At 38.8% G+C, this 288,358-nt stretch overlaps 2 protein-coding genes and 1 long non-coding RNA gene across 6 annotated transcripts; 1 reads left to right on the top strand and 2 right to left on the bottom strand.

Annotated features, from left to right (window-relative positions):
- Nucleotides 1–66,204: 66,204 nt before the first annotated feature.
- Nucleotides 66,205–75,573, bottom strand: LOC139015626 (uncharacterized). Its single transcript, XR_011472468.1, has 3 exons — nt 75,307–75,573; nt 69,072–69,203; nt 66,205–66,450 (listed from the first exon to the last, which is right to left on the bottom strand). It is a non-coding gene; the product is annotated as an uncharacterized lncRNA (long non-coding RNA).
- Nucleotides 75,574–113,437: 37,864 nt separating this feature from the next.
- ITGA4 (integrin subunit alpha 4) lies at nt 113,438–193,840 on the top strand. 2 transcript variants are annotated; one of them, XM_070422639.1, is made up of 28 exons: nt 113,438–113,733; nt 114,048–114,169; nt 133,040–133,146; nt 133,243–133,372; nt 135,251–135,318; nt 136,933–137,062; nt 138,593–138,678; nt 139,834–139,896; nt 139,989–140,126; nt 144,060–144,171; nt 150,667–150,761; nt 151,942–152,032; nt 153,170–153,215; nt 153,587–153,741; nt 157,150–157,304; nt 167,029–167,178; nt 169,622–169,698; nt 179,728–179,878; nt 181,114–181,209; nt 181,834–181,913; nt 182,267–182,356; nt 184,515–184,605; nt 186,601–186,708; nt 187,515–187,640; nt 188,256–188,375; nt 189,664–189,762; nt 190,133–190,252; nt 190,769–193,840. In XM_070422639.1, the coding sequence occupies exons 1-28, from the start codon at nt 113,537–113,539 to the stop codon at nt 190,874–190,876; spliced, it is 3,111 nt and encodes a 1,036-aa protein (XP_070278740.1). In that variant the 5' UTR covers nt 113,438–113,536; the 3' UTR covers nt 190,877–193,840. The 2 variants fall into 2 exon arrangements, with proteins under 2 accessions (XP_070278740.1, XP_070278742.1); XM_070422641.1 differs by lacking the exons at nt 113,438–113,733; nt 114,048–114,169 and adding an exon at nt 129,505–129,906.
- On the bottom strand, nt 188,537–287,813 carry CERKL (CERK like autophagy regulator). Of its 3 annotated transcripts, XR_011472417.1 has the most exons (14): nt 287,576–287,813; nt 249,810–250,046; nt 227,682–227,813; nt 220,190–220,253; nt 214,377–214,504; nt 208,105–208,179; nt 207,162–207,339; nt 207,022–207,081; nt 206,411–206,436; nt 206,209–206,317; nt 204,277–204,373; nt 193,994–194,172; nt 189,974–193,297; nt 188,537–189,414 (listed from the first exon to the last, which is right to left on the bottom strand). XR_011472417.1 is itself a non-coding variant. In XM_070422642.1 (13 exons), the coding sequence occupies exons 1-13, from the start codon at nt 287,811–287,813 to the stop codon at nt 193,216–193,218; spliced, it is 1,605 nt and encodes a 534-aa protein (XP_070278743.1). In that variant the 3' UTR covers nt 188,537–193,215. The 3 variants fall into 3 exon arrangements, 2 of the variants coding, with proteins under 2 accessions (XP_070278743.1, XP_070278744.1); XM_070422642.1 differs by having other exon boundaries at nt 188,537–193,297; XM_070422643.1 differs by lacking the exon at nt 193,994–194,172 and having other exon boundaries at nt 188,537–193,297.
- Between the last annotated feature and the right edge of the window lie 545 nt (nt 287,814–288,358).

Raw genomic sequence — 288,358 nt, 5'->3', positions numbered from 1 at the left:
TTCTAGATAGGACAAGCTTCCACAGATGAGCCACATTCAGGGAAGGCTGTCATAAACAGTCAGTTCATAAATTCCCAAAAAAAGCTACTATAATTTTTCTTTGCCAAACTGCATTATTTTAGTATGTTTTGGTCAGACTGATTAGACCCAGAATGCATACGTAGTCCCTTACAGATAATGCATTCAAAATGTTGATGCATAGTTTGGTAGATATGTCTGAGAGTTTCTATATTACCTGCCTTCTTTGTTGATTCAATTGTCAATCTGCCTAAATATCAGACTTCATAAACTACTTCCTCTTAAGTTATACTTTAAATGTGCCTGGTCAGAAGCTTGATACTGAATATATTAAGTCAGTGCTGGGATTTGAACAGCATTAATATCTCACCAAGGAAGAAGCATCTAACTCCTAACTCCTGACAATTTAGGTGCTCCTAACAAGGAGTTGGTTTTTATTACAAGGAGATGCTTTGTGATTTCACATAAGTGGAGAGTGAGATACAGAGACTTTACCACGGAACTAAGATGGACAAAAGGGAGGAGGAGATTGACAGACTGGGATGGATAAAGAAGGCAGATAAATGCGGGAAAGAAAAGAAAGTTTATTATTCTGAAAATGTTCTGTAACGTCTTTACATGTTTCAGGGAATTTTTGTTCACAGCTCAAAAGAGACTCAGAAATGAATTATACAAAAAAAGAGAAATACAAAAGGTAATGAATTATGGAAAAGAGAAAAATGATATGAGACGTGAAAGGAAAATGTCTAGAAAGGTAGTTGCAAAATGGCTATAAATCTTCTGTTCTTTCTTCAATCTTGAGAATCCTCTGGTTTCATATTCTCGGCTTCTTTAGACAGGATGTACATTTATAGACTGTTTACTTAGTAACAGAAACCTTTGCTTTTTCCTCTTTGAAAAAAAATTCATTAAATGTGAAGTTAGAAAAGAGAAGTTTGCCCTCAGCCACTTAAAAATGCAAACCTCATCTGGGGACCGTTACAGAGATTCAAAATATTCTTTTATAATCTGAAGTGATGAACTTTAAAATAATTAGGTTATTCCTACTCACTGTTGAGATTTCTTAGAACTTTTTTCTGCGTAATATTTTAGTTCCATCAGGGAAATTTGAGTGAGATCCACTTTCAGTACCTGTAATGGCAGTTTTTGGCTTTACAATTATTTTACAATCCTTCCAATAAATCAATAACCACACATAACCCAATAGATCTAAGTAAACTATGGCTTTGTTCCCTGCATTGAAGAAATATCTCTCTACTTGAAAACTGTCTTTTTAGAAGAAACCAGTCTCTTTGATGAGGGCACAGTGCTGGGCTCTGAGGCCAGGCTGTCTGAGCCAGAGTCCTGGCTTAGTCGCTAACTGTCCAGGTCACCTGTGCAAAGTCATATGTACTCTCAGAAGGTACTTCCTGTGTAGATACTATCTCACAAAATCAGGCGATTGAAAGAATGAATAAATGCAAAGAACTCAGAATTTCTGGCATAGGAGAAGTATTTGATACACTTAAGTCATTAGGATGCATTGTCCAGTATAGGAAAGAGCAAAAATCACTTCAAAACATTAAAAAACAAAGCCATAAAAGAAGTAAATATGTTTATAGTCGGTCAAGGTGAATATTATTCTTTAAACTAAAACATCTACTATCTTTTACATAATTAAAAGTTCAATAAATATTTGCTGAAGAACTGGGGAGCTAAAAGAATAAAATATAGAACTGTAGCTATTCACTAAAGAGTATTTATTGAGATATAATATGAGCTTATAACTGCATTAGGTCTGTTTTGCTTAAAGGAAAAAAAAAGATATAACTTATGTCTCCAAGGTTGTTTCAGTTAGTAGAAAAGAGCTCACATATATGAGAGACATAAGATAAGGTTTTACAAGCAATAGGCAGTCAATTAGTACTCAGGTACTCACTAAATGAATGAATGAAAAAATTGAAATAATTATAAATGACAATAGAAATGGAAGGAACTATAATGTAGGTATTTGAAGGATTATAAGAGCCGAATGGCTTAATCTAATTCAGAAAGTGGGGCTCAGGCTGGTATTTAAATGACGTGTACATTTAAGCTTTTCATTCTCAGCCCTGGTTGCACATTATAATAGTGAATGCCCAGATCCCACCCAACAAAATATTGTTTGAGTGGTCTGCAGTAAAGCTCAGGCATTTATATGGTTTAAAAATGACTGAGGTGATTCTAATGTTCAATCGAAAGAAGAATCTCTTATATAAATGATCAGAGGACAAAAAAACAAACAAAATCCCAGTCAGAGCCTGTAGGGAGAGGGATAGTAGTGTGGGGGAATTTGTGTGTAGGGCCATGAAAAGATGTGCAGTGGTTCAAAAGGGAACTACCCTAGCTTCATATTGAAGTAATTAGTGATAACCTGGGGTGCCCTGGACAGGGTTGGGAGTGACAGATGTATGACTGTCTCATATGCACTGGCTTTGGACAGCCCCAGCCCAAATCCCCTCGTTGCCTAATCTGTAAATACCGTATATTTCTTATCTGAAAAGTGAATGTGGCTATTTCATAAGGACCACAGGACAGCAGGGACATGGTGAAAGGAAGAGCTGAGTTAAGTGAGTTAAGATCTTGGGAAAATGATAATGTCATGACAGAGGCAGGATGATGAAAGCGCCCAAAAGGGAACAAAAGCCAGTCACGTGATTCATGTGTTTATAAGGCTGTGTTTTGAGAAGTAAATCATTCAAAAAATCTCCAAATAAAATACATTGTGGACCAGAAAGACGCTATTTTATGGAACAAAGTAAATCCCCTCTCACTAGCCACTCACAATGAATTCCCCCTCAAAACTGATTACACCAACTCAGAAATGAAACTATCCTATATAATAAAGAGGTAATATGCAAGTCGACCATCATGACCTCGCACAAGATGGCCGCCCCCATGTGGTCACAAGATGGCCAGCAGGGGAGGGCAGTTGTGGGCGATCAGGCCAGCAGGGGATGGAAGTTAGGGGTGACCAGGCCAGCAGGGGAGGGCAGTTAGGAGCAACCAGGCTGGAAAGGGAGGGCAGTTGGGGGCAATTGGGCTGGCAGGGGAGGGCAGTTCGGGACAATCGGGCCATCAGGGGAGGGCAGTTAGGGGCAATCAGGCCATCAGGGGAGGGCAGTTAGGGGCAATCGGGCTGGCAGGGAATCCGTTAGGCATCGATCAGGCTGGCAGGGGAGTGGTTAGGGGGTGATCAGGCTGGCAGGCAGAAGTGGTTAGGGGCAATCAAGCAGGCAGGCAGGTGAGTGGTTGGGAGCCAGCAGTCCCAGATTGTGAGAGGGATGTCTAACTGCCAGGTTAGGCCCACAGGGATTGGGCCTAAACCAGCAGATGGACATCCCCCAAGGGGTCCCAGATTGGAGAGGATGCAGGCTGGGCTGAGGGACACACACCCCCGCCTCCAGTGCACAAATTTTGTGTACCGGGCCTCTAGTAGATGTGTAAGGCACTTTGGGCAGAATAACAAATGACCCTTTTGAAAGTTTACTTAGTGTTTTAAATGTTCATATTAGAAGCAGAAGTATGTAAGTCCCGTGAGAAAAAGTTAAATGAAAATAGGAAGTACTGAAAATGAAAGCCACATACATTTTGTAAAAAAAACAAAAACAAAAAAACACACAAACTTTCCAAATTCTTTTAGTGGACCTTTGTACATAAAAAAATTGAAATTGTTAGAGCTTCTAATGAATATTACCCACATGGCAGTACAAATTAGTATTGGCACTTCTAAATTAAAGGAATGTGGTTGTTTAAAATGTGGTCATATTAGGTGACCATTTAAGCAATTTAATCATATTAACTGACGTCTTGATATATTATAAAAAGACAAACAGGTGCTAAGTGAGGAGTGATCTAGAGAGAAATGTTGACCTGTGATTTAATTACCTTTTTATCTGAAGCTATTATATTAATTTGCTGGGTCAACTTTTAAAATGGCTTCCAGAAATCATTGGTCTAAATATTTCCATTATCTTTTTGTATTATTACACATTTGCTCATTTTATTGCCACAGGAACTCTGAGAGACAGAGTAGCTACGTTACCCTTACACAACAGAAGAAGGCAAGTTACAGAGAGGGCCTGACTGTCCCAAGACAATGTGCCCGGCTAAGCAATAATGATGACCAGGCTGAAACTCTGGGTTCTTGAGTTTCCACGTTAGATTGGCTTCCCCAGATTCTTTGTCTGTAGGAGTAAAAGAATGAAACCACGGATGGACAATGGTACAGTAAAGGTTGAAATTTATTGAGAAACAAGCACAGACTCCCACATGGGGAGGGGGAAAGAGTCCCAGTGAGTTCCTTCCACCACCCCCACCCACCCCCACCCCCCGTTTATAAAGGCTGCAGTTTTTGTGCCTCGATATCCCCTCTGATTGGCCACTATTCCCCTTTGATTTGGTCACTATACAACTCCTGATTTCAAAGGTCAAATTTCACGCGGGACATATGAGGACCTCCCTATTTATTTTGTAAATATAGACCTTTGGCTATTCCCAGTTCCCTTGTCTTGTGGAAATGTAACTTCTGCTGCTTCCAACTTCCTTACCTTATGGAAATGTAACTGTTGCCTCTCCCAACTGCCTTGTTTTATGGAAATGTAACCTTTTGCAACTCTGTAGCCCTGTGTTTTTTCTGTGGGCCTCCTTAATTTTAAAAATTCCCTAAACCTGCCTATTTCACCCCTAAAAATTCTTACTTCAGTAAGGCTAATATTAATCATAAAGGAAGGAGGATTCCCAAAGTGCTAATTTTTGCCTCTTTATTTTTCCTTTAAGGATATTTGGAAAAATTCCAATATGAAACCTGTCCTGAACAGTAGTTTCCAAAGTGAAGCTATTTTATAATTGATTTCCTCCCTTTACAATAACATGTGTTGGTGTGATATTTCTGGGTCCTTAATCCCTCACTCCTCAGCAGGAATCTCTTTCTTTATTGAGGTAGCAAAACCAGGAGAAAGCAAATGTTCAAGGCATTAGTGGCCGCAACTGGAGAGAGAGAGAGAGAGAGAGAGAGAGAGAGAGAGAGAGAGAGAGAGAGAGAGAAATGTTCATCATCAACATAATTAGAGCATAAACTTTTAAAAAATTTGCCTAGGTATTAATATTGTCAAGTTTATTCAATTTGCCTAACTGTGAGTTCGCACTATGGCCTTGCCAGGAAATTTCTGGGTCACCCTATTTTTGCTTGTTCTTGGTAATGAGAGGGAAACCCTAGACAGCACGCTCCTTTGGTGCAGGGCCCGGGGTGAGCAGGCCTAACTAGAATAAAGACAAGGAGCCTCCCATGAGCTTCATCATTCGTCCTTTATAATCATCGTCTGTAGGATCTCACGGTTCAGTAATCAAAAAGCTCAATTTTGAGACATTATTTTAATAATATGAGTTAGTCATAAAACCCTAATGTTGTATGAATTAAATTATAATACCGTAGGTCCACTACTTTTATTTCTTAATTGAATGTAAAGTGATCTGAAATGATCTATAGAAATAATTAAACTTATAAAAGTGATAAATTGGTGAAATTAACTTGTTAATTATTGTGAGACATTGAAATATTAGTACTCCCCAGTGAGCAAAAATATTGGATAAATTAAGTGATAATCTTTTCTTACTTTTCTCCATCTCTTCTTAATTCTCTAAGAATTCCAACATCTACGTTTTAAAATACCTAAAGTAGTAGATGATTTTCTTTTATTTGAAATCAGTTCAAAATGCTTTTTTCAATCAAGCACAGATATATTTCTTAAATCAGATTACATTTCAGATGTCATTTTTAAAACACCTTAAATGTTAACATCCTATGGAGCACTTATGAGCAAAATAGAGCCATAGGCCTGGATACATGGAACAGAATGACAGTTGACAGAGGGAAGGGGAGTGGGGAGGACTGGATGAAAGAAGTTGAAAGGATTAGTCAAAGAACATATATGCATAGCCCACAGATACAAACAGCAGTGTGATGAAGACCAGAGGGGCAGGGTGGGGCTGGGTGGAGGTGGGCTAAGTGGGGGGGTAGGAAGGGGGAGACATCTGTAATAGCATCAATAATAAAAAAAATATTAACATCTTGTGAAAGGAAAAACAGACATTGTCACATGTTGTTATTACAGAATAAATTGGTAAAGCCTCTGTAAAGAGAAATTTAGCAACATAAATTAAAATGTAAAAAGCATATCAACTTTGCCCTAGAAATTTCACTTCTAGATATTTATCTTCTACAAATACATGTTCATGTGCAAAATGATGCATGCACAATTATATGCATGAGAGCATTTTTATAAAATTGAAGATTAGAAACAACCCAAATGTCATTAATAGAAAACTGGCAAAATAAGTTTTGCTCTGTTTATAATGTGGAATGACACAGAAGTAGTAAAATAATTAATAAAAATACTAATAAAATAATATAGGTATTAAAATCATAATAATTTATGATTATTAATAACCTAACATTTATTGAATCATTTATATAATTTATTTAATCTTCATAATATCTTTATGATATATATCCTATCTAATAATAGACAAACATGGTAATTGACCATACCTTTGCTATGCCTCCCATTGGCTAATCAGTGCAATATGCAAATTAACCGCCAACAAAGATGGTGGCTAATTTGCATACTGTAGGCAGGGCGGGACAGCGCCATCCCGCCTGCCCCGCCACCATCCGGGCCTGCTATCTGCGACCTGGGGTGGCGGGCATCCTCGGGCGGCCGGGCGGTGCAGCGGCAATCGGCTGGCCCACCCGGCCTCTATCCAGCCCTTCCGCGGGGGTCCCAGGGCTGGCAGGCGGGACTGTGGCAATCTGCCACGCGCCCAGCCTCCATCCGGCCCTCCTGTGGGGGACCCGGGGCTGGCGGGCGGGACCGCAGGGATCCACCACGCGCCTGGTCTCCATCTGGCCCTCCCGTGAGGGCTTTGAAGGCAGCTCTGGCTGGAGCGGCACTGGTTTTCCTCTGGTACCCGGGACACTGGCCTATTGCACAAATCTTTTTGTGCAACAGGCCTCTAATACACACACATACAGACACACACACACACACACACACACACACTCTATATAATAAAAGCCCAGCGACCGAAAAGCTGGAAAGACCAGAATGACCAGAGACCCAGGACCAGGGCAATCAGGCAGGCAGGTGAGTGGTTAGGGGCGATCAGGCAGGCAGGTGAGTGGTTAGGGGTGATCAGGCAGGCAGGCAAAGTGGTTAGGGGCAATCAGGCAGGCAGGCAGAGGCGTTAGGGGTGATCAGGCAGGCAGGCAAGCAGTTAGGAACCAGCAGTCCCGAATTGTGAGAGGGTGCAGTCTGAGCTGAGAGACACCTCCCTCCAGTGCATGAATCTCATGCTCCGGCCTCTTGTTTGTGTGTGTGTGTGTGTGTGTGTGTATTAGTATATGTATATATATATATATATATATATATATATATATATGTAAAGTAGGTTAAATTATCAGCCATCATTACCTAAAAGATAATAAAAATAAAAAATAATTGGATAAATAACACAAGTAGATAATGCAATAATTAATAAGTAATAATACAACAATAAACTCTGTGTATCATGTATTCATGACTATAAACCTACTTTTGCTCATCCATATATATATGTATACTATTTACATTTATTTATTAAACTGAGGTATGGAGACATTTCCTATAGTGACCAAGATAAAACCTTGTGAAGTCATAATACAAACCCAGCCAGTCTTACAGTGTGTTATACTATATAAACAATTTTAAGATTATATAGATGTGCACCCGTTTGTCAGAAAAGTATATATCTAAAAAGAAAGGGAGAGAGGATATCTATATCCATAATTTATATGAAGAATTCTTAAAAAGGTTCCTTTGTAAATGTTATATTATGTGTTAATGCTCATAATATTTTATCATATATTCAAAAGTAAATATATTTTAATGATGATAGGGTTTTATAAGTCAAACATTGCCAAGCATGCATTGCACTGTTCAGTATGAGAGCCCCTAGGAACATCTAGCTCTTGAGAATTTAATATATGGCTGTCCTGAATTGAGATATCAGTATAAAATTATCATCAGATTCTGAATATTTAGTACAAAAAAAGCTAGTAAAATGTGTTAGTAATAACTTTATTGAGTACATGGTAAGACATTTTTATTATATTGGGTTCAATAGAATATATGTTATTAAAGTAAATTTCACCTATTTTTAGTTTTCATAATGTAGCTTTTAGAAGATTAAAAATTTCTCAACTGATATCTCTGTTAGATACCAGTGATTCAATGCATTGAGGATTTATTGTACTTCACTTGCCTTCCCTTCAGCATTGTTTCTCTAGCTTGGTGGTAATCTACACTCGGTTGATCTCATGTGCTTTAGAATCACCTAGGAAACATTTAAATACACTTGCGCCCCACTAAGAGGCTCTGGGCTGGGGCCCCAACATCACTTTTTTTAAGGTTTTGCATTTTAATATGAAACCAAGGTGGAAAACTACTGCTCTAACCCTCTGAGCCTAATAAGGTTGTGCAAGGAACGTAATGACATTTCTTCCAGTAGTATGTTCGAAGTTAGGTTTTGCATTTGCTTAATTGGGTAGGGATTTTATTTTGTTGAACAATAAGTTAGAAGGTGTGGGAAATTTTCATTTAAATAAATATTTAGAAATTTTTGAGTCTTTGCTTAGTTAAATTTGTTAAATCATTGCTAGAACAATGAAGCCTTATCTATATTGCTTTCTGCCTTCCAAATTTGACCAAGTAATACACTTAAAGCACTTTACATAGACCAAATAAGTTTCAAATCTTCTTATATTATGACTATGAAAACTAAATGTGGTCAACAGTACTGGCTCAGAGATTGTCTTTAGAAATCACAAAATAGATTTTTTGGGGGCCCCAGATATTCCAATGCCATTTAATAGACTGGTAAACATACTAATAGAATCCTTTATGCCCTTTTGAATAAGTCCCAGTTTTCTAAAATGCCACTAAAAGATGGATTTTTTTATTACATATCATTGTGTTCCATGGAGTCAATATTCAATCTCTCATTTTTTATATCATTTTAAAAATGAATTTATTGCCTTTCTGCCATAATGTCCTGCTCCATATTTTGACTCCCCGTGTTTATTGGATAGTAGTGATAAATACTGCTGATGTGGAAAAGAAACTTCAGGAGGATAAATTTGTGACATAAAATTGCCTCGAAGGAAAAATTATTTCTAAAATCTGGGATTCTTTTCTGGCCTCTTTGGTACTAGCAATATCATTATTTTCTGTTTGGAAGATACAATAAAGTGAACCATGGGACTCAGATTTTTATTAGCATTTTAGCTGTTAAAATATTACATTCTATATGATTTCATTTTTTCCCAAATTACTGAAATTCTCTTATCCATCGATTGTATTGACAAGCTAGAATATAAGATCCTTGAGGACAGGCACCTGTATGTCTTGTTCCGTCTCCCCAGTGTCCAGTAAAATAACTAACACATGTGTTTTTTAATTGAAAGAAAAATGAAGCTTTATGGCAGAATAGTTCAAATTATAATATAACACCATTATGATAAAAATTTCTTGATGGTGAAGTGAACTTATAATTTAATGACTCGCTCTGACTTTTTCACTTTTATTGCTTTGGAAACCTTGTTATTATTTCACAGGTAACTTCTACCAGAAATACAAAATGCTTAGCAAAGTAATCCTAACAATTGTTGACAATTAGTCAAGTCTCTCTGTCATCTGTCATTAATATATTTTAATAGGTGTGCTTAAAAGTGAATAAAACTTCCAGCAAAGAGAAGTCCATACATTTATTAGTCAAATAAAAAATTAATCTCAACTAATTATGAAATATTTAATTTTTCAGACCCCCACTATCTAGGAAATGGGATTGTGCTAGATAAACCTTAGGAAATCTACACTAATAAAAGAGAAACATGGTAATTAGCGTACGACCGCTACCCTTCCCATTGGCTAATCAGCATATCCTTATGCAAATTAACTGTCAGCCAAGATGGCGGCCGGCAGCCATGTACTGAAGCGAACAGGGAGGCTTGCTTGCTCCAGTGACAGCGGACTCCAACGTTCCCCGCCTAACTTGCCGGCCTCTCAGCTGCAACTCTAAGCAACTATGTTGCAAATATAGAAGCTAAACAAAACCCCAGAAACCTGCGTTAGTCAGCCAGGCTTCAGCCAGCCAGCCGGACTGCAACATTGTATTAAATACAGAAGGAAAAACAAAGGCCAGAAACCGGCTTTCAGCAGCCGAGGCCTCAGAACTAAAGCTGGCCCAGAATAAAAAAGAAAAAAGAAAAAAAGGAGCGGTTGGGAGCTTCAGTCAACCCACCAGCCTGAAAACAGCCCTCAGCCAGATTGGCCAGGCACCCCAGTGGGGACCCCCACCCTGATCCAGGACACCCTTCAGGGCAAACCAGCCAGCCCCCACCCATGCACCAGGCCTCTATTCTATATAGTAAAAGGGTAATATGCCTCCTGGCACCGGGATCAGCGGAGCAGTGAGGCTCCTGGCACCGGGATCAGTGTGATAGGGGGCAGTGCCCAAACCCCCTGATCGCCCTGCGGCTCTGTGTGTGACAGGGGGCGGGGCTACAACCTCCCCATCTGCCCTGCTCTGTTCGTGACAGGGGAAGGCGCCCCAACCTCCCCCCTCCCCCCCCCCCGCACGGGCCCTGCTCTGTGTGTGACAGGGTAGAGCCATAACCTCTCCATCGGCCCTGCCTTGAGTGTGACAGGGGGCGGTGCCCCAACCCCCCAATCGGCCCTACCCTGAGCGTGACTGAGGGTGGCATCGCAACCTCCCGATCCGCCCTGCTCTGTGCATGACAGGGGGCAGCGCCCCAACTCCCCAATCAGCCCCGCTCTGAGCCTGACCAGGGGCTGCATCTAGGGATTGGGCCTGCCCTCTGCCACCCGGGAGCAGGCCTAAGCCAGCAGGTTGTTATCTCCCGAGGGGTTCCAGACTACGAGAGGGCACAGGCCGGGCTGGGGGACCCCCTGCTCCCCTCCCCCCCGAGTGCACAAATTTTTGTGCACCGGGCCTCTAGTATTTCTATAAAGCTGAATTCTGGGTTTTGTTTTCTGTTAAATGGCAACAAAATATAATAGTCACAAACTTATTTTCTGGAATTATAAATGAACTGTGTTTGAATCATGGTTGTCCTAGTTACTAGCTCTGTTATGGGCAAGTTCTATAACTTCTCTATACCTGTTTTAAAGAATCCGCATCTTTAAAATAGGCAAAGTAATGATACATACTCAGTGTCACAGGGATGTTGTAAGAATTCATTTAGGTATAGCTATGAAGCAGCTAGTATAAGCTAGTGCTAAATTAAATATAAACTATTGATATTACTGGTTGCATGATCATGGGCAATTATATACTAGTTATGAAAATAGAACTGCAGAAACCTTAACCATAGACCCTTGACCTTGATCAGCCTTCGGCATGAACTCCTCCGGTCATTTTAGCATAGCCTGGCCAACTTGTTTTTTGTTCTCTGATGTTATTGCTGCTAACTATCTTAGGGACTGGAGTTAATGGGCTGGTATGCAAATACTAATCCTAATACTCTTAGCTAACAACAGCAACAAAAGCCTATAAAAATGTAGTGTTTCAGGGTGCATGTGGGGGGGCAGCCTACTGATGTTTCTCTCTCGCATTGATGTTGCTCTCTCTCCCTTCTTCCCTCTCTAATATCTGAGATGCTCATTAGATATCCGGTGAAGATGCTGAGTGTGCAGTGATTCCCAAGTTGAGTTCATTGTAGAGGTCAGAGCTGCAGACATAAATTTGAAATCATCAGCATATAGATGATCTTTAAAACCACCTGGGATATCAGTGTAGCTTATAGATGAGAAGTCCAAGCCCTGAGCAAAGAAAATTGGTTTAAAAAATATAACAATAATAAAAATTGGGCTTCCTCTTTTTTGTGGCAGCCACTTCTGATTAGTGTTGGTTTGTGCCAGCGAACACAGACCTTCAAATAGGGTTTGGCAACATGTCTTTTGAAGCCTATCTTACTCTATAGTTCACACTTCTCTAGATGAGGGGCTCACCATACAGTCTTAAAGCAGCTTCCCAATATCCTAGACTCTTCACAGTCCTGTGAGTCCAGGCCACGGAAAGCCATGACCCCCCAGGCTTCCAGCTGGAGAAGGTCCTGCTTGTCTCTCTCTCTCAGCTCCAATGGGGAGTTTAAGAATGCTGCTGGTTCACATCTGAGAGAAAAGTTCTTCAGTACCAGTGGTCTCCTTCTCTCCCTCACCTCAGCTCTTAACCCTCCAGATCAAGGTTATGTCAATAATGCCTAGTTGGGTTTGCTAAAATGTATTCTATTACTTTCACCCATAATCCATTATTCTTTTTTAAAAATTCCATTTTGTTCTATCTTTGTTGTGTTTAACCATATTTTCTAAAGCACGTTTGTGGTTCATTAATCTGGGAGAGACTTCCTAAGCAGAGGAAGGTTTGTGGATCATTGACCGTGTTCTCTGGTGTCAGGCACTGAGTCAAGCTCCTTGATAGATACAACCAACCTGTGAGAAAACTGAGGCATGTAGCCTTCATGTGACTTTCATCAAGATCACATGCCTGGTAAGGGAGGCCTCATTAGACTTTGCAGTCTCCCAAGTAAGTGATGATGGTTTTCTTTCGACCTTTCGGAGATTTTTGTCATTGATTTGACAGAATTTTTAGTTTCCCAGAATAAAAATACTAAAAAGTTATTACCAAGGTAACATCATTATCCTTATTAACCATTTTATGTTTTGACCCTAAGAAGTTCACAACCATGTTTTACAAGTCAAGATAACCGGCTTTATAGAGAACTTTTTATCATAGATGTCTGGATATGACTTGTGAGTGTTAAATTCTGTAGAAATATAAAAACTTTACCTTAAAAAATATCTATCTGAGGAACAGGAGGCTTTTCACTTCATGAAGTTGAATTTATTAGCATATAAGGCCTCCATGAGTGAGCTACCCATTTCTCCAGCTCCTCTCTTCCCAGGTATTATCCTGACACCCTGCTGTTCAGCTGTATTCAATCCCCCACGTTCTCCAAACAGGACAGGATGTTTCTACCTCTGTGCCTTGATTCGCATCTTTCCCACTTCTAGCAATGCCCTTTGCTCTGTTTTCCCCTGTGAGATTATATATATATATATTAATATATATAATTTTCACCTTCCAAGGCTAAATTCAAGCACCATCTGCCTAAGAAGTCTTTCCAGTAACCATTGCTGCTGCTTGTAGCCTGTAGAACTCCCTCTTGTATCTTGTAAGTGCCCCAAATGTAAAAATCATCACATTTTATTCCACTCATTTCTTTATATGCCTTTCTCTTCCACCAGGTTTTGAGCTAGTGGAGGCCTGGGATACCACATTTAATTAGTGTGGATACCCCTACACAGTTCTAGGTGCATAAAAGATGCTTAATAATATTTAGTTATAGTCAGAGGCGTTTTTTAAATCTTCAACAGCCATACTGAACAAGAAATGACCAATCTGAGCAGATGTTCAGATGGTCATAAGGATCACCATATCAGCTCATCAAAGTTTGCTTTATTTCCATTTCATGCTTTCCTTATTATTTTATCTTTGAGGATATGGTAAAGTAGTATACTATAACCAAATCATTTAAAATATGTGGTTCTTTTCAAAACCCAATTTCCTAAAACAGTTTTGTTCTATACTCCCCCATGTCATCTTACCAGACCTTCATATTAATGCATATTGCAAATTATTTAAAATAAGGCTTTTTGCCTTCAGAATTGATAGTTCTGACCTTCCACATGTAATTCTGTATCACATGAGTACAGACACAAAAGCTGGGTTACTGAAAACATTGAAATTCTAAGTCTTTTATGGAGGGATTATTAAGGTTTAGAACTATCTTAACCCTTAATAAATGTTTAGTACAAATCCATGAACTGTCAACTAAGTCCCACTCTGCAAGGTGAGAAACTGGCCTACAAGACTAACATAACCATGGATGCAGGTCGGAAAAGATCCCAGCTGCTCGGTTAAGGTGCTTGCTTTTGATTTTCGGGATGTACTTTTCTTCTTCTGAAGACCCTTAACAAGAGTTAAGTTAAAACAAAAGTGGAGAGATATATGATGATATTTTCTGTGAATATATATATATATATATATATATACAGAATTTAAAACTACAAGAATTTAAAACTACAGAATTTAAAACTCACAAGTCATATCCAGACATCTATGATAAAAAGTTCTCTATAAAGCCGGTGTATCTTGACTTGTGTGTATATACACACACACACACACACACACACACACACACACACACACTATATCGAGGATTTAGCCATACTATGAGACAGTGCCTTTTGAATTTCAGCATGTAGGACCACAAATCATGTCAAATGCTACTTAATCTGTGGAAAGTATTTACAACAAGCCAATACCCCCTAGAATAAAAGAGAAGATTGGATGTGGCAGACCATGATGGAGAGGAGGCAATAAAGTGAAAACACAGCTTGAAGTGCAGTAGAACTGGGTGACTTACACCTCCCTGCTGAAGGCAGCAGACTCGCAGTTACGGAACTGCTAATCTGTTCTACTGTTTTTTAATCAGATGTTGGCATTATCTGCCACTAATTGCTTTTTCATTTCCACTTGTAATTATTCCATTGCATGTTTGTAGTGAGAAGCTGAAAATGAGGCAGATCACTGAGAAAGAATTAATTGTTAATGAATAATCATCAGTAGGAAGCCAATTTCATTATCTTCAAAGAGGTAGCCAGAGATTAACCACTAGCTGTGGTTCTTCTACTTTCTGTGCATGACTGTGAAGTAATCACAAATAATCACGCCCTCCAACTTCATCAATTATTTTCTATTATGTGGATTGATACCCATTTTTGTCTTTGTTGTTTAATGATAATGGCAGTATTCATGCTGGGGAGTGCTAATTGGAAGGTGTTACATTCAGTGGGCTCTAGGCCTAATTATTAGAGCATCTTCTTCATTAGCACTTGATCCTACTAGGGTTGCATGGTGGGAGTTACTAATTTTTCCAAGTTACAAGAATATTATATTAGGAAACTTTTGCTTGTCCTCATGCCAAATAACACACAGAAAATTTATACCTGGTGAAAGTTGTATACCTAATAACAGAGACTTTCTGTTTAAATAAAAAGAAAAACAGGATGTTTTAACCTAATATGAGTCTTTGAACATGAAACCTACCCTACAAGCTGGGTCTGCCCAGGACTATTGACAAGCATTCATTTCTCCTTTGTTTCTGCCTTTTACCAATCTTTGTTCCTTCCGATCAGTTCGTACATACCCCTGGGATTATTATATGAAGCTCTCCATGTCGCTTTGCCAGTTAATAATGGAAACATAAAATGAGCTTAGAAATTTCAGTGATTGGGTGATGTCTATTTACACAGACTTCGGGAGAAAGTAAATGCATAGCCCTATTTCACATTTGTACAGGGCCGCAGAACTTCCCAAGGATCCTTTGTGGGTTTTGGCTCACAATATCCTTTAACAGAGCAGTACAATTTGCTGCTGATATACCTGCTGTGGCCCCAGAAATTCCTATGACACCAAACCCCCTGTCCAGCTTAGCCCCGCACATCCACCTGCAGCCCTTCCCACGGTGCTGCGCAGTTCTTCACCGAGTGTGACTAAGTAGGCTGCCCCTTACATCAGACAGGTCGTCCTCAGGGCTCCTAATCACTCCCAGGCGACCAAGGCCCTGTGTCTAACTGGACCCACAGCTAAAGAAAGGCATGACATGCAGCAACCTCAAGTGTACCAGATTACCAAGCAAGTTTTGGAATGATCTCCAGGAGAGAAACTTGTAAAAGAGAGAGAAAAATTGGGTGTAGTTGAAAGAGTGTGGGTTTTGGTGTTGGTCCTAGCCTTTTTGTTAGCTGTGTGAGCTAGTGTGAATTATTTAACCTCTTAGACTTTCCGTTTTCTCACTAGGTTGTTATAAAGATGAGTGAGAGATGATATATAGAGTGTTAAGCCCAGGGCCTAGCACCTCATCAGTGCGTGCCTTAGTTAGGAGCAGATCATGAAGAACCTTAAATTTTTGAGTAACAAGTTCTTTTCTGGAAAATGGAATGCAAGTATCTGCGAATATTAGAGTGAGTAACCCCAAGTCCTGCAACAGACAAATCCTAAAAAGTCAATGACGGTACAAAAGAGTTTATTTCTTGCTCATGGGAAGTCTGTTGTGAGGTGGTCTTTCCTCTATCCAGTGAGTTGGAGATTTAGACCCCCTCCATCTGATGATGCTGCCATCTGAAGGCCATCAGGGAAGGAAGAGAGATGGCAGAGGCACACTGTCGCTCATGTGCCATCACCAGAAGCGAGGCTTGGGTCAGTTCACATTCCTATATGCCAGAATTCAGTCATCTGCTTCCAATCCGGTGGCTGGGAAATATGGCCTGGGAGGAAGGCACAGTGTGATAAACACAGTATTGTATCTGCTATGGTGTTCAGAGAGTGAAATAATCAGCTCTGTTTTAAAAAGATTATACAGCTCGTACTTAGAGATGGTTGGAAGTTGTGAAAAGTAGATGGGTGTAGGAAGCGGCTATAGGTAAAGCCACAAACAAGTCCCAGCTTAGAGGGTGTAGGAAGTGGCTATAGGTAAAGCCACAAACAAGTCCCAGCTTAGAGGGCACAGCCCTCTTAGCATAATTAGGCTTGACCTTATGATGCTCCCTAGATCTTATCTGGGTAGCTAATGGGCTGTGGGAGGTGCAGCAAGTGCTGCCAAAACAAGTGAAACTCACAAGAACCTTGTAACTATGGTGACCACTACCTTGTTTACCTCTGGCTATAAAATAAAGGCTCAGCTTGCTGTCTGGATCTCTCTGTGTGGCCTTAGCCAGGCACAGGAAGATCCACCTACCCAGCTTATTCTCTTTGTCTGTCTTATCTACATCCTTCACTGCCCCCAGCCCCCCTCCCCACCCCCCCAGGCTCACCAAACCCTTGGCTGTGCTGGCACGGCACAGGTGGGGCTAGCTATCATATATGAAAATAAATCTTGATAAAATTAAGGAAACTACTAACATATCTTTAGAAGCGTTCATTCTGTCAATCAAGTCAGCTGTCATTTATTCTTATAAACGTGATCTTTCTAGTACTTATTACATTTTCAGTACTTTATGTAAGAGATAAGAGCTAATTATATAACACCAGGCTCACATCCTATACATTTCCAAGGGAAGAATTTGTTTCTGAATCAAACATAAAGATTAGCAGAAAGCCTCAGAAATGAGCCCAGAACAGAACCTGTCCTCCAGTGAAAACTTCATGCCTATAATGCTATTCTCCCATTTTGTCATCTTGAATCAATTTTAATGCCTTATGTCTCATCAGAGAGCGGTTACACTCTGACAAGTTCCCTCCTGCTGCAACATGGCAGCTACTGAAATATAAATCACTGCAGAGAATTGCTGGATTTAGAGCCAATTTTTCTAATCGAAAACAACAGCAATGTTAATTTCAGCTTGAGAATGATGGCTTTTGTATGGTGATATAATGGTACAGACTATTACGGTGTCAACTACTGCAATAAAATATGCTGCAAATGGGCTACCTTTTTTACATTTAGACTAGGGTGACTTCTGTCACATTTCTCTTTTTGGCATGGAAACTGACAATCTATTAAATAAATATTGATCCCTAGCAGTCTTCAAAGCAGGTTTAACCATTTCAGGATTTTAAATAACTTCATTCTTTGCTTAACTACCTTTTCCCTAAATTCCTAAGGGATCTTTTGATGCTAGTCAGTATAATGAGTTACCAAGTGATTCATGACTTCAACCTGTTATCATGCAAAATACATTTCCAGTTGGAAATCTTTACAGATAGTTTTGCCAGAAAGTAAGCTACCACTCTAGACATTGAAGAAGTAAGTTTTATTTATGCAGTGTATAAAGAAATGTGATTTTTTTAAACCTCAGTCCTCTAATGTGTCCAAAAATTCGATGTGGCCAATATGTGATCAAATGAGGAACTCTATTTCAATGATAAAATACAATCTGGATTATCTGTGGGTAAATTATCCATTTCAATAGCAATAGCTATGGCTAGTCTTTACTTTCCTGTAAATTTTCATATCACTTCTGTCCTAATCACCCCCCACAAAGTAATCGTTGAAAACACAGAATATTTTTTTAATTTATTGATTTTTTTTAACAGAGAGGAAGGGAGAGAGAGAGTGAGAGAAACATCGATGAGAGAGAAACATCAATCAGCTGCCTCCTGCACACTCCTTACTGGGGATGTGCGCACAACCAAGGTACATGCCCTTGACCGGAATCGGACCTGGGAACCCTTCAGTCCACAGACTGACACTTTATCTACTGAGCCAAACCGGTTAGGGCCAGAATTTTTTTTAAAGGGGAGAATGATGGTTTTTATTTATTTTTTATTTTTTAAAATATATTTTATTGATTTTTTACAGAGAGGAAGGGAGAGGGATAGAGAGTTAGAAACATCGATGAGAAACATTGATCAGCTGCCTCCTGCACACTCCCTACTGGGGATGTGCCCGCAACCAAGGTACATGCCCCTGACCGGAATCAAACCTGGGACCCTTGAGTCCACAGGCTGATGCTCTATCCACTGAGCCAAACCGGTTAGGGCCAGAATTTTTTTTTTATTAACCAAGACAAGATACAATTGAGAAAGTCATCTATTTCTTTCTCAATAGAAGCTGTGCTTCGGAGTCCCCCCTCCCTCCACACCTCAGGTGCTAATTTAGCACTGAGTATTTTTTATTTTTAATAAAAATTATTTTAGTCTCACCTCCTTTTGCTGCTTTCCAAAAATAAATATCTTTATTCTCTTCCCTATTAAACCCTATTCTTAATAAGGGTGGATCTAAATAGCAGCTAAATGAGGAGTTGGAGGTAGTACTGCCTTTCATGAAGAGACTGCATTTTAACATTCATTCATTTTCTTCATTCATTCGACTGACTGCTAAGTGGCCACTCTACCCAGCACCATAATAGTTACATCACAGGACTTCCCAAGGTATTTTAGTATTTTGAAATAACTAAGCATAATCCTATTCTCAAGATAGAAGATATGATACTAGAAAACTGTCAATATGAATATAAACAGATGATTACAGTGATTGAGAGCTATGTAGAAAGGAAACAAAGTCATGGGTAAAGCTGGGTGAAGAAAAAGACAATTTGCAAGAAGATAAAACTTGATTCTGCCTAGAACTCAGATATGTTTCTGATTTCTTTCTTTTATTGCTTCTGATAATAAAAATGTAGCCCATAGGTTTTTAATTCCTAGACTGCCTTATCCCTCTAAAACATATACTGACAGATGAAAGTTCTGGAGTGCATTTTCTTCAAACACCCTTAATTCACTCCTCCAGGAATCAAGAGCTCTGCGTGCTGTCAGGAGAGCCTGGCCCAGATGACGCTGATGCTCTGGCTGCTGCTGTAGCCACTCCCTGTGCCAGTTCAGACTCAGTAGAGGCTCAAGGTAAACACCTAAGTGTCCTTCCTTTTGCACTTTGTACCTTTCAGTTGGGATGGAGGATATGGGTTATTTTTCAGATGGCAGGCACAGGGGGGAGCAAAAGTAGGTTTATAACTGCTTGTATGGAAAATAATGCAATAATTAACAAACGACAATGTAAGAATAAACTCTGTGTTTTGCATACTCACCACTGTCAGCCTCCTTTTGCCCCACCCTGCGTATGAATAGATTAAATCTACTAGAACCCAGGTCACAAAGCGGTCTGTTCTTAGTCAGATGGCATAAACAAAGAGAAAAGAGAAGAATCTTTCAGGTATCAGGAAAATATGCAAGTGCATTAAAACTAAAATGAATCAGCTTGTACTATACCATGTCACATTTGTAGCCAAAGCCAAAATACAATTCAAGTTCTGATTACAACATTCTGAGCAGTTCTGGTAACATCACATTGTGGCTTTACAGGAGCCCATTAACTGTTTATAACCGTGTGACTGTTGAGGCGATTCATACATTTTGGTTTTCATGGTTATGTGTTCGGTGGTTCTTTTGCAACCGAGAAAATATATTGTGGTCTCACTATTCAAATCTTGGACAACTGCAGATTAAGTATTCTAAAATTTGGGTGACTAAGCATTTTGCAAGACAAATTGTCTTTACTCATAGATTTTTAAAAAAGAGAAAATAAAGGGAAAGGTCAAACCAATTAAATAAAGATTTATTTTTAGAATAAGACCTCATAATCTGTTCTAACAATATAAATTGACACTAAAGGAATTGGGAAAAAGTGTAAGGAAAGTATAATGACTTTTAATGCCAATTACTAGATGAGCAAGTTTAGTATTTGTAAAGTAAGAAGTTTAAAGGTTTTTGACATGATATGAATTTCATCCCAGGACATAAAAACATTTACAAAAATTAAAAGACTGGATAATATTTTTGACTAGCATTTTTGCAGTATGACCCAAAAATGTAACCATCATCCTCCCTTTCAATATTCTCCCTCCCCAATAGTTCCCATCTCTAATAATTGACACCATCATGTTCCAAGAAGGTAAGTTAGAGATGTGGGCATCATTCTTGATTATTACCACTCTTTCAGCCTTGATGGCCAATCAATCTCTGAATTTTATACTTTGCTAAAAATGTGTTGAATCCTTAACTCTTCTCCATTCCCACTGCAGTATCTCTGTTGGTCCTTCCGTTAACTTAGTCCCCACCTTCTCCAGGCCTCCTTACTGATGCCAAAGTAATTTTCCTTAAGCACAAATCGGAATGGATCGTTTTCAGTTTAAAACCCCTCAATGGCTTTCAATCATCCTAAGGATAAAGTTTAAAATCTTTAGCATGGTTTACCAAGCTCACCTTAACCTCAACCCTATTTACCTCTCCAGGTTTACCCCTTGCAACTCTTTGTGCCCCCACCATCCTTCATATCAAACTGTAGTAACACTGGGAATGCTAGTATTACTACTAGAGACCCAGCGCACAAATTCGTGCATGGGTGGGTCCAGCCAGCCCGCCCCAATCGGGGCTGATCGGGCCAGCTCCGGGGAGGGGGACACAGGAGGTTGGCCGGCCAGCCCCATCAAGCTGGTTGGCCGGCCACAGAGCTTTTCATAGTGACTGGTCGTTCCAGTCATTCTGGTCACTTGGCTTATATATATATATATAGATAGATAGTAGATTACAATTGCTTCAATTATACTCCTCCCATATCCACATCCTTTGCTCTGTAGTTTTGCAACTTTCTATCAAGAGGTGAGGTCAGGCATGTGACTGGCTTTGTCCAATTGGATGTCAATAAATGTGATGCAAGCAGAAGCTTCTGAGATTGAGTTTATTCACTTGTGCTGAGCCATTAATCTTCAGGCCCAGATTAGCCTGCTCAACCCAAGATGAGGGTGAGAGACTCATGAAGCAGAGCCAAGTTGACCTGGCCAAGATCAGCCTGGATTAGTTCATATCTAGTTGACATTCAGATACAGGAGTGAATCCAGCATAGATAAACCGAAACTTGTAGACACATGGCAGATATTTATTGTTGTAGTAGGGGCTCAGTGCATGAATTCATGCACCTTGAAAGGATCTATGGGCTGCGAGGCTGTGGTGGGCACAGGGGCAGGTCTCAGCCCATCCTCCACGCCCCAACCCAGTCCCTCCTGCCATGGCCCCTGGTCCCCTGTCTGCCAGCAGCCCCACTCCCGCTGCCGCCACTCCTATGTGCTGATGGTGCCAGCCCTGCTCGCACCCTCTGATGGCACAGAGCGATTGGGGCCAGCACCAGCAGCAGGTGCGAGCGGGGCAGGCACTGACAGCAGGTGCGAGTGGCTGCTGCTGCCCCAATTGCTCCTCAGGAGTAGAGGGAGGTGGAGAAGCCCTCAGGAGCAATCGGGGCCTGCAGCTGCCACTCGCCTCCTCTGACAGCACCGAGCGATCGGGACTGGTGCTGGCAATAGGTGCGAGCGCCAGCACCAGCAGCTGATGCGAGAGGTGGCTGCTGGCCCTGATCACCCCTTAGAGCAGGGGGAGGTGTAGAAGCCCTGAGGGGTGATTGGTGCCGGCAGCCACTGCTTGCACCCACTGACAGCGCCATCAGCCAGTGTGAGCGGGGCTGGTGCTGGCAGCGGGTGCAAGCACTAGGAAGAACTGCAGCACACAGAGCAAAGAATTTTCAGTAACCACTAGAAGCTCACCCTGATGACAGTGACCAGTGCCCTGCCTTGGTCTGATGCCCCTGCTCACCTCCTCCACCATACTGCCATGGCTGATGCCTGCCATGTTCTACGCTCTGCTGCCTGATGCCCACCATGTTCTGCGCGCGCCCCCTGATGGTCAGCATACATCATAGCGACTGGTTGTTTGGTTGTTTGGTTGTTCTGCCGTTCAGTCTATTTGCTATTAGGGTTTATATATGTGTATATATATATATATATATAGAGAGAGAGAGAGAGAGAGAGAGAGAGAGAGAGAGAGACAGTCACTGAGATTTGTTGTTTTTTATTACACAGATGTTTTTAGGACAAAACCTGATACAATCACCAACCAGGTTAAAAACCTTTTGAGGACAGGGCTCCTGTTTTACTCCTTTTGTCCTGCACTTAGTAGGGGCTTATTTAATGAATATGGATGGATTCATGAGTAAAGATCAATTGAAAAGAATTTTTCTCAATTTATTTTGTGTTATTCTGAGAGACATGCTAATAGCCATGATGGAATGCCTCAAAATCTAATATCAGAGGCCAATTCAGTGAACGAATCTGTAATTAACCATCACATTATTCCTCCCAAGACTTCCGGGATAATTTCCTTGAGTCTCTGCTAATCCCCTGATGTGGTTAGTGTTTAATAATTCTTAACAATAAGAACTTCTGCTGATAAAGTTAAGTAGCCATCAGGAATGATTTGCAGACAATAACTAAGTACTGAAAGGAAATTTTTTTTATAGCACAGCTCAACACCGGAAGCTGCATTTATTTCAAGGCAGTCCTAGAGCAATTGAGGAGTGAGCCCTTTTTAATTTCACCTCCTCTTGCTCCTTTCCCAAAATAAATATATTTATCCTCTTCCCTATTAGACCCTATTCTTAATAATGGGTCTAAGTAGCAGTTAAATGAGAAATTGCAGGCAGTATTGCTTTTCATGAAGAGATTTGCATATTAACATTCATTCATTTTCTTCACTTTTTAGACTGCTGAGTGGCCACTCTACCCAGCACCATAAAAGGTGTTGGGGATGTAATGGTGACCAAGGCAAACATGGATTCTCCCTTCACGAAGCTCATGATGTGGGGGTGAAAGCAAGTGGGAAAACACAGACACTAAACAAGAATAGTATGTGTTTTGAAACAAGTAAAGGGAACAGGGGAGAGTATGGCAAGACTTGCTACCCTTGTCTACAGGGGCAGGGAATTCCCCTGGGGAAATGATATTTACACTTGAGGAAGAAGTTCGAGTTGGTCCCAAAAGTATGGGAAACTCATTCCAGGAAGGGGATCTACCTAAATAAAGGTCCTGAGGAGAAATAGTTTGTTCTGGGAACCAAAGGTATTCAAGCTGGCTGGAGTGAAAAGAAAGTGGGGGTGACTCTTGAGGATGATACTTTGCATAGTGTTCTAAGTTTTTTTAAAATAGTGTGTAAGAGTAGTTAGTGTCTGAATACCTGCGATGCTTGTTACGCTGATTCCGGAGCTGGCCCCAGTACTGCGCTGGGCCTGCAGAGTTGCTGATTCTCAGTGTTAAATAGGCAGACTGGGTCATGCCGAGTAGGCCCCATAGTTCTTTTCTGAAAACTTTTGTTCAGTGTGGAAATATCAAATAATTTTAAAACAAATTTCATTCTAATTTATATATCACAATAACTCCTGAGAAGCACCTGAAATACAACAGTTACCATGGATGTTATCTTAATAGACCCACACACTTGACCTACTTGCTGGTCTTGTTAATTCTGTCCCATGGCACCCAGATGCTTGTGGAAATAGGCTCTTTCTGGTTAAGCACACACCTCTGCTGCTGCTTAATGAGTTTTATTCATAACCTGTTCCAGTTCTATTTATTCTCCAACTTGTTTATTCCATTTGTTTCTTGTTTTGTAATGATAAAACTCAGTTAAATATTAAATAGAAATAAACAGTTGAGGTGTAATTGTTAAAAAGTTTTTGTATGAACACTAACTCTAATGCTTTGTGAAGTTTTGAGAACGTCATTAACATTGCTTTCAAATTAAGTGCAGGAGAGAAAACAGAAAAGTTTGGGAAAAAATAAGCCAATAGACTCTGCTTTGGATTGCTTCATCTATGTCTTTAAGTTCTTACTTCACACGTGCAACATCAAACAAACAAAACAGAGTAATTGTCACTTGTTGAGGATGCGTATGGATTTGTTTGTGCGACAGGTCAGCTCAGATTTCCAGCCAGTGGCCCACTCCAAAGAAATGATCTTGGCCCTACATTTGGAGTTTGGCAAATGAATGGGTATATTGCTTAAATTCGTATGTTAAAATATATGTGTATCATTTTTATGATTCCCAGCTTTCAGCTACATTTTTAAAATTAAACAAATAGCCGTGGGTTCCAGTCACATCAGATAAGAAGCCTTTTACTCTGTGACGAATAGAGGGATTAGAACTCTAACCACCGGATGGTTGTTTACTGTATGAGTGTAAGGTGGGTCATAAGCAATCCCAGCTCTCTCAGAATAGAAATGGGGTAATATATAGTCTAAAAAGCACTGTACACATGTGCTGTATTATTGTATTTTTGGTGACAATAAAAAGAGTTGTAAAACAGGAATCTTTGTTTTTGTGGGGGATGTATTATTTGCTCCTTGGTTTATTTATCTTACAGTGCAAAACTGGAGGCACATTTATTTATGTCTGGAGAACACCAGGATTATGGATACTCTTCAGAAGGTGTTTCTTGCTATGATTTTTACTCTCTGGTTATAATGGCAGGTATAGTGAGACCAGGGAATTTCTAAAACCTGCTCCCTCTCCATTCATCAACCTAAAGACCCAAGTTCAGAAAAAAAGTTTCCTTTTTGATGAAGCCAGAATCTCTCTCAGGAGCCCACTGTAGCCTAAGAAAGAAATTGTCAGCTAGAGATGCTGGAATTCAAGAACACCAACAAAAATTCAGCTTTTTAGCAAATACAACTAAAGAACCTGGATGAACATATTATTTAAAGAGCAACAGTAGCCTCCACTTCCTAGTGGTGAGGGAGAGGGAGGGAATTATAAAATCTGGGTTTGTTTTCTAGGATTAAGTTTCTTCCAGTGACATATATAGAGTGTCCCAAAAAATGTAGACACACATTAACAGCTGATCACTCAATTGATGTTTCTTTCTTTTCAGATTTAATCTATTGGAATTCATATTTATTCAAAGTTTGCATACATTTTTTGAGACACCCTATATTTACTAACTCCTCTTTTTCTCATTTGTTTTGAAAGAACTTATACTCTAAAAATTATCCCAAGAATCCTTAGAAATGGAGCATCTGAACAAATAATCAAGGTTGCAACTTTATTGTTGGTGCCTGGTCTGGTAGTCATCTTTGCGGAGCCCATGATCATTTATATGGTGTACTCCTAGGTCCTGTCATCACCAGGGTCTCTACGCTTAACCACTACTACTTAAGCAACGTGTTTGTTGGCAATTCTAGATGACAGATGGACATGTGCTCGTGTTCATCTGATTTTTCTAAATATCCTACAGTAAGCGAATACATGGATGTCCAGGGAATACCTGCACTGCTATGTTTAAGGTTTCTGTGCACATTTTGTGTAGCATTACAAATTAACTGTCTAACAGAATTAGGTAGAGCAAATATATATCAGATCCATGATGCTTTGTGAATAATGGACTAGCCACACAGGTGCATAACATTTCAGATGAGATTTCCTTCCTTTTATGGACAATATATGTTATTAAAAGATTGTGGGGAAAGTGTTCCAGAAGTTCCTTGTCATTTGCATAACAAAACGTTATGCATAGTTTATCACACAACTCAAGTTTTCTAAGTCCCTTGCCATTGTTGTGATATTATTTATACTGCTGTTTCCCTGAGGAAGTCGAATTTTATCATTTGTTCTGATGTTAATTGTTATGCTTTGAAGGACGCTGGCTGTGTTTTCTTCTGTTCTGGGGATGCTGGCACAGCCTGGTGTCCAGTAATTCTCCCGTAAAGCACTCTGCACTTTCGCCTTGGAGCATTTGTCACAACTGTAATGATGTAACTCATATAATGACCTTCCATGTTTGTTACCCCCACTAGATTGCAAACTGTGAGCAGTCAAAGTTCATGGCAGAAGTTTAACTATGTCCCCAGCACAAAGCAGGTGGCAGTATTCTTTATGAATTAAGGAATGTATAGACAGAAGGGAATCGGGAATCCTGTGCTTTCCTCCACTCTTACTCTTGGCTTCTCTAGGGTTGCTGTGCCAAGTGGGGTCCTAGGAGGAGGCAGAGGGGACCCAGGTACCAAGCTCCTCTACTGTTTCCAAACCCCTGCTCGGTCCATACTCAATTCCTCCCCCTTTGGCTCTGGTGTCAGATGTCCTGCCACTGGGGTCATACACAGATGGGGACATCATTATTCTGAGACTAGCAAAGGTTTTAGTATACTGCCATCAATTTGCTGCCTCTACATATGGCCTTAGTTACCCTCAACACCATTATTCACATAACACACACTCAGGCACATTCATAGGAAAAATATGTTGTAGAAAACTATACTATTTCAAGTGCATTCTTTACCTTCTGAAGTTGACCTCAGAGAGGAAAATTGGGAATGCTATATAATTCTCTTGAGTGCCACTGTCAGAGACAAAACATGGGGTGATTGGAATACAATTTTAGCAGAATTTTACATTTCAATGTTGTTGTTTTTCTCACTATTTTGACATAGTTAACTCACCACATACAGCACAGCTGTAAATTAAATCATTAAAAATATGTGTAACATTCTAAGTCCGGGAGAGGGTTAGAGAAGCAGAGACTTCAGCAAACAGTGACAATAGATGAAAATGAGCAGTGACCGCTGTCTAAGGAAAAGCATGTCAAAAATCATTTTGTAATAATAAAAATAATTTTAAACACTAGTGAAGACAGTAATCAGATCTGATAATGGAATATGGGCACGATAATACCTAAAATTCAAAAAGTAAATCAAGAAAACAAATAGTATATAAATGTTAAATGTTAAATACTAAAAAATTGCATGTTTATGATTTGGTGATTGAAACAACAAAATATTTTATGAGATGGTAGGGGATCAAGAAAGTTGATGTGGCCAATTATAACTTTAGAGTCAACAAATATCTGGAGCCTTACCTAGAGTACCCTACTTTCACTTGCAAAATAACCTTTGAAATGACCTTCCCACTTTCTAATCTCTCCCACTTGTTCATCGGCTCCTTTCCTGATCTGCCTTAAGTCAGTTTCTCGTTCGTATGTTCCTATCTTATAAGGCCCCGTTGAATGCCAACGGTTTTCCATGAGGCCTTTTGTGATAACTCGCTAGAAGTGATGTCTCCTCCAAACGCTGTAGAACTTTATTAGCACCTCTTTTTTTATGACTCTTAGAACTTTCTACTTTGTATGTTAGGGAACAGTGCACAGTTTTACAACTCCCTTACTAGTCCAATGGAGGCACTGTGTCAAGCATTCTGATACTTATTGTGTGCTACCTCCTATGTTAGTCACTCCTCATTCAAGATTGTAAGCGCCTTGAGAATAAAGATGGTACTTTATATATTTTAGTACTTGCCGTCAGCTAGTACTTACTCTATATTTAGTAGCTATGATCTGCCCCAAACAGCGTTTCACATATGTTTCTTCTATTTTTGTTCGTGAGGTGTCCTAAGCATCTAAAACACTATCTGGCACATAGTAGGTACTCAATGAGTATTTATTGAATGTGGTTGTATACATATTCAGTAAAAGTTGATTTCTAACAATTCTGAGTAAAAGGTTGACTCTTTTGACAGCAGCATCCAGGAGTTTGAAAAGTAGAAAACCACGTGTAGTCCAGGCAGGTCTGTGCAGCAACAGACAGGTTACCCGGGCCATTTGTATAGGCCTGATCCCTCTTTCCCTTTATCTTCGGCGCACTTCCTTTGGGAGCCACATGCCAGGGCAGCGTGGCCTCTACTTGGAAATGCTGTCATTCATGATGTAGAGCAACTTGCTATTTCCCCTGCAGCCAAGGGAGTTTTGTCCAGCTGTCCTGCGTAGGCATAGGCCACCTGCTTCCTCCTTTGGCATTTTCCTTGTTCATGTGGTAATTTCCAAAATGCATTTTAGTCACCTTGTATAAGGTGGACAACTTTGCCTTTCTTTGCTTATTATTAATAGACATCTAATAATTCATCTAAATGTGGAGGTGTGTACGCTTTGGGGCACGGTTTTGTTTTCTGCAGGGAGGAGTGATTTAGCCTCCATCTGCCTCCCCCGCGCCCCACCATTTTAGTTGATGGAACTGAATTGGAGAAGCAAAAAAAACACCTAAGAATCAGAATATATGGGTTAACTTTCACTGCCAATGTCATGGGTACAGAGAGTCTTTATGATAAATAAATGTTCTAATTTAGTAGAAATTCTTGATGCTACTCAGTCATTGAAGAGGGCAATACTGTTGGCAATACTGTTCCAAATCATGACATTTGTAAAATGCCACTGAGGTGGCTGTCACATTTCTTCTTTACTGTTGGTCATCTGATAGTCTCAGCAGACACGCCTTGACTCATTCTTTAAATTCCAGAAATTAGACCTCTCTTCAGAAGGGAACCTAGCGTCTCATGACAAGGGCCCAACCACTCATATAACTTCCTTAGATGCTTTCCATCATCTTCACTGAACGTTAGCAGAGAGTGGTATCCTTAATAGCAGAAGGCTGAAATCCAAAGGAGACTCACACGTTCAGTTTCTCGCCTTTCAAGCCCAGGAGAAAACAAGCTATTTTGAGTTCATGAGGGGAACCAAACCTAAGGGGATTTCTGTTTTCTCTGTAAGTTGAGTCATTGTGAATTCCCTCCCCTATGTCACAAAGGGGGCTTTTGGGACAAACCTTGCCTGCCCTTCAAGCTAAAGTGACTTCTCTTTAAAAAAAAACCTCATTAAAATTCTGTCACTGTATACCTCTCTAAGTTCCCTCCTCCAAGTACATTCTCTATACAAACGCAAATGGATTAATATTTTATATCTAATTAAAAATAACTCCAAAAATTGTCATGTCACAATGGGCATACATCAACAATGTATTTCAACTTGAACTCTAGAAGAAAAAAAGACCTCAAATTATATGCATGAATATGCAGTGAGTCTATGACTCTTTCAATTACAAAAAAAGAGGATAGGTATTCATGTAAGAAAATGAAGACATAAAATGGAATTCTGTGTTACTGTCAAAGCCACAGAATGCCTGTTATTCTTTCTGGCTATGTATCTACACAACCTAAATATCTAATTGAAAAAGTAAAAAATACAGTTCAATTATTTTACCCTTATTATTGAGCATTTTTTAGACATTTCCCTCCATCAAAGATAAATAAGTCACTTAAATATGTGCAACGTTATATAAAACATTGCATGAGAGAATTATTTCTGTTATGAAATGAGATCATTTATTTTCCAAAATGATCTCTGAAGAATATGATCTGTTTATGCTCAGTGAAAATACAAAAATGACTCATCATTTATTTGGAGAGAAATGGATGTTTTTCTAACTTGTAGCTTGAAATATTTATATTTAACTTACAAATTGGAATTAGCATGCATTTAATGCCTAGAAATACTATCAAAAAGTGATTTAGATAAATAGAACAGAAATCATGGAAAACTAACATTCTAGACATTGAAGCCTGAAGGATAGTTTTGGTTTGCAAAGTAGCACTGGAATGATTTTTTCCTTGGTAGACTCAAAGAAAGAAAGAAAAGGTAGATTTGGATTTTATGGTTTCTGATATTAGTCTGGACAACAAAGCTCTTTAGGAAAGACTCCAGAAAAAGCAAAAGGGTTCTTTTATGAAGGACCTGAAAGGTTTTCAAGAGAACGTAAAACTTTCTTTTCTGAACTCAATAGAGTATATGACATTCTGTGTAAATTGACACCAAAACTCAGTTAAAAAGTCATGATTTTAATAAAGTAAATTTGGAATCTAATCTCTGTCATAAAATATCAATCCTACCCAAGTTTCTGGAGCATGTATAATGAAGTAAAGAAATGAATTCACTCTAAAAAGAGAGTGGCCGTGAAGATTGTGTCAAGAGTAGACTGGTAACCCTTACAAAACTTCACAAAAAGATTGGCATTAAATTGACAAAAAGTGTATCTTTGTTTACTCTTATTCTTTATCAATATGTACTTTCTCCAAAGACTGAAATATTTGCAATGCTTTGCAGACTACAGTTCATTAAAAATAATTGTAGATTGAATGATCTCACACTTCTACATTAATTCAATGGGAGCCCTCCCAAAACCATATTCACAATGAAAGATCCTGCAGCTACATAAATTTACTTATGTTTTCAGTATGTGGTTATTGGGCCACTAAAAATTTTAGTCATGAGGTAGTTTGTCTATATTAGATGTTTTGTTGTTCTTTACTTATGAGTATAATGATAGAGAATTTCAAAAAAAAAGGTGTCAAGTTAAAGTAACCCAAGGTATTTAAACAAAGGAATGTGTACAGCAAGCATGTCAAACTCACGGCCTGCAGACCGCATGTGGCCCACAATGAATATTTTTGTGGCCCAGGCAATATAATGGTATATAAGAAACATTTTAATAAAAATTTCATCACTTAATTTTTACAACATCCTGTTATACATAATTATTAATAGTGAACTACAATGTTCGATAATGACTGATTACTATAATTGTGTTGCATTCAGTTCCCTTACACGCAAGCTCACCATTTCTCTCCACTAATACTAGCAGCAAATATTTTAGCAGCCGATTGCCATGTCATTAGTCTTGTACTGACTTGTTTGGTGTGCGCAACAAGAAATATTTCTTTTTCGGAGAACATGAAAGATAGGTTTATTTGCGTTACGCTTATTAATTTGTGCAGTTATTCAGTGTCTGGTAAGTTAATGTTCAAGAAAAAATGTTAATTTTTATTAAAATATTGTATTATTTTATGTTAGCAATTACTTATTTATTTCAGCCCTTTGTATTTAGCATGTCTCTATCAAAATAAACCTACATTTTTGTGAAAATTGAAGCTTTTGTTTTTTTTGGGCCCACATAAACTTAAACCTTGTTTATTTGGCCCGTGTTAGCCTTTGAGTTTGACATGCTTGGTGTACAGAATCTCATCATAGCTTAGACAATAGTAGTAATCTTTGATTTGATTGTGAAAATTTATGTTTTAAAGTGTTTGCTTATTGTGCTAGAATTGAATAGAAGATGGCAAAAGGTCAAAAACCATGTATTTGCATCCCGGACGTGAAAAAGAAGACATGTTCCTTTTCAAAAAGGACTGCCACGTTTATCCGTTTTAGAAAGGGCAACGTAAAGTAGCATGTGGGGGTTTAGAAAGGCAGCTCTACACAGAATACAGAACAGAAGCAAATGGTTTCTCTTTTTACTTAGGAATTATTGTCTACTAGGTTTTAATTGGCATCGTTGCAATCATGTCAAACAAAGGCCCCGAATGGATTTACATCCCATGGTCAAGAACTGACAAAATGGTGTATAAACCACAGACAGTGGTTTGGTTTGAAGGAAAGAGAGAAGGAGAGATGAGCAAAGAGGGGGTACCATTGTTGGAAACAAACAAACAAATCTCTTTGAGATGAGAGTTTCACGGTTAGACATTCTCTACACTAGGCAAGAATAATTATTATATTTTAATGTTTTAAAAAGGCTTTGGCTGGAAACCTTAATTCCTAAAAACTCTTTATCAAATCTACTATTTTGAAAATAATTTTGGCTGACTCATTGTTTGGGCATACCGGGTTTTTTCCATCCCATGAACTGGGGAGTCTAAGCTGGGGAGCAGCTATGGCTTCTGTGGGAGAACAGTGAGTTTCCATAGAGTGGAGGAAATAGTGAGAGGAACCAAAAGCCTTCACTGTGCTCAAGGAAGGATTTATACTGTGAATTTGCCAGAATGGGTAGAAAAACATCTAAGCTGTATGCTTTTAATCAGTTTAACTGGAAGCAGTCAAAATCCCAATAAAATAAATCTTAAGAATACTATTTACATAACAGATTTAAGTGACCTTGAATGTCTTTTTAAACTCCAATTTATCATGTATAAACCCATACTGGGTTCATATGCAATGCATTAATCATCAACCGTATAAAATAAGCTACATAATAAAATTAAATTAAATCTCAATTTATCAAAACATTAACATGCTAACAGCTACCAACTTTGTTAAGTTACGGTGTAAAGATGAAATAAATAAAACAGTAAAATCACTGTACCAAACAATGTAATTGAAGTTAAAAATGCTGTTTTTTTGTGGTTCTTTTTAGAGAAAAATAACAAGTTATTTACTTTAATGCAGTGACATTTTATTTTGTGATTAATTTTAAAATAACATTGTAAAAACTACAAACTCATTTTAATTTGACAAGCAGTTGGTAATTAATTTTCAAACAATGCTATGGGAACCCAGAAAGCACTCTTCCTTTGACATGTATTTTATAATTTATTTTAAAACAATGCTGCACAAATCTGCAAAGGCATAATTCATTTGGGAGTTCATTAATTATGCAAATGAGTTGCAATTAACAAATCTGTTCCTAGGATGGCATTTGCATAATAATGAACTTCATGTTTGTGACATTATTTAATAAGATACCTTTGTGCATTTTTAAACAAAACACTCCTGTGAATACTATATGATGAGATGGGGTTGAAAATGAACATCTAGTCAATGAGATTCAAAACTCTACCCAGAAAAATGTTGTTAAAATAAACAGAACTATATGTAATTCAAATAATAAATATGGATATTCTTTTTAAAGCACAGGGTTTTGATTAATCTCAGCTTCCCTAAATATCATAAGACTTTAATTTACATTTATAAAGCCAATATACAAATTAGGTTTAAGCAAAATGAAACAAGCAAAGCTATACACTTCAATTAATATTTCAAATGAAGGCAGGTCAGACACTATACACGTGAACCTCAAACACACACTTTTCAGTGGGAAGAAAAAATATAACATTGAGTCAAAAGACTCCCCTTTCCAGGGGGTTATTGGCAAGATGACCACAGAACTCAGTTGGCATTCATTTATTTAATCAGTAATCATTATTGAGCATTTATGCCAAACTATACTCAGGTTAGGGCAGTGGTCGGCAAACTCATTAGTCAACATGCAAATATCAACGGTACTTCTTCAAAATAGACTCACCCAGGCTGAAAACCGACTTCTGCGCATTGGCCACGAAGTTTCAATCGCACTGTATACGCGCCCACACGTGGTATTTTGTGGAAGAGCCACACTCAAGGGGCCAAAGAGCCGCATGTGGCTCGCGAGCCGCAGTTTTCTGACCATGGGTTAGGGCAAATAAAAAGAAGAATCAGTTGTATGTCTACTTTCAAGTGGCATGAAGCCTAATGTGGGACACAGGCATATAAACACTAAAATTCAATGGAAGTTATGAGAGAGAGAGAGAAATGCAAAGTGTTAACAAGTACAAAGGGTAAGAAGAACTAACTCAGTTTGGTGGGATTCACGAAGGTGCCATAGATAAGGGTTGAAATATTTGAAGGATGGGAGGAAGTTCACCATTGGGTAAGAAGGTCAGAGTATTTGAGCAAAAGGAAACCACATATACAAAGTCATGAAATAGTGCATGATAGGAAAAATGCCGAGAAGATCACTGACTTGAAGCAGAGGCTAGGTGTGGGCAGATAAATGCTTTTGGAGCAAGACTGGCAAGTGTCTTAGAGATCCAGTTTGAAATTGTAGAATGATAATGAAAACGGTGTTATAGTGGATGTGTTTGGAAGGGACAAGAGCAATGGGTAATTTTCTCTGCAGTTGGTCAGTTGAAGAGTGTCTTGAATGATTGGTGATGAGTGTAGGGTGAGATCAGGTGAATCGATGAGCCAAGTATTTGCCACTCCAGATCGCTGTGACTCTGATAAACATAAGATCCTATGCATCTATCATATGTTTTTCCTAACTATTGGTCCTTTACTTGTGCTTTTAACCTCCCTGGTCACATTTCAGTTTGAACACAAGGATCTCTTGGGAATCACTCCATGCCCTAGCCCCACCAACTTTCTGCAGCTAGGGAGGTCCTCCAAACCTAGTCTTGTCTGTTCTCCACTTAACTAAATTCTACCCAGCCTCCAAAACTAAATCCTCATGGCTTTGAAATTTAAGTAAGTAAATCATCAAATGGCAAAATACAGTCACCCAACCAGCCAAGCAAACTGGTATTACCTTTGGAGCCACTTAGTATTCCTTGCCCAGTTTTATTCCAGAATCCCATAGGAAAAAAGTATGTGGAAAGAAACAAAAGGAAATGTTCATAAGACTAAAATTGAACAGCCCCACTTCAACTCAAGGGCATGTTTTTTTATTTTCTTTTATTTTCATTTAGTATAAAAATACCCACATTCTTCAGCTTTAATTCTTTTAGTAAGCTTTTGTTTTTCTTCCGTAATATGCTCCTACTGATGGTCAGCAAGTCTTGTCACCTCTCTCACAAAAGCAGAAATAGGGAGGGGAATAGTTATTGCTCTTTGGCCATTTAGCATCCATTCTCCATTCTTATTATTCTTTCCATCTTTCCAAAGAAATTGTCATTTTCCCCATCGTGTGCAGTTCCCCTAGGGCCTAGGCAGTGGTCGGCAAACTCATTAGTCTACAGAGCCAAATATTAAGAGTACAACGATTGAAATTTCTTTTGAGAGCCAAATTTTTTAAACTTAAACTATATAGGTAGGTACATTGTTATTAACTTAATTAGGGTACTCCTAAGGCTTAGGAAGAGCCACACTCAAGGGGCCAAAGAGCCGCATGTGGCTCATGAGCCACAGTTTGCTGACCACTGCCCTAGGGTGATAAAGCCAGGTACTCCCTTCTATTCCTTTCACTGGATTCCGTTAGGCCTTGAACTAAATTTAGTCAATAAAACTATCTCTCCCTGGTTAGAGTGTTGCAAAGGCAGAGAAATGATGAAGTTTCATTTCCTTTTGCAGCAGCTGGACGGGCACAGACTTGTTCCAAACCTCTCGAATCCCATGAGCTCCCCCACATCCTTTCATAACATTCCCTTTTGCTGTCACTACTGAAGAACTCTGAAGAAATATAGGAATCACAAAATGTTCATGTTAGCCTTCCCCCTAAATAAGTTTTCTTTGGGGGTCAGGAATAAACAGAACTTCTGAAAAATAGAAAGTAATCTAAGGAAAATGCTACTTGGAACAAATGAAGTCTAAGCAAAGGGCTCCAGGTAAAGACTCTGTACTTGAGTCAGTTGGTAGTTTCAAATAATGGCATTGATCCCTGGTGACTGAGGAAGAGGTTGAAAGCCTTTTGGAAGTTTACAGACATACAGAGAATTAACTCAGTCTGCTCTCTCTCCTTTACATTATCTTCCCAACCTAGCTTGACCCGCCCCACCCCCCGCCCCCCTGCCTTCCAAACAAAGAGACAAGCCAGTATTATGGCATCTCGAAAGTAGGAATGGGTAACTTGGCCAAGTGGTCATGACCCTAATATTGAAAACAGATATACTCTGTATCAGCTACAAGACCTTGAACTTCAGGGTCATTATATTTGCCCAGCCAAACTAGCTCACTACAAATGATATCCAGCTGAGTCTGAAATGTATCAGGTTTAAAAGCACAAAAAGAACAAAAATAATTTCTTTAAGTTATAGCAGTACAGTAATTGCATTGGCTATAGCCATTAAAGTAGCAATTATGTTCATTTATATTTAATGCAGAGAATTGTTGAGAGAAAACATTGCTAAGCAAAGAAAAATATTTATCAAGGCAAATACTCTCCTCATATAGGTTATATTAAATAGCGTATGCAAAAAGTATAAGGAAAACCCTTAAGAACTGTGTATTTGTCTAATGATGCCATACAAGGTTTAGCCAGGCTTTGATAGTCTTTTTTCTCTATGTTTTCCAAGTTCTCATAAAGCATTCCCCAAATGTTCAGGATGTTGTCAATGCTGTTCTCTCTACATGCCCACACACAATGAGGCAATGACCTTCCTTTCTCTGGCAAGGATATCTATTCGGAAGGACTTCCTTCTCATGGCCCTTCTCCCTTTTGAAATCCAGTTGCCAGAAATGGTTAGTCTCTTGGAGTTAAACCAGGTTGCTGTCAGCAGGCATTTTAAAGTGTGATATCTGAGAGCTTCATGAGAAATAGCATTTTCTCTGGTTTGACTTATCTGCATATAAGGCCAAAGGAGGGTTAGGCTTAACTGTTACTAGATGCAAGTTGATTAAAAGAAAAGTGAAATAATGTGCAGTGCCTGATTATTTACATGAGCAGTTCTCATCTCTCAGCTGGGGCTTCTGAGATTTGCATATTTCTCCTTCTCCTTCTCCTTCTCCTTCTCCTTCTCCTTCTCCTTCTCCTTCTCCTTCTCCTTCTCCTTCTCCTTCTCAGACTCCTCCTCCTCGTCCTTCTCCTTCTCCTTCTTCTCCTTCCTCCTCCTCCTCCTCCTCCTCCTCCTCCTCCTCCTCCTCCTCCTCCTCCTTTTTTCTGTATGTAGCCTACAACACCCTGACTGATAGAAAGGACTTACCCGTTTTAATGGTTTATGATTCTATATGTATTTTGATGGTGTCCAATGCCAAGCAAATAGCAGCAACAATAACAAAAATCAAAACAACAACAGAGGAGAAAGTATTGTTTTCCGTGTCCATTATTAATTATTTTATCTTAAGTAAAACCATGAGAGCAAGTCCTCTTACACTTTACAGCTGGAAGACAAAGTAGCTCTGAGGATGTGTTAGGTTTCAGGGATCTTCTTGCAGCTTTCCAGGGATGCTTCATATCAGTGTGCTATTACCACCTGACTTATGCAGACCCTGAATAGAATTCTGGGAGGCAAATGTGTAGGTGATTGGTTGCTTTCTACAGTGTTACGACACTTTCTGTGTCACTGAGTGCTGCCCCTTTCTCCCCTCCCCCTCCAATTAGGGCTACCAGTGTTGAGTCTGAGGGGCCATTTGGCTAAACTGGTAGTCCTCTAGGGCTCTGAGATTAAATCTGTAAAAACAGGACTAGGAATCCTTACATGCACATCTTAGTCTGTGTAGTTTCCACCTCATGTCAAAAGGGTATTAATGGCAAGGGAATAAAAGATGAAAATATACTATTCTCAGGAGAGAAAAATACTCAGGAGATGGCTAGTTCATTCACTGGGAGGCAGTATAACTTCATGATTAAGGCCATAGACTTTGGTCCAGGGGTTATTTCCTAGTTCTACATTTTAAAAGTGGCTCCCTAACCTTCTTTATTTTCTTATTCATGAAACAGAGATAACAATAGCACCTATACTTTGGGGTTGTTTTCCTATATATATACTCTACAGAACTTCAAACAGTGACCAGGTTTTTATTAAATGGTAGTAATTTTGTCATTATTACCTCCTATGACATGTAATCCTGTATATAATGAGAAACTGAAGGTCATACAGCCTCTTTCTAATAACAGCAGAACTGAAATAAAACAACTTCTCTTATCATCTTGTATTAGATCCATGAAATGGAGAACCCTTAATAATAGTGACTTTAAAAACATACATTGGGCCCTAGCTGGTTTGACTCAGTGGATAGAGCATCAGCCTGCAGATCAAAGGGTCCTGGGTTCAATTCCAGTAAAGGGCACGTACCTTGGTTGCATGCAGGCTTCTCCTGGCCTGGGCCCTGGTCAGGGCTCATACAGGAGGCAACCAATTGATGTGTTTCTCTCTGTCTTTCCCTCTCTCTTCTACTCTCACTAAAAATCAATGGAAAAATATCCTTGGGTGAGGATTAACAAAAAAAACAAAACATAGATTAGTCAACAGGAACATATAGGTTTCAGATGTGGGTTTCTATGTTACAAGATCTGTATATTGCACTGTGTGCCCACCCAACCCAATCAATTTAATATAAAATAAAAAATATATACATTTATTTCTCTCTCAAATACAAGCAATCTGGAGTTAGATGGTCCATGCTGGTATGACAGCAACACAATCATCAGCAATCCATGATTCTTTTATTTTTTTGGCTCCCATTCCATCTTCAAGTTTGCCTCATAATTCCAGATGGCAACCAGAGCTCCATTCATCACTCTGCAGTCCAAACATCAGAGAGAACGAATATAAAGTTAAATCCCCCAACTGAATCAGCTGCCTTCAAGCAGTCTACCCAGAGGTCTATTCATCTCATTGGTCAGAACTTAGTCACTTGGCCATAACTAACTGTAAGAGAGGAAGAAAAATGTAATCTTTAGGTTGCTTGCATTTTTTACCCCAAATAAACATTTATTCCTGAGAAAGAGGGAGAGAATGGATACTGAGTGGCATCTAGCAGATTCTGGTCTTTCTTCACTCTTGGTAGGAAGGTGAGAAGTTACATGTGAGCATAGATGCAAAACCTTGAACTATTAAAGAGCTGATACTGGACCCAAATGTGGGCCTCAGGCTTGCTCTACATTCCAACCACTTTTGCTGACTTAATCTAGAGAAAAAAGGGTTACAGAGGAATGTCCATAATATAAAGCAGAGAACCACAGATTATACACTTTATAAATCAATGACCCCTTTGTACTCTAGCCATTTCATGATAGGTTTTCTCTATATTGCTCAGAGCATTTGGCCTTGTTGACCCTTGACAAGTTATAAATTAGCCTATTCTTCCTAAAAAGAAAAAATGATATCTACTCTAATGAAGTATATTTAATATAATTTTATTTGAAATGTGGTAATTTTTCAAAGGAATGTGTTTATTCACACAATTATGTCAGTTTATTGAAAGTATCCATAGACTTAAGAATGCAGGCTAATGTAGTTGCAAAATTCTGTCCCTAATCATTTTTTCTAAATATTCATGAGTGCTGATAGTTGAGCTTAATTCTTCTTTGCTGAATAAACATAACCAAAATGTTGTTTCATTTAGATTCAAACATATAATCTGAAAACAGTGACTTCAATTCCAGCTTTTTCCTAAAGGATGCTTAGGATCAGAAAGAAGTGGCAAATATTTTTTACACTTAATTATCAAGATGGATTTTGAATGTTCTATTATTTTTATTTGGCCTATGCAAATATCTACAAACTATCTTTTGAAGAAGAATTGATTCAATTTGTAAATGTGTTACCTCTAATGGCCTCAAATCAACAATTATTCAGGGACTGTGAATTAATACATGGTTATATTATAAAAGTGTTTTTATAAGATGAAGAACAATATACATATTTTTAGCTACTTCTGATTATAATAATGTTGGAAAACATTATGTTCATTTCATAGCAACACAATTAAAACTGAAACTATGCATCTGAGTGAAATGAAAAAAATAAAACAGCCTATTAGGCTATTTCTACAAAGAACTTGGAGTCACGTTGACTGTTTGTACCTGAAGATCCAAAAGATAGGGAGGAGAAAAATCATCACCTACAATGGAAATCAAGTTAAGTGACAAAAATGAACAAAAGAGCCATAACATGGAAAAAAATCCCAGAAGAGATGAAGTGATTATGGGTTCAGAAGTCAAAGGCCTCCACTGAAACAGGTCTCTTTGCTTTCTGAGACCCCACCACCCTGTACTTCCCCAACAAAAGGCTGTTGTTTGATTGGATCCCCACTCTTACCTCCATGACCCCATTTTCTTCCCCTGAAACTTACTTAGTCTGACCTCCCTTTCGGCAGGGAAAACATGTAGCTCCCCAGAATCTCTCCCAACTTAGGTCAATTGGCTAAAATTTCTCCAGGAAATTTCTTTTGACTTTGAGTTCACACATGCTGGCGAATTGCACAGTAATGTCAACAGAAATTTTAAAGTCTAAAAATCCAGTGAAGAGTGATGTTGTCAGATATTGGAGACAGGTGGAATATATCCTTTATAAATTCCAGGTAATCAATAAAAATTCATTGAAAACTGAAAAAACGTAGAGTGTGATATTTTGGATAAACTAACTCAGGTTAGAAGTTGACTGAGCCCAAAAGAAACTTGTTTCTGATGAAGAAAGCCACATTCTTCATGTAACAAAGGCTGTTTTCAAAAGCCAGAGGACTCGCGTTATTAAACAGACCATCTAGGACAGCTGTACAAGTTCAACAGTGAAATAACTAGACATTCCACACTGCCGCCATTTGATATGAGGTGCCCAGACATGGTCGCTGAGACAGTGAAGCAGGGTTGCTAACACAATGGGGCGGGGGGGGGGGGGGGGGGGTAATGTGTGAATGGAATGAGTAATACTGAATGGAATTAAGATTCTGCACTAGCTTCACTGAAGAAAATCCCAAACCTAAATAAAGCAAGGCCTGGAATGTTAGAAAGCTTTCAGAGATGGGAACATGTGTGAGGCTGCCAAATGGGTCATTGTTTCTAAAAATGATGTGTCCCAATATTACAGCAAACTTGTTTTTCAGACAACTGGCGTTGGTTTATGCGATTCCTCTGGTACTTCCTTCTTTCTTGATTTGTCCAGACAAGGCTGGAGAGGAATCCACGCGTCTTGCCAAATTGAAGACTATGACGGTTTGGGGTGTTTTGTGCTTTATAAATACCATTTTCATTGGGTAAATGTGACTATGATATTTAGGGAAGGGAGAAGAAATAGGTCAGGTTGAACATTTCATTCAGTAGCCAGTTCAGCAACCTCCGAACTCAGAAACTATAAATAGCTGTCTGTGAATAAACTCCTTTTAAGTTCAGAGAACTTAATATTTTATTATTGTTCCCCCTGATACTTTTATTAAAAGGAAGTCTTTCCAATTGCATTTGCCTTTGATAAGCATCAGTTAGATTTTGTCTTGTTCTTTTTTTTAGATTTGTTGGCTTCACAGTGACAGTTGGAAATAGTATTATTTTTTAAAAACCGATTTCTGGGAAATTTATATGTTGCCCTTGCAGTTCCCTCACTCCTACACTTACCCCAGCCAGCTGTTTTTATGTGACCCTGTCTTAATGAAAGGCCTGGCCATTTACACGAAGCTAGGAGTCATCCTCTATCACATTTCTTTTACCCCCCACATGCAATCAATCATCCAATCTTGACAGTTCTGCTGCAGAGATATCTTCAAAATCCATTGCTTCTTCTCTTTACTGGTGGTCTGTCTACATGGCTTTTAAAATAACTTTCTCACTGGCCTTCCAATCCTGATTCTGCACTCCCTCTCCCCTCCCCTCTTGACAGCCCCCGCCCCCCTCTGCCCCCCGCCCCCTCCATATTACTGGTCATCACATAGGCAATACCTGTTTGCCTGCCTAAAGGCTTGCATTCACCCCTAACTGCCTGCAGGCACTAGTATGGCAGCAAGGCCACTTCTTATCCTACCTCGGTTCACCTTTCCAGCCTCAACTCCCGCCACATTCTCCCACACCCTCTGCTTCTAGCCACTAGCTATCTCACTCTTCCCTAAAATTCTATGTCCTTTTATTGCACTGTAACTCTACACATGCAGACCTTGAGCCTTGAAAGCCTTTCCTTGCTCTTTCTGCCAGGTCATGTTTTAGAAAACCCATCCCACATGCATTTTTACTATGACACCTCTCCCTGTAATGCCAGCTAAAGTGTGCTGGTCCTTAAAGGCAGTTGAAACCTGTAGTCTTATAACATTGTGCATGTATTTTTGGAATCACCTTTCCACGTGGCTGTTCTGAACATTCTGTGAGCTCTGTGATAGCAAAAACTGTGTTTTATTCATCTTCTTATCTCCATCTCTAAGCATAGGCCCTGGGATAAAGCCGGAGCTAGGAAAGAGTTTGTTAACCAAATGATTCTGTAATGCAGGCATTTCAGGCTATAAGTTTTGAGAAAAGCAAGTCTTTTGTTAGCATTCCCCGAGGAAACCCTACACACAGGCAATAATTTTTTTTAAGCAGCAAGGAAGTTCTGCATAAAATCAACAAATGGAGCTACAATAGCAAGATCACCAATGGGAAATATTCCCTGCTAACATATATACATACATTCAACAGAGATTTTTGAGTATCTACTCAGTGCCAGGCACTATGTAAGACGCAGCAGCTGTAACAGCTTCTGGGGAAATATCGAAAAGCCTTTAGAGCAGTGGTTCTCAACCTTCCTAATGCCACGACCCTTTAATACAGTTCCTCATGTTGTGGTGACCCCCAACTATAAAATTATTTTCGTTGCTACCTCATAACTGTAATTTTGCTACTGTTATGAATTGTAATGTAAATATCTGATATGCGGGATGTATTTACATTGTTAAAAATTTAACATAATCAAAGCATAGTGATTAATCACAAAACAATATGTAATTATATATGTGTTTTCCAATGGTCTTAGGCAACCCATAGGTTGAGAACCACTGCTTTAGAGCAAGCATGTCAAACTCAAAGGCTAACATGGGCCAAATAAACAAGGCATGTGGCCCGCTGGCCGTGAGTTTGACATGTTTGCTTTAGAGCTATTCAATAGAGGAAACTCAGCTAATTTACCTGCAATATTCTTAGGGAAAATGAACAATAGATTATGTGTGTGTGTGTACTAGATAGATAGATAGATAGATAGATAGATAGATAGATAGACAGATATACACACACATGTATACGGAGTGATATTCAAAATGTTTTAACCACCAGCATGGCACAAACAGTGACCATTTATTTTGCCCTGAAACCCTTACCCACAGAAAAGTGATGTGCAAAGTGGTAGGAGAAGGCACAATAAGATGATCTACAAGCAAGCCTAGAACCTAGGGTGCAGCTTTTAAGAGAGATTGTGTCTCTCCATCTTTATTTCTTCTCAACCTCACAGGGAGGAAAATCAGTGATGAGTAAGAGATCGAAGCATCTTATTTTTTATTATTTGAGCAGCCACACCATTGGCACCTGTTTCCTAGAGACTATATAATTATGGCATTATTAAAAAAAAAAATTAAGCTGTTTTTTGTGAAAAGTAGGGCATGGTCAACCAAGAGAGATGATAAAGCCCAACCCTTGCTCTCAGAGCTGATAATGATCAGTCCGTTACATGCTATTTCACAGCTGATACCTCTTCCAACAGCAAAACAAAAAAGGGGGGAAAATGGTAGTAATTGCAAAAGTTTCACAGATGTCTGCAGCAGTTGACCAGAGCTCCTGGGTTATTGCTTGTCAGGCTATTAATGGGTTTGGCTATCCATGACAGTCATTACTTTTCCCCCTCCTGCGAGCTACTTTCTGTGTAATTTATGCATAGGTTTTGCCAAGATTTGACAACTTTCAGGATATTAACATAAAATTACACCGCAGAGCTGAACAATGGGTGGCTTTAACATTAGCTGTGGTGAAAACCAATCACACAGAGTTGGCTTTCCCCTTGCATCACTTCTAACTTTATTACCGTTGTCTTTCTTTCCGCGTATAAGAAATCACGTCAGCAAGTCTGCACAGATTAGAGGAAGGAGGCAGGGCTGAGAGAGGCGAGATATCCTATGACCTTGGAGAAGGGGTTCTTTGTAACCCAGGCAAGCTCCTGCCAGAGAGCGTGCCTGCCAACGGCTTGCACGAACTTAGGCAGCAACCATTCCTGAAATTTAGCAAAGCACACCACATTTCGAAGCTTATGTGAGAGGAGAAGTTTCCCTTTGCCATCCCTCGGTTCCACACAGCTTGCTCTGTGAATGCCGTTACAGAATGCGATGTGCGTGATAATAAGCCAGGACATCTGGTAACCAGCTTTTTTCTGATTCATTAACTGACTCTGCTTCTGTGGCCAGGGGGGGATGAGAGGAGAATCTGGAAGGCTTTGCCTTCAGCAAATGGGAACTTGATATATGCTTTGCTTCCCTGGTTTTGCCTCAATTTTTAAACATTCCTCCAAGGTTAGCATTTAAATGCAAGCCACCTTTGGTACGTCTGGTCCCATATAGACAGCAAGTAGTCCTGAAATGGTGCGGTTCAGTCTGAGAATTCAGGAAATAGGAAAGATATCTTGGAAATCTTGTAGTCTGAACCTTATTTGAAAGCAGATGAGGGAAGTGACCCTGCCTAGGATCACACTCGTGTGCCTAAGCTGGGGCCAGTCTCCAGGTCTTTTGAGCCTCAATCCAGATCTTCTACCTCAACACATTGGTTTCACTAACTTTTGTTTTTTTATGTGCCGCACTGTTATTTTTTTTTAGTTCACCAAACGTTGCCTGCTTTGTTTTCCTCTTTTGACCTCCTGTTCATCGCCTTTAGAACATTGAAGCAGACACATGAGCCGAATCAATCCTCCTGCCGCCTCTAATCAGTGATTAGGGACTCATTCAAGCATTTATAACAGGTACTTAGGGACAGTTCATTTAAACTTTTGAAGAATGAACAACTTCAGTCCAGGTTGTGAACAACCCAAGGGAATAGAATTAAGGAACGCACAATGAGAAAACTCAAATGGAAAACAGAACAAGGTTATGAAAACCTCCCAATGAGCAAGATGTTTAAAATAAAAAAATACTATTATTCCATCAGAAATTTAAAAAAAACAACAACACACAACTTCTTTTTGAAGTAAATCAGATCCAAATGCTCTCTAGAGAGGGATTTGAGTAAAAGAAGTCTGACTTGATGGTACATGTTGAGAGATGAAATGGACAATGAAGTTTCCATATGTTGTTTTTATGCAGTAATTAGAAACTGTCACACACCGTTTCCTTTTTCCATTTCCTCGGGCTTATTTGCATGTTGGAACTTCCTGTGGACCAGAATGGAGAGCATCAAACTGGCCCCCAGTTGGAATGAGGGGCAGTGGCTTTGGGTGCCCTCCCACCTCAGAGGCAGGAAGGAAGCCAGGGGTGGGCAGCGTGGCGCCACGCCGGGAGGACCAGGGAGGACGCTGAGCTGCGAGCGATGCAGCTGCCCTGGATGCTCTTCACAGGGCCCCTCCTCCCGCCTGGGCTGAAAAGCTGACCAAGCCCTGCAGTGGTCATTATGGAGCACGCCGGCTTCCCTAAGTGATCTCCCTTTTAAAGCACTTTCATTCCATCCCCTTTATCTTTCCTTTTCTATTTGCCTGGGCAGACTTGAAGGCAGGGACCCTAATTTTCCTATTTCCAGGCTCAATGTGGTTCCCAAGGGGCCTTAGCAAATCTAAATAAATAACCTTTTCATATCTGGATCTTCATATTTTCTATCTTTTTTAGGCATCTTTGGCATTGTAAAACAAACAAACAAAACAGAGTGGACCAAATAGTTTTTATTTAATAAGGACCACAGCTAGAAGACATATACTCCAGAAGTCTTTTGAATGTCAACTGTGTTCTAAAAATCTGCTGCTTTCTACTACTCAGCTGTTACTAGTGACGTGAGAATCCCAGGAAGCTGGAAGAGAAAGAAAGGTCATTTGTCTAAGATGGGTTATCTATCTGGACAGCTATTCAATTGAATACTTAAGTAACCTGGAACCATAAGAATTGAATTACATGGGCATGATTTGACTTAGCACACAGTAAAAGACTTTCCAAAAATCACATTGTTATCACATAGAAATTACTTGAGAAGTTTAAAATGCCATCTTAATTAAATCCTTTAAATAAATTTTGTTTAAACATCAAGATAAAGAAAAAGAAAGTCCAATTAATCCCACTTCCAAAGGCAAGCATTATTATTTTGATATTTGTTTTTTGATTTTTTAGTATGAGTATAGATGTATAGATATATAAATTTTTCACAAGAAATGGCTAACAATGAAGTAGTATTTTATAATACTTAGAACCATTTTTCATGACATATTTCTACTACAGCATTTTATTATTTTATTTTTTAATTTTTATTTCTTTCAGAGAGGAAGGGATTGAGAGAGAGAGAGAGAGAGAGAGAGAGAGAGAGAGAGAACATCAATGATGAGAGAGAATTATTGATTGGCTGCCTCCTGCACTCCCCCTACTGGGGATCGAACCACAACCTGATGGAGATTTGAGCCGTGACCTCCTGGTTCATAGGTCGATGCTCAATCACTGAGCCGCACCAGCCTGGCTACAACAGCATTTTAACAACTGCTTAGTGTTCTAGCATATGATTATTCTATATTCTCTTTAGGAAATCTATTTTTTTAGGCATCTGCGTTGTTTTACATTTTTTCTCTATTATAATCAATGTGTTGATCATCATTGAATATCCATCTTTGGCATGTCTCTAATCCCTTGGGACATATTTTCAGAAGTGGAAGTGCTTTAGTGAAAGTCTATGTCCATTTTTAAGGCTTTTGATACATACTGAAAATTGCCTTCCAGAAAAGTTGTATTAATTTAGGATCCCACCGGCAGCGCATGAGGCACTTATGTCCTTGCTCCCGTGCCAACGCTCAGCATTATGGTTCTTTTTAATCTTTGATAATCAGAGGAGTGAAAAATGGTGTCTCTTTGTTGTTTTAATTAATTCATTTTTGCAACCAGCATTTCTGAAGATAGAATGGCACCCACCTATTTGCTCCTTTACATGATTGCATGTGTCAGTAGTTATACCTAGCATTCATAATTACTTTCATTTTACATTCATGATTTTATAGCAGGTAAAACCAATTTGGTTAGACCACAAGGCTGTTTGATCTCCTAGGGAAATACAGATTTATGTAAATAAATCATGGGGTTCATCTTCTTCCTTGTGTCTGGGAAAATACAAAAGACAATGAAATTTAAAATCCATGCTTTGCTTTGTGCTGGAGGAGAAAGGAGGGAGATGTTTGGAAGATAACAGTGTCGCTGGTCAGCCCAGTGGATGGCATTCACTGGCTACCGCACAACTGCTGGAGATGACTGTGTTGGTATCTGTAACATGTTGATGTGTGAAGTGGAAAAATGAATCCTATTCCTCAGGAGAGCCCTGCATATGTCAAGGATATTGTCTCATTAAGCCAATCCATTTATCAGCCCGCCGAATGCCAATTAAATCGCACAGGATGGTGCAGGTATATGGTGGGCTGTTGGTGCCAAACTTTATTACAGCTGAGCTTTCCTGGCACAGTATGTTCCACCCAGCAAAATGGCAGGCACATCAAAGCCAAATTAAATGTTCTTGAAATAATGCCTTTAAAGAGGACGAAATGCCACAGCCTGGCAGAAGAGAATGTGAAATGTAATGTCAGTTCTTAGTGTACTTTTAGTTCCAATGAAGATGTCAAGGCTCAGATCCAGCCAGTGCCAAATGTCTTCACAGCGTGCAAATTAGATCAGTGTAATTTCATCAGGAGAATGATCAGACTCGGCTATAGTTATGGCTGAATTCACTGCTGCCGCCGAGGGCTGGGCTGAGGACCGAGGGCCCAGCTGAGCTCGCGCTGCTATCTTCAGAAAGAGAGAGAACCTGACTTAATGTATTGTTCTCTTGATGCCACTGTTGGAAATCCCACCTCTCAATAATACTGCTAAATGAGCATCTAACATAGATTACAACGATTTTGTTCGGAATTTAAAAGAGAGCTGTTTAGTAAAATTAAGCCCCAAGTAAGTGAAATGCTAAGCCAGCTGCTAGGAGGCTCTTATAAGTAGGAGAATTTTTATTTGTGGTTGAACATGAAATTTGTATAAAGATATATAGATATTGGTATTAAAAACTTAAAGTATTTAATTCCAGGAATGTTTAGAAATATATATATATATATATACATATATATATATATATACTAATACATTGATATAAATATTCTTAAGAGGCACAAGAGATAAATAAAACAAAATAAAGAATTCTAATGATCTTTAACTAGAAAACAGAAGCCCAATGAGAATGGTGTGACTAGCTTTCAGTATTAAGTACTGGAGAAATGAGACAGGGATACATCTTGGGAAGGAAACTATAAGTGATCTAACATTTGGAATAAATTGAAATAAATCAACTTTATAACAAGAGATCGCTATTATCATAAACTTGTTTCCCATTTTGAAATTTTTTCTCAATGCAGTACTATTAGAAATACTTCTGAGCTATTTTAGTTTAAAAGTGGATTTTCCTTTTCACGTATAGCTTTCCACCAGAGCAACAGTATCAGAATTCCCTTTGAATCTGTTGCCGTATCCTCAGTAACAACAAAGCAGAAATCCCAATACTTGGGTGTCATTGCCAAGAGCAGCTGGAGAATTTTCAGTGTTTTATGTTTGAAGAAGTTGTGGTTGCTTTTCAGCCCTTTCAAACGTGATATGTCCCACTAATGCTATAAATATGCACATTGTTTTCATTCCTATTTCATAATTTAAATGTTTATTGTATGATCTTTATAAAATGTATCAACAACAATAACTAATGAAGAAGAAAATAAAAATTACCCATAATCCACCATTCAGACATAATGATACTCATACTTTTATATATTTTTTCCAGTATGGAGTCGGTATACACCTTTTTTTTTTTTTTCAATTCAGGCCCTATTGTTTATATCGTTTTGTCTCGTCTTTAATAGCATTTTTATGCCATTAAACAGTCTTAAAATTTATTTTAGTGCTGCAGAATACTTTATTATGTGTAGCATTCCCTACAAATGCATATTTGTATCAGTATTTAGCTATTTACTTTCACAATGAACATCCTTACAAATAAATCTCTGTTCATATCTAATTAATTTTGGATAGATTCCTGAGAAGTGGAATTAATGAGTTCAAAGTATGGATTTCAAAGTTCTTGTTTTTACCATGCTACTTTTCAGAATCTACCTATAAATCTATAAGAAAAGAACTCTATAAAGTCATATCCATAAAACAGTTCATTTTTATATTCCACCAGCCATATTATGGGTTCCAACATTAAATTTTATGGCAATGCAAAGAATAGTTCAAAGTACTCTACAAGTATGTGAAATCTGAGGGTAAGAATATGGGTGCCTTCCTTCTCTTCGTATTTAGCACTGAAAGATGTGCTGTATATTCTCAGTTACTGGAAAGTAATTCATTTGATTGATACAATTAACTTAGAACATGCTTAAAGCCAATGAAAAATCATTAGCTCAAGCCATGAAACTATTTTGACATTCTCTCAGTATATTTAATTGGTATAGACAAAGCAATCACTTACTGAGAGCTGTTACTTTGAATTACTTTTTATTCCTGTGTATGTCTTCAGAGTCATTTAGACACTTTACTGTGGAACTTTCTTTTATTTCCTATTTTAGCACAAGACCTGAGGCTACCTCTGGGTCTTGCCAATACCCAGATGCCAAGCCTTGGAACATTCTAGTAGCCACATCTGGCCTTTTGGTGAGCTACACAGGCAGTTGTGCACTCAGCACAGAACTGCCTCTGGAGATGTAACATGGCCAATCAATCTACTGGTATTCAGGCTGGGCGCTCTCTAAGGAACCATTTGTCTTTCTGCTCACTTTGGATATGTAGCAGATAACATTACAGATCTCAATTATGTATAAAAATACTGTTTTCTATACAAAATAATTAGGTTTAAAATCTTACTTCTTGAATTTGTTAATGTTACATTCCAATCTGGTTTCTAGCTTTCTGTGAAAATTGTCAGGATGCAGGAGAGACACTATTTCAGTTTTGAACAGCTGCACCAAATTCATGAAAAGTAGTCAGCTTTACATTTAGGAGTAGCTTAAATTATTGACAGTTGAAAAAAATGTTACTACCTACAAATCGCTTCCTCAAAAATAATATTCCTACTTTATTGTGTTAAGAATATGTTCTAAATATATAGAATACTGTGATCCACTATGATCATTTGTTTCTTATCATTAGATGGCTAAAGATTTGTTTCAATGTCTTTTTAATCAAGAGATTAAAATCCATGTTCAAACAATACCATTGATTTATTTAAAGTTATTATCAATTTAACATGAAGAGTAATCTCAACTGTTTCCCATTTTGAGTATGCAAGATTAATCAGACACAAGAAATAAATGCAATTAAATTAACATATTGCCTCCAACGATTTCCTATTTTTCAAGGAAAAAGAAAAAAAGTCATTTATGAATATTTGTCTAGTATGTGAAAAATAAGATCTGGTACAATGTCAAAACACTTGGACTTCAGACAAATCTTTATCCTATCCTTTTTTGCAATTGCAAGATTTTGGCTTCTTAGTAAGCTCTGTTATCATGACACTACCATGTAGTTCATTTTCTTACTTTTGAAAAAAGATAACATTTAAAAATTTTTAAATTAAAGTATAGTTGACATACAGTATCATAATATTAGTTTCAGGTATACAATGTAGTGAATTGACATTTGCATACATTAACTATTTTTAAATGTACATTGCAGTGGAATTAATAATATTCACAATGTTATACAACCATGACCACTAATTCCAAAACTTTTTCATCACCAAAAACAGAAACTATATACCTGTTTAAAGGAAACAATGAGACGTGCATTTTAAAACAAGCTACTTTCTCCTGGCCCCGTGGATTAAGTGTGGGTGATGAGCAGAGAGCCTCTCAGGCATATGCCCCTTTCTGCATCTGGTTTTCTGAGTAATGTAAACTCTATGTCATATTTTCACCCACTGGTAGGTCCTTGACGAGAGATTATTTACAAAGTGGAGAAATGAAGGGCTCCCATTCAAATTACGTAATAGCAAATCCGACTAATAAAATTCATGTGAGATCCTTGACATTCATTTGCCTTAATGCCTAATCATGACTCCCAGATGTTGGATGTTAGACTTTTCTTAAAATGTAGACATGTAAAATATGAGTTTTTGGTCTTTTTTCTTTTGGAGATTGATGTTGTTATCCACTTTGGAATCCCCTTAAATTGTACTGTATTTTCAAACCACTTCTTATACAACAAATTTTAACAAAAATGCTTTTGAATGAAATGTATTCCCAAATATTGAAAAATGCTGAAATAATAGAATAATCTAAACTATGCAGCTTGAATTTTTAGGATAATCATTTATAATTGTTACCCAGAAAAAAGTCTTAAGAAACTAATAATATGTAGCAAAAAAAAAAGGGAAAACATGCTTCAAAAATTGTATACACAAACTAAAATATAACAGACACAATGTACATGGGCTTTAAGAACAAGAAAGGAAAGGAGGAGGGGAGGGGAGGGGAGGGGAGGGGAGGGGAAAGGAAGGCTGTTGTCAGTTTTGTTAAAGCCATGAGGCTTTCAGAGTAACTGTAAATTACCCTGCCCTAAATTCGTAATGTTCTAGTTCTTGGCTTATTACTACTGGCTCAGTCACTACAGACTTATTCCTGATACCTTACTTATTTTTAAAAGACTTCTGTTTTATAAGTTACCTGGATTTTCAACTTGTTTTATACTTCTCTAAATACCAATAATACCAAAATTTCCAAATTTTCCTTTTTTGTTTGGTTATTTCATTTTGTATTTTATTTAAGCATAAAAATATGAATTAATACATACACTACAAATTGAAATTTAAACTTCTTCACAGAAAGTAATTACTGTTTTTATGCCACAATATAAATAATGAGTCAAAAAACAATTCTGTTTTAAATGAATTTGCCTGGCTTTGATTTTTATGGAAATGGGTCTTTGATTTATGCTTTGATTCAGACAAGAAGCAAAGTATTTTATGTTTAAAAGATTTTTCAATATGCTTAATAGCTACAGTTGAAGTTTCTTTTATTTCCCCAATGAATTACTTCCATAATATGAAGAAATGACTCCCTCAAAGGAAAATCATTTATTACACCTGAGCCTTTCTGGTCCCAGTTGTACCACATGCTGCTTAATAATTTGCAATGATTCAGGAAGATTGCCATCACCACTCAATTAAGCAATGGTTTTGGATACAACCTATAGCATTAGGCACATCCTTGGTTCACATTTAGAACTGTCTCGTTAACGAGACAGAATTCAGCAACCACTGTGTTCTGAGTGTCCCTTAGACAGCAGACAACCTATCCTGGAGAATGGAACGTAGTCACTCGTTTTCTTTGGTCCAGCTAGGCAGATATAGCGTTGCCATAGGGTAGAAAGGAAGCCGGGGGAGAAAGAAGTGGACGAAGATTTAGGAAATCTAATTTCTAATTCTGGGCTGGTACTTTTCGGTTTTGGATCCTTGAGTAATGATATTCTCTGAGCTTCAATTTCCTCTTCTATGTGGAATGTGAGCTACAGCTGATAATTTCTCAGACATTCCTAATTAATGACACACCTCTATGTAATTTATCCTAAAGGTAGAAAATATTTTCCAAAGTGTTACCAGGGTAGTTATGAAAAGTCCCAATGACTTATTTCCCTGCAGGATCCTGAAGCAACATAATGAAAAATCAGTTAAACACGATTAAGACAGGATAACTAATTTAAAATTGTCAAAATTTGTAATTACTTCTGGACCAATGATATAGAATTGCCAGGCCATGTACTTTAACAGTAGATTTTATAGCCAGAACCAACCTTCCTGTGGGGGAAATAGACACATGTCCCTATGACTAGGAAGTGAGACTTGAAGGATAAAGGAAAATGAGTGAGTTCTGAACACAAATTTTGCTGAACTGATAAAGATGACTTGGACCAGTCTTATAAAGGGTGTCCCAAAATTCACGCAAGATTTGAATTTTGCGTGAGCATTAACAACAACAACAACAAAAATAAAAGCCTAATTTTACTTGGTTTATTGAATCAGATTCTAATATCTGTTGCCCTTTGATTTCAATCCCTTCAATTTGATAAGCATTACCAAGTCCAATGATGGCCCAGGAGCAGGGACAATGAAGACCAATAAAGACCACGGCTATGCATATGTGCCAGCAAAGCCGTGGAGGCCATTTCCCTGATGTGCTATTCCATACATAATCCTATACTGTATACTTTATGAATCAATAAAAAATTTACAATTTTTAATTATAAACCTGTGCTTTCTATCAAAATTACTTCTTGCGTGAATTTTGGGACACCCTTTATTATTAAGGTTTGAAATAAGCCCCTTCTGACTATGAAAAGTAAGTAGAATATATTTAACTAACAGAGTCGATATAGTCATCTAAATAAATGGATTATCTTGGTACATAATTAGATTTAAAGAGAACACTCACTTTTGGCTTTTTTCATTGTATCATTTAATAATAATCTATTTGTGAAATTCAATGTATAATAATCATTATTTTTTACCTTATAGTTCTGTTTAAATGAAGTCGCTGAGTATTAATTTACATAATGCCTAGGGCAGTATTCCTGTATAATTCTTTTTGCATAATACCTGGTATTGCACCTGGTATTGAAATTTGAAATGCTTTGCAGCACTCCCTAGTACTCTGCAAAGATCATAGGTTGGGGAGTTTGCATATTTAGTTTCTCTTCAGATCATTCTTGACTGATAATGGACAAGGCAGTTAGAGTTTTTGAGGCATTTTCTCTATTTGTAAAAATAGGCATTATAATAGTATCCAGGTTCTTTTTGATATTCAGTGATATAATGACTCATTTATTTTCAGGGTAGTATCTATGCACATCCATTCAAATAAAGTTTTATTCCCATCTCCCTAGATATTAAGAATGAGAAGGGCATGTGTCAGCTTGATCAGGAGTATGAAAGGGGCTGTGGGAAGAGAGGAAGGACAAAGACAGTGTTTTCCAATTTTTCAAACTGTGACATATGTACCTCATCTTTTTAAAAACAAAAGCCCTAAAATAGGTATATCACAGCATCTGTGAGTATTAAGTGAGATGTCATAAGTGCTTTGAGTTTTTTCTTTACAATTTCCAACATAGAAATTGCTTGTTTTACTTGATTATGAAGGTTATTCACTATTATAATTTTGATGCATATTTTTCAAAATTTTTCTGTGCCTAAAGAGAAATATTTTCCTCAAAATAGGGCTCTATATGTAAAATATTTGAAATTTGATTTTTTGGCCTAATAATATAAATTGAAGAGCTCCTATGCCAAATACAGATTTACTACATATTTTGAATAGTTGAATAATATTTCATTAATGGATGTATCACAATTTACTTAAGCAGTTCCCAATGGACATTATCCTGCTCATATGAGTAAAAAATTGGAAGCTGTAATTGACTTCGCTGTACATAAATCCTTGTACATTTATTTGATTGCTTCCTCAAGACAGATTATCAGCATCTATCCCCTGTATTCAGGCCTTTTACATATGGTGCGAAAAGCCAGTGTATTAGTTACCTGCTAACCACATTAAACAAGCACTCCCAAACTGAGTGGCTTGAAATAACAATAATAATTTATAATCTCCTATGGTTCCTTGTGAGTGAGAAATTCAGACTCAGAGACCGCTTACCTGTGCTCTATGATGCTGGATCTCAGAGGGAAGACTGGAAGTCTAGGGGTTTGGCCAATCACTCTATTTCTAGTTATCTAGTAGTTATTGCAAGGCATCAACTGAGGACCTAGCTTTTTCATGGGACTGAGTTTCAAGAGAAAGAAGAGAGAGAGAGAGAGAGAGAGAGAGAGAGAGAGAGAGAGAGAGAGAAAGAGAGAGAAGGAGGTGTGAAAGGAGAGGTGAAACCATGCTACATTCTATGATCTAGCGCTTGGAAGTCACACAGCAGCAGTTCTGCCACATTCTATTAGTTGAAGCAATTACAAAGGTCAGTCACTCAGGTTCAAGGGGAGGGGACTTAGGCCCCATCTCTAGATCTTGGAGTGTTGATGTCACATTTATAAGAAATACGTGGAATGGGTTTATATTTCTGCTGACTGATGTCTTTAGAAAATACTATCTACCATAGCCAGTATTAGAACTTTTGGTAATATATCACCAAAGTGATCTCCATCAATAATATAAAATTTGGGTAATATCTTTGCCTATCTGGTGATATGAAAAATGGTATTTTACTGTTATTTTAGTTTGTTTTTATAATCAATCATGCCAAACATTGGTTGTAAGTTTTTTGCCATTTATATTTTTCATGATTTTTTTATTTGGCATAACCATTATGTTTCTATAGATGTATTCATTTGTGTAATAGTGATTTATAAAACTTCATATACTGTATTAAGAGTATAACCCTTTGTAGGGCTTATTGAAAATCTTTTTCTCCGTGTGTTATTTTTTACTGTTTAGTTGCATTATTCATTCTTTATTAACTTTTGAATGTTTTCTATCTTCCATGCCATGCTTAGATATACCTTCCTTATCCCAGAATTATTTTAGAAATTTTACTTTGATGCTATTTGTTTGTAAATTACATCAGTATGAATTCCATACAGATTAAAGATAGGCTCTAACATTTTTCTAGGTTTTTAGTTATTAGTTTCGTTTGTTGAAATAGTCAAAACAGCAACAAGTTGAGGAAGAAATCCCACGCTGGTTTTGTTCTGCTGAATAATCTCTGCCTGCTCTACAGGTTAGGAACATCCCATTTATCATGTTTTAATTCCCATATGTTCTTGAGTCTCTTTCTGGACTTTTTATCATTGATCTCTGTTGCAATTCATTATCACAATGTTTTCATCATGAGAGTTTAAAAACTATAGTTTAATACCTGGAAAGCTCCCTTCCTCTCAAAATGCCTCGTAACTCACGAAGAGCGGCTTAATACTTCATCCTCCGTCTACTTCCTCCCTGGTGATCCTATCCAGGCTCAGAGCTTTCATAGTTCAACTCCTTAACTTTATCTCCAGTTCATGCCTCTCCTGTGGACTCTCAACCGAATTATTCCCTGTGAAGTTGAACAAGTCTCTTTGTTTCAATAGGTCCTTCAAACTCTTGACATTTTTTTTTTAGGTCTTCTTTTCCTGCAGTCTTCTCCATCCCAATCAATCGCATTTTACCATCTACGCAGGGTACAGTGAAAGGCAGATTTAATTTTGTGGTAGCCAGTCACTTTATCAGTGTAGAAATGGTCGAATTCTTCTAACATATCAGTTAAAATAGGAAATGTGACATTTGGGGGCAAGTTAAATCTGCACAGAATCTAGAGGTCAAAATTTGCACCTGAATTAGCATGTGAACAAGGGGTGCGAAAAAGGCTGGTCGAGGACCCTTGGAGGGGTTTAGTTTTTGTATTTATAGCAGGAGAGCTGATGTCTTCAGCTATTGTGGTTTCTTGCTAGTTTCTAGGGGCTAAACAGTGTTAATAAGTTTTCCCACAAGCAAAAATGTACTATTACACCTACATTTCTCATAGAGTATTTTTCTTGAAAATACTTGATGTATTTTCTATATGTTTTAAATAATTACAGTAAATATGCAGTTGTAGTTTAAAAAATTGAAGGATCAAAATGGTCCCGAAAAACATACCAAATGGAGATGAAGTATAGACTTCAATCAGAAGTAAGGTTAACATTAAAAATCATACATTAATACAAGAGGAAGTTCTATTTTTTATATTATTGTTAGATTGATAGTTTAAAGTGGCAACTCTAATAAAATATAAAAACAGTGGAACAATATAAGATGGCTTTGAGAAAAACTAAAAAAAAATGCCATAGCTGAAATAAATAACATAATTGAAAACATTATTATTTGGTGATTGATAATAAATAAACTATTTTGCATCTGGTGACCATCCTTATATTATTTGGTAAAAATAGAGCGTCACCAACAGCAACACGTTTGATGAATAGCAATGTCTAAAGAAAACAGGAAGGAGTCTTATACTGATGATCCTCCATTTGTCTTTCCAGATTCATTCTCCACTCTTCCCCGTGGTGCTCTTGCTCCAGCAGGCTGACATCCATGGGCTCTCTCACCCTCTTACTTCCCTCACTTCCCTTGGGTTCATCCAGTGGGAAGGACTAGGTAGATTTCAGACAGCAGTGAGTGGGCTAGGGAAAAGGAAAGCCAAGTAGTGAACCACAGAGAGAGTGAATTTTGGTAATGAATAGATTCTTCTACCGACATCACAGCTCAGTTGGTCCATTTCCCACTACTTAGCTCTCATCACACTCAGTACATGCTTTTGGCACTTTCTTAATGGCTTTCCACAGTTGCTACCCCTGGGATGCTTCACCATTTCTTGTTTGTTTCCTTAACCCTGCCACACCTCTATAAATGTCCCTTTCAGTAAGATCTCTCCAGCTGTCTCTTTGAGAGAGCCTTCTGTTTCCTGTTTGGATCCTGAGTGATAAAAGTTCCTACTTTGGTTTCTTTTTTTAAAAAAATAAATATATTTTTTATTGATTTCAGAGATGGAGAGAGAGAGAGAGAGAGAGACATCAGTGATGAGAGAGAATCATTGACCAGCTGCTTCCTGTATGCCCCACACTGGGGATTGAACCTGCAACCCAGGCATGTGCCCTGACTGGGAATCAAACCATGACCTCCCGGTTCATAGGTCAACACTCAACCACTGAGCCACACTGGCTGGGCTACTTTGGTTTCTTTAACTGTAGGCATAAAAGGGAAAGGTGCAGTTTGTGAACCCTGCTTTGATCTTCCTTACAAAGCTATTAATGATCACTTACTACCCTTATTGTTAAATCACTCAGTCCTACTTAAACTTCTTTGGGGTGGTTTTTCATAAGCCAAGCACCAAGAAAATAGTGGGATAACGAAAAGAAAATAAGACAGAGTACCTGTCCCTCAAGAGGGTTGGCTTGTTCAGGAGACAATTTATAAACATTTGAAAATTTTAAACAGGATGATGAATGACGGAATGTAATAAAAGGACATTAACAGACAGTAAATATAAGGGAAAGCAGAGAAGAACATGGTGGTGTGATAGCAGGAAAGGCTTTGCTGAGGAGGTGAGACATGAACTGGGCCTGGAGGAGATGAATATGCTCCCGTATGACTCCACCACTAAATGCTTCCTGTCTGTGTTTTACTGTTGCCAACAATGCATGGGAGATTCCATTTCCCAAATTTGTATTTTTGCCCATCTTCTAGGTTGTAAAAATGATATCTCAGTATAGGTGTTTTGTTTTGTTTAACTTTGCAGCAGGACCATTTTTATTAATTATGCTGCTGAACTTTTTTATTTGTTTACCTTTCACATGAAAAATTGTTTAATTCCCATTTATAGGGAGAGAGCTCTCTAGTAATCTTTATCATCCTGTAGCTGTCACTCCCTTTTCCTTATAGGGAGCTGTAATACTCCCTTTTCTTTGACAAAGTGGTTTAAAAATTTGTCTAAAAAATTGTCTCAGTCCAAATGTCTAAGGCAATACATGAAAAACATTATTAAATATGCAAAGTTAATGTCAGAGGGACATGAAAGTTTCACATGTATGGGAGGTAATTATAATGACAAGAAAGGAGTTTTTTATGCTTTCCTACTGGTGTATCTTTCCCACGGAGTTTTGACCTCTGCCGGGCACTTTCAGAATCTCTACTGACCCTCAGTGTAGTTTTAATTCAAATTTATCTTAAATCTGAGTATTTCTTCATCTGTGTAAGGATAATTTTTATCTTTATTTGGACTGTTTATATCTCTTGTCCATTTTTATGATGGGTTGTTATGCTTCCTATTAATTTGTAGCGGCTTTGTACATATCAGGGAATTTGCTATTTCTGTATGATATGAATTGCAAATATTTTCTGGCTTGTCATTTTTTTTTCTTCTCCTAAGTTTTCAGATATTTAGGTGCTTGTTCCAACATGCACATATATTTTACATATGTGTAATAGTCAAAGTTATCATTTAAAAAAGTGTATCTCCTGGATTTTGAGTCATAGTTTAAAAAAGCTTTGCTTCTCTAAGATTATAAAGAAATTCTCCCTTTTATTCTAGTACTTTTTAAAAAATATATACTCTTATTTATTTCAGAGAGGAAGGGAGAGGGAGAGAAAGATAGAAACATCAATGATGAGAGAGAATCCCCTACTGGGGATTGAGCCCGAAACCCAGACATGTGCCCTTGACCGGATTCGAGCCTGAGACCCTTCAGTCTGCAGGCTAACATTCTATCCACTAAGCCAAACCAGCTAGAGATAGTACTTTTTTTTCAACATTTATATCTCTCATTTAACTAAAATTTATCTTGGTGTACAGGTACAATATGAATAATCTCATATGTTTTTTTCTGGTTTACTTATTAAATAGTTTATTTTTTATCTATTGATTGCATTGCCACTGCATCAGTTATTAAATCCTGATATATATTTGGGTCCAACTAATATTCTCGATAATGAGATCCTGAGTAGTTCTTACTTTTTTCTTTTATTTTTTTATGTTTAAATTTCCTACAAGAGACATATGATTTTTATAATTAGAAAAAAATAAATTTTAAGTTTTCTCAAAGCCAGTATATAAAAATTTATACATTCTTAATTACGTTAAGATCTTAATTATGTTTTTAAATATATAGAAACAAAAGTGAATTTGTTGGGAGAGATTAACCAAAGAATTTATATGCATATATGCATAACCCATGGACACAGACAATAGTGTGGTGAAGGCCTGGGGGAGGAGAGTATAGGGAGAGGAGGTCAATGGTGAAAAAATGGGGAACATCTCTAATATTTTCAACAACAAAGGTAAATTAAAAATAAATAAAAGTAGTCAAATGTTAGCAGAGATTCTTTCCACATGGGCTACTTTCTTCCTCCTTTTATTTTTATGTTGCTTTTTCCCATCCAAGTACTAACCAGGCCCGACCCTGCTTAGCTTCCGAGATCAGACGAGATCGGGCGCATTCAGGGTGGTATGGCCGTAGACGCTTTTTCAATTTTATACATTAATTATGAATAATCTTTAAAAAATAAATGTTTTGTGGTAAGCAAACTATGTCTTGTGTCACATAGGGATTTGAGGTTATCATCAGTATTTAAAGTATTATGTGGAAATTAAATTTGTTTTATCTGTCACTGACTTTCATTAACATTAGTTAGATTTTCAGATTATTTTTACTCAACCCCAAATTCCTTTCATATTCATCAAAATGTATGTTGCCTGTCGATCCCATGAAGTTAAAAATATATGTAAGTTGTACAATAAAGAACCAGAAGAAACATTAAAATATATTTCTAAGCTTCTGCTGTCTATAGTTTCAAACTAAATTTTAGTTATAAAAATAGAAACATTATTTCAATTGTATCACTGTACTGATAGCAATGTAATAATTTGTGATTTATATTTTCTTATCATGAAATAGCAAGCCTCAAAACAATTTCACTTTGACATATCAATTCTATAAATTAAGTACTTCAGAATAATTCTTTTTTTTTCTGGAATTGCAAAACTTTACTGAAACATAATTTTAGAGTGAGTCATACCTTTAGGTATATATAAAAGGAGTACAAATAATTGAGTTTTTATCAATGCTGTTAATCTTTTAAATTTGTATTCTCTTGCATAATGGCCTCAAAGGACTGTTTAGTTACTAAACAATGAACAATGTACTTTCAAAACACCAGTCAAATACACAGACATAAGTAATCACTGAAATTGAAGAGTACATTCCATTATTTCCTTTAAAACAAATTACAAAGTAGAACTAGATCTCATCATGAATTTTAATTTTTAAAAATTTCATTTATATTTCCTTCATTTCATTTAATATGTTTTCTTAGAAATCACTCCTACTTGAAAAACTAAATCAGTTTTAGATTTGTAAAGTCTACATTCATAGAACTCAAATTAATGAGGATTTTCCATAACCTAAAATGGCATGGCCATTCAGAATAGCACCGCTAAGGTTTCTACCTTATGCCTGACCACAGAAAGAGATGTGAAGTACAATTATAGCCAGAACTCTCCAACCCAAATGTGCTTAAGTTTGTTTATCCAGTTGTACCACATGCCATACAGCTGCGCACTATTTAGAGGTTTACTAGATACCCCTCTGTCTAGGAATTTTTTCTTTCTGATTTTCTGCTGTATATCACACTGGGGACAGTTTAATGGAACTACACTAAGTGTTTTCTGAACTGCTGCTATTTCTAAATAGTTCTGATGTCTTTGGAGGCATACTTCTTCAAAAGACAGATTTCCTAAAAAGAGATTCTGGTTCAATTAATTAATCTAGTATACTGAGCATATCCATTGATACAAACAAGTAGAATTGTTATTTTGTCCAACAATGGCCTAGGTGCTGGGGCTGAAGCAAGGGATATGGCACACAGACGACTGTTTGTGTGTAGAGCTCGTTTATCAATAAATAATCAAATACTTAAAGGAGAACATTCCAGGAAGAAAAGATAAGCACATAAAGAATGACTGGTGATGCTTTCCTAGAAGGTTCATTTTCTAAGCACTCTAGAATAGCATAATTCATATCAAGAGGTAGCCAGTCTCTATCTCTATCATGACCTCAGTCTGTAAAGGCTTTAGAGCAGTGATGGCGAACCTATGAACTCATTTTTTTGATTGATTTTTCTTTGTTAAATGGAATTTAAATATATAAAATAAATATAAAAAATATAAGTCTTTGTTTTACTATGGTTGCAAATATAAAAAAATTTCTATATGTGACACGGCACCAGAGTTAAGTTAGGGTTTTTCAAAATGCTGACACGCTGAGCTCAAAAGGTTCGCCATCATTGCTTTAGAGGGAGAAATAAAGGATAGGAAATATAAATTAAAAAAAGAAACAATGCAAAGATGACTGTTGACAATAAAATCACCAGCGAGCAGGAACACCAAGACAGGTGGCTGGGAGAACACGTGGCCGTGGGAAGCGTGGTGGGCGTCTTGAGCTGCCATCCCTGTTCCCAAGGCTCCAGGTCTGGAGAGCTGGAAGTGATCTTTAATCCTGTCCTACAGATAGTATGACTGGCATCTGGAAAGTGATGAGTCTCACTCAAATCGTGGTTAGAAATTTAGAACCAGAACTAGAAGCTAGCCTTCTTGGTATATTTAATTTACATCTCTACCGATATTTGCTTTCATCTGGGTTATTTGCACTAAGAAATGTGATCCATGGGCTAGAATCAAGAAGTGATCGTGTGGAATCTAGATCTCCACAAAATTAGCTATTCACCACATTTATGATGTGGCAAAGAATGTGTCTGTGGGTCAGAACATCCTGCCAGGTATTAGGATTCTGTTTCCTGGAGCCTCTTTTGATGGGATTATGGAGAAAATCGGGCTCTGTTCACTTTCCCCAACACCGTGACCCCAAAGCAGCTTGAAAATGTAAGAGGTATAGGAACTTCTGTTCTGTTGAAAGAGGGGTGCTTGAAAAGGCCCAAAATAGAGACAAAGAAAAATAGGGCTAGGGTGATTCGCTCCTTAGTTATTTGGAAGGAATTCCAGTGAAGATTAAAAGACACCGTGGTCTGGTCTGTAGTTAAACCCCACGATATATAATTTTAGCAGTCATCTGGGGCAGCCAGTAGTGGGGTGTAATTATGGAAATGCTGACACAGCAGAACACAGCACATAGTGGAAACCAAATTAATTTTCAGCATGCGTGCCCAAGACCTAATAAGAAACTTCCGCCGACGACGAGAAAATAATTGGGAAATAAAAAGAGTGAGAGTGTGTGAGTAAATATAGAAAATGAGCTGGATTCTCCTTACCCAGTCTCTGCTCTTTCCACTAGCTCTTTGCTCCCCGGCCGGAGGAAATAACAGCATCATGAGACTCTTCCCAGCGAGTCCTCTGCGTGAAGGTAAGAACCTGGACCAATGTGTCTAGGAACTTTTTTAAGCAACCTGCTTCTGCTGACACTCGGAGGGAGTTAATAAGTAAGAAAGATAGCTAATGCGTATTTGTAAGTTGTTATAGAAGTCGCATAAAATAACACTGTGACAATGATCCTGAATTAACCATGGACCCAGTTAGTGGCCCAGGAAAACGATAAAATCACACACGAGGATAGAGCTGAGAGATGGTAGCTGCTTTGAGATCTTTCCAGAAACAGAAAGGAAACAAGAGAAACAGCAAGTTGTTTAACACTTGGAATTCAGAACTTCAGGTCACATCTCTCGGACTGCTGCTAAATTGCTCTTGGCTACAGAGTCTGCCTCCATGAAAAGCCTCTAATCCTCTCATGGTCAGAGGAAGTGAGAGTCAACACGTTGTCAGGTAGGAGGCACCATGTACAGGCTCGGCAACAACAGGAGCAGCAGGTACACGGTGTTAGCTCTCAGTTCAGCTCCATGTGACAGAAGTTTTAGAAAAGCGGAGAAAAAACAAAGCCCCTGTGAGCAATGGTAAAGGGAATTCTCTATCGCTGTTTCCCAGCCTTGTTCATCGTATTATTTATATTCTTTATCTGTTATTAATTTATACGGTTGCTTAACAAACCACCCCCACATTTAGCATCTTAACAATAACCATGTTTTATGTCACACGGTTTCTGAGGGGCAGAAATCCAAGAGGTGCTTAGCTGAGGCGGCTCTGGGCCCGGGGGTCATACAGGTGGTAGTCCAGAGGTCAGCTCACTCACGTGGCTGTAGACAAGAAGACTCAGTTCCTGTGGGCTGTTAGTTCCTCGGCTGTTCAGCAAATGGGACTCTCCACAGGGTGCTTTTCACGGCAAGGCTGTTGACTCCCCTCAGAACAAATGGTCAAAGGTCAAAGTGAAGCCTCCATGACTTGCTCTAGCTTTGGAAGTCACACTCTTTCACTCCCACAAGAGCCTATTGGTTACACATCTGCCCTATTCTGTGTGGGAGGGGATTTTAGGGCATGAATACCAGGAGCTGGGGACCACTGAAGCCATTTCAAAGGCTAGGTACACAGTCATGTACCCACCAAAGTCAAAAGTTTTGCCTTTTTGCCATGGTCTGTGTGGTTCAGTTGGTTGGGCATCGTCCTGTGCGCCTAAAGGTTGCCGGTTCCATTCCCAGTCTGGGCACAAGCCCGGGACGTGGGTTGGGGGTCTCAACCCTGGAATCGGGTGTGCAGGAAGCAGCCAATTGATGTTTTGCTCTCATATTGATGTTTCTCTAATCTCTCTCCCTTCCTTTCTCTCTAAAATCTAAGAAACAAACAAAAAATAGTTTTGCCTTTTCTACCACATACCACTTATAATATTATTTATTTAATATTTTTCTTTTTATGATCTTTTTTAAAAATTATTGATTTGAGAGAGAGAGAGAGAGAGAGAGAGAGAAGTATCAATTTGTTATTCCACTTACTTATGCATTCATGGGTTGCTGCTTGTATATGCCCTGACTAAAGATCAAACCCACGTATCAGGATGATGCTCTGAGCTACTGGGCCAAGGCCTATATGAACTTTTTTAAGAAACCCATCTTAAGCAATAATATCCATGCAATCCTGTTTTGATGTGGTCTTCATCTTGTTGCTGGTTGACAAAGTGCCTGACAGTATACATTTTTTCTTGGATCTCCTAACAGCAACTCAAGCATCATGAGTGTTAGATGCACTAGCTTTTGGAAAGCACCTCTAGCACAAACTGGAGCTGGTCTTGCTTGAAGGAGATCCTTCTACTTCTAGGTCTAGTGTAAGTCAGGAGATACTTGTTTCCTATGACATCGTCACTTACACTAAACCCTCTTCTAGAAGTATAAGATAACAGTACTCCGGGGTAGACTACAGTGCTACAACAATGTCCATTTGCTACAGTGGTTATAACCGTCACTTGCCAGCTATCATTTGTAATTACTTAAAACAGAAGCAGTTTAAAGAATGGAACCATAAAAGTCAAGCAGATTGTTCTCAGGACATAAAACTAAACTCACCTTATTATGTATTGTTACACTGCTGTCCACTCTCATTACCAGAGGCCATAAAGCAATTTTAACTGTTCCCTGGAATGTCACCAGCACTAAACGTCTTTGCTTTACTGTTCTGTCGAGCTCAATGTAATAGTAATATTTTAGAACTCTTCCAGCTGGGAAATCTAGTTATATTTCAGAACTTTTACAGCTGGGAAATCTAGAAATGCCTTCCGGTCTTTGTGAATCTATTAAAATATTTGATTTGGGTAACCTTGGTGTTACCTTAAATATGGTTGGGGAAATCATGTTATAATCACTGAATTTTACTAGCAACCGGCCCTTTTTAATCATAAACTCAATGTTCTGAAACGGAGAGCCTCTTCTGGCCCATGCTGGTGACTTTCTCTCTTGTTCGGTGTCCATGAGCTCTGTGATGCTGTCCTGAGGGCGCTGTATTTACTGGCGTCCTTCATAGCCAAAGGTGACAACACAGACAATGTAAGAGTGTGGCTGCTGAAAAGAATCTGTGCTGAGTTTACAAGGAAACTCCATGCTTCACCGGGCAAAGCCTGTGACCAGTTGCAGGGTTAAGGTTCTGTAATTTTAACATATACCTGTCAGCTTTACATTGTTACTTCATTTGAGAAGAAAATAATCTCTTTTACTTTAATTCTAAATTCTTATCTGAATTAATGTATCCATTACCTTCTTCAGTTTTCTTCACCATCTGTTTCATAAAATGGGGGAGTCCTGGGGAGCTGCAAAGCTGTTATCTTCCCGAGTGTTTCCTCCTCCTTCATCAGTTTCCTTTTTTTTCCAGTTTCCTTTTATTAGGACATTTAACCTCCAAGAATAAATGCTTTGCAATTTAAAGTTGTATGTGCCCAGCCTCTGCTTCATTAAGACTAGGGAGAGAAACATGAGCCTGGTCTCTGTTATCCGATTTGTGACGTTGGCATACCCGAAGATGATTTATACAGTTATTATTTCCCTTTTCCTTTACAACATGGTAGGAAGTAAGTATGTCTTCATAATAAAAACTCATTAAAACTGAATTAAGTAAAAAGAGATGCATTGTAAGGCTACAAAGACCATGGTGCAGGTGGCTAAGAGAGTCTGGCTAGTAATGGAGCGGCAAGTGGACCTGGAGGTCATGCTGGGGCTGTTCTGGCTAGCTCTCACACACCATGGGCTCTCTGTCATCTTGTTTCTCTCTCTGCTTCTTCACTCTCAAGCAGCTGCCTCTGCTTGCCACTGGTCACCCACCCTTTGCACTCCGTGACTATTTCAATCCAACCATCATCTAACTAGTATCTCTATGGGTCTCCAATTAGAGAAAGAGAAGGAGATCTGAATGTTATTTATTCCTTGTGTAGATTCTAAGGAAGATGATATTGAGAGTCTGTGTTTACTGAAGAGGATGAGGAATACAGAAACACATGGTTAGAAAGGAAAGGGATTTTAAGTTGCTCTGAGAGAAGAAAAAGTTAAGAGGGAGATGAATTGTCTTGGGATCCAGTAAGAAACTTGATGAGTCATTGAAAAGGACATACATATTTAATCAGGACTTTTGCTATGGTTTGTTGTGTATTGTGTGATGTTCTATAGATTTCTCATCCTATTAAAAGTAATATTTGCCAGTGTCTTAAAATTAAAATTAATATCCATGAAGCATGTTGCAGACCTTGATTGGAGGAAACCTGGATTCGTTGTTTAGATCACAGAATCAGAGGCACGGCTGGGTTAGATGTCAGGTTGTGTGTTGTGCCTGGTGTGTGGGGTTCTCAGAGACAGTTCCTCATGCGTAAGAGGCGGAGTCCTTGACACTGCATAAATCTAGGAGAAGCAGGAGTGGCTTTATTTCATTGACAATATAATTTTGACTTTCCCATGTTTCACTTTGCTTTCCTTTCCTTCTCTGGCTAGTCAAATCTGGCCCTGGGCTGCTCAGTCCGGTATGAAATGTAATTGGGAACATCGACAAACCCTGTGTTATGGTCCTCCGGGCTGCACACTCCACTCTACCTCTTTCCTCCTACTTTCAGACTCAGATTTTCTGTATTCATTTTGCAAAGTAGGTTATAATTTGTCCATTTTTTTTCAAAAAAGGAATTGAAAAGTTTTATAAAACTGATGATGCCCCAATAAAGAGAGTCAGTTCCTGCTAGCCAGATTGCTTCCTATAATACATTAATATCCAAATCTATTCTAAATTATGTGCATCTAAAATTACTTCTTATATCACTGTTTGTGGGGGTAAAGGAAGTAGGTTACACCCACCAGAGCACTCCACATATATCACCTTGTCCCTGACGACATTTCTAGGCTCCCCAATACAGCTGGCCATCCCTCACCAGCCTTCTCACTCTCCTGCCTCTCCCTTCCCTCCCAGTGACAGATCCATCATTTCTGGTCCCAGATGTTTCTCCCCACCTGCTGCTTAGGTGTGATGTTTTAATCTTCCTTATCTTTCTCCCTGTTTTTTGTTGAAAATTCAGCCTCCCTAAACACATGGTAGCTAGTTCCATCTTTTTCTATCACTCAGTTCCCCCTTTTCTTTTAAACTCATCTCCACTTCCACACCCAGTTCTGGCTCCAAATTCTTGAGAGGGAAACATTTTCAATGAAACTGAGAGTCTGAGAGCTTGGTGATTTCAACAGTGGCCCAACTTTCTCTGGCTCCTTCCTATAGCTCTCTCCTGTCCCTGGTTATATTGTGAGTCCTGCCCTAGCTGGTTTGGCTCAGTGGATAGAACGTCAGCCCACAGACTGAAGGGTCCCGGGTTCGATTCTAGTCAAGGGAACCTACCTCGGTTGCAGGCTTACTTCCCCCTCCCCCAACCTCATCACCCACTCGGGCCCTGAGCTTGCAGGAGGCAACCAATCAATGTGTTTCTCTCACATCAGTGTTTCTCTCTGTGTGTCTCTCCCCCTCCCTTCCACTCTCTAAAAATCAATGGAAAAAATATCCTCGGGTGAGGATGAACAAAACAAAACAAAAAATCGTGAGTCCTGTTTTGCTGAAGGTAATTGTATAAATGGCATTGCTTGACTAACACCTGACCGGATACTAGAATGTAAATAGTCCAGCACGCTCAGGCCCCAGTGGAAGCAAGCAGAGTCTTGTTGCTGGTTGACAAAGTGCCTGACAGTATACCTCCAGCATTTCTGCTCATCTACTCTTGATTTTTAAAAAGGTGCCAATTCAGAAACCTGAAATATCACTTCCCGATGTGCTTCCCACTTTCCGCCCTCAGGGCCTGCTGTCGGCACCCTGACGCTGGCATCCCCTGGGAGTGTTCACCTGGCACCTGCTGCAGCTGCTCCCATGGCAAAGCAGCTGTGAAAGCGAATCAGCCAGGAGTTTTCACTTGAATTCGTTTAACTGAGCACAAAAGATGTGGCAGACGTAACTAGACACGTTTTCTAGCCATTTCTTTCAAATTTACCATCTTAGCCTTATGCTTGGAGCAGTGTGTTTGGTCTGTGGCTTGGGTATTTGGAAGAATACCAAAAGCCTCCTGTCACAGATAACACCCTTTGCCACATTAACCCTTCAGATCTCAGTGATCTTCTAAAGAACAGATAGAATTGACGCTCCCAGGGCCTGGCTTCTTGCTCAGTCGGTGACAACACATTTCATCTTTCCTGAAGCGAGCAATCTGTCAGTTTCAACATTTCAGTTCTCTTTCCCTCCATATTTATATCTGTAGCCAAAACGGATTCTTTTCACTTACCAGCAGCTCTCAAGAAAAAATTAGGTTTTTTTTATCCATCCATCTACCTACCCACTTATCTGTTTATTTATTTAATATAGTCACTGTTTTACCATCTGTGTTTTGAATGATTTCATACTCTTTCTTTTCTCTCACCCTGAACCTGTCCATTTTATTTTTATTTTTATTTTTCCAAACCTGTGGCTCCTCTTCTGCTTGCTTTCACCAGGCTGTCTAAGACTCTTGCTTTGCAGTTCCCTTCCTTTTCAACTGTCCCTGTGCTCCCAGGTTAAGGTAATTCTATTTGAGCCTTTTATTATCCACTACCATGTGTGAGTATCATTTCTGATTGAATTTCATCTCAGAGGTGGAATCCTATACAGACCACCTCTACAAATCACACACAGATCACCTCTACATATCACACACAGATCACCTCTGCAGATCACCTTTGCAGATCATCACTGTCAAAACAGAACTGGATCCTGTCCACAGTCTCATCTTGGATGTGTCCTTGGAGAAGTCACTTCAGCACGATCCTGAGGGTCTCTAATATCTATGTTCACATTGTGCTTACACAGTGTGGCCATGTTCTAAGGGCTCCATACATAGAAGACTCTGAATTCTAGCAATGCTAGGAGATAGGAGCATTACTTTCCCCATTCACAGGTTAAGATACTGAGGCGCAGGGGGATAAGTGACTAGCTGGTTACACAGCTCATCAGAGAGAAACCAACTTACCCAGGCAGTTTAGCTCCAGAGTGTGTGTTTTTTACCACCACGCCCCCAATAGTTCTTCAACACCGAATATTTCTGCATTCCGTCTCTTCTCTAAGTCCCATTAGCTTCTTCTACATTGCCAGGCTCCACATTCTGACAAGCCAGGGGAAAAATAAAGATTCTCGCTTACACTCATGAAATCTTATGACTTCCTCTTTACTCACCACACTTCCTTTCATTTCTTTGTGCAAATTGAACTTAATTCCTTTATTGCCATGGCTTTGCCCCAGAGCCTTGCCTGCAACTCATTTTACTAAATATAGATGGACGTCTGTAATCCTCTTACTGACATTTCCTGTCATGAGGTGCAGCTTCACAGGGAACACTGGGTCCGTCCAGGGTGCTCACAGCCTTCATCTGAGGACCCAACTCCAAGGTCTAGAACAGCGGTTCTCAACCTGTTGGTCGCGACCCCTTTGGGGGTCAAACGACCTTTTCACAGGGGTCAGTCACTTAAGACCATCGGAAAACACATATATAATTACATATTGTTTACAGTAGCAAAATTACAGTTATGAAGTAGCAACGAAAATAATTTTATGGTTGGGGGTCACCACAACATGAGGAACTGTATTAAAGGGTCACGGCATTAGGAAGGTTGAGAACCAGGGGTCAAGAATGAAAGTCCTGCCCTGACCGGTTTGGCTCAGTGGATAGGGCATCAGCCTGTGGACTGAAGGGTCCCGGGTTCGATTCTGGTCAAGGGCATGTACCTTGGTTGCGGGCACATCCTCAGTAGGGGGCGTGCAGGAGGCAGCTGATCGATGTTTCTCTCTCATCGATGTTTCTAACTCTCTATCCCTCTCCCTTTCTCTCTGTAAAAAAAAAATCAATAAAATATATTTAAAAAAAAAAAAAAAAAAAAAAAAAGAATGAAAGTCCTTATTCTCCTCCTTGAGTGATTTGCTAACCATTACACAGTATAGGTCATTGTAGAGCACAGCGAACCATCTGCAGTCCCTTCCCTTTTCGATCAGGGCTGAAACTCCAACACATAATAAAGCAGACTCAACCAGAACAGCTGGCATGGTGGCAAAGGAAGGAGCACACAAAATGGCATGGATTTAAACATTTCAAATGAGTGAATAAAATGTTTAACTTTCAAAAAGTGAGCATTCGAACTTGATAACCCAGTAGCCATATGTTGTGCAAAAGTTTAGCAGCATGAACTGAAAAGTCTTGGACCAAGGTCAAGCTATGTAACTCCTCCTCCTAAAGGAAAAAGGCAGGACTCTTGTTTTCTACTTGCTCTTTGTTTTTATGATGATGAGCACGGATTTAGTTGGTGATACTGAGGAATTAGCCTTGATTCCTCTTTTTCATTACCCACCACCCACTTAAAAAAGAAAGAAAGAAAGTTTTTCTCTGGTTTGTAAAGCACAACACATCCTGGCCCCTGACTACTTCTCTGACTTCAACTCTCCCCTCACCCCTACACTCTACCCACACTGCACTGCTTTCTGTTCCATGACCATTCTCAAGTCAGCACTTTCTCTGTCCAATATGCTCTCTCCTCTGACCTTTTCACAGCTCATTCTTTCTTGTCAATAGAAAACTGCCTGAAAACTGTCCAGTGAGTCTATCATACCATCTGATTTTCATTCTCTACATTGCACTAACTACAGTATAAAACCTTCAATTGGGATTTTTACCTAAGTTGTAGCTGAGTTCACAAAACTAGAGCTGAAAAATACTCCAGTATTCTAAAGTGAGATGCTAGACCACCTATAAGGACTTTTCAAGAGGGAATAACTAGGTTTTGCAGCTCTTAGTGGTCTATGAAATGGGTTGGAGGAATCAAGAGAGATATTGGAGATTATAAATTTTTTTTTCCAAGAAATTGATGATGTGCTATGATTTGCTCCCTCCAAATATATACACTACAGAGGAACAGCATAGGGGGTGCACCCCCTCTTTTCTGTCTGCTGGAGAGACTTTGGTAAGATTAAAGTTAGTTGCAAAGGAAAAAGAAATCTCTACTCACAGATACTTGTTTGGAAGGTTTCTATAACAGGATGTTTTGTCTACTGGATGCCAAGTAACCTTTAGATATTATATGTTTATAATTTTCCTAACTCTTCAATTCAGCATGAAAATGTAACCATTCCAGAAATTCTGCCACTTCAATTAGATGTTAGTGATCACTTCCTGTTGAATGACCATCATAACTAAGACTCATGTTCCCTTGAAGTCATTGTAAGATCAACATAGAAAGTGTAAGAAAAATAAAAATTTCAGATTTTTATTTTGGTATCAAATTATAAATACTTTTGCTGCTAGAAGAAAGTTGAAATCTCTTCACATTAACACTTAAAAATTAAGCTCCATCTTAACAACAATAGTTAAACCCTAAAAATAGCTCCAATTACTTCCTTGTAAACAAGAGACTCGGAAGCTTCCTAGACATGTTTCATCAGTTTGGTCAAGAAATAGTTACTGAGCTATTTTTGCAAGGTGTCAATGAAAGGATATGTAGCCAAATAAATAGTCTTATAAGATTTTATTTGAGCCAAACTGACAACAGTTGCCAGGAAGCAAAATATCAATGGATTGAGAAAGTGCTCCAAAGAATGGCAGTTTCACAACATTAGAATCAAAGGAGACTTAAGGGGGTTAGATGAAATTCTTTGTTGGTAGATTAGGGAGGTGGAAAAAAGCAAAGTGGGAAAATCTCTGAGATTGGATAAAACAAGAGACACATACTTCTTTTACATTTGTGGGTACAAGATAGTTAATAATTAACCTTTATAGCACATAGAGATGGTATTGGTGGAACAAGATAACAATGAGGGCATCTATGGTCTTATGCTCTTGTGCCCTGAGGGGTCTGGGAAATCAGATTACTCTAACATTTTAAAGAATGTATATTATCTTAGATGCAAAAAAAAAAAATGGACTCATTTAAGGTAAACATTGACCTTTGTCAAAGTGGCTATAGGCCTGGGACTTGACTACTCACCATGACTCACTTTTAGTTAGGAATTTTTATGTTCAGACCATCCTATGTGATTACTTTCAGTCTCTGAGTTTGTAAAACTCACCATGCAGGCCTCCCCTGAGCTTGTCAGGTACAGTATGTGGCCCCTTTTTTTGTCCACAAAGGTGCCAGACCATGTTCAAGTTCTGAAGACAGAGCATGGAACAACCCAAAGTTCCTGCTCTTACCCAACAAAGCTCTTTTCTGACCGTTATACCTTCTGTGAAAATATTAGTTAAGACACTTGCTAGTGCAGTTTTCCAGACTCGCTTGATAGTAAGACTTGCCTGGGTAGCTTATTAAAAGCACAGATTCCCATCCTTTTACAAATGGCTCAGATTTGTCTTAGGCAATGGTGGGGAGCATTTGATTGAGAATCCCAGCCTAGGGGTAGTCTGGAAAAGCCTACCAAGGAGGGGCTGTTTGAGTTGAGGCCTGAATGATGAGAAAATGCAGGGGAACTGAATTTCAAGCCCAGGAAATAGCAAGGACAAAGGCCCTGAGCACAGTATTAGGTGGCTGGCTTCCAGGAGGAGCGGAGCAAGCCAATCAAGCACAGAGCTTCACCAATCAGGAAAAGCTTGGCCAAAGAGGTTGCAGAAGAAGGCAGGAGCTATGCTAAGGAGTTTGGAAGTTTTCTAAATCAGCAGGTAGCCTTTGGATTGTTTTTAGAAGAATGATAATCTGATAAACATTTCAAAAGGATCTATTTAAAAAGACTATTCATCAAAATCAAACTTGAGAATATACTCCAAACTCACCTGGGATGATGTCTTTAAAAAGGCTGTTTCCTAGTCCATATCCCACATCTTCTGAACTAAGGTCCAACACATGTACTTCTAGCAACCCCTCCAGGGCAGATTCTAGACCAGTGGTTCTCAACCTTCCTAATGCCTCAACCCTTTAATACAGTTCCTCATGTTGTGGTGACCCCCAACCATAAAATTATTTTCGTTGCTACTTCATAACTGTAATTTTGCTACTGTTATGAATCGTAATGTAAATATCTGATATGCAGGATATATTTTCATTATTACAAATTGAACATAATTAAAGCACAGTGATTAATCACAAAAACAATATGTAATTATATATGTGTTTTCCGATGATCTTAGGCGACCCCTGTGAAAGGGTCTTTCAACCCCTTGCGACCCACAGGTTGAGAACCGCTGCTCTAGACCCTGTTTTGTTTACTACAGAATACCCAGTGGCTACCATTGAAGTAGTGGGGACACTACTTAATTCCTGAAGATCTTGTAAAATGTTCTTAATGAATATGTAAATGAAGAAGCAAATAGCCTTTTTAAAAAAAATCATGTATTTTGCAAATTAATTAACATTATTAGCAGTCCTTACATATTTCAAATATTCCCTAAACAAATGAACTATAATTTAAGGTAGTGTTTTAATTATTTTCTGAATATTATATTCTGGTTTCTCTAATTTACCTAGATCTGATCAGATCTCTCATCACAAAAGATTGAGTAGTTGATTATTATAGGTTATAAAAGGTAACAAAGCAATAATCACGCTTGACTAGTTTTAGTTGCTCAACACTTAGTGTTTGGTCACATATATAGCATCTATAATCCATAATTATTAAGAGGAAAATCTTATGAATCAAGACAAAACTCCATAGTTGGAATATCGGCATTTTCCCCTCTAATTTCTCTAAAATTTAGCTCATATACATGGACAGGAAAAGTGTTCACATTCATATTGTTGTATTTGTAAATGATTGTAAATATTTTTCTAAGAGCAAAAGAAATGTTATGAAATACAATAACAATCCATAAAACTTAGAAGAAAATATTAATAATCAAATATATATTGAAATATGCTCTGGGTCATTAAAAAGGACAACTTAGGAAGACATACTTTTCATAAAGTAAATAGGAGTAATATATGAGAATCAGTGTAATTTATAACCAAAAACTACTAAAACTTTTTTAAATTCTTGGGAACAGCATAAATTGGTTTATAAAATATATTTCAAGTATGAATATACATCATTTTGACAGGTAATATACAAAGCATTGAGTGTAACTAGATCAGTTACAAACCCAATCTATATTGGGCAGATCCCATATTTTACTCACTCTGTCTTCAGGGATTAACACATAGTGGACCTTCAATAAATGTTTCATGAATGACTGCCTGAATGGTTGTCACAGTTGATTTATATCATGAAGGTAATAAGATCAAATGCAAGTTCATTCAAGTGAACATATCTGTTGTCTAGGCACCAAGATACATTGTATCTTTCTTTTCATCCAGAAACCCAATATCTAGATCTAGATTTAGATACACAAACACACACACACACACACACACACACACACACACACACACGCTATATATATATATTTATTAGATAATAATTTGTTGGGATTTCAAAGGAAAAAGTTAAGGCCCATTACTATAGGCCTGATGCACATTATTGAATTTTGAATGTGTTCCAAAGAGATCTCACTAAAGAGTTAATGTGTTTAGAGCTGATAGAAATAAAAGGTTTTGAAAAAAAACAACCATGTTGAAACTTTTTACACAACCACTTTACTCCACTTTCTGTCAAAGATTATGTGCTTCCAAGGGAGTAGTAATTTGTGCATTTCTATTTTTAAATCATTCATTGTTCTAGTTAGATATTGTGAGTGTATGCCAATTCCTTAAAGAGTCATGCAGTGATAGTTGGTGCAATTATGTTGTACTCAAAATGAATTCATGGTTAAAGCAAATATTTAACAACTGTCAAATACTGGATTTCATGTAAAAAAAAAAAGAAAAGAAAAGAAAAAGAAACTAATCCTGCATAGCTCCTGAAACTTTGAACTATACCTTCCTTTCCTTCTGCACTTTATAATTAGAAAACCAAATGAGAAACTTTTCTGGGCAGCCTGGTTTAAGAAACCCACCTGTTTTCTCTTTTTAAAAATATTTTTTGAAGTTAGTATCTTTAAATATTTAAATAACTCAGTAAACTGAAATTGAATTGTAAAGTGTAACCCATTTAAATGTTACTGTGAATATTTGTGAAACTGCAATTTGATAAATACTGCAATTTGATAAATGACTTAATTATAAATAATATGCACTGAAAAAGAATCAAACTCAAGCTCTGCAAATAAAACACCATCTGAGGAATGGCAAGCATCCCATGGATCACCCACCAACCCTTACGTTCAGAGACCTTTATATTTCTCCACCTTGGCCACTCACCTTCATGGCTTCATCGGGGACCTTGTCAGAGGAGCTATACTGAAATTTTAAATTTAGGTGTTCAGTCTCTGATGACCCAATCCACTCTGTTAGCTCCACAATGTCTGTCTGCATTCTCTCAGGAACATTTAGTCTCTTGACTCCTCTTTTCTCTGTTACCTACTGTTATGCCCAGATTTCAAGATTCCCAAGAAGCCACCAGGGAGCCAGCCAGTCCGATGCAAAAGCAAAGAGTCTTTTATTTTAAGCCCGGGCTTAGCTCCTCTACCTTCCTTACTGACGCAGCAGCAGGTGGCAAAGAGAGAGCAGTCTGCTCGAACCAGGGGTTTTATAGAGGGTTGGAGTAGGGGTGGGAGAGGGGGCTGTGCCCCCCGCCGATTGGCCAGGTGCGAGCTGGTGACCAATTACACAGGATGTGGTCATATCTATGGCGCGCACTTCCCTTGATTGTCATTGGTTAGTTTAAAATCCCGGGCGTGGCCAGCAGAGGCCTGGGCTTCCGGGAAGAAGGCCGCACGTGGCCCCAACATGGAGGATACAGGCAAGATGGAGGGCATAGCCCTCGCCCTTTCACCTACCTTACCTCTCCAAGTGAAATTTCATGCTCTGTTATTTCAACAGCTTGCTTCCTAATTCCTCAACCCTCTTCTCCTGTTGTCTTTCAGTTTGGGTATTTGGAAAAACTCAGCCATGGCCCAATCTAATTCTTCACCTTTTCTGAAAGAATACCCACACTGCTCAGTACCTCTGGAGAAATTTCATACAAACTTGGAGATTGAGGTATGCCTAAGTTCATGATTTTTAGTCTAAAATGGATTCTCAAAGAGTTCTTCCAATTCTATGGTTTCTTTTGTTTTTCAAAATATTTGGAACTTCTCTTTTTGAATCTCCAACCCTCACTCTCTTTTTCATCAGGCGACCTTCCTTTAGCTTCATGAGGAAAAGAGGAGCCAGCAAAATAGAATAGCCCTAATCTCCCACTCAGATTATAGATTCCCCTGTATGCCAACCATACTTTCCTCCTCTCCTCCTATGGAACAGGGTCTCTGCTAAGGCTAGCCATTCTATTAGAGGAATCCCATTTCCTCTCACCTTTTTAGGAGACTATGTTCTAGTTGCTAGCTCCTTTTTCTACTGTATCCTCAAAATCTCTTCCTATACTAATGTACTTTCACAAACAATGGAATGATCAAGTCTTTCCATCATAAGGAGAAAGATACATAAAATCTATCTGGATGTTCCTCTGAGGCCTCTACCCCTTCTCTCTACACCCTTTAAAAAGTAGTTAACCTTTTTAAAAGAATACTGTACCTGCTAGTTCCTTTTCTTCACCTCTTATTTATTCGTTGGTCTATCTGTAATCTGGCTTCTGCCTGAAAAGACTCTCATCAAAGTCACAAATGGCCATTGTGTTCATCAAAATTCCAGCAGGAACAAGATGGGGCATTCCAAGTGAGAATTATTTGAAGAGAATGTAATAAAGAGACTATTAATGGCCATTGATAGTGTACTGTGAGCCCTCAAAGGATAGCACAACACTCCAGACCTGATAAGTGCAGAAGTTCTTTCTCATCTGAGCCCAAAAATGATAAGCAGAGAGAGCTGCGGGATAGGAAGTGTGGTTTAGATCAAGGAATGCGTAGCCCACAGCAAATTCACAGAGAAGAAACAGAGGAAATATATCCCCTTCACTCTCTTAACCTTCTTCCCTCCTTCTCATTTCTTGCCAGTGCTCACCATTGCTCTAACTCAAACAGAAGGTAGAATGCAATAGACTCCATTGAGGTGAGTCATACTGGCCAAACTGCCTGGGAATGGAGCAAAATGAACTAGGATGGGGACCAACAGAAGAGAACCAGCACAACCTTACTGCTAAATCTATCGTGCAGCTTTGAGTCTTCTTACTCAGGCTTTCAGGAGCACTTAACAGTGTTGTCCTTTTCTTGACACTCTCCTTCTTGTGACCCTTTTATGCCACGTCAATCTACTTCTCTTCACCTGCAGTGTCTGTATTCTACGCCTTTTTTCTTTCTTTTTAATTCCTGGTGTTCTTTGAGGATTATAAAGACAGCTTTTTCTCTTATTGCCCCTCAGTGGCCTCATTTATTTTTATTACTTTATTCACCATCTAGAGTTTCATGATTCCTGAAGCTGTGTTTTGAGCCCAGATCTTTCTCCTGAGTTTCCCTCATCTGTCTCCTGTGCATCTTTACTTAGAAGTCTTATAAGTACCTCAAGATCACCATGTCAAAAATTAAACCATCATATCTAATCTCAAATCCATTCTATGTGCACTTCCTATTTTAGTAAATGATACCAGCATTATTGCAATTGCCCAAAAGCAGAAATTTAAGGTTCACTTTGACTTACCACATTTACAATTCATTAGAATTTCTATCTTTTTTTCCTCAAATATTTCTCAATTTCATTGATTTCGCCAACACTTTTCAAATCTAGACCACCAATAGGTCCACATTTTTCTTAGGATAAAATCCAAATTTCCCACCTTGGTTTTCAGGACTTATTGTTTCCCATCTTAGACCCCACTATACTACTTTCCAAAAGAGCAACATTTTTTTTCAGTTACTTAAGCATGCCATGCTCACCTCACCTCTGGACCCACACATTCTTCACCTTCTCGGTGTGCCACTTGCCTACTCTTCATCAGAATAACTCCTGCTTTGCCTTCAGGCCTCAGTATAAATGTCACTTCCTTCATTCATAATCCAAACCTTCATAAGCCATCTTTCATAATCCAAGCCTGGATATTGTGGAGCTGTCCTATGCCTTATCCTATAGTATATTGTGCTTCCCAACATGCAACTTGTTTGACTTATGTATGTGCCTCTCTAGACGCCACGTGATGTGCTCAAGGACTGTGTCTTTCCTATTCCGTGCTGTATCCCCAGCATCTAGCAGAATTGCAAGCATTTTAAAATAATGAATGAAATTGCCTTTGAGGATATGGAAGCATTTTAAAGAGTAGGAGTAAAGCATGTAATTGACAAGGTGTAGCAATGTGGCATCGGAGATGGCGTTATAGTTCTGTCTGAAGTTTTATGGTTCTTCGGAGGGCAGTTGTAAGCCACAGTATATTTTTAAAGTGATAGTCAGAAGTTGTATTTTAGAGAGAACAGTTTTCCTGCTGATTGTGGGATAAACCAAAAGAGAGGAGAACTTGGAAGTTGGGAAAATAATTTTGAAGACTTAACAAATTTGGGCAACATGTTAGATTTGCTAAGCCTGCAAAGAAAGAGACAGCTATGGGAGCTGTTTGGAAAATATAAACAGAAACACTTGGACATAAGGGCAAAGGACAGGAAGAAGTAAAACATGACTGATTTTCATCCTGGTAACTAACGAAAATAATTCTGTCAGTTATCAGAATAGGGAAGTTGGAAAGAGGAATTTAAGGGAGACATATAAAGAGAATTAGAAAATATAATGAGGTCATAACATCTAAGTAGAAATGTTCTGAGAAATGGGATATAGGACAGGACTTGAACCATCTCTGCGGTTTCTCAAGGTAGAATGCCCTTTTGTGACCCTCAAAACATGTGTTCTGATACAAAAGAAACACTGTAGGGCCTGAGGTTTTTAATGTGCTACTGCCTAAATTCTGAGTCCTACCAAAGACTATTAATGATGATGAACAGAGGACAGAGAAGCATAAACAACATCATGTAGGTGTTAAACCTCTCTGATCAGGCATAGTTGAAGAGCAGTGAAGAAAATTCCATTGCTTGCTTTTTCTATTATAAATCACACCTAGCTGAAACTCTGTTCTCCAATGACTACACTAGTTCTCTGCTCGCTGCCTTTTATGATGCTTGTTAATTAATAGAGAGGGTGCTTACCATGCACAGAAAGTGTTCTTTAGTATGTAAGTGTTGGGAGTCTGCATGCGTGTGATGCATATGACACAGTATTTTGTAAATTACCTCCTTAGGCTTTCTCCACATGATAAGAATACAATCATCATCTGCTACAAAAATGCCCTCTTTACATAAGGCTATTTCTGTCATTTTTTAAAAACAAAGTACAACATATTTCAAAGTCATAAAACAGCTTTATTCTTTTTCCTCACAGTTACCCAAAGCTGTTTTGTGGGGTTAGCTCTTTCCCTCCCCTGCAGTGCCCATGACTTTTCAATTCTCTGTATTTGGCAGATGTTTAAAGTGACTTTTTTATGTGTGTTTTCTTGGGCTCTTCTCAGATCCCTCATCACTAGAGATGTCTCATTTACATCTCTCAACTTCTCCAGCTGTCATTTTTCCTCTAGTTCCTGGTTAGCCAGCAAGTCATCTCCAGATTCTTTCTGCTGAGGCCTCTTTGACCTTCTAATAGTCTTGTTGGGAAAACCCCTAAAAAAAATCCAGACAGCTCCCATGTATGGTTATCATCTGGGCCTCTGTCTATAGGCCATTCAATTACTCCAAGCGTAGCACTCTCCACTGTCACCAGAGGTCACTTCAGCCAGCCACCTGCCCTCAGGCGGTGCTCAGGTGACTACAGCCCACTGTGTTCCCGTTATTCCAGGAAATTTTCTGTGTGGCCTCTTTGAAGCCTTTCTCATTTGACTCGCAGTAACAAGGATACACCTTTCAAAGCTCTCCTCAACAGAAAGAATCCAAGTACTATGATGAGTCTCTCTAAAGAATCCTCCTGGAAACCCCTTCTCCTCTCATGAGCTTTCTAAGCTTCTTTATAAGCTGGAATTGAGTGATTGGCTAAGGGTATCAAAAGCCCCTCCTGTACAAATACAGCTAAAGTTAGTTAACACTTCATGTGTGAAGTGGGAGTACACTTGTCACCTCTAGTTTGGGCCTCAGCTAAACCCCAAACAGGAAGAGCCCATTTAACTTCCTGTTACCAATGAGATGTAAACACTTACCAAAATCATAAAATTAATATTTGACTATAAGATAATTCTGGTTAAATAAATCCTTGAGAGGGTTAATGAGAAACACTATACCAGCAGGATGACAGACAAAGCTCATTGCGTGGGACATAGAAAATTCATCTGACCCCACCTGTGGTGCTTGTTTCCATAGAAACTACACTTTCAAACACATATTGCACTTCAACAAGAAAATAAACTCTTTTCTACATCTATGAAGCATAATTACAAGAGAAAGAAATGAGTCATATGCTTTCATTTCAGAATATGTATGTGTGTGTTTTGTGTGAAAAACTAGAGAACAAATGAGGGATGTTTATTCCAATAAATGTGAAGTATGTTCTACAAAATTATTCAGTTATTGAAAGAATACAAAAAAACTAAAAATTTCTCTTTCAGCTTCATTTTTTGTTTGTGTAGGGTTTTTTTAGTTTCTTTATGTGCAGGAGGGCCTACATGATCTGAAAAGAGAACTGACCTCTTAAAAACCTAGTTTCAATCTTTCATTATGACCTCCTTTGCTCTTTGGAAAGTTTTTAAGTTTTATAATTGAGGCATACTCATGGAATGAGTGGTCTAGAAAGACGTATTGCTGTGGTTAAATTGTGGTGACCTTAAAAGACATGGTGAGGTGGTATCCCCTAGCACCTGTGAATGTGACCTTATTTTGGAAAAAGGTTTTTTCAGAAGTAATCAAGTTTAAATGTGGTCATATTTCAATGAACAGGTTCTAAATCTAGTATGACTGGTGGTGTCCTTATAGAGGAAACACCCTGTGAAGACAGAGACACCTGGGGACTTTAGGTCAAAATGACAGAGTAGGGCCCTGCTAGTGTGGTTAAGTGTCAACCTATGAACCAGGAGATCATGTTTCAATTCCTGCCCAGGGAGCATGCCCAGGTTGCAGGCATGATCCCCAGTAGTTGGAATGCAGGAGGCAGCTGATCAATGATTCTCTCTCATCATTGATGTTTTTCTTTCTCTCTCTCTCTCTCTTCTTCTCTGAAATAAATAAAAACTATATTTAAAAAAATATATGGCAGAGTAGATAAATGCTGGGCTCGCCTCCTCCCATAACCACATCAAAATGACAACTAAACTATAGAACAACCTCCATTGAGAACTATCTGAATAGATGAACAGAAGTCCTATAACTAAGGATATAAAGAGGAAGCTACATAGAAACTGGTAGGAGCGGAAGAGACTCAGAATGGGCTGTTCCTACACCCACATGTGGTGTTTAAAAATTGAGAGTGACATCTTAGCTATGAAGGTCCACCCTGAAGAGTGAGGGCTCCCAGCCCACGCTAGGCCCTACAATCCAGGGTTCCTGTGCCAGGAAGAGAAGTCCTCATAATTCTGGCTGAAAAAACCAGTGGGGATTATGGCTGATGGGATCTGAGCTGAGTGAGATGAAGGGATGCTAGAGACCCAGACATTACTCCTAAAGGGCCCACACATGGACCTACTTGCTGATGACTCTCTTGCTCTGAACTCCAGCACTTGATCGGCAGCTGGAAAGTGCCAGGGACACCCAAGAAGGAACTAAGTTGTCTAGCTCCAGGGTGAGGGCTGGAGGGGCAGCTTTCTCCCAGACAGAAATGCTGGCAGAAGCCATTGCTCCTTTGTTGAGCCCTCCCGCAACCCAGCCTGCAGGCTCAAGCAGTCTCCAAGTCTTAGGGTCTATCAACCCGGATAACACTATTGACCCAGTCCTGGTGATCCCTGAAACCCTGCCACACCCAACTTGCAGGCCCACCCAAGATGCTTTAAGTGGCTTTTCCATGCAAATGGCTTGTTTTGGCTCATACTTCAGATTTTCCTAACATCTCTTAAAGGTTCACAAACCCAAACAAGGTCAAGGGAACTGCACCACTGGGCCCCACAGAGCACCTATTACATAAGGCTACCCTGTCAAGACAGGGAGACATAGTAGCTCTACTTAATACATAGAAACAAACTCATGGAGGCATCCAAAATGAGGAGACAAATCCAGAAAAACAATGAAACAAAATAGAGACAAGCAATCTATCAGATGCAGAGTTTAAAACTTTTATAAGGATGCTAAATAAATTTAGGAGCATAGTAAATGAACTTAGTGAGAACTTTAGCAAAGATACAGAAAATATAAAAATGGAGATAAAAAATAAAGAACCAGTCAGAAATGAAGACTACATTAGGGGGAATCAAACACAGATTAGATGATGCAGAGGATCGAATCAGCAATTTGGAAGATAAGGTAGCAGAAAATACCCATTCAGAACAGAAAAAAAAAGAGATTTAAAAAGAGGATAGTTTAAGGGTCCTCTGGAACGTCAAGTGTATCAACATTTGTTAGCATCAAAGGAGTACCAGAAGGAGAATACAGAGAGCAAGGATTTGAAAACCTATTGGAAGAAATAATAATGGAAACTTCCCTAACCTGGTGAAGGAAATAGACTACAAGACCAGGAAACTCAGAGAGTCCCAAATAAGCTACACCAATTGATGTATCAATTAAGATACATCATTATTGAGAAAGAAATCTTACCTTTTACAACAGCATGGATGGACCTGGAAAGTATTATGCTAAATGAAATAAGCAGTCAGAGAAAGAAATACCATATAATTTCACTTATATGTAAAATCTAATGGATAAAACAGGTAAATAAAATAGAAATAGACTCATAGATACAGAAAACAGACTGACAGCTGTCAGAGGGGAAGGAGGTTGGGAAGCTGGGTGAAAAAGATGAATGGATTAAGCAAAAAAACAACAACAAAAACACACACAAAAAAATCCCTCATTGACACAGACAACACTATAGTGATTACCAGAGAGAAAGGGGGTGAGGTGGAAGTACAAAGGATACAGGAGGATAAACGGTGTGATAGAAGAGACTTGACTCAGGATCGTGAACACACAATACAATATACAGTGGATGTACTATATAATTGCACACCTGAAAGTATATAATTTTATTAACCAATGTCACCTCAGGAAGTCCAATTAGAAAATGTGTATTCCTCACAGATTCTATGTTTAAAATGGTGTTTTACCAGAGTCACATAATGTCATAATATTTTCAAGATGGCCCCTGCCTTTCAACTTTGAGCATCATGCAAAAAACATGTGACTTTCTGAAATAACAAAAAAATTGTATTTTTAAAATTTATTTTATCCTACATAAAACCAATTATTGCAGGATTAGTTCATTTTAAAATGCATTTAATAACTTGTAGTAAAGGAATGGGAAAACTATGCACATTTTAATATACTCTCTCTAGGTGAGTATGAAAAAAACAAAAACTAACGGTTAAAGACAAAGAGGGAATTTTAAAAGCAGCAAGAGAAAAGCAGTTAGTTACCTACAAGGGAGCTCCCATAGGACTGTCAGCTGATTTCTCAACAGAAACTTTGCAGGCCAGAAGGGACTGGCACAAAATATTTTTAAAAAATGAAAAGCAAGTACCTACACCCAAGATTACTCTACCCAGCAAGTCTATTATTTAGAATCAAAGGACAGATAAAGAGTTTCCCAGATAAGAAAAAACTAAAGGAGTTCATCTCCACCAAACCAGTATTTTTTTTATAAGAAGTGTTAAGGGAACTTCCTTAAAAAGAAGAAGAAGAAAAGACAAAAATATGAATAATAAGATGATAATAACTATATATCTTTCAATAATCACTTTAAATGTAAGTGGATTAAATGACATGGGTGTCTGAAATGATAAAAAAAAAAAAAGGATCCATACATATGCTGTCTACAAGAGAACCTCTTCAGATTGAAAGACACACAGAGACTGAAAATAAAGGAATGGAAAAAATATTACATGCAAATAAAAATGAAAAAAAAAATCTAGGGTAGCAAAATTTGTATCAGACAAAATAGACTTTAAAACAAAGGGTGTAGCAAGACACAATGAAAGACCCAGCTTCTGAGTATTTATCTGAAGAAAACCATATGCATCCCTATAGTCATTGCAGCATTGTTTACAATGGCCAAGCAACCTAAGTGTCCATCTATGATGAATAAATAAATAAAGAAGAGGTGGTACATAATATACAATGGAATATTACTCAACGATAAAAATGAATAAAATGTTGCTATCTGCAACAACATGGATTGACCTAAAGGGTACTATGCTAAGTTAAATGGGTCAGACACAGAAAGACAAATCCATATGATTTCACTTATATGTGGAATTTTAAAAACAAAACAGAAACGAACACTTAGATACAGAGAAGACATTTTGATGGCTGCCATATGGGAGAGGTGTTGGAGGGCTGAATGAAAAAGAGTTAAGATGTGGAACTTGGCAGTCATAAAAACAGTCATGGTAATTTAAGGTACATTATAGTCAATAATCCTATCTAATAATAGACAAACATGGTAATTGACCATACCTTCGCGATGCCTCCCATTGGCTAATCAGCAAGATATGCAAATTAACTGCCAACAAGATGGTGGTTAATTTGCATACATAGACGTGAAGCAGCAGAGTGAAGACTGAAGGCAGCTCCAGCCGGAGCAAAGGCCTGGGTCCCGGGTGCCGGAGGAATACCGGTGCCAGCAGTCAGGGGAAGGGAAGGCCTATTGCAATAATCCTATATAATAAAAGCCTAATATGCAAATCAACCGAACGGCAGAATGACCGGTCGGCGGACAGCACCAAGCCAGCCAAGGCAGGTGCCAGTAGGCAGAGGGAGGGGACGGCGATTGGGGAGCGGCAGGGCCGGCCACTCGTCAGCCGGCACTGGTCCACGATCGCCCTGTTTGCCCTACCTGTCGCCTCCCACAGATGGAGGCCACTGGTGCAGGCGGTGGGGCGATGGGAGGTGTGGGGCTGGCTGTTCACCGGCTGGCACTGTCCCCCAATTGACCCACTGGTTGCCTCTCACAGAGGGCTCCTGGACTGTGAGAGGGCACAGACTGGACTGAGGCCTCTAGTAATTTTCATGCACTGGGCCTCTAGTAATGTAATAACTACATATGGTGTAAGATGGGTACTAGACTTCCTTATGTGATCACTTTGTAAGTTATCTAAAATGTCTAATCAATATGCTATACACCTGAAACTAATATAATATTGTATTTCAACTCTAATTGAAAAATATATAAATATTTTTTTAAAAAAACACACAGACATACCTACAGGGAGAATGCCACATGATGACAGAAGCAGAGATTAGAGTGATGCAGCTACAAACTAAGATACACCAAGGATGGGCAGTCACCTTCAGAAACTAGAAAGAGCCAAGGCAGGAGTTCATCCTCTGTCAAAGAGGGAACATGCCTCTGCTGGCACTTTGATTCTAGATTTCTAGCTTCCAGAACTGTGAGAGAATAAATTTCTGTTGTTTTAAGCCCACTTTGTTAGGGCAGCCGTGGGAAACTAAAACACACAGAAAAGAACATTTTAGTTGCAAGTGTAGAAACTGTAAGGTAGTTTCCTTATGAAATTTGGGCTCCACTGTGTAATTGGCTGAGTGAGAAAGTTGCTTGAATTGATGGTCTGTCTTTTTTGGGAGGACTGGCATTTCCAGTTTTGGTGCTGATATATTGACTATTGTTGGAAGCAGTTGTTTCAATTCAGTAACTGGTCTTGTCCTTTCTGACTTGAGTGTTGTTGCTCTTAATAGATCTCAAGCCGCATCACTCTTCAGCAGTTATAAAGGAAAACAGTCTCACTTCTCAAGATGATGGAAGAGCGCCTAATAAAATTATTTGTAGAGAGAAGAATTTTTAAATATCTGTGTGTTTTTTTTTCTACTAAAGGATGTAAATTCTTTAGCTTGGTGGCAAATTCTGATGCAACATAAAAATAATTCAGTTAAAATTTTATTATTGCCATGGATTAGCAGTATATTTACAGCAACTACATTACCCAGTCTGCCGACTCAATGACAACCAAGAATTTGAGGTATTAGTCAAACTACAAAAAGCCACAAATTAAATACTAACTGTTCACATTAGACCGTTTATAATCATATTTTTACATTGTAACCTTAAATAGGAGTCATTTACTTGTGCTTATTTTACAAACTTAAAAATTAAGGAGTCTTTATGGGCTGATGAGAATATTCTAAAATCATGTTGTGAGATGGTTTTACAATACTGTAAATTTATGAAAATCATTGAATTGTGCACTTAAAATGTGAAATGTTTTTCTTGCAAAGTATGTTGATAACGCTGCTTAAAAAAATAAAGATTCTCTGTTCCTCATAGGAACTATCTGCAGAACTGGTGATAGTGTTTACATCACTCTGATAATAGTCCAAACAAAACAAGATACCTTGCATATGTTGCAATTTTGTCTTGCCCAAAAGATGCATGTGGCTAAACCAGGACCTGTTGGATGAAAGAAATTCCAGAGACAATGGTCCTCCAGAGGATGAATAAGTGTTTCTCCTGCAGTGGATGGAGAGCCCTGGATTAATCATTTGAAGGCCTTTCATGGCATTACCTTTACAAGAATTTGCACTGCTCCCAACTATACCTGGCACCTCATCTGACACACTGATGATGTAAGAAGGATTTAGTCAAACAAATGACACCATCTGTCTCCTTGGAACCACTGAAGAAGTGTTTAGATCTACACAGAGTTTGAATATATGACTCTGACCACTAGTTCATTGGCCTGTTCCATGATAAATCTTCAATGTTCATAGACTGAGCAAGGAGGTAAGGGAGAAGGAAGGAGTGAAGAGGCTGCTTTTTGAGGCATTAAGACATCCCATGTATTCAAGATGGAGGTGCCCTGACTTTTTCTTTAAAGAAGTTGGGCTGATCAATAAACCACAGTCTTCACAAAAGCCCTCTGAGAAACATTGACAGTGCTCTCCACATGCCTTTACTCTGTGATTTTCTTATAAACAGCTCTCAAGCTACTTGGATATTAGGACATCTGAGTGTGTTGGACAGTCTTGATCCTCCAGCATTTTCCATAAAACATCTCCATTCTGTTGGGGTGTTGGGTGGCCACCTTCCATAGGCCACATCAACTATGTCCCTGTCCTCTGGCTTTGGTTGGCCTTAGTCATTGGGAGGCCCTGGTAGATTAGTGAGTTGAGAGGAAAGAAGTTAGGGATTTGATTTCATGGCAGACCTTGGGCTGTCAGCAGCTTTTTTCTTCAACAAGAAAATCCTCCTATAGGGTTGCCCTACCCAATAGCTGCTTTCTTGCCTTCACCTTCAGGTCTAGTGGTAATACTCGCTTTACCGTCTCTTTTACCTACTTTAACCCTGACCTCACACTTGATTAAATTATTTCTATTTACCCTTTTTGAGTGTGACATTCCTTTCCTGATATACTGAGGCCATTCTTTCCGTAGAAAATTTCTGTTTGCCAAATTCCTCCTTGGGTTGGTCATGGGAGCCTCTGAGTACTTAGAACTCAGTCCAGTGTCAAACTGCTAAAGATTGCATTTTTAAGAGGATAATTGGCTAAAACATTTTCTACAAAATTATTATGTACAGCTAAGCTCACAGCTCATGGATGTAGCACTGCCACTGTTCACATTGTTCAAATATAAAGAGAACGCTAATCCAAAATTATTGTTTCTAGTTCAAAGGCAAGCTTAAGGGACTTTTTTCTTTTTCTTTTCTTTTTCTTTTTTTTTTTTTAGGGACAGAAAAAAAAATCTACAATTTTGGGAATCCCTCCATGTATCTACGCATCTAACCCTTGGTAGTTTTAATGATCCACTGGGTTGGGAGGCCAATGCATTAACCTCAGTATATTGTATTGCAAGGAAGGCATAAGGCAAGACACTAACAGCCCCCTGTGTTCCAAATTTCTTAGGAGGAAAGTGTCTGAAAATGTAGAGGTGTTTTACTCCATAAACCAGCAAGACCCAAAGGATTCTGTCTAGAAATCCTGCTTTATCAAAAGAAGAACTGACTAGTAGTTTCCATATCAAAGATCAAGCTCCGCTGAGCCCAGTGGCCTTTGTGTGGCAACCAGTGTTGGCACACTTCTCAAGTGTTTCAAAATGGTCCTCCAGTGCTAAATGGGGCACTGTTCATTTGCTTAACAAGCTGCTCTCCTTCCTCTCCCCTCACCCTCTCTTCAAAAGACAATAGGGAAAGATAAACTACATTCTAGGCCAAATCTGAGTAATCACACATTTTATATTAGAGAAGCCTAAAAAATACACTTTATTTTCTTATTTTTTTGCATATTTTTAAATACTTCTCAGCTCACAAAAAGCTGAGTGTCAGCATAAAATGATTTATTTTATGGTAAAGTTTCAGGGATTATGTAAAGCCTGTAGATTATTTGGAGACCATTTTTCAATAAGATATAGAGAAAGGGGAAAGCAGTTTCATAAAACTTTCAAATATACCATAATGAGCTTTCACATGAAGTATTACTACCATGATCTTAGAATAACTAAAATTATTATAACCTATTCTTAGGACATGAGTTTTGATACTATATATGTTTTCTTTTTCATTTTTAAATTAGGACTTTTGAGCAAATTAATGAGTTTACAGATCATTCTCAAACTGATTTCTGAAAAGCAGAATATTTCGGAGTTAAAAAGTTAAGCCATTTTTCATAGCAATATGCGTATTTTCCTCTGCTCATTGTTCAATCATGTTGATGCTCAAATTTTTTTCCCACTGTAGAATAGACAATGGTGCAGGTTATGAGTTAGACTACTGAATACGATCATTCATAAGATAAACTAGGGTGTCAGTATTTCTAACTAAGGCAATCAGTCAGGAATTTATCCTTTCCTATGATTTATGATTTTGAGTCTGTTGGCAACTGTTTGATACATTTAACTATGTACAATAATTAAACAAATGCATCTAGCTATAAGTAATTTCATCTAGAATATCAACAATGTTATCCATAAAAATCTAAAATCTAAATCAGGGGTCCTCAAACTACGGCCCGCGGGCCACATGCAAATACAAATATTGTATTTGTTCCCGTTTTGTTTTTTTACTTCAAAATAAGATATGTGCAGTGTGCATAGGAATTTGTTCATAGCTTTTTTAAAAACTATAGTCCAGCCCTCCAACGGTCTGAGGGACAGTGAACTGGCCCCCTGTTTAAAAAGTTTGAGGACCCCTGATCTAAATAGTGTAAGCAATTTACTTTACACTAAGATGCTTGAGTTCTACCAAGTAAAATGTATTTTTTTTTTTGCATTTAGAATGCAAATGCTTCCCTAATCTCCTTTCCCCAAAAGATAATCTATAGCAGAATCTGCAAATGGATTTGAGCATAAAGCTGACCACATCCCTTTTATTGCAATAAAGAGTGTGTCATCTACAATGTTCATTTGTATATTGGCGCTTTCTGGGAAAGGAACTGCATGGTACATTGAAAGGGCAGCATGCGATTGTCCATGATTCGGGAAAGTTAAAATTAGAGGCCGTATATTTATTCCACGTGTTTAATTTAGTTAGTGACCATAGATACATTTACATGGTGGGGACTTTCTTTTTCTTTCTCTAAAGCATTGTTCTTAGTAGGCTGGGGCAGTGTTGGGATTTGAGGGTTGATGTTCACATAATAAGAGAGAATTAAGTAATTTTGCAGAAGGATGGCCTTGCAGCCTACTCTCTAGTACAGTGGTTCTCAACCTTCCTAACGCCGCGACCCTTTAATACAGTTCCTCATGTTGTGATGACCCCTAATTTCATTGTTACAAATTGAACATAATTAAAGCATAGTGATTAATCACAAAAACAATATGTAATTATATATGTGTTTTCTGATGGTCTTAGGCGACCCCTGTGAAAGGGTCATTCGATCCCCAAAGGGGTCGCGACCCACAGGTTGAGAACCGTTGCTCTAGTACATAATGTATAGTCTATGACTCCATGGCACTGGAGCACTTCCAAGATTGTTAAAAGACTCCATTCAAAAACACTAAGGCAAGAAGCAGGCACCCAAAAAGAGGAGCAATCCTGCTTTCCAAATGAGCTGATGTGCTGAAGCAAGCCTTTAAACTTTGTTTAATAGTAAGAAATATTTGGCATCACAACCCAGTACATACTAACCCACACACACACACACCATCACACCATCACATTTATATACAGTTGAAACTAAATTGCCTGGCCAGTGTGGTTCAGTGGTTGAGCATCGACCTATGAACCAGGAGGTCATTGATTGACTCCCAGTCAGGGCACATGCCCGGGTTAAGGGCTCCATCTCCAGTTGAGGATGTGCAGAAGGCAGCCAATCAATGATTCTCTGTCATCATTGATGTTTCTATCTTTTTCTCCTTCTCCCGTCCTCTCTGAAATCAATACAAAGATTTTTTTAATTATGAAAAAGAAACTAAATTACATAAAATGATACTTATTAAAATTATAGCCAAACCACTATTTCACTATTTTATTCTGTTCATCCTATATTTTTCTATGTTAATCATGACCCAATAAGTTGTATCCTGTCACACTAAAGATTTTGGAAAGCGGGGCAAGGTGCATTATAAAGAATGACATGTACGATGAGCACCTGTTGTTCTCCAGTTTCCAAGTACAGGTGGCCAAGAGAACATGAACTTCCTTTCATCAGTGCTGTCGACAAATTCTTTCACTTTTGGCCTCACAAAGACTGATTAAGTTGGAATATCTAAGACAGTAGTCAGAAACTTTGAATGTCTGATTCATTGAGACAAGTAAATGAAAACCTACATTGAGTCACACAATCTCAGTTAAATCTACTTATAGAGAGTAGGTAGTAATTGATATTTATTTAATTCATGACCATTTGACATTATAAATTAAGCCCATGTTTCTCAGATTAAAAACTTGGATAGTCTCTTACTCCTAGTTACCTAAGAAGACAGCGGTAACGAGATGAGACAAAGAGGCTGGCCTCCCTTTTTGCTCTCTTTCTCTCTTGGAAGGGGAGGCTGAGCCCGGCTCTAACCTGAGAATCTGAGAGGAAAGATCCTTTCCCTTAAGTCTAGCCATAGAGGATATAACTGGACAGACACCTGAGGGGTCTTTGGGCTTCTGCCTGAACTTCTGCCGGCAAAAAAATTCATCAATTTGGGTTAAGTGGCAACTCTCAGGAAAGGTAAGTACTTTTTGAAGTGATGGCCTATAAGCTTCTAAACACTTGACTGAGTTTATGTGAGTTCTTTGAAAAGGTCAGATCACTGAAAAGAAATGCAATAGGACTCAGGACTTAGACGTCCAACAAGCCAAGAGCATGAAGGAAAGACCCCAGAAGAGAACACACGCATAGCTCCTGAGGGTCCTGGTGAGCGAGAAGGCACCGTGAAGACACACACAGCATGAACGGGGAGTGGGAGGGCCCCAGAAATGGCTTCAACCCCTGGATTATTCTGTGTAAAAAGCAAAGCTGCTATAAATGCTATCCCAGAGGGTCTTAACAATAGAGAGCCTTTAAAAATAACTTCTATCTCTTCCTCACATATCCATCCGGGGCAAGTAAGCAGGCTGCTATGCTCCACACAGTCAGCAGCCCAGGCCCCTTCCATCTTTCTCCATTAGCATCTGGAGTGTTTCCCTTGTTCCCATGAGGAATGCTTTCTAAGGAAGATTTCTTAGAAGTAAAATCTGTTCCAGCTTGGTTGTAGGAGAAAATGCATTGGAGGAAAAACACATGTGTTCAGTGTTTCAACTCCAGAAGTGGAAGAGGTACATGGCACCTCCATTTATTTTCCCCTCTCGAACATGAAGTCACATAGCCTTGTTTAGCTGCAAGGATTAGGTGAGCCAGTGCAGGGCTACACAGCTTAGTCCCTGGCTTAATGGGGAGAGCCCTAGCCTAGCTGCATTCCTAGAGAATAAGGGGAAAATGAACTGTGGTGCCCAGCCAGCATTCCCTGCCATAGCTACTCTTACTCAGCCCTGGCTTGTAGAATATTTCTGTCTACTGTCCAAAGGCAGGCTGTGGTGTACTAGGGTTCTGGGACTATGTATAAAGCATTCTTAATGGTGCAAATTTCCCTTGGATATTTATTATCAGGTCATTGACATAACTACAAAGCCTTTTGAAAAATAACCTCGTATTAATTGTAATCCAATTTTTCTATTAGCTTGGAATGCTTTACAATTCTTCTGGGACTAAAGCCATAAGTTAAAAGTAAATGTCTTTAATCAGTTCCAGATTTTCAATCTAAATTCTATTATAAATCTTGCTCCTTGAATTTAATATATAACTGTAAGAGAAGAGGTATGATAGATAAGCCATACATTTTAAAAATATTGGTTTGAACAGAAATCAGGCCAAAGCTGACACTGCCATCTATACTGAAAATGATCGTGCATATAAGGAAAGTTAATGTGGGTTCTTCCCATATAAAACAGTGCACAGCCCCGATAAAATTGTCTGGTAAGTTTATGAATAATCTAGCCTTGGATTTTAATGTCTTTGAAGATGTTTTCTTAAGGAGGGTTACTTCAAATGGAATTTGAATGTAAGGGAAGGATCAGTTTTTAGCTAAGTGGGAAACTGGAATTCAAAACCCAAAATGTGGAAGACACCTTAGATTCTGTCCAATTTAGAAGTATTTCTTTGTCCATTTTAATCTGTGACATTCTCTCAGAATCAGTGCCCCAGTCCTAAATCTTTGTTAGGTAGCTCTTCCTTATAGTAATGAGAAAACGTCTCTGATTCTAACATCAATGTGATCATGTTATAGATGTGAGAGATGTCAGCAGAAGACTCAGGTGGGGTTGCCAATGGAATCAAAGGCATACTGGTAGAACTTCAAATTCAAGCTTTGCAAATGCAGTTATTTAGCCTTGCTAACACTCAGTGAATTATCCTCATCCCGGGTTTTAAAAGATCGAAGATGTCAACAAGGGCTTTGCTGTTTGGTTTTCATTATGAAGGTCCCCAAGTTATTTCTACTACTTTGCACTGTCCTTTCCAAACAACCCATCACATTATCTTTTAACTGTCTGTGCTGGCTTTCTCTTTTAACTTTGTGAATTTCAGTCATGCAAGCCTACTGTGTGATGTACTGTTCTAAGTGCTGAACATATAGCTATGGATGAGATCAATTCATGCATTTATGTCCTAGTGGAAGCAGCAGGAAAAAAAGCTAAGTATAAAAGTATGTAACAAAAAATATACATCAGAAAAATAAAGAAGGTGTCTTACAGGGCCTGATCAAGGGGGTTCTCCCTGAGGAGGTGACATATGAGCAGGGAATAAGGGAGCAAGTCAAGTGAAAATCTGGGTGGGGAAAAATCTGGGCAGAAGATTGAAAGTGCCAAGGGCTCAACATTAAAAAAAAATTGTGGCATTTTGGAGGAATGATGAAAAGGCCAGGACTAGAATGAATTGAACAAAGCATGAGGTAAGGTTTATGCAAAATGAAATTGCTAAATGAAATGGAAACCCATTGGAAGGGGTTGAGCAGGGAAGTAACATGGCTTGGTTTATGTTTTGAAATGACCACTCTGGCAGCCCTGTAGAGAACTGATAGTAAGGGGACAAGAATGGAAGCATTAGTAAAAAGGCATTTACGGAAATGGGGAAGATGGTGACTTAAAACAGTTTGAAAATGGTGGAGGTGGTAAACACATTTTTAAAAAAATCTCCTGTAGGTGTTGTTAGTTGCCTTCCCAGAAGCTATCCTCACTTGCATAGTTTGCTAACAGGGCTCCCATCTGGTGTGCCAACCCCTGGTAATGAAGTATGATTGGTCTAGTCATATCCTGACGATCCTGACTTCCCTTGGTAGATGTTCCCTTGGCCAACATAGCTCAGAGGATCTTGATGATCCAAAAAGACTTCAGAGAAAGTCGTCTGGGCACACTTCTGTGAAGGCTTTCTTCTTATTGATGATGGAAAGAAAGGCATTCTGTCCAAACCAAACACTTGAACGCTATGGCAAAAGTTAGAAAATGTAACATTTTCTAAAGATTACCCTGTGAACAAATGTATTTGAAAAACACTGTGATAGAGTGCAATAACTTTATTCTCTGGATTTAAAAATATTTATGTGCTTTATGTATGTTCAAGAGAAAAATAAAGAACCCAGATTTTCCTAAATGTATGTAACCATAGAGTTCCCATTTGGGGATTAATAATCTGGTTCACAGAATTAATCTTCTTCAGAACACCATTATGATAATATTGGACAAAGGAGTGCATTTTGTAGAATCAAATAATAGTCTTCAAAATGTTGGTGTACCAGTCAGGAAGGAAAGAAGGAAGGAAGGAAACAGTTAACAGTCTTTACAAATACAGTAGTTCATTCTGTTAGTAGTTAAAAGCATTTAATTAAATAAAAAATCTGAACTACACTAGAAATTTTAACATGACAATTTATAGTTATATAGAGAGAAAGGACTTCAAACTATAATTCAGTGACTGCTAGTAAAAGATCACATGCTGCAAAATTTCATCTCATAATAAAAAAGGATTAATATGGCTTTTAACTAAATGTCAAAATATATTTTCATTACATAGTCTAATTTAATTTCTCAACTACAAGATGTTGGTAGAAAAGAGTGATTTACACTCAGCTGCTCAGTTCTGATTTTCTCTGCTGGCAATTCTGACAGTAGACTTTATATTTACTGGTATAAGTGTGTAATGAAACTCAATCAAGAATATTCTCTTAAAGCCTTACTGCTTACAGTGTTATCCAGAGCCTAGCAGCTTTGGGATTACCTGAGAACCTGTTAGAAATGTAGAATCTTAGGCCCCACCCCAAACCTACTAAATCAGAATTTCCATTTTAACAAGATTTTCAAGTAATTCATAGGCACATTAAAGTTTGAGAAGAACTGCCTTCAAATACATTCTCCAGGTGTTTTGCTATCATTGAAGATTAGAGGTCCAGTGCACAAATTCGTGCATGGGTGGGGTCCAGCCGGTTCACCCCAATGGGGGTCCATCAGGCTGGGCCAGCGGGGGGGAGGGGCCACAGGCAGTTGGCCAGCTGGCCCCACCCCCAATCGGGGTGGGGAGGCCGATCGGGACACAGATCAGGCTGGTTGGCTGTCGCAGTGCGCGTCATAGCCACTGGTCGTTCTGGTCATTCTGGTCATTTCGCCATTTTGGTCACTGGGCTTTTATATACATAGATTGTTCTGCCACTACCTGGGGTAAACAGCAGGTTTTACTAAGAACCTAACTCTGGGATTCCATCTCATCCCCTTCACGGTGCACCTACTTAAAATGTGTGATTTGCAATAGAGCAAAAATACTTTCAGAGTTTAACATACACCATACTTTGTGCAGATCTGGCCTGCAAATGCTGAATAATAATTAGTTACACATCTATCTATGCTCACTTAGTAGGGCACAAATTTACAAAGCAGTGTGTGTGTGTGTGTGTGTGTGTGTGTGTGTGTGTGTGAAAGAGAGAGAGAGAGAGAGAGAGAGAGAGAGAGAGAGAGAGAGAAGTGCTAGCACACTTGGAAGTATGCGAGTATGCTACCTAGGCTCCAAGTTCACCAATTAGCAAAATTGTAAACAGCCAAGTCTGTTGCCACTGACTTCCCCAGTATAATACCTCAACTTTATTAGAAGTATTAGTATTTGGCATTTAGCTTTTTTAAAAGCTTCCTGTGGGGAGGCACGGGACAGGAGTTGGCTTAAGGCAACTGCCCCTGCCTTGACTTTTCCAAATAAGTCTGAGCCTTAGGGTGTTTACTGGAATCTTTATGCTTAGTCTTCAGATGCCCTTGCTTAACAGACACTACACACGCATGTGTCTTCTCAAGGATACTTACCTTGTTGATAATATCTAATAGTTAATTTTAGTTCAAGCTGTTGTTACAATAAAAGCCTAAGGAGGCAGGCGAATGGGGCTGTTTGGTTCCTATAGCCAAGCAGTCCCTTAGCCCTCTCTTTCACAGAAAAGTGTGTCAGAGTAATCATTCATCTGTTGCTCAGAGCCTGCTGGTGAGCCCCAGCAGCTTCCATACTAGATTCTAAATGAAATTTCTGAACCAAATTTTTCTAAAATCCCCAAAGTTATTAAAAACTCAGCCCACTCTCAAGCACATCACCAGACTACCTGGGTAGCATAATCACATAAAAATTCAAGAACTGCTGATCTTCTCAGAGCCTGACCTTCTCTACACACCAGTCTACAATGCAACACAATTGCATGCTGATCACTCAGCCCAGCACCATAATAACATGGGGCAGTGATACTGGGAAGATTTGGCATCTGCCAGTAAGGTCTGGTGTGTTAGGTTGAAGTACAACCATGTCCTTGGCTGTCTTCCTTTTTCTCCTGAGGAGCCCAACACTTGGCCTTCCTATGTAGACCTTCTTGCTTCCCCTCATTTTCCACCACTCTGTGTTAAATCTACATTCTCCTTGTGAGGGTTGCAAGCACTAAGATTCACATGCCCATCACCTCCTGTAATAAACCAACTCCTCCTAAATTTGAGGAGACTGAGGTAGCTGGAATTTGGAACAGTGGTCATCCTTACTAGCCATCCTTAGAGGAGGAGAGAGGCAACTATATGTTAGGACCAAGGCCAGTAGAGTGGAAATTTGAGAGAACATTTTGTATCTGGTAGTAACATGGGAGAAAGAAGATGAGGCACATGCTGGCAGAAAAGGTGGGTAGGGAAATGAAGAAATGAGCTATATGTAAAAACCAGCATTCAGAGGAAGCAGTCTTCCTTTTTCAGTACTAATTTGGCCTTAATGCTAGTCCTGAGTATAGCATGTGATGATTTCAGAGGACCCTCACTCAGGCCTCCCTCTTAGATAAAATAGACAAGCAGCCCTAGGTTGCCCTCAAGATCCATCTTTCTCACCCAGCTTTCCCTAAACACCCTTAGTATATGAAAGCAGCCTTTTAAATCATGTCTCTGAAGAGCCCCTAATTGCAAATCCCCATAGTACTTGGCCTATCAGTCCCATTTCACATATAAGCCACTTTCTTCTTAACATTCTCTGCTCTTGGTCATCTCAGCCATAATATTATCCTGGTTCTCTTAGCTCTCTGGTGATTCCTGTGTAGCCCTCATGGTGAGTTACTTTTGTTTTGCCTGACCCAAACTTTGGTATACTTCATGATTCTCTTCAAAGCTCTATTTTATTCTCTTTCCACATGCTCCCCTATATGTTAATGTGCTTCCAAAATAATTTTGTTAGCACAAGTGTCTCCTGAGTTCTGAAATTGTCTATATAATTGTCTCTGGAACACATTCTCTTGTATGTCTTTCAGAAAATTCAGCACAGTCAACCCTGCCATCATTATCTTCTCATTGCAATCTGCTTCTCTCCTTCACACTTCATCACAATGAACCGCAAGACCCTGTCACCCAAGAACTGTGGATGCCATGCTCAGTTCCCCCCAGGCCCTCACCACATCCCTTCCTCTTCAGCCCTTTCAGACTCATTTATTTTGAGCTACTGACATCTCTTTATGATGCTAATACACCAGTCATTTAGCTAGACTGCCTTCTAATGTCTTATCACTGTGAACTCTTGAGATGTGTTATTCTACTGCAGTGGTTCTCAACCTGTGGGTCGTGACCCCTTTGGGGGGTCGAACGACCCTTTCACAGGGGTTGCCTAAGACCATCGGGAAACACATATATAATTACATATTGTTTTTGTGATTAATCACTATGCTTTAATTATGTTCAATTTGTAACAATGAAATTGGGGGTCACCACAACATGAGGAACTGTATTAAAGGGTTGCAGCACTAGGAAGGTTGAGAACCACTATTCTACTGCATAAAATATTTTTCTGGATGCAATAAAAGGTCATACTCCTTAACATAGCATATAAGATTTCCATATCTAAACCTGCTTATGTCTTCTGCTTCTGTTCCTGCCACTCCTTGATCTATGCCTAGTGCCTGAAGTTCCCTGAATGTACCATGTACTCCCATGCCATCCCAGTGCTCCACCAACCAATTCGGTAAACACCTAATTGTACTGAAAGGTTCCCCTCCGCAAACCCCAGATAAAACTTTTCCTGACTCTTAGCATTGGCCACTCCTTTGTTTTATATATATTATTATATGATAATGTTATGTATTCTATTATTATGTACATAATAATTTTCTCAAGTGTGGGATCCTGTCTCATTTATGTTTGTATTTGTAGCACCAAGCACATTGCCTGGCATAGGGTAGATGTCAATACATATTCACTGAGAGGAAGAATAAATTTATAGGCATGGAGTGTCTGTAGTCTATGTGCTGGTGCCTAAATGTATCATCACAAAGCCTGGTTTAAAATGAAATGCCTCTGGTCAGACAGCATTCACAGCATGGCCTAAAAAAGTGCTATCACAGTCATTCTTGTGCTGAGAACTGGGAGGAAGCAGATCTCTTAAGGATATGGACACTGACAAGTGGTCAGGGGGGTTCCGAAAGAAGAGGGGCCGATTTTATCTGTTAACAGACGTCTGAGTTACACATACAGAGGAGCATAAAAGAGCAAGAAGGCTTACGCTCAGACAACTGTTCCTTCACTTTAATTCCCATACAGGAGACCTTTTGATGTTGTTTACAAGTCAGACTGTGATCTCACTTCAAACAGTATCCGTAGCCTGTGTACACCTCCTTTCCTTGTCGCTGAGTTCTCTATTGTGGAAACAAGGAATTCCCCTAAATCGGAGTGAAAAAGCCATTTGGAAGTCTTGTCTGTGAAAGATTATCAAATGAAGTTATGAAACCAGGGTTGTTGTTGTTTTTGAAGACAGGTCTCATGGCTTAAAAAATAGTCTGGTGCTACTGATAGTGTGGCTTAGAATGTGAGTCTGTTACGTGGGCAGCGGAAGAGGTTTCATCCTGCCCTGCCCCCGTTCTGCTCTATGGTTTTTATTTTATAAACAGTCAAAGTCGATTAAAATGTCCATTGGCAGTAATTACTGTCAATATCGACATTGATCCCCAAACAAGGATTCATGTCAGTCAAGCCACTAAAATTTCATTGGACTCAATGAAAATTTTTTCAATGGAGCTATGAAAGTATTTTTGCCCATTCCCTAAACTGTTATAGTTGGAAACTGAATTGGATTTCATAAAGATTTATGAGCACTTCCAAAATCACCTAACGGCTGAAAGCCGTTATTCTGTGTCTGAATAAAACGAGAGGCTTGTAGAAGTGACAGTTGTAAAAGAGCAGTGAGGTTAGATTTGGATTGCTTCCACCCAGCCCTTGCTCCGTCTGCTGCAGGGCCTGTGGCTCTGCTGCTAGCCCAGGTCTGTCTGCTGCCCCTAAAGAATTATGCAAGCTTGCTGAAGCCTGGGAGTGCAGTCTTTATACCATTAACTTGTTAGAGTTCAAGTTAATGTTAGTAAAACTCACTCCTAATTATTGGCAGAAATATAGAAGGGTAATTATGTGTGAATAACTTGAAAATTATTCTGAATAAGAGTTGGAATAGGTTTATTTTTACATTTCTACCTGAATTTAGGTAGGAGAGATGGTCTAGGGATTATCTATATATATATAAAAGGCTAATATGCAAAGTGTCCCCTTGGGAGTTCGACCGGGAGACCGGGAGTTCGATTGCTTGCTATGAACAAGCACTGACTACCAGGGGGCAGCACAGACAAAGGAAAACCCTGGCCGGCAGCCAGAAGGCCCCAATCAGCCCTGACCACCCGCCAGCCCTAGAGATCCTACCCGTGCATGGATTTTGTGCACCAGGCTTCTAGTTTTCAATAAAGTCTCATGATTAAGATCTGACTTACATGGATCTAGAAAGTCATTCTGTTTAATTCCTTGTCTTCAGCCTCATTTCCAATGCTTAACTTATGCATGTGAAAAGCCATAGACTGGGCAGAGGGCTTCCTCAGAGCTGCCTTGAGAGAAAGAGTGGTTCAGAGTTTGCATTCCCAAGGCTCCCTTCATTTACAAGGAAGAAAATTATGAATCTGAAATCGACTAAACTAAAAATTAAACAGGTAGGTACTGTCAACATTTAAAGACGAGATTTCTTGGAAGAATGATGGATGAATTCTCAAAGTAGGCTCTTTTTCTGGTGTCTTCAGATACTGAGATTCTCTTCTCTAGGCCCTGAGCTGTATTGGAAAAAATAATTGGGGGGATGGGGGGGAGGAAAGTACATTTGAATATCAGACCACGTCTTGAATTTCATCTCAGTCACTTATTAACACTGTAACATCCTCCCCAGCAGTCTCCATAGCTTTAAGATTCCAAAGCCAGTGTAGACAAGCCATAGATGCTCTACTCCACTCATAGCAATTGCCCAGGAACATTCAGACCTGCTCTTGTTTTGTGAGTTTCCATCTGTTTCCTGAACCTTAGCTTTGTCTTCTTTTCCCTCAATTCTGTTCTTTGGTTGAATGGATTAATCTTGGTTTCTTTAACTCAAACTTGAGGAAGGTCTTTCTACTTTTGTCCAATTCTGTTCCCAGAGACCCACTCTTATGGTCGTCCTGCTAGATAGGCCAGTTCAGTCTCCTGCTAAGGGAATGTTAGAGAGTCAGGAATGTAGCCACTCACCTTGAGCAAGCCACTTAACACTCTGTAAGCCATTATCTCATCTGTAAATGAAAGAAACCATCCTGCCTAATTCAGTACTTTTTCCCAAGGATCAATGAAGTTAGCATATGTAAACCTATATAGTTTACTTAAGTAGCCAGGAATAATCCTTAATAAGACAGCATTACCTCTTAGCTAACTGGTAAGTATTCTAAGTAGCCGAGTATTGACTGCAATTTTTAGTTGAGATGCTTCTAGAACTCTATATATTAAAACTGGTATCTCAGTACTTAGTACTAGTAATAAAAGCATCAACTAGGATTGAGTAAACTAACAGAGGAATGTGAGCTGTGAGTAACTTATAATACGATTAACTTGAAAAAAAATCAGTGAGGTCGACTTCTGATACTGATGTCAATCTCTCCTCTCTGAAGAACCAGTAATAATCTTCACTCCGTTGTGGCCAAGACAGTTGTTGCTAGTATGGTCAATGCTGTTTCTTATCTATTCTCTTGACCTGGTTATCTACATCCTTTCTGTTCATGCCCCTGTTAGTACTGCGATGTTGATGGGACCTGGGGTGGCACTTCCTTTTATTAAGAGTCTTCATTCTAAATACAGAAGCTTCTCAGTTTTTCAAATGCAATTACTCCAAGCTTAGTCTCCCTTAATAAAGGTTCTAGTGTTCTGCAATTATACCACAAAACTATCTTTAGTCAGCCTGTGACACTCTAGGAATGTGCTGTCCCTGAGACCTGTGATCTGTCTGGGTGTCTTTGACATTTTGTCTCTGACTTTTGAAATACTGATATTACTTGCTCACTCATTGATGAGAAAAATAACTCCCAGATTAAGCCTATGGTGAAAATCTTGTCCCCAGGATGCTTTTGTTTGTTTTTAATTTTAAAACGGAGTCTTGTCACTCCTGGTCCATTTTATATCATTTCTTTTTGCACTTTACCATGCCCCTGGGATCTCAAGCTTTACCGATAATCACTTCACATCTCTTTTAGTGCATCTTGGAAAATGTACTTTGTGAATGGTAAAGATCCATACAAGTGCAGTTTATTTTTTGGTCATTTACCTGAAGACCACACTATCAGAGTACAAAGGGAAGCGAGCCTTGGAGAAGGCAACTGTAAAACACTAGTCAACCAAAAAAACAAACAAAAAAGCCTGTACATTTCTTTTCTCTTCATTAATCACTTCTGACATTAAATGTGTGAGTTTTTCACACCAAGTAATTCTCCAGTTTTCTGCAGACACCAGGTTGGTGGACTATCACTTAATGTGGCTCTGAACTAACTACCCAGAGTTAGCAGACCCCACAGGTCAGGAGATCGGCCCATAAAAGTGATGCCAGTCACAAGTCTGGGCCTCCTGAACTTATGACCAACCAAATAAAAATTGAGGATTCCTAAGACCCTCTCCTCAGGTTCAAAAACTTGATAGAATGGCTCACAGAACTCAGGGAAACACTACTTCTGTTTAACAGGTTATTATAAAAGATAAAACTGAGGAATAGCTAGATGGAAGAGATGCACGGGGCAAAGTGTGAAGGCAGGGAGAAGCTCAGAGCTTCTCTGCCCTCTGTGGGCACGCCACCTTCCCAGAACCTCCAAGTGTTTATGAACCCAGAAACTCTCCACGCCCCATCATTTAGAATATTTAATAGGCACAATTGATCAAGACATTGGCCGTGGTGGCTGAACTCAGTTTCTAGCCCCTCTCCTCTCTCCTTAAAGGTTGAGGATAGAGTTGCAGGTTTTAACCCTCTGGTCACATGGTTGGTTCCCCTTGGCAACCAGCCCTCTTTCCCCCCCCCCCACCCCCCCACCCCCCACCCCACCCCCACCCCCCGCCAATCTTAGAGGCTTTCCAGAAGTCACCTCTGTCTCTCCAAAGGTATTTCAGGAACTGGGGACAAAACGCAAATATTATACAAAAGATGCTCCTTTCACCTTTATCACTTAGGCATTTACGAGGTTTTAGAAACTCTGGTCAGGATCTGGGGTTGAAGACCAAAATATATAATTCTTATTAAATCATAATGTAACAACTAGAAAAGAGTGTTATCTAACATTTCTGGAAAGGAAAATTAAACGTTTCTATTTGCATATCCTTAACCAAGCCCACATATAAGATAAATGATAGCCAATGAGGGGTATTGACATACAGATATGCAGTTGTCCACATTTATTCAGAGTTCATATTTTTCTCCTTACAGTTGCATCAGCTTGCCTTTTTGAATAGAGTTCTTTATCCACTGAAATGTCCTGCCTACCTGTCAGTGTGGTTCCCTGATTCCTATCACAGGCTCTGAAAGAACTGGGGTCTCCAGCTCTGTTGTAATGGAAATCACTTCGGTGACAATTCTAATGGAACTCATTCATTTTATTAACAAAGAAGCTGTAAAAATATAAGATCAGTTCCATTGTCAGAGTTCCTGTGTCCTCAATCACTGCATGGTTTCTAAAACTGGTTTTTCAGAAGCCTGCTGACTTTTAGGTGAAGCATGAAAAGTAAGATATATCTCTATACAATGTTTATATGATTATTGTATTGAATTAGGATTACCATCCATTAAAAAATGAGTCTGAAATTGATTCCTTCATTTTTATCCACAATTCTAATGAGGTTCTTAGGAAAAACTTGTGGTTTTAAAACCAAAATAGTTTTTCTAATTTTTATAAACAGAGGAAATTTACTTTACTAGGTCAATATACTGCGCAACTGACATAAACAAAGCTGATATTCAGTATGTACCAAAAATAGAATATCTAAGTGCTCTGCTGGTCTTGCAATGCATAGATGTGAGATAGAGCCGATCTTATTTTTGTATTTGTAGTACTATTTATTCTATTTCAGTAATCCAAATTAGAATTCCTTTTCCAAAGTTTCTCCAGGATTTTAAACAATGTAGGAAACTTTGATGCATTGCATTATTTTCTTATTTCCCACTATTGTCCTTGCAAACTAGTGTAGCCTCTTTTGATGTTTACATTCCTCCTATTTACTGATGATATTTTAGTCTCTGATGTTTTCTTATCTCTTTTATCTGGCCTACAAAGACTAGTCTCTGTGTTCTCCCAGTTTGGTCTGGTTTGGGAAAACAAAAGAAAAGAAAAATAAATCTAGGATTAAACTAAGTTTATTTCCTTTAAGTCTTCCCACAAAATATGCTGCCACTCTGAAGACATCATTATTACATTATATAATTCGTGCTATATTTACAACATATTTTGTAAGTTGCTTTGAAATTGTTTTCTGGTTTCAAAGTTGTGTTGTCTGATATTCGATTGCCAGCTATTCAAGAATAAGAACGCGTCTTTAATGTGTTTTTTTTTTGTGTGTGTGTGTGTGACAAGTTCTTGGGACATATGTCTATCGGTGTTGGTTGTGTGATGTAACTGTCCATGATGAACTGTTTCACACTGTGTATTCACCATGGCCCTTTCCAGATGCCTAGGAACTCTGTTTTTCAAGATGAGGTCGTGCATATGAGAGGTTTCGGATAAGACACCGTTATATAGCACTTTTACGTGGAGTCTGACCTCTGAAAAGAAAGAAAGAGTAATGCTGGCAACTATCTGTGTCTTGTAAACCTTTGCACTTTGGCTTGAACCAGTTGTTAAATCATTCCAGCGCCCAAATCCAATCTTCCAGATCAGATTACTTATGAGATAAAATGTCACATAATAACTATGTGCTCTGGGGGGAGAGGGTTTATGCCGGTCCTTTATGCAGTAACAAGAGGAGCAATTGTTTCTTCCTCTGAGCTGAAGCATGAAATAGACATGGTCTAAGTTATGAAGTATCAATAGTTTCAGGAGTTGTGAAAAGACTGGTAGAAAAGTGAAATTTCTCAAAATTGCCCTTTACTTCAGAAAAATTGTCCTGAACACCTCAGCCAGAAAACAAAAAACAAAAACCTGTCTGTTGTGTGTATCTGTTATGCGCTATTTGTACGGCATTTGTTACCTACTGGCTTAAATAGTCCTTTCTTGATCTATTAATTTCCCAAACGAAAGGGAACATTGCCAGAGGAAAGGGAAAAATAGGCTCTAAGTTTGGGGTGGGAAGGAGGAACGTAATGTGGAGTATATTAAGCCCCAGGCAAGACATTCTAAGTGGGTCGGATTGGGAGTGGAGACATTACCAGTCTCTGTGTGGGGATCTGACATATTCATAGTTGTGCTGTAGAAAAATCACCTGCCTATAAATGTCAGTGTCCTGAAAAAGTTACAAGACTATAAACAGGAAACATTATTGAGCATTGCTTATTGCCTTGTTGCTTTATTGGAATGCACATGTAAAACGGATACGGATCCAAATCTGTTCATCATGTTACACACAGCATTTCTAAATTACACGTAATAGGTGCTCCATAAAGATTTTTTGAATGAGTGAGTAAATAAATATAAACTAATAGAGACAGAGAATGCTTCTTATTAATTTAAACAACCTTCCACATATGGGCCATTCGCCCTGAGCTCAGATGTCCATACATAGTTTATTTCTGTAGGTAGTAGTATATTTCTATACAAATGATATCATTACTGATACTGATGATAAGAAAAGAGGGACAAAGGAGAAAGGGCTATGATATATTCAGTATTAATTATGAGCTGAGCACTGTATTAAGTCCTTTGCCCACAGCCACTCATTTTCCCCATCCAACCAGAGAAAACTAAGAGATTAAAAACCAAATTTGACTTTCTCAGACTGGCTTATTTCATTTAGCATAGCACTCTCTAGATCAGCCGTGGGCAAACTACGGCCCGCAGGCCGGATCCGGCCCGTTTGAAATGAATAAAACTAAAAAAAAAAAGATCGTACCCTTTTATGTAATGATGTTTACTTTGAGTTTATATTAGTTCACACAAACACTCCATCCATGCTTTTGTTCCGGCCCTCCGGTCCAGTTTAAGAACCCATTGTGGCCCTCGAGTCAAAAAGTTTGCCCACCCCTGCTCTAGATTCATCCATGCTGTCACAAAAGGTAAGATCTCCTTCTTTTTTACTGCTGCATAGTATTCCATTGTGTAAATGTATCACAGATCTTTTATCCACTTGTCTACTGATGGGCACTTGGGCTGCTTCCAAATCTTGGCTATTGTAAATAATGCTGAAATGAACACGGACGAATACCATATGATTTCACTTATATGTGGAATCTAATGAACAAAATAAACTAACATACAAAATAGAAACAGACTCATAGATACAGAGAACAGACTGACAGATGTCAGAGAGGAGGGAAGTTGCGGGGCTGGGTGAGAAAGGTGAAGGGATTGAGAAAAAAATAGACACAGACAACAGTATGGTAATTGACAGAGGGAAAGGGGGGAGGGGGAGGCAGAAGATGGTTAAGGGGGATAAATGGTGGTGAATGCACGATGAAATATACAGGTGATACATTATAGATTTGTACACTTGAAACTTGTACAATTATATTAACCAGTGTCACCCAAACAAATTCAATTAAAAAATCAAAACAAAAAAAACCCAAAACAACACAAGTTTGAGTAACACTATCAAACTGAACAAGGTTTTGATTGGCAGTTGTGGCAGCTGCTGTCAATGCCTGGCCCCTTCCACTTTCTGAGCTCCCCTGCTGCTGGGCAGACGATGTCAGCATGTTGGCAGCTTCCCAGCACCTTGTCTGTCTTCTCCGCCTGAGGACTCTGGCTCCCGGGAGTGTGCTTGCCATCAAGATTGCAGTGTTAGCCCTCCACAGGAAGAGGATGAGTCCTTAGATAAGTGCCCCGGCCTCCTGGTCTTTCAGAGGTGGGGAGTTCTGAGGTGTGTTTTCACACAGTTTCTCAGCAGGTTTAAGAGCTCTTTTTTTTTTTTAATGGTTTTATTGATTTTGGAGGGAGAGAAAGGGAGAGAGAGAGAAACATTGATAAAAGAGTAACATCCACATCTTCTGGCTGCCTCCTGCACGTCCCCCACCATGCATCGAGTCTGCAACCCCGGCATGTGCCCTAACCAGGCATCGGAACCAGCGACCTCTTGGTGCATGGGTCGATGCTCAACCACGGAGCCACGCCAGCGGACAGGTTTGAGAACTCCTGTAATTTGGAAGGCATTGCTTTATGTTTCCTTTAAAGCAACCTTGTCGTTGATTCTTTATCAAGAAATTTGTGCTAATATTACATATGGGGATAAAAGACCCAGAGGTCCTTGTTGCTTTTTGGGAGCTTTGTTACTGTGAAAAAAGAAATTCCTCCCTTGATTGGATCCCATCTTCAGGGATCTTAGTTTGAATCCCTCAAGAGAGGGCCTTGGGGACAAGCACCTTATAGGGAAGGGGAGTGAGTGCCTCAAAAGGTTGGATTAGAGGAAGGCAGAGAACGGTTGGAAATATTTCCTTATACACCACTAAATGTCCTACATGTTACATGCTTTCATTTAGTTAAAAAACAAGCAAACAATACTTGCCGGACAAATCTATGCAAGTTCTACCAACATCTCAGACTCATCTCTAAAAACCCAGTCAGCATTATCCAAACACAATGTTCCTGCCCTTCCCCATTCCAGCTCTTTCTTCTGGTGGCTTTTTGCTTTGTTTTTATCATGGCACCACCATTGTCTAGCCTACAAATGCCAGGCATATTTTACTTTTCCATATTACCTGCACCTGACCACATATCGTTTTTCCTAATGTATCAATTCTTTCATTTTTCTCTGCCTTCCATTCTATCCAAATTCAGGCCTCAAGACTGCCCTTTATGCCTCCACCATGGTTAGCTACCAACTGTCTCTTCTTACCCCAATGTATATGACATTCACATTGACTATATTCTCTGGTCTCCTAAGGATATCATCTCTCTCCTTGTAAATTATAAGCTGTTTGAGAGTAGGACCCATGTTTTATACATCTTTGAATTTACCAGAGGACCTAATATATTGTTTTGCATGTAATAATGTATCAACCTCAATTTATAGAAATATCCAGATTTATCTCAGTTTATCAAAAGTCCAAATCATGTAAAGGCCACTTTAAAAATACTTATTGACCGCCTACTATTTGCCAGGTAGCATATCAATTGATGGAGATATAGTGGTGAACAACAATAACAACACAACACGAGTTCTCCTCATAGTCCAGAGAGGAAGACAGGATGAAAAGATAAATACATGTATGGTTATAAATTAAGAGCTCCAAAGACACTGAGCAGGATCGTCTGCCAGAGAATAATATGATGATCTATTTTAACTGGATGAGCAGGAATATCCACTGTAAGGAGGAGACCTTTAAGTTGAGACTAAAGAAAGAGAAGAATCGTGAAAATTCACAGGTTGTGCATTCCAGCAGAAAGAACAATTCGAGCAAAGACCCCATGGGTGGAAAAAAACCCAACAACAAACAATGCACCTGGGGAAATTAAGGAAGGTCGATGTGGCTAAAGCAAAGTGATCCTGAAGGACATGGCCAATGGAGAACTGGCAAGGTAGTCAGAGACCAGGTCATAGAGTCCTTGTAGACGTAGACCACCTTAAGTCTGTCCTGGAAGAAATGGGAAACACTACTTATAGGACTGAAGCCAGAGAGTGGCCTGTGTGCTTTGATTTAGAATTGTAAAAGTTCACTTCACCATGCATGCCGAAAACTGATGGTGTGAAGGAGTCAATAGGGAGGCCAGGTAGCGGATTACTGAACAGCCCAGATGAGATTATTGCAGTTTGGAAGGGGGTTGGAGCAGGGCAGAGGAAGATAAACTGATGGACTTGAGGTATATTCCAAAGGCAAATTGTTATAACAATGATGAATGGATTGTATGTAGGGAATAGAGAGGGAGGAGTCATGAATTACTTTCCAAATTTCTGAACCAAACAACTAACGGGGCAGATGGATTGTGTTTTTCTCAAAAGAAAGACATTGGATGGAGGACTGGTTCAGACGTGGGAGGAGAGAATCAGAACTCAGTTTTTTAGATATGCTATGTGCACAATGCCCGCTAGATTGTGCACGTAACATCCAGGTAGAGCTGTCAGGAAGGCAGTAAAAACATATGACCCGGGAGCTCAGAAGAGAGGGCCAGGCTGGAGACATGGACTGGGGACTCATGTGGTAGTTAATGGCATTATTTAGCTGGTATTTAACGATATAAAGACATTTAGGCATAGAGCTCCTAAAGAGAGAGGTATGGAAAGAGAAGGAAAGAGGACCCGTCAGAGCCCTGGGACTCTCAAACACTATGGTGAAGGGAAAGAGGCAGCAGAGACTCAGAATGGCTAGAGACAGAGGCGGTATGGGGACTAAAATAATACTATCACAAAAAGAGAGGCTTTCAAGAAGGAGAAATGTTCACTCTTGATAACAACTGAGGAGCTGGGTGAGCCCATATTAGGATCCTCTCTACTGGGAGGACGTCTTATCAAGGATAGAGTGTCTTTTATTGTTGAGTCCCTAAAGTAGGTCCTGGCACACAGTGGGCACTTGATACATATTAACCAAATGACACATATTAATTGAATCATTGAATATTTATGTTCAGTTGAGGGTTACAGATAGGCATAGGTAGTTTTTATTTTTTTTTATTTATTTATTTATTTTTTTGGACATTTCTCTTAGGAATATATTTTCTTTTCTTTTTTTTTTCTTTTTTTCCGCCTAAAGTATTACAAAGGGTATTACATAAGTGTCCTTTTTTCCCCCCCACCCTTGACAAGCCCCTGCCCTCCCTTACTCCCCAGTGTCTTATGTCCATTAGTTATGGTTATATGGATGCATACAAGTCCTTCAGTTGATCTCTTACTCCCCTCCCTCCTGTCCCCCAACCCTCCCTGGCCTTCCCTCTGCAGTCTGACAATCGGTTTGAGGCAGCTCTGCCACTGTATTTATTATTGTTCAAAAGTTTGTAATGGTCTTAATTATCCATGAAAGAGTGAGATCATGTGGTATTTTTCCTTCATTGACTGGCTTGTTTAACTTAGCATAATGCTCTCCAGTTTTATCCATGCTGTTGCAAATGGTAAGAGTTCCTTCTTTTTAACAGCAGCATAGTATTCCATCGTGTAGATGTACCACTGTTTTCTAATCCATTCATCTACTGATGGGCACTTAGGCTGTTTCCAGATCTTAGCTATGGTGAATTGTGCTGCTATGAACATCTGGGTGCATATATCCTTTCTGATTGGTGTTTCTGGTTTCTTGGGATATATTCCTAGAAGTGGGATCACAGGGTCAAATGGGAGTTCCATTTCCAATTTTTTGAGGAACCTCCATACTGCCTTCCATAGTGGCTGCACCAGTCTGCATTCCCACCAGCAGTGCACAAGTGTTCCTTTTTCTCCACATCCTCTCCAGCACTTGTCGTTTGTTGATTTGTTGATGATGGCCATTCTGACAGGTGTGAGATGGTACCTCATTGTTGTTTTGATTTGCATCTCTCGGATGATTAGTGACTTTGAGCATGTTTTCATATGTCTCTTGGCTTTCTGAATGTCCTCTTTTGAAAGGTGTCTATTTAGATCCTTTGCCCATTTTTTGATTGGATTGTTTATCTTCTATAGGCATAGGTAGTTTTTTAAAAGTCTTCCTTTTCTCCCCCCTCCATGTGCCCTTTTCCTATCAAATTCTCACACTTGTCTACAAGAGCATTGATTAAAGAGAGAGCAGTATCTGTAGGCTTTGTCAAAGACACATTAAACACCCTTTACTCCTGCTGACTTCAGAAAAGTGAACTGTTCTCTAAGCTTTGGAGGAATGAAACTTGGGCTAACATAGTGTGTGAAGCAGTAAAGGGTGGTTAGTTCTTGAAAAGTGGTGAAATCATAACTATAACCACAATCATAGAAATAAGATCCTGCCCCCATGAATGCTCTATTGGCTGCTACTCACCTTAATTATCATATGAAAAGAATTGTGTTGAGTGGATTTTGTCACATAAGAAGGGAGAGAAATAAAAAGATCTGTGGCTCTGACATTGCCCAAGTCTGGAGAGTCTGCAAGTGCCTGTGAGACAACTACTTCCTGGGCCCCAACTAGAAATGTGGCTACAAAACAAGAGGGATTGCTTATTTATAAGGATCCCAATGTGAGCTAGTTGCAGAGCTGGGTTGAAATCAGCATGTGGATCAGAAAGAATCTTGGAGTGGAAAAACAGAGCAAGAGGACCATTCTCCATGGGCCCTGTGAGCTACTTTTCTAGAAGCCATTTCATTTCATTTTTGCACCATTGTTTGCCTTTTACTTTGTTGCAAATAATAAGAGAGATTACTATTGCTCTTCTTTAGTCTGTTGACAAAAGAGTAAAAAATGATTGGGTCTGGCTAGAATATCCTACTTTCCACAAATATCTCAAACTCCAAATCTAATACTCAAATGGCTCGTGTGTGTGCCCATTCCTGTGCATACACACATGCGCAACCTTGTTCCTCCCGTGTGTTTTTTTTCTCTATGAATTAGCATCATATGCTCAAATCCCAAACTCAGGACTGGAGCATCATCCTGACTCCTTCATCTCAGCTCCGTCCTTGTATTTGCCAACACTGTCACCAGGTTCTATTGGGTTCTGTCTCTCATATCTCTTGAGTCTATTATTTCCTCTGTTCCACCTTTGCTACTTCCTAGTGCAGGCCATCCATCTTGCTACTCATTGTTTACTACAGGAGCCTCCACTGTGCCACGCCAGCATGACCAAGGGTGATCCTGAGTGGGGGGGGGGGGGGGGGGGGGGGTGTCAAAGGATTAAGGAAAGACAGACAAGAGAATAATAGCTGGCTCTCGGTGGGACGCTGCCTCCCTGATGAGACAACGCCAGCGCCCACAAGCCGTGTCTTTATTTTATAGCAGATGCCACAAGGCAAAGCAGGGGCGTGATCACGTTGTTTACAGCATTCTCGTGAGTTTCAACCTCACTCAACTTCATGCACCTGAACTCTAGCACAAGGTCTGTGGGGCTATGTGTTTGGATCATAGGTTCAAGCTTACAACCACAGCCGTTGGCTATGATTGTGCTGGGAGGGCCCTGCCCTCCAGCTGGGACCTGCACGTGTCAATGAGAGGACCCTGTCCTTTCATTAGTCCGAGGCTTAAACCTGGCCAAAACACCGTACCTGTGCCCCACACTCCACAATTAGGTTTCCTGTATCCAATCTTCACTTCACATTTCTGAAACACAGGGCTGACCAAGCCAAACCTTTCAACAGCTTCCTAACCTGGCTTAGGGGGTTCATGATGTGTCCCTGTTTCTCTAGCCAGCCTCATACCATGCCAACCTGCGCGTGGACAGCTAAATGTGCCACCGAGACCACCTCTTCCAGTTTCTCTACCTGGCCCTACTGGAGTCCACCCTTCTTCCTCCTCTCAAACTGCCGAAGCTAACTCGTCTTTGTCCTCTTTGTCCTCCCAATCTCTCCTTCAGTGTCCCTTCAGCATTCAGAATTTTCTCTATTAAGTATAAGTTTGTCCATCTACCACTTGACGAAAAATTTTCCTGAAGGCTTATCCTGCCTTGCTCACCGTGGTATTGTGGGTCTTGCAACTTGCTGGCTCAATGAATGCGCTGATTAAATGAACAAGTACTTTAGTGACGTATCTGCCATGACAATTTAAGATGTGATATTTCAGTGTGTATGGTTTTAGTGTGCACCCGTGCGCCCACATACACGCGCGCTCACACTCGCACACCTTAAGAAACCCTTTTTCTTTTTTCGTGTTTTTTTTCACATTGCAGTAATTAATAACTGGACCTGTATCTCCAAATATCAGCCAAATCACCTATGGCTGTCTTTCTGGTTGCTGGAGAAAGAAACCTGCGGCACATCGGGATCGCATTAGAAGGAGAGTCTAACGGTTAGACTCTAACCCCTTCGGATGTGCTATGCCCTGGTCCCCAGCGCTTCTTCAGAGGCTTATGCTGTCTGTGCCTTGGCCTCACACTGGCTCTCTGGTGGTGAGTGGATGCGTGGAAAGGGGGAGCAGCAAGAACGGGGTTTCTTGGTTAAAGTGAGGCCAGCCACAGTGCTTTCTCTGCCCAGCCCCGCTGTTGAACTCTTGGCAGCCCTGACCTCCTGCCATTCAGCCTGAGAACTGGCTGCTCATCTGCATCCTCCCCGGGGCAGCCCAGGGCTTAGAGGAAGTGCGGCGGGGGAGGGGGGGGGGGGGGCGGTAAGTCCTGGGCACAGACGCTCGCAGGGCTCTGAGTCTTGAAGTGAGTAACCCTAACGTTTCTGTGACCAAAATACCTCCGGCGCCTTCGAAAATTCCTTTTGCTTGCCTTTCATTGTGGCCCTCTGGTTATCCCTACGCTGCAGAAAGCAGATAGAGCGCCCGATTATCAGCGCAAGATCTAGTCTAGACGGTTCCCCGCCGCAGCCCGGCGCCCAGGTTTGTGGCCAGCCCTGGGCCACACTGGGGCGGGCCGCGGAGGCTCCGGGTTCCCAGTGGGGTCTCCGCGGGTCGGATTGGGGCCACACCGCGCTCCACCCAGGCCCACCACGATCAAAAGGGGAAGCCCCTGCTCCTTCCAGCTCCACTCCTGCAAAGCCCCAGAGCCTAGTCATCCGGCTCTCGGAGGAGGCTGGGAGGTCCGGCCACGCGCGTCCAGCAGCGCAGGTCCCCTAGCGCCCCCTACAGCCCCTCGGGGGGAGGGGGCACAGCACACAGTCCGGCGTCTCAGCACCACGCCCCGGACCCCACCCAGCGGCCCGCGCCCCAAACCGCGGGAGCGCCCGCACCTCCCGCGGCAGAAACCGGGCGTGGGGTCCCGAGGGCGGGCGCACTGCATCCCGGGCGGCGGTGGCTCCGCCCGAGGCCCACTTCCCCTCCCTCTTGCTGTGCGTCCCTCCCCCCTTCCCCCTCCTTCCCTCCTGCCTGCTGGCACCGGACACGCTGAACCTCTTCTCTGGGGGCCCTCTTCCCCTCGGCGGAGTCTCATCCCGCACGACGGCGGGACGGTGCCGTTTGGTGTTGAATGTTCCCCTCCGAGAGCGCATGGCCGAGGGCGCGAGACCAGGGCCGGGCCCCCGAAGGGCCGCCGTCCGGGAGGCGGTGATGCTGCTGCTGTGCCTGGGGGTCCCGACCGGGCGCCCCTACAACGTGGACACCGAGAGCGCGCTGCTTTTCCAGGGCCCCCACAACACCCTTTTCGGCTACTCGGTGGTGCTGCACAGCCACGGGCCGCAGCGATGGTGAGAGGAGCGGGATGGGGGCGCGCGGGGCATCTGCGAGCGGGGAAGGGGGCCCCGGGATCCCCGGCGGAGCCAAACTTTCCGCTCCCGGGAGGCGCAGAGGGGAGCGCTGCGCTGGCTGGCGCGCTGGAGAGCTGCCCGGGAAACTAACTTATCTCGGGGTGCAGCGCCCGGGGTGCGTCCTGGCCCAGGTCCTGGAGCGGCGGGTGAGGGTGGCCCGTGGGTGCGCGGCGGGCGGAGGAGGGGGCGGCGGGCCAGGCGTCCCCGCGGCTCGGCTCGGCTCCAGCTGCGCGCACGTGCGCGTTTCTCCGTAGGCTCGTCGTGGGGGCTCCCACAGCCAACTGGCTCGCCAACGCCTCCGTGGTGCATCCCGGGGCCATTTACAAATGCCAGATCGGACAGAACCCAAACCGGACTTGTCAACAGCTCCAGCTGGGTGAGTACGATCTGGGACCAGGAGGGAGTGCACACACGCCCTCCCCCCAGCTCGGGGGCTCCACGGTCACACAAGTCCCGGAAGGACGCATGGTGCCTTCTGCTTCCAGGATAAAGCAGACGGTTTTCACTCAACTCCACACCGTCTTCACTTCTTACCGCTAAAGGGGCCCCCTTCGTGCTGTCACCCTTCTCCTCCCTGTGCTAAGCCTTTAGCAATGAGTGCAGTGCTCTGACATAACTATGATGAACTAGAGGGACATGTTTATAGTACCTTCCCCTTCCCCCATCCTTTTGTGAAACACATTGTAAAGTCTCAGCAGATGAAGAACAGGATACAGCTAAGCCAAGACGGAAGAATTGTATTTCCATCATTGACCCACCAGCCTTGTTTAGAGAGCAAGGGGGCTCAGGGGCAGATCAGGAATCGCAGTTGGAATTGATCCCACATCCTGTCAAGTAGCCTGAGGGCTCTCTAAATCAGAAAACGCTGGAGCTTTCCTTAGCATATAAAAACGTCAAAGAGGGCCACAGGAAAATCCGGCATCTTCATTGTTAATACAATTAAATTAGCCGGAACATATAATTATTATTTATCTCCCAAAACGCTCATGTTAAATAGCTACTTCCATGTAAAGTCGTTTCTTAATGTCTCTTCTTAGATTTGTGATGACTTAGAAAATGCGTTCTGAAGGGGGAGGGAAGAAAGTTCATGTTTCAAAGCACCAAAGCAGATTTGCTTTGCACAGACCCACTGGGGTGGGGTGTGAAAGAGGAACTAATCCTAATTCAGGCCTATCTTGTTCTAAACACTGTTAGGCACTGCCATATATGTTGCTTAATGTTTTCCTCTTGGGCACCACTGGGTCATCGTGGGCATTGTTCCTACTTAACACACAGAGGACTCTGTGACTCAGGGGGTTGCAAGTATTTCTTCTAAAGTCTACTCAGCTAGTGAGTGGAAGATGGGACCCCACGTCAAAGTCAGGTTGGCTTGGGTCCAAAGTCCAAGCCCTGTTCTTTTCTGTACCCATCTTCAGTGCAAATGAAATGAAATGAAGAGTCCAATATGTTGCCTGCTGAGCTGACGAGTCATCTGTAAACGGTGAATAAGAGGTTGTAATTGGTACCGTTTTCATATTGAGACTTTTGAGATAAGCTAGTTATTAAACCTTTAACCCCTTTTAATAGTAGTTTTTGCTTTTTCTCAAACTAGGAAGCTGGTTTTCTTCATTTGGAATGAATTCAAATAGAGTATGCATATAACGGGATTTTTGTTTTTAACTCAGAGAGCGTCCATAAAGTCTAGGAGTTGTCACTGGCACGTAGAATAAGCTCCAGTCACTCATGAAGCCTCTTCCGTCCCCAAAAGCAGACTATTAAAGCATAACACATTCGTAGACCTATATCTTTGGAATAATTCTGTAAAACATAATTTTCATTGCGTGAGGGAATTGTGGGATAAAGAATTAACAAGTGGAGCAGGCAACCTTGACCTGCCAGAGGATCTTGACAAGACTTCAAGAGGTAGAAATGTCATTTCGGTTATCCTGTCGTAGTTTTCTGATCCATGACATTGTAACTGCTGGTACCTGGCATTTAATTCCTATCTGGAAGGTCATGGAATCTATTTCTAGATGTCTGTATTTTAACTGGAAAGATGTCATTAGCATTATATAAAATTTCAGATAATAATGCCTGTCAAAATTGAAGGAAAACCTAAATTCTTTGGGCATTTGGAACATAGGGATCAACTACAGAAATATCCTTAGAGAAATGAGCACATGGTAAATGCAGAACAAAGACAAATTAAATGAAGATATAGTGATAGCTGAATGAATAAAAGCAAAGCAAAACTTTGTTGTCAACCTGATTGGTAAGTAAGAGAAGTAATTAGAAATGACAAGCCAAAGGGATATTTTTAACTTTTAAGTTTTGGGTCAGTTAAAGGCAAAAAGGAAGACAAGATTTCTATTCAATCACTGATTGTAACACTAGTGGCTGTAGTACTAGCTTTGCATCTTAGCAAAAAAATTGACTAAAATTATTTTTCATGCAATGTTTTAAACAGTGCATCTTTTCTTCCTTTTATAAAGAAACTAGAGGCCCGGTGTACAACATTCGTGCACTGGGTGGAGGGGCAGGGGGTCCCTCAGCCCCGCCTGCGCCCTCTCACAGTCTGGGAGCCCTTGGGGGATGTCCGACTGACAGCTTAGGGGAGCGGGCCTAAGCCTCAGTCTGACATCCTTAGTGCTGCTGTGGAGGCAGGAGAGGCTCCCCGCTACCACTGCTGCACTTGTCAGCCGTGAGCCTGGCTTCTGGCTGAGCAGCGCTCCCCCTGTGGGAGCACACTGACCACCAGGGGGCAGCTCTAGCATGAGCATCTGCCCCCTGGTGATCAATGAGCGTCATAGTGACCAGTTGTTCCGCCATTTGGTCTATTTGCATATTAGCCTTTTATTATATAGGACTATGTATCTCCCCTTTATCCTCTTCTTGGGTAAAGGGGGGCTAAATGGTGATGGAAGGAGGCTTGGTGATGGATGGGGTGGTGAACACACAATACAATGTACAGATGATGTATTATGGAATTGTACAGCTGAAACCTATATAATTTTATTAACCAACTAGAGGCCCAGTGCACAAAAATTTGTGCACTCGGGGGGGAGGCGGGGAGGGATTCACTCAGCCCGGCCTGCGCCCATTTGCAGTCCAGGACCCCTTGGGAAATGTCCACCTGTCGACTTAGGCCCACTCCCCAGGGGATCAGGCCTAAGCTTGCAGTCAGACATCCTTCTGGCAGCCAGGGAGCCCTCGGGGGATGTCTGACTAAAGGCTTAGGCCCCCGGGATCGGGTCTAAACCATTAGTTGGACATTCTTAGTGCTGCCACGGAGGTGGGAGAGGCTCCTGCCACCACCACTGCACTGGCCAGCCATGAGCCAGGTTCTGGCTGAGTGGCACTCCCCATATGTAAGTGCACTGACCACCAGGGGGCAGCTCCTGCATTGAGCGCCTGCCCCCTGGTGGCCAGTGTGCATCATAGCAACCGGTCATTCTGCTGTTCAGTCAATGTGCATATTAGCCTTTTATTATTGTTATATAGGATGTCCCTATTTCCCCCCTTTTGGCCCCTCTACCCAGCTCTTGCCCCCCACTTCTCTCTGGTCATCACCATACTGTTGTCTGTGTCCATGGTTTGTGCATATATTTTCTTTGGCTAATTCCTTCTTTAAATTCACTTCTTTAAATTTTTATTTTCAGATAAGTGCTTGTAACTGCACTATTATATATTTTCTATTATATCATTTAGAATTAAGATATTTTTTAATTGAACCCTTGTAAATTTTAGCACAATTTATTAAATTATGCTAGAAGCAATTAGGAGATTTTTTCATGTAATGCAGATACATTTCAATTAATATTTTATTAATTTTTAATATTTTAATTTGAAATAATCTCATACATGTAAAAGAAACTATAAAATAATACAGCATATTATATGTACCCTTCACCCAATTTCTTAGGTGTTAATAATTTAAACATAACCATTATACAACTAACAAAATTTGGAATATATTTTTCTTATAATCTCTTTAATGTTACTTAATCTATTTACTTTGTTTTTGTTAATCTTCACCCAAGGATATTTTTCCATTGAATTTTAGAGTGAGTGAAGGGAAAAGGAGAGACACATTGATTGGTTGCCTCCTGCACATGCTCTGATAGGGACTGGGGATCAAGCCAGCAACTGAGGTACATGCCCTTGACTGGAATCGAACCTGAGACCCTTCAGTCCACGGGCTAATGCTCTATCCACTGAGCAAAACAGGCTGCAGCTTAATTCATTTACTTTTAATCTATATGTGTCTTTATATCTAAAGTGGGTTTTGTTTTTGATTCACCCTCATAATCTGTCTTTTAATTGGTGCATTTATGCCATTGACTTTCAGAGTGCTTACTGATAGAGTTACTGCCATATCAGGTGGCTTCTGGGGCTTCTGCTGGCAGCTCGTGATGTCCTGCCCTGCCTGCAGTATGCAGATTAGCCGTCATCTTTGTTGGTGGTTAATTTGCATATCATGCTGATTAGCCAATGGGAGGCATAGCGAAGGTATGGTTAATTACCATGTTTGTCTATTATTAGATAGGATGTCACACTAATAAATTCAATAATTTTTTAAAAGTTAAATGTATAAATTAAAAGATAACAGTTGAAATGAAACAATGAAAAATATTTTCTTGTTGGCTGAACCAAAAAATCTTATAATAACTAAAGATTGAGCTATGATTGCCATGTCAATAAGGTATTTTCTTTCATTTAAAATAGCTTAACTTGAAAAGCCATAGATGAAGTTGAAATATCTCTTACAATGGTGCCTATCTCCTGCAAATTCAAAATACTATCCACATTGACTAGTCTTTAGGTCTCAGAATTTCAAATCAAAGTTTGATTCAAATAGACAATTCCCCATAAAAGAGGAGTTCAATATCCATCCCCCCCCCCCCCCACCATGCCTCCCCTATCTTTGTGGATAATGTTGTTGCATATGTGGTATATTTACTGTAGCTAAAGTGAGCGGCAAATGCCCATTTATCTAGAATGTTCAGGGTGAGAGACTTTGAGAGTAAGATACCCTTTTAGGGAAGTGAATTGGCTGTAGAGAGGCACTTTCATCCTGCATGCAGACAGACTCGCTCACCTCCCTGCCTGCCTTGAGAAGCGTCTCTCCTCTCACTCCACTGGTACTTCCCTGGATGAACCAAAAGGAAGTTAGTATTCCATCTGGAGGGTCTGAGCCCAGACTTGTTTGTGGAGACGTCATATCTGAGGAGGCTCTAGTGATTGCCACTCATCCAGTTGTTCTCATTTTTTGTTGTTGTTTTGTTTATGTGTTTGATTTTTTAGAGCCAGAGGAAGGGAGAGGAATAGAGAGAAACATGGATGAGAGAGAAACATCTATCAGCTGCCTCCTGCACATCCCCTACTGGGGAATCAATCCAGCAACCCAGGCATGTTCCCTGACTGGGAATCGAACCCGTAAACCCTTGGGTCATAGGTTGATGTTCAACCATTGAGCCACACTGGCCAGGCTGCTTTTCCACTCATAGTCTGCATCCTTACTGAGGCTTTTTAAAAAGAAGCTTTGATAGCAGATGGTTGTTAAAATAAGGCACCACAAATCACAACTGTATTACTATAGTTAATCATAGTCCATCCATGGATTACCAATATCCAAAGAATTACAACATAATAAAATGCATAAATGATTATAAAATTATACTTTAAAATTTTTATTTAATTGGTTATTCAAAAAATATTTCAGATCTTTCATTACTTTGGAGTTGTCCCTAATAGCATTACACACATACACACACACACACAATTACTCGGGTAATAGAGTCTAAAGTTACATAGGTACACTGCCCAATACAATAGTCAGTATGCCACCTGTGGCTATTGAGTACAAGAATTTGGCTAATTTACAGTGAGAGGTGCTATACTATAAATTGCATACTGGATTTCAAAGATAGTACAAAAAATAAAACACAATATTCCATTATTTTATTTTATTTTTTATATATTTTTTATTGATTTCAGAGAGGAAGGAAGAGGGAGAGAGAGACAGAAACATCAGCGATGAGTGGGAATCATGGATCAGCTGCCTCCTGCATACCCCACACTGGGGATCTAGCCCATAACCCAGGCATATGCCCTGACCAGGAATCGAACCATAACCAGGTTCATAGGTCGATGCTCAACCATGAGCCACACTGGCTGGGCTCCATTATTTTTTTTAGATATTGATTACATGTTGAAATAAATAGTTAAAAATTAATAGTGATTACATGTTTAAGTGATATTTTGGATGTACTGAGTTAAAGTATATTGTTAAAATTAATTTCACTTTTTTTTTACTGTTTTAATGTTACTACTATAAAATTAAACATTATATATGTGGCTTGTATTATATTCATGTTGAACAGCACTAATCTAGAGAAACATAATTTTCCTGCATAAACTAACACTAACTTTTTAGCAGGTGTCTATGCATAAATAGGTAATACTTGCACTTTTCTTTTCCAGACCAAGCATTGTACAAGTACTAGATCGTTAAGATCCCTGCTTGTGCCTCTCTTTTTCTTGCTACAAAGAATGGTCCATCACAAGTCAGTCATCATTATTCCCCTTCAGATTTCTTTCTGAAAATTATATTACCTTCGCTAGCCTCCTGGTTTATATTACACTAGAGGCCTGGTGCATGAAATTCATGCATTGAGGGGAGGAGGGTGCCTCAGCCCTGCCTGCCCCCTCTCACAATCCGGGACCCCTCGGGTAGGGTCCTTAGGCCTGGCTGGTGATCAGGACCTATCCCGGCTTTCTTTCCCCTGGCTGCCGGAAGCTGGCCCCACCCCCGCCGCTGCCACTGCTTGCCATCTGTGCGGTGCTGCCTCCCCTGCACCTGCCTCCAGTCACCTTCCTCTGCGGGGGACAGGTGTAGGTGCAATCGCTTGGCTGGCCTGGGCCTCCCTCTGCAGAGTGATTGCTGGCCAGCCCTACACACCCACCACAGTCGCTGGCCGGTGGCCTGGACCTCTCTCCCAGCCAGAGCTCCACAATCCATGCTGCACAGAGGGAAGTCCCGCCCACCAAGCCGGAGCTCCACAATTGATCGCTGTGCAGAGGGTGGCCTGGGCCTTCCTCTCTGGGGCAATCGTGGAGCCCTCCCCCATCAATCGCCCCACCGGCCGGTGGCTTGGACCTGCCTCTTTGGGGTGATCAATTGCAGAACCCCCCCAGCGATTGCCCCACAGAGGGTGACCTGGGCCTCCCTCTGCTGGGCGATTGTGGGGTGATGGCAGAGCCCACGGCCAATCGCATTGCACCCGCCTTGGATGGCCTGGCTCCATTGTGTGTCACAGCGTGGTCGTCTGGAAGGTCGTCTGGACGGTCATTCTGCTGTTTGGTTGTTTGGTCTATTTGCATATTATGCTTTTATTATTATAGATAACCTATTTGGAAGAAGTTAAGTCAGTTAGCATTGGATCATTAAACTTATGATTACCTCACTCTCACTTCTGCCTGATTTACAGGAATTATTAGCTTAACATTAAAGGCAAACCTCCCAGTGTTGAAACTGTAAATATGTACTCAGTAACTTTACTTTTTCATTTGCACTACTCTTCAAATTGTAGCTTATGAGGCTGAGTTGATACAGACTGGTCATTTTGAAAAAATCATCTGTGAACATAGGTTGTTATGGTAATTATGCAGAAAAATCAAGACAGAGAGCTTCATTAATAAATTGTAACATTAAGAGAATTAAGTTCCCTGATATCCAGCAATTTCCTAAACTCCATCTAAAAGAATGGTTTCCACCTAATAATTGGAGAGATGAGGTTTTCTAAATGCATTTTATTTTTGCCCTGAAGTTTACTTGATTACTGTGTAATATTTCTATTGACTAAAAAATATCTCCCATGACGGTGCTGTTCTGGAGTCAGTAATGGTAATCCATTATCCATGAAGGTCATTTACTCATTCAGCCATTTATTGAGGGGTCACAAAGGGCCAGAACCTGGACAAACAGAAGACACATGGTCCTTGCCCCAGCAAGTTTACAGTCTATTGGGTTCTTATTGGAAAGTATGGTGAGAAGATCTGAGGTCGGAGAATATGGTGATGTCTTCCTGAGAAATTGATGTTCAAGTGGGGAACTAAATGAAGATCAGGAGTTAGATAGAGGTTACAGGAAAAGGTGTCAGAGCGAACTATGCATGAAGACCCTGAGGTCTTTGAGAGCATGGCATCTTTGAACTGAAAGAAAAATGCGTGCAGTTGGATTGTGGAGGGTAAATTGGAGGGTAGGTTGGAGAGGTAAGCAAGGATTATTTTGGGTACAACTTCCTAAACTCTCTTTAGGATTATGAATTTGTCCTATGGTAGTTAACGCTGGGGAGTGGCATGATTTGATTTGTGTTTTAGATACTTCTGGTTGCAGAGCAGCGAATGCTTTGGAGGAAATGGGTTAAGATAGTGGCAGTAGGAATAGAAAAAAAAAAAACAGAGATTCTGCTATTATTTAAAAGACAGATTCAGCAGGATGTGATCACTACTAAATGAGAGATGAAGGAAATTTTCTTTAACCCCAGGACATAATTTATTTTTAAATTAACCCAAAACAATACACTAACTTATACAGAGAAAAGGTAGGTTTAGGAAAAAAATTCCACAGTTGATTCTCATATGTGACCTCCAACCCAATCTCCTTCATTTGAGAACTGTTAATATAAAGAAAGTATGCTTTACCTTTTAAGTATTCAGAGAAGAGGTTTTTAAAGATGTTACTGACGGTTTTGATGTGGGCTGTATGGTGCTGTGTCCTGTGAGACAGAAGTAAATACCTAGTCAGCAGTTGGAGGTATGGGTCAGGCGGGCAGGAGAGGTCTGTACCAGCAATTCAGAGTTGAAGGCAATTAGTCCAGCGATGGCAGTCAAAGCCCTGTAGTTCAATGAGTTTAATCTGGGAAATCTCCACCCTGAAAAGATTAGAGGACCCAGGATAGATCCCTGAGGATGCTACGTTTGAGAGGTGGCTGGAACAATGCTGCTCTACTCAGGCCGCTATTTAGATTCTCCCGCAGAACGTTAAGAATACTGCTGTTTGTTCCCTAAGATGTTGGGAGGTGGGTCTAGGAAGAGTGTAATATTGTAATTTATAGAAAGGAAAACGTGTGTATTTGGTCTTTGTCCCTGTTTCTGGCACAAAACACCTAAAACCCTCATAATTTCCTGAGGGATAAGAGAGACAAAGATATCTATGGCTATTTTAATGAAGTGGTTTTTGGACCTTAAGAATGGGGGCTGGGCCCAGCCGTATGACTCAGTGGTTGAGCATTGATCCATGCACCAAGAGATCACTGGTTGGATTCCCAGTCAGGGCACGTGCCCAGGTTGTGGGCTCGATCCCCGGCAGGGGTGTGCCGGAGGCAGCTGATCGATGTTGATGTTTCTTTCTCATCGATGTTTCTATCTCTCTCACCCTCTCCTTTCCTCTCTCTCTAAAACCAATAAAAAAAATTTTGGCAACTATAAAATTAAAAAGAAAAAAGAACGGGGGCTGGTTACTAGTGGAGCCCACCATGTGATTAGAGTGCGGACTTTTCAGCCACACTTCCATGAGCTCCATGATGGGGAAAGGGGATGGAGGCGGAATCAACCACGAATGGCCAATGTTTTAATCAACTATGCCTATATAATGAAGTCTCCATAAAAACCTAAAGGATAGAATGTGGAGAGCTTCCAGGTCGATGAACTCATTGGAACTGAGTGCAGAATCCTTAGTAGGACATAGGACCCTCTATGCAGCGGTTCTCAGCCTGTGGGTCGGGAACAATGAAAATACATCCTGCATATCAGATATTTACATTACAATTCATAACAGTAGCAAAATTACAGTTATGAAGTAACAACAAAAATAATTTTATGGTTGGGGGTCACCACAACATGAAGAACTGTATTAAAGGATTGCGGCATTAGGAAGGTTGAGAACCACTGCTAGGTTCCCGAATGATACGAATATTCATCTTCTCTTCTCCATGGTTGTGAACCACTGGAGAAGAGAAAAGCCTGAAAAAATGCCTGAGAGGAAGCCAAAGGGATGGGAAGGAAATCAGGTTGGTGTGGCATTATGGAGGTCTAAGGATGAGAGAATTTGAGAAGAGTGAGTGATTGATTGACAGTATTAAAAATTGCTCGAGTCGCAGGCTTGTCTCTTCCTTTTCCTACTTACTGTGACTCCGTCCCTGTTGAGTTGGGTTGGGCCAAAAAAAAAAAAAGTTGCCAAGAGGTGGAGCAAGTAAGAATTTAGGAGATTTCACTGGATTCAGATAGAATCAGTTCATTAGTAACCTTGGTAAGACCAGTTATAGAGGTGAAGCCAGATTAGAGTTTGAGAAGGAAGGAGTGAGAAAATATTGGAAGCAAGTCTCAATAACTCTTTTAACTGGGCTTTTCATTAATTATATAAATTTTGTCGATTACTTATGCTAGGTACTGGGAATAGAAAGTTGAATAGGACATGCCTGAAGCCCTCAAAGAGCTCAGGTGAACAGTTAAACATGAGAACATATCATAAGCGTGATAATAGAGACACACACAGTGGGGGTTTGGGGGAGAAATCGGATAATGAGAGATGGTTTCCTGGAAGAGCAGACCCCTGAGTAGTTGAGCCAGTTCTTACCAGTTTTGATGAGCACATAGTAAAAGCTCAATACATGTGAAATGGGTGGGTACATTTCTCCGATTGGGTGGGATCCTCTGCTGCACACTTCAGCATCATTCCAAGAAGTGTAGGCAGCCTTGGGTTCCCAGGTGTCCATCGATTTGTACCAGGCAATCCAAACAATAAAACTCACTCCAGAGATAGGGAGCTTGGAACTGACCATCTTTAAAAACAGGGATTTTTTTAAATTTTAAAAGTAGCTGAAGCATCAAATTGAAACAGGGAAGTGGTCTTACAAGTGACAGGACTGGGCTCGACAATGCAGTGTGTTTGTGCTAATGCTCTCAGTTTACCTCCAAAAATCTTTTTTCTAAAGATAGGAAATATTTATATGAAATTCTGTAATGCACAATGAGAAGAGTAACCATGTAGACTTAGTTGCCAGCTCTCTTTGATGGGAAATAATGTGTGAAGTGGATTAGACACCCTACATAGAAGACTCTTTCCAGGCACACCCTCTGTTGGGAAATCTTTCTAGGTCTACCTCACCCTGATACCATTCTTTGTGTTCCTGTGAATGTTTTCTAGTATTTGGTAGGTTTTTTTCACAGTCATTATCTCTGCAACATTTTATCCCATCCTTAAAGTTTAAGCTTTTTATAGAGACACGTCTGCTACTATGTGCAACTCCTCATCTCAGTCCAATCCTCCATTGGTTCAGGACAATGCCAAACACTCCCTGACTGATTGTTACTTCTCTCACATATTTTTAAGCCTTGCTGTCTTCCTGACATCCTCTGTTCTGCCCTGTGAATTCCCAAACCAGGCACAGAACTTCAATATGGCCCACCTAGCATGAAGCCAGAGCAGATTTCCCCAGAGTTTGTTTCTGTTAACATTTTTGTGTTTTCTTATTTCAAAGACACTCTAAATGGAATTCATGCATTAGTGATAGTTTCTCAAGCGAATCCTGAAGACAAAGAGATTAACTGGAAACCATGGAAGTAGAGAATTTTCTAATGTTGGAAATTAATGTTACCAGCTTAGTAAGTTTATTATAAAAATAAAACGAGTATAGAGTTATTAATAATGTTAATATTTGGGTTCTTTTCCTACATTAACAGGGAAAAGTATTAATAGCAGATCATTGTAAGGTAGTATAGATGCTAATTAACAGTGTGGGCTAGAAACCTTTTTTCCTCTACTAATTAGGGTTGTGATTTGGGGCAAGATGCTTAATCTCTCTTTGTTTCAGCTTCTCTACCTGTAAAATTTGGATAATGACAATAATATCTCCTCATAGGGATGGAATGAAAACTAAATGAATTAATATATACATAGGAAGCATGTCATACATATTAGCAATTATTATAAGACAATGGCCCCTCTTTAAATTATGTTCACTCATGTTCAGTTATGATAAGTTGCAGTATATTTTTCTGGTGTAGTTAGTAAAAAGGTTTGTGTAGGTTTTCTGCAGGAATTTGAAAGAGTTTGGGCTTAAGATCCCTGGAAGAGACACTAAACCTAGAATCAAGCTCACAAGTGACCAGGTTTTCTAGAGTTCTGGGGCCTCATGGTAGCTCAGGATCAACCCCGACTTATAAACTTGGCACTACCCTCTGCCAATGTTTACCTCAGTGTTCAACTCTCTTTCTGGATACAATAAAGTAAAATAAATAAAATTCTAAAGTTAAAAAAATGTATATAAAATGAAATGAAAAAGAGGACTGAAATACTGGCGTTTTCAGGCCTGTGATTATATAAGCTGTTTCTCACGTAAGTTGCAAACGATTATTAGTTATTATCAGATTTTGATAGGAAATCTGAGAAGCTGAGATTTCAATACCTGTTTTTCCAAGGAGAAAATACTTTGAGAACGGTGTCTAATGTTGATGTTTATTTTGATAGTTTGACTCTTGTTTCCCACTACACAAGCTGGAGGCTATGGTTTGGAAGTTTAGTGCTCTCATGTCCCATTTCACCTCTAACACAAAGGCATTTTACTCTACTACTTGTTACTACTATTGAATTCATACACATTACTGTTGTCTCTTAAAAACATCATCACGTTTTATTAGATGCATGGGGAAAGTAAATAGTTTAATCTGATAAACTTATTATAATGGATTTAATAGTTAGGGTTTGATAAGAAAAACTATAAGGAGGGGCCACTGGGCTTAAAGAGCTGACTGCTGGTCCAATCTCTCAGCACTATGAGCTCCCTCTGCTGGTGTAGTCCAAAGCAACATAATGTGGGGACACTGGGGAGCAGAAGCATTTACCATTTAATGAACACGTACTAGCTGCCAGGCAGTCTTGCATGCACAGCCATAAATGTTCTGTAATCTTCATAACCCTGCAGTGGTAGGCCTTAGAATCTTGTCACATTTGAATTGATTTGTTCGCCTTGAATCATACATGTTTTTCAAATATTTTTAATTTAGATAGAGGAATTAATTGGATAATTATTTTCGCTCAGTAATTATTGCTTCTACAAATAAAGATACCTTGAATGAATGACTCTTTATATAACATAGAACGAGAGTCATTCATTTTTCAGGATTAAGAAGAAGAGTGGAACAGTTTGAAACATAAGACGACTTAAATGGAGTAGAACTTCAACATAAAAAAAAGTAATTGGTGGAAGTAAGGACTTTCACTACTTTTCTGAAACTTGAAATTACATCACATGTTTTGAAAGATCAGATACACACACACACACACACACACACACACACACACACACATCTATTCGGAGCTAGGAAGCCAGACGGAGTGCCCGATCAGATGTCTGAAGTGATGGGGAAGTCACAGCGCTGTGCACAGGCAGATAAAGCAAACATGCCATTAGAACCCAAAGTCCCAGGCACCCCTACCCACAGAGCGTTTCACTGAAGCTGCCAGCAAGTGATGGAAAGAAGAACTGTGAGTCTGTTTTTTCCTTTTGGTCTTTCCTTGATGGAAATGCCAAGACACTGAGAACTGATCTAAATTGAGGAAAATCACAGGACAAGATAGAGACCAAGTAAATGACATTTTTCGTGAACACTATAGAGTTGACTAGAGTCTGGGGTCAGATTTGTGATATTTTATACATTTTCTGATGAAAAAAACTTAGTGACATGACTTCAGTTAATTCATACATCTGAAAGTAGACTTCTATTTTATATGCTATATAGGGTAGGGGGAAGTAACAGGCCTTCTATTTCTGACAAGTTTTTTATTCTAATAATTTCCATTTACCAGCCCCACGGGGTGGGGGAAGTTATTTTTTTCTATAAGACTCAATTTTCTCATCTGTAAAATGGGATTGATAAACTAGTCTGCTGCTGTGAGAATTAAATGAGCTAATGTGTATGATAAGGATTAAGTGACAACAACAACGTGCCACAAATATTTTATGGAGGATATATTCCATGACATATGTACAGCTTAATCACATGTTTAGATTAATCTTTAAAATAACAACAATGTTAACATCAGCTAACATTTGTTTGCTTTCTCTGCTAAACTCTGGCCCAAGCGCTTCACACATATCTCACTTACTCCCCATAATCCTTGTGCAAAGCTGTGAAACAGGCACCTCCTGTGGGCCCAGCTGACTCCGTTTTAAATAGCCCTGCTCACATACCCCACTTTGTAAAGATCTTCAAACCTCCAAACACGGTTTCCCTTCAGAACATCTGTTACCGTCTTAAAACTCAAGGCAATATTTTAGAAGAGAAGTAAGGAAGAATAGTAGTGAAGGAAGATCTCTCCAAAGCTTAGATCCCCGAGAGTTTGGTGAAATTATTGCAGTAAAGCAGCAGTTTTCAACCAGTGTGCCACAAGAGGTGTGAATGAATCAAAATTATACCTATTCTACTTTTTTATCAGATCAGGAAAAATTACATATTTTTTGGTGTGCGGCAGAATATTAGTAATTAGTTTATGTGTGCCAGGAGATGAAAAAGGTTGTAAATTGCTGCAGTGAAGGATTAGTAAATGGAGTAAAGGATTTGCGGTGGTATAATGTATTTCAGAATTCCCCTCCCTCAGCAAATACGCATTTCATTCCGGCCTTCTGCAGGGAAGGCCCTGTTCTGGGCTGTGGGAGTGCCACGGTCAACAAAATACAGTACCTGCCTTCATGGAGGAGACATTCAAGATTGAATATCTACCCTTCCATAGTCTCTTTCATATTTGGGGACTTGCAACAATGACAGTAATTAACACCAACAAAAGGGGGTGGTAAAAAGGTGTACTTAATTGGCTTTGTACGAACATCCTTTATATCCATCTATCGAAGTTACTGTTATTCATATTTATATACATGTATGTATACTGATACAAAAATCAGTAGATGGAAATTAAAAAAAATAAAGTAGTAAGCACACATCTGTATATTTCCTTTCCCAAATGAAAAATAAAAAAGAGAAAAATGGGTTTCAGTTTTTAGAATGAGGGGTATGGTTTTTATATAGCTTTGTATTTTTAATGTCTATTGGGAAAATGCATCCAACTGTGCTAAGAATTAGTCATTCTAGTTGTATAAAAGCATGGAAAATTATCAAATGTTAATTTCTGCTGACCTCTTTCATGTTAAACCATATAAAGTACTTTTTTTAATTATGAAGCTGATTTAATTGACTGAGTTTACATTAGTAATAAATGAGCTGAGTTGAAAACCAGATTATAAATAATTCCAGCCTGACATTTGAGTCAAAAATAAAGATAATCTGGGTTTGTTTATGATGTTCAGTTTCCTGACATTAGCTTTCCCATGCCAGTTTTATTCATCATCATTTCTGGCCACATTAGAAATACTGAATTTCCACACACAAAAAAATTTACTTAACATTTGATATCCTATTCATAGCTAGCTAAAACCAAGGAGGAAAAAAGATTTTATTATAAAGAGATTTGTTGTTGAAAGTATTGCATGTCTCCTTTCCCCCCCATTGGCTTCGTATGGCCCGCCCCCGCCCTCTAGTATTATTTTTTAAAAGGAAGGTTTCTTTTCAGATATGACATAATGCAGGGAAGGCACAGCGTTTACATTGCAGAGCAGTTGCTCACAAGCCCACATGCACACTACAAGTGCCCAGGGAGCTTTTCAGATAATTCTGGCGCCTGGGTCTCAACCCAGACAAGTCACATCGGAGCCTCTGGGAGAAGGAACCAGGTGTCAGGATTTGTTCAGAACTCTCCCCAGGTGATCCTAATGTCCAGTCAAGGCCGAGAACCACGTGATAAAGGAGTGGACTCAGGAGCAAGCTGATTAAGGAAAAGCTCCGGAGAAGGCCCCGAGTGTAAGCTGCTGATGAGAAGGTTTTATTTCTCTGCCAAGATTCTGTAGGCATTAAAGAAGAAAGCCGTAAACAAAAGTCCCTGGAAATTAAGAAAAGACCTAGAGTGGTAGTGGGGACTTACAGGCATTCTTTGAACTGCTCCTGTCTTGTAACTGGTGCTGAAAGTATGACGGTGGCCGGCTGAGGTGTCTTAGGAAGAAAGGAGAACCCTCTATAAACGTGAGTCTGTGTGTTTGTTCACTGATTAGAATTAGTTTTTATTTCTTGTGTGGAAGGGTAATTGTTTCATGACTGTGTTGGTTTGTGAATTTCCTTTCTGCCGGGGCATTTATCCTTTTGTACTCACGTTTCACATTCAGATACAAAACACAAATAGAAGATAAGATACTCAGTCAAAACAAACCAGTCAAAGCTTTGAATTGCTTTTCATTTACAGTGGGGCCTTGACTTACGAGTATAATTCGTTCCATGACGGAGCTCGTAACTCAAATTACTCGTGTGTCAAATCAAAAGTGAACGAGTGAGACACGTGATGCTGGGCTGATGTTGTGGCGTTCACTGTGACGTTCGCTGCGCCAACTAGCGGTGGGGTATCTGAAGCTGGCTCGTAACCCGAATTTTAGCTCGCAACTAAAAGCAAAAAATCGGCCAAGACGGCTCGTATCTCGAAAAACTCGTTAGGGCACTCGTAAGTCAGGGCCCCACTGTATTGAACTTCCATTTTCAGCACACATTTCCAGGCTCTGTGCCGGGGGTGGGCTAGTAATGAACAAGACTTAGTACTGGTCAAGATGAAGTAGGTCATTATTTACTAGGCCTGGGAAGTAGACAGAATAGTTGTGAATGAATAATGTACTTGATTTAGTCAGGGTTCACCAGAGAAACAGAAGCGACAGGGTAGATAGATAGATTTACCCATCTAACTACCTTTCAACCTATCTACAAGGAGATTCACAATCGGCTCCCTCAGTTATGGAGGCTGAGAAAGTCCTATCACCTGCCATCTGCAAGCTGCAGAGGCAGGAAAGCTGGTGTAATTGAGGCCAAAGGCTTGAAAAGTTGGGGGTGGGGGCATGGTGCATTGGTGTAAGTCCCAGAGACCTGAGAGGTACTCAGACATGGAGAGAAAGATGTTTGAGGAAAGTGACACCAAAAAAGTGGGAAAGTGAGTAGTTTGGTTATGATGTGTGTGAGCCTGAAGTGTGAGATTCTGAGCAGTGGTGACATCCTGGTGGAGCTAAAACGAAAACAGAGGATGATACGAGGTGGAATCATTGATGGCTCCAGAAAACAGTTTAATCACACAGGGGTTTCTCTAGTCTTCATTTTTAAATGTAAAGACTCAGCCAAGAAACAGACAATAACAATTCACTATTTTTGCAGATAAAAAATTTTTGGCCGTTTTTTCTCAAGCAACTTACATAGCATTGTGTGGTTTTAAACTATCGTATGTTTAGTTTTTTAAAACTTTTGGGGTGCATCTCTAGAACAGTAAATTTGTTTCTAAATAAACTGGCAATTTTAGTGAAAAGTCAAACTGAAAATTGCATCACAGTGGAAATTAAAATTTCATGTCATTCTCTTTCACTTTCCTTCCATTATGTCGACATCATGTAGCCACAATCAAACTCTGTATGAGACCTTACCTACCAAAGCACACAATGCAGTTCTTTCTCTCTCCCTTCTTCCCTTACTTTTTCTTTTTATTAGTTTTAACATATTAGTCTTACATTTCCACTGGGATTCTCTTTTGCCAAGGTTTGGGCTGTAGCAAGATTCTTTCTATTCCAAATAGACTTTGCTAATCAACCCCAGCATTCTTCTTCCAGACCCATCCTTGGGTGTCTTCCTTTCACTGTAGTGCTCCAAGCAGCCACTGCCAATAGGTGGGACTTGCCAGTCACTATTCTACAGGAAACCTGGCCAGAACAACATAATCTGTAAGAATTGCTAATTCTTTCATAGCAATTTCCAGATCATGGGAACCATCTGGGGTAGTCAGGGCCTCACCTGAACCTACTAAAGCAGAATCTTCCCGGGGCTGGGAAGCTTTCTTCAGTTCCACTGTGTTAAGGGTTTTGCTGTTTTTCCTGATCAACATCTTGAAGAACAAACAAGAGTAGACACAGTCATCTTCCTATACTTCTTATAACAAAATCTCTCCTACCAAGGAGATCTTCTGCAAATAATTTCCCTTTCAAAATATTAGCCTTATTGCTATAGGTATTCTGAGTTTGCCCAGGAAACTTTAGGGTTTAAGGTTATAGGAGGAAACAGTGCCTAATTTAGAAAACGGTTCCTATAAATGTCTGAACACAGTGACCAGTGTTCAAAATGAAGTAAACAAACCCAAGTTCCACATTCTTCCAATCACATTAATGCAAATACATAGACCTGCCTTTGGAAGGAAGCCTGGGTGGAATAGGCTATCACATGGCAATTGAAGAGGGTGAAAATACAGACAGCAAAAGGAATCTTAAGGTACTGTATCTTATTCTTCCCTAAAATCACTTAATTAAAATCACTTGAATACAGGATCCTAGCTATAAAGCAAAGAAGTCACTCTAACAAAGGGAAACATTATCACTGTGTAGGTGACTTTTTTTTGTACAATTTAGGAGTCCTGTATTGCCCATGAGTCATATTTATGTTTAGTTTTCTTTCTATTCATGTATTTGCCAAAGTGCTAACAGAGGTTTTTTTTATTTACTACTGAGATAATCTGGTTTTCAACGTCTTTTTTCCCTTGTTGAGAGCAGCCACGATCAGCAAAATATAAACCACAGGGTAGTTTGCTTTCAATGCGATTCCGTGTTACCACGCTCATTATACACTGCCCATTTCCACATGCTCAGTCCTCCCCTTCCAGCTTCCAGAAGCTGACTGGAAAACGATACTGTCTGAAGACGATACTGTCTTTTATTGTTAATGCCTCAATTCAAGGTATGTCTTACAAAGTGCTCTGATAATGTTGTCAGTAATGCTAGATAAATGATCCAAGTAAAGGTGGGAATTCTTCACCAAGCATTATACATTGCCATTGATTTTGCACAGCCTATGTTGGTGTAAACTGGTCATCTCCCCTTCCAGTCATTTCTACAAATAAAAATCACCTTTCAAGAAAACATATTTATACCAAGTAACGCACGGTTACATAACTCAGTTATTCCTCCCCCCCCCCCCTCCATTGTGCAATAAATGTAAGATGACAGAAGCAGAAATTTGGGCACTTCACATGTGGTTGAAGGGAAAAAACATTGGGGATAAGCATGAGGTGTTCATTTTCTCTGTTCTCCTAGAGTAACATGGTTTTCAAGGTCACTGATGATAACGTTGTTTTCAAATGCGGTAGGTAGCCCTGGTGGAGACCCTTGTGGAAAGACGTGTTTGGAAGAAAGAGACAATCAATGGTTGGGGGTCACGCTTTCCAGACAGCCAGGAGAAAATGGATCCATCGTGGTAGGTTATTGGAATTGGTCCCCTGATTACATCATGAAATCAGATATTCTGGGTGTGACTTTCACATAATTTAGTCTACTTTTATGTTTTATTCAGACTTGTGGGCATAGATGGAAAAATATATTTTACATGAAGACTGAAAATAAGCTTCCCACGGGTGTTTGCTATAAAATGCCCTCTGATTTCCGAACAGCACTGAGTACAAGAATAGCTCCATGTTATCAAGGTAAGAGAAGATTTTAATATTAACTGGATCAAAAGAAACAAGTGAATGACTTTTAATTTTTTTAAATTATTTTCAATTTTAGATGTGTGGGGAGGGGATTTTTGAAATAGCTGTGTTCTTTATAAATACTCAAAGTACCCTTTTGGTTTTTTACTCAGTTACAGTATTAGTTTTCATAAATGCACTTTGTGTTTTTAGGAAATTCCACAATTTAATTTGAATAATTCTAGATTCTAGTTGATAATTACCCATTTTTGCATTAAATACATTTTCAATTCAGCGTACATGAGTCTAATACTCAACAACTATAGGACACTTAAAATTGTGAAATTACATTGAAATGTATGATCAGTGAGAAAAAAAAAGCTATTTAGGTTACTTGCTTTATCTTTAGCTGCAAAGAGTATTCAGAAAGATTCAAGTATAATGGGAGCAAGTATTTTTCACTTTTTTTTTTCAAATTGACTTGTTTTTCTTGAACTAGCAAGGGATTGGTATCTTAAGTTTGAAAGGTTTTCCCATAAAAATTCTAGACCATAGGTAGGATTACTGCACACAGAGCTAGGACATAAATAAACAACTGAAGTGAAAAAAGTTCTTGGTGAATGTCAATAGAGCATTAAAAAAATATATCTGCAACAGAACAAGTTCTAAAAATCTGTCTTTGGAAAACTCAGCATTAAATAAATATACATTCCAACTTTTCTAACCAAAATGATTATTCCAGTCTCCAAGAAAATATCTATCACCTAACAAAATTTTGAACAAATAAGCAAATTCAGGTACTAACTCTATTATTGCATTTGATATCATGGAGAAGCTTATATATATTCCTGATTGGCCTTTGGATGGCAAAAAGATAAAAGGTGAATTTTGAATTCTTAATGCAGTAAAACTCAGTCTATTTTTCTCTATGTTTATTATCCTCTTCTTCCTAATGGTTTATGATTTATACTTTGAAACATTTTCATAATTGTTTTTACTTCTGCTAGTCACATTCTACAAATAAAAATTCAAGATGACATAAATATAAGATAACTAAAATTGTGGGAAATTTATAAAAATAGAAAAAATAGACTCGGGGAAGATATAAAAAAAAGTGAAAATCATGACAGAGTATAGTAATTATAAATGACAGCAATTCTTTAAAATTTTCTAGTTAGTAAAACCAAAGCAAAGATGTGGTCCTGATTCTTATTTTCATAGACGTTTACTGATGTCAGTGTTTCAGAAGCAAAGTTTTGTGTTCATAGTAAGTTCCAAAAACATCCATTCATGGCGGCTTCATAATAAGAGACTCTCTACTGGGCAAAATCTAGGAAGCCTGTATGTGGGTTTTGTTTTGTTTTTTCCCTGTTAGTTTTTTTTTAATGGAGGAACTATAACTAAAAAAAAAATTGGTAATGAAATACGTGTAATTTCTGGTTGGTAATCGCATATATGAAATTAGGCAGTAGACTTTAGAATATTAGATGTGGGAGAAATTCTGGCAATTTTTTGAGTCAAATGCCTTCATTTTATAGAGGAGAAAACTGTGACCAAGGGATATCATCTAATTTTACCAGCCCTCTGGTAGCAGAAGGGGCCCCCACCTCCGATTTTTATGCTATTTTTTATCCCAAATGTCTATCCATATTTGAAAATTAATGTGGAGAGAGGGGGGCTTATGAAATGAGGACAATAGTCATTGTTTGTGAAAGCTTTTCTCCCCCTTTTCTGCCTTTGGTCAAAAACTGGCTGATGGTAGAGCTAGGAGCCTCCATTCAAGTTATTTTTTAATTTGTGTCCTGGCCTAGTCACCTATCCTCCATAAAATGAAATTATACAGATTTTGTCTTTATGTGAAATCCTGAATTGTTTCTTTCTACTTTATTTTAGATTTTGTGAAAAATTTTGGAGACAATTTTGCATCATGTCAAGTTGGAATATCTAGTTTTCACACGGAGGTAATAGTCCAAAAAATGGCTGCTATGAATGTTTACATACAGAATTTTAATGTTTCTGAAGACTTAGAAGACTGATATTATGCTTTACAGTAAAAATTGTATAATATCTGATTATATTTGAAAGTACAGTACTATAGCTTAATTTTTATCACTCAATATTTGACGTATATTGTGAGAAAATACCTAATATTAGATAGCTGTGCCACATAAGAGCAACTAAAAGTCTATACTAAAGAATATTATTTTCATTAAGAATTAAATAGAAATTAAAAGTAGCTATAGTTATTTGTTTTGTTAACTTAGACATTGAAAATACCTATGTTATTTTTACTTGTTGAGGAGGGGAGTAAACATATGAATTCACACTTTCAATTAAAATTATGAGAATTGGGAGATTGAAGAACCTAATAACCTCTTAGATTAGATATATTCTCAAACTCGATTATTCTTTTTCCACCACTCTAGTCATTCTGTGAGTCCCAGTGAATGATCACAGTTGTACTCAACCTCCAAAGTTCCCAGTTTCCCTTCAAAACCAGTTATGAATTCATGAATGTTTTCTGAATCTATGTAGAAGGCCTTAGGTTTACAATTTCCATAAATATTACCTACTATGTAAAAAAAAGCAATGATTTCTTTAATGTATATTTAAATTGGTCTTTTTTTGAAATTCAGAATTGTTTAGGAAATTTAGAAATATGTTCAGTAGGTTTGGTTGCTGGAAGTTTTCATATTTTACTAGACAACTATCTGCTTATTCGACCTTCCCTCTGTTTGCTTTTTCTAAATTCATATTTACCATCAAATATGTCCCCAGATTCTTAAAAAATATTTTTTTATTGATTTCAGAGAGGAATGAAGAAAGAGAGAGAGATAGAAACATCAATGATAAGAGAGAATCATTAACCGCATGCCCAAGATTTTATTGCAGCGATTCTCAACCTGTGGGTCGCGACCCCTTTGGTGGTCGAACGACCCTTTCACAGGGGTCGCCTAAGACCATCCTGCATATCAGATATTTACATTATGATTCATAACAGTAGCAACATTACAGTTATGAATTAGCAACGAAAATAATTTTATGGTTGGGTCACAACATGAAGAACTGTATTTAAAGGGCCAGAAGGTTGAGAACCACTGTTTTATTGGATTTTTTTTTTTTTCTCATCTAACATTGTTAAGGAAACTAGTTAATGGCTTTTTGCAAATTGAAATAAATTGTCTACTTTTTCACTCTTTGACAACACATGATTATCTCTGTAATGAGCACTAATGAATTACCCAGATATGATTGACTTTAATAGAAACCACATTGCCTTTCTCCTGAAAACTTACGCTAGTGTTCAATGATTCTACCTTTGATTTCTAAGTCCGCTGATAAGTGTGAAGTGAAAGTTTCTTTTCTAAAACTCTACTTTTAGTGAAAATCCATTAGCTAGCTTCTCTGGCTTTTTTTTTCCTGGTGTGTTTTTAAATCCATAAAATGCTCAGGCTTTAGAAATTTATCATAAAAAATCTGTTCTTGTCACTATTTACTTAAAATGTATATCTGGAAGAGGTTTGGGGTGGTGAGATTAAACTTTTAAATGACGCTACATTGTTTATTTCTTACAGGATTTAATTGTGATGGGAGCTCCAGGATCATTTTACTGGACTGGCTCTATTTTTGCCTACAGTATAACTTCAAATAAATACGTGGCTTTTTCAGACAGAGAAAATCAAGTAAAATTTGGAAGTTACTTAGGTACTGTAAAAATTGACAAACTGAAATTATAATCTTTCTTACAGATACTAGTGATTATAAATAAGGGAAATTATATTTTCAAAAGATCAACATGGCCCTAGCCAGTTTGGCTCAGTGGATAGAGCATCGGCCTGTGGACCAAAGGGTCCTGGGTTCGATTCTGGTCAAGGGCATGCAGGCTCCTCCCCGGCATGTGCAGGAGGCAACCAATCCATGTGTTTCTCTCACATGTCAATACCGTATTTCTGTCTTTTCCTCTCTCTTCCACTCTCTCTAAAAATCAGTGGAAAAATACCTTAGGTGAGGATTTAAAAAAAAAAAAAAAAAGATCAAAATGGCCAGTGGTTATTAAAAAGAGAGTTTGTTTAAGAATACAATCTATGAAATTTTAACTTACATTGAACGTATGTAACTACAGTCAGCGACATATAATTCTTAGACTGGAACTCCTGGTTTACTGCAAAGTGCTTATTCTGTGGAGTAAAACACTTGTGGGCTTGTATCTTTATTATTATAAAGGTAGTATTGATTGCTTACCATATCTGAGGAACTTTTGTAAGCACTCTACATTAATTAACTCATTTAAATATATAAGAGTAAGTAAGTATAGTTTCTTAAAGGACCAGCTGAAAATCAGTCAGGCTGTCGACTGCATTCTAGACAATGCGTAACGTTATGAAGCACATGGGTCTGAAAACAGCTCATTGACCTTTGCCTCAGAAGTTCTTATAATATTTCTCATAGCTTAGCTATTTTTATCTTCTTATCCTTATTTAATGAATCAGAGGTGGGATTATTTATAGTTTGTTTCAATAGAAACACAAGATTTTTCTGGCATTAATTTCCATTATAGTAAAAGGAATGCTTTTCCTATAGTTTCTTAGAAAGTACAGATTTGCTTAAACCATATGTGCTTCAAATGTGAGCAGTTTATACTCAGAAATAATGATAAGAAAGGCAGTACTATTTTTCCCATTTGAACAGAAGGAATTCATTTTCAAACAGAGGGAATTCATTTACAATTCAACATTTACTTGTTTATAGTTGAAGATTATCTTCAAGTATTATAAAATATAACTTGGCATTACCCTTTTTATTACATAATAAAGCCAAAATATTTCCCCATTTCTATCATCATAAAATTTTTATCATAATAAAGATTTCATGGCAAAAAAATTGCAACTTAGGAAATTTATACGTAAAGTTTAAAATGTCATATTTCATATACTCTAAAATATTTCTGTAGGATCAGGACATGCAGGAAGCTTGCATGTCCTGGTACTACACAGAGACTAACAAACCAAATGTAAAGTGCTATCTTCAATTTGTTTCATAGCACACATATTAATAATTAAAGCATAAAATGAATGACCAATTGTGTGTACTCGTATTGCTTTGCTAAATGTTATTAAAATTCTGTTCTGTGTAGTCACTCTGTATTCAGTCTCACTTAATTCTGAGTGGATATGTGATAATGTATTTCACCCGTGGCAGATGACAAGTCTCCCAATTGTGTCCGTTTTCTTGAAGGATACTCAGTTGGAGCTGGTCATTTTTGGAGTAGGGATACCACCGAAGTCATCGGAGGAGCTCCTCAGCATGAACAGATTGGTAAAGTAAGAACTACATTTTTATATTTATTTCTTTACAAGGGTTCAAATAGATTGCATGAGAGGAGAGGTTAAAGGAGGAAGTGCACGCTTGCTAAGGAATGAAAGCTAGCTGAAACCGGTTTGGCTCAGTGGATAGAGCGTCGACCTGCAGACTGAAAAGTCCCAGGTTCGATTCCAGTCAAGGGCATGTACCTGGGTTGCGGGCACATCCCCAGTAGGAGGTGTGTAGGAGGCAGCTGATCGATGTTTCTCTCTCATCGATGTTTCTAACTCTCTATCTCTCTCCCTTCCTCTCTGTAAAAAATCAATAAAATATATTTAAAAAAAAAAAGGAATGAAAGCTAGAAATGATGAGCCATGTGCCGCATTTAGTGGAATTGGTGAATGTTGTATGGCTTTTAGATAAAATTGGGCAGAAAAGCTTTAAGGAAAATTATATGTCAAATGAAGCTTTTTTTTTCTTATGAGTAAACTGTTTTTAAGAGAACTGTCTCAAGGTGCCCGAGGAATATATTTATTGGTTAACAAGTTTACAACTAAAGGGAAATTGAGGCAGCAACAGGTTTTATGGTAAGACTACAAAGAATAGGATGTTATTTTTGGCTTTAGTTTTCATTACACTTGTTGTGTAAAGGTTACTAAGTTTTTCTCAGCCTTACTTTGAAAAGTGAGGCAAAAACGCTTTCTTTCTGCGCTCTCTCTCAAGGGCCAGGAGGTAGCTCCCGAGAAGGTAGTTTTGCAAGGAAGGCACGTTAGCCTGAACGTGGTTTCCTAAACCTTTGGGCTCACTCTGAAAGGGATTTTTAAAACTGTATTTGAGCAATTACAAGTTATGAAAAATGATATTTTGATCAAATGAAAAAAAAATTTTATTTAATTTTTTTATTTTTTTTAATATATTTTATTGATTTTTTACAGAGAGGAAGGGAGTGGGATAGAGAGTTAGAAACATTGGCGAGAGAGAAACATCGATCAGCTGCCTCCTGCACACCCCCTACTGGGGATGTGCGCGCAACCAAGGTACATGCCAGAATCGAACCCTGGACCCTTGAGTCCACAGGCCGACGCTCTATCCACTGAGCAACACCAGTTAGGGCGAAAAAAAAAAAGTTTTAAATGTCATATTCTAACCTTTTCCAATTCTTTTCACAATTGCAGGCATACATATTCAGAATTGATGAAAAAGAACTAACGATCTTACATGAAATGAAAGGTAAAAAGGTAATATGTCTCTACCTTTGGTCTCCCTGGGGGCTTTGGTGACTAACCCTGCTTTTTCCTCAGTGACTGGGTCTGGTTTGTTTTTGGAGCAGCTTGGCTCTTATTTTGGAGCTTCTATCTGTGCTGTGGACCTCAACGCAGACGGCTTCTCGGACGTGCTGGTGGGAGCTCCCATGCAGAGCAGCATCAGGGAGGAAGGCAGAGTGTTCGTGTACATCAACTCCGGCTCAGTAAGTCCAAGGATCCCCAAACTGGGAGCCCCTCGGGATTGTGTTGGGAACTTATTCTGGAGTTCTGAGACTACAGATCCTTAGGCTTATCTTACTGCTGAAAGTAAAAATTCTGGTATGGTACTGATGCTCCCAAAATGAAATAGAATAGGATGGTAAATGGGCCGCTGACCCATCTTGCCATTCCAGAAGGAGGTGATGAGTCATTCCAGAGCTTCTCTATTCACAGCTGGGAGGTGTTCACTGCAATATATGACATTTCTTTCAGTTTTCATTGTGACACACATCTAATTTGAAAGCATGATGTTTGCATCCTTCAAAATGTGGATTTCTTATTTAGTGATTGTCCTTATATGATTTAATAAAAATAAAATATTACTTGAAGTAGAAGAGAAAATATTTCATATTTTCAATTTCTTGATTTGACCATTGACCATCAAGACAGGTTTTGATAAAATGTTAATTTGCACAACTAATATAGATTGATAAGAATATAAAATTGACATAGTTTCTTCCACAGTGGATATAGGATTTGTAGAAATATGTAATTATTGCTTATTGTTGAGTTTTAAATTATGGACAGGTCAATTAAAAGAGTTCTGCTGGCCTTGTCTTGCCAGCCTAACTTCTTGACCTTAAATCAAAGCAGAGAATTGATAGGGTCTTCATGGGGTCCTTTGGGCCTGCCTTGGTTTAAGAGCATGAGTGGGTTTTGAGAACATTAGTTCATTTCTTAAGGCATAGGTAGGATTTAACAAAGTAAAATCTGTTTCAAGAAGGTATTTGTAATCTTATTTAATCAGTGGTTCCACACCATTTAATAAATTTCTATATTAAACATCAGACTAAACTTTTTAAACTTTAAGAGGAAATCTATACTAATAATAGACAAATATGTAAATTGACCATCCCTCCACGATGCCCACCGCCAATCAGGAGTGAGTATGCAAATTAACCCAACAAAGATGGCGGGCCTGTGGCCAGTGCACATGCACGCCAGCGCCAAGCAGCTGGGGTCCCAGGGACGCTACTGGAGTGTCCGGTCCTGTCAGCCCAGCCTGGGGGCAGCTGGAGTTCCCAGTCATTTTGGTTTCTGCAGCCCCTGGACTGGAAGCAGAAACCAAGAGCACCGGGTGCACCAGGAATTCTGGGAATTGTAGTTCTGATGGCAGCCCCCTGGACGGGAAGCGGAAGCCTAGAGCGCGGGGAGCACCAGGAATGCTGGGAATCGTAGTTCTGGTGGCAGATTCATTGCAGGATCTCCTAGACCAGTGATGGCAACCCTTTTGAGCTCGGTGTGTCAGCATTTTGAAAACCCTAACTTAACTCTGGTGCCGTGTCACATATAGAAATTTTTTGATATTTGCAACCATAGTAAAACAAAGATTTATATTTTTGATATTTATTTTATATATTTAAATGCCATTTAACAAAGAAAAATCAACCAAAAAAAATGAGTTCGCATGTCACCTCTGACACGCATGTCATAGGTTCGCCATCACTGTCCTAGACACTAGAGCAAAGTGAGCCTGAAGCAAGTTACTGTTGCAGGTAGGGGATGGAGGGAAAGCAAAGGTGAGAGACATAAGTAAAGTCAGAGTGTTGAGGAAAAATTAAAAGGAAGATATCCTGCAACTTCTAGGAAATCTCCACCAATGGAGCAAAGAAAAAAAAAAGACCTCTATTATTCTGTGAGCACCAAACCACACTGGGTTGGAGTCTCAGACAACTTGCTCATATGATTTCAAAGACAGACAGAAACTCCTGGATTGGAGAGGGCTCCCCTGAGGGCTCCCAGTTTGGAGAGGGTGCAGGTTGGGCTGAGGGACCTGCCCCTATGCACAAATTTCGTGCACCGGGCCCCTAGTAGTCTTATAAAGCTGAGAGATTCTGAAAGTTCCAGATGTAGAGCAGAAAAGTTATGTATGTGTTGTAATTTTCTGTACTGTTTTAATCTAAATTTAATAGTAAAAGCTTATTATCTGCAAAGCGATCATACCTCATTAATAGTGATGTCATATATTATTACTTTTTCTGGCAGAGCTATTTCACACTTCCCTATCCATAAGTGGTCTTCCTTAGACTAGCTACATCATCATTCTGCATTCTTCTCTTTCCCTTCTCTTTGTAACTAAACTTTTTGAGAATAGTTTGAACAGTAACATCTATACCTAAAATAAGGCAATATAGGACCTTGTTGTTCTCATTGAAATCTTAAGCAATCCTAATATGAAAACCAGATAAAAGTGGAGCTCATTTGCTTAAAGGGCAAAAGAGGAGCTGTACCCACAAGTCTACCCTTTTGTTCTTTCCTCACTCCTGCCCTGAGGCACCACTATTGAACACTGGGGTTACAAATCGTAATTGATTTCAGCTTTTAAAGCTTACTCTGGCGTTGATTATTCTTGCTTTGCTCCTTTCTAACTTCTTGTTTTATACCTCTCTAAAAAGGCACTAACCACTACCACAAAGGAATTATATTATATACTTATTAGTTTGGTTTGCTAATATCTGTTCCTCTCCTGGAATGTAGACACCCTGTGGAAAGGGCTCATCTGTCTTGTTTACTGCTGTTTCCTCCGGGCCTGAAAGAGTCCTGGACAAGTAGGTGCTCAGTAATTATTTGTTAATGAACTCAAGAAATACTGGTACTTGAATGAATATGGCTTCCACCTACTTCTACTTAAATAGCTCTCAGGGGTCCGCAGCGAACCCTTGGTCACCGTTCTCTGTGACTGGAGAATGCTCGCAGAAGAGTGATTACCCCTTTCTGAAGCTCTCCCCTGGAACTTCAGTGCCTTTGCATTTCCTTAGGTCTGCACCTTCTCGTCCTTGTTGGAGTCTCTTCTGCCTTCTGCTCTTTAAATTAGGTGATTCTCTGGGAGCAAAATCAGTAAAGGAATTTTTTAGTTGGAAAGTAAAAGGTGAAGGGCACTAGCCAAGGGGAAGGAGATGCGTCTACTTAGGAAATGATGAATAGACCTATTTGAGCAGAGGAATGAGTAAGTAGTGCATGGATATTTCTTCTACAAGAGAGTGACATGATTGGCATTTAGAGAGTCTGGTAGCTATGATTGCAACATAATGGAATGTCTTAACTGTAGTAACTCATTTTCCCACTTCAGGGATAGTGGTTGACCATCGATGTTCATGGCTGCTGGAATACAGTTCCAAAGGCCAGCTTCGGTCGCATCACTCCTCAACTCAGAAACCTTCAGCAGCTTCCTATTGTCCTCTAAATCGAGAGTAAATTTCCCCCAGTGTTCACAGTCCCACCCTACAAGGATCCAATCTGAATATTTTGTTCTCACTCATTATACACACTGTTCATGATAGCAAAAGTCTTTGGAATTTGTGCTTTGCTGATAATTTCCTCTGTGTATCAAAATTATGCCCATCCTTCAATAGTTATCTTGAATATTGTTTATGAAATTTCTCCCGGCTCTCACAATTACATATACTTTCCTTGCTCTTTGATATTACCAAGCAGTCTGTACTTCTAAGTCATTTACATGCTTGTGTGTAGCTTTTCCTGTAACTCTGGGCTTCTTTAGAAAAGGGCCTGTGACATATAAACACATGCCTATTCCTTTTCACTTGTTCAGTCTGTAGAGTGCAGTACCTGCAGTTGGAACTCGATAAATATTTGCTAAATTGAATTATCAAAATGATTTATTGGATTTTTCAAAACTAAGAATCATGAGTTTGACCATTTTTTATATCCTTTGAGCTCTAATCATACTATTATGTGTTGACATGTGCTTGATAAATATTTATTGAATTGAACTGAGATGTGTGTACTACAGCTCAGTCTGTAGTTTGTCCAACTTGTTTGAAGCATTAGAAAAAAATCAATATCCAATTACAACAGTAAATCATGTGTAAAGTTGTCAGGGAGTGTTATAATGACACCTTTCTCCCCTTTCTATCTAGGGAGCAGTAATGAATGAAATGGAAACAGCGCTCGTTGGAAGTGACAAATATGCTGCAAGATTTGGGGAATCTATAGTTAATCTTGGTGACATCGACAATGATGGCTTTGAAGGTAAGTAAAAGTATCCAATTTAGTATTTGATTTCCACTTTTAAAATGGTAGATGGAAGAAAATATGATTGGAGTTTTATGTTGTTTGTCTTTCTATAGAAAATGGGCCCAGAATGTATGCTCTTTTTTTCTTTTTTTAGTCACACCTGACTTCTCCTTAGTTGTCAGCTATTGATTCTTACTGTTGTTATATGCCATTGGTTCTGAGGCACCATTGGTTATGAGTGGCATTTTTTGTGCCCCTAAAAAAATGCTGTTAAATTGTGACCCACGATTTTTCTATTCTAGAAAGGATTCTGATTTCAGAAATGTTAAAATGTGGAGAAAATGTATGTCATAGATTCGTTGGACCCTATTCTTTCACTATTGTTACAATAAAGACCCAGTGGAGGCTGGCTGTAGAGCTGGCACAGGGTTCTGGAAGCCCCTGCTATACCAGGAGTTCCTTGTTCAGCTGTAGCATTGTGGGAGGATCTGAGGGATCCCATGATTGAGTCCTGAGCAGTGGTGAGGGTGCAACTAGCAGACTCAAGAATAGTGGCTATTTATCAACTGATATGGGACAATTTCAATAATAGAATAGTTGGTACCATCGTAACTATGCCTATTGCCTAGAAATCAGCCCAGCTGCTGAAGTACTTGTTTCTACCAGCCTTCCCTCTTAAAATTTGTTTTTTCCAATCTAGCCCTGAGTGATTACCAAGTCTGTTAAAACTGGGCATACAATGATGAATAGGCCCTAGCCAGTTTGGGTCAGTGGATAGAGCATCGGCCTGCGGACTGGAGGGTCCCAGGTTCGATTCCTGCCAAGGGCACATGCCTGGGTGTGGGCTCGATCCCCAGTAGGGGGCGTGTAGGAGGCAGCCGATCAATGATTCTCTCTCATCATTGATGTTTCTATCTTTCCCTCTTCCTTCCTCTCTGAAATCAATAAAGAAATATAAAAATAAATAAATAAATAAATGAAATGATCAATAGGTTTGAGAGAATGTGTGATTCATGGAGTTCAGCAAATAAGTGTTTGATATTTATTTTCAGAGCTAGAATTGTGTCTTCTTGATATAGTCATTGATGATTGCTATATGGTAATATTAGGTCAAAATTTATATGGATACCAAAAAATTAGTGGAGTACTGTTAATTCTCACTTCTTTAATTTCTTTTTATGCCTAAGTGCTTCCTTCTTTCTACTTTAGATGTCTAAAATGTTACTCTGCAAGGAGAAAGTTAGTGGATTGTTGAACATATGCTTTCAATGAGCCCCATTAAATGTAAGATAGTGTAATTTTGTATACAAACATTACCATTTCTGGAATTTTTTTTACTATATTAAAAACAAAAGGATAGATATTTTTATGATTATGATTATACAAATAACATTTTACATTAAAGAGTTTATAAAATTCTATGATAGATATTCTGAGTTAATTTTTGTGCATGGTATAAGGTAGTGGTCTAGTTTCATTCTTTTGCATGTAGCTGTCCAGTTTTCCCATCACCATTTATTACTGTTTTTCCATTGTATATTCTTAAATGAATTGACTATATATATATGTGTGTGTGTGTGTGTGTGTGTGTGTGTGTGTGTGTGTTTGTAGATTTATTTCTGGGATCTCTCTTCTGTTCCAATGATCTATATGTCTATTTTTATGCCACTATCATGCTATTTTGATTAGTATAGCTTTGTAATACAGTTTGAAATCAGGGAATGTGATGTCTCTGGCTTTGTTTTTCTTAAGATCGCTGTGGCTATTCAGGCCTTTTTGTGGTTCAATACAAATTTTAGGATTTTTTTTCTAATTCTGTGAATAATGCCCCTGGAGTTTTGATAGGGATTGCAATAATTCGTAGATTGCTTTCAGTAATATGGACACTTTAACAATATTAATTCTTTCAATTCATGAACATGAAGAACCTTTCCATTTATTTTTGTCTCCATTTTTTTATTAATGTCTTAAAGTTTTCAGTATATAGGTCTTTCACCTCTTTAATTTATTTCTAAGTATTTGATTCTTTTTGGTGCAGTTGTAAATAGGATTATTTTCTTAGTTACTCTTTCTAGTAGTTTGTTAGGGTATAGAAACACAACAGATTTTTGTATATTGATTTTGTACCCTGCAACATTACTGCAATTTTTTATTCTAACAGGTTTTTTGGTGAAGTCTTTAGGGCAGGGGACCTCAAACTTTTTAAACAGGGGGCCAGTTCACTGTCCCTCAGACCGTTGGAGGGCCGGACTATAGTTTAAAAAAAAACTATGAACAAATTCCTATGCACACTGCACATATCTTATTTTGAAGTAAAAAAACAAAACAGGAACAAATACAGTATTTGTATTTGCATGTGGCCCGCGGGCCGTAGTTTGAGGACCCCGGCTTTAGGGTTTTCTACAAATAAAAATCATGTAATAGGCAAACTGTGACAGTTCTACTTCTCCCTGTCCAATTTGAATGCCTTTCGTTTTTCTTTTATGTACCTAATTGTTCTGGCTAGGACTTTAATAGTATGTGGAATAAAAGTTGTGAGAGTGGGCATTCTTGAATTGTTTCTAATAATAGATGAAAAGGTTTGAGGCTTGTTGTACATGGCCTTTATGATGTTGAGGTATGTTCCTTCTAGACCCATTTTGCTGAGCATTTTTGTCACAAATGTGTGGTAAACTTGGTCAAATGCTTTTTTTTGCATCTATTGTGATGATGATTTTTATCTTTGCTTTTATTGTTGATTGATTTGTGAACGTTGAACCATCAACGTTGGACCATCCTTGCATCCCTGAAATAAATCCAATGTGGTCAGAATGTGTGATCCTTTTAATGTACAATTGAATTTGGTTTGCTATATTTTTCAAAGGATTTCTGTGTACATCAGGGATATTGGCCTGTACTTTTCTCTTTTTGTGTTCTGTTTTAAAAACATATATTTTTATTGATTTCAGAGGCGAAAGGAGAGGAAGAGAGCGACATACATCAATGATGAGAGAGAATCATTGATCGGCCAACTCCTGCACACACCCCCCACTGGGGATCGAGCCCACATGTGCCCTTGGCTGGAATCAAATCTGGGACCCCCCAGTCCGCAGGCCAACACTTTATCCACTGAGCCAAACCAGCCAGGGCTTTTTGTGGTGTTCTTGTCTGCTTTTGGTATCAGGATACTTCTGGTCTCATAAGACAAGTTTGGCAGCCCTTCCTCCTTTTCAATTTTTTGAAGGCGTTGAGAAGGATAGGTATTAAATATTAATGTTTGGGCCCTAACCAGTTTGGCTCAGTGGATAGAGCGTCGGCCTGCGGACTGAAGGGTCCCAGGTTCGATTCCAGCCAGGGGCATGTACCTCGTTTGCGGGCACATCCCCAGTAGGAGGTGTGCAGGAGGCAGCTGATCAATGTTTCTCTCTCATCGATGTTTCTAACTCTCTATCCCTCTCCCTTCCTCTCTGTGAAAAATCAATAAAATATATATTTTTTAAAAATCTTAATGTTTGGTAGAATCCACCAGTTAAGTCATCGGGTTCTAGGCTTGTGTTTCTTGGGAGATTTTCAATTACCAATTCAGTCTATTCCGGTTTACTATTTTTCATGTTCAATCTTAGATGAGTGTATGTTTCCAGGAATTTATCCATTTCTTCCAAGTTGTCCAACTTGTTGGCATATAATTATTCATAGTAATCTTTTATGATTCCTTTTATTTCTTTGTTGACCTCATTGGTTAAGTAGCATGTTGTTTAATTTCCATATATTTGTAATTTTTCCAGTTTTCTTCTTATAATTGATTTCTAGTTTTATACCATTGTGGTCAGAAAAGATGTTAGGTATGATTTCAATCTTCTTAAATTTATTCAGACTTGCTTTGTGGCTTAACTATCTGCACTGGAGAATGTTCCATTTGTACTTCACTAGAATCTCTATTCTGCTGTTCTTGGATGGAATGTTCTATATATATTTATTAAATCTATCAGGTTTAATGTGTTATTTAAAGCCCATGTTTCTTATTGATTTTCTGTCTGGAAATCATTGGTGTAAGTGGGGTATTCTAGTTTCCTATTATTATAGTATACTATCAATTTCTCCCTTCAAGTCTGTTAATATTTGCTTTATATATTAAGGTGCTTCTATGTTTGCTTCAAAAATATTTGCAAATATTACCTACTTTTGAATTTACTCATGTATCAGTATGTAATTATCTTTTCTGTGTTTTATTACGATCTTTGTTTTAAAGTCTATTTTGTCCTATATAGATACAGCTACTCCAGCTTTCTTTTGGTTTCCATTTACATGGAATATCTTTCAGTCTGTGTGTGTTCTTACATCTGATTAAGTCTCTAGTAGGCCACATATAGATGGGTCTTGTTTTTGTTTATTTGTTTGTCTTCAATCCACTGAGCCACTCTTTTGGTTGAAGATGTTAGTCCATTTACATTTTAAGTAGTTGTTGGTAAGTACGTACTTATTGCCATTTTGTTGTTTTGTAGTTCCTCTCTTCTTGTTTTTTTCCCTTGTGGTTTGATGACTTTCTTTAGTGTTATGTTTAGATTCCTTTCTCATTGTCTTTTGTATATCTACCATCAGTTTTTGCTTTGTAGTTATGAAGAGGCTCATAAATAGCAGTATATTGATTTACAAAACGGTCTACTTTAAGTTGACATCAACTTAAATTTGAATGAATTTTAAAACTCTACATTTTTACTCCCCTTTCCCACACTTTATATTTTTGGTAACAACTTACATTATTCATTTTGTTTATTCCTTAACTAATCACTGTAGTTGTAGTTATTTTTACTACTTCTGTCTTTTAACCTTCATACTATCTTTGTAAGTGCTTAATCCACTACCTTAGCTATATGTTTACTTTTACTGGTGAGATTTATACTTTCATATTTTCTTATTACTAATTAGTTCTCTTTTTTGTTTTAAATAAGTCCCTTTAGCATCTTTTATACTGTAGTCCAAACATTTGCCAGGAGCTGACAGTACAGGGCAGTATTTTTTTCAGCAGAAATTTAGTAGGTGCTCAATAGTTGCCCACTGAATGAACAAATGAATGGGTGTATTTGTGTATGAAAATTTAAAATAATTTGTACAAGTCAAGGAGGGTAACCTTAGCAGGTCAAAACAAAATAAAGTATAAGATATATCAACCAGTTATTTTTATATGAAAATAGAAAAGCTTTTGCAGTTTTAAAACTGCACAGTATTTGTTCTAAAGCAGCGGTTCTCAACCTGTGGGTCACGACCCCTCTGGGGTCGAACGACCCTTTCACAGGGGTCGACTAGGACCATCGGAAAACACATATATAATTACATATTGTTTTGTGATTAATCACTATGCTTTAATTATGTTCAATTTGTAACAATGAAATTGGGGGTCACCACAACATGAGGAACTGTATTAAAGGGTTGCGGTGTTAGGAAGGTTGATAACCACTGGTCTAAAGAATATATTAAAGATTATTTTATTTGCATTGAAATGGCAGTAAAAAACTTCCACCTGGTTTTATAAAAAGTTTTTAGGTCTGATGAACAGTGATAAGAAATGAAAATCATAAAAGCAAACTTTCTATATTTTAGGTTTCTATTAAAGTAATAAGAAAACATTGCATATAAACAAAAATATGAATATACCCAAATAAATAGACATAATACTTAGTAAATAAGTAGAAAAACATAGAGTTTTTTCTCTGTGTACTCTATATTTACAGCACGTAACCAACCATGTCATTCATAGTTTCTATTTTCATTTGGCTTTTTTTTTTATGTGAGTTGATCAAATCTTTTCTCCTGGTGTCAAAATCTGATTTGAATCTTAATAAAGTCATAAAGGTGATACAGTCTTTATTTTATAGAACAAATCTATTTTCTGAAATCTTGTGTGTATGTGTGTATGTGTGTATGTGTGTGTGTGTGTATACAGATACCCTGAACAAATACCTTCATTACTTGCATTGGAACATGAGTTAATTTAGAAGTCATTTTGCAAAGAAAGTAAATCTTAGAACTCAAAGACTCAAAGTAAGGATTCTTTGGTTATGCTCTACATAGATGAGGATAATTGATTATGTTCTAGATGCTGCTCTGAGCACTGTAGATGAATAATGTCCTTCTATGTTGAGTGACAGTTCTCTTATGACCCTGTATTATAGGTGAGGGAACAAGAGACACAGAGACGTTAAGAACTGTGTCCAGTATAACAGCACAGCAGCAATGCTGAGGTCCAGGCCCGGGGGTCTGGCTCTAGAGCCCATGCCCTTAGCCATTCTGTTAAACTGCCTCTCAGACCCATTTACTCTGCTTCTTTCATGCACCCACTATTCTGTACAGCACTGTACATTGTTGTGAGGATATTAGTATTTTGTAATCTTTTTCTAATGAGAAAAGTGTTCATTTTTTTAATAAGGAGTTTCTTATGTTATCTGATATGATTAAGGAACATGCAGGTTAGTTTTCAGAGTTGCATTCTTTATATGAAGGATTTACTTTTCCACCACTTACATTCTTGAATAGATGTTGCTATTGGAGCCCCACAGGAAGATGACTTGCGAGGCGCCATTTATATTTACAATGGTGGAGCAGATGGGATCTCATCGGCCTTCTCACAGGTAGGAGATGATTCCATTTTCAAAAGAAGCATTGGTAATAAAAGCTTCTTTAACATTTCCGGTATTAATGAGACTCCTTTTTCTTAAGTTGTTTGTTCAAAAACTTAACCATTCTATTTCACCATTTTTATCACTGTAGTAGATAGTCTCATTTGTAAGAGTATTGATAAGTCTTTGGAACCATTTTCTCCCCATAAATAAGAGTTCTAGTTCACGTCCATCCTGGTTTGTCGTTAACCTATAAAGATTTCTCTCTGGATTTCATTAAATTCATGTTCTGAGGTAATATCTATACTATTCCAAATGAGCACATTTGGATTTGATTAACTATCATGTCTTGTAGCTAAAGCCCCATATTTCATGGAGATCACACAGAGAGAGCAAACACTCTCTATGTTACTCTGTGTTCTTTCAGTGCAAAGCAGTAAGCCGATAGCACTTTAATAAAGTTCCTGATCTAACTCTGATTTCACTTCTATAATCTGAAAAAATAGACCAGTTCAGGGCACAGAAAACAACTATATGCACATGCAGAGAAGAAAAGCTTTTCCAAAGACACTTTTATGAAAACATTAGCTAATACTGTAATTTCTGATTAGGCAAAAATAGGCATGTGGCTTTCTACATTTAACATGAAAGGCATGTGTTTGTCTAGTAAAAAATACTGATTTTCTAAGTCTGGATAGCAGCCTGATGCTTATAAATCACTATCTAGACATGAAATGAGACACATAGAATAGGAAGCACAGGACTTGAGTTGTCCTTGTCAAATGCTAGGATTCGGTCTGCTAACGGTGGCTTTCCTCATAAGCCTGAGCTGAGGGCTCCACTAAGTGACTCGCAATGCCTTATTTTCCAGATCACTTGTTTGGTAATTCATGCTGGTCAGGGAAATCAATAAGAACCAGAGAGAAGATGGGGAGAGGGGTCGGGACCATTATAGGAGATCTGTATGACATGCTTTCCCTTTGCTCACAAAATAAAGCAAATTTTTTAGATGTCAACTGCCCAGGGAAAGCTGGAAAATTTTGTTTCTCTTAGATACAAGTGTTTGACTTAGCTAAAATGTATTTTGCTCATAAATGTGCCGGGGCATGGGAAGGCTTTTTAACTAAATCACTGCTTCTCTAGGATAGAGGATATTCAAAAGCACTTCTCACTCAACTTACCTGTTTTTTAGAGAATTGAAGGGCTTCAAATCAGCAAATCCTTAAGTATGTTTGGACAGTCCATATCTGGGCAAATTGATGCAGATAATAATGGATATATGGGTGAGTATAAAATTTACCTTATTTTTTATATTGGGATACGCTCTGTTGTGGATTCTATTTATTGAGAAATACATACATTAGAGAGTTCTGATTTACTGATAACTTTTTCCTTCATTTTTAAAGCTTTGTTGAATTCAAGGATGTCTCTGAAATGGTTAAGTAATTCCTGAGCTTTACACTTAGTTATTTAACATTATTCCTTATTCTTTTTAAAAAATATATATTTTATTGATTTTTTACAGAGAGGAAGGGAGAGAGATAGTTAGAAACATCGATGACAGAGAAACCTCGATCAGCTGCCCTGCACACCTCCTACTGGGATGTGCCCGCAACCAAGGTACATGCCCTTGACCGGAATTGAACCTGGGACCGTTCAGTCTGCAGGTCAATGCTCTATCCACTGAGCCAAACCAGTTAGGGCATTCCTTATTCTTTATAAAATTAAAAACCATAAAAGTAAATGAACCATCCTATATAATAACAGGCTAATATGCATATCAACCAAATGGCAGTAAGACCAGTCGCTATTACGTGCACTGGCCACCAGGGGGCAGACACTCAACACTGGTTGCTGCCCCCGGTGGTCAGTGCGCTCCCACAGGGGGAACACCGCTCAGCCAGAAACTGGGCTCACCAGTGGGCTCATGGCTGGTGAGCGCAGCGGCAGTGGCGGGAGCCTCTCCTGCCCCTGCAGCAGGCAGACATCCCCCGAGGGGTCCAGGACTGCGAGAGGGCACAGACTGGGCTGAGGGGCCCCCCCCCCCCGCCCAAGTACACGAATGTCGTGCACTGGGTCTCTAGGTAAGATGATGAAAAGAAAGAAGACTATTTTTGTGGGTTCTCTTTTTGTAATTTGAAAGATTTCTGGGTGAATGTTTCTAGTCCAAAAATTGGATTTTCATTTTATATCACATTATGTTAATATTATAAAGGGATGAATGTTGTTACAACTGGGTAGATTCAGACAAATGTGGAATGAATTTTAAGATGTATGTAAGCATGTCTTTTCTAATTAATTTTTTGTAAATAGTGTTTTGATGTAGTCAAAAGGTGATATGTAGTTAAGTATTTCTGACTGAAAAGTAATTCTCTTTGACTAATGATGATCAATAATCCGTGTTGTTTTTTATCTTCCAGATATAGCAGTTGGTGCTTTTCGGTCCAATTCTGCTGTGTTGCTAAGGTAAGGCTGATACATTTCCCTGCTTAATGACAATTGGGCTTAAGTGTAAATGATGGGAGGCAATTTTTAAAATCAGCAATGGTGGTGACCTCATAACCCTCCTTTTGGTATTCTAAAATTTAATTATTGAACTTTAGGATACTTTTCCCACCTTACATAGATATAATTAATATAATCAGACAGAGTCAATATTTTATGAAAATCCCTCTTGATTCATGCATGGAAATTTAATTGAGTTTATATACACATACTATTAATAAAACAGTTTCATGAAATTACTTAGTCAGTGGAAACTGAGAAAACAAATGCAATTCTTTTCCTAAGGAAAAATAATTCTGTAGTTAATATTGCTCATTTTATTTCCTCCTTAGGACAAGACCTGTAGTGATTGTCGAAGCTTCTTTAAACCATCCTGAGTCAGTAAATAGAACAAATTTTGACTGTATTGAAAATGGATTGCCTTCTGTGTGCATGGATCTAACACTCTGTTTCTCATACAAGGGCAAAGAGGTTCCAGGTTACATTGGTAAGGGCACCCTTACAAAATTAATAGAATGTGTACTTTACCCATTAATCTCACTGTCATCTTTTGAGCCCTCACTTCGTGTCACATTGGAGGACTGCTTTAGGGCAGGAGAGAGCAGTCACCTGATACGCCTTTCTTGCCCATCTTTCAGATGCTCTCATTATTCTCACCAACGAGTGGGGCACATTAAGAGGTTACTGTTGTTTAGAGGTTATGATAAGCAAATCAACTGTATCACTTGCTGTGTTATTTAAAGTGAACTATCTGAGCTTAATCTGTAACAGCTCTTTAGAACAGAAAAAGCATCACCACAGTTCCTCCTCTGTTTTACTGGCCTCCTTAAAGCGTGGTGTTGGCTTAACTTGGAAACCCAGGGAGAGAGAACATTCTTTTCTTTATATTCTATCCTGTTTGAGTAACTGAAGAAACTTTCTAAAGTCTAGAACCTGATTCTACTTTTCATAAATAACACACATCCGTTAAGGATTTATTATGGCTCTCAACTCCTGAGTGCTTGTGTACATTACTCTATACGTTGGTAAATCAGTTATCCTCTCCGCAAAAAGTAGCATTGATATGGCTCATCCAAAATTGTGGCTAATTCCAAATCCAAATATGTAACTTGATTAAGTATTACATTTTTTACTAGCAAGTTAATTTTTCTAATTATGTTATATTAAGGCTAATATGGGAATGACTACTAATGAAACTCGCCTATGATAGAGAAGCTGACCTGGGTTTGTCATTTGAACATCAATAATTCACAAAATTTATGAGCCCCACACTTAAGAGTTGACTGTACTCATGACCCTGCAGGCTGCCCTCATCTAAACATCATGAAGGGCAGCAAATACTGAGCCAAATAACAGATGTGTAACAGATGCTCCAGTCTGAATCAGCCTGTAGTGAGAAGCACAGAAGGAGCCTAGCATCTCTACTTGTGGTCAGACACATTTTTTATAGCATTCCACAAAAGTCCTGGCTAGAGATAGAGTGATAGGACTATGGGCATATCCTTCATCTGGTTCCTGATGGAAGAAGTGACAGTTTGAGAGCGTGACTCCAGTGAGCACAAACAAGCTGATGGATTATCCAAAAGATAGGTGCTCAATTGATAGGACTGTTTCCCTTTATGTGATATCAGTATATGTTGTACTACCAATTCCTTTATGACCAGATGTTTTTTAATTGGTTGAAAACAAATATATGAAATTCATAAATAACAACAGCAGTGTTACAAAAACATGCTTTATAGTTGTAAAATGACTCCTTGGGAGAAATAATTCACATTAAGTATCTATATATATAAAAGACTAATATGCTAAGTGTCCATCCTGGTAATGACGTCACTTAGCAACGCCTGGCTTCCTCTCCCTAGCAACGACTAGCCTCCTTGCAGTTTCTTCAGCCCAGGAACACGACTTGCTTTATGGCTAGGTGCAAACATTTCACACTGTAACCAAATGTCTGTGAAGAGTTTTCCCGTGCCTCATCTCATTTGATCCTCACAGAAGTCCTAGAGTAGGTAGATAGGAGACTCGGTGGAATCCTATTTTCTTTTCATTAGCCAGAAAATGGAGATTTAGAAAGCTTAGAAACTTGACCTGGCTGAAAAGAAGAAATGGTGGACCTTGAAAATGACTTCAGGTTTTCTCACTGCACAGATATAGTCAAACACTGCTGCAGTTAAATATTTTACCCTTTGTTCTCCTTGCGTGGTCTAAAATAATAATCTGCTTCATGTTGATATTTACTGCCATGTTGCTGACAATTACCTGAAAGAGAAGTTGGGGTGCTTCACTGGGCTGGAAAAAGTTTAGCTACATCAGAAAGAAGGTCTAATTAAGCAAGTTTATTCTATAGGTATAAAAGGCTAAGTTGACTTGCACATGCATGATACATATAAAGCTCTCACTGGTGCCAATTGCACGCATGTGTTTTGATCTGTCATTGTCAATCATCAATTTGGTTGACACTTCTATTATAGAGAAAGGGTGAATAGCAATATTAAAATATTTCTAATTTCCTTTCAATGTGCACAAATCCATGCACCGAGCCACTAGAGTTTAATGAAACCAAAACATTTTTGCCTCTTACTGTGAGCGGATTTTTATTCCCCTTTTTTCATTTACTTTTGTCTGAATATCTCTAAGGCATTGAATCTCAGTTATTGTGATTTTGAAGCCAATTGATTTGGACTTTATTATTTATTTTCTAAATAAAAGGAAGATTGACAGATTTATTTGAAATTTGTAGGAGTAGTGTAGGTTCTATACTTAGATTTCCCTGAAATATAGATAAAATACTTTCAGAGGAGTTATTTATGCCTAAAATATAAGTGAACACTTCAGGAGTTACATAAATTCAAAATACCACTTAACGAATTATTGCTCCTATATGAGTGACACCTCAACAACCTATTAGATGCAGCTTGTTTTGCAAAGATCCTCTTTAGATTCAAGAAATGGCTCTTTCTTAATAAGATCTGGCTTGGACTTTTTTTAAAAAAGTTGCTGGTAAATTTTCCTTATTGTTTTGCTTACTGAAGATCATTAGCAGATGATTACTGTGTACTATGTCAGATTTGAAATAAGTCAGCAGTCACCAACCGGTGGTCTGCAGACCACCGGTGGTCCATGAGGTCCGAAAGGTTGGTGACCGCTGAAATAAGTTCTTTCAGAACTGCCAAAATATTTATTAAGAATGTCTGTCTGTATTTGTTTATTTTTGCACAAATCAGAAGTTCAGACTAGAAACCAATAAAACTGTTTAGCTGACTTACTAGGGCCCAGGGCTGGAAAAGAAGATATCTTTGAGTACACTGTTCATATAGGTTTGACTTTGAATCATGTGGTCACTTTACATTAAAAAACAATAACAAATAAATCAAAAGAAAAAGATCAACCCCTAAAATTGGAAACAAATGGAAATAAATGAACCTAACAACATATGAAGTTAATTATATAACCACACAAGATAGAAATATTCCAGGTGACATTTGAGCACAGTACTCTGACTGTACTTCTTTAGACAGATTTTCTATGCACAAAAAAGGACTCCAAAGAAATTTGAAACTTTACTCAGGACTTTTATTATTAGTAACAATTTGGTACTGTCGTTTAGAAACATTTACATATAAGTGGATTAAGCAAATAACTAAAGATTTTAATATTGTTAAGAAACCTAGAGAAAAATTTATACACTTTTTATTTATAAAAATAACTTTTGTAATTTGTATTTTTAAATTGTTCCCTCTTTCATAGTTCAGGTTAGTTTTTAAAAAGCAATTTGTTGAATAGAATTTAAGACATTTCCAATATTCTCTATAACTTTGACTATGATCACTTCAAAAATAACAAAATAAATTCTTTTAGAAATTAATTGCAATTCTCTCTACGTTTTTTTCAGTTTTGTTTTATAACATGAGTTTGGATGTGAGCAGGAAGGCGGAGTCTCCATCGAGGTTTTACTTCTCTTCTAATGGAAGTTCCGATGTGATCACAGGAAGCATCAGAGTATCACGCACAGTCGCCAGCTGTAGAACATATCAAGCATTCATGCGGGTAATGTAGACTAGTTTGTATTATTAACGTTTAAACTTCAATATTATCAGTACAGTAAGAATCTTAGTACCTTGGTATCTGTTTTGTGGTTGTTGTTGTTGTAGTTTGTTGTTGTTAATCTTCACCTGAGGATATTTTTCCATTGATTTTTTTAGAGAGAGTGGAAGGAAGGGGGAGAGAGAAAGAAACATCAGTGTGAGAGAGACACATCAATTGATTGCCTCCCACATGAGCCCCGATCAAGGCCGTGGATTGAGCCTGCAACCGAGGTACCTGCCATTAACCGGAACTGAACCCGGGATCCTTCAGTCCTTGGGCCGAAGCTCCATCCACTGAGCCAAACCAGCTAGGGCATTGGTATTTTTTTTTTATAAAATACAGTTAAAGGCCCGTGCTATCTCCTCCCGAACTAGCTGACCTATTTTATTGCTCCAGATTCAAAACTCTTAATAACCTGTGACCTGGATAATTCAAAGTCCACTTTTTGCACCTCCTTTATTTTACATTTGTTACATTTCACTGCATCACTGTTTTAAAAAGACTTGCATTTTCCTTTCTACAATTGCAATGTTCTTATCTCTGTTTATACCCTTGCCTAGAAATGTACATATTGAACAGCTCAGCTGAGCCTCAGATCTATTCCTGAGGAGGGATTTTTTTGGGGGGGTGGGGGGAGAGTTAGGAGGGGGTGGCGAGTGGGGAGGGGAGGCAGGAGGTGGGCAAGTTGGTTTGTTTTTCGTGTGACTCTAACAAAGCAGAATGCAACATGACTGCTCTTGGGTTATGTCATCGTCTCCGTGCCAGCATTGTCAGTGATGTCAGTGGGAACGTGCACAGTGTAGTGGGATAGGGATCAGCTGTGGGCCGGGAGGACGGCCTGCATGATGGTGTCGGGTATGTCCTGCCAAAGCACAGCCGATTTCATGTTTCTTTTATTAAAACACCCGTTCCCAAACTGATCATCATGTTCCTTGCATTGGTCAGATTTTATCATACGAAGCAGTGCCAGCTCTTTTTCAAGAGGGAATGGTGTGCTTCATCAGAAAATCTATTGTCACAAAAAAAAGCCAAACTATTCCCAGGAGCTGTTTCTGGGATTTCAAATAGTAGCTTCAGCTTAGAACTTAATTGTCCCTTAGATACTTATTCCAAGCAAATGCAAACAAGCATCAGGACTCCAACACACTATTACATGCTAAGAACACTAATCCCTATGCTGTTTCCTCATTTCCCTGAGCAGTTTTTATTGTTGTACTTGAATAAAGCAATCAGATGGTCGGGAGCCAAACGTATGGAATGATATTAATGTAACCATCATTTATATGCTAGAGTTTAAAGGGGTTCTCTTTTTAAAAATTTTATATAGTTGTCATTTCACTTAGGTTAGTCAATTTCAGAGACTAACATGGAGACCATTTTAAAGGCAATAAAAGGGCCAACATTAGACATTCACAAAGAAACATATTGTGTTGAATGTGTGTAAATGGCAGTAAATTGATCTGATTTATTTAGGCCTGTGTTTCTTGGCATTGTTCCTGTGAGTAAGTGTTCCTCAAAATTGTACATTGTCTTCGGAATAAATTTGTCGTAGAAGTGACATTTTAGCAGAGGTTTCTGTGTTTGTGGTTTATATACTTATAAATGTTACCATGGTATCAACCATTGACTTTGAGCCATATTGTCAAGTCAAACAAAAACATTTAGCTCTGGGGTTGGAACATAGTGGGGATTAAAAAAAAAACACACGTGATTTTATTGTGGTTTTTTCCCCCCTTCCTAAATTTTCTTGCTTTTGTTTGGGACATTTTAATACTCAGATATAGGAAGGCAAAAGGGTACTGTGACCCTCCCGCCACAATCCAGGCAGGAGGTAAGAACCACAGAAGCAGCTTCCCCACCTCCGTCAGGGAGCACTAGCTGTTGTTTAGGAAAGGGGAGTAATGCAGTGAGTGCCTTTTCACCCCCAACAGCATGGCACCTGATGGGAGGCATTCGGCAACGTTAACATGGCTGTGCTTCTACCATCTGGAAGAATAGAACCACAACCAGAATTCTGCCAAGATATCTTCCTAATAATACAGAAAAAGAAAATGAACACCAGTCAGGATGCTTGGGTTGTTCCTTTGTTCTGTAAAACATGCCCAGTGTCAGCAGTGATAATATACATGTGCGTCCTACGGTGGCACCCTTACAATGAAAAGAGGTGTTGCTTGTTAATGATTTACTCAGGCCCACAGACCCCCTCCTCTGGGAGGACTCCTAGCTTACTAGTTAGGTACACTTTCCTTGTATAATTGTTTCCTTTGGCTATACCAAGGAAGTTCCATTTATCCATCCACTCAATCAATTCAGAAGATATTTAGTGAGTTGTGAATGCATGTCAGGTTGTGTTTGAGACACTTGTGATCACTTAATAAAATATAAAATGATTACTACCCTCAGAGAGCCTATAGTCTTGTGAGGGTGAGATAATAACATGGTCAATATGTAAATTGTATAGTATTTTAGAAGATGAGATGGGTGATGGAAAAGGGGAAAAAGAGGGCAGAGTTCAAAATACGGAGTTTTATGGAAGGAGTGAAGAGTACAATTTTAAATAGGCCTCATTCAGAAGGTGATGTTTGAGGAAAGACTCGAAGGAAGTGAGGGAGTTACTGTGTAGATGTCTAGGACAGTGGTTCCGAACTTTAGCAAGTAACAACAGCATCAACTGGAAGGCTTGTTAAAACACAAATTGCTGGAGTTCATGATTCAATAGATCTTCAGTGAGGCCTGAGGATTTGCAATTCTACAAAGTTCTCAGGTGATGCTGCTGCTGCTGCTGACTTGGGAACCACACTTTGAGAAGCCCTGATCTAGGAGAAGACCATTACAGAAGGGAGAGCTCGGTAAAAATGCCTCAAGACAAGAATGCACCTGGTTGTTTTAAGAAACAATGGAGAGGCAAGGATGACTGGAAAAGTGCTAAGGGAAGAGTAGTGGAAGGAGAGATCATATGGGACGTGTGACATTTTCTCTGAATGAAATGAGGATCTACCTGACTCAGTAACAAAAAGGAATGTGTACTCTAACTGCTGTGTTGAGACTAGACAGTAGGGGACCAAGAGCTGACAAAGGGAGAAGAGGCTACAGCAACAACCCAGGTGAGAAGTGATGGCTTCATCAAAGGCGGTGGCAATAAATATGGTCAGAGGTAGTTGAAGAAATATCCTACACAGTTTGCTGACAGATGGGATGTCTGGCTTTTGAAAAAGGGCTCTCAGGTGACTCAGGTCTTAGCCAAAGCCACTAGAAAAATGTAGTTTTCATCACTGGAGATAATATGCAAGGAAACAAGAGTTGGGTGGAAAATTCTGGAGTTGAGTGTGGACCTGCTGGGTTGGAGAGAACTGTGTTGCTTACAAGAGTAAATATCAATTAAACATTTGTACACACTCATCTGGGGTTGGGAAGAGGCATAGAACTGGAAATATAGCTTAATGTACTTTTGGCATATGGATGGTTTTTAAAGCCATATGAGGTGGCTGAGGCCACCACAGGAAGAGAAGAGGATGGAGGTCTGACACTAGGGCACTACCACATGAAGAGATTGAAGAGAAGAGAATGCTTTCAAAGGAGATGAGAAGTAAGAAAGGGGGGAAAAAGCAAGATCTGTCGCATCCTGCAAGTGAAGTGAGAAAAAAAGAGCAAAGAGGAGGGCATGACAATGTTTTCAAAGCTGCTGCTTGGTGAAATCAGATGAGGGCTGAGAACTGGGCATTGGGTTAGCAATGTGGAGGCTATTGATGACTGTGGCAACAGCACTTCAGAAAAGTAGTAGGGAGAAGGGAGAAGAATTTGAGACACAGAGTACAGGTAATTTTTCACAAAGTTTTGCTCCACCTGGACCAAAGAAGTGGGATTGGGAGTTAGTAGCTAACATGAGAAGTGGAATGAAGAGTTCTTTTTTTTAAGATAGAAAAAATAGCATGTTTTTATAATGATGGGTATGTCCCAATAGAGTGTAACATTTATGATGTAGATAAGAGGAGAGAACAGTTAGAGCAAATATCTTGAGAAGGAAAGAGATGGGAAGAAGATATGATATAGTCTTTGTGAGAGTGGGAGAGTAAGGAGGTACAGAATGGTTGTGAGATGGTATTAGTGTCTAACTTGTACCCATGGTCATAAAGTGAGATGAGTCAGATGGTGATGGGTTTTTTCCAGTCACATTCAATCTTACAGGTGAAAGTAGATGAAACAGTAACAATTAACCAAGGAGTGGTTTGTCAAAGAAGTAAAACAAAGGGGCCAAAGAGTCAAGGAAGTATGCAAGGGAGTGTTCATCATAAAGTTTAAGGATGGTAAGGAGAGGGGAGGACATCAGAGGGTGAGGAACTAAGTTAAACTGGAGGTTCCAGTGGGATCAGCAAATTGTTGGAATTGAGTTTTAAAGGGACTAAGCTGGAAAGATATCACCAATATTACGTTAACAGCCATTAGGGACCTAAAGTTGAAGAAAAGATTGAATTTTTATTTTATTCTTGGTCACAATTCCTGGTTATATTGTGTAAATGAGTCTTTCAGCCTACCTGCATTTATAAAACCTATCACATTCTTTGATGGTAGATAATTTATTAAAAAACCAAAATCTCATAAAAGTTGGGCTTCATTATATCTTTTTCTTTCAATCACACATTCTCTAGTTTCATATATTGGATCTTGGAATATAGGAGACACTTTTAACAATCTAATAAGCATCTATATCTCTAGTGTGTCCATTTTCTAGTGTGTTATTTTTCTGAGACTGTGGTCATTTATCTCGTTGGTAAGCACACCAGTTTCCTAACGTCTACTTAACCTAATCATAAATAAGACAGCACATAGGATTGTTTTATTTGTGTGGTCAAAATTTGTTCCTCAAAAAAACAGAAAAGAGGGCAGAAATTGTTTATTTTTCTCTTGCAAAACTCTACTGTGTTTCGGTTGCTTATAATTATGCCAAGCTTTAATTTTTTGCTTCTAGAGCCATAAAATTTGATTTTTAGCAAAGTAGAACCTAAAAGTTAGAGTTGAGAGTTCATAAAAAGTTTCTGTGATATTAGAGAAATGGTTCATTTTTTTATACCTTCAAGTATTTTATCTACTGAAATTCTCTTCTACTAGATATCTCTTTTCCCTCAATGAAAATGTTTTCCCATCTATATAAATATATGAAATGAATTTTTGTCTTTGCTGTGTTCAAATACACAACTTTATTAGATCTTAAAGATGTATTAGGACAAGGGATAATTTTTGAGATTGTTTTGATTTAGAGAAACCTGATGGATAATTACAGCAATTTTTGGAAATATTGGAGCAGCCATGAAAGTGAGATGCCCCTTGAGGTTTTCCTAGATGACATTTCTTCATTGAATTTGATGGAATCTCTGCATCAAAATATTCACTGATGTTTGAGAGGAGTAAAAGGGTGCTACATTTGGATAACAAAGGAAGTAACAGGATTCCCTTCCTGCCAACGTAGTGTTTCCAATAAAAACTAGAAATATCTAGCTTAGTCAGACCAGGAATGCCTATGGGTATCCAGAGAGCCAATGAGTACAGTGGCATTAGCATGTTCTGTAAAAATCATTAAATCAACCTACCTACTACCTGTTTAGTGAATTAGTTCATTCTTCTCTTTCCCTTATTTTTCCTAATTTCTAGATTTTTAAATTTCTGAAATAAAGAAATTTTGTTATGTAGCTCTGTGGGTGATTTCTAAAGCCCATCTTGTTTGATAATAATGTCAAGGAAATGAATATTTGATTTGATTTATTTTTAATTTTTATTTTACATATTTTATTTGCTTATATAAGCACAGTTTAGTGAAGTGCCATTTGCTCCAAAGCAGTTATATTTTAAGCACAGCACACTATGGACCAATCATATATGCATACATTTCTGTTCAAAATTTAAGTGCAAGCAAACTATATAACTATACTCACATTATACTATTCTAGAAGTGAATTGATTATTCCAGCATATATTAATTCTTTGATAGATTGTAAGGTCTTTGAAAACATAATGTTATTTTACGCATGTTTGTATTCCTTTAAGAACTAACACATTACATAAGGCAGAAAATCAATATTTAATCAATATATGGGTAATGTCTTCTCGGTGCTATTTAAAGAATTCTGTGAGGGAAAACCTGAGCATGTTCTACTGATAAAATGGTTAGGACACCTGTCTTGTGGATGTTGTTTTTTGTGTGTGTTTTTTTCAGGAAATTGTAGTGCTGGATGTTTGATAGTTTTCTGCCTCCTGATTCAACCTTACTAGATAAAGTGATTATAATTACACATGGTCCTACTGGCTTAGGTTCCAATCTATGCCTCAATTTTACCTTTTCCCTCTCCAACCTTTTACCAACATTAGTACTAGAGGAGCATTTAAAAAAAAACTCAGACCTAGCCCATTTGGCTCCATGGATATAGCATCAGCCTGTGGACTGAAGGGTCCCAGGTTCAATTCCTGTCAAAGGCATACACTCAGGTTGTGGGCTCCATCCCCAGTAAGGGGTGTGCAAAAGGTAGCCCATCAATGATTCTCTCATCATTGATGTTTCTATCTCTCTCTCCCTCTCCCTTCCTCTCTGAAATTAATTTAAAAAATATAAAAAAAGAAAACTAACCTCACACTGCCCTAGCCAGTTTGGCTCAGTGGATAGAGCATCGGCCTGTGGACAGAAGGGTCCCATGTTCGATTCTGGCTCAGTTGCAGGGTTGCAGGCTCTTCCCCAGCCCGGGCCCTGGTTGGGGATCGAGCAAGAGGCAACCAATCAATGTGTTTCTCTCATGTTGATGTTTCTCTCTGTCTTTCCCTCTGTCTTCCACTCTCTCTAAAAATCAATGGAAAAATATCCTCAGGTGAGAATTAAAAATAGTAATAAAAATAAATTTAAAAACGTCAAACCAAAAACTTGATCATATTCTTGCTCAAAATTCTTCTGTGTAAGAACCTTCCTATCCCCTTTCAAGTATAGATTGGGTGGCTCTCCTTCTTCTGTACTTGTGTATGCATGTGTCACCACACTCATCTCCCATTCTGTGTGGATTTATGGGTTATAGACTGTGACATAGGAATTGCCTTTCAGTTTTATGTCCTCAAAGCCTGTGTTGTGCACAGAAGATCTTATGAATAGATATCTTCAAATGCTGATACCTCAATGTCATTTTTCATTAAGTAATATTTTATAGATATTTCTGGCCCCTTTAAATAAATTCCTTCACTACATAAACACAATAGGAGGACACGGGCCTACAGCTCAGTTCTTAAGTTGGGCATAGATACAAATGTTCATGAAAGTCAAATAAGAAGGAGGACTTTGTATAATTCCAAGCATGTGGTCATTTGCATGCTTGTGGGTGCCCTATTTTATGAAATTGTCCATAAAAACGTAGCATGGAATCTTCATTATTTTTGGTAGAGATAGCACATACCCATCCAAATTAAAAATTTTAAGCATATCTCCTTTTTCCCTTTTAGATACTTAGTCACTTTAAGATATTTTTGATATTATAGCATTTGTCCTTAGGTAGAGCTGTTAAAGTTAAATAAGTGTGAATATCTGTCAAGTACAGTTCTTGCAAGAGTACACGTACATTTTATATATTGTGAGAAAAGCATAATTAATAGCTAATTAGGATAATGAAAGTAATATACACCAGATGTAGAGAAGACCTTGTGGAAAATTAGTATGAATTAGGTAACATGTGATTTGGTCAAAGCAAGCTTGTTGAGAAAAATTAAAACAGTGGACATGTGGAGGGACAATCAATGGCTGTCTAACTCCTACCTCTCAGGGATAATTTAATCAAGTTTGCTATTGTAATATCAGGGCTTCAAGCTGTTCCATTTTCACAAGTTGATAACTTGGGATTTGAGCCTTGATTTGCAGCATTCCTATATGGTCAAGGTTTCATGTTGAGATGATCACTTAATAAAATCATCTCCATGTATAAGATTAGAAAAGTAATGAGAGCTCTTGAGTACTCTGATTCATGCTCCAAATCTTCCAGGAACCACTTAATTAATGCAAGTCTAATACTTGTTAATGTAACTCATTTTCTTTTTAATATTTATTGGTTGTCAGTAATCTAATTTTCTTTTTTTCTTATTCCTTCTAAATGTTTACCAGAATTTCTTATTATAAGAAATTAAAATTCAGTAAGTCCTTGTTGGCTTATATAGCTACATTTTGAAAGCAACATGCACATAGATAATGTCTAACATCTCTTGATACCTTAATAAGTGCCAGGTATTGTGCTCAGGGTTTTATGTACATTATACCATTGAATCCTTACAACAATAAGGTGTAGGTATCATCACTATCATCATTATCGTTATTCCCATTTTCAAATGAGGTAGCTGAGCCACAGAGAGATTAAGTAATTTGCCTAAGGTTACGTAGATAATAAGTGATGAACCTGAGATTGAACCCCAGTAGTCTGCCTCCAGACCACTTGCTTTTCATGTTTTTATTGCTGTTTCTCTCTCTCACCTTCCCTCCCTCCCTCCATATATTGATAATGTCCTGACTGGTGAGAAAGAGGAAAAATTACATAAAAACATAGAATAGATGTAGTTTTTTTTTTTATCATTACATAAAGACATACAATAGATGTAGTTTTCCATGTGATATGTGTATTCCTTTCATTGATGGTGTCAAGTTACTATAGATGTAATTAGTACAACATTAATCAGTATGATAGGGTGTTGTTTTATTATCCATTAGAGATTATTAATTTATGAGCTCTGAAAATAATTTATTTTTTGTTGTTTTTTAGTTATTTATTTTACTTTTTGTTTGGTTTTGCTTTTGCTTTTAGACGGTGATGTTTAAGCCATATTCCTATCCTGGGGTATCTATAGATAAATTGAAAATGGCCCATTGCATTATTCACTAGAAAGGCTGTCAATTACGACTAAAAATTAGTAAGATACTAAATTTATAAGAATGCATACAGAATATAATGGATTCCGAATAGGCTACAATTTCTGTGTAATTGATAAATAAATTCAAGAGTTCTTTTCTTGTGAAGTGTGAAAACAATTATCCTAGAAAAGTTATAAAACAACTAGCAAAAAGATTCAGTACAGTGAATAGGATAAAATATTGAATAAAACAAGCAACTTTGCTATTACCATCCATAACCTGTTAGAAAGGATAATTGGAAAGGTCCATAAAAGGATATGTTTCATAATAAATGTGAAAGCATATGAATCAAATTATATTAAAATACACTGAAAGATCTAAAAAGAAAACTTGAATAAATTGAGAGATTATATTTCTACAATTCTATTAGAGGGCAATGTTAAATAGAATAAAATGTTCATTAGTACTTTGAAATGATCTATAATGAGTTTATAATAAAAATGCTATGTTATAAAGTCAAGTTATAAAAAGTATGCATAGAAAATACCATGGAAGAAAATATGCTCAATGTAGACCTTTATATATTGTTAGATGGTTATAGTTTTTTATTTTTATGCTATTTTTGTTTTTTTCCTAAACGCATGAATGTTTTTGTAATGTGAAAAACATAGACATTCACATTTTTTAAAAATAATTTAGATTAAAAGGTAAGATTTTTTTTACTTCCATGTGTTGTGTGTGGCCATATGCAGGAAAGGAAGAGCTATTTTTTAAATTTACATTCTTCTCTTTATTTTTAATTCATATGGTTTTAAATTTCCTTAGAAAGATGTGCGAGACATCCTCAATCCAATTCAGATTGTAGCTGCTTACCACCTTGGGCATAATATCACCAGTAAACGAAGTATAAAGGAATTCCCACCACTCCAGCCAATTCTTCAGCAGAAGAAAGAAAAAGACATAATTGAAAAAACAGTAAGAATACTTTCTTTTATTCAAAAATTGTGACATGTAACTAAAAATTGTTTTTTTGAAGTATTACATAATTCTAGGAAAATGAACTCTAATTTTTTTTAAAATTGTATAAAACTTTTGTATAAAAAGATTTGTGGTATATCTTGTTTTTCATTTTCATTTTTATTTTTTATATTTTCTTCAGGATATTGAACTGGATATTTTAAAATGTGCATTTAGTCATAGCAGTGGTTTCTCATCCTATATAATAAAAGGCTAATATGCAAATCAACCAGCAAAATGACTAGTCGCTATGACGCACACTGACCACCAGGGGTCAGACGCCCAATAGAGGAGCTGCCCCCTGGTGCTCAATGCACTCCCACAGCAGGAGCACTGCTCAGCCAGAAGCCCGGCTCACAGCTGGCCAGTGCAGCAGTGGTGGAGTGAGCCTAAGCCAGCAGTCAGACATCCCCCGAGGGCTCCTGGACTGCAAGAGGGTGCAGGCTGGGCTGAAGGATATGCACCCCCCCACCCCAAGTGCATGACTTTCATGCACCAGGCCTCTAGTATACTACATAAAATGTTGATTTTCTCTCGATGTCTTGCCAGGAAAGAAAGTATATTACTAGAGAGCACTCATAGTGGGAGTGAGTTGTGTTCATGAGTTGGTTATTCTGTGTTATCATGTGTGTTTAGTTTATCTTCCTCTTTTTCTCTTCTCTTCTCTCTCATTTGTGTCTCCCTCTCACTCACCCCACCCATGAATCACTCATGTCTTGTTAGTCTAATTCCCTTGCTGGGTTTTGCTCATTTATAGGCATATGTATTTATGTTACACAATAGTTTCTCTTTTAAAATTTAACTGTATGGTTTCTAGTCCCATCCCAGCACTGACTGCATTTTGGGATGGATCCTGTATTCTAACCAGTGAACTGCTTTTTCCAGTTTATCTCGAAATATATCAGATTCACTGACCGAGTGTGTATTTCTGGGAGCCCAGTTGTTCATAACTTTTCTATCCAATGACACAAAGACATAGTCAACAGGATGTTTGGGGACATGGTAAAAACACTCATTAAAATGTTCGCTAATGGCACACAGAATGTAAAAGATAAAAGGGACGTTTCACAGCCTGCGGACTGAAGGGTCCCAGGTTCGATTCCGGTAAAGGGCATGTACCTTGGTTGCGGGCACATCCCCAGTAGGAGGTGTGCAGGAGGCAGCTGATCGATGTGCTCTCTCAGTCTCTCTCCTGTCCTCTCTGTAAAAAATCAATTAAATACATATATTTTTAAAAAGGGACGTTTTAAGGTCTAGTTCATTTCCTGTCCCAACAAAATTGCCCCTAAGTCACTTTGATATTTGAGCTTACAATCACCAATGTCTAGTCTACAATATTAGATTGAATAAAGATAATAGCTTAAGAGCAAATTTTCTTTAAATCCATATATAAAAATACTTCTGGAAGTTAGTTTTTTCAGTCTTCTGTTTGACTTCACTTTTCAATAGCAAGTACCTTTAAATGTGTTTTATTGTAAGTGCACAAGCCAAAACCTAAACAGTTTGTAGTTATAATAATGAACATTTTGACTCTTAGAACAACCTGTTTTATAAATAAGAGTGATAGAAAAAATCGTATTTACCTAATCATTTAGAGAAAGATTAACACTCTCCTTGTGCTCCCCCTGTATAGGCAGTCTGTGATCTGACATGCAATTTGACAACACTCTAGTCCTTTGCCATTTCATGTACCTGGCTCATTTCTCTGAGTTTCCAGATTTCTTTCTTTTCTGCATCTCATTGTTTTTCACCTTTGCCTCTCATTTTTCTTCCCCCCACCCCTCCCTGCTCTTTCTACGTTTTTTCTTTGTCTAACGTTTTAAACTCGGGTCTTCCATGTACCTTATAGCATCTCCTGGTCCTATTAAAATGCTCAGAGGTATGATATGCTATCACTTACTTTTGTTCAATGTGTTCTTAAAGTGAAATTTCTAAATTTCTACAATTTGTTCTTTTCAACAAACATAAAATCACTGCAAAATTAAGTGCCAGGCTCATACATAGTAAGTGGAATCAAAGCATCAGAAAATTGAGAGGAACCTGACAAAGAACATCTCGGCAGCATGGGTTTTAAATACTTGCATAGATTACCACCAAAGTTTGGTTTAAAAATTTTTCTTACAACTATTATGAAAGAAAAACATCCTTTCTCCCACCTAACAAATTTAGGTTTTAAATTTGCCTATTAGAAGGACTTAGTTCTTTTAGCCCAATAATTATTTTTCATTTAAACCTACTAATTAATTCTCATATTGAACTTCTCAAAAAATGATAAAATGAGTTATCGATCTGATTTATTAATTTTATTCTTCTCATGTATCATAGATGTCTGTTTTTAAAAAAACAGAAATATGCCTACTAACTGAACTAACAATAAAATACTGTCCTATTTTATTTCCAGATAAACTTTGCAAGGTTTTGTGCCCATGAAAATTGTTCTGCTGATTTACAAGTTTCTGGGAAAATTGGATTTTTGAAGTAAGTCTAGTTTACTCTTCGTTATTCATCAAGATGGGATCATGGGTGTGCATGTGGTTTTCAAAGAGAAAATGCCTAAGAACTAATACTTGGGGGTTAGCAGCATGTAAAGAACTGGAAAAGAACAAGATTCAACTGAGAGAGATTATCACTTTTCGAAAGAACAAGAATATGTGACCACCAAGGCTTTATGAAGCATGTCTTAATCTTTTGTTGGTAACTAAAGAGATATTTTAGGATTGGACTGTGCTCAAGTCAACCTCATTAGAATTTTAGTTGTGTTTTAGACACTTGTCAGTGCCTCTTACTACTAGAGTTTGGATGGCAAAATGAGCTAACCTTCACTACATGATGCTTAGTTTTGTGTCACTCAGAAAAATGATTACATAGTTCAGACTGATGTATAAAACAAAGAAATTCCTAAACATATATGACACCTTTGAGAGGGAATAAACCCTCTTGTTCTTCTAAATTCACAGAAGGGGAAACAGTCAGAAGAAAACTTACACAATGTGCTTAGAATAGTAGCTAACATGTAGAGAACACTAGAAAACTGTTGCCTGCTGTCATTATTTTATTATGGGAAATAAACCATTATCATTTTGTCATGTTAGATCCCCTATGTTGAAATTATCTTGCATATCAGAGGGCAGACATGAAAATGAGGATCAGGGATAGAATGCACGGCGCAGGTTGAGGGATGACGATGTATGGGAAGTGAAGGAGGAGAAAGAGGCATCAGTGACAGGACAGAAAAAATGGGAAATTATATTGGGAGGTAAGTCTACAAAGGCAGCACGTTTAATGGGGGCATGTTGCATTTGGTGGGACTTCAGCTCTCCAGGAATACTGTGAAGTGCTCTTCACATTCCTGACTTGTGAGAATGCTTGGGGGTGGAGGAGGTGAAATGTGCATTTCGCAGAGAAAAGAACTGAAGATTAACTCTTGGGGGGACAGTTTTATTTAAAGAGCTTAACACATATAGGGAGTCCCTGTAGGACACTGAAGAGAACTAAGAGGAAAACTGAGTGCACTGTGAAATAGCCAATATAAAAACAGGGACTTCATACTGTAAAATTTGTGGAGAGACCAGATAGCATAATGACTGAGAAAGCTCATGGGAGTTGGCATTTAAAATGTGACTTGTGGAAAAAATATCACTGGCAATTTGTAAGATGGAAATTTCAGTGCAGTCGTAGCTGAATGACAGGGCAAGTGCTTAGGGAAGAAAATATACTGGGAACAAGTGGCTTTATCATGTTACTTAATCATGCAGAGGCAGGGAAAGAAAGAAATTGGAGAGAGAATTTTTCTACTTAAATCCAGGGGGCACTTTTTGTACCTATTTGAACTCTCTGAAGCATTTGACAGCTTTTCACTTCCTCTTTTGCATGTCTTTTGCTTTAATTTCCATGGTGACACCCTACTCCCTTCTCCTTTTCTAGCCTCTCCTTCTCAAGTGTCTTTGGAGATATTTGATTTTGGCTCTATTGATTCCCCAATGGTTTTCTCACCCCTTTCTCACACTCTCATATTTTCCCTGGCTACCTTACCTACAACTGTGACCTCACCTGGTCTGCCTACACTGCGAATGCCCAAATCAGTGTCTCTGAGTTCCACACCCACACATCCAGTTGTCTATTGGACATGACCTCTGGAGCTCAATCTGCATTCTTCCCCCTTTCTTAACCCTACTATTCAATAAGTTAGTAAGTCCTATAATAACCACCTAGATGTTATTGGGGTTTTTTTCCATCATAATTCTCTGTCTCTACTACTATTGCTTCATGCCAAGCACTGAATACTCTACATAGCTCACAGGCTTTCCTGCTTTCTCAACTACTGGTCTCCTATTTTAACATTATTTTAATCCCTCTACAATGATGTTTCCAGAGTGAGCTTTCTCACATACACCTCTGATAACAGTGCTTCACTGGTTCATTATAACCTAAACTCTAAACTCCTTAGTGTTTTCTCACCAACTCCCTGAGACTTAGAGTTGCTTTGCCACACCTTGCTCTCCCGAACTCTGAATGGTTTCACTTCTTGGTTTCACTTCTCCAACCTATCTACTTGATTAATTTTTATTTATCTTGCAAATCTCAGCTGTTTCCTAGGTGAAGTCCCTTTTGTCTCCAGGTACATAAACCTAAGTCCTCCTGTGCCCCTAGTCCCACTGCACTTGCCACTCACTGCCATTATTGTCTGTCTCCACGCCATCCTGGAAGCTGCTTCGAGGCAGGTTCCCGTCTTTTCATCTTTGTGTTGACTTTGCCCAAAACAATATCTGGAACACTGTCAGTGACTAATAGGTGTTTGCTGAGAATGGAACAAGGTTCTAAAAAAACAACAGTATATAATGAGATCGACTCAAGTGGAGGAGTTAGCTTTAGGAAGAAATTAAAATTGTCCTTATCTTGAGCTGAACAGGTATGAAAAGATGTTTGACATTGATTAAGAAACTCAGTGTGGAAGGAAATAAAATGTAGAGAATTCATGGATGGCCAGAATACAAAAAAGTAGGCTCATCTATGGAAAGTGGGGGTCTTTAGGATAGATCTGGGAACGTGAAAGGCATGGGGGAAAAAGCTCAAAATAGCTGTTATGATAAATGGGATAAGAAGTCAACTAGGAATGAGTGAAAAGGTTCAAAAACAGTGTTGAGTACCCTGCTGGGTAGGAACACATATGGCAGAGAATAAATTAATTCTTTTCACTTAAGCAATGCCAGTATAGCCTTGAGCATCCACAATTGAGGGCCAAGAAGCCCTAACCTATTTGATTAATAATTGGACTTTATTTATACTTAATTATCCAGATTGGCTGTTCTTATAGTCCAAAAACAGTGACTACTAACTACTTTGCATCCCAGCATGTAGTGTGGTGCCTTTGTTGATGTATTAGCTGAAAAATGTATAACCTTTCCATTTGTGTATTTATTTTCTTCCTAAAATGCTTTGTGTTCTTAGTGTTTTTGCTGCCATGGGCCTTTGATAAGTAGAGTTGTGTGTGGGAAAGCTTATCTCAGCTACAAATAGTAGTGTTTTATTTTCTTAAATCAGAAACTCCCACTGTCACCTTTGTCATCTTTCATTGCAATCCCTCTGACCTATTAGAAAATGGGACATTAAAATTTGTACAAAAATTTACCAAGAATGCTTCTTTTCGGAATAATGAAAATACATCTTGAGTTAAGAGGTCAAATATTAATATAATCGAATTGTTATTTTTTATTCATTATGTATTTTTTCACAATAAGCTATTACATTATGGTTAATTTGCATCATTAATTTGAAATGATACTATTTCTTAACATCTAAATATCAAGTCCATTATCATTTTAAATGGCAGGCAACTGAGGGTACAGCCGTGTTTCTCAAGCTGTGGCCTTTGAGTCACTTTTACAAGACTCACTTAGAAATGCAGGTTTCCTAGACCCCCAGACCATCCAAATTAGAAGCCATGGGGACCAGGCCAGAAATGTTGTTTATTAAAGGGGCTCCAAGGGTTTCTTATTATACTAAGATCTGAGAACCAATGTGGTAGTGGTGATGGAGAGTTTCAGGTTTGAAATCAAACCTGGTTCAAGTTCTGTATCTACCCTCTGCTAGCTGTAGAGAAGCCTTTTAAACTCTATAAACCTCTTCCTTTCTTGATAAGGAGGTAAAATAATCCCTACTCTGTGAAAGGTGTTTTAAAGATAAATAATGCAGTAATGCAGGCCCAAGTGCATAGCACAAAACCTGCTATGCATGAAGCTTTCATAAAAGTTATTTTTGATAAATTATGGTTAGAATACTTATAGATTATAATAAAGTTTTAGTTTGGCCATAAAATGGAATGTTGCCATTGAAGTCTGAACATTTTCTGTATATATACTAGTTATTTGTCCAGAGTTTGTCTCTTATGTCCCCAAAATGCTGCCGACTATGACTGGGTCAGTAGTTTTCAGTTTTATGACATATGAAGTGGCAGGAATGCCAGTATGAACTATAAGCCCTGCATCATTTGCATCAATTAGGAGAGTTCCAGGCGATTTCTACTTGGGAAATGATAACTTATTTAAGAAATTCTCTTATGAAAACTCTTCTAATCAATTTTTTAGGCCTACGGTAAAAGATTCTGACAAACTGCTTTGCATCTTTAGTAAATTATACTCTATCAGACAGATGGATGCCTGTCTCACTTAGGTGTTCCCTCTCCCTTCTCTGTAATACTAGCCAAATTGTGACCATATGTTCTATGTGTTCTCCTGCCCATAACTCTACTGGCACTAACGGTATTTATGTGCCCCAGAGCTACACACCCGCTTTAGGTAAATGCATTTACTCGGTAAAGAACGTGTGTGGCTGAAGACTGCAGTAATAGACTGCCAACAGCAAACTAAACAGTGCTTAGTGTTTTCATTAAGTTGAGGCTTTCTCCTGACTGACTAAACTCTCAGGAGAATAAATCATATTCAAGTGGACTTACCGACTGCAAAATGAAGATGAACAAATATGACTATCACGATTACAAATATAACAGCCGGTGTTAGTCATCACAGAGGTAGTTTGAAATCAAGTCCTGCATATAGATTCTGACGTAAATGCTAGTTCTCTTCTGTTCCTCAGTCACGCTTCTGGCGCGAGTGAAACAATGGCTTTCACATCCTTTAGGAATGCCTTTAACTGCAAGGAACAGAATACTTGAGCAATAGGGGCTTTAAATAAAGGCATTTAATTATTGTAGCAGGGTTAGTGAGCACCTACCAAAATCTGAACATTCCTGGTTATCTTCCCAGTTCTCTTGGCTTTTCCCTCGCGGTCACTAGATGGCTGCAGCAGCACCAAGGTTCCCAGCAAGGAAAAAAGGGACAAGAGCAAAATTCCATGTCCTCTTGAGGCTGCCTTTCCAGGAAGGGCAGTGCCTGAGCCGACTTAGTCTGATCAGCCAGACCTGTATCACATACTCAACCCTGGGCCCATCGTGGCTGGAGGAGAATGGAGTCATTGTGATCAGATTAGTGCGATCATAATTCATTCCCTGAAGGTGAACTAGGGGCTTGTCGTCTGCAGTATCGAGGGAATGCTGCCCAATGCTGGGTCTGTTAACCGCTAAAGAGGGCAGTCTGTTGACTAGACACCAGACAGTTGTCAACATCAGCCACGATGCTGTTAGCCCCTGAAAGAGCTAGTCTAACAAACGTGTCCATTTTTGAAATGGAGAGAGTAGGAATATACAGGGTGGGCAAAAGTAGGTCTACAGTTGTTCGTATAGAAAAAGGCATGCAAGATATGACTATTACAATAGCTTTATTAACTCTGTGTTTCATGTACTCACAACTGTAAACCTACTTTTATCCACCCCTGTGTGCCTCACAGAGGTTGGGGAAGATGAATTATATGAATTGTACATGAAAACATGCTATTTCCTAGTTCAGTCTTCTAATCCAGTGCAACCAGCTGTACTCCTCTAGACTTCAATGAATTTGCCTTCATTTGATAAAAAATCTTCTTAAATGTTGGGTAACTGATATATTCCAGTAAACAAGAATTTTCCAGTATTTTTGCCCCTGAAGTCAGTAGTAAAATTTAAAAAAATAGTTGTCTTTACTTGGACCTGCAAGCCACCTGCAGCAGGCTACATGTTGTCAAATAAGTGACTCATGCATCTTGACACAGGTACATATCAGCTTACATTATACTTTATCCTACCATCTTAAAAAACGTTAGCCGGGAAGGCACTAATTTGTGTTATCTAGGCAAAGTACATTCATTAGACTAAGACTTGGGGAGCATTTCTTGCAAAATAAAACAATGTCATTCACTCAAGAAAAACATAGTACTTGGTGCTAAAATACATCATTTTTCTATTTTTCCTCTCTCACTTATTAAGTTGTGATTCTCTATGTACACAGTACCTTGATTTGTTTAAATTCCATGGATTCTAGGCTGGTTGGTAAATTTCAAGTCTGCGTTATGCGTGTTCTAATGAAAAATGAACTCTGATTTCTGGGGAGCACTCTGGTGCAGCCTTGTCGCACTTGCAGATGTGCACCTGGTCCTTTGTTATGTCTCCCATTCAAAGCTGGTGGGTATCATTCCGACAGCACCTTGTTAATGAATTAAGATACAATATGATGTATATTTTAACAAAAAGAGTAGAATCATAATTATGACTATGTGACAAAATAGCTTAAAAATGGAAACTAAACCAGGAGTCTGGCTGCTGAAATGTGAACATTGTGTTTCTCTTTAATTTGCTGTTGTCTGGGAACCTGGCTGTTTATGCAATGCTTTCACCTTCTGTTGCTTGTCTAAGTGCCAACTCCTTTCCCAAAGGTGTTCGGTGACTAATGCTTTGGTTACGTGCCAGAATATTTTACAAACGTCTATTTCTAGGCAGCTCTTCTTCAAGTCTTAATTAAACTTTAATGTCAAGCTGAAGTTCACTTTTAGAACCTCCTAGGCTCCTCCCGTTGTAACATGATTAGAGAACAGTGGGGGGAGTGCAGGACGGCCGTGTTCCTGCGCATTTCTTCTCTGCCGGTTAGCACGGTGCCACCAAGCAGATGCGTGCTTATGTAACACGGTTTACCACACAGGAATGGGTGAATCACCGCCCTTCTCTAAAACACGCCATCACGGAGTCCGATTGTTCCACCCTGAAAAGGTTTAGAATGACGGCTTTGTTAGTCATTGCACATTCTTCCCGAAACATCCAGCTTCTCGGACCCAGGGGTCAGGAGCTGGAGAGGCTGCACGTGGGCACGTTCTTCATTCCTTTCTCCTTGATGCCTCCAGGACCAGCCAAGGAACTGGGAGGCCTAGAGAGGCATTTTCTCTAATTCTGTATCCCAGGCTGTTGGAAGTGAGCCTCTACGGTTGTCAGAATAACACAGAATAGATTTTAAACACGGTGATATTATTTTGTATGCTTATTAATTACACTTATCAGACTGCTCTATGGCAGAAGCTGGCACACTTTGTCCATCAAGGGACAGATAGTGACTGTTTTAGGCTTTGTGGGACGGAGATCTCGCTCAGCTACTCCACTCTGCTGGCATCCGTCGTGTAAAAGCGGCCACAGATGAACGAGCGTGGCTGCGTTCCATGAAGCCGCTATTTACAAAACCAGGCAGAGGTCTGAACTGGGCCTTCTGGCAGCAGTTTTTGAACCCCTGCTCTATAGTATGCTTGCTTTTTATATGAGAGTTCTGTAGTATATCTTTATTTTTGGTTACTTAAATATAGTTCCTTATGGTATATTTTGTTATTTAAATACAGTTAGTATAATTTAAGCTGGTTGCTAAAATAAGCCAAGATGTAGCATTTTAAGGAGTTAATTCTGGGTTACAAACCATAAGGGTCTGCTCTTAGAGAGACCCAACAGAATTGCATAGATATGTTCACCAAGAGACTGTAATCGAGCCAAACTAGAAATTGCCGGATAGTTAAATGGATAAATACAATGTGAATGGATAAGTAAAATGTTGTATATTTACAAAATGGAATATATATATAACAGAGGCCCGGTGCACAAAAATCTGTGCACTCAGGCGGTCCCTCAGCCCGGCCTGTGTCCCTCGGGGGCCCCTTCCCCTGGCTGCTGGCATCAGTTTTCCTCCGGCGCCCGGAACCCAGACCTTCGCTCTTCGCCAGGAGGGGCCGGTGCGGCGGGCAAGGGGCTTAGCTCCTTGCTCGCATCACGCGGGCCCCGGGGGCATGGCGGAGGCTGGCACTGCGGGCTTCCTTCTTTGCTGTTCGCTCGCCATGCCGGCCTTCACTCGCTCCTGCCCGGGGCCAGCCGGCTTCACTCCATTGCTTGGCGCCTGCATATGCAAATTAACCACCATCTTTGTTGGCGGTTAACCGCCATCTTTCTTGGCAGTTAATTGGCATATCGCCCTGATTAGCCAATGGGAAGCGTAGCAAAGGTACGGTCAATTATCCTTTTAGTCTTTTATTAGATAGGATATATATATATATATATATATATATATATATATATATCAATGAGAATAAACAATTCACAAGTCAATGTAGATGTAATTTTACAAACAAACTTTTAAGTAAAGAAGGCCTGATTATTTAAATTTTGAGTAAAGAAAAATTACATACTTTATGAATTCACTGATGTGAAATATAAAAGTGGGCAAAGCCAGTCTGTACTGGTAAAAGCAAGGCAATAGGTGGGGGAAGTAACTGGAGGGAAGTGCTTATTTCTAATGGGACTGGTAATACCTTTCTCTTGATCTGGGTGCTGGTTTCATGTCTGTATTTAGTTTGTAAAAATTAATTGGGCTGCAACTTAGAATATGTGCATTTTGCTATGTGTATGTTCTACCTTGATAAGTTTAAAACAGGAAAAAATCAAGATAAGAGGGGAAGACCTTTTACTAGTAGGTATTAAGTAAATGGTTCCATTTCTTAGAGTTATACTAAAGGTATAAAAGTGGAGAAATGTGCCCCAAATTATATTTTGTTTTCATTTTGAAGTTCATGGAAATTAATAATTCATTCCTCAAAACTATATACTTTTGTATTGATGCTACATTAATTTCTTGGTCAATTGAGTAGTTGTGAATGCAGGGTACAGGTCACATGAATGTAGTGTAGAAATGCTTACTTTCTTAAGGAAACTTTTTAAACTTTAAAGTGCTAAGTGAATGTTTTACCTTTTGTGTAGTTATGATTATTGTCATCTGGTCTTTTGCTTTGGGTCACACCCTTCTCTGGTTGAACTACTATTTCTAAATTCTTGGATATCTAGGAACATCTGTCTTTAAGGAAAGCTTATAGAATCATAGTGTAGCAAAAGTCTTCTTTAGCATTCAGCTCTTCTCAGTCTCTTATTGGTAAAGAGAATGGGCTGTGTAAGCGAAGAGATTTGTACTCGCTTTGAAACTTTTTAGCTGTGAGAGACCTTGAATAAGTTCTCCAAGCCTCCAGTTCCTCATCTATAAATGTGTTGCTCTGAGGATTCCATGACCCACATCTTCAATGAATAGTAGTTATTATTACAGGTGACGTGATTGAGGCTTAAAAATGTTAATTACACCACCCCCCTCCAGAAGAACGGGGCCAGAGCCAGAAGTTGATCTCACTCACGTCTCTAGATTTGGGGCGATCTTCTCTTTCCAGTTCACAGCACAGTGAGGCACTTCTGCACGTCTGTTAATTTGGTCTCATTTTCCATAGAGGTGACCAGCCTGTCTTATGAAATGGACTCTACTCTACAGATCTCAGTTGGATTCACTTGCTGAGAATAGCCGCCCTTTCTCATGCCGTGCTCACTTCCACCAAAACATGTTGTATTTTGGTGGCAAAACTCTCCGTTCCCCTTTTCTTCCAGTTACCCCCATTCCCCCCTTTGGTTTGGGCAGCAGCTAATTCAATGTCTATTCAAGAATAAAGAAAGATGGGAAAAACATACTTTGCTTTTAGAAATATGTTGCACAATAATGAGGAAAATGTGTTAAAAGTATAGAACCAAGAAGTTAAGCAGAAAAGAAGTATTACCGAGTGAGGAATCTCAGAGGGAAGACAGGGGAGGTGGGTGGGTGGGAGGTAATCAACCAAAGACTTTGTATGCATATAATCATAACCCATGGACACAGACAATAGGATCGGGAAGGCCTGGGGCAGGGCGGGCTGGAGGAGGTCAATGGCGGGGGGGGGGGGGGGGGGGGGGGGGGGGGGGGGGGGGCGGGGAGCAAGACGGAAGGGGTACATATGTAATACTTTCAACAATAAAGATTTATTTTTAAAAAAGAAACAGCCAATGAAGGCCAAAAAAAAGTATAACAGAAAGCAGACTAGTTTAATTATAACTAATTAAAAAACTTTTGTCCAGTAATACATGACCAAATTTATTTGAACTAAGGGAAATTGAGTTCTTTTAAAAATAGATTTGCATCTACTTGCATGTGGTCATTTCCCTCTGACTGTTTTTTTCAAATTAATATTTTATGTTCAGGATAAATAAATGAAGAGATGGGATTTTTATTTCCAAATTAGAACTAAATAATAGTACTTAATTTTTAGGCCGTATGAAAATAAAACCTATCTCACTGTTGGAAGTATGAAGACCTTGATGTTGAATGTGTCCTTGTTTAATGCTGGAGATGATGCATATGAAACAACTCTGCATATCAAACTACCCACTGGTCTTTACCTCATTAAGATTTTAGATCTGGTAAGTATTGAAAACCACAATGGCATGATACTACATGATATTTTGCTTAACTTTTTAAAGATATAAATGGTATAAATCACTTCATCAATTTGAGGTCTAAATATCTGGCATTTCTTTAGACATCCCCTTTGGCTTCTAGTAATTTTAAGACTTTCTCATGCCCCTGATCAAAATGACAAGTTCCTTGGAATCCGAGATCAAAAAAGTCAGCCTCCTGCTTCCCAGAAACAAAGGCCTAGTTATCCAAGCCATTGCTTTTCTCACTAGCACATCTTCCTGGTGCTTGATGCTGCTGCTCTTGGTTGGATTCCTGCACAAGCAATATTGGTCCTCCCTGCTGGACTCCCAGTCACCCCTCTGCATTTGAAGCTCATAGACCCAGTCTTGTTCCCAAAGGACCTCTAAACATGCCACGAATCCCAAATTCTGGTGCTGACCAGATTTTAGGCAAGTTTTTCCTTCCCTGAAAGGGTTCAAAGCACCTGGAGATCTTTTCTTACCTCCGTGCCTCAGTTGTGAGCACTTAAATCCACCAGGGAGGTATTAATAAGGTTGAATTTCAAAGACAAAAGCCTCAACTTCTTTCTCCTTTGATGCTTCTCTATTCCTTAGCAAACTTACTCAGATCTTATCCAGAGACCATTTCCTCACATTAAGGGCATTTTGAGAGGCTTTTGACCTCTCACAAAAATCTATTCCCCCTTTCCCTAAGGCGTTAAGAGCTTGTTTGCACTAGTAAGAGGGAAAACTCAAATATTCAGGGAAATACATATCTGTACAAATACATACAGAGATGTATATCTCCCTGGAATATTGGGATATGTATATGTGCGTATTTATACTATGATGATGATTCCAGTTATAGCATTATATACCTTTAACATGTTCTCACATCCCACACAGAAGAGGGATATGAAACACAGACCTTATGATTCCTTGCCTCATGATTTTACGAGGACCTGGGCCTTGAATTAAATAGGGATATACAAACCTGGATGAAAGCCTCAAGTCCAGAAATTATTCTGTGGAGAATTTACATGAATGTTAGAATAAACCTAGACACATATGTACATATTATATCATTTGATTACATTTCTGTTTATTCCAAAAATAGTTGTCTAGGAAAGTAAATTCTTTGGGGATGTTTTTTCAAAAGCCATCCTTAAACATGGGTTACAAACTTCTTGTTCCCTTTTCTACCTAAACCAACTGATTTTGTTTGTTTGTTTATTTAGGAAGAGAAGCAAATAAACTGTGACGTAACAGACAGCTCTGGCATAGTAAAAATTGACTGTAATGTTGGTTATATATATATAGATCATCTCTCAAGGGTAAGCATTTAGCATTTATAATTTTTAATACAAAATTTTTCTATTTTTTTCCATGTTTATGATGCATACAAATATATAATTTATTATTATTTGCTTAGGGTAAATAGCTAAGTGATCAAACCAAAACCAACTGGGCTTGAGACCTTTGAGATTGTGTTTATATTCTTGGCAATGTTCATTGTAAAAGGGGGGCGGGGCACGTGAATGTGTCGATCAGAATTCTGCTCCCGTGTCACCCCTCCCCAACACTCCCCCGCCACGCCCCAGGTGGTCCTATCTGCCAGGCATGTTACCTTCTATACAGAAAGGTGTTTCTGGCAAGAGTCCCCCCTCAAGTTGTTAAAGCATCTCTGATTCTGTCCGTCTGGACCTGCCTGTCTCTACATTCAGAGGCGGCTTTGTCTCTGAATGTCCCTTGTGGAAATGCTGGTGCTTTCAAGTCGCCACAAACCTCAACAGCTTCCCTGTAGCTCGCTGTCCAAATGGGGGGTAGCCTGTGTTTCTAGAACATCGTTTAGACAGCTGGGTATCCCACAGGGTACAAACTATTAAGAAACATTCAAGTTCAGATGATCAACATGTATTAGATTGTTCTTTAAATGCGCTTTCCTTCTCTGTGTGCAGGTAGATGTGAGTTTTCTGCTGGATGCGAGCTCCCTGAACAGAGCAGAAGAGGACCTCAGCATCACAGTGCATGCCTCCTGGTGGGTTTCACTGTGAGGAATAATGGTGTGGAAGGAAACAGACCCCTGACATTTTGGGGAGGGGACCTTGGGGAAACGATGGAGTGTCCCATTGTCTGCAGGAGGTTATGTGATCTAAGGCACAAACCTTCAACCAGCATAGGAGGAAAAAACAGTGTGAATAATGAAAGCAAATTTCTGCCATCAGACATAAAAATGTCTGTCACATCCACTTTTATCCCCACTCCCCAAAAAGCAGTATTTAAACCCACCTCCAAGTTTATAAGGTATACATGGTATAAAACTAGTTCTCGCTGAAGATGGTGTTTGTGCCGGATGCATTCTAACAGGGTGTTTTCTGTTTGTTTCTGTAGCAAAAACGAAGGGGAGATGGACCATCTGAAGCGTAACAAAGTGACTTTGGCAGTACCTCTGAGGTATGAAGTCATGCTCACTGTGCACGGGTAAGTAGATACTGAGGCCTCCTCTAGAGAGGAGAGCTCATTTTAAATCTTGTAGCTGCGTCCATTATTAGTCTAAACCCGTGGTCGGCAAACTGCGGCTCGCGAGCCTTATGCGGCTCTTTGGCCCCTTGAGTGTGGTTCTTCCTAAGCCTTAGGAGTACCCTAATTAAGTTAATAACAATGTACCTACCTATATAGTTTAAGTTTAAAAAAATTTGGCTCTCAAAAGAAATTTCAATCGTTGTACTGTTGATATTTGGCTCTGTTGACGAATGAGTTTGCCGACCACTGGTCTAAACCATGTTTAAAAGACTTCTTAACCCTTTGCGGTCCAATGTTATTTTTTTAATTCAAACGGGATTGAATGTTGAACTTTTTAATGTTCTTATTGCTCGACGTTGGACCTGCTCCTAGCGCCTGGTCTGTCGAGTCAGCCTCGAGGTTGGACCGAAAAGGGTTAAAGATTCGATGCTGTTTCTCTCTCCAGCAGTGCAGTCCCTTGCCCAGCTGTTCCTTATTTTACCCCATCATATAATTGTCACTGAGACCACCTCACACGAGTGCCCCGCTGGAGGGGATTTCTTGCTGGAAGAGCCTGGCCAGCCTTGCGCGGGGCGTGTCTGGAGGCCCCCAGCGCAGGCCCGGCCCTGGGAGTTGAGCAGTGCACAGTTTGCTTGATCATACTCAGTGGCTGTGGCAAGTGTGAAGTTTCAGGAATCTCAGGCTTGACCAAACGACTGCTCTCTAGAACCTGTGTAGGAGAGAGCTGTCTGCAGCTCTTTTCTGCTCTTAATAACTGTGAATCACAGAGTTCCTCACCCACAGCCCCAGAGCCAGCAGTCACTGATTCCTCATACTTTTAGTAATTGTTTCTGTGGTTCTGACTCTGATGCAAGGAAGACATGTATGAAGAAAGAATGAAAGGAGTCTTAAGAAAACCTTTAATGATTTTATTGGAAATTATTTAAGCTATTAATCTTTGTTTAAAAATACATTTGAACGCAATTGAAGATAAATACAAAATGGACAAGGGAGTTTTTCTTGTTGCTCTAAATATAACCCATCCCCAATAACTTTTAGCCACCCATAGGATGGCATAGAATTATATACAAATAAACATATCAGTGTCTGAAACTGATGAAATAGGCTAACAGGTTTGTGAAATATAAAAAGCAGGGGGGTAAAGGCAGCCGTTTGAGGGGGATGAGGACCTAGAAAGTCAGTGGGAAGCAAAGAGAAGCAGTTGCGCGTTTCTTGGTTTTGAATGGTGTCTTGCCTGCCCTCCTTCATTTTCCTATAATGAGCATCCTCCCTTTTTTTCATTATCCACATCTTATTTTGAGCAAGGACTATTCTGCAACTATTACCCTGCCTACTCTACATTTGAATATTTCTAATTTCTTTCCTGTGTAATGGATCCCTAATTTGCATTGCCTCATATCTGCTACCAAATATAAGCAACTTGTGGAGTCAGGATTTCCCTAGAAAAGTATTTCTTAAAGTTCACTACTGACCATACATATTTATAATCACAGGTAAAAGAGTAACAACTTTGTTTTTTAACAAAAATTTTACCATACTTATTGCTGCTCAAATTGTTCCCCAGATCTGGGTTCATTACAAATAGCCAGCAGGAATTAGGAGATGGGAAGAAATAACTCAAAAAATAGGTAAGGTAGATTGAAGTATAGGAGCATATTGAAGTCATAGGGAAAGGCTAAGAATTTATATCATATTTGCCAGATTTACATAAATCAGTAGAATGAGCCATAGTGTTGGAAAGAGATACTGTCACCCAAGTCAGAGCACATGGCTTTCTAATTTCATTAACATCTTTACTAAAATTAGTATCTTACCAAGAAACCGAAAGTACTTGTGCTTAAGAAAGTGCCTATTGTCTAAATTATAGCATATTTAAGGGATAAGCTGTAATCCAAACTGTAGAGGAAGACTGTTTATAACACCTCATCAAAAGAAAGACCATTAACCGAGTTCAAGTAGACTGTACAATCTCGAGTGGGGCCATGTGTCTTATGAATATTGGCCTCCTTGCACCTAGCACAGCCTGGCACCTGGCACACATCCCATATATACTTCATAAATAAATGAATGAGACTGTAACACTGAAAAACACTAAATTTGAATTTGTTTCTATTAGGTTTGTAAATCCAACTTCACTTGTGTATGGATCAAAGGAGGACCATGAGCCCGAAACATGCATGACAGAGAAAATGAACTTCACTTTCCATGTAAGAAAAGTTGGTTGTGTTGATGTTTGTAACAAACTGAAAGAATGTGACTGGTGCATTGCTCGAGAGGACATCGTATCCCTGTGATGTCCCTCAGCCTTGGGCCGGCACAGTTTGGTTGGGATAAGAGAGGAGCTGGCACATGGGTACCCATGCCCTTTCCTCCTACTTTTCTTATCCCTCTTACTCAGGCCCACATCTCCTTACGGTACAGGTGGGAATGAGTTAGTAGGAACAGAGGTACCACTTGAAACTAGCAAAGTTATGGGAGGAAGAGAATCTGCTAGAGGTGCCTAGAAAAAAAAAAAAAAAAAAAAAAAAACAGGATAAGCCAAGGGAAGGCATGTTTAGGTGCAAATCAGTGAACTCTCATCTTAGTTGAAGCATTTAAAAGCCCTAAAATGACCGAGTAAAGTCAACTCCATTTAGGGTCTGCTTGGTCAGCCTTTCAGGCCATAGATAGGTTACCTGTAGCAAGCGATGTCTCATTTATTCAATAATCTTTTTAAAAGCTAAAGAATAGTGTCATTAACCAGAAATATTAGTATACTAATATAAAGACAACTTAAAAATGTTTATTTACTATCAACTGATATTTTTGGTGCACCATGGATGTTGATGATTAGTAAATAATTGGAAATAATGTCCACAAAAATATTTTTTGAACCGGAAGTACTGCCCAAATATCCTTAGAGCTATGTAACAATCTACGGGGTGTGAGTCTGGATTTCGGTACATCATGATAGTTTGTAAGGCAGTGCTTTTCAAAATGTGCATCAGAATCACCTGGAGTGCTTGTCCAAAATGATGATTCCTGGGCCCTGCCCCAGATCTGTGGAAGAAGAATGACCTTGAAATCCTATGAGTACAGTTGTTTTTGTTATACTAGCACACAGCAGTATTGAAAAAATTTAGCCCTCTACTTTGAAGAACTGTAGGTTTGGTGAGTCTGAGTAAGTATGAATACGTTCTTGGAGGTCTAAATGTTGCCCGGCAAACAAGGATGGAAGGCATTGTAGGTTAGAATGATTATTTGCAGGCATCGGGAAGACGTGTCTCAGGGTCTGGGCACTGCCTTTGAAACTGCCCCGGGCTTGCATGGCTGAGCAATTACCCTATGTCCCAAAGCCAGGGACACTTTCTTCATTTATATCATACGCATTCAAAACAGTATTGCAAGTCTGTGAGTCATGCTGTTTCATCCAGGTATTGTGGTACATCTCATTTCTGACTTTGTATTGGTTTTACAGTGAAGCTCTCAGGAGGCAATATTTTGGCCCAATTTCCTTTTACAGGGATCTGCAATCCCCAAATTTATCAGCAATAATGACATATCACTCCCTTATGCATTATTCTTTAAAAACCTATTGAATTTTTTCTAAAAACGAATAACCTACCCCTTTGTGGTTTTCTGAGTGTATCAGCACTATAAAAACCCTGAATTAAAATACATTTTATGCACTTACTGCCAACATCCCCTCTGCACAGAGTGGTCTGTGAAAACATCATAGGATTTAAATTAGAATGCCTAGGTTTTGTCCCAATTCTTTTCATTTTTATCTTGGGCGCATCGTTGATTAACACCTCTTAGCATTTTTTTGAGCTGGCAAATAATTAAATGTTGCCCTATCTGATGGGATAGTGATGAGGACCGATTGGTCACGGCATTTTAGATACAGAATGTGCCATACAAAGGTACATTGTTGATGTCTCTTTCTTGAGACTACAAGAAAACATCTGCCTGGACATTCTGTCCTAATTAATAGCAAAAGGAGAGAGCTGGGAGTAAAGACTAAAGGTTGTACTTCTTAGCAAATTTTTTTAAGTTCTCGCTGTCAACATTCTGTCTCCCTTTGTGGTGTAGCTGCCAACTACAAATCTCCACCACTAGAAATATTTCATGAAACAGATGGGCTCGCCTAAGAGCTCATTTATATCTGTACTTACATTTATGAAAACATTTAACAGTTTCATTTTTTTTTTCCTTCTTACCAGGTTATCAACACAGGCCCTAGCATGGCTCCAAATGTTAGTGTGGAAATAATGGTCCCAAATTCTTTTATCCCCCAAACTGATAAGTTGTTCAACATTTTGGATGTCCAGGTAAAAATCTGTTCCCTCCTTTATTGTAAGTAATACTGCTGAAATGGAAATGTCTGTTAACTTCAATCACACTCTCAGCTATAAATTCACCCTGCATTCATTGAGTACACCTTGAATATTATACATTGCATTAGAACCTCTGCATTTGACGTATACAATAACAGAATTACGCTCTACTATTTCAGTACATTTTCTTTGTGATATGGACCTGTGGAAGTAATTTGATAGAATTTACCATAAAACTTGAGACCACTGTTGGGGAACAAAATTAGTATTTCAGCCTTTTTTAAAGAAAGAATATTCAAATCACTACTTAAGAATAAGTATTCTTATGTTGTTGATTCCATCAGAATTGCTTTTACTTTCCCAGTTTCAAGACATGCAATTAATCAATAAGCCTACCAATTGGGTTTGAGTTCTAATTTTTTAAAATCTTACTTGAATTCCAAATTTAGATGTTAGGATATAGTATCTAAAGCCCGAGAAATGTTGAATTTCCAGCTAATGCTCAAATGCCCATTTTTTACATTGCCCTAATTTTCTGTAAGTTAAGGCCATTTGATTAGTTGAGGACCTATATCCAACCCTCTAAAATTTTTCTGAGTTTGTGTTTTTGCTGCAGAGATTTCATCTCTCCCAAATATCTGTCAAAAATATTTTCACACTTTCAGAAGTACTTGATATTTTTAGAAAAGGTAATCAAGCAATTGGAACTTCATTTTTATTGGAACTTTTAAAACCATGTAGCTTTTGTTGTTCTTTCCAATATTGAATTATAACACTTTTCTTGCTTCCTATCTTTATAGACTAGTTCAGGAGAATGCCATTTTAAAAATTATCAAAGAATGTGCACATCAGAAAAGAAAAGAGATACAATGGAGGCCCTAAGAGACATATATAAATTCTTTACGAGGACTGATAAGAGGCTATTGGTAAGTTTCAGTTTTTCATTTTTTTTTTGTTTTCCAACATACAGAACTGAAATGCTTAAAGTCAGTGGGTTTGAGCTGTCAGTTGGGTTAGGAGAGAAACAAGGAATATTCTTGCATGTGAGGAACAGACATGATTAGAAATTTGAGATAGACCCAGGGTTAACTATATACGTTTTAATTATTTGTCTGACAAATGCCCAATCTGTGCCAGCCAGACATTTCTCCATACCCTCTTAATCTCATTTCACAAAGGCTACTCAAAAGAACTTTGACTCTTTTCAGTTAATTGAATTTATGGTGGGGGAAAAAAACAAAACAAGCAATCCTAGCATTCAAATTATTCAACTTTTATAATAAACAGAGAACATCCAACATGGCAAGATTCTGATTAGGAGTCTTTCTTTTTCACATCTATCCCAGACGGTTAGGTTCACAAGAACACATGCTCCAGTTCAAATACTTTGTTTTATAAAACAAACATTTGTTTAAATTGTTCAAAGTAAGATTTTTTAAATGCCACTAACAAAAACAGATCTTTAATTCCATGTAAATTATTTTAGCCATCTTCTAAAAAATGTTGAAATTTTAATGTAACTTTTTTGGTATTCTTTCAAGTACTGCACAAAAGCTGATCCACTTTGTTTGAATTTCTCATGCAATTTTGGAAAAATGGAAAGTGGGAAAGAAGCCAGTGTTCACATTCAGCTGGAAGGCCGGCCATCCATCCTAGAAATGGTAAGTCCATACAGAATCTGCAAACTATATCTAAGTAGGATGGTATATAGGGACGCATTCAACAAATAAAATTTAGAGTGAAACTTAACTGTTTCTGTTTTTTTTCTTTATTGATTAAGGTATTACATATGTGTCCTCCCCCCCCCCCCCACGTGTCTGTGTCCATTGGTTATGCTTATATGCATGCATACAAGTCCTTTGGTTGCGGTTGATCTCTCCCCTTTTACTTTAGCTGAATATATTGTCTAAATGACATGGTTTTTAGTAATTAAATAGATAATTAAGATGTTTATTTTAGGAAGTATGTTCAACTATTTATAGACCTTGATTAAATCAAAGAAGTTGACTGCCTTAACATTTTGTATAACCTTAAAGTTCTTTCCAAACTATTTTAAATTATGCTTAAAATCTAATATTGAATAAAGCTAAAATGTAAAATTGTCTTTAAAACACAATAACAAAAACACTTTTAAAACCTTCAAGAATATATTCTCATCTTCCCCAATGAATGCACATGCTTAAACATCTCAATTTTGCATACAATTTCAAAAGTCCTTAGTGTCTGGGGATTCTGGCTTATAAGTCTCTGCATTAAATAGCAAAGCTCTGAGTTCATCAACCTACTGTTGTACCAGATTTTTCCATTACAGTATTAGGTAGACTATGTGTATTTGATCAGAGCAGCACAATGTAGAAAGAAAGAAAAAGAAGCCCAAGTAAAATGAATTTTAGGAAAGGTTTATCAAGTGAAGAAAGTCTTATTTTGGGGTTAAAAATTCAATACTCAGGGGAAAATACACTGCAAACTAACACATAATATTTAAATTATCTGCAAAGTGGCTATGTTTAATAAAAAAATTTCAACAAGCCCTGACTGGTTTGGCTCAGTGGATAGAGCATCAGCCTGCAGACTGAAGGGTCCCAGGTTTGATTCCGGTCAAGGGCATGTACCTTGGTTGCGGGCACATCCCCAGTAGGAAGTGTGCAGGAAGCAGCTGAATCGATGTTTCTCTCTATCCTTCTCCTTCTCCCTTCCTCTCTGTAAAAAATATCAATAAAATACATTTTTTAAAAAATTTTTCAACAAAATGGTGCCATATAAATTTATACCTAGACCATGCCTTTATAATCAAAGAAAGCATTGCAATTAATTACAAATGGTGAAGTAAATTGTGAACATTAATTATGAAAACTTCTAGATAGTAGGTAAGGATCATGAGAAATTCTGTTAATATATCTTCATAAAATAAACGAAAGATCTCTATTGATTCATAGTTTTATTAAACAGGATGAGACTTCAGCACTCAAGTTTGAAATAAGAGCGACAGCTTTTCCAGAGCCACATCCAAAAATTATTGAACTAAACAAGGATGACAATGTTGCACACGTAAGTTAAACTGAAACATTAAGACTGTAGGAAAAATAGTATTGCTAGGGTGTTTAGTCAGGAAAATAGATTTTTTTACTAGATCATGGAGGGCTTGAAATACTTTCCTGAGAGGTGGTATTTTCCACACCTGGAAAGAGGGAATGACAGCTTTTAAAGGAGTTTAGGATGGATTGGAGGAAGAACCACAGAAAAAGTCCATTGTACTTACTGTTTCTGCTGATCAGTTACCAGCATTTCCTATGGTTATATTCGAACCAGCAAGAGAATGGGATGGGTTGTTCTAAATACTATTGGGGATTGAGGAGGGGCTGCAAAGGAAACAAGCAAACTTTTAAACTGGTGCTTCTTTATTTTGGTTAATATGTAGGTTTGGCTCGAAGGACTACATCATCAAAGACCCACACGTCATCTGACCTTAGCAATTATTTCAAGTAGCTTGATACTCGGACTTATTTTACTTCTGTTGATTTCATATGTTATGTGGAAGGTAAGCCTCTCTTTAATAATTAACCCACTCAAAATGCCACCTTTGACTTTTGTAAAGCCAATTTGTGCCTCCCAAGTGAATATACAGTACTGATTTCACCATATTTCTCCTAACTTCCATATCAGAGTTCGAGAAAAATGTGCCTTCTTTAAAGATAACTCATTTGAAAAAAAAAAAAAACATTTGAGAAACACTGCACATTATGTTGAATGTCAATTTTAGGGGGTTTACACCTGCATTAGTAAGTCCTGCAGTAATTGCTCTTTAATCCCATATTTTCCAAATTAATTTTTACTGACTACATAGGACACAGTTTAAGAACTATAGCAGGTCCTCAAATGGTGTCAATTAACTCTTGTTTATATCAATTAGCCTATGAAAAATTTGGTTTTGTTGTATGTTGTTTTACTTAAAGTCATAGAAAGTATCACCGATGTTAACTTGCCATTGACTGTCTAGATATTTTATATGAGTGTAATAACTGCACACTAGTGATTATACACTGATTTTTTTCAGGCTGGCTTCTTTAAAAGACAGTACAAATCCATCCTACAAGAAGAAAACAGAAGAGACAGTTGGAATTACATTAACAGTAAAAGCAATGATGATGATGATGATGATTAAAGATTTCTTTTAAATTGAGAAAACTAAGACTCAGGTATATAATAAAGAAATTTAAGACATTGTTTACAAGAAACCATGAACTTTGCTTTGCCCAGAGTTCTTTTATGTACTTTTTACTCATAACCTTGTGACATACTATGTCTTAAGGCAAATGAAAAAGGTATTGTTTCAGTTATTAAATGGATATAAAACACTAAAACATTTAAGATAAATAATCCCTTGAAGATATTTGGAAATAAAAGTGCATCTGAATTAAATCATAAAACTTGACTGAAGAAGTCTTGGACTTCAACATATATGCTTGCTTCAGCAAAATAAATTCCTAATCTTTGAGACTTGTTTGAATTATGTTCTTTAAAAATATTCAGCAGAATTTTTTCCTAATGAATGAAACAGCTCTTTGAAAAAATTCTGCTAAATATTTTTAAAGAAAGCATTTTACCTTTAAGCCCTTTACTTGTAATATATTTCCTATGGGCTTTGATCAACAACCATTCAGCAGTCTATGATTAATGAGCCTGAAAAGCAAACTTCAGACTGAACTTTTATACACTGGTTTGAGCTTAATGGGATGACTTCTGGGTAATTGTTGTTTATACAACTACGGATTTCTTTCTTCTTTCTGTACATACATATCTTTGAAATATACATATATGTTCACATAGGTATAAATCCATGTCTCTCCTGTAACAATTTTTTCAAGGGTACCCCAGAGTAAATTTTAAAAATCTATCATTAGTCAATTTTCTTGTTTACAAAACAACAGTACTTAAAATTCTAATTTATATTCTGAAACAGATTGTGAATGTTGCACTTTAACTGGTATATGTAAAATATGAAAACTGTACCTCACAAATAATTTTTTAAAATCAAAGCTCTGTAAAAACAGTGATTAAGGAGAAATCTATCATACTGATACTCTGTAAATAGTAACTGGATATTACCCTTTCTATTCAAATGTAAGTGTTAAATGCTTATAAGATCAGTCTCTTCTGCATGGAAATGGGGAAACATAATATATAATTTTAAAATAGATTTAGCTTATATCCAGTGAATATAAATATAACATCAAAATTTCCATGGTATATGTTTTAGTGATCAGTGAAACATTTTAAATTTTTATTGGTTATCTTACATTCCTTTTTATTATTATATAATTTATATTTTAAAATTTTAAGACATTTAAAGATAATCTTTTGAATTATTTATTCATACATATGAACTAGATGCTGATCTTAGGATATAATTTCATCTGAACTGAGCTAAATCTGTCTTTATATGTATAAGAAGACGGTGGCCAAATTTTGAAAATCTGTTACAAGATGTGATCAAATAGATAAATTAGAAGTCAGTCTTTACTATTATGGAAAATATTCCATAGGAAATATAGGAAGTCCCTGCCAAAAGCCATCTTCCTCAGATTACCTAGTTGCTGTATAAGTTATCCATCACGAAACCTCCTGTGAACTCTGTGTGCCAATACAATCTGATTACATTTATAATATTTAAAGTACACTTTTTTGAATAGAAGCCATTCAGGAAAATGTATAGAATCACTGGCGGAAAATGAACCCCAAATTTAGAATTTCTCAAGAATTATCCCTGAGGAAACTTAAATTTGGTTCTTTCCTATTCAGAAATGACAGCATTTCAGGTGCTATTGAAAACAATGTTATAATGGCCAGAACATATGACTGTCAGGAGCAAGAGAGCACAGCTCCCTAATGGGCCAGATTCTGCCCAGTTAGATATTTTGCATAGTTTAAAATAAAATTTAATAAACTATGAATTTTAAAACCCTACCACTTTGAAGTAAGAAAATCAACTTGCATTTTCAACTTTCAGAGAATATTCACAGAATTGGTACCATAACAACTTAAAAATAAGGAGAGATTCTTTTGGGGGGAAGTTGTTTAGTTATTAGAGAAATTTTGAAAATAGTATTTCTATTTCTGGTTAGATTGAGTTGTATAATTTTGAAATTTAACCTCACTGGACAAGTACCTCATTAGGAAAATCAGGGCATTCTTACATGAACTCTGGTCTATTCATACCAGACTACAGGATATTTAACAACAGAATTGATGGTCCTGAAAAATGAAAGGATGTAAATTATTTCACTTTGGAATTACATATCTAGGTTAAAAAGTAGATATAAAGACATTCCAAAAAAAACCCAGAATTTAAATATTTTTTGGTATATTCAAACCCTCAATGCTAATTTTTAGCAATGTCAAAAGTAGCAAGCAATTTTAATTTCTTTACAATATTTTTTTCCTGTTAGGATATCTGTTTAAAATATGTCCGTTCATATTAAAATTTTAGTTCATATGTTTCTGTTATAAACAATTACATGTTACTTTGGAATCATTCATTTCTTCCATGGTTTCACCATAAAGATTGATAAGTCTTGGGTGTAATCTGCAAAGAATAAAATAATATGTGTAATTGATTATTTTATCAACCTATCATTCTGTTATTTTTCACACATATACCAATTGAGTACAGTGCTTAATACCAAGTGCAAGTCTAATGATAGCCAACAAAAACACACACATTCATGGCAGAGATGAAATCTAGAGAAACTGGGGCAGGATGTGTAATAAATCAGCACTGAATTAGTATAAAGCCTTCTTGACTAATATTCTCCATTGTTTCTGTAAAATGCAGCCAATTGTACATATAGAGAGCTCACCAGTTGCTCTTGTTACTTAATTAAATGATATGTAAATCACATGGAACTGCTGAGTACGAAGTGTTATATAGTATAAGACTAATGGATTAAATTGTAATAATCTGCTACTCAGATAGTGTCACAAGGTTTAAACTTTTGACTCATGTTTTTCAAATTCAAAATGGAAATTGTAGACATGCATTATCTGTACAGTGTAGACTTATAACCAAAGAAAATGTGTTAACTCTCCGTAACAATTGATGAATAAATGTAAAGTCATACTTAAATTACATATTTATCTGTTTATCCTTCCCTGATTTGCTAATTTAAAAAGAAATCTAGCTAATTGCTTGCTTTGATAGTTAGAGGAAGAAGGCTTCCATTATACTAGTAGTTTTGTGTCTACTGGTGGACATAGAAGGCAGTGAAATAATTAGACTTACTTAACGTGGACCTCTGATGTAACTTCCATTAAATCGCCATCTACATTCCAGGGGAAACTGTTTTCTGAAGCAGTTTCATGTGGTTGATCCTCCTCCTCTAGACTGTGTGCCCTTGTTTTATTCCTTGGATAAACTTTTACTTCTTCAACAGTGTAAGTCTCAACGAATGGAAAATTGAACTAAATAGAACAAATGGACCTAAATAGACACTTCTCCAAAGAGGACATACAGATGGCCAATAGACATATGAAAAAAATGTTCAACATCACTAATCATCAAAAAGATGCAAATTAAAATGACAATGAGGTATCACCTCACACCCACCAGAGTGGCTATCATCAACAAACATCAAGTGCTGGCAAAGATATGGTGAAAAGGGAACCTTGGTACACTGCTGGCAGGAATGCAGACTGGTATAGCCATTATGGAAAACAGTGTGGAGGTTCCTCAAACAATTCAAAATGGATCTGCCATTTGATCAGCAATCCCACTTCTGGAAATATATTCTAAGAATCCTGAAACGCCCATCAGTAGATGAATAGATAAAAAAGCTGTGGTACATTTACACGATGGAATACTCTGCTACAGTAAAAAAGAAGAATCACTTTCCCTTTGAGACCTTGGGAGGGACCTTGAGAGTATTATGCTAAGCAAAATAAGCCAGTCAGGGAAAGACAAAGTATCACATGATCTCACTCATATGTGGAATCTAATGAGCAACATAAACTGATAAAATAGATCCAGAGACATAGAAGCATGGAACAGACTGTGGAATCTCAGAGGGAAGGCAGGGGTGAGTGGGTGGGATGAGATCAACCAACGAACTTGTATGCATATATGCATAACCCACGGACACAGACAATAGGGTGATGAAGGTGGGGGGTTGGGAGGCAAAGGGGCTAGAAAGGGTCAATGGGGAGGAAAGGGGACATATGTAAATGCAATACTTTCAACAATAAAGATTTTTTTTTAAAGCTGTGGTACATTTACACTATGGAATACTATGTAGCTATAAAAAAGAAGCTCTTGGAAGCAAGATGGCGGCGATATAGGCAGACGCGTCCCAGGTCTTGTCCCGGAGCAAACGAAGTAAGCAGCTGAAACTAATAACACCCACCCCGAATTGGCAAATTTACTCAGCTGGTGAGACGGTTTGCAGCCGGGAAGGGCAGACCTCCCCTGGAAAGGTTAAAAACCAGGGATCTGGGCAGGAAAGTTTGCCAGACCTGAGCCCAGAGGGCCGGAGGGAGACCGCATGGCAGACAGCCACGTCTCTTGGGACAGACACAGACCCTGACCGGGGTAAGGAGTTCCGCGGGTTTGCTGGCGCCAGGAGATTTGAGATTTGGATTTTGTGATTGCGGAGAACTGAGACTAAAGGGGGCATCCTGAGGAACTGATCAGACCATGCAGTGCCCATAAGAGAGGAGCGTTTCCCAGACCATGCAGTGCTGGTAAGAGAGGAGCGTTTCCCAGACCGCAGATCCAAGCAACAGCAGCCCCCTGATCACCGCAGCCTCCTGATCACCACAGCCTCCTGATCACCACACCCTCTGTCTGTGGAACAGCAGCTGTACGTGAAGCCTCCCCCCACCAGCCAGAAGAGCCAACACAGCTGTGAACAACACCCACCAGAGGAGCTGCTGCCAACTGGAAAGCAGCTGCTACCGCAACCGTCTGAGCAGCAACCACAACCCAAGGAGCCCCTGCCACCCAGGGAGCAGCCACTGAACATCTCAACATCTACATATGTCAGCGAGATCAAACATGGGTAGGCAAAGAAACCCCCAAAGGAAAGAAAAGGAGGACTCGCCAGAAAAGCAGCTAAGTGAGACAGAGATATGCAACATGACGGAAAAAGAATTCAGAATAAGGTTCCTAGAGTACATGCACCAGATGTTCAAGAAGCAAGAAGAAACAGATGAAAAACTCAACTACTTATGCAAGAAGCTAGAAGAAACAGATGAAAAAATCAACAACTTAAGTAAGTCCCAAGAAGAAATGAAGAGTGACATAGCTTCAATAAAAAACTCCATTGAAAGTATCAATAGTAGACTGGGAGAAGCGGAGGACCGAATTAGTGAATTAGAAGACAAGGAAGCAAAACACACTCAAACTGTACGGCAAATGGAGAAAAAAATTAAAAGACAGGAGGAGAGCCTAAGGGAGCTTTGGGACAACATGAAACGAAACAACATACGAATAATAGGGGTGCCAGAACAACAGAAAGATGAACATAGATTAGAAAACCTATTCGAAGAAATAATATCAGAAAACTTCCCTGAGGTGGGGAAGAAAAAAGTCACACAAGCCCAGAGAGTCCCAAACAAGGTGAACCCGAAAAGACCCACACCAAGACACATCATAATTACCATGGCAAATGTTCAGGATAAAGAGAGAATCTTACAGGCTGCAAGAGAGAGACGGAAAGTAACATACAAGGGATCTCCCATTAGATTATCAAATGATTTCTCAACAGAAACACATCAGGCCAGAAAAGAATGGACGGAAATCTACAAAGTGATGCAAAGCAAAGGACTGAATCCAAGAATACTCTATCCAGCAAGGCTATCATTCAAAATTGAAGGGGAAATAAGAAGCTTCACAGACAAAAAAGGGCTAAGGGAGTTTATCACCACCAAGCCAGCCATGCAAGAAATGCTAAAGGGACTGGTGTAAAAAGAAGAAATATCAAGCTCAGAAAGAAAACAGCCACACACACACACAAAAAAAGAAATGGCTACAAACAAGTACCTTTCAATAATAACTTTAAATGTAAATGGACTAAATGCTCCAACCAAAAGACATCGAGTGGCTGAATGGATAAAAAAACATGACCCATACATCTGCTGTCTACAAGAGACCCACCTCATTAGAAGGGACTCACACAGACTGAAAGTGAAGGGATGGAAAAATATCTTTCACGCAAATGGAAAGGAAAAGAAAGCTGGGGTAGCAATACTTATATCTGACAAAATACATCTCAAAGTGAAGGCCATAACCAGAGATAAGGAAGGCCACTTCATAATACTAAAGGGATCAATACAACAAGAAGATATAACCCTGGTAAACATATATGCACCCAATGCAGGAGCACCCACATACATAAGAAAACTTCTGGAAGATATCAGGGGAGAGATCGACAACAATACAATCATAGTAGGGGACTTTAATACACCACTGACATCACTGGATAAATCCGCTAGACAAAAACTCAGCAAAGAAACAGCAATCCTAAATGACTCACTAGATCAGATGGACTTAATTGACATCTTCAGAACACTTCACCCCACAGCTGCGGAATATACATTCCTCTCAGGTGCTCATGGGACATATTCAAAAATAGACCACATATTGGGTCACAAGCAAAGTCTCCACAAATTCAAGAAGATTGAAATCATAAAAAGCTTCTTCGCAGACCACGATGGCATAATGTTAGAAATAAACTACAATAAAAACAACCCAAAATACTCAAACACTTGGAAGCTGAATAGCATGTTATTAAATATTGATTGGGTTACCGATGACATCAAAGAAGAAATTAAAAACATCCTGGACACTAATGACAATGAAAACACAACAATCCAAAACCTCTGGGACACAATGAAAGCAGTCCTGAGAGGAAAGTTTATAGCTCTACAGGCCTATCTCAAAAAACAAGAAAAAATGGTAGTCAATCATCTAACTCTACAACTCAAAGAATTAGAAAGAGAGCAACAAGAAAACCCCAGAGTGAGCAGAAGGAAGGAGATAATAAAGATTAGAGCAGAAATCAATGAAATAGAGACCAAAAAAACAATACAGAAAATCAATGAAACCAAGAGCTGGTTCTTTGAAAGGATAAACAAGATTGACAAACCCCTAGCCAGGCTCACCAAGAAGCAAAGAGAGAGGTCCCAAATAAACCAAATCAGAAATGATAGAGGCGAAATAACAACAGACCCCACAGAAATACAAATGATTGTTAAACAATACTACGGGCAACTCTACTCCAACAAACTAGACAACCTGGAGGAAATGGACAAATTCCTAGAAAAATACAACATTCCAAAACTCAATCAGGAAGAATCTAAAAACCTCAATAGGCCAATAACTATGGAAGAAATTGAAGCAGTCATCAGAAAGCTTCCAGCAAACAAAAGCCCAGGGCCAGACGGCTTCACAGGGGAGTTCTACCAAACATTCAAGGAAGAACTAAAACCTACCCTCCTCAGACTACTACAAAAAATTCAAGAGGAAGGAACGCTTCCAAGCTCATTCTGTGAAGCCAGCATCACCCTAATACCAAAACCAGGTAAAGACATCACAATGAAAGAGAATTACAGGCCAATATCCCTCATGAACATAGATGCCAAAATCCTCAACAAAATCTTAGCAAATCGGATCCAGCAGTACATCAGAAGGATCATACACCATGACCAAGTAGGATTTATCCCAGAGATGCAAGGATGGTACAACATCCGTAAATCAATAAATGTGATACATCACATAAACAAATTGAAAGAAAAAAACCACATGGTCATATCAATTGATGCAGAAAAAGCATTCGACAAAATCCAACACCCATTTTTGATAAAAACTCTCAGAAAGGTGGGAATAGAAGGATCATACCTCAACATAATAAAAGCCATATATGACAGGCCCACAGCCAACATCATACTCAATGGACAAAAACTAACACCATTTCCCCTAAGAACAGGAACAAGACAGGGATGCCCACTCTCACCACTCCTGTTCAACATAGTACTGGAAGTATTAGCCATTGCAATTAGGCAAGAAGAAGAAATAAAAGGCATCCAAATTGGAAAAGAGGAAGTAAAACTGTCCTTATTTGCAGATGACATGATATTATACATACAAAACCCTAGAGACTCCATCAAAAAGCTACTAGACTTAATACATGAATTTGGCAATGTAGCAGGATACAAAATTAACCCCAAGAAATCTGAGGCATTTCTATACACCAATAGTGAACTTTCAGAAAGGGAGATCAGAAAAACAATCCCATTTACCATCGCACCAAAAAAATTAAGATACCTAGGAATAAACTTAACTAAAGAGGTTAAAGACCTCTACTCAGAAAACTACAGGACGTTGAAAAAAGAGATAGAGGAAGACATAAACAGATGGAAGAACATACCATGTTCTTGGATTGGTAGAATCAACATCATTAAAATGTCCATACTACCCAAAGCAATCTATACATTCAACGCACTTCCCATTAAAATACCAATGGCCTTCTTCAAAGATCTAGAACGAACTCTCCAAAAATTCATCTGGAATAAAAAAAGACCCCGAATAGCTGCAACGATCCTGAGAAAGAACAAAGTAGGTGGGATCTCAATGCCAGATATCAAGCTGTATTACAAAGCCACTGTTCTCAAAACTGCCTGGTACTGGCACAAGAACAGACATATAGATCAGTGGAATAGAATAGAGAGTCCAGAAATTAGCCCGAACCAATATGCTCAATTAATTTTTGACAAAGGAGGCATGAACATACAATGGAGCCAAGATAGTCTCTTCAATAAATGGTGTTGGGAAAATTGGACAGACATATGCAAGAAAATGAAACTAGAGCACCAACTTACACCATACACAAGAATAAACTCAAAATGGATAAAGGACTTAAATGTACGACAGGAAACCATAAAAATTCTAGAAGAATACAAAGGCAACAAAATCTCAGACATATGCCAAAACAATTTCTTCACTGATACAGCTCCTAGGGCAGTTGAAACTAAAGAGAAACTGAACAAATGGGACTACATCAAAATAAAAAGCTTCTGCACAGCAAAAGAAACCATCAACAAAACAACAAGAAAACCCACCTCGTGGGAAAACATATTTGCCAACGTCATATCTGATAAGGGCTTAATCTCCAAAATTTATAGGGAACTCATACAACTTAACAAAAAGAAGATAAACAATCCAATCAAAAAATGGGCAAAGGATCTAAATAGACACCTTTCAAAAGAGGACATTCAGAAAGCCAAGAGACATATGAAAACATGCTCAAAGTCACTAATCATCCAAGAGATGCAAATCAAAACAACAATGAGGTACCATCTCACACCTGTCAGAATGGCCATCATCAACAAATCAACAAACGACAAGTGCTGGAGAGGATGTGGAGAAAAAGGAACACTTGTGCACTGCTGGTGGGAATGCAGACTGGTGCAGCCACTATGGAAGGCAGTATGGAGGTTCCTCAAAAAATTGGAAATGGAACTCCCATTTGACCCTGTGATCCCACTTCTAGGAATATATCCCAAGAAACCAGAAACACCAATCAGAAAGGATATATGCACCCAGATGTTCATAGCAGCACAATTCACCATAGCTAAGATCTGGAAACAGCCTAAGTGCTCATCAGTAGATGAATGGATTAGAAAACAGTGGTACATCTACACGATGGAATACTATGCTGCTGTTAAAAAGAAGGAACTCCTACCATTTGCAACATCATGGATGGAACTGGAGAGCATTATGCTAAGTGAAACAAGCCAGTCAATGAAGGAAAAATACCACATGATCTCACTCATTCATGGATAATAAAGACCATTACAAACTTTTGAACAATAATAGATACAGAGGCAGAGCTGCCTCAAACTGATTGTCAAACTGCAGTGGGAAGGCCAGAGAGAGTTGGGGGGCAGGAGGGAGGGGAGTAAGAGATCAACCGAAGGACTTGTATGCATGCATATAAGCATAACTAATGGACATAAGACACTGGGGGGTAAGGGAGGGTAGGGGTTTGTCAAGGGCGGGGGGGAAAAAAGGACACTTATGTAATACCCTTTGTAATACTTTAAGCGAAAAAAAAAAAAAAAATTTAAAAAAAAAATTAAAAAAAAAAAAAAAAAAAGAAGCTCTTACCCTTTGCAACAGCATGGATGGACCTGGAGAGTATTATGCTAAGCAAACTAAGCCAGTTAGAGAAAGACAAATATCACATGATCTCACTCATATATAGAATCTAACGAACAAAATAGGTCCAGAAGTATGGATGCATGGAATAGAATAACAGATCTCGGGAGCAGAGAGGGTGGGAGGGGACAGGAAGAGATTAACCAAAGAACATATATGCATACCAATGGACACAGACAATAGCATGGTGAAGGTCTGAGATGGGGCAAAAGGGAGAAAATGGGAGACATCTGTAACACTGTCAACAATTTAAAAAATGCAAATAATCAGGGTGCTTCCGTTATCCCTAGCTGCTAGTGCACATTAAGAAAGTTCACCATGCTCTCTTGCAAGTAAATATAAGCATGCATGCTTTGAAACGAATTATAACCAGGGTTCCCCAGTTTCTCTGGAAGAAGGAACCCTTCTTCTGAAGCTTTCCACCTCATTTAGATCTAGCAGCTGGCCAAACTTGTTGGATGACAAAACAGGAAATCTCTATGAAATTGTATACAGTAATGATGTCGTAGAATTTCCAAAGACAATCTTTAATACTGGTCTGTTGATACAGAAGATTTATATAATCCACTGACTTGATTAGTAACTTGTCACCTAGTTTAGCTGATATAAAGCGAGGTCTAGTGTAAGTTTCACACTTGGAATTTAATTAAGAAGAACCTAGGCCTAAACTCATGAAGGCAAAAAAAAAAATTCAATCGAATGTTTCACAGGTGTTTGCCTGCTTCATGAACCCACTTTAAAGGTGACCACAAGTTGCAAGATAATTGTTTAGAATAGTGTAAAGCAGCAGTTCTCAACCTGTGGGTCGAGACCCCTTTGGCGATCGAACAACCCTTTCACAGGGGTCGCCTAAGACCATCCTGCATATCAGATATTTACATTACGATTCATAACAGTAGCAACATTACAGTTATGATGTAGCAACGAAAATAGTTTTATGGTTGGGTCACCACATGAGGAACTGTACTTAAAGGGCCAGAAGGTTGAGAACCACTGGACTAAATTAAACTTCAAATTTCAATTTTTCTTGTTTGCTTAAGGAAACTAGTGAAAAAATAACCTACTTACTCTAGCAGAAATGCAGAGTAACTACTCATTTATTTTAGTTTTCAGATAAATGACATGAGGCTTATTCTTCATATTATCTACAATGTGGTTCTCAACCTTCCTAATGCCGGGACCCTTTAATACAGTTCCTCATGTTGTGGTGACCCCCAACCATAAAATTATTTTCCTTGCTACTTCATAACTGTAATTTTGCTACTGTTATGAATAGTAATGTAAATATCTGATATGCTATATGTGTTTTCCGATGGCCGCGACCCACAGGTTGAGAACCGATCTACATGTTCTCTCTTCCTCCTTCCGCATATAAACCTCAATGAAGCAGAGAAACTTAAAAGTTGACAGAAAACTGAAATTTTCCAAACACCCTTATTTTACATAGTAGAACACACAGTCCAGTAGATCTCCCAGTTCATACTGTATCACACACTGGGTTTCAGTGGATTACACTGGGGTGATACGGTGGCATCGGCTGTTCTGATCAGAGGGCCCCAAGCAGCTCTCTGAAAATGCTTAAGGCTCTGCATCAGGTTTCCCCTCTCAGGATACAGCCTTGCAGACATCCTTCATACTGCGCACTTGTAAAAATTTCTCCTTAATCATTCACTGTCTACCTAGTCATTCATTGTAAAAAATGAGTTTGAAATGAGTCATTAATAACTGGCTATTATAGGCTAACCTGTGCCCCTCATAAAGGTATCTAGAAGTCCTAACTCTACTACCTGTGAATGTCATCTTCAGAAATAGGGTCTCTGCAGATGTAATCAGTTAAGATGAGGTCATTGGGATGGGCACTAACCCAGCAGGACTGGTGTCCTTGTAAGAAAAGGAAACTGGGACCCAGAGAGATACCAGGGATGTGCACACACACAGGACAGACCATTGCGGACGCAGCCCGAAGGCAGCCCTCTGCAAGCCAAGAGGGGCCTCAGGAGACACCCACCTTCTGGGGCTCCTCCCATTCAGAATTGTGAAGAAATGAGTTTCTGTGCTTAAGTCTCCCAGGCTGTAATATTCGTATGGCTGCTCTAGCAAACTGATACAATGACAAAAACAGGAATTCTGGGAGAGGATGGTAAAGAGGAGAGGCTTCAGTGGGCAAGGGCCAGAATACAAAGGGTCATGCACATGCTGGGGAAATTCGATGTTAGCCTGATGACAATGAGAAAGGCATTGTGGAATTAAGCAGAAGAGAAATCAGAAGTGTGTTTTAGAAAAAGCCCCTTAGAAGGAAGTTTGGAAGACAGACAAGACCAGGGAAAAGGAAGACCAGAAAGAAGGCTATTAGAAGCAAGAAGGCATGAGTTTTGAAGTAAGGAGAAGGAGCAATTTCAGAAACATTTAAGAGGGGAACAAACAGACCTGCTTGGGGGGTGGGTTGTGAGGAATGAGGAAGACAGAGGAGTCAGAGTAACTCCAGGATAAGTGGAGTGATGCCATTGACCTGTGTCGGGGACCATGGAAGGAGCACCTTTAGGGGAAAAGACAATAAGGTCAGCTATGGACACAAGATGCCTGTGAGTTTTATAACCACAGCACAGAGGAAACCACAGTGGTCCTGCAGGTCAGAAGAGAAGACAGAACTCTTGAAAGTGGGCAACACTCAGATAGTTCAAAACAGGGGGCCATGTGATCACCCAGGAGGAGGTGTCATGAGAAGACAAGGAGGCTACCAACAAATCCCTGGGGAAACTCTAGCATTAAGGGAGTTTTAAACTCCCTCCCCAAAATGATGGCCAATGTGAATGTAGAAATGCATGGGCAGTAGAAACTGTCCAGATATAGGATGGAGTCGAAAGAACCTGAAATGGAATTTTTACCTTCCATGGCCTGTACACAGAGATGGGTAGGTAGGATGAGTCACACCACAAATGAGGGTTTTCAATATGCCCTACCATTGCTAATGTATGCGAACATTCCGTTCAACCTAAAGATGGTTCACTACTTCTCATTCTGAAAAGCACCCCTAGTATGTAATTTTAACCTTAATTTACTTCATCATTTCAATATAACATTAAATTTTCTATTTTCTTTTTGCACAAAAACCCAAACAAGCCAACAAGACACAAATATATAACCACCAAGCCATAGCTCAAAAAAAGGCCACTCTATATTAGTACTGGTGGATGTTTTTTAAAATTTGGAGGAAGTACAGGTTGAAAAAAAATTAATGTATTCGGAAGAAAATAAAGCCTTCTTATGAGGCAAGACTTGATGTCAACTCTTGCAACATATCACTATCCGTGCTTAATAACTTTCATATAAGTAACAAAAAGAATTTACTATACCTGATTTTTAACACTGGCATATCTTTTCAGGTGTTTTATAAATTCCGGTCGAGAAGTGTTCCGTGCAATTATAAGAGCCATACTTCCATTATTTAATCTGAAATTAAATATTTGTATTTGACATTAAGTTTATTAAGAGACTACATCAGAATTGACTCTAGCCCTCACTGGTTTGGCCCAGTGGATAGAGCGTCGGCCTGCAGAATTGACTCTATATCAATACTTCTAAAATATATAACGTTTACTAGAAGTTTTAGGCAAGAGAGATAAATCATCATCATATTAAACTTATTTAAAATTCTTAAATCATATTTTGCTGTTATTTTTTAAATGACACAGCCTTTCAAAAATGCTTTTATTAAACAATTGCCTTCTTCTCAGCAAGCTCTTCAGTTCGGGGCTTTTTATAAAATGAACCATTATGCACCCTATCCATATATCAAGATGTAATTTAAAATCCAATGTATTTACTTAAGGATTCTACATGCTTTTTAAAGATGTATTATAAAATAGTTACTATAGTACCAGTGGTATAACAAACAGCTCAACACTTTCTAAAATCTAACGTTGATTTAAATATTTATTTATGGGCAGGTCTAAGTGACACAGGAAACTAAATCAAACTGGCCCTTGGGTGGATGACACGAAATGAACAAATGCTGCCACACATGTTCGGTTAAATGACCGAGCATTTTAATCTTGCATAGCTGTTTGGTTCAATATAAAAGAGACTGTAAATTTAGCATGTGTGATTCAGTGCCAAAAAAGCCACTCACAAATGTATGTAGCTTTAGAAGGTCATTTGCAGAAATACATGTGAATGACTTCTAGCTCAATTTCAGTGGAAATACAAAGTTATTCCAAGAATAACAACAACAAAAAAGAGCTCTTTAAATCTATGGATGCTCAGGTTAGAGCTATATGGAACATTGGAGATTATCCATCATTCACTCAGTTTATGTAGAAGGAAAAGAAGAGCCCAAGCTTAAGTGATTGTTCAGAGGCACACAAAGAAAAAATGATCACAGAACCAGAGCTCTTAATTCTCAGAGCTCAATGCTTCGACTTGTCATGCCATCTCTTCCCAACTGAAAATAAACAACACTGAAACAGTATTTTTTAATGTGCTTAATTTTTACTCATAATCATTCTAGTTAAATATTTTGGAGGGAAGTTGAAACTAATCATTACAATAATGTTATAGATTGCCAAAGTACATTAGTCATTCTTTTATTCCACCTACAGGGAAAATCTAGATTTGACTACATTATACAACATTCATGATCTTTTCTTCTATGCTCTAAGGAAAAGGGAGAGAAATTTTCAAACCAATAATGGACAACCACTGAAAAGAATGTGTAAGAGATGGAATATCTATATCTTATGGATGAAACAATATATAAAATGTCTCATGGTATTTTATATAAAATGTGGGTAGATTTTTATTCATATGTACCATTATTCACATTAAGTGTAACAAAAATGTTTCTTTTGATTAAAGGTATCAAATATACACAAATACATGCTTTTCATGCTACGGGTATTTGTGTCTGCACTAAAATTGGAAACCAGAATTAAATATAATATTCTTAACAACCAGTAAATAAACCTAAATAAATAAAGCAAGCAAAGTGACATAAAATAACATAATAGAATCATGTCAATAAAACCCAAGGAATATTTTACCCTCAGAGATATTTAAAAAATCAAAGTAACTGTCTGATCATGATCATTTTTTCCAGTTTAACAGCTGTTCTGAACCTCCTCTGAGGACAAATTCCTGAAAATCTCTGATATTAAACAGTCAAGGACAGAATACCTCTTCATAATATCCTAGCTAGCCAAGTTTTGGGGCAAGGAGGGGCAGGTATTCTGAAAGAAAATTTTGGTTTATAGGAAAGTATTAATGATTCAATAAAAACACTTACTAACCTGGTATCAGGTGCCAGGCCTCTAGGTGCCACTGAACACAGGCAAGGAATTGCCATAATGCTGACATTCAAGAACTGACCCTGGATCATTCGCCACTGATCACTGCCGTCTAAAGATGGGAAAGTGACAGTTACCTTCCCTCACCACAGCCAAATGGCACTAGAACCTGGGTCAGTTCTCAAGGAGATACTTCTAGACTCACCAGATTTGGGAGATCCCTGTGCCCTCCTAAAAATAAGAAAACAAAGGGGAAAATAATGACAAAAATAACATCTATTAAATATGAGAAAATTACAGACTCCTACATTATATATATTAAATGTTTTCTTATATTAGACAGTAAGTAAAAATATATGAATAATTCCATTACGAAATTATATTCCATTGATTCATTTCTAGGTAGCATCACCAGTAAAAATGATTTTCATTTTTTAAAAGACTACAGCACTTCCTTTGTGTGACTTTGATTAATATTTGTACTCCACACCCAACAAACTCTCATGACGACAAAAACTATCGGTTTTGTTTATTTGTCTATTTTTTTGGCTCACGTATCCAACGTGCTTGGAATATATTAGGCACTCAATAAACAGCTGTTGGGTGGATGGATGGAATGAATTAATGGTTGTATCTGGAGACAGAAACCAGACTACATGGCCTACTAGAATCTGTAAGACTCCATGAGTCTGTATTATTCATTAGTATGGTAGAAAAGCAACCAAAGATCACAATCTAACCAACTGTTTATATCAAACTATTTTATGCTTTAAAGAAAGATACAGATGTAGATGTTGCTTTGAGCTTTCTACCTACCTTTCCTGTAAATCTGGAGAGCTGTTAAATGGTAAAAATGATATTTCACAGTCCTCTGGCCTAAAATACAATGACATTTGTTATTAACACTCACTGATTCTGAGATAAAAGATTCTTGGTTTAAGAAAAAAAAGACTTACTTAAGTTTTGCCAGTGCCTTAATTACAGCAAAATCCCTCCGTTGGGTAGGGGACATCCATCGATGTTTTTCTGCCAGAGCCAAAGTCCTCCCACCAAAGCCAAACATGGCCGAGAACCCGAAGCGAAGAAGCTTGCCAGTGGTGCTGAAGGTGCAGACATCGACCGGTTGTATGTGCCCTTGAATATTATATTAAGTATTACTCAACTGTGCAAGAGTGCCAGTTGTCAAAATGGCAAACACAGAAGAGCACATTTATTTACTTTCAGATCTCAAGCTACTTTATACCATGATGAATATCTTTGCTTTCTCTCCATCTTTACGTACAACTATTGGAATTGCCATTTGAATCTTTTTCAGGTTCTAAGGAAAGAAACACGAAGCAGTAGATTTTGCAGCTTATAGCTATTTCATATAAAGCATGGTTAGGATGTGTGAAAAGTAAACAGATTTAGCAGCAGTTTTGCATGGCATTTATCTGAGTGTATATGTTTTCCATCAATTGGGATAATAAAAGGTCGAGTGGATGTACAGTGGCTGAACAGTGTTATCATGTACTTTTTTTTCTTTCTTTCAATAACATAATCCTAGCCCTAGAGTCTTGGTACAGTCCAGCAATAGTATCTGATATACTGGAATAGTGTGCATGGATTTTCTTGACCTGGTTTATAAAATCATGGTCTTACACATCATTACAATGTATTTTTTCTATCACTATTATTGCAAACTTTACTTACTGCTCTTTATAGCATCTGTATTCTGAAAAGATAGGCACTCCAGAGAAGTGTTGCCTAATTGACCTTTGGGTTTTAATTCAACATTTCTCTGCTTTAAGAGACAAAGAGCCTGTCTTCCTCAGGCAAGTCTGACAGGAATAAAATAACCTCCCTTATAGTAATATAGAACCTTGCTTATAAACCTCACTCCTTTGAAATAATTCTTACCCATTATAATGTGCAAAGTTGCAGTTACCACGTGAGGGATCCCATGGAGAGAATGTGCCAGTACGTTGGTAGAGCCTGCCAAATCAATTTTAAAACATGGACAGTCAATGTAGCCTAGGTTACAAATCAACCACTTGCTCTTTGTGCAGATGTCATTATGTAATATTCAGATGATAAATGGAAATTTGTTTCCATTCACAGCTCAGATGCACATCAAATGGTTCCTGAATGATTCTTTAATCTTCAAACAACTTAAAGATTAGAAAATCATTTATAGTGTCTCCTTACTTACAGCTTTTTCCATCATGAATGTCTATTTTCTACCCAAAACTACTAGCTATATCAAAGTCTACTCCATCCAGCTTTAACAAATGGGCTTCTAACTTCTACACCAAAAGGAGCACCAACAGCAAAAGGGTGTTTCTGGAGAGCAGAGACAAATGCATAAATATATAAAAAATAAAAGTCCCAACAGCAGCGAAGAAAAGCACACACAATCACTACGAAGTCCAAAGGGCATGCTGTAAATACATTTGATGAATCTCAGAGATAAGCTCTCACCCAAACAGGGATTCTCCTTTGTCTGACAAATGGTATCCTAGATGAAGAAAATGTTTAATTCCATGGTATTTGCCATGGTATGAAAATCTGGATTGAGAAATTATAGATTTCTGATTTTCATAATCATTAAGATAATTTAAAATCCACATGAATTTTTCTTACCTTCAGGGAAAGAGCTCTCTCAAGTCAGGCCCCTAGAGCATTTATGGCTCTGAGATCCTGGGGTAAAGGTCTGCTTTTGAAGGGGAAAATACCAGCTAGTCCCTGCCATTCCCACAAGGCAAAAATCATTTTAAATTAAGAAGCTACAATTTTTCTTTAATTAAAGAATATGAGAAAGAAATCCTGTAACAGCCGAGGGCTGTGGAAACATGGATGTGCTATGTTCTGCGGCTTTCAAGGCAAAGGTTTGTCCCTGGATTTGTGAATCAGAAATATTCCTGTGTGGTCCCCTGTTAATCTCTCCAATTTGCGTCACTTTGAATTTATGTGTGCTTGGGTTGCTCAGTTGGAAAAGCTGAGGTAACAGACCATCATTAAAATAATAATCATCATTAGGGATCTATCTAATCATTAATGATTTCCAGACCTCTAGTAACACCAATGCAAAGAGCACTCCACCTTAACCAACTGGTAGACTGGCTCCAATTGCTTGAGGAAAAGGCAAGTTATGCTGTGACCCTCGTTACTCAGAATATGGCCCAGGGTCCAGCAGCAACTGACAATACCAGGGTGCTTAGTAAGATCCACTCTCAGGCCCTACTCCAGACTGACCAAGCCGGCGTCTGCGTTGTACAGGACCCTCGGGTAACGTGCGTACACATTAACCTGGACAGGCACTCCTAGATGGCATGGTCCAGGGAGCAGCTTCAGCAGCACTACTTGGGAGCTTCTTAAAAAGGCAAACTTCTGGGTTCCACCTACAAACCATGGAAGTGGAATGTCTGGGAGTGAGACCCAGGGAGGTGTCCCTGTTTTGGCAAGTTCTAGAGTTGATTTGTATGCCCCCTAAGGTTTGAGAACAAGTGGTCCAGAAACCTGTTACTCAGTGGACCTCTACCCAGGAGTCCTTTTTAACAATCCTGTGACCCTCACAGCCTGCCTTTTGGCCATCTAATCTCTAATGAATCTGGACTGGGGGCGGGGAAGGGAGGGAATAGATCAGTCTATTTTGCTTCCCAGTCAGATTTATGGTGAAGATTTTGGAGGAGGCCACATAATTAGAGGGAGATATTTAGGATTATCAATGGATTACAGTACTCCATGAAACACATTTCCTCCATTACCATGGTTAATTAGGAATGGCCATAAACGCATTCCTCTAGAAAGGTTATTAAAAAGCATAATGTACTGTTGTCATGTGCAATAGAGAATGACACATATCATGACTCAAGAAAATACAGCCTGTTTACTCCCTGTGAGTTTGAAGTATGCTAAGCATGCCCAAGCACAACTGTTTTTAGAATGCTAGAGATCACTATTTTTATTTCTATGATTCTAAGGCTTTTCAACTTTGCAACTTTCCCTTAATTCCATAGAACTTGGCAGTGATGATAGGCATGACCAGAAGTCAGAAAATTATTTGTCATCTTCTACTCTAATTAACCTGGACCTTAATCCTTAAGATGGTGTTTTAGGCTCTACATTAAAAAGAAATAATATTGTAGTAATTATGCATGTAAATATCAGGGGGAACACTTTGTAAAGTATACGATTGGTTACACTATGCTGTACACCTGGAACTAATACAAAATAATACTGAATGTGAACTGTAGTTGAAAAAATATTTTTTAAAATTAAAAAATAGCCCTGGCCAGATGCTGGTTGTAGCATCCTCCTGTACACTGAAAGGTCACAGGTTCAATTCCTGATCAGGGCACATAGCCAGGTTGGGTATTGGTTCCCTGGTCAGGGTGTGTATGGGAGGCAACTGATCGATGTTTCTCTCTCACATCGATGTTTCTCTCCCTCTCTCCCTCTTCCTCTCCCTTCCTCTCTTTCTAAAATCAGTAACAACATATCCTTGAGTGAGGATTTTAAAAAATTAAAAATAAATAAATAAATAAAGTCCATGGGGGCGGGGAGGGAGGTGTTCATGAGGAAAGTGGGTGCAAACTTGTAAAACTCTAGACTGCTCTATATTTTTATTTGGATAGTCTACAAGATAGAGGACAGTGAGCTGACACAAAATGTGACTCATCTGAAAAGATGTCTACCTGCTAAAAGAACATGCTGCTCAGATAAATAGCAACTATGTGATTTTAGCATCCGCAGAAAAACTATAAATGGTCTACTTCAAGGTAAACATTTTAATTAGCCTGAAAAGTTCTTTTTCTTAACGTTACCAGCAACTCGGCTCACTCACCACTACCTCCCCAAACCTGTTAAAATGCGCCCGCTACAGAGTAAGGACAGACGTAGGAGTCCATGTAGAGCATGACTGATGGAAGCTCCAGGCAGAAGCCAAGGAGGCAAAAAGAAAAAAAGGAAAAAAAATTGTCCTTGGAAGTGCAAGCACTTCTGCAGAACAATTAACTTAATTAACCAGACACCATGAATATTCATAAGGCCGTTAATGTCTCCCACATCTAAACAGATAAATGTGATGTAATGACTTCCTAGTCAAGCATATCTAAAATTCTCAGGAAAGCTGCACCTACACGTTGGTTCCATGCCCAAAATATCGTAGAAATTAACAGTCCCTTGGCAATACTTAATTTTCCTCAAATTAATTGGAAAGCATGAATTTATTTATGTGAATTCTATAGGAAGATATGGTTTGCAGCCATCAGTATGTGGATCGAGCCTTGTTTTACAACTGGATTGCTTTTTTTTATTTTTATGTCCTCTCAAGCTTTTTTCTCTATCCTCTCCCCCACCTCACACAGGCACACCCTTTAATCCAAATCTCTCCCTAATAGTTCCTTAGCACCAGTTCCCATAGCAACAAACACCATTGCTAATGGCCAGCAGTTCAAATACAGGCTTCTCCACATCTGATCCATCTGAGTCTGACCGTAATTCAGCAGCTTAGTCTGTTGGCTCAGTGTAGTCATTTACTAAACACCCTCCCTCTGGGTGTCTCTCTCCAGGAGGCAAATGGCTTCAAAGGCAAACGGTCTTCTGTGTTCAGCTTGCAAACTTCCTGCCTAGCTCCTGCTCTTCTACTGCCAAAGCCCCGGGTAGGCATAGAGTCCTCACATTAAACACGTCCTAACATGCCTTCCTCCTCCTGTTACATGGGATCCATACGCTGCAAGTCCCGGACAATGACCAGCGTTTGGGAAACGGGCTGTCTCTTCTAAACAATGAGTATTTAGATGACATTTCTACATGGCCACTGTATACAAAAAGTGCTTTCAGAATCAGATATGCTTAAAAAGAGTGATGATGGAACTTGGTGCTACTCCTTTACAAAATCTGACTTACATTTTTTTAAAAAATAAGCATAGCCACCAATTTTTCTGACCAACGATTCACTTTCTGTCAAATGCACAGCAGTGGGGAGGCCCATCTTCCCACTTCTGATTCTCAGGAGCCAAAGAGTGACCTCATGAGGGACGGGACCAAGGAAGAAAAACAGTGACCTGTGCAGAACCCCTCTGCACGGAAAAGTTCCACCATTCCAGACAGAGAGCTACTAAAGCGACACAAAAAGGTCAAAGTGGCTGGCCTCAAATGCATCTTTTTTTTTTTCTAAGTTGAGGTTTTGTTCTCTTTTTCTTAAAGACTACCACAGGTTTTTCTCTATATGCTTACCATTATCAGGGTATATCCAAGAAGCCTTTTAAATTCTTGCTTGTATAACAGACTTCATACTCTAAAAGGACATTTAAATATCTTTTGTTCTTTGTCAATTAATGCTGAATATACTGAAATCTATACTAAATGAATGTGATTATCAAAATGGGTTTATTTTTCTCAATCATGTACATTATTTCTGTTTTCATAGGAAAGAACAATTCTTTCTGCTTTTCTTTAGAGAAATGTGTGATTTTTTTAAAAATGAAAAGAAATAATCACTTTCCTTCACTATTGTATGTTTAAATAATATTTTTGAAGGAGTGACTCATATAACATCATAAACTCGCAAAAGATGTTTCCTCTCTCTGGGTCCCTGTGCGCTCCTCCCTTCTGGATCCCTGTGCGCTCCTCCCTTCTGGATCCCTGTGCGCTCCTCCCTTCTGGATCCCTGTGCGCTCCTCCCTTCTGGATCCCTGTGCGCTCCTCCCTTCTGGGTCCCTGTGCGCTCCTCCCTTCTGGATCCCTGTGCGCTCCTCCCTTCTGGATCCCTGTGTGCTCCTCCCTTCTGGATCCCTGTGCGCTTCTCTCCTCTGGATCCCTGTGTGCTCCTCCCTTCTGGATCCCTGTGTGCTCCTCTCCTCTGGATCCCTGTGCGCTCCTCCCTTCTGGATCCCTGTGCGCTCCTCCCTTCTGGATCCCTGTGCGCTCCTCCCTTCTGGATCCCTGTGCGCTTCTCTCCTCTGGATCCCTGTGGGCTCCTCCCTTCTGGGTCCTGTGGGCTCCGGCTGTTCTCCCTGCCTCTCGCCCCCGTGTTCTCCTGCTCCCTTCCCCTGATCAGGAATCTTCCTAGAACAGGCTCCCAGCAAGTTGCTCCCTTGCTCTGAACCTTCCATTGTTTCCTCCTGTTTACGGAGTACCATCCTGCCGCCCTCCTGTGGCATCCAGGAGCCACCATAGTTTGGGCCTATTGTGATACCGTAATCACCCAACAAATGATCCATTTTCTATTCCTCAACATTCCTGGGTTTTTGCCTTGGTGTTTTTTACTTTTGCAGGCAAAAACCCAGCTCATTCTCATTTTTTTCAGGCCAGACCTATCGAACCCATTTTTAGGCCTAATTCAAATGTTGCTTACTCTAGAGCAGGGGTGGGCAAACTTTTTGACTCGAGGGCCACAATGGGTTCTTAAACTGGACCGGAGGGCCGGAACAAAAGCATGGATGGAGTGTTTGTGTGAACTAATATAAATTCAAAGTAAACATCATTACATAAAAGGGTACGGTCTTTTTTTTTTCAGTTTTAATCATTTCAAACAGGCCGGATCCGGCCCGCGGGCTGTAGTTTGCCCACGGCTGCTCTAGAACATCATCCTTACATTCATTCACCTAATAAACCTAATTGTTGAGTGTTCGCTGTGCCGTGTTCTATTCTGTTCTAGCTGTTGGAGAAACAGCAGTCGGAATAAATCCTCTCAGTGTTGTCAAGGTTACCTGTGTATACTCTGATTAGGGGGGTTACCACACTTGCCCTCACATGAAGTTATCGGCAACTTGACTGGAGAGGCCCTGTTTTGAAATTTCATGATCTGGGACCATGTGATCATCAGACCTTCACATGGAAAGGTAGAATAACAACAATCCCATTTATTGAATGGTTCACTATGTATCCAACTCTCTGCATACACCTCCTAATTTAATATTACAATAGCCTTGTACTGAAGTGAATATTATGTGGGTTACCTCCCTTTTATGGATTAGAAAAATGAGGCTCAAAACTATTAAATAACTTGTCCAAGCGTCACATTCTTGCTAGTGAAGATGCCAAGGTTGGGTCTTTCAGACTCAAAGTCTACGTGTTTAACCCTATATCGCACTGTCTAGAAAGTAAAACAGGGGAGGGTGGAAGGATAGAAGGAGAGGGTCCATTTAGCAAAGCCGTGGCCACTCCCTTGCCTGCCGGTATCACACCGAGTGGCAGCTGGGCTCGGGCAGGGGTCAGGATGCGGTCTGTTTCCAGGCCGGCACTCTGCTGGGCTCGAAGGAGCAACGCGTGGGCTACCTCGCTGGCAGAACCGTCTCCACCAACACAGACGACGCTAGAAAATAAGAAGTTACATGAGACAATGCAAGACTTCAAATTAATGGCTAATCATTCATGAGATCTAGACTTTAACTGTTCATCTTCTATATTCTATGTGCATGATCACTACACACCTTTCCACCTTTTAGTATGTGGCAGTGGATAAGGAGACACTTGCACTGCACGGAATGTAATACCTTCAGTCATTTCCTCCATGTATGTAATACCTAGATGATACCCAGAGAGTAAATATTCTTAAATGGGGAAAGAGGTATCGAAGGGGCAAATTCACATCTGACCTGCATTTTGCTCTGTTAATATCCAAAATCAGATTATTCTCATTTTGTTAATGTTAATAATAGCAATGGGCAATTCCTTTCACTAATGCAAAACAAAGTCATAAAATCCTGCTCATTTTCAATAGAGGTCTGAAGATACTGAAATAAGAGTCACATAAAATATGAGGCTTTAATTAAAGGAACTGCTCATTATCATTAGTACATGACTGTAGTGATTGCAAAGCTGAACTGGTTTTCATCTCCTGGACATCATTGCTAAATGGCACTTCCTTTGACCCTAGTCAGTACTGCTCGTCTTTTTAAGACTTCATGAAAAGTAGACTCTAGGGCCTTGGAGGTGGGACTCCATGAAAGTAACATAGAAGACATCAGACATTTGTTTCATAACATTTGTATTTAAAAAATTCAAAATAACCTTAAGTAGCAAAATGACCTCAATTTTCTCAAAAGAAAGATTTAAAAAATTTTAAATATGTTTTTATTGCTTTTTTAGAGAGAGGAAGGGAGAGGGAAGAGAGCTAGAAACATCAATGAGAGACAGAAACATCCATCAGCCGCCTCCTGCATGCTGGAGACTGAGCCCACAACACCCCAGGCATGTGCTCTGACTGGGAATCAAACCAGTGACCTCTGGTGAGTGGGTCGACGCTCAACCCCTGAGCCACACCGGCAGGGCCACAAAAGGAAGGTTTTGTTATTGGAAGCATGTGTCACGGCTCAAGGGCGGATCAAGACTAGAAGAGCATGTTCAGTCTAAAGGAGAGGCACTTCTCAGCTCCCACCCACGCACATCCTGTGGGGGCAGGCCCCAAGGACCACATCTCCTGAAGCCACAGGTTCTGATTTGGGGTTGTCTTTTAGTCTGTAAACACTAGCATTTTATCTATTTAAAAACACTATGTGCCAAAACAAACAAACAAACCACCACAGCCTGCAGGTCATCATCAGCAGGGCTTACTGGTTCCCGCAGCTCCAGAGGCTGATGAGTCCAGAGGCTGCGGGAGCTTTTCCATCAGCTCTCTCCACCTTGTTCTCACCTGGCTGACCCTCACCTCGCTGAGGCTAGCCCTTTGGTTGCACGTAGCCTGAGCCATCCAGGTCCACTCTAGTTAGAAGAGGCTCTAGGCAGGATATGCGATACGTCCCAGGCCTTTTTTGGTCCGGGGTATTATTTTGTTTCTAAACTGATTCCATGGGTTCACATTGTGGCCACTGAATCGAAGTGATTTTATCTACTCAGGGACAATTTCATGTCCGACGACATCTTGGCTCTTTTCTAGCAAATCCTCAGAATTCTGTAAACTAGGCATTAGCCTCATCCTTGTAAATGGGGAAGCCAAGGTTTGATTTGAATCTTATCTATATGATTTTAAAGACCTCTATGAGCAAATTTCCAAACATTGTATAAACTTATAATTTTCAGATCCATGCCTGTCTACCTACTGAGGTGTGTGGGGCCCAAAAGGAGCTTGTAAAGTCACCTAACAAAGCATCTAACTTAACACCAAAGATCTTGACTCTCTTGTACAGCATAGCAGCCTCTGGCCCCTGGGAGCCTGCATCCAGTTAGAGCGTAATGCGTGGCTAGAGTTAGTACAGATGGCCTTTCTATGAACACACTCTGCTACCAAAGCCTTGGAAATGTTATCACACATGCTGTGTTACGTATTTTGAAACTATAACAAATGATAATTACAATAAAATTTAACATTTAGTGAATAATTACTATGTATTACTAATCTCAGCACTCACATGTATTAACTACTTTAATTTGAACAACTGTGTGCAACAGATATACTTTCACATTCAATTGACAGGTTAGAAAACTAAGGCATTGAAAGATTAAGTAACTTTCCCAAGGTCATACCATAGTAAGTGATAGAATGAGGATTTGAAATAAGACAATTTGGCCTTGGAGACTGCACTTTTATTCAAGATATTATTTTCCTTCCCTATATTATATAAAACCTAATTGAGTATAGCCATATGAGAGTTTTATTACTTTGCAAATCAGTTTACCAGGATAACTAATGTAAAATTAAATGAGTTAGGAAAGAATGTATTTATTTATCTTGACTACTACTAGATCATTAAGATCATTTCCAGATGTAGTTATTAGACCTACAAATATACTTAATACAAACTATCACAAGGGTCCGGATACTACAAGAAAAGCGGGGGGGGCGGGGGGGGGGGCGGCGGGAATCAACCTTTTATCATTATGAGCTAATTTAACCACACTTAAGAGGACCTAAAACATAACCCTTAGAGTAACTAATATTTGGCATATGGCTTATGTTTTTAGGATAAGTCGATTTCTTCTTGCCATGGTCCCAAGTAGAATGATTCTGCCTAGAAAAGTATAACTGGAGGCTATTATCTTATATCTCTTTATAAAAATAAAATTAAAAATTAAATGGATGTTTGTGTATTTACCTATCAACCAATATCATTTTTGAATGATTTTGAATGGATTTTTCATTTAAAACATTTTTGAAAAAGAGATACTTTTCTCTACCCTTAACTATAGATACCATGGTCAATGTGATAAAATGTCAATGTGATCCAAATAATGTTTAAATTATTGTGGATCTAGTTAATGGTGAAATTAGCAGAATAAGAAAAATACATAATTAAATTCAGATAGAAAACACTGTCAAACAAAATAGGAAAATATTAGTATATCTATAATTGCCTCAGAGCTACAGATTTGCTTAACCATATGTACACTATACATTCAACTGTTACTGCTTCACATCTCTTCTTTGCCTTTGCAAAGCTTCCTATTTGTGCCCAGTACAAATAGGGGCCAATATAGAAACTGACGCTCCTAAAATTTCAGCAACAGGATCTGTTTTCTAGAACACACTGGAGCTGCACACCAGCTGTCATGAGTACTGGTACACTGTTCCTGCTGGCTTTAGAAATATGTCACACTGTGTCTTCACAGAAACATATGTAACTCATTAATCCTAGCAGATAACATTTCTTAAACAGTACTTACCAAACCATTTTTGCTTTACTGAAAAATACACATAGAATCTTTCTTGGATCCTAACCTCTCTGTGTCTAAAAATAGCTCCTCCAGAGTCAGGCAGAGCGCATCCGTGGAGGAATGATAGCCCCTCTCTCATCAAAATCCCATAGAACAGTGAGGTCACCTTATCCCACCCCGGAGTCTTTATATATATTCTTCAAAAACTGCTCCCATATAGGCACTCTTTGAACAGGTTCAGGAACAGGGAACTCGGGACTGTAGGGCATTCCATTTTCAAACAGTCCACCTGTTAGAATATGGTTCTTTTGAAGTGCCTAAGAAATGACATTTCCATTGTCCTCCTCATATACCTCTCTAGGTAATTCTAAGTAGAGTGGATTCAAATGACCATTTTATTAAGATCCCAACCACCATATCAGTTTCTACTGGGGAAAAAATTGAGCCCAAGGAAATAAATGAGCTATTTAAAGGATCTTATAAAATAGAGAACTTCTAATTATAGTAAGTCCTAACTAAACCAGCATGCTAGAGTTTAAAAATAGTTAATTACTAGAACTCAGTTCATATAATGGGTAGACCAAACTACTTGGTTAAAAAAATGTGGGTATTAACTAAAGGATCTATATATATTCTGTTAGTGCCACACTGCAAAATAATAACAAAAATTAAGTAGGTTCAGGTAAAAAGAAAAAGATGACCGTACAACACTTGAGCAATAATCTTTCATCATTCTGCAAAGCCCTTCTTGATCCTTGCAAAATATAGTTACCAATGAAACTTATTCACAGATACCACAGTTAGCAGGACACTTCATAATGCTCAAGGGCAAGACTGGGTCTAATACCTATATCATCTGTCATGTTCATATTATCATGTTTTGAAGCAAGAGCTTATTTGAAATGCAGCCACACTCACACTTACTCCCAAGCTGTGATTCAGGACTATGCAGTATATTAAAGCATGTACTTAATGGGCATGATTCCCCCAATTACTTTCTTAAATTGTAAACTTGATAATTTCCTAAATGTAACCTATTAATTAACCCGTCTAGCGCTAAGTCTAAATCACCTGCCCCATATTCCTCATCATTGATATACTATTGCTATCTAGATTTATTCCTCTCTATTAAATTACTTTTTGAAAAATAATTTTACTTACCAAACTTTCTTCATCTACTAATATTTTTCTCAGCAAAAAATATTAAGCATTTTGAAAAGCAACCCTTCTAAGGCTCCATTGTGATGAGATCACTTTCCTCCCTCACACGTTCTAATCGTACGGCAGGACTTTCGCTTTGGTTGAAAGACCCACCTGACCTTCTCGACATGATGAGTCTGTTGTTGGGACCTTGCACGTGGCCACATGACACAAATAACTCACACACTCGCCACCTTTTAGAACTCTGAAATATCCACCCTTGAAAAGAATGTTTTTGTCTTATTTATCGACCCAGCACGTTAGCAAATTAATTCACCTGATTTTTAAAAATGGCTATTAAACTACATGCCACTTGCCTTGTTTCTAATGTTTGCATTTCATTGAACACTTTCTGCACACTCCCACGGTGCACTGCAAACAACAGTTTCCAATGCCTATGGGGAGTGACACACTTATTAGGTAGCCACGGCATTATAGAAGATAATTTAAATTAACATCTTGTTTTGAATTCTGAAGATAATATATTTGTTTTTATAAAATATTTACCCTCTGTCAATCACAGTGAAATAACTAGTGGGTTGCAATTAACACTCTCAATAAATTTGCAAGAGAGAATCATTGTACAGTTATGCTGTATGACCGATATGTCTTCCATCAGTGCTTTTCTAGAAACTCACATGGGTAAAGGCAAGAATTCAGGAGAACAGATGCCAGTGTCTGCATGTTAGCTCTGTATAGCATGGTACACTGTGATGTCCCAGAACTTGCGATTACATTTCTCCTTTTTGCTTTCTATGCCCAATCTTGAGAGGTGATGACTCTGTCCTGTTATCATGATTACCATGAACTGTCATTACACAGATATGAAAGAAATAGTGCCTAATTATATACATCACAAATATTTAAAAATTGTAAGTCCCAAATATATAGCTAAAAACTAATGAAAATAGGCCTGGCCAGTTTGGTTCGTGATTAGAGCATCGGCCCTTGGACTGAAGGGTCATGGGTTTGATTCCGATCAAGGGCATGTACCTCAGCTGCAGGCCTGTGCAGGGGGTAACCAGTCAATGTGTCTCTCTCACATCCACGTCTCTCTCTCTCTCTGTCTCTCCCCCTCCCTTCCACTCTCTCTAAACATTTATGGAAGAAAATAGCCTCAGGTGAGGATTAACAACAACAAAAAACCTAATGAAAACATTTAATGATCTAAACCATATGACATACATACATTAATAATGTAACCTACCCATCAAATCCCTGTAGTTCGCATTCCTTTAGCAGTGACACAGCATGCCCTTCATATTCTGTTACTATTAAAAAAAAGACACACAACAAGTGAAAGTTTTAAACAATGATCTATACTTTTTAACTCGGCCTGGCAAAATAATATAATAAACATATGGTCAGGTCACAAAACAACATTTATTCTTGAATATTTATATTTTAATCATGGGAAAGAGGATTAAGTGTTACTTGCCTGATGTGTTTTACAGCATTATGTAAAAGAGGGTCATATATTTGTTCCAACTACATAAGTCATTTGGGGATATCCCCACACAGAGCAGTTGGATCATTTATCTTGGTGCCTGACGACTTAGTGTTCCCTAAATAAGACACATTTCTTTTAAATCAGAAGCCTAAGAGCAGGAGTATTTTGAAAATAAGGCATCTTGACTGGCATCAAGCCGTCAATGTTAAATCGCTTTGGCAACCTTACATGAATAAATTACTTGAAAGGTTAGTGTAAGATTTACATACCAGAAGAATGTGTATCTGGAACTGCTAGACTACAAGGAGGAGGAGTTGGATGTGAAAATGTGCAGCAAAGCCAACACCAGTGATAACAGATCCAAGCCAAGGAGGGTGGCACAGGCCCACCAGAGCTGGTCCTCCGAGGAAATGAATCTGTCACTCCCTATTGCTGTCTCCACAGTTATGATGCCCCATGCAGTATTGTAAATGCCAGTGGAGACAGGATAAACTGGCACACTGCAGATGGCACCAAGCATCCCAGCCACGTTTAGCATTTTCTGGGGCAGCTCTGCCAGAAGAGACAGCCCAGCTGTATCCACCCATCAAAGATTTCTGCTGACTGACGTGACATCGCAGATGGATCTTTTTGTGTAAGAATGTGCATCGTTATATGCAAGATTACATTAATCTTTCATGCCTGTCTGTCCCTGGTGCCAGCATGGTTCAAGCTTTTCCTACAGTGTTTTTAGATATTATTAGTCTTGGTGTCTAAAAGAATCATTCTGTATCCAGCAGCGTTACATTGTAATTCTCCCATAGCTTATTCAAATGCCATTATATTCACATGAGTAAAAGCTCTCTGTGTTAAATTCTAATCAGACGAAGGCTACGAGCTTGGAAGTTTAAGTTATCATAAATGATTTTGTGTTGATCATTTATTCATAACCTCAGTAAGTAGTTACAACCTTAAATGCAAAGTAATAAAATATCTACATACACACATTAAAAAGGATTAAGAATATCATGAAGAAATATTTATGCTGAGAATCAGAAGATCAAGTCTCGCTTTTATACCAACACTTACTTTGGAAAAGCTTCTCAACCCCAGTATAAAATTAGCTTAGAAGTATGTCATGGCTGAATGCTATTTTTGCTTAGGTAAAATTTTAAATAAAAGTTTATTTTTTCCTTTTATCTTGCAGGTGGAATTTGATTATACATGGGTGCAAATCATCCAGGAAGAACAATTTTTAAGTGACACTGTATATAAGTTAAATAAAGTCACTGAGCTGAAATAAAGAGACAGAAAAGATGAAACAAACCTAACCACAATATATTAGGACAAAATGAACAAAGTCCTTGGCCTTCACATTCTAGATACAGACAATGTATACTAATTTTAAAAAATAAATGTACAATAAAAAGTAGTAACAAGTTATTATAAGGAAAAAATAATTTAAGAGAAAATGATAGAGAATAATCTGGACTACTATTTAAATATAGTAGAAGGACTCAAAATATTTATTTAGATGGCATATTATAGCCTCTGGAATCTGAAAAAGCCAGATTCAAATCATGCCACTCCAAAGGAACATAACAATAAAAAATTTAAAAAAAGAGTAGATCGCTGGGCAGATGTAGTGTCCAAAGGTTACTAGCTCTTTTTCCATCCATCCTTTTCCAATGAGGTGGATACCCTACACCCCTTCTATAGAGGAAATTTGGAGTCTCTATTATTTCCAAGCCTTCAAACAGTTCTCACTGCTGGGATCTCCTATCTTAACCATAAATTTAAGTCACTTCCCCAGGAAGACATACCTGAAAGAGAGTACTGTCTTGAGGTTGATATTGAATATTGATGAGGAAATGGGCTAAAGTGCAAACAGACGAATTCCTTTGGACATAAGGAAACATTTTTTTGTCTGGTGATAAAATTCCATGATTGGATTAAATGCTGAGATGTCATTTGCTACAAACTTGGTAAGCGCAAAAAGGAATGCATCCTTTCCACCTTTAAATATATTTCCTCTCAAATATATTGTTCTGTTTGTGTTCCGTAATCCACTCCCCATTGCTCAAGACAGGAAAACGACTTCTTCTAGATTATCCCTCTCCTTCACTCCCCACAACCATCTCAGGGCCGAGGTCAGTTGTTTCTGGCTTTAATTATGCTACAGCATCCCAACATTCCCCCAGCCAATGCCCTGGATATAGGCGCCACCATCGTTAATGTGTATGTTACAACAGGCTCTCTCCCGTCTCACTCCCACTCTAGCCAGAATGACCTTTCTCACAACACAAATTTAATCACATCACTTCCCCCATTCATGACACTTCACTGTCCCCAGGATAAAGTTCCAACTTCCTACCTGACATCTGACTATATGAAATGGGATTAGCCATTTACATTCACAATGATTTATGGAATAATGAAAAGAACCTTTCACCTAGAATTTTCTTTCTTGCTAGCTGACTCTGATGTAAGAATAGTCACTCTCCACACTTGTAATAAGAAGCAGGTGATGTTGGAGAGGAGCAATGCCTCGGCCTGCTACCATCTTTACTGACTCTGTTTTTTCAAATTGCCTAGCTTTCTACAGGGTGATATAAGGAGCAACAAGCCGCATCGCCAAAGGAGGGAAGGCCTCAGTTAGATACAAAGGGCCAGACATGAAAAGTCCAAAGAGGAGAGTAGGTAACAGTTAGATGTAAGAAGGAGAAAAAAGGAGGAAGTGACAATAAACTACTTTCTTGACAATTCTGCCCAGGGCCAGCCAGGAAGTAAAACTTATCTGGTGACTGGGCACTCCCGTGGGCCTGAGCTGGCCAAGATCGAGGCTGTACTCAGTGGTAACTTTGACCATAATAACGATAATGAGCAGTGCTTTGTTAATACAAAGGGTGACTGAAGGAGATGGAATTGCATGCCACGAACAAGCGAGATCAAGGATAGTTATATCTATTTTCAAATATCTCAATGACTTATACAGAAGATGGGATACATTTATGTCACTTATTTATGTATTCCCACAAAGGATAACATTAACTTATTTATGTCACTTATTATGTATTCCCACAAAGGATAACATTAACTCTAGTAGATAAAAATGACAAGGAGGCAAATGTCAGCTCACAAATTCTCCGTGTTGTGCAGTTTATGTTTTGCACAAAGGCAACCAGGCAAAGAGGCAGGTGGGTTTTGCAATCCAGCCAGTGCATGTACCCAATATGCTAGGTGATCCTGAGCTGAGCCAGCCCATCAGGGCACCTTTTTGTAATTCAGCAAAAGGAGACGTCATTTTCTAATCTGCACAAAAACATAGTGACTCTGAATTCAAGATAAGACTGTCCATCAGTATTGCCCATTAATGGCACACACTGACTCAATCATAGGATGCCCAAGTCCAGGCTGGGTGCTCACCCACGAGGAACGTCACACCCTGCACTCCACCACATGGGGGAAATTGAATTCGATGGCCTCTACAGTTCTTTCCAGCTTGATTTCTCTGCTGTCTTGACTTTTTCACTTTGTTATTTTCAGAATTATCCAATGAATCAAGGATCTCTCAAAATTTCTCTTTCCTTTAATAGTCTAATTCCAAAAATCTCCTCTGTTTTGGTAGGAAGTGAGAGCAATGATATCACACACCTGCATGGGATTGACATATATGCTTTTCCTTGACTCATATACCAAATTATTAGGAAAAATAAATCATTTTTTTTTCAGTTTCTTCCAGAAGTTTTTCTGAACCATCTATCTATATAAGGCTAATATGCAAAGTGTCCCCTTGGGAGTTTGACCAGGAGACCAGGAGTGAGTTCGATTGCTCACTATGACATGGACTGATCACCAGGGGTGGCTTGGAACAAAGGAAGGCCCCGATCGGCCCTGATCATCAGCCAGGCCTAGAGACCCTACCCATGCATGAATTTTGTGCACCAGGCCTCTAGTTATGAAAATAAAATACTACATTGGTAATGGGAGGGATGCAACTTCAGCTCATCTATTTCTAAAGATGCTGAAGTATTTCCAGAAGTGGTTAGGGTTTCAGCACTAGCTATATAAAAGTAGTAAGTATATTTTTATTAACATGATGAGATGTTTAAAAGAAGGTTATAGAAAAAATTACTTTATAATGACTATATATAGCTATAATTTTTCAACCCTGACTCATTTATACAGCACTATCTTCTATGAGTTAATCATTGTATAGAACTTATTATGTAATTCAAATTCCATTTGCACTCAGCAATGTACACAAGATACACTGAATAAGAATCACACTGGACGTGCAGAAAATATGTACTCTTTCTGCTTTACTCTTTAAGATGAGTTTTCTTTCAAATGAAGTGTGAATTGAATCTTACTGTTGCATAATTTTATAAAACTGAAATGCACAGCATTATGACATTTCTATAGCATCTTCTAATACAAAAGGTAGTTTCAAATACATTACTTTATTCAAACTACAAAACGACACTGTGAGACTAGGCAGGAGGATTCGAAAACGTTTCAAGTACCCACATGTTTATTCAGCCCTTCACACAAAATAGGAAACATGCTTATATAAATATTTAGTAAATATACAGACTGAAATGGTTCTATAAGCAAAAGATGCAATTTTATAATTTTGCCTGTAGGAGGAGTGTTAGGCAATAATTAGCCATTCTGCACACATATGTAATATTCTAATTTTATGTCAAAATAAATATAATATTCAATAACATTTACAAATTTAGAAAAGAGCCCAAGAACATAATCTTTTTCTCTCCCACACAACTGTTTTAAGAAGGAAACCACATTCCGATCATTAACTCTGCCTTAGGTCAGGCCTCTGTTCCAGTTTCCAATCCTCCTCCTGTCTGTCTCTCTTTCTTCCTACTCTCTATTCTGCTGGCAGAATCATTTTTGCTGAACCAGATTACATCTCTAAAACATTTATACCCACTCCAGATCAATGCCTGATGAATAAACTCCTGCGGGTAGCATTAAAATCCATCTATAATCCGGACTCAAACTTCCTCGTGTACATTGCTGGGGGCCTTCACAGAAGCCCATTCGCCTTTTTATCTCCCTAACAGAACCCAGGATCAGTTCAGGTATTCTCAGCCTTCAGGAAAATGGGGTCCCACCTTCAGCCCAAGGGAAGGTTATAGAGAGTTAAGAGATCGATTGCTCCAGGTTGGGCACACATACCACACTGGGGCAGTCAATCTAAAAGGAAGAAATTTGAATCCTTTTTCAGAAGTAAAGAATTGGATCTCTCACATATACACACCTCTTCCCACCCCACTAGATTACTAGATTTGAATAAAGAAAAATCCAATCCACTGGCAACCATTTTATGATGACGGAAACTACCAGATTTGAGATGAAGTCAAAACTAAAAGGCAGAGCACAAGTACTCCCTGGATATTATGGGTACAACACACACACACACACACACACACACACACACACACACCACCTGTATGTGCCTGCTAGCTGGCCTACCTTCCCTCACTTTTCCTCTGCTATGTATGCACGGAAAACCATTCTTTGCCTTTTCTGACACTCTCAAACTGCCCAATTCAAATACTTTGAGTCTTGTGGTCAAAATTAATATCACCCTTTGAGACACCATAGTTCTTTTATGTCATTCCAATGACATTTATTTTAAATACCTATTTGCATCCCTAATGGCCTATACAGGTTACTCAGGAACAGGTTGTATATCTTATTCATCTCCCATTCTGCATAGTGTTTAACACAAATCATTCAACAAAAGCTTCTTGAACTGAATGATATACAGTAATATCCACATAAAACTGTTCTGGATATTAAATCAAAATAATATGAAACAAAATAATTTTAATGAGTTTGCCAATAAGTTTATTCCACTCATCCTAATATGAATTTCAAACTTCCTTCTGCCAATCTTTCAACATCTTCAGTGGGAAAGAATGATAGATTTGTGTTGTTTCTTTTGCTTGTAATCATCTAAGTAAGCCAAAAGCCACATGATGAAAGGGTAATTTCTACACTCTTATTTTGAGACTTTACCAACCAGCACATTTTTTAATTTTTAACTTTATTTCTATTGGTGACACTATTACAGGTGTCCTCATTCCACACCCCCCTTTGCCCACCTCCACCCAGCCCCCACTCCCTCCTCCCTCAGGCCATCACCACATTGTTGTCAGTGTCTATGGGTTATAGTTCTTTGGCTACAATTTAATTTTAATTCAGAAATTTCTCTTGTGTTTTTTATGTTCGTTTCTCTTGAACTTCTTTTGTTGTAGTAGCCTCTTCAGGTGGCTGACCTTCCCACAGTGATTGCCTTTTCTTTCTTGTTTTCATTTTATTTTTAGAAACTTCCTTCTACCCCAATTCATCAGTCATGAGATGTGGGCTTCACTAACCTTAGGAACATTGCTGAGCAAAGCCGGGTCACTCTGGATCCCGTCCCCAGGAATTTATCACTGGGATGAGGTGATCCCAGCGCACTCCTGGGCAGACTTATCACTCAGTACTCTTCATAAATTAAAATCTGCTATAAATTTACACTGTGTATTAGTAAAGCTACATAGAAGCAAAACCAGAAAAATTGAGGGTATGTTATCGATAGTAGCATCAACCCTCCTTCTCAGTCCCACCTCCCCATGGGAAAAACAATCTTGTCTCAAAATAATTTGGATACCAAATTCAAAAAGTTGAAAAACATTTTACTAATCTTCTGTCCATTAACTTCAGAAGTAGCAAGTTTCTATTGTCCTGGGCACAAACCTAAGCACCTCTCTTATTTCAGACAACGGCTTTAAGCATCTGGCTTCTTTAAATTCATCTAAAACCAGCGGGTAAGTGCTTAGTGTTGACCTAACCAGCAGGGGTCAGAGTCAGAACAAAAACCACCTAATGAAGGATCCCACGGAAAGACATCCAACGTTTAAGTCCGTGAAAGTCCATTGCCTGCCAAGTTGCAGAAATGATGTGTAAATAGCAGACATGTCAACGAAGATATCAAAAAGCAATACCTAGTAATTGTTAAAGTCTGGAAAATGTTCTAAAGAGAAAATACTGATATCGTAATAAAAATATCACAATAAAGAAAAAAAATCAAACTTATCATCCTGAAGCTGGCTGCTGCAGAGGTTATGAAACACTTAAACAGCTTTAGATATTACAAGTAGCTTCCTAAATTTGGATTAAGAACAAATTCAGGTTATTTTGTTTCCTTAAAGTATGATTTTTTTAATGGCAAAATTATATTCTGAAAATGACTTACTTGTTACATCAGTCTTAATTCCTGCGATCTTCAACAGTGGTTCCACCTTCTCATAATATATCTGTGTAGCTTCCTTTTTGTGGCTTTGGGGGTTAAGGAATATTTTTAATGACTTTGGTCTGTTTGAAAAACCTAAGAAGCAAGCATAAAGATAATGTTACACAGTCTCTGTCACCATTTTTTTATTCCCTTTAAAACCACAGACTAAGTCCAATTAGGATGTTATAGACCTATCTGAATAGTATTTGCTAATTTTATTTGAAATTCTTACAAGAGTTTTCCTAAATATGGCATTAGCTTAAAACATTCACATTTCTTAGCAGTGAAAATGGGAATATCCCTCTTAAAAAATAAATCATGAGTTATAACAAAGCATTTCATGTATAAAGGAATATGTGAATAAAAGAAACATTGTGATTATTAGGCAAGGTTTTTATATATTTACCAAATCACAAATGATATATCCAATGTTCCTTTAGCATGTGTTTCTGGGGAGAAAAGCGATGGACTGTAACAAATAGAAAAGCCTATTTCCTCTCCTTGGATAAATACGCTCATCATTGGAACTGGGCATTCTGGGGACCTCAGGGCTACCCAGGCCTGACCTGCGGGGTGAGGGAGGGCATGCAGGGCTGGGTCAGGGCCTGCAGCCAGAGCAATGCATGCTGGGAGCTAAAATCTGGGTTTCGGTCATAGTTCAAGCCTGAGAAGGGGCCAGGGAGAAAGGACTCTCCCCCGGGGAACTGGAAAAGCAGCCCCTCTCGGAGGGATCCGATGATAGTGCTGCCTCACAGTTGGGGCTGAGATTTGATACTACAATTTTCTGGGCTTGCAAGATGTTTATCACTTAGAACCCAGTTGGAGCAGGTGCAAAGCAAATTTTCAGTTGTTAGGAAGCGGGCAGGAGGGACACAGGAGCCAAAGGAAAGCTGCTGACCGGCTCATGGTAAGCTGCTCTCACACGGTCCCAGGTCAAGGTTAAAAAAGCCGCTACTAACATCCGTTTTTAATAAAACCATTACGAAAGCCAAATGAAAAATGTTCACTACACCAAAGTCAGGTTTTGTGCCTCATTTAGAGACAATATGTCGTTTCCCATCATATCTGATACAACTAAACCTTTCAACAGCACATATCGTTTTGAACTCAGGGATCCTGAGTTTGGGATGAGGAAGTGCTAGGACCATGCTGAACCCCTTATGTGCTCTGTAATGGCCCCTGGGTCTCTCTTTCAGTAAGAGGCCTCTGACTGTCTCATAGCTCCCCAGTCCTGAAACCTCAAAGCCATGTGCAATTCCTTCCTTCTCTTTCAATCTCTCCATTCAAATGGGTACCCAGGTTCAGGAGGCAGTAACTACTTCCTCCCGTTCCTTCTCCCCTCCTGGCTGTTGCCTCTGACTCAGTGCTCTCCAGGCCACACGGGGGCACTTTAATGTTCTCCTTCCATCCCAGCTGGACCAGCCCTGCACTGTTCAAAAGCGGCCATGGCTCATGGCTGTAGGCAGAGCGAGCCCAAAGCCCTTAACATGACATTCAGAGCACGTCCCCCTCCCCCCCCCCCCTCCCGCCCAACAAACTCCTACCCCGTGACTGCCCTTCTTCTCTCACACATACTGAGACACATTTATTGAGCATTTGTGCTGAGTACTGGGTAGAAGGCAGAGCAATTAAGATATGGTTCATGCTTTAAAGGAAGATGTACCACCAATAGAAGTAGGGCAAGACAGAATGGACTTGTTAGCAGAGTTGCAAGGTGCCACGGGAGTGTCTGAGAGGAGGGTGGTTAACTCCTAGTAGGGACCTGGAAAAGGCTCCCTGGAGAAGGAGTATTCAAGTGTGGTTTGGGGCTCATGCTGTTTTCACTACTTAAAATTCCCTCCTTCCTTACACCTCACCCTATCCCTTAGCAAAAAGCAGAGGTGGGGGGATGGAGGAAAATCTGAGCAGTGCAACCAGCCTGGCCAGTGCACATGCTAAGGTGCCTGCAGGAGTTTTTCTGTTTCGTTTCAGCTTCCCCATCATGCCCTGGACCCACGCGCTTGTCAAACAACAGGTATTCCAGGCCCCCCTTATTCAGACGGTTTTTCCTTTCCACTCCACCGTATCACCCTTTCTCTCAAAATTCGACCGCGTTTCCAGAGCTCACTTCAAATACCACTTTCTCGCCTTTCCCATTCACCAACAGAATTCACCTATCTGGCTTCTCGCTTAATACAGAAAACTCTGATGAAATACCCACTATCTCATCTCAGGATTCTCATTAGCCAAACCTGAACAATACAAAATGGAATAAAGACAGTAATATATCATCCTAAAGGGGAGAAAGGAAACTGTCTTATAGTAGAATGACAACTAATAAATATGGGAGAACTTAGAGAGTTAGAAAAAATCTCTATGTTCAACCATCGTAACAATGGATTCAGGCGAGAATTAGCAATGGAAGCTAAAACCATCAGAGACAGTCAGTTGGGGAATAAAATATTTACTTATTCTTAAAACTCTGTCCCTCCTTATTATTCTCATTACCAAGGGTAAAATGTCTCCATTTACAGTTCACAACACCCTTTCTGGTACAAACGACACATATGCCTCATGACATGCAACAGAGCACGGAGAAGGACACACAACCACTTCTGTGGTACTTCTTCACATGGTGCATAATGTGGGTCGAACACGATGGAACATTCAGACAACACAAACCAAGGAGCATTCTTAAAATAACTGCCTTAAACTCTTTAAAAAAATGTTGCCCGGCTGGTGTAGGTCAGTGGATTGAGCATCCTCCTATGCAACAAGAGGTCACCGGATTCCGGCTCAATCCCCAGTAGTGGACACAGAAAGCAGCCAATCAATGTTTCTCTCTCATCCATGCTTCTATCTCTCCCACTCCCTTTCTCTCTCTCTAAAATCCATAAAGACATGTTTTTTTTTAAATGCCGAGGCAAAGAAAGGCAGAGACCTATTCCCATGAAGGAGGTTAAAGAGATAACAAGTAAATATAAATCATTTGGATGACAAGTGATTCCAAATCAGGTATAAAAAGAAAAAAAAAATGCCCTAAAGGACAGAACTGCTGTCCTTTAACCAGGGGGGACTAGGCACATAAATCCAGGGCTCACTTTTATTGAAAACACGACAAGGACAAGAAACTCGTTCTGAAGCCCCGAGTCTGAGTGTCAGATTAAATATCGAAATTAAGTTTGCCTCACCTGGTAAATGTACCAAAGGGCTCTGCTTCGTTTCTCAGGCAGGGGCAGTCCCAGTACAGAAGGTATCTAGGCACCAAATGACAGTCCCCAGATGTTATCATGAAAAGCAACCTGTGTCTCTCCCTCTTCCTACATCATGGCCGTGGGAGAATGGAAGTTTGTGAAAGTGAGAAACAGTTGGTTGGGGCTTGTGAGGATAAGGTCATTGTTCCTGAAAGCTTGTAGCCTTTGAACATATATGTATAAAAGTGCACAAAAAGTGTCCCATCCAGCCTTTGTGAAATAACCCCCTAAATAAGGCAGGAAAGAGGATGAAATTATTGTTTCAAGATTTTCCAAAAAGATTTCAACAAAATAATTTAATTCTTAAGCCTCAGTTGGCAATAAGCCTCAGTTAACAATAGCAATAAAAACTAAATACATTCATAAGAATATTCCATTCTTCAGGTATTCTGGTAAATTGAGGTCTTTTAAACACAAATCAACAAAGCTAATTTTTCACCAGAGACTGAATTCATTTTCTCATTTCTCTTCCTTTTGGGTACACTTAATATGATGATTAGGAAGCTACAGTCTAAGTGTATATAAGTCAGGCGAAATTTGATACCAATTTAGAGATCAAGCAGGGATTTCTATGAATAGAGCAGAATTTTGAAACATGTTCTTAATTAGATGGAATAGAGAGATATCATTTAAAAGTCTACAACCTTCTGTCCTCCCATGCTTCCTCCTCTATTCTGTTTGGGTCCTGGAACTCACTCTGTTCCCTCTACCACAGTGCCTTTGCACCTGCCCTCCCCTTTCTCTGCCCACCTACACTTTCTGCCACCAAAGCCACTTTGTCCAATTCATCTCTACTCTTTGTTTTGACTCACCTTCGCCACTCCCTTGGGAAATCCCACATGGCCTCCTTGGCTATGCGACTTTGGCTGGGTTATTTGCCCCCATTTGTTCTTACAGGTTTGTACACACCCCAATCTTGATACCTACAATGTTGTAATTTTATATCTATTTATTAGTTGTTCTCCCATACTGGACTGGAAACTCTCTGGGGTTTTTCTCCATATTCTATCCCCTTAGTGAAGGGTATACAGTAGATGGCCAAATATTTGATGACTGAATAAAAGGGTAGTGTCACCCTCAGGCCATATAGAGCACAATAATATCCATTCATTATTCACACACAAAACTGCATGCCTGTCACTTGCCAGGCAGGGTACTAGAAGCTGAGGCTCTGTCAGTGAATGAAGTAAACCTCTGCCCTCATGAAGCTTTCATGCCAATGAGGGGACACAGAAACGAACAAGAGAATTCAGAGTATGTCAAGTGGGAATAAGTCCTAAGGATAAAAATGAAGCCCTGGCTGGTTTGGCTCAGTGGATGGAGCGTCGGCCTGCGGACTGAAGGGTCCCAGGTTCGGTTCCGGTCAGGGGCATGTGCCTTGGTTGCGGGCACATCCCCAGTGGGGAGTGTGCAGGAGGCAGCTGATAGATGTTTCTCTCCCATTGATGTTTCTGGCTCTCTATCCCTCTCTCTTCCTCGCTGTAAAAAAATCAATAAAATATATATAGAAAAAAAAATGAAGCACTCTAATGGGAAAGAGTGAAGGCAAAGGCAGGAGAAGCGACTTGCTGGCCAGGATAATCAGATCACCCAGAACCTTGTGGGTGTTGTGACTGTAGCTCATGTTCTGAGTGAGAGAAGCATGGAGAATTCTGAGCAGTGCAGCAATATATCCTGGGGTGTTAGAAGGATCACTCTAGCTGCTGTGTGGGAAGAAGACACAGCGAGGGAAAATACTGACAAAGTAAGAACAGTTGAAATATTCCAGGTGGGAAATGATTGTGCTTGGACTAGAGTGAAGTGGAAACTAAAAGAAAAGTTAGATTTCAGATATATTTTGGAGGGAGAGATGACAGGACTGGTGTGCTTTTTGGATCTGGCATGTGTAAGAGAACAGTCAAAGAGTAGTGAAATGTGTGGCTGGATAAAATGAAAGTGAGGACGTAAGAAGGATAAGGACTAGCGAAAAACTTGTAGAGTCAATAAATTGTGGTCTTAGTGAAACTGAAGGATTTTAGGAGTCGGGAGAGTGGAACAGGTGAGCTAGGAAGACAGACGGCAGTAGCCACCTAGAAGGTAGGATGCTTGAAATTGAGACAGAGAGTTATGGCTAATCATAGTAAGATTTGATGAGCTTCCATATTCATCAGAATTACCTGAAGGGCTTCTTAAATACAGATTTCTGGGTCCCAACCCCAGAGTTTTGGACTCAGTCATCTGGGGTGGGGTCTGAGATGTCACCTTTATAACAAGTTCCCAGATGATGCTGTTGATGATGGTCTGGGTACCACACTCTGAGAACCACTGATGGAGAAATATGATTATGGGAGGAAGTGGGTAAAGTGAAGCAAGCACAGGTCAAGATCTTTGAAGAAAAGGCCAAAAACTGGGAGAACTTCTACAAAACACACAGAGTTATGACAGCAGGACTGTTAGAAGGAGCGAGGTGAGGTGGGAACTAAATCTTCAGAACTGGGAGAAGGACACAGTAGTTTGCACAAGACTACAAGTAGAGGAGCTGGCGGTGGACGATGGATGGAGCTTTAATGATGAGGATTTTAAAGAGAATACACTGAAAAAATGGTCCAAAAATAGCAGTGAGATGCAAGGAAGACATGAAAACACCAACAAACATACAACACTAGGACCAGTTGTATGAAACCCATGGCAAAGAAAACAGCCACCACTTGAGAGGACTGTCTACTTGACAAGTAATCCAATCTCTTTCCTAAGTCAATGTCAAAATGAAAAAGATGATGCAGAGGGAAATGTTTAGTTTAAATACATTCAATGAATGAGCCCCGGTTGGACACTTAATTGGTACAAATCAGCTATAAAAGACATTTTGGAAAACCTGAGGAAAATTTCAATAGGGACCAAACAGCTTGTTTATAATGATATTTGGTTATTTGTGAAATGACTATTTTTAAAGATGCATACTGAACTATTTCTGGCAGAAATGTCACGATGTCTACAATTTATTTTAAAACACATTGACAGAATAAAGTGTTTGAAGCAAATATGGAAAAATGTTAACTGTAGAATCTAGGTGGTAGGAATATAGGTGCCAATTGTAATGTTGTTTTTATATTTTCTATGTTTGACATTTTTAACAATATACTAAAATATATATTGGTATCATCCTTGACTTTTTCTCTCAATATGGCCCATATCCACTAAGTCAATAAACCCAGCCAGTTCTATCTTCAAAACAAGTCCAAAGTCTGACCTCTTCACACCACTTCTCCTGCTCCTATCCTGATTTGTCACCACGTCTCACCTGGATTATACCAATTTCCATTTGACTAGTCTCCTACTTCAATCTTTTCTCTCACTCATATAGTCTATTCTCCACTTGACAGCCAGAATATCCATTTTAAAAGAGAATTATATCATGTTGTCCTTTGCTTAAAATGTCCAAATGCCCCCCCCATTTCCCAAAAAATAAAAATTAAAAATGATACAAAGCTTGCAAGACCCCTCATGTTCTATGCCCAGCCACTTCTGTGACTTCACTTCCCATTACTCTGCTCCCTGCTGACTTGACTCTGTGCAGGACTTTCTTGCTCAAGCTTCAGCACCTACTGTTCCCTCTGCTGGAATCCATTTTCTTAGACATCTATATGGCTCCCTCTCCCCACTGCTTTCAGTTCTCTTCTAAAACATCACAGCCAACGAAGCCTTCCTTGATCAGCTCTGTATAACAGCAAATACTTCCATCCCATTGACTGGTGGTGCCTATCATTTCACATCATGGAAAATATATTTGATATTTTTCTTTTAGCCTAAATGTTTGTGTCCCCTCAAAACTTATATGTTGACATCCTAATCCCCAACGTGAGGTATTAGGAGGTGGGGGCTTTGGGAGGTGATTAAATGATGAGGGTAGAGCTGCTATGAATGGGATTAGTGCTCTTATAAAAGAGACTCCAGAGAGCGCTCTACCGTTCTTTTTGCCGTTAGAAGACACAAAAAGAGGCCTCTCCCCAGAACCTGACCATGTTGACACCCTGTGCTCAGACGTCCAGCCCCCAGGACTATGAGAAATAAATTTCTGTTATTTATAAGCCAACCAGTCTATGGTACTTTGTTATAGCAGTTCAAACAGCCTAGGACACCCCACTACCACTAGAATTTAAGCTACTTGAGGTCAAAGACTTTATGGTTCTGCTCTCTGCTATCTTACTAGTTTCTAGAATAGTATCTGGCACACAGTAGCTACCGTGTGTGTGTGTGTGTGTGTGTGTGTGTATGTGTGTGTATATATCTCAATATATATATTGACCTTTTTGCTCAGAATCTAAAATAAATCAGTTGGCCTTCCAGAAACAAATAATGTTATAATAAAAATCAGAAAGTGTCCCTAGAAGAAACTGACTTTAGTCTACATGGCACTGATCGGTTTTGAAAAGCAAACTCAATAGTCATATCCTAGGCTTGGACTCAGTGCTGTCCCTCAGCCCCATCAGCGCACTCGGAGCTTCATCATCTCACAAGAGAAAGGGAAATTCAAAGAGAAGTAGGTAGCCAAGGGGGTGGCACAGGTGAGCAAAGATGATGTCGAGATAAAATTCAGCAGCTGAGGCTGTCAAATGGATAGGTAAACCTATCTTCCATGAAAAGAACTGTAACAATAGAAAAGCTTCTGGAGACTTTGAAAACTAGGTTAGGGAGGTAAGAAAGAGGAGAAAGTTCTTTGAGTTTTACTAAATTTAATTAATTTATTAATAAAAAGTTTAATTTTGTACATGAGGAAATAGATATGTGTATCCTATCCTAGACCTCTTGCCCAAACAATAACTATTTCCACGTAATAGAGAAATATAGTACACTGTAAAGATTTAGGTAAAATCACTAGCTACAAGAACCCTATGAAAAATATTTTTAAAATATGACAACCTTGCTCTTCTCTTATACAATGACAAACTGTTCAATACAAAAGCTGTATTGAGACACAAATTCCTTGAACTCCTTGAAAAAATGAATCCCAGAGTGATAATTACCATTTACTCATAGTTTTTACAATAGTATAAACATCCCTAAAATAGATCATCAAATATTAAAATGTAGGTATGACTCAACATGAATATGCAACTGACTTGGTCCTCAGTCCTTTGGTAACCTCTCAATTCATACTCTAGAGTCCAGACCTTTCAGCACGCCGGTTTGCAATGAACCAGCAATGTAAAACAGAATGGCCAACTGTTCCTCCGTTAGTAACAAATGTGCTAATAGGTACTAGTTTAAACTTGATCTATCAGTGAGTCAATGAACCATGAAGGGTGGGGGTTAATCAGGGTGTTCTCCAAACAAAGGCTCCTGAGAGCTACGGGGACGCCACTCCCAGACTCACATCTGTGCTGTTCTGAGCGCAGCGCGGTGGAAATGGCACGGCGTTCATCAAAATTAAGAGCCCAGGACCCTGTCATAGTCCTGTGTATACTCGAAGCCATTTTACACAGAAAAGCAAGCAAGTTGTTGCAAAGAACAAAGCCAGCCACAGGAAATAAAGACCTCCCTTTTGCCACAAATCTCAGGAGCTATTAATATTAAACTATACTCAGTTAATGTGTAACAGTGACGGTAAAAGCCTAGCCTTTCACACGTAAGATCTGACAACTTCCCAGCAGAGCTCAGCGTTGGAGATATTTTATATTGGGTGATTTATAGTAAATGCACCAATTTCACTTTACTATCAGCAAAAGCTTATTGATGTGCATCTTTACACATACAGTGCTGTATGGTTTACTTAAAGTAACAAACAAGCCCACTAGCTTCACACACAGCCCACCAATGTGACATAGCTTTCTAACAGCTGCAAGACTGAACGGCAGTTAATAGAAAAAATCACCTGCTGTTGGTAGTACCTCAATACTTCAGTATTAATCAATAAAGGGGTCAAGACTATGTAGATCGAGCAAGAGTACACAAGCAGGAAGGAGATCAAAGAGAGAAAAAGAAAAAAAAAATCTAACCAAATATATCCATTTATTTTTACCAGATTTTTATAATCTTATGATAAAGTGAATTTTAATTTATTTTGGAAGACATTTCCATACATGGCTGGTGAACATGAGAAAAAGGGTCCAAATCCTCTAGAAGGGAACTTATTCAATACCTAACTAAACTACACATGCACTTACACTTTAATCCAGAAGTCTACTTCTACAAAGTTACCCCCAAGCTACAATATGTACAAATTTATTTATTGCAGCATTATTTGTGATTGAAGATATGAGAAATAATCAAAATGTCCAGACATTGCGATGTATTGAATAAAGTATGGAACAGACCACAAAATGGAATCTTATACAGCTGTAAAAAAAATAATAATGAAGCACTCTATGAAGTACTATGGAATGATTTTCAGTATACGTAGTTAGGTCAAAAAAGCAAAGTGCAGAAGAGTTTATATGGTAACTTTTTATGTCACAAAGGAAATTTTTAAAATGCACATATCTGGTAATTTTGCAAAAAGAAATATAGCTCAACCCAGCCCGTATGGCTCAGTGGTTGAGCATCGACCTATGAACCAGGAGATCACAGTTAGATTCCCAGTTGGGGCACATGCCCGGGTTGCAGGCTCAATCCCCAGTAGGGGGCGTGCAGGAGGCAACCAATCAATGATTCTCTCTCATCATTGATGTTTCTATCTCTCTCTCCCTTCTCTCTTTTCCTCTTGGAAATCAATAAAAATATATTTAAAAAAGAAAGAAAGAAAGAAATATAGCTCAGATAAACCAGAAACTAATAGAATTGGTTACCGATAGAGGGAGGAGGTGGAATGAACACTACAAGGAGTATTTTTTTCCTTTGGGAACATGTTTCTGCCCTACACAATCAAAAAATATTAAATCAATGAGGGTGATGTTGAAAATAAAAACAAAACTGAAAACTGAATATAAACAGAAACCAAACCAACTGTATTTCAGATAAATGACAAAACTATTAATATTAGGAAGGGAAAAAACTAATCCATATAATTTGTGAAAGCAGAACTTGAAATATATACCTTCAGTCCAGGACACAGAAAAAAAGAGCCACCAACAAACCTTGAACTAACTTTAGTAGGTTTATGTTTGATAGAGGTATGGTCGCAGCGGTTCTGAAACTATTTTGTGTATGTTAGATGACTGAGCAAATAGACAAATGTTGCTGTTGTTGGGAGTCAGAGTTCTCACTGTGGAAAAGGGGAGATACAAATATGGAGAGGAGAGAAACAATAAAGAATCATATAGGCTTGCATTACAGTCTAATAAGGTGTCATCCATTAAGCCAACAATCAGAAAGTGAGTGGCCACATGTTCTAAGAGGCAGGAAAAGTGCTACCAAACCTAACAGAGGAAGTGCCTGATTTTGCTGTGTGGCTCAACTTTGCAGAGGATTTGCTGGTTATACAGGACCTTGAATTGCAAACTGAACTTCGCTGGGCAAACAAGAGATGAGACACACTCTCAACAGACAGATTCCTAGCTTTGCCACTTAGCAAGTGGAAAGCCACTAAGGTGCCATAGGACCCAGCTGGCACAGAGGAGCACAGGCTGCAGAGAGCCCAGGAACCTGACCACACAGTAGGGCTTCACCTCCACCCTTTCCTCTTTTCATTGGAAAAATAAAGTGTCTGACTAGTAGAAACAGAAAACATAATTCTTCAAGATACATAATTTTCTACTTGCATGAATTTTTCAAAGAATAAAGTTTTTAAAAATAGATGTTTTCTCTTGAATGATAAGGAGAAAATATGATTGATTTGAAGATATCACAATGCTACAGCATGTAGTCATTGCCAATATCCACCTACCTGCCTTAAACAGCAATCAATATATTTATACAAGTTTACAATAAAATTCTTCAAGAAGCCCTGGCTGGTTTGGCTCGATGGATAGAGTGTCGGCCTGTGGACTGAAGGGTCCCAGGTTCAATTCTGGCCAAGGGCATATGCCTGGATTGTGGGCTCGATCCCCAGTAGGGGGCATGCAGGAGGCAGCCAATCAATGATTCTCTCTCATCATGGATGTTTCTATCTCTCTTTCTCCCTTCCTCTCTAAAATCAATAAAATATATTTTTTTAAAAATTCTTCAAGCAATATAGTATCTAAACATGGCACAATTTTATTACCATTAATGGTAGTGTAATGAATGCCATGGGGCTTAATAATAATTTGTCACTTAATGTGAAATATGTATTTCCTACTTATGCAAACTGTAAGAATGATGCTTTATTACTTTTTACTTCATTTCTTTCCAGTGAAAAAGTTGTTAATGGTAATCCATTATACTTGCATCCTAGAGTTGATCCGATTTCTATCTTTCTTGTATGCTGTAAGCATTTGTGTTTTGCAAAACTCTTCTAAAGATAAAGCCTGGAAATCAGTCACAAATTAATATGTGTTTTTAAATTCCTTTAATCTAGAAAAAAAAATCTGTAAACTTTTCATAGTGCATGCTCAGTTCATTCTAAGGCATTTGAGAAACCTTAATAATGGTAACAGTCATGATGAGAAATTTTTTAAGGATTAAGAAATGCATTTTACTGTTACTGCTCACCCTAAATATTTTTAAAATATGTTTTTACTAATTTGAGAGAGAGAAAGGAAAAGGGAGAGAGATAGAAAAAACAACATTGATGTGAGAGAGAAACATGGATCAGCTGCCTCCTGCAGGCCCCATAGGGGTATCGAGCCGTAACCCGGGCACATGCTCTGATAGGGAATGGAACCAGCAACCTTTTGGTGCATGAAACAACACTCAACCAACTGAGACACACTGGCCAAGGCTCACCCTAAATATTGAGGGTAAGCTTTAGAATTCAAAGACTGTAGCGTTCTGAATCATAATGTTGGAAAAAGAACACAAGAGAGGAATAATCTTCAGATACGATGATGTAGCTCTTTTCTAACAAGAAAAGTGTTTGAAATTCTTTTTTTTTTTTTCAGGATAAAGTCTAAACCATGCAGTATATATAATACACTTAAGGGTGGTAGAATATACCACTGACCTGGTGTAGATAAGAGAATGAACAGAGGTTAAGAACTCATGCTCCAGACTCAGACACACAGATTTGTCCCAAGTTCCTCTACCAGATACGAGCTGTTTAACCTCAGATTAGCCAATTTTTAAACTATATTAAGCCTTAGTTTTCTCATGTACAACCTAAGAGATGATAACGAGAATAATAATTTACTTAATTCTATTTGCTAAGTCATATGGTATTTTAATTCTTCAAACTTAACAAAACACACAAGTATTACTTCTTTTTTATGAGAACACTAGAGGCCTGGTGCACAAAAATGTGTGCACTCAGGAGGGTCCCTCAGCCCAGCCTGTGCCCTCTCGCAGTCTGGGACCCCTCGGGGAATGACCACCTGCTGGCTTAGGCCCGCTCCCCAGGGGATTGGGCCTAAGCTGGCAGTCAGACATCCCTCTGGAAGCCTGGGAGCCCTCGGGGGATGTCCACTTGCCAGCAAGGAGCAGGCCTAGCTGCAGTCGGACATCCTTAGCGCTGCTGAGGAGGTGGGAGACGCTCCCACCACCACTGCTGTATTGGCAGCCGTCAGCCTGGCTTGTGGCTGAGCAGAGCTTCCCCTGTGGGAGCGCACTGACCACCAGGGGGCAGCTCCTGCATTGAGCATCTGCCCCGTGGTGGTCAGTGTGTGTCATAGTGACCAGTGATTCCCAGTCACTCTGCTGTTAGGATCAATTTGCATATTACCCTCTTATTATATAGGATATTTGTAGTTCTTGATGCTAGTATTGTAAGATTTAATGAGCTAATTTATAAAAATTGTGTACAAAAGTGGCACATAGTAAATGATTAATAAATGTCAGTTATTATTAAGATTTCAATTTTTAAAGTAAGGACTTCTCTGTAATTTAGCAAAGGAAAAAATGTTAACTACTTTATTTAACAGCATAAAAACAATTCAACATTTTACTGGCTACATTTAGAGAATTCCTTATTTAGCCTTTTGAGTATAATCACTTAAGATATGGCAAAGCACACCTAATTTTTTTTTCTCCAGAGAAAAAATTTTGTTACACAAAACACACAAAGGACTTTTATCTAGCAAAAAGATTTTGAAATATACCAGAAATAACTTGAGAATGAATCCACCTCAACTCTTATTCTCAAGATACTCAATGACTGAAGCAGGAATACAACTGTCTTCTATCAGACACCAATTACTTGCTGTTAAATATAATGAATTATGTACAAAAATAGATTCCTTCATTAGGACAATGCTGTAGAGGCCAAAGAGAAACATTTTGGAAGATGGCTTGTGTTACTCATCCCAAGTATACACAGCATTAACAGTTTGTAAGGGAAAATTGTAGTTTGCCTTCAGCAAAAAGAGCAATGGCTGTGAGTTAGAGCTGATGTTATTAAGAAAAGAGACTTCAAGTGACGAGAGAAACCCTAGGCATGCCTCTGTCAGTCTTTAACAGGCTTTTCCGAAGCAGTCCCAAGGCATAAGTGTGATAGCACAAGACCAGGAATGGGTGTTGGCTAACCTTTAAGACTACTTAATATAATAAGAATATATAGTGTCCTGCCACCTATAATTAATCCTCACAAAGGCAGCTTTGGTAAGCGTGGAGTGCAGAGTTTTATATATGTTCATTAAATCAAACTTGTGTTGTTCAAATTTTTGACATCTGTGGTTCTTGGCCCTGGCAACACTTCAGAATCACAGAAGGGACTTCTCAAGGCAACTCATGCCTCTGTCCATCCAGACATATTTAATCAAAGCCCCAGAATTTTCAGACTCAGGAACAGTTAAGTCCTTAGAAGGATGAATTTTTTAGGTGAAATTCACACATATGTACATCATAGCAAGAATGCTATCCTTTTTTATTGCACCCTACTCTTTCATGTTTTTAATTTATTTGTTTGATCATTTGAAATGTATTTATTTCATATTCTCTGCTTTTTCTATGATGGCCAGTCCTTAGGAATGTATAGTTTATTATGTCTGCAGACTCTTACTCCTGGTGATTTTTCATACTGCTAATTGCTAGAATGGAAATGGCTCAAAATGTAAAACACTAGGTTCAAGAAATAATTTTTTCTATCCTTTATTAAGCAAATTTTTCATGATAAGGATATATTTTCAGTTGCAAGTTTGATAAAATTGGAGATTTGGTTTTTAAAAGGTTTTCTTTTTAATGTTATTGTCCTTTGAAGAGCTAAACAGTGTTATTAATGATCGTGAATTTACTAGAATTAGTTTAATTTCACTATCTTCTTCTGAATGTCCAGCTTAGAAAGTTCAAGGCCGAGGAAAAAAAACTTCAAAGCAAACTTTCTTCAACTCGATTTCAATCTTTCATTTTGATAAAATATATTTTTCTTATTTGCAAATTGATTGAAAAGCAGTATCTTGTAAAGTTGTACAAAGGAAAATACTTAAATATATAGGGTGTCAAATATGTATAACACACTTTGAATAATTATAAAGTCGGTGTTTATTAAAATACATTTCATTTTCAAAATTGAGCTATCAGTTGTTACAGTGTGTATACATTTTGGGGGGGACACCCTGTATGTTTAACAAGTAACATCTATTGAAAAGAATAGAATTACATGGACAATCTCTGGTAGCACAAACTCTGTGATTGCCATAGTGAGTGTATATTTGAGCACCTAACAAAATCATGAGGTCTCAGTGTGCCTGGAGGTGAACAAAAACAGGCATGACAAGGTGACAATATACCGATGGGTTGTCATCCTAGGGATGACTAAAGCAGAGATTTTCAAATGTTTTTGCTTTAAAAGGCTTAAACCATGCCTTACTCAGAACTACTAAATATAAAACAGCTCAATGAGGAGGTACACTGGCTCAGGAGTGAGTGGCAGGTGTGGCTCCTACCCAGTGAGGCATGTCCTGGGGGATGGTGGTGACACTCCACAGAGCGCAGTTTGAAACCACTACAGGAGGCAGACATCACGTGATCTCTGTTGGACAGAGTACTTCAAATGGGATTGGACTTCAGTATTTACATGTAAATGAGGTCATGCATATTTAATCAGTTTTCACATTACTATAATATATATTGCTAGTAAAAACATATTCAGAAGTGGCATGCGTGATTTTAATGTCAAACTCAACTGGTCATAAAACAAAGTCCCGAATCACTTTTTCAGTGCTTCAAGAGAGAAACTACCCGTATTTCAGAAATAATGCTCTTGCAGTAAATAACTTGTCCCTAAGGAGACAAGTGTTGCCAATTCAAAGAGTGCACAACCGAATGTCTGAAGCTATCATACTTTCGACATGTAACAACTGTTCGTTTTAAATAATCATTATAATGTTGATTTCCAGTTTATTTTTGCTTATAAGTACATCATTTGGCAGCACATCCAAGGAAAACTTCACATCATTCTGTTCTTCTGCTAAGAAAAAATCTTCCTGATTCACAGAAATATGATTGATGACATGGCTTGGATTTTTTTAAAGAACCCAAAATATATTGCACCAGGATTTTCTTATATAAGACAACATAAGTATTAAGCAAAAATCAATGTTTTTACAAAGCCTGAGTTTTGGCTATCAAGGAACGCATCCAATGAAGGCCAAATGATTATTACATGGAAAACAGATTTGACATCTAGTGGGAAACTAGAAAAAATTACTCACATGTAAATAATTTTTCCATTTTCCTTATTTTTCATAGCTGAAAACTGAGTGAGGCTGTTGAGTGAGAAGATAAGAGCAGGCTTCATTACAAGGACAAAATTTATTAAATAAATATGGCTCATTTATATTTGCCTATTTATAAAATTACCAGGTGGAAATGAAACAGAAAATTATCAGAAATAACTCAAGTGAGTGCTAAAAATACCCTTGTTAATTCTCTCTGGGTAACCATTAAGTATTATAAATAATATTCAATACCTACATATACCTGCAAAATTCAGTGGTCCTGTGCTATAAGGGTTCTTCTGTTTCCTTGATTATTTCTATTTTTTCGTTCCAGTTATCTTCTCTGCCTATTTTAATATATGAGTATCCCCAAGTCCTCTGCTTTTTTTAAACTCTGCACTACTTTCCTTGCAAGCTTTCATCTATTCCCATCACATTAGCTCTTCTTCTTCACCTTTTCATGTATTCTCAAATATAAATACGCTTTAAAGTATAGATTTCAGAGTCTAGAAGGTTGGTTGGTTCAGGATCCAGAAGAACTTGCAATTCACCATTTCTAGGAAACCCAAATATGCAGAGACTGTTCACACCCTAATTGAATAAAAATTAACATATCTAGTGTACACAAATGCTATATTTAAAGGTTGTGCATGTTTATCTTTGTATCACAGATGTAAAAAAAAAAAAAAAGCAGAAAAGACTTACATGAGTTTCACCACAATGACTATGTGTTAGGCTTATCACTCACTACATATCAGCCTTAATCAATCACATTTTTAAAAAATATATCTTTTTATTAATTTCAGAGAGGAAGGGAGAGGGAGAGAGAGATAGAAATATCAATGATGAGAGAGAATCATTGATTGGCTGCCTCCTGCATACTCCACACTTGGGATCGAGCCCACAACCGGGGCATGTGCCCTGACGGAGAATCAAACTGTGACCTCATGGTTCATAGGTCAATACTCAACCACTGAACCATGCCAGCTGGGCTCAATCACATTTTTTAAAGACCTGAATTTCTGAGTCAACGATCAATGTTTATGAACCTTACTAGTTTGTTCATATTTTCATTGTGATCTTTAATACATTTATAAACAAGTTTCCTTGTTTGTCCCCAAGGACAAAAGTGTTTTATACAGGATTATACCTCATTCATTTCTGTACTCCCAACACTTAACACAGTGCCTGCTACAAAACCTGTGTTGGATAAATTAACTTATATTACCTATTAGTGAATAAAGTTATGGTAACTTTTCTATTACTAAGAATTTAAAAAAAAAATGCTATGCTTAACTGTGTAAAATGACTTAACATATTTTCCAAGAAAAACAGAAACCATGCTGAAACTCCTCTTTTTTATATTTATAAACCCACTTTCTTCTGGTCAGTCTTTGTCAGTTAGCCTTGAAACTTAAAGTATTGGAAAGTTGCCGACCTTCTCCCCTTCTAGTATTGCCAATTTGTTCTTTCCTCAAAAATTCATCACATCTTATTCATTGCTCCAGTTTAGCATATTAATGCACATACTTGAAAGTAACCCAATACCCAAATATACTAAAATTATAATTGTTAGGCTAATTAAACTAAAAGATGAAGTTGATGTTTTCATGTTTTTCTTTTTTTAAAAATTAAATCTTTATTGTTCAGATTATTACATTTGTTCCTCTTTTTTTTCCCCATAACTCCCCTCCACCCAGTTCCCACCCCACCCTCCACCCTCACTCCCCACCCACTGTCCTCATCCATAGGTGCACGATTTTTGTCCAGTCTCTTCCCGCATCCCTCTTACCCCTTTCCTCCCCAAGAATAGTCAGTCCACTCCCTTTCTATGCCCCTGATTCTAATAGAGGGGGAAAGTGGGGAAAGATGTAAAAGGCTGGCAGGAAACAAATTCAATTTGCTGATTAAAGACAACATTCAATTAACAAATGCAAAAAAGTGTTGTTGTTTTTAATCTGCTGGTCTTGCCACAGCCCCGGTTAAAAGCAAGGTCTTGGATTTTAAATAGTGATGTCTAATATTCAATTGTACATCATTTTTATAGCCCACACTCCCACCCCTGGCCTCAAACTTAAGTCAAGTCTGCTTCAAACACAAATTCCTTGGGTGAGGACTTGAAAAATATAAAATTGGAAACCAAGGAACAATCACCATCTGTCAGACTTGATGCATGTAGTACAAAGCAGGGACATGGATGTGAGACAGGAAGGTAATCCACAAATAGACCAAACCCCATGGAAATCAGAACCAGAGAGGAAGACATGTATGGCATGTAGATTGAGCCAATTGTTTGTCTCTCAGATGACAGACACTTGAATGAACACCTAGATTACATGGAAGTGAAAGAAACATCAAGAAAAATGTTCTAAGACTGTAACCTTAAAAATGAAGTATAGGTGGAACATAATGTTTGGTAGAGAGCTTTGGAGCCTCCACCATTCATTTATGTAGGATGAAGGTGACACTGTCTTTGTGGGTCTCCAGAAGGAGGAGTTGGCTCCTCCCACAGGACCTGCTGAGTCCAATCGGGGGTACAGATGGATCAGACATTTATTCAGTCTTTTTTAGTTAGATTTCTTTATTTTTATTAGATAATTTCAATCCTGTTTTGTTTTTTTGGGTTTTTTTTGCTTGTCTACAGATATGTGCAAAAAAAATAAGACTAGACCACCTTCTTACAGCATACATAAGAATAAACTCAACACAGATTAAAGGCTTCATAGTAAGACTCAAAACCATAAAAATACTAGAAGAAAACATAGGCAGTAAAATCTAAGACAATTCTCATAGCAATATTTTTTCTGATATAGCTCCTCGGGCAAGGGAAACAAAAGGAAAAATAAATAAATGGGACTACATCAAACTAAAAAGTTTTTCATGGTGAAGGAAACCATCAATAAAATGAAAAGGCACCCCACTGAATGGGAGAACATATTCTCCAATAATACATCTATCTGATAAGGGGTTAGTATCTAAAGTTTATAAAGAACTTTTACAACACCAAACAATCCAATTAAAAACTGGGCAAAGGATTTGAATAGACACTTCTCCAAAGAAGATATACACATGGCCAATAGATATATGAAAAGATGTTCAACAGCACTAATCATCAGAGAAATGCAAATTAAAACCACAATGAGATATCACCTCACACCTGTCATAATGGCTATCATCAATAAATCAACAAACAAGTGTTGGTGAGGATGTGGAGAAAAGGGAACTCTAGTGCACTGTTAATGGGAATGAAGATTGGTTCAAACACTATGGAAAACAGTATGGAGTGTCCTCAAAAAATTAGAAATGGAATTGCCTTATAACCCAGCAATTCCACTTCGGGAATATAGCTGAAGAAACCCAAAACATTAATTTAAAAGAATATATGCACCCCTATGTTGACTGCAGCATTATTTACAATAGCCAAGAGACTATGGAAACAACTCAAGTGCCCATCAATAGACAAGTGGATCAATCTATTTTATTTTAATCAATAACTCACTCTGTACTCCAGAACCATGCCAGAGAATATGACCCCATATATTATAGTACCTTTAACTCTTATCAAAATCAAAGGTACAAAAGCAACATTCCCAAAAGATGAGTGCCTAAAATATATGTAATTCACCTAGATTTTAACCCTAGACCAGTGATGGTGAACCTATGACACGCGTGTCAGAGGTGACATGCGAACTCAATTTTTTGGCTGATTTTTCTTTGTTAAATGGCATTTAAATATATAAAATAAATATCAAAAATATAAGTCTTTGTTTTACTATGCTTGCAAATACCAAAAAGTTTCTATATGTGACACGACACCAGAGTTAAGTTAGGGTTTTTCAAAATGCTGACACGCCAAACTCAAAAGGTTCGCCATCACTGCCCTAGACCAAGCCAAAACATCGTTCATTAAGATGAAATAAAAAATTGAACACTGTTTTGGATTTTTTTTCAACAGGCTCCTCTATTCCTATAAAAGTGCTCTTACTAAATTAAACTTTGTTGTGATGTCCTATGCTTACTCACTATTGATTTTATGGGTGACATATATTGAGGACATTGCCCCTCACACCTCACTCAGCTAGCTCTTCATAAGCTCCATGAGAAAAGGTATCCTCAGACCTTCAGTGCAAGAGCTGTGCCTCTCCTAAAATGACACATTCTTATTTTATAGACCAGGCAAGTCTCAGGAGTACCTGCCAATGTTAGAAAATTTTATTAAATTGATCTTAATAATGTTTCATTTTTATTTTAGATTTTAAAAATCTCTTCTGACATGAATTTAAAATAACACCATGAAAGACCCACTGTTACAGTGGAATGCTCTAAGTTAAATATACAGGGTGGGGCAAATGTAGATTTACCGTTGTTCAAATGGAAAATAATATAATTGTAAATAATAACGCAAGAATAAACTCTGTGTTTTGTGTAGTCACAAATGTACTGGTAAACCTACTTTTGCCGTGTGTGTGTGTGTGTGTGTGTGTGTGTGTGTGTGTACATATATATATATGTGTGTATATATATTTTTTTTCTCTATTTTCAGGGAGATGAAACCAAGCCTTCTGTGGTTTTCTATCTTCTTAAAAGGATCAGGTTTCCTAGAAGGTTCCAAAGGGGCTAACAAGGAAGCATAGGGGCCTTAGTAACAGGATCACCTAGTTTTACTATGTCACATCAGCTTATCTTTTATAGGTGTAACCTATCAGTTGGCTGCCCTTGACCAACTTAGGTCCTCAGTCTTTTTTTTTTTCCCCAATTACATTTGACATTGAAAATTATTTTATATTAGTTTCAGGTGTAGAGCATAGAGGTTAGACATTTTTATAATTTGTGAAGTGATCCTCCCAATAAGTCTAGGATGCACCTGGCACCACACCCAGTCTTCTTAATTAATGATGCCTGGCCTGAAACAGTCTAACATCACCATGTGCCTGCTTTTGTCTGGCACCCATCTCTGTCCTGTGTCATCTTCCTCCAAACTGCACCACCAACCACACCAGCTGCCTCTACCCTCATCAATCTGGCAAACAGAAAGAAATGAGCTAAAAAGAAAGCAAGGCTTACAAATCTATGAGGGGAAAAAATCCCAAAACTCAGTTTGGTTATTTAACAAGATACATTCTAAAAATCCAAGTTGCACCGTGTTTGAATTCATGCATTATATTTAGGACATAAAATACAAGTAACATATTTTCAGATACATTGACTTCATTAGGAGTTAATATTCTAGTAAATATGTTCTTCTCTCTGGTTATTTAACTTTAGAAAAATCTATCCTGAAATAAACAATTTAAATATTATCTGTAAAAAAGCTGTTATTCTCAAGCCACACAGTACATATATGCACTTGCCATCATTGTATCAGTATAAGGAAAATAAATTCTAATATAAACTCGAGACATTAATAGAAAAATAAATATGCTTTCAAAAACAACTCTCAACTGAACTGAATTATTTAAGAACTGTTATTTCAGATTATCGAAGCTTCTGCATAGAAATGGTCATTCAAGAGTTACTTCCTGCCCTAACCAGTTTGGTTCAGTGGATAGAGTATCAGCCTGTGAACTGAAGGGTCCCAGGTTCGATTCCAGTCAAGGGCATGTACCTTGGTTGCTGGCTCAATTCCCCAGTAGGGGGCGTTCAGGATGCAGCTGATAAATGTTTTTCTCTCATCGATGTTTCTAACTCTCTATCCCTCTCCCTTCCTCTCTGTAAAATCAATAAAAATATTTTTTTAAAAAAGAGTTACTTCCTAACTCATTCTATGAGGCCAGCATTATCCCGATACCAAAGCCAGACAAAGATACTACAATGAAAAAAAACAAAAACCCACTACAGACCAATATCTCTTATGGATAATGATGCAAACTCCTCAACGAAATACCAGCAAAGAAAATTCAATAACATATTAAAAGAATACATCATGACCAAGTGGGATTTATTCCTGTATTGGAAGGATGGTTCAACATATGAAAATGTAATTCACCACATTAACAAAATGAAAGAAAAACCATATGATCTCAATCTATATAGAAAAAGCATGTGACAAAATGTAATGCCCTTTCACGCATAAAACACTCAACAAATTAGGATTAGAAGGAAACTATATCAACATAAGAGTTTCTGTGCTCATAAATACAATACCATGTTTAGATTAATAACTCACATCAAGGAAACTAGACTCATTAAAAATTCCCATAAGGAGTACTTACCTGCCAAAATTTTCTTGAACTGTCGAAACCATATGTTGCAGTGGTCTTCACTTAAATTAATGAGATCGAGTGTAGAATCCTTTAATTTATTTTGTTCCTTTTTTAAACAGATGAAGAGTGTGATACCCAATAAAGTGCCATGTCCACTAGCAAAATAACGCCGTTTCAGTTTGACAGAGAATATGTCCTTGAGTTCAATAAGTTCTTCTTTACATAGCAAGTCATACTTGGAATCACCTGAAAAGAAATTAAGTTTTCCAATCAAAACCACTGTGTTCATATCTCCCATGTACAAATCATAGTAAAAACTCCGAAAATCTTTCTCATTAGTAATCTTTCTGATTGTCCTTTATGTCAATCTGCATATAAGACCGGGAGGAAAGACAAGAAAAATTGGGTCTGTTTTCCCAAGAATTAAAAATAGAAAAATAGAAGACAGTCTCTGCCACTCAAGGCCTAGGACATTCAAAACCTGAGGATAAGAACATAAAGCAGCATTTCGGCAATAAAAATGAGTTTCCCACAGGAGGCTCTGTGCTGCTAATATGGGCAAAGTAGTGGAAAGAACAGATTGCACTAACAGGACTGGGTTTATGACAGGTTGCTGAAGGCAACATTTAAAGGAAAGAAAATGTGCATTCTAGGTAAAGTAACACATGTACAAAAAAAGGCAGAGTAAGATTGTCATGATTAGAAAGTATGAATCCCTGCTGATCTAGAAAGAAGGTTCCACTGGAATGTTACCCCAATCAGACTTCATTTTATAGAGGCTTGAAATTTTATTGTTTAACCACAGATCAGAAAATAATTATAGTAGTAAAGGACCCTTCCAATTGACTCTCAAAGTAGGAGTGTCCTTTTACTTCTGCAAAAGTACTTCTAAAACTTCTACTCTGGCCAACATGGAATTGCAGACACTGATTTTACCTTCCGTCTGAAACAACTTAAAAAACATACAAGATAGCTGAAGCTTCCGTTCTCACATGTCATACGAGAGGTGGCACAGAACAGTGATTGCTGAGAAAAGGGCAGCAAAGGAGCCGTATGATTGCCCCAGCTGACTCCTTGAGAGGTTTCTAGGCCACTGTAGGGCACCCATGGGAGAGCTTGTTGAATCTCTCGTGGGCTGAGAAGTTCGGAGTCTAGGAAAGCCAAGACGACCACAGTGCACTGGGCACATTACTGGAGAGGAGCGGGCTGCACAGAGAGAGAACTCTGTTGATCTGCAGAGGTGCCCCTTGAATCTTCAGCTGAGCATGGATCAGCATATGTGCGAGGCCAGGGGAAGGACCGCCCAAAGGATTAAAGGGAACAATGCTCAGAGATCCCACCGGTGAAGAAATGTTGAAATTCGCAGGACATTAGGGAGAGTACTTCGAAGAGTTCTGTCTCATTAGTGAGCTGACTAATGCCTGCATTCATTCCACCCAACAAATCTAAAAAGCAGGTCTCAAAAGGAATCAACTGTTTCCAAGTAACTTAACTATATTCTAGAGCAAACCTCAAGAATATTTTTAGGAATACCAAAATAATCAGTAAGTCTACATGGTAAAATTCAAAATATCTCCCTGTAAATCAAAAATTACTATGAATGTAAATAAACAGAAAAATACGACACACGATAGGAGAAAAAGTAATCAATAGAAACCAATGCAGAAATGACAACAGTGCTGAAACAGCCCCAGAAAGCAGAGACCTTGCTCAGCTCCCTTAGCCCTTAAGCAGGCTCAACGATATTCTTAGACTGGAGTATTTTTATTTATTAAAAGAGTTTCCTCCACACATGTATATTATGTTATTTAGACAGGACATCTTCCAGACATCCTTCCGGACAAAGCCATGGTGGTGGGGGCCGAGGCAGAGGCAGTTAGGGGCAATCAGGCCGGCAGGCAAGTGAATGGTTAGGAGCCAGTGGTCCCGGATTGCGAGAAAGATGTCTGACTGCCGGGTTAGGCCCGATCCTGCAGTCAGACATCCCCCGAGGGGTTCCGGACTGGAGAGGGTGCAGGCTGGGCTGAGGGAACCCCCCACCCCACCCCCATGCACAAATTTCATGCACTGGGCCTCTAGTACTTTATAAAGCTATAATAATGAAAACATTTGAATTATATAAGTGACGGGTCTAATGAAACAACACTCATATACATTTTAAATGTCACTAATGGGACAATAATGTCATCTCAGTTCAGTCGGAAATACTGAGTAAATGGTGATTTAGAACTAGTTAATCTTTTTAAAAAGAAAAGAAAAAACAGAGCCCTACATCTTAATATACACCAATATATCTAGATTAGATAAAACTATGTATAACCATAAGTTAGTAAAGCCCAAAGCATGACAGTATAGGCAGATATACAGAGACTGAAATATTTAACATAAAAGTTATTTAATGCCTATAAAGTCCTAGAGACCCATAAATAGAAATCACAAGCAAAGGTGGCCAACTGGGCAGAAATATGTGCAACATATGACAGTTAAATAATCTATTTAATCAAGGAAAGAAACACTTTGGTGGGAAAGTACATAAAAGACCCAAGACAGGCATTTCACAAAAGAAGAAATGCAAATCGACCAATGAACATATGAGAAAGTTCAATCTAATTAGTAATCAAAGAAATGCAAATCAACACAACAAGATACCATTTTTTGCCTTTTAGATTGGCACCAGATCAAAAATAATGCTCAATGACGGTTTGGGTACCAGTGCTGGTGGGAATGCAAAAATGGTAACTGCTGGAGAACAAGTTGGAAATAGGTATCAAAAGATTTCAAAATGTTAATTGCAGCAGTATTTATAATAGCAAACGACTTGAAGCAATATTCACGTTCTTCAATAGGAAGATGGTTGAATTAGTCTTCCACAACTCATAAATGAGCAAATTAGATCTGCGTTCTGATATGGAAAGGTATTCGTGTTAAGAGATATAAATTAGTGGAATAAAAGCAGTTATAAAGAAACCTGAGGGATTTGACCTCACTTCCATTAAAAGTAGAAAAGAAATAAATCCAGTGGAAAACACACAACAAACTTAACATTGGTTACCTATTAAAAGAGAGAAATGCTGTAGAGAGTATGAAATTAATATTTTCTTATAAACCTCCATAATTTTCCCTTTCTGTAATCAGCATTATATTTTACTAGAGGCCCGGTGCACGAAATTTGTGCAAGGGGCTCAGCCCTGGCAGCCCCAGCTGCCTTGGCCCTCACAGCCCGGGCTGCCACCTTTGCCCTCGCAGCAGTCCCAGCTGCCAGTTGGCCCTGTGGCTCCACCCCCCACCGCCCCCCGTCCACTGGTGGTTCCGGAAGGTCATTCCAGAAGGTCGTCTAATTAGCATATTAGCTCTTTATTATATAGGATACTTTTTACAAATGTATAAAAGGGAAAACGCTTTAAAATAGGCATCTTTTTGATCCAGTGATTTACTTCCAGTAATTTACTCTAAGAAAATAAATAATGTGCACAATTTAGCTAAAAGAATGCTTACCCAGGCATTATATGAGTGAAACTTGGAAACAAGCTAAATGTGCAATAACAGAGTGTTGAATCTGTAAAATAAATATATTCATAAAACAGAATGCTATTCAGCCATTAAAATTTAGAAACCTGACTAGAAAATTATCTAAAATAGTATAGTACAATTCCATTACTGTTTTGGATATACTTATTGAATACATAATGTATGTGTAATGTATTTTCATATGCACATATATATGAATGTGCATATGAAAAATTGGAAGGATAGTGAGATTGTGATATAGTTTGTGTATATGAATTTAAAATTTTTCTACAAAAATATTTCTGCAATTAATTGAAAGATTATTTCCTTTGCTCATCCTAAAATAGTTCCTGATCATATTACTTATTCTAATTTTTAAAAGTCCATTCCCTAAAAAGAGTAGCTAATATTTAATGAGAATATGCTATATGCCAGACATTGCCCTAAGAACTTTATGTGTATTATCTCTTTTAATCCTAACAACAACCCTATGTAGTAGATGCAATTTCCTAAAAAGAGAAGAAATTCAGGACAGAGTTTAAGTAACTTTCCCATGGTCTTACATCTGGTAGGAGGCAGATCCAAGATTTAAATCCAAGCCCTTTGGCTGGTCTTCACAACTCCTTACCAATGTTGAACGGGAAGTAAGGACCTTCAAGTAAATACACACACTCTCATCAGACCCTCTGGCTCTGATTGAAATAGTCAAAGTTAAAAGATTTGGCCAACCATTGTTGTCTCTAAGTCAGCAGTTCTCAACCTGTGGGTCGTGACCCCTTTGGGGGTCGAACGACCCTTTCACAGGGATTGCCTAAGACCATCCTGCATATCAGATATTTACATTACGATTCATAACAGTAGCAGCATTACAGTTATGAAGTAGCAACGAAAATAATTTTATGGCTGGATCACAACATGAGGAACTGTATTTAAAGGGCCAGAAGGTTGAGAACCACTGCTAAGTAGTCCTTAGGAAAAGCGTAAGACAACAAATGTGTCATCCTGGCTGGTGTGGCTCAGTTGGTTGAGCACTGTCCCATGCACCAAAAGGCCACAGTTCAATTCCCAATCAGGGCACTTGCCTGGGCTTCAGGCTCAATTCCCATTTGGGGGCCTGTAGGAGGCAGTGGATCCATGTCTCTCTCCCTTTCTCTCTCTCTCTCTTTTTCTTTCTTTCTTTCTTTCTCCTTTCTCTCTCTCTCTCTCTCTCTTTCTCTCTCATCAATTTTTAAATATGTGTCAATTAATGAGTAGTATTGAGGTGTCCTTCAAGGAGATGGAATGTTAGATTGCAGCAACAGGGAGCTCCCAGAAATAATTCTGAAAATTTCCATAATTCTCTGAAAGGTTATTTCCTGCTTTCCCTGCTCAGGCTTCCAATTTCTTTTTCCTCATTTGCCCACAAATTCAAATTTGGAGTTTTTACATAAATGATCTCTGCCAGTGTGACAAGAAGAGACAAGAAGAAGAAACAAATTTAGAACAAACATTTTGTTTCTACTTGAAAGGAAAAAAAGGATAATATATTTATGAATAAAATGGGTTTTACCAATTTCTAACTATAGGCAAATGTTCTTCGGGAGCTATATAAATCTCTCAGCTGCCAACTTCCTGTGTAGAAACTCTGATGTATTATTTATTTCTGCAACGTTAATCATTTCCATTACATGAGTAAATCTGCCCAGTTCTCTCTAATCAAGGGATTCACTTGACTGTCAATATAGCTTTTATAACATGTGAAGATATGTATAATATTAGTTTTAGATGAAATTGTTTTCTCATTTAGAATATGGTCTTCAGGAATAAAGTATGTTCGATTCTGTGAATTTGAATTTAAAGTGTTTTCATTTGAAGGCTTAGAACTGTCTAGCTATTGTTTAATCGCTCATCAGATTAGGTGGTGCTTTTCTAGTCTCTGTTTGGTTTTTGAAGTTCCTACCATATGATACGAGCAGCTGACCAGCTGGCTCCGGGGGGCAGCAGGACCTTGGTTTCCTTGACTTGAAAGAGAGCTCAGGCCAAAGGTCCTCAGGTTTCTCGTTGGGAAGCCCTCAGGCTAACCCTCAGTGAAGTTGAAGGTTCTGGAAATCATCTGACAGGATAAACTGAAAATCTAAGAAGGTCACTGTTTCTCTCCTCAACCCCCATGCCAAAACACTTACTCTTAGAATACACAAATATTTATGAGAAGATTAAAGGGGGCGGAGGAGAAAGAAACCACATTAAGAGAGAAGACTATTGTCTATACAAATTGGGCACTTATATACACCCCTTTGTAGCAGTAACTTAAGAATGAGTTAGATTCACTTTATTCTCCATGTGAAACAGAAAAATACTGCTTTTCATTTATAAATGATTTTATTTATAAATTTATAAATGCTGACAAAAATGTAGGTTTTATATCTCTGCTTAATTCTTCACCTGTGAGATAGCTGCTCTGATCCCCGATTTAGCCACCTGTTATAGTACAACTAGTTTCTGCCACAAATAAAAGCAAATATTTTCATAATTGTACGCAAAAGCCACAATTCCATGTACAACTTAAGACATACAGGCAGTATGTTAAAAGAGGAGTTAAAAATAAAAAACATAATTTGGGGGCATGTATTTTAAATATAACTTTAATTTTATATTAATGTAAAATATACCTTAATTGGTAAAAAAAATATAAAGTAGAACTTGATTCATAAATTGACACTTGATAACAGTAGATAAAGATATGGAAATCATCTATGGCCACTTTTCCTTAGAGATGATAAGAATTAAAGCCTTACAGATGATATATAATTTTGCATTGTGGTATGTGTTTTACTATTTGAAATCTACGGGTTCATTTCTATTGTATTGGTTCTAGCTAGTTGTTTCAGAACATTAACTGTCCTCTCACATTACTTACAGAGATACTGGGGACCATCTGTTCTTGCAGGGGATTTAAGTATACATCTATTGGATATCATGCTATTTATTTAATTCAGCACCCACTTCCTATTGTTGTATTTTCTTGGGGGAAAAAGTCAATTTAATTACATGGAATAAAGATAACCTCTCCTGGCAGGTTACCCTGTCACCATGAGAGCAAAGCAGAACCTGCCTAAAGTAGGTTACAGTGGTTAACAAGGAGAGTAAAACCAACAACACTTAAGAATATTTAGCAAAGGTTTAACAAAAATAGAACAGTGAATGGAACTTTAAAAAAAATATTACTGTAAGCCTAGGGCTTGTCTAAATCAATCTTGGCACATCTGTCTGATGCAGACCGTAAACAGGATTAGAGCTGGATTTATCTGCTTGGCGCTAATTGTGCTCACAGTTTCTGCACATGTCCACTCTTTCAAACACTGCCTGGAAAACAAGCCTGCCTGAGAGATGACTCCCACAGCACAGTGTATACACACACGGTATATTAGATGGTTAAGCAATGTGATGTCTAACAATTTTTTTTTTTTTTGGCTCTTCAGAATTACTTATCTAATCCCCTAATTAAAAATACAAAATTCTGTTTGAATACACCACATACTGAGATAAATCTGTGAAGCAAGGGACCAATAAATTTGAATACACTTTAATTGTAAGAAGAAAACACAATTTAATTGTTAATAATCAGGTTAAACTAGGGTTTAAACAAATAGGGCTGCTCCTGTTGCTTACTGAAAAACCATCACAATGCATTATTATCTTTAAGAATTATGACATAGAATTTATTAGCAGAAAGGTTTAAGTTTCTAAATATATATATATCAAGAGTGACAAGAAAAAGTATTTTATCTAGTAAAAGAAGTAGAGGCAACTTTAAATTTATCATTTACAGAAAGAAATCAAGAAGCAGAGAGAAATTGATACTCAAATACTCAAAATAAAAAATTATATTTTATCACACCAAATTAAAAAAATCAATGATCAATTTCTATCTGTAATTTTTTCCCCACTAAGTCATGTGTAAACAGCTTAGATACTTCTCTTAAGAATTTAAGCACTTGAAGATATTTTTTTTTTGCATGAAATCCAAAATGAACTTAAATATTGTTCTTGGGGTTGAGGATTTGAAATGTAGACAATAAACATGTAATACAAGTCAACATTTAATGCCTATGATACAAAGTGATATTAGCAATTTTAAATCATGAAGTCTATGCCCAATCATAAATACCACATAAAATCTATTTTAACAAACAGTATAATTGAGAATTTAAGCTGACTTCCAATCACAGGCAATTTTCTGTTCTAAAGCTTTTTTCTTGATATATTACTTATTCATGTTCCAAATATCTCAGTGAGCTTTCAGAAACCAGCTTTCCCCCGAAAACTTCTACCATTAATAAAAGGTATGTGTATACTTATACTGTTGTTTTATACCGACAAATAATAGGAAAAATTGGCAACTTAAGTCCATCATTTAAATACTTACACCAAAACAGCTTCATCAGCAATTCTCAGTGTGTGGTCTTAGAGGATATACAGGGTCACACTGACTTTTATCAGAATATTTTCTTTTTTCACCATGTTAGCATTTGCACTAATGATGCAAAGGCAATAGTGGTTAAAATTCTTGGTATGTGAATAAAGGCAATGACATCAAATTTTACTACTAATTATTGCCTTCTTTATCAACTCAAATTCAATTTTTAAAAAAAGTTTAACTTAACTATTCTTGATGAACAGTTCTGACACTTTAATTTTTTTAACTTTTAAAAATCTCTAGGCTTGAGTATATTTCTTTTTACTATTATGTGTGATGAAGTGAGAAATATGCACAAAGAATTTATGCCACATATAAAAGGAATGGTTCTCTCCAAGAAAAGCACTTACACCATTTTAGTTGCAGCTGAACTAGCTAGTTTTTGTGGAAAACCATTTTTATTTGAGAGATCAACTAACAGACTATGGTATTCAGATGCGAGTATTTGGCAAACATTTCCTGGGAAATGAGAAGAGTCAGCTAGTCAGACAAGAAAAAACAACTGAGAATGTTTGTTGCCAATGATGAAATTCAAGCTTTAAAGCAAAAATTAGAATTTAAAAAATTTGTGTTTGCTACATGAACTTGACAGATTCCCAATACTTAAAGAACTTTCTGATGAGACTGGCAGTGATATTAGTGTATTTAATATATTTTAAATATTGTATAATGAAATGTGTCAATGTCTGGAAGCTCTTTTTAACTCAGTACACCAATTTTCCAAATAGCCAGTGCAGGATGTTATAAAATCGTGCATGAGTAAAATATTCATTCAAAGTGCAAGACATGCCTATAAATTTTCACCTAGACTACAAAAGGTAGTAAGTTTTCCAATTCTGCATTGTAACTAACCTTTAAGATATGAGCACTTAAGTTATGTTGTTGTATCAAAGAAAGATAACCACAACTATCTGAAAACATTATTAAAATATTTTCCTAAACTCACATCTGTGTGAAACTGGATTTTCCTTATATACTTTAACCAAAGAACATATTCACAAGAGATTGAATGAAGATGCAATCTTAAGAATTCAGCTGTCTTTTATTAAGTCTTATGGTAAAGGTATGACTTCTATTCAATAGAGTAATCTTAATTTAAAAAATTTTTCTATTAGAGCCCAGCCAGTGTGCTCAGTGGCTGAGTGTCAACCCTCCAACCAGGAGGTTATGGTTCGATCCCTGGTCAGGGCACGTGCACGGGTTTCTGGCTCGATCCCCAGTAGGGAGCATGCGGGCGGCAGCTGATCAATGGTTTTCTCTTATCATTCATGTTTCTATCCCCCTCCTTTCCTCTCTCTGAAATCAATAAAAATATATTTAAAAATAAAGATTTACAAAAATATAAAAATAGTAAAGTGGCATTGCTTCTTTGATGTTTTTATAAAATACTTTAAAAAATATATTAAAATGCAATAAACATATTACGGTTATTTTAATGAATTAATATTTTAAATGTTTACTTAATTTCTACTACAATAAATATTAATGACTATAACTTACATAAACATAAGCTCTTTGTGGTTTCTAATAATTTAAGAGTATAAAGGGTCCCCAAGACCAAAAGCTTGAGAACCCATGGTAGGTAGCTTCGTGGAGATAGGCATAACCTTAAGAAAACACAGCCAGAAGATGGCATGATTCAAGCATTTTATCCTTCACCACCTTGTGTCAAATAACTAAGATTTTATTACATTAATATTTTAGACTATCTATGCAACAAGTCCCTATTATATCTGCAACATAGTAAAAACACTTCAAAATTCATATTCTATATTTCATATTAATATTTCACATTCTATAGCCTGAGTTTATCATGCAATGCCATTTTCACCTCAGCAAAGGTACTATGTGCTACTTGTGTGGAGACTATTTATTCCTTGATTTTACTATCTATATATTTGCCTCTGTCATTTTTTATATCTACTTCCATCCCAATTCCATAGGAAAATCACACATGGGGCATCTCCGAGAATGACAACGACAGAAAATATGGCCTTATTTGATTCTTCTTAGTCTTATAATCTAGTCATTTTTGGCATGACCAGTTCAGGTATGTATATGAGTTCATATGTAATATATAGTTCATATACAGCATACCAGATGATCTTTGTTCAGATTCCCCCATGAACCTCAAAGGTATGGTAATTGGTCTTTTTCTAGTTTCTCAGCAATTCGGTTCAACAATATCTCCCTCATCTTCCTCATCTCTAAGCTCTGTATCCCAGAACTTAGCTCAATTCTTCAAACACAGGCTAGCCTTTCCATAAAAGTTTGTTGCTGACTGTATTTACAATCAATCAGATAATATCTTAACCATACTATATGCATTTCTACCTCTGAACCTTTGCTCCTTCATTCCCAGCAAAGCCTTTTGACTCCAATCTTTTCAAACATTAACCATCTGTCCAAACACTGGTAAGCCCCTCCTCCAAGAGACATCCTTCATTTCCCAGTTCCTCTCAACTCCTACAACACAGTGCTACTCAGCTGAGATTTAGTCAGATATGAGAAGTTCCTAAGGTACCAGAAGGTGAAGACATTAAGTCTTTGAAAATCTCTTATGGTTATATGTATTTTTTTCCATACTAATTAAATATGGTTTTCAAAAATGGTGGTGGGAGGAAAGGGTTAGAGAAAGATAAGACTGTAATAGTTGAGGGTAAGCCCAAAGGTGTCCTTTCATTTAACATATTTGAACACCTACTACATTCCAGGCAACTTCTGTGTATATATTAAAATTATCCTATTAATATAACAATTTTCATAAAGGTTGAGTTCTTTATCTTTCTGGCCCAGAAGTTACTGGACTGTGGAAATAGGACTTGATCTAAGCCACAATAATGGCTTCTATTGCCACCGTCTAAGGACAATGCCTGGGCTTCCTGCTAGATATAGGCCCTTCCATCTCAGTCCAAGCTGACTCACTGACACTCATTTCTTCTGAGGACCTTAAAGATAGCCACACTGACCTTGCTTTCACCTCCACCACTACTATCAACCAATGCCCTCCCTGCCTGTGTCGATCAGATCCCCTTGACTTAACAGCAGTCGCAGTGACGATGCCACACAACCCTCCAGAAAGGCTTACTTTCATACCGCTCTCATTCCATTTTCCCCTGAAGACTGTCACTATTTGCTCCTAAGAAGAAATTCAGAATAACTACTCAAAGTCCAGGGTATTTCAACTTGGCCAAAGGCAGATCTGTGTTATTGAAAGGGAGCAAAACCATTACATGAGAGATTAAAGAAGTAGAAATTTTTAATTGACGAAGATGAGTCCTAGTACCAAAAGTGTGGTAGCTAGGAACAGAATTCCATCCACTATCCAGAAACCAACTGAAAAAGATTCACCTAATCAACCCCCAGGTTATCTGAACTAATCACCAGTCTACCTTCCTGATGCTGGAGGAGGCCACCTGTGGTCAAGGAAATCACTGGGGGGAAGAGGCGGGGGAGGGGGGGAGGATTTGCCAGAAGCTATATATACTGAACATACAAAAGTAAACTAAAAACAAATACACATAATTCAAGATGTTCTAAAAAATATTTGTAAACCTTTATGTATTTATTTGATGAGGATTTACAGTCCTAGACTTGGTGGAGGCAAAAGAAAAGTGATAAAAAATTTTAATATGGCTTATCATGGTTTTATTAAAAAACCCAACATAATAACATTTAAGACAAAGTTCATGTTTATTTTTAATATGCTAGGCACATGGGAGATATAGCCCTTTATCTCATTTCCACCATTAAAAGCATATACTTGACAAAAATATTTCTAAAACTCTAAAAGAATCCAATTGACTGACTAAAATGGAAAAATTACTTGAAAGAAAAATTACCTATAAAATGTAGTCAAATTTCTGAACTTTCTAAATTATTTTCAATTGAACTTAGGCAAAATGTAAGGGAACAATTAAGTCTTAACAAACACACACAAACACTAAATTATGCTGGTCAGCTGATATCATTTAGGCTCCTATCCACACAAAATATGATCCTCCAACTACATATTAGAAGTAAAGCAAATTTTTGAAGCCATTTTGGAGTAGAAATTAGAGAATGTTCATTTTTTTTCTGAAAAAGACTTAAATTGATTCAAAGAGTGTGACATGAAAATAAACTCAATGTTTTGACCTTCGCATACTACCTATATGATATTTACACACGTGTGTTCCCAATTAAAAAGTTTTAAAATAAGTTTCTTCTCCTTGTTTTTCACCATTCTACAGTTTTACAAGTTAGTGCTATGATAAAAGGCCAATGTTAAAGGAAAAGGTAAGAAAGTATTACCTGATAATGTAAATTTAAAAAAAAATTAAAAATTTTAGATCAAGCATTTTATATATTTTTGCTACCCTATGTAACATGTAATCAAAGCAAAACAGCTTATAGGATTACAGCAAGCCGTCTTCTCCTCTGGGCTGTAATGTTACTGTCAGGGCTTTTTTTTTTAGAGAGATAAATTTGATATCAACATGATGTGACACAACTGCATCAAACCTTAATTTCACTCACAGTAAGAAGTCACAGGATTAAATAACACTGTGCAGTCTTTTAGAAAAGTTTATTGCTTCCAGATGGATTCAAGTTTCCCTTCAGCCCTGATTACATCTAATATGCACAGGGTGCCAGCATTATAAAGGGCAGAGTCAAAAATACCATTTATGCACGTAGCAAGGGCCGGGGTACAGAAACTTTGGCTTCTAAATTGGTTGTGCTACACAGGTCTTGACTATTTTTAAGAAATTATGATGACCATCTAATAACAGAACAACTATTATACTATGCAAATGTCTTCAATAATGGCTGTTTCACAGAAAAATACAAATCTACAGCAAAGTATCCAGAAAATGACTCCTAGGTGGAGCTGCATGCTCTCTGCCCCATGGTGGGTTGTGCCATGTGTCACACCGCATGAAGCTTGCTACCAAGATGTCCACCTGTGCCTCTGTGTCAGGAGAGGTGCCCATGTTTATTTCATTTAATGGCACTGTTGAATATAAGCCATTGTGATCGGCTACATAAAGACCTTCTAAAACACTGACTAGTTAAAGGCATGTTTGCTAAGTTTAAAAAGGCTTCAAGTAATTACTGCTTACATGTAAAATAGCTTTTCTTATACAACTGAAATCTCACTCATGACCAGAATAAAGCCATTTCCATAAAACCCCAACAAAGCTGTCCCCATAATGTGATTTAAAAAATAAAATCACATCTGCTCTATCTAGTCAATGATAGAAAAGCAATAAAAAATCATGATTGAAGATTGCAGTCTATAGATCAAGAGCCAAATTTTTTCAATATAGTAAAACTATAAGAACACATTCTCATTTTCTTATATCTAATTGTTCAAATGTTCTGAAAATATTATGCTAATTATAAATTTGATTGAATTTAAATGTTAAACAATTTATGTAGCCTTCAAAACAGATTAGCAATTTAAATACAATTATGCTAAGCTCAACAGAAGAGAAAATGATTAATTTCTGGAGTACACAAAATCCTTCTTGCTGGCGAACCATTGCCAAAGGTGGTACTATAATAATTCCTACTCATGACTAACTTTCTGCTATGGCTGTTCAACCAACATGAAGACAAATATCATTATGGCACTTTATTACTCACATTTTCTTTAGAGAGAAATAAGTTCCTTTATGTAAAGAATATAAGTAAATGTTAAAATTTCAGGTGATGTTTATAAAAGTTTTTCGCTATCTTTAATTTTCAATTAATTTTAAAGTGTTACTTAAAATGGATCTGAGCACTAAAAATTTTAAGTAGAATGAAATATTGATAAAATATCCCTGACCAATTGCTTGAAAATACTTGAATACAGAGGGCAACCAGAAAAGGATCAAATTATACTAATATTCAACTTACAGTTACATGCCAAATCAATAACAGATCAATGAAACAGAATCCAACTGGTTAGGCAGGCTACCAGGCATTAAAGCAGGTAATGAGTTTTCCATTACATATTTCTAATATTCCAAATACTAATATGCATTTGATACTTTGTTTTCAATAATAGTTAACTATTCTTCAACTGATCAGACTGTCTTCTAAAAATAACACATACTTGAGTGGAAAATGATTTGAGCTTCATTCCTTCTTTCTATAATTGGAAGCTGAACCCTCTTCATATGCCAGACTTTACACAGAGAACCCTTACAGATAGAAATCTTCCCTGACTACCCAATAAATAGTCATTGAGTGAAGATCAGAAAAAAATAAACGAGAGTGTAAGCCATGTGGGTACAGGTCCAGCATCTCCCATCTGCGACTCCAAAACCCCAAAGCTCTGAAAACTGTACGGTTTTTCTTAAATCATTTAACAGCAAAACGTGAGCTGACCTCACGTTGTAGGAAAACTGGGCCTGAATTGACAGTAAGATTTTAAGCTCTACTTATCCCCTTTAGCATGGATATTTTTAATGTTTAATTCAGAAATTTGACTAATGTTTGATTATGTAAGGCCACTTGTGGGTGTTACATAATATATGTCCTGTGTTAACTGTCTAAAATCAGGCAATATCTAATTATAACACAGACGGTTCCAAGGCTTTCTAGGCAGAGGAAACAGTAAGTGTAAAGGCCCCAGGGCAAGAGCATACTTGGTAAGGAAGGATGAGATGTGGCTGGAGCAGGTGAGAAAGGAGGAGAGGCGTCAGACATGAGAACAGAAAGGTTGGAAGTATAAAGACTATAGCACAGACTTTGGATTTTAACCTGAATATGATGTTAAGTCACTGGAAGTTTTTAAGTAGAAGAAGGGTGTGATCTATAGTTTAAAAGTAACATTCTATCTGCTCCATGGAAAACAGAGTGATATTCCCTGAACTAGACTTGTATGGAAACAAATACGATAGGAGTGAGAAATAGTGGTTTCTCTTACCAAGGCTGGGGCAGTGATGCTGCTCAATTTGGGGTGTATTTTAAAGGAAGAGGCAACAAGATTTGTTGATGGACTGGATGTAGAGTGAAAAGGAAAGTGGAATCCAGCAGATTTCCAAGTGTGTTTGGCTTGGGCAGTTAGAAGGATGAAGTCCCCCACCTACTGAGATGGGGAGTCCATAGGAAGTGCATATGTGGAGGCTGCTGGGGGGGATGTGGAGTTAGTTTTTAGAACATACATTTGAGACATCCACTAGACTTCTAAGTTGATATTTTACTTAGTTAAATTTCTAAATCTAGAATTCTAAGCAGGGGTCTGGAATAGAGATATAAATTTGAAGGTCAATAGTACTTAGTGTTCGAAGCCAGAAACTAGAAGAGGTTGAACCTCCCTTCATTAATGTGCTACCCGCCTTGGGAGAAAGCAGCCAGTTTTCACTATAAATAGCCGTGGGACAGAAACACGGGGAATGGAGAGCAGGATCAAGTGCCTGTCAGGCTAGGCACTAAATCAGATACCATCTATTTAACTATAAATTATCCCCAGGTTATGGTAGAATTAAAGGATACAGGCACCCTGTTTCTCGATTTCAGAGAAGACCAAACAGATCCTCAGAGAGGTGAAGAGGCTTATCAAGTACAGATTAAATGATGGAACCTTAATTGCAACCTAACACCAGACTTTAAATCTCACACTCCTGTCCTCTGTTCTATAGACCAGAGGGACTAAAGAACCATCCTGTAATTGCAATTGCATTATTACACACTTTATAATTAGAATTTGAGAGAACATGCTACATTCCATAGAATGGGTTCATGTTTCAGATTATCTTTTGCTGTCTTTCTGAAACCTCAGATTAAAAACAGCATGTAAGTTTCTATTAAGTAAAGGATATCAAAGAGAAGCAATAGATACCCTAGCCGGTTTGGTTCCGTGGATAGAGCGTCAGCCTGTGCACTGAAGCGAACCAGGTTCAATTCCTGTCAAGGGCACATGCCCAGATTGTGGGCTCCATCTCCAGTAGGGGGCGTGCAGGAGGCAATCAATGATTCTCTCTCATCATTGATGTTTCTATCTCTCTCCCTCTTCTTTCCTCTCTGAAATAAATAAAAATAAAAAAAATCTATAATAATAAAAGCATAATATGCAAATCGACAGAACAGCTGACAGCCGAACAACCGTCTGGATGAAGCCGGGGCTGCGAGGGCTTACTTTTGCATGAACTTCATGCATCGGGCCTCTAAGAGAGAAAGAGAGAGAGAGAGAGAGAGAGAGAGCGAGAGAGAGAGAGAGAAGCAACAGAGATTAGTGATTAAAGGCATGTCCTCCTACGAAAGGGGTTAAAATCCAGGCTCGGCCTCTTCCTACCTGCGTAGGAAGAGAAGCGACTATGTGACCTTGCCCAAGTTACTCCGTGTGTGGCCTTGGCAAAGTTGTTTAGCCTTCGAGATGATGAAGAGCCCTCCCTCTGTGCACTGTTATGAAGATTCAGTGAGTTTACATGTAAGATGCTTCCAAGTTTCAGGCACATACAAGATGCATTGTTATTGTTTTATTATTGTTATTATTTATTACTATTATTATTGTCATCTGAACTAATTTCAACAAATCATTTGCAGTCACCACACCAGGACCTGAATCAAATAAACCAAGAAAGTCAGTATTTGTGACAGGATAGTAATAGGCAGGAATAATTTGTGTATTCCTCTATCTTACACTTAGAATACGAAATGCTCTGGCCTTGTTTCAAATTTATAAACGTAGCTCCTGTGAGTAGGGGGCATCCTAAGTGCCTTCTCCAAAGCAGACTAGTAAACCTCCCTTGGCACAAAGGGTCTATAAAGAATTTATGGACCAAGTTAGGAGGAGAGAAGTAGAAATTGAGAGAGTATTGAAAGTAATGGGAAAATAAACTAGAAATAATAGTAAGAGGGAAAAATTACCAAATGTCGACTCATGTTCCACTGCTCCTCAAATTGCTCCTCATCAGGCACAAGTATTGTCCCAATATTGTGGGGAATGGATCAAGTTTGTTTGTATTCATCCTGAAAGGGTTTATGTGCCCCATTCACCATGCAGAGTTCTTCATCGATTCCACCCCAGGGTGGGATGACGGTGTTTTTGACAAACACCCATGATTATGCCGCACAGAACAGAAATGTGATCACAGTCACCTGGCTTCTTCTTGTGGTTTTTCTCTAGATCCTGGATTTTGTTATAGAAATGTAGACTGTGCTGAGGAGAAAAAGCTTTGCACGCTCTATGACGGGAAGGAAACACCGCATACATCAGCACCCTGAGTATTGAAACATTAGATACTGTGAGAGCGCACCAGCCCTGAAATATGCCATTTTCCTTGTTCAGCATCCCAGCTTCTCAAAAAATGTGAAAACGGTGCCATAGCAACACGTTACAAGTAAAGTAGTTGCTAAGAAGTCAAGACGAGGAGATGGCATGTCTAGAAGATCATCAGAAACAACAAAAAATACATGCCAATCATCTAAGATACACAAAATAAAACCCATAGCACAGTTACTTCAGGATATTTTTAAAGTATAGTGTCTTATCTTAAAGGTTTCTTTTGTGTTCAATAATCTTTTTTGTGAAAAAAAAAAAATATGTCAACAACCCTATCTTTAGATGATCTTAATGCTAACTGGCTATTTAGACAATGACTATGAACAAACTCTTATTGAAAAAGCTTCAAGACTCCAACAATTAACACCATCAACTTCAGAAGTTTTTGTTAAATCCTCACAACTTTGTTGCTACCTATTTAAGAAATGGTGTATGCAGCGGTTCTCAAACTGACCTCCAGATCATTCCAGACCTCCCATGACATGGACCTACGTAGCTCTGCTTTGCTTTACCTATGGAGGCAAGGGAGAAAGGGAGCTTTAAGATGCCCGTGGAGAGGAGATCAGAATTACAGAAACCGCGGCTTTAATACTGTTGTTAATACAGGTAAGCATGGTGCTCACAGTGCCGATTTGTTTCCAACAGTTATGTGGATGCTAAAGATTGGGGATCAGTTCATTTGTTTAAAATGCTCTCTTTTTAGTGGGAATAACAACAAAAACAAAAGCAGTAAACTACAAAGACATGATTAAAAGCTTTGGTCTCAATGTATCAGGATCTAGAGCCCTGGAAAACTTCTTCAAAAAGTTATTGAAGTAACTTTCCCAAAAAGTAAAATTGAGGGCATTTGCTGCTTTTAACGGGATTGATGAGATAACATTTATATAAGTTCACTTTCCTTTTAATGTATTTTAGAATCACATTATTCTTCCAATACATAAATGCAGTTACCACGTACACAAGATTATTATAATCTATCCCAGGTAATTACTGCTGAGATCAGCAACTTAATGCCCTTTGTTTGCCAAATTTTTGTTTTCCCAAGAACCAATCCCACACTATAAAGATGTGTTTCCAGGATACATATAATTATGCTGGGTATAACATCTGTTGCTTTGCATGTTCAGAGCCTTACCAAACCAACGTAAGAACAGGCTTCTATGTCGACTTCAGGAGGAATGACTGAAGTATTAAAGGCTTAAATACTCAGAAAAATTTTTAAATCAGCATTCATCAAAAGTTAGAGCTAATTCTATTATAAATATGGGATGGGCAAAAGTAAGTTTACAGTTGTGAGCACACAAAACAGAGTTTATTCTTGTATTATTAATTAATTATTGTATTATTTTCCACATAAACAACTATAAACCCACTTTTTCCTACCCCTGTATTTCTAAATAGAATTAACACATTTCAGTCCTTATTTAGATAACTTTTAACAGTCATTATATTTTTCAATATCATTACTTTGTAATCTTGAGAATTATTTTACTCTGATTGCATATGGCAATCTTAGTGACCTTTCTACTTCAGTTATCTCTCAGAAGTAGACCGTGTAACCAAAAAAAGAAAGAAAGAAAGCAACCAATAATCAAGGTCATCAGAGAAAATAATACTGGCGACCTCTTTTCTGTATTTCACCTTTTATAGCACAGTGGATTTATATAACAGTAGGGCAGTGTTGCACTTTTAAATGTAGGTCAGTATTTTGATTGTGCCATAGAAGTGAATTGTTCAGACTTGAAAAAAGCAGAGCAATATTGACCCAAATTACTTCTCTGCATGATCTTTTAAGGCTGTCCCAGTAATCTGATAGTCCTAAGAGCCTCCCAATATGGGCAAGATAACTATTTATTGGCAAGATACACCAGGAATATATGAAGATAAGTGAACACTGATTTTAGTACCAAAACCTGAAATAATCCCTTAATACTTGGGAGAAATAATCAGACATGGTCATCTCTTACCAAACATTAGTAATCATAGACCCAAAAAAAACCCCTCAAGTTAGGAGTTCATCATGCTTTCAGAATACTTTACGAGGACAAGCAAACTCATGACAGTGTTAGTGATGTTCAAGTGTATCTCACCATCTTTCAGAACCACTATTGCTGCTATTACATAACTAAAAGATTGCTGTTTGGGTGGCATTTAGCCTGATTAGATTACCCAAGTTCACTTAATATGTGAAAAAATAACCCATCTCCTCGAACAACTTTAATTAGCTCACTTGACTCCTAACAGTTCTTACCTCTCAGTGTTAATATATGGTTACCTTCACATTGAAAAATAAAATAAAATAAAAGAGAATCAAACAAAAAACACCTCACCTCACTGTTAACAAAAATTTGGGAGAAAGAGGATAAAACTCTTTTTCAGGCTTGGAAAAGTTTAGCCTAAGGAGAACTATAGTAAATCCACCCGCTATGACTGAATTACGTCTCCCCAAAATGCATACGTTGAATTGTGACTGTATTTGAAGATAGGACCTTTAAAGTGTAATAGAGGTTCAACTCGCTTCGAGGGGTGGTGCCCTAATCTGATAGGACTGGTGTCCTTATAATAAAAGGAAGACACCAGAGACCTCTCTGTCCCCGGTGCGTGCACAGAGGAAAGGCTGTGCGCGGACATAGGGAGAACCTGGCCATCTGCAGGCCAAGGGAGAGAGACTGCACCAGTAACTCACTCTGAGAGCGCCTTGACCTTGGACTCCCTGCCTCCGGAACTGTGGGAAAATAATGCATGTCTGTCTAAGCCACCCAGTCTGTGGTGTTTTGTGATGGTAGCCTCGCTGACTAATGCACCATATTTCCTTAACTTGCCTTAAGTTTTCATTTCTTTAGAATCGCTGAATTTCCTATACTGGGTGACCTTCTGTCTTATCACCAGACCAAGCAAAATATGGCAAACAAAGAAACTGATCACTCCCCTCTTCCCCCTTCTATGTTCCAATACCTCCCATTGGGAGCACTGAAGAATATTTAACACCAAAAGGAGAAGAACGCTAAATAATCACTTGGCTTATTGCTAATTTGAATTCTAGAGTTTATATTTGGAGGACAATTATTTTAGGGATGAATCAAGACAGCAAAGGATGCCATCAGGCCCAGAGAGGACAGATGAAGGTCACTGAGAAACTTGTGTAAGACTTGAAAGTAGCATTTACAATATTTCTCACGTTGCCTTCCTGCAAGACCAAACAGAGCCTCTCTCAAAAGTCCTTCATATTTCTGTGCCCCTGGTTCTTTAAAAGTCTGTACTGGGCCCAGCATGTGGTTCAGTGGTTGAGCATCGACTCAGGAACCAAGAGATCATGGTTCAATTCCCAGTCAGGGCATGCAGGATGCAGCCAATCGATGATGTTTCTCTCTCATCAATGTTTCTATAACTCTATTCCTCTCCCTTCCTCTCTCTCTCTCTCAAAATGAACAAAAGCATGGTTTTTAAAAAAGGTCGGTACTGGAACTAGAAACTGTGCCTCCTTAAACTTCCAAACCCAGGAGGGCCCAGAAAAAAGGGTCAAGACTGATCCCGGATTAAGTGGAGAAACAGATCCGTTTGAAAAGCCCAGAAGGGACCAACTAGAAAAACAGCCCTTCATCTACCTCCACCCCTCACTCCCCCTGCCCGCTGCTAATGCTGCTCCCTGAGAGCTCAAGTTCTGATTTAAGGAGCTGAAGGGAGGGTTTTAAAAAGGTCCCATATGGAGAAAAACTTTGCCCCAAGCAAAACACTCCCTCTTCTTACCACTTACCCTAATGCTGTCCTCTCCAGAGCTCAAACATGATTTAGGAGTCTCAGAAAAGGCCTGGGAGTATGGGGACAAAAAAGAGAAGAAAGGGGAACAAAGCTTATTCTGGTAATTTTTCCTAAAAGTAACAATATGCAGGACATTTGTATTCGCTTCTCTTCCCTCTCCCCCACCCCCAAAACATTTTAACCCTAACCATTTTTTAAACTAAATTATCTTCAGACACTAAAATAGTATTTCAGGAAAGCATTTATCTGAAATGAAAAATATGTAGTTCTAAATATAGTATTTGAGGGTAGGGTTAAATAAAATAATGAAAATAATGAATTTATATTTTTGAATAATGTATTGCAAAGATCAATCCATCACTGAAAAAGAGTGTTTCCACAGGTTCTATTGTTCTTAACCTGTTTCTGTACTTTTGCCTGTCCCAAATCTAAAGTAAGGGACCTGGAGAGTATTATGCTAAACAAAAGAAGCCAGTCAGAGAGAGAGAAAGGGAAGTATCACATGATCTCACTCAGATGTGGAATCTAATGAACAAAATAAACTAAATAGAGGGAAAGACAGAGAAGCATGGAACAGACTGATGAATCTAAGAGGGATGAGGGTGGGGGGGGGGGGGGGAGCGCAGAAATTACCTAGGAAACTTATATGCATAGACCACGGATAAAGACTACAGTGTGGTGAAGGCCTTGGAGGGGCAGGTGTGGGGGTGGAGGGTGGTCAATGGAAAAAAAAAAGGGGGGGGGGACATCTGTAATATTTTCAACAATAAAGTTAAATTTAATAATAAATAAAGTAAGGTCTTGACCTTGCATTTTTTTCTATGTTATCATCCAAAAACTTTGAGATGCATTATTGAAATGCAGTGGTTAACAGAACTATTTAATCTGGAAATATGTATTATCCTAAGACACCATTAGATTTATTCTCATATATAGAGATCAGGGAAACAAGGGAAATCACTCCAATTATTTAAAACAGTAATCCCTTAACACTGGGATTTTGTTTTAATTATAAAGAGTGTTATCTTATTAAAAATAAGACAGAGCCTTGTCCTTTAAGGGATAAATCCCAAGTTTCTCTAGTGAACGTGCATGCAAGATTTCCTACAGAATGTTTCAACAAATTAATTTTGTTATTCTTCATGATATAATTAACTTCTTAAAAAGAGCATCAAATAAACAAATATGGGCCCACCTGTTCATGATATCATACTAGACACCACACAAAGTTAATGGAAATGTATTTCATCCTGTTCCCTACCTCCCCCCACCATGATAATACAGACAAAATTCCCTGTATTAAAAACTAATAACAAAAAGTACAGGAAGCACTAAGTATTCAAATGAAAATTGCTCAATTGTTTATACTTCAAACATGACTCTAGATATACCCAGGACCTGAAAGTCATTTTGTAAGAACATCGTCCCCATCCCTATGGTTTCTCCAGTGCCATGGACAGACAGGGTAGGAGGAACAAGAGGGGTGGGAAGCTATGACTGAAAGTAAATGGCCTGCTCTACAAGAGACAAGAAAAGCCATTGGGGACTTCCCTTAGTTGGTCCTACTCATCATCAGACACAGAGGGAGAAACTAAAGCACAATTGCGGGGGGAGGGGGGGGAATTACATTCCCCTTTGGGTCCAACAACCTGCCCACTTAAATGGTTGAATGTTGAGCCCAGAAGGCTGAGGGAAATCCCTCTTTCTCAAGGGACATTGAGGCACCTACCTCTCCTATTTCAGGCCGAAAGGGAAACTACTTAGGCACTCAGCACAGCCGTGCTTGGGTTGTATCACTGAAAATAAAGCTTTCAATAATCCTGTCACCCCTCACAGAATTGAGTGTTGGCGTGGAAGGGACACAGATCTCACCAGGGCCAAAGCTGGACCACAGCAGATCCAGCACCCTAAGGTGACTGGCAAGGACCTCGCTCAGTTTCAGCCAAGTGATGACAAGTGGGAGACAGAAGGTTGTCCTAATGACATCAGTCACCCAAGGGACGGAGGGAGAGTAAGAGCAGCCAGGGCAGCTGAGCGAGCACAAAGATGTGAATGATGACATGCTTAAGAGTCTGAAGGAGTCCCGCAGCTGGTGTACAGAAGGCAGATGAGCAGGACACAGAGGCGAGATGTTCTAGTTACTATCTTAACAACACAGGTACATACTGTGATGAAGGACTATAGCTTTCATGTATAGTATTTACTTTATTGGATTTAGATTTGGTATGGTGTGTAGGTAATAAAAATTTTATGATAATGTCCTCTAGAAAAATAAAGGGAACTGGAAAGAATCTATACATTTTCCACTGGAAAGCAAGGACAAGTATTCAAAGAAAGTTTTGTTTGTTCTTCATTTTGTTGATGTTTCAGGTTTAAGTACCTTAAATAGAGTCTTATTGCTTCCTTCAAATAAATGGCTGCCTTAAAAATAGGGCAAACAAGGAGGAAAGCAGAAAAGAAAATGCCAGACAATGGAAATCTGTGATCCCTGCTTTTTAGGCAAGGTCATAACAAAGCCAGTAAAAGGGCTGTCCGTCCATCAAACCAGGCCTAGCTCTCTAGATGCTTTCCAGTCCCCTGGAGCAAAGATTTCACAATTTTATAGAAACGTCACTTCCTTTTCCTTTGTCAGACTTTACACTCTCATCAAAGATACTAAGAAGGACTAGCAATTAGCACAGGTTATGAACTAACCAACAATACACCACGACTCCTACACACTTCTGTAAAATTCAATGAGTAAATTCAGAAGCATTAGAAAGCAATTTTGGACCTGTCTTTTTAGATCCTAAAGGATCCATTAAAAGGGCAACTTTTCTCTTTTGAAGTATCAATGACTAAAAAATTAAAGCTATGTTTAAAATAATGTGTACAGGCAGCTTCAATTTCTGAATTATGCCATTAGGCTGACTCAAATTGTTAATTAATATCAATGGCATGGAAACCCGAAAGTGAGCCTACCTAATGAAATACTGTATATTCACATTAAAAAGCGACTGGCAGGTCAAATTCTAAAAAAGAAACAGTAGATACCACCACAAAACCAGCAGATGTTTCTCAGGGTCATTTGTACAAAAACATAAGCATATGTTAAAGAAATCTGACACTATCATGGAATCAGTTGGTGTCTAAAATAATAGCAGCTCCTTATGGCAATATGGGAATATCCGTATCAAATGCACAACACATTATGTTGCAACAGTATGTGCGGACAAATGAGCATCAGTGGCAGTAGTAATGACCAGTGCTTTTATTAAGGTGAAAAAATGAAATTAGAATATTATATAGAGGGCATAATATTGTTTAGCAGTAAAGTAAACATGATAGTATGTTGAATAATCAGAGTTTGTGTTTAACTGATTTTACTGATACTCATATGAAGGCAGAATATTAACCAATAAGAATACTGAAGTGTTTATAGAGGCCTCCAAGGTGAGTTTTCTGATTTCTCCAGTCTACCCAAGAATGACGATGAAGATAGTTGTTATTTTCAAAGCTAACAATAATACTTAATACTTGGTGAGTTTAAGGGCAGGAGCAGGGTGGATGGGGGTTAACAGGGCGGGGGGTGGGGGGTGGAGATAAAAGAGGGCATTTGTAATATGTTCAATAATAATGATATATTTTTTTTAAAAAAAGAATTCTTCACTTCAAAATCAACAGCTTCAACTGGGTGTCCCATATGCAGTAGTTAAGCCATAGGTAACTGAATCATTATGTTAATGTAAAGCAGCTCCTAGTTTAGTAAGTGCATTTTCAGTTTCAACCACAGAAGTCTGAGATCTTCTAGAATATTTGGAACTTGTCATATCACCCCAAAGAACACAATGTACACAACTGATGCTAATTAAATGTTATTGACTGAAGGTTTTTGAAAAGTCAAAGCCAAAACACATCCCACAGCTTTCCAAACTAATTGTTGGGATTTACCTTATATTCTAGGATAAAGTTCAATTTGAAAGACCACTTTGCATGTTAAGGCACATATTTTTCATGCAGATTTGAGTAAAAGTAGGTTCACCCAGAAACCTTCCATGGCATGAAGCCCAACACAGAGTAGGTTTGGTCCCAGTGTAAGACATTCAAACTGGAAAGTGCTAGATGTGTCTTTCATTCAGAAGCTAGGATACCAACACATATTTTCCCCCAAGTGTGAAAAAAGTTAATTCTAATAAACAAAAATGCAACTTCTAGAGAAAAATTTATTTCTACTTTAAAAATAAGAGCTTATTATAAATCAAATTATATGACAAAAGAACGTTATCTACAATGTTTAGTTTACTCTGAGCATTTAAAGGAAATATTACCTAAAATAAGTACTCTATGAATGGGACTTTAAAGGTATGTTATATTCACCAAGATTTTCACTGTAAGTTCTCATCTGTATAATGAAAAACCACAACAAAACATATACTGTCTTCCCTTTACACTTTCAATACATGAAAACATGCCTAAAATATAAGGAAACTAATACATCCTAACAGCTGCTCAGTTTTATTGATCCTATGCTTTCTGCACAGATGGACACTAGAAAGTACTTTGAATTATGTGTTTGTAACCTTTACTAAACATAAAATTTTGATTTGGAAAACATTATTTGTATTAGACAAAAAAACAGCAAAGGGATTTTATATAGTAAATGATTTTTTTAGTTTAAAATCATATATAAAGTTTTTCTATATATAAAAATTGACACTTTAAATTATTTCACTGACTTTATATTTTAATAATACCTAAATATTATGGCTGTACAAAGAAATTTATTTACCAATATTTACTGACTAATCTTTCTGAAAATAGATTTAAACTTTTTTTTAAGTGGTCTCAACCTAAAAGAAACCAGACACAGAAGAGAGAGTCTGAGGCCCATGAAAACATAGATCTTACATTGATAGGGTTCACTTTACAATCCTTCAGGAGAGATTTCTCCAGCTTATGCATTTTTCAACCTGTCAATTTCCCTTCTGTGTGGACATTTTGCTAGCCACTGGCATATTTGATGCTTTGTAGAATACATTTCAAGCAAAATGCTTCTCATTTTGCAGATCTGAGAATTAACTTTAACAGTGTCCACTATTCATTTCATTGTCTGAGCTAAAAATCTCAGCATCGCATTGTTTCTTTCCTTTCTCTCAAGCCCCACCTCCTTCAAATTCTTTGACAATACTCCTTCATCTCACCACTCCATTCCCCCTGCTACATACACACTGCCTCCTGGATCTTTTGATACACGGGTCATTGAAAGGGGCTACGCAATGTAGAGCCCTTTTAAAATCCATCCTGCCCCCACGATTGCCCTTCTAAAGCCCGAACTCACTTACTTTAGAAAACAAACACTTGATTTCTTCTGGCACTTGGCTTTTGCCACCCACTACTCAACCCTCAGGTTAAGACACCAACTTCCTAATATGATATTCAAAGCCTTATACAAACTATTAACTCATCACAAAGCACTGTCATCTCCCCCCACTAATGTCCACTACAGACTATGGTCTTACTAGTATTTTCCAAATAGGTCAAAGCATCCTCTCCTGAGGGGTTTTTTTTTTTTTCCTAAAATACTATTTTTCTAGATATGTTTCCTTACTCCTTTGGGTAGCCAACTCCAATCATTCTTCAAGACCCACATGCATTTAAGAAAGTGGGTAGAGGTGGAGTAAGGACAAGAATATATGTACATATTTGCTTATATTTAAAAAATAAAAATAAAACAAAAACTTGAAAAAAGATTCTTACCTATAATAGGGAGGAAGAAAAATGGTAGAAGAAACACGGATAAGTTATACTTCTCAGAACAGGGCTTGTTTAGTGGATTTAACTTTGGAACCATATAAACATTTTACATAATTACAGAACAAAATTAGATTTTTTTAAAAGCCATGCCCCAAACCAAAATGAAACAAATAATTCTGCGCATTGAGTTGGAGGTATAACATCACAAATGAGAATGATTCCAAGTATCTTTAAAACACAGTACTTGACTACACATGGCATATACTTAAAGTGGTACATACTCTATGAGCAACAACCAAAAATACAGAATGATCTTAAATGGCTTTCCATAATTATACTGCTGATGTAGCATTGGTATTGTTATTCTGTGATGTAAATGTATTGCAGGATACGGCAACAGTTAGGGATTTTTAAGGTTAGGAGAAAGGAGAGAAAGTAAAAAACCTCTTAGTCTTGAACCTGAACTGGAAGTCAGCATAATTCTATCATACATTTTCTGCTTAGAAAAAATAGAAACAAGACCATATAAAGGAAGTATTAGCAATGAGCACACATGGTGCTCAAATTGTGGTCTCTAAACACCACTACCCAATAAAAGGAACTAGGCTTCCTTGATGATGGCATTAATGCCACATCTCAGGCATGAAATGTTCAGATGAGCCTGGAATATCTTGCCATTCACGAAAGAAAGCTACCAGAGATGGCTGAGAGAAGGTCAAAGGACTCAGAGAAGTCAACTTAAAGGGGTTCCCATTGGTCCAAAAATCTAGAATTAGGACAATTTGAGCATTCCATAACCCATGACTGAAAACTGCTGAGATTTGGTCATTTCTGTCCAAGGCAAGACTCCTAAGGGGCAGTCTTTTCTCTCAAACTCTCAACATAGATAAGCAAAGAGTTTACCAGATAAGCATCCTCTACTAAGGCTTTCCCCACCCCTGTCTGCTTCACCACCACACACACACAGGTGTCATCACAGTCTAAAGGTATCCCTCTGAATCTGCCTCCTCCCCTTTTTATCTTTCACAGACATTTGTCTCCATATTTCAATGGGAAAATGCAGGCCAGACCACCAGTTTTTTCAGAAAATAAATTGCAAGGAAATAAAAAAGAGAGAGAACAATCTGTGGATTAGAAAAATAAAAGACAGCAACCAACTGCAATATGGACCTTATTTAAATGTTGATTTATATTTTAAAAAAGAAAAAGATAAATAATCAGGAAAATACGATCACTGGATATTTAAGGATTGTTTTACATTGGAATAGTGTAAAAGGGGGTTGGGGGGCTGGGTGAAAGAGGTGAAGGGATTAAGAAGTACAAATTGGCAGTTACAGAATAGTCACCAGGATGTAAATTTAGTACAGCCTAAGAAATAGAGTCAATAATAATGCTATAACATGTACGGTCCCAGGTGGGTACTGGCAATATTGGGGGGAACAAATTGTAAAGTATATGATTGTCTAACCAGTATTCTGAAACCAATACAAAATAATGTTGAAAGTAAACTAATAAAATACTGGAATTGTGATTATATTGTGTATTATAAATTTAAAAATTCTTACCTCCTAGAGATGTATGCTGAGATATTTATAGACCTAATTAGATGTGTCTAAGAATTGCTTCAAACTATTCCAGAGAAAGAAGGGAAATGGGTAGGTCACAGATGAAACAAGACTGGTCTTGAAAACTATCTAACCTCAATGTGTTACATAGAACTTCACCTCTCATTGAACATGGGGGCTTATTATGTTATTCTTTCTACATTCGGGTATGTTTAACATTTTCCATCTATATATATAAAAGCCTAAGCGACCAAATAACCAAACAACTGGTCAACCGGTCGACCAGTTGCTATGACGTGCACTGACCACCAGGGGGCAGACGCTCAATGCAGGAGCTGCCCCCTGGTGGTGAGTCTTCTCCCACAGCCAACCTCCCATGGTGCCTCCCCCCATGCCCCCCTCCCGGGCCAGCCAACTTCCTGTATTCCCTCCCCCTGCCCCCCCCAACCCACCCCCCCCCCACCCAGCCAGCCGGCCCCAATCGGGACTGGGCAAGACAGTCCCGATGGGCCCCAATCGCCAGCCAGACCAAGGGACCCCACCCGTGCATAAATTCATGCACCGGGCCTCTAGTGATATATATGGGGTTTTAAAAAAAACTTCAAAAACTCCCATTTCTTGCCCTTGCTGATTTGGCTCAATGGATAGAGCATCGACCTGCAGACTGATGGGTCCTGGGCTCGATTCCAGTCAAGGGCACATGCCTGGGTTTCGGGCTCAATCCCCAGTAGGGGGCATGAAGGAGGCAGCCAATCAATGATTCTCTCTCATTATTGATGTTTCTATCTCTCACTCCCTCTCCCTTCCTCTCTAAAATCAATAAAAATATATTTTAAAATAAATAAATAAAAACTCCCATTTCTCTATCCTATTTTGGTCATTTACTCATAAATTTTAAAATGCCGAGAGAACTGGAATATGCTCTCTATGGGGGAACTGTTTTAAAGGTCTGAAAGAAATCAGATGACATTATTGTAGTAAAGGTTTTTTGTGTTTTGTTTTGTTTTTCATATTGGTTTGGACTATGATGCTACACCATCACTAACTCAGACATCAGACTCCTGGAGGTATGAGGGAGTATTCTTTCTTGCTTGACTGAGAAAGCAGCATAACCGAATGGGTACAGCGTGGCTCTAGGGTCAGATGGCTTGGCTTTGGATCCCAGCAACTCCATTACTAGCATGACTTTGGGCAAGCTATTTAACAACTCTGGGCCCCGGGGATAAAAATCCTATCTAGACTACACAGTCTTGTTGGGAAGATTAAACAGATAAGATACTTAGCATAGGACCTGGCAGAGTAAACATCAATAAATGTTCACTATTTTTAGTCAAATACTGGACACTGTTGTGTAGCAGCCGTGATAGTTTCCAGAACACTGTTTCTGATGAAAATCTTGGAATGTACATGGGAATTCCCGGATGACAGCTGGTACATTATTTTAGACTTATCTTTAGGCTTACCATAAGTCCATAGCACTGTGCCAATTTTTTTTTTTTTTTTTTGGTATGCATATCTGCCTGCCTATGCCTGCCTCCCTGCCTCTGGGTTCAATCGTCCATTACACTAACTAAGGGTCCTCAACTTCTGGTTTGCATCCAAAAGTGAGTATAAGATTTCATTTCCTTCAAACTCCATTTTTCTTCCCTCTTTTCCCTTTACCTCCCCTTTCATCATGTACTGATTTAGGAAAATATAAAAGAATATAAAAAGCCATGGCTACTCAGAGTTCTTTCCCTTTGCTCACACCACACACACACACACACACACACACAGATATTCCTCACTAGCTCAGCATATATTATCCCCATCATTATCACGGTACTCCTAAAACTTGGGCAGAAATATAGTTATATGGCAGAACTTAGAGAGGCCTATGTTGAGGACTTGATGATGTTTGTAGATTTGTCAATATTTGAAATGTAATCTAATAACCTAGTCAAGTAATAGACTAGGTGGGATAAGCAATGAGGTTCAGAATGAGTATTCTAGTAACTGAGACCACAGTGAATTATATCTACCACATCCTGGCCCTTTAAACAAGATGGTCCACTTTCCCAAATTACAGGGGGCACAAAAATGTTCAGTCTAGCAATAGCATCCCATCTGCCTATGTACCCAACCTATCCGTGGATTCCTATATATACTGCACTGGCTCTTTCATTCTTTAGTTTCATCATGTTTAGACTTCTGCAGGGTACCTCAGGTCCTCCTTCTTTGGACAATCCCACCTGGACCAACTTTTCTGATTTACTGACCTTGATCCAGACCATTTGACTCTCAATTTGTTCATCCTATAACCCTTGGCGTCAATGCAAGTGCTGTTCCCCACTCCTAGGAGGATAGTTCTGTGCTGGTTCCAGCCCCAAAGACACTCACGTGGGGGAGGGATTGGATAAAGAGGAAAACAAAAGTAGATCAGTTTTTAAAAGTACTGGTCTTCAGATGGCGCCCATGGTTGTGGCATGTTTAAGAACAACATTAGTATGAAGACTTCCATGGGGTCAGGGTACATAGGCTAGGACAGTTATCATATTGATTATACTAATCCTACACTAAGAAACTAAGTCTTCAGAGGGAAGGAAGGGGAGGGTAGGAAGCAGGGGAGGGTAAGAGATCACCCAAAGGACTTGTATGCATGTATTTAAGCATAAGCAATGGACACAGACACTAGGGGGGTGAGGGCATGTGCTGAGGGGTGGAGGGTGGCCGGGGGGGAGGTCAATGGGGGAAAAAGGAGACATATGTAATACTATATGTAATACTTTAAACCAGTGGTCGGCAAACTGAGGCTCGCGAGCCACATGCGGCTCTTTGGCCCCTTGAGTGTGGACACGAAGTTTCAATCACACTGAACGTGCACGCCCGCACGTGGTATTTTGTGGAAGAGCCACACTCAAAGGGCCGCAGTTTGCCGACCACTGCTTTTAACGATAAAGAATAAAAAATAAAAAAAGAAACTAAGTTTACCAAATTTCAGTTTAAATAATAAATCATGGTGACCATGAAGAATAATATGATGACTTTTAACAATTTTACTGTTAGCCAATTAATTCACAATTACAAATAAAGCATTTTTTTTGTACTTACAGAGTATGTTAAAGGGCTTTGTCTGCCTCCCTGCCTCTGGGTTCAGTCTTCCATTACACTAAGTTAGGGTCCTCAACTTCTGGTTTGCATGCAAACAGTGAGTGTAAGATTTAATTTCCTTCAAACTCCATTTTCTGGACTCATCAGTTTTACCTTTAAATCAGCAGCTCAGATTGTATGAGCAGATCAGTTCTATGTTGAGGTTAATTATTTGAAAACTGTACCTTTCCATAGAAATAGAGATTTAAAATTTTGTTATATATCTTTTAAAATAAAGATTAAATTCCCTTCGATAAAGGAAATGAACATTTTCAACTCTCCATTCTTTAAAACTGTAGTTACCACTAGCTACAATGTTGCTACTGAATTTAATTAAAGTTAAATAAAATTAAAATTCAGTTCCTCAGTCACACTAGCCACATGTCAGGTGCTCAATAGCCACATGTGGCTGATGGCAATGGTTTCCAACATTCAGACACAGAGCGTTCCACCATCACAAAACATTCATCCAGTCATGCTGTGGAGATTCATTCCACAGTCGTTCCACATGGACCAATTTTACTTTAATGAAAAGCTAATATTTATACAAGATGAGATTTACACAATCTATATATATAAAAGCTTAAGGGACAGAACAACCGATCAACCAGTCACTATGATGCGCACTGACCACCAGGGGGCAGACGCTCAATGCAGGAGCTGCCCCCTGGTGGTCAGTGTGCTCCCACAGAGGGAGCGCCGCTCAGCTGACTGATGGGCTCTAGACGCTGGACTCACAGCTGAGGAGCAACGCTGCTGCGGTGGTGGCATGAGCCTCTCCCCATCGGGACTGACTAGGCGAGAGTCTGTGGCAGGCGCAGCGGGGCCAGGATGAGCAGGAAGGGCCGGCAGGAACAGCAGGCGGTGGTGGACCGCCAGTTCCGGCTGATCCCCACAGGCCATGCCAAGGAACCCTACCAGTGCACGAATCCATGCACCGGACCTCTAGTGTGTATACACCAGGCCAGCGGTGGGCAAACTGCGGCTCGGCAAACCATGGCTCGCGAGCCACATGTGGCTCTTTGGCCCCTTGAGTGTGGCTCTTCCACAAAATACCGGCTCTTCCACAAAATACCGACTTCTGCGCATGGGCCATGAAGTTTCAATTGCACTGTACGTGCTTGCCCACACATGGTATTTTGTGGAAGAGCCACACTCAAGGGGCCAAAAAGGTGCATGTGGCTCACGAGCCGCGGTTTGCCGACCACGGCACTACGCTAACAGACTTGTCAAAGCATTTAAAAACTTCATATGCAGAACATGCAGTTACTTGGTAAGCTTGATTTTTCACAACCATCTTTTTCAAATCCCTTCCAATTTGACAGCTTGGAAACATACTACTAAGTTTTAAAATTGTTTTATTCTTAATATGTAGCACAGTGAATCAAAGCATCATGTTTTACTGAGTAATTAGTCCTTCAATAATTCACATGAGTAATAGGTCATTTTGGGGTTTAACCCCTGCTTCCATTATTTCTGACCACACGGCCCGCTGACAGATGTCTCACTTTGGATGTACACAACAGACGACTGGATCTGTTTCACGTACATCTGTTCCCCAACAGCTTAGGCAGATTAGTGCTTAGAATGCACCCAGCTCTGCTAAGTCCCACATAATCACTAACTCTTGTTGTTTTAAAATTGATTGCTTTTCTCATTTTCACATTTTTCCACATCACCTTTCACGTTGCTAAGTTTCCAGCAAATAAATGTTTATATAAACTTAAAGCACAAGAGAACCAATTTAACTCTCTTCTCAAAGAAACACTGCCAAGAACTCATGTTGCAGCGCAGCTCCCCTCAGATTTTCTAGTTGCTGCTCTAAGTCAGCTGTGCTCAGAGTCGTGGCAGGAATAACCCTTTGAAAAAAACGTAAGGTGAAATTGTGTAACCTGAGGTAGTAGGTCTATGAAAAAGAGAGACTTAAAACCATAGTTAAGATTTGAAACCCACATTTTATTTTTAGAAATATTTAAAACATTATATTCAAATGCTAAGCAAACATAAAATCCTTACTCTGAGATCTGATTAGAGGGCACAGGAAATGAAATAGCAGCAAGAAAGGATAAGCTAGTCCTTTTGTCCATTATGAAAAATCTGTTTATGTCTGACCTTGACCGACAACTGTCTGTAGATAATGGTTTCTTCCTTTCCAAAGACAGGACCTGTACTGAGGCTCACCTCTCACCGTTATGCCCCGGAGCTGGGGTAGGGGAGCAAGGGGCTTGGCTCATATTTCTCATGTGGGTCTTCTAATTAGAAATTCATTAGGGCTGCGAAGCTCCAGCTGTAAAATGCAACACTCTTCCACACACAGCAGACGGTGGACCCCACTGATCACGCAAACCCTACTCAGGCTTCCTTAATCTATGAAGCTATCCATCCTAACACTTCAAGTCTATAAAAACGGGATTCTCTTTACAATGCAACTTCAGAGCTGATGCTTCTTGGAGACCACATCCTACACATGCCTCATTTTACAGGTGAAGAAACCATAACTCAGAGATGGTAAATGACTTGCCCAAAGTCAGTCATGCCCCTGTGAGTGCGGAGACAAAACCACGGGTCCTTTGGTGCCCACTCCTGAAACCTTTCCTACACCACAGATGAGAGCACATTACAGACGGCTGGAGGAGGAAGCCTAGAAAGACCCGATAGTGCTTCAGGGTCTACTTTAGGGCGCTTTCCATTAGTAAATGACAAAGTTCCCAGTGTGAGATAGGAGAGAGGAGGGGAGGCGGGAGAGTGGGGAGGAGGAGGGAGAGTGGGGAGGGGGAAATGGGTGGGGAAGGGAGAGGGGGAAAGAGGGGAGGGGGGAGGGGGAAGAAGGGAAGGGAGAGGGCATTTGGCATTCCTGTCAGAGATCCCTGAAATTAACCACTCTTAAATGTACAAAAATATGAGTTTAATATAGTCCAGTCCTACCCATTACTAACTCTCCCCATCAGTAGTTTTGCGGGAAACAGATAAGAACATTATAATCCAGATTCTGCTTTGGGGAGGCACAAAAATCCTGTATTTTTCTATTTCAATCTAACATTTCAGGTAGAAGCTTACCACTTGGTAAGCACATGTTCCTAGAAGTTTGTCCTTGGTTGAGATTTGGAATAATGCCAACAAGCAATCGGTGATGCTCTGAAATCATTTAACACTGAAAAGATCTGATTCAGTTACAGCACAAGCCGAGGGCTAAATTATAAACCAGGCAAACTGGTCTATGGCATCCACTCACGTTCCCTTTCTGAGCTCTCTTCTCAATGTCTGACACCTTACGCCCAGTCCCGGGCACTCTTCTGAGGGCTACCCACACCGTGGCATTACTCCTGACCAGCTCTGCCTGGGCAGGGGCTCAGTCTTGCCTACCTTTCTCATTTGGACTCAAAGAGCTAGCCTGATGCCTCTTCCATTTCTTTAGGATGTTGCTTCCTGCGAGCTCACAGACAGCTAACTTGGTAATTACTTTATAGTAAGTTGAAAAAACATATTCCACAAGAAAAATGGCTTTTATACCTCCCATCCTGACTTACAGGCTGTCCTTCACAGTCCTCACTTCTATGGGGATGGGCAACACAGCCATTATTCCAAGTCACCCTTGAACTCAATGAAAAGAAGTACAGTGCCCAGTACGGTTTTGCCAAGCGGTTTAGAGCATCGACCCGTGCACCAAAGGTTCTCAGGTTTGAATCCCAATCAAGTTCCATCCCAGGCCCCGGTCGGGGCTTCTGCAGGAGGGAACCAATTGATGTCTCTCTCTCTCACATCAATGTTTCTCTCTCTCTCTCTCTCTTTCACTCTCTCTAAAAATCAATGGAAAAATATCCTCAGGTGAGGATTTTAAAAAGTGAACTGTAATGTCTATAAACTCTGGGTGATGATGATGCATCGGTGTAAATTCATCGTTTGTAACATACAGACCTGTCTGGTGGGAAGCACTGATAACAGGGAGGCTGTATATGTACGGGGACAGAAGCATGTGGTAAATTGTTGCCCAATTTTGCTGTGAACCTAAAACTGCTCTAAAAATAAAGTCTACTGAAAAAAACAACTACTAAGGTACTGAGGTTTAAAAACAGTGATCTCAGAAAACATCTCCTATGTATGATCTAATAATGCTCAGTGACCCCCGCCCTCACCCTTTCCTGGAACGGCCAGTCACTAGCCAACTTGGAATGGACATGGGCACCCCCCCCCCCCGCCTTCACCCTCCCACACCACGTCCTCACGAGTACAGTAGCCTGATGTAGTTTTTCCTCCAGTTTCTGGACCAATTTCATTTGTCCTTTGCTTACTCACGTGTAGTAAACTAATTCAACATCGGGCACTATTTCTCATATTAAACATCTCTTAATACCTCCTTTTCTTTTCCCAATCTTATGTTACTAAGTAGAGCATCTCTTGGTTTCTCCTATAAATGGAAATACTAAGGTGCTTCTGTACCTTCAAATTTAGGGGCTCAATGTGTTCTGCATACCAGGTGTTAGTTACAAAGAAAAAGTGGGACACCTAGATGAAGATGAAGGAAAAGAAAACCAGAGGGTTTAGGGCCAAAGTAAACAAAAAAGAGCCCTGGCTGGTTTGGCTCAGTGGATAGAGTGTCAGCCTTCGGACTGAAGGGTCCCAGGTTCGATTCCAGCCGGGGGCATATGCCTGGGTTGCGGGCTCGATCCCCAATGCGGGGCATGCAGGAGGCAGCCGATCAATGATTCTCTCTCATCATTGATGTTTCTATCTCTCTCTCCCTCTTCCTTCCTCTCTGAAATCAATAAAATATATTTTTTAAAAAGAGTTGCAACCTTTAGAGTTGTAACTGTCAAGATGCCTTTTTAAATGCTACCAACAGTAATGCTAATTAAGCCTACTTTTCTTCAATCACCACTCAATAGAAAATAACATTTCTTTTTCACGTCATTATTTGCCTCTTTGTTTACCAGAATTGCAATATTAATTTGTACAACAATTCGTTGCATCTTTCATTTTAATTCTATCAAATTTCAGCTTCATTGTAGTATAAGTGACTCTTGTAGACTAACTAAACTCTGTGAACTTCTATATCCCCCAAATTCAAACTGACTTGAAAACTAAGCAGAACGATTCTGTCCATACTAGATTTTAACTCAAAAGTGCAAGAAGATATTCTACCTTGGTGTTCAAAACACCGGAAAACATTTAAATTAAGGTCAAGGTGGTTTTAGTGGTGTAAGCATGGCCCGTGGTTCTCAACCTTCCTAATGCCGCGACCCTTTAATACAGTTCCTCATGTTGTGGTGACCCCCAACCATAAAATTATTTTCGTTGCTACTTCATAACTGTAATTTTGCTACTGTTATGAATCGTCATGTAAATATCTGATATGCAGGATGTATTTAGGCGACCCCTGTGAAAGGGTCGTTTGACCCCCAAAGGGGTCGCGACCCACAGGTTGAGAACCGCAGGCTTATACAGAAGCTGAATTCACACTCATGGCCAGTGTTGGGTCCCTAGCTCAGCCACTTCATTTGGTTAGACTTTTGTGCATGAAATTTTTAAATAGTGTTGTTTTTCTACTCTGTAATATAAATAGTACACTGTGTCTTGTTTTCCAACAGGGGAGGCCATTTATAATTTCATACGTTTGTATTTAACTAGAAGAGGCTGTACCACATCCCGAGGGTTTTCTCTAAACCATCTCTAGACTCAGACTTGAAATATTTCTGTTGCAAAATACAGCATTATAACACGTTCTAAATAGCTCAAGTTTCGAGTCAATAAAAGTCAAATGCAAGTACACAGCATGCTGATGATTCTAAAGTGAGCCTTAAAAATCAGAAGTTTCCAGACTGAGCCCGAAGAAGGCTGGACTCCAGACAGTGTGGCAGGGGGATGTGAAGGATGGAAAAGTCCAGAGACTCCAAAGCCCGAGGTTAAACTCTCGGAAGTCAGCAAAGGGACCGTTGCACTCAGAACCCGCGTGGAGGGACGCCCGTAAACGGCTCACACTTGCAGAGCGCGGCCAGAAACTGACACTAAAACTCCATCGCCTGCGCGGGGAGGACTGACCTTCCCGCCTTAGAAAACACCACCCCTTTGCCCTGGGGGATCAGTTCTTTCCTCTTCGGCGCCGAGCAGAAGCTGCGTGTGTCGCTGGCGGGGGAGTGCACCCCCAGGGAAAGCCCGGCAGGAGGCGGCCAGTAGCCCAGGCCCCAGGGAATGGCTCGGGTTCCCCCCAACTGGCTGGGAGGACGCCGCAGCCCGCGGGGCGGAGGAGGAGCTTAGGGAGGAGGAGAGGCAGCGCCCGGGCGGCGTGTGCAAGGGAGGGGGTGGGAGAGAGGAGCAGGGGGAGGAAGGGGAGGGGGCAGCAGTAGTTGGCGAAGGCTCGGACCCGCACACTCACCCCCGGGGCGCTCGGGCTGAATGGGCCGCCACCTCAGAGCCCGCTCGCTCAGCACCATGTCGCAGCTGCTCCTCCCGATCTCGAAGATGCCCCGGAGCAGAACCTGCTCGGCCGCCGCCGCCGGCTGCTGCGGGACCGCCCAAGGCACCGAGGGCGCCGCGGCCGCCGCCGGGGGCGCCTCTTCCTCCCGGCCGCCCTCCAGGGCGCTCACGCGGCTGCCGCGCCTCCCCCGGGACATGGCGGAGCCGCGGGCTGGGCGGGGGCCCGGGGTCGTGGAGGAGGGCGATTTGGAGGAGGAGGAGAAGGTGGAGGCCCGGCAGTCTCCACTTTAGCCGCGTCCCGCGCTGCCACAGCAACCGCACGCGGGGCTGAGACCCAGGAGGGGGCGGGGCGGGCAGGCGGGGCCGCCGACCCAGTGCAGCACCGTTGCCTGCCGGCCTCTAGTCTCTGCTACTCAAGATACACAAAACCAGACAAACAGACAAAAAAAAAAAAAAAAAAAAAAAAAAAAAAAAAGGCAGGTGCCGGAAGAGAAGTAAGTTGCTCTCTCCATCCAGGCCCTCCTATTCAATGCAATGTAGCGCGTGGCGTTGCCCGCAGTTGGATACATTCGCGCTCCTCAAACTTTGTTGATTTTCATACTCACCCTCGTGGGCATCCTGTTGAAATGCAGATTCTTATTGAATCGGTCTGGGTGGAGACCCAAAGTACTGTATTGCTGGGACGCTCCCCAGCGTTGCTGACGCCGCTGAGCCGCGGAACACACTTTGAGTTGCAAGGATA

This window comes from Myotis yumanensis, unplaced genomic scaffold (assembly GCF_028538775.1).
Source record: "Myotis yumanensis isolate MYYU_CA2020_CCGP unplaced genomic scaffold, mMyoYum1.0.hap1 SCAF_8, whole genome shotgun sequence".
NCBI lineage: Eukaryota > Metazoa > Chordata > Mammalia > Chiroptera > Vespertilionidae > Myotis > Myotis yumanensis.
The sequence above is the reverse complement of the archived record's forward strand: the minus strand, read 5'-3'. Positions and strand labels throughout refer to the sequence as shown.

Excerpts from the sequence above, each read along its gene's own strand:
- ITGA4 (XM_070422639.1), top strand. The coding sequence starts at position 113,537 with ATGGCCGAGGGCGCGAGACCAGGGCCGGGCCCCCGAAGGGCCGCCGTC. Across the intron at positions 187,641-188,255 it reads GGACTGATAAGAGGCTATTG|TACTGCACAAAAGCTGATCC; the intron begins GTAAGTTTCAGT and ends TATTCTTTCAAG. Across the intron at positions 189,763-190,132 it reads AGGATGACAATGTTGCACAC|GTTTGGCTCGAAGGACTACA; the intron begins GTAAGTTAAACT and ends GTTAATATGTAG.
- CERKL (XM_070422642.1), bottom strand. The coding sequence starts at position 287,813 with ATGTCCCGGGGGAGGCGCGGCAGCCGCGTGAGCGCCCTGGAGGGCGGC. Across the intron at positions 214,505-220,189 it reads GAACTACAGGGATTTGATGG|CGTCGTCTGTGTTGGTGGAG; the intron begins GTAGGTTACATT and ends CTTATTTTCTAG. Across the intron at positions 208,180-214,376 it reads CCGAGCCCAGCTGCCACTCG|GCTCTACCAACGTACTGGCA; the intron begins GTGTGATACCGG and ends TTGATTTGGCAG.